This window comes from Plectropomus leopardus, chromosome 13 (assembly GCF_026936395.1).
Source record: "Plectropomus leopardus strain MGB_pleo_1.0 chromosome 13, ASM2693639v1, whole genome shotgun sequence".
NCBI lineage: Eukaryota > Metazoa > Chordata > Actinopteri > Perciformes > Serranidae > Plectropomus > Plectropomus leopardus.
Genome location: NC_142188.1, coordinates 18,102,106 through 18,341,233, shown reverse-complemented (window position 1 = coordinate 18,341,233; position 239,128 = coordinate 18,102,106). Strand labels below are relative to the sequence as shown.

At 39.9% G+C, this 239,128-nt stretch overlaps 6 protein-coding genes across 15 annotated transcripts; 5 read left to right on the top strand and 1 right to left on the bottom strand.

Annotated features, from left to right (window-relative positions):
* The first annotated feature begins 59,170 nt into the window (after window positions 1–59,170).
* LOC121954434 (A-type potassium channel modulatory protein KCNIP2) lies at window positions 59,171–174,504 on the top strand. Of its 6 annotated transcripts, XM_042501932.2 has the most exons (9): window positions 59,171–59,497; window positions 166,583–166,681; window positions 167,922–168,046; window positions 168,244–168,313; window positions 168,737–168,807; window positions 169,026–169,133; window positions 171,665–171,769; window positions 171,931–171,993; window positions 172,307–174,504. In XM_042501932.2, exons 1-9 carry the CDS (start codon window positions 59,425–59,427, stop codon window positions 172,352–172,354), a joined length of 762 nt encoding a protein of 253 aa, XP_042357866.1. In that variant the 5' UTR covers window positions 59,171–59,424; the 3' UTR covers window positions 172,355–174,504. The 6 variants fall into 6 exon arrangements, with proteins under 6 accessions (XP_042357866.1, XP_087942615.1, XP_087942614.1 ...); XM_088086489.1 differs by lacking the exon at window positions 166,583–166,681; XM_088086488.1 differs by lacking the exons at window positions 59,171–59,497; window positions 166,583–166,681 and adding an exon at window positions 111,132–111,381.
* A 1-nt stretch (window position 174,505) lies between these two features.
* Window positions 174,506–178,874, bottom strand: cox15 (cytochrome c oxidase assembly factor COX15). Its single transcript, XM_042502387.2, has 9 exons — window positions 178,661–178,874; window positions 177,398–177,585; window positions 177,174–177,296; window positions 176,892–177,078; window positions 176,563–176,730; window positions 176,343–176,424; window positions 175,700–175,854; window positions 175,468–175,581; window positions 174,506–175,382 (listed from the first exon to the last, which is right to left on the bottom strand). The coding sequence occupies exons 1-9, from the start codon at window positions 178,733–178,735 to the stop codon at window positions 175,251–175,253; spliced, it is 1,224 nt and encodes a 407-aa protein (XP_042358321.1). The 5' UTR covers window positions 178,736–178,874; the 3' UTR covers window positions 174,506–175,250.
* cutc (cutC copper transporter homolog (E. coli)) lies at window positions 178,070–183,991 on the top strand. Of its 4 annotated transcripts, XM_088086490.1 has the most exons (10): window positions 178,070–178,135; window positions 178,219–178,292; window positions 179,378–179,452; window positions 180,190–180,249; window positions 180,347–180,556; window positions 181,815–181,850; window positions 182,861–182,994; window positions 183,126–183,153; window positions 183,236–183,341; window positions 183,461–183,991. In XM_088086490.1, the coding sequence occupies exons 3-10, from the start codon at window positions 179,383–179,385 to the stop codon at window positions 183,570–183,572; spliced, it is 756 nt and encodes a 251-aa protein (XP_087942616.1). In that variant the 5' UTR covers window positions 178,070–178,135; window positions 178,219–178,292; window positions 179,378–179,382; the 3' UTR covers window positions 183,573–183,991. The 4 variants fall into 4 exon arrangements, with proteins under 4 accessions (XP_087942616.1, XP_042358325.1, XP_042358323.1 ...); XM_042502391.2 differs by lacking the exon at window positions 178,070–178,135 and having other exon boundaries at window positions 178,149–178,292; XM_042502389.2 differs by lacking the exons at window positions 178,070–178,135; window positions 178,219–178,292 and adding an exon at window positions 179,123–179,270.
* A 3,265-nt stretch (window positions 183,992–187,256) lies between these two features.
* abcc2 (ATP binding cassette subfamily C member 2) lies at window positions 187,257–214,288 on the top strand. 2 transcript variants are annotated; one of them, XM_042501643.2, is made up of 32 exons: window positions 187,258–187,647; window positions 190,381–190,557; window positions 192,959–193,105; window positions 193,196–193,336; window positions 193,533–193,655; window positions 193,819–193,874; window positions 193,961–194,216; window positions 195,258–195,445; window positions 196,336–196,513; window positions 197,049–197,303; window positions 198,586–198,651; window positions 198,976–199,113; window positions 199,219–199,365; window positions 199,444–199,528; window positions 199,643–199,709; window positions 199,825–199,951; window positions 200,577–200,753; window positions 201,348–201,515; window positions 202,023–202,206; window positions 202,363–202,498; window positions 202,813–202,915; window positions 203,554–203,773; window positions 205,182–205,336; window positions 205,772–205,927; window positions 207,638–207,837; window positions 207,961–208,087; window positions 208,191–208,292; window positions 208,493–208,636; window positions 209,385–209,543; window positions 209,678–209,844; window positions 210,544–210,738; window positions 213,502–214,288. In XM_042501643.2, the coding sequence occupies exons 1-32, from the start codon at window positions 187,603–187,605 to the stop codon at window positions 213,629–213,631; spliced, it is 4,719 nt and encodes a 1,572-aa protein (XP_042357577.2). In that variant the 5' UTR covers window positions 187,258–187,602; the 3' UTR covers window positions 213,632–214,288. The 2 variants fall into 2 exon arrangements, with proteins under 2 accessions (XP_087942610.1, XP_042357577.2); XM_088086484.1 differs by having other exon boundaries at window positions 187,257–187,647; window positions 198,976–199,365.
* Window positions 214,289–215,969: 1,681 nt separating this feature from the next.
* On the top strand, window positions 215,970–222,005 carry LOC121954864 (neuromedin U receptor homolog nmur-2-like). Its single transcript, XM_042502597.2, has 6 exons — window positions 215,970–216,737; window positions 216,943–217,039; window positions 218,056–218,261; window positions 218,808–219,029; window positions 219,117–219,294; window positions 220,784–222,005. Exons 1-6 carry the CDS (start codon window positions 216,528–216,530, stop codon window positions 221,194–221,196), a joined length of 1,326 nt encoding a protein of 441 aa, XP_042358531.2. The 5' UTR covers window positions 215,970–216,527; the 3' UTR covers window positions 221,197–222,005.
* A 2,071-nt stretch (window positions 222,006–224,076) lies between these two features.
* Window positions 224,077–234,897, top strand: LOC148187693 (rho GTPase-activating protein 19-like). Its single transcript, XM_088086801.1, has 11 exons — window positions 224,077–224,174; window positions 224,497–224,750; window positions 225,783–225,863; window positions 226,385–226,594; window positions 226,729–226,955; window positions 227,602–227,688; window positions 230,678–230,743; window positions 231,136–231,357; window positions 231,444–231,536; window positions 232,053–232,162; window positions 233,429–234,897. The coding sequence occupies exons 1-11, from the start codon at window positions 224,128–224,130 to the stop codon at window positions 233,442–233,444; spliced, it is 1,413 nt and encodes a 470-aa protein (XP_087942927.1). The 5' UTR covers window positions 224,077–224,127; the 3' UTR covers window positions 233,445–234,897.
* Window positions 234,898–239,128: the final 4,231 nt, after the last annotated feature.

The window sequence follows — 239,128 nt, the reverse complement described above, 5'->3', positions numbered from 1 at the left end:
TAAAGTGATGATCATTATAGCTTCAGCGATAGTGTAGCCGTATGTCTGGCTGTACACAGTTAATGTCCCTATGCATTGCAATGTGCAATGAAGATAAGCACTTGACCGCCGCCAATTCACGAATGCCCTCTTTCTTTTTCCTCATTGTTTCACATTCCTTCTCTCATACAAGCTTCACTTAAAACTCTCCAAGGTTCAGTTGAGACTTATTAAGGGTTATTTTTCTTCTTTGCTTGACACCAGTGACTTGGGTCAGATCCAGAACAGCAGGGAAACTGTCTCAGTATAATGAGAAACCAGGGCTTGGCTTATCATCACATCTGTTCCCTCGTGACATTAGCTACACTGTGGCTCAGGCTCATTTTATTATGCTCAAGGGGCAAAGGGTCTTTGATGCAAATGGAGAACATACTTAACCAGATGGGGACAGTATTTGGCATGACAGGTACAGTGTTTGGTAATGTTCGGATATCGCGGGGCTGTCTTTGTGCACCCTGCTTGGTAAAAATTACATTAGTGTCATCGTTTCACCTTGAAAGCTTGTTTATCATCCAAGTGTTTTTGCAGAAGGAGCTATTAGAGCAGCCATTAATTAGTGTCATTCTGAGTTAGTGTAGGAGGTTCTCTTGCAGTCCTTGGCTTGTCTCCCAAAACAAAAACACACACACACACACACACACACACACACACACACACACACACACACACACACACAAACTGTGCAAGCTTAATAGATTTTTATAAGTATTTTATTGCTGGCATACTTAATGGAATAACAACCAAAGCAAATGTCTCCCTACAGGCCAACATTTTTTTTATTTATATCTCACACATTTATGTCAAAAATTTCCTCAACCCTCTTTTAACTTTGATAAATGTTCTGTCAAGCAGCATCCATTTTGCTTTTGCAGCTGAAGAGGCCATTGTTGGTCCTCTTTGGATGCCAAACCTCAAAAATTCAAATGGTACATGAGGAAATCTTTGCAGGACACTGATGAGCTTCTTTCCACCTGGCCTCATTTGACCTCTGTCCATGGTGCTGAAGTCAGACTACCCCATAAACATGAGGTACTCTTATTTGGAATAAAAATCCATATATTCTGACACCAGACACTAGCTGCTTCACTGCTTCATCCAGTTCTCACTGTGTTTTCTCTTCACCAACGACTCAGAGGAACATCTGCACCTTGTTGATCGTACATTGAATGGGGTTGTGTGACATTCTCAGAGCAACAACAACAACAACAACAACAACAACAACAACAACAACAACCTGTCTCTGTCAAAATCAATAGGATATTTAAAAGTAGTTGGTTTGTGGTTTGTGTATTGAGTCCTTTTTATGCAAAAGTGGTGCTTCTCCATTGCCTAGGTCTTTAAATTGCCTGGGTGTGATTACTGACTGATACAACTGTTTTAATGTGTAACAAACTGAACTGCACCAGACTGCTTGGTGGAAACAAGACTATAGATGCCTGTACCAACAGTGCTAAACCGTACTAACAGTTTTGATGTTTCTGTTTGTGTGGGACGATTGGTACGCTTGGCTTGCTATCAGTGTCAAAGGTCATCAAAGTTGTACTCTACTTGACGTAAAATATTATCTCGGAAAAACTTTGCCCCTTAATTGCTGTGGAATAAATTGATTTTGCAGCAAAACTTTGCTTTTGCTGTTTATAAGTCTGACACTGAAACATTTTCATAGGGGCTTATGTCATAGGTCAAGACTCCTTGGGATACAGAGTCAACGATCAGATTTTTCTTAATTTGTTGGGAATTCAGCTATTTTACAGTCTCACAGAATGGTAAATTGGAAGTACTGTTTTTGGTTATTACTTGTGGATATATCAAGCAAATGGAAAGCTGTGCTCCAACTTGATATCATTTATAAAAGTTGTTTGCAATTGACCTATTTTGGAGCACACTGCCTTGCAAGGCCACAGCCAAATTGGTATTATCTGTATAACAGATTTTATTTTGACACAATTGTTTCTATTCTATGGGACTACACAGGCTATTAAAATGCCTGCATGCTGGATCAAACAAGAGAAAGACAGCGTGCATATTAAATACAACCAAATGTCAGGAAAGTTTATGCAAAGTGTGAATACTCCAGACAACTGTAAATCAAGATTTGCCTTTCATTAGAGGACTTTGAATTATTTAACTCCTGCGTCTCTCCTCCTGATATCTTATCTCTGTGCTGCTTTAGGTTTGTATTGCTGCTGTGAAGCTGGGCTGCCTTCACTCTGAGGCTGTGATTAAAAAGAGAGTGAACGCCAGTAGTAACCTTGGAAAATAATTGGGTTATTTTTCAGTGTGTGCCAAAGAAAGTGAATTGTAATAATCTACTTCAACTCACAATTTCCCTCCATTATTTCCACTCACTCTGCAGATTAATCAAAATACAACATACACTCACGCACAGACACTGATACACACACACACACACACTCACACTGGCGTGCATACACACTCAAATGAGCACAGGGGAGAGAGGAACTACATCTTCTAGTAGAAATATTAGCAAAGGGGAGAAATAATGGGCTTTTTAAGACTATCCTAAGGACTGAGAGAATGTATATCTTCATAAAGAAAAAATATTTTTTGAAATGATTCCATCCATTCAGCTTCAGTGAGGTGACAAAATGAAACTGGTTCTTCATTTGGCTTCAGGCAGGTCCTGGAGGTTGTTTAGCATGCTGCCCCAAGCTTGTTTACCGCTCTAGAAACCATGTTGCGTTTGTCTCTCGGGCTGCGGCCTGTGCCCTTCACTTGGCTGCAGCGGACTGGGTGGGGTGAAACTGCCACCGTGGAGAGCTGGGCGAGCTCCTGGCTGCTATTAGAGTTCAGTGTTCCAGCGAGCAGGCATAGAGAATGGACACAGAATAATGTATGAAGGGGGCTTCGCAGCTGCAGGTTAAAGTGCTGCAGAATGTGGCAGAGTGAGAGTGTTGGGAATGTGTGCGTAGGTTTGGGTGGGCAAAATAAATGCACATAGAATAGATTTGAAATGGGAGACTTTTTATTTTTAAAAGCGAGTGGGGGATCCGGCATGCATTTTCTGTTTTCAATTTCAGGGAGCCTCATAGATAGCGCCGCTCACAATTTAGATAATTTGAAAGATTCAGGGTCAAACTGAGAGAAAATGTGCGTCCATTATTCTTTGTGCATTCATACTTATCATTTCATTAGTTGAATTCTATTTCATTCATATCTTATTTTAATCTGATGAATGCATATTCTCAATTTTTTGACCATTCAGCTCAGCAGACGAGCTTCGTAACTGTTTGTGTTATAGTTAACTAGTGCATGGTAAATATTAGGTGTTCTTTCAGCATTGGTTTTGGGTTGTCAATGTGCTAACTGGCTAATTAGCATCTTGAATCAGTCCATTCATGTTTCCGAATCATCAAATTCCACTGTTTGGACAATGATTTCAGCCTTTAAGTCTTTAAATACTGCTGTTTTTTCAGTGAACGAAATTGTGCTTTTGTTTTAAATATAACCACGTGCAGTATATCCCGTCACGTACTTCTGTTGACATCACAGTAGTGGTATCCCAGAGCATAAACAGCTGACACAGAAGGAGTGTAATATGTAGACGCCAAAATCCACTGCAAAGTGGAAATATGTGAGATGTAGAATGAGAAAGTCTTGGATATGCCGCTGGGTGGCATCAGTTTATATTGCGTCCAGTTGGCACCTTTTGCTGTGGTATGTTGCGCTGTGGGTCAGTCAGACGGCACCTGTTGTGGCGGTGTAATATGCCAAGGGATGGTGTCAGTTAGAAACACTAAAGATGTAATAGAAGGAGCTGCAAAGACCCAATAGGTTTTGTGGCATGGGCTGTAGATGGGTACAACAAACCCTAGGAGCCCGTTATGATGTTTTTGCCTAAACCTAACCTACATTGTAAGTTTATTTTGAAAAAGTCTATATGTATCTAACATCTATTATGCAGCCGCAGAGCGAACGTGCTTCTTGTCTTCTGGCTGTAGTCTTTGCAGTGTTTAAGTACAACGTTTTGGCCAAATGCAGGTGACGTGAGGTTACACATCAGTTAGCTTCATTGCTGTTAGTTTGTTGATGTTGGTTTAGTGTGTCTAAGCCTTTTGTCTTAAGCAAGATTTTCTGAACAAATATAAGTTCAGTAGGTGAAAAAAGTGTCAGCAGACATCTGTATATGCATATCCATCCTCCTCCTGCTTCAAATCATCCTCCTCTTAGTGTGTGATCAGCAACATTCCCCAGCGCTCTCTAATATCTGTTATTCAGCTCCTTTATTAAAATGTTTGGGGTAATTATGAACGTAATCAAATCCCTGTGGATGTTTCATGTTCCATGATGAACACTATTGGGGGGGGGGGAACTGTGATATTGTTGTGTTATTCACAGAGAATGAAACCACAGATTTAGAGAACTGGAAGAATGCACACACACAAATGCACACAGATATAAAGAACAACAGGAGAACAGTTGGAGAACCTCAGTGCAGGGAGGCGCCGTGTGGCACCGTGTTAATGAGTTTGATGAAGCAATAAAAATCAATTACTAGAAAATGATATGCAAATAAACACACTCAGAATTCAGTCCACGAGTCCCACGGTTTTTCATGGGAGGAAATTATGTAAAATAGCTGCTATCTTCAGCACTGATGGCCGTTGTTTGGCAGACCTTAAGAAAAGCTGTGAAAGTCTGGATTTTCAGTGAGAAAGGAAAAAAAATCAAAAAAATGTTTTTGACAGCAACAATTCAAAATGCTCTTGATTTTTAAGTCATATATCTTTATAAAATTTGCTCAGTCTGCACCATCAGACTTTGTTTTGCAAGTAAATCTCAAGTCTGTCCAGAGTCAAGTACCAAGTAAAAATGCACAAATCCCCACTTGTTGTCGACTGCTGCATTCTGTAAAGCGTCCACTGCATAGGTAGCGGACGCCAAAAAAATAACTTTTGGTAAAATATTTTTCCCAGCTCAGTAAGGTGATGTTAGTTCTTCATGGTTCCTTAACTTGATTGGATGCTGTCACATTGGTTTGAACATAGTATCGTCTTGGGAATGAATAGCCTAATGTTAGTTGATTCAGGAAATGCAGGGGAATTAATGATTTGTGGCACATTAAAAAAACCAACACCTACTTTTTAATCTTTGGGCTTCGGGGAAGATGTCAAGTATTTTCAAATGAAAAGGCTCAAACCAAGTAAAGTAATAATGAGTTATTGGTGTTAAAATCCAAGTGGAGTTAAAAGTCTTTATTTATTTGTTTTTGACTTGTCACATTGTCATGTGACTTGAGACCATACTGCAGATACATGTAATTTAGAATTGAATTATTTCCTTTTTTTCATAATAATGAAAAAACATGAAAGCAAGAAAAGAAAAAGAGAGCACATACATATATCCAATTATGTTATACAATACACACATTTACTGCGCACATGCACATTTAAAGTATAAAACAGCGAGAAACGTACGTATTAAAAACACAATGAAAACCCACATTTAAGCAAATAGATGTAAGGTACACATATGAAACTAAAAAAACGAATATGCAAATATGCATACATGTATATTTACATACTGTTTATAAACACAAACGGACTCAACTCCTTAAAATATCACATAGCAGAACATTTTCAGGTGACTTAACTACCGACTTAGTGTTTCTTTAACATGGAATTTGATCCCCATCCAGCTTGTGAAGCACCTCCCTGTGACATTAAGCCTGTTTGCAGAATCCACAGCTAAACAACAACCTTCTAATGTGCTTGAGGTCCCTGTTCGCACAGCATTTTATCTTGCCGCTTAAAATACTTCCTCCCTGCTTTCTCAAAACCGCAGCAGTAAAGTTCCTAGGAGTCAGGAGGAGTCTCCTCTAAGAAACTATTCACAGGGAAGCTTTTACAGTGGAGTATTTTTAGGGAAAGCAGAGGCAGCTCTAACCTCTTATAATATCTGTTAGTCATCTGTGTTTTTAACTGGCTGCTGAAGAGGCTATTATTGCAGTGATTATCACCGCCACTCAATCTTTACTGGAGATACAACATGCTGACAACACTTAGGGAGGAATGGTCATTTTTACCATCGGCGTTTACCGGATTGATGTAATGATTTTTTAAAGTGAACTTATAATTGCTGAAGAGTTACAAGCATTGTGATGGATCAACACATTTATTTCTCAACAAGTGTGTAACATTTCATACGTCGTAGTAAAGAATTGTTTTATCCTTGCCCAACCTCCCTCCGTCTCTTCTGGGAAATCTTTTCTCCCTGCTTCGCTGCTTGGAGAATTGCTTTTAGAGAGGCTTTTAAAATCATAACTGAAAAGCACATTACTTTTAGAATGTGTTCTTAAATTGGCCAATTAGGACCACCTTTTAGCTTCAGATGGCTTTCGTGAGTATGGCCCCTGTTCATGATTATTTCATGTGCTCTTATTTGGATTCATGAATTATGCAAGAGATGTCATAAGTATGAGAGTTTGGTACTGTGAGTGACCTGTGTGTGCGTGTGTGTGTGTGTGTGTGTGTGAGGGAGAGAGTGTGTGGGTTCATGTGAATTTGTGTGATGAGTGTCCCAACTTGCTGAATGGAGTGAGGGAGATAAGTGAAAGGACAGATTTGTAGCTGTCCGCAGTGAGGGGAATATTCTTCTAGTTCTAAGGCAGAAAGGAGGGGAGCCAGCATTTAAACCGCAAAGCTCTAAGCCTTGTGGGTAAGTTTCTAAATCACAAAAACAAACAAGTGCACAAAAGGCCATGCACGTGTTAGAGGAAGCAATAGACATGTTAGTGTGTGTGTCCGGGTGAGTATATTTAATAATGTAACAGCTCGCCCCTCTTTCCTCTTTTGTGTTTCAGAGATTAGGCAAAGTTCCAGAGTGCAGTCACGAACCCACACTATGTTCCGTGGTACACACGCATGAACGGAGACAGCATTATGCACACACACACACACACACACACACACACACCTATCTCACTTCACGAATGCATATTTAATGTCCGTTGAGGCTTTAGTTGCTTGCAGAACTTTTAATCAGCTGCACCAGTGATGTAATGGAGGGTGACTTTGTTAAGCCAACATTTTAAATTAAAAATGCATATACTGTAGATATGAAAAACACAAAAATAACCACTTGCAATTAAAGTGTAATGAATCTCATCAAACTAATCAGTTTTACAAGCATTAGGAATTAAGAATTATGACAAAACCAAAAATCAGTGCATTCTGGCAAAAATGAATGATTTGTATAGTGTTTGTTCTGTGATTGTCAATATTTATGTGGCATAATTTGTCAAGCTTTCAGTCACCCACTGTAGTTGTACATTAGCGCTGCACAATATGAGAAAAATATGCAATAACTTTATTGAATGTTGTATTAACAATATTACCTCTTGGCTGCTTTCAGTATGTTTCTAAAGTAGCCAATAACAAATTCCTTGTTATCTAAAAAAAAAGAAAAAAAAAAAGATTAACTTCCACCTTTCTTTTATGGAACAAATCAAACAATAAACCTTACGCAATAGGCACCAATAAAATAAGAGTAATAGTTACATTTCGGAGTGTAGTTTTCTGCTGAGACTCTCTTTCACCAATATTTTGTTATGTGTTTATTGTACAAGTTGACATTGCAATGGCATTAAAAAAAAGAAGAGATACACTACAAGTAACATAACATATAACAAAAATAACACATAACATTCTCCCCCAGATTCTGAAAACTATTCTTTTATGAAGGTAAGAAGGTATGCTGTTGTCACAGCCACGTTTGGACAAGAGACACTGAAGAGTGGACTTGTAGGCGGCTGGCTGGGGCCCATCACGCAGACTTGATATGTTCTCACTGTGTCAGGGTGGGTTTTCTTCAGGCTCTCCGGTTTACACCCCTTGTCTGAAGACATGCAGGATATGTTACTTTGATGACTTTTAATTGGTCGTAGGTGTGGATGTGAGCATGAATAATTGTCTGTCTTTAGGGTTGGGGTTATGTGTCAGCCCTTCAGTAGTCTGGCGACATGTCCAGGGTGTACTCTGCCTTTTGCCCAGTGTCAGCGGGGGGACAGGCTCCGGCTCCCCCGCGTCCCTTAACAGGATAAAGAGCTTCAGATAATATTTGAATAAATGTCACAGGGCCCTTGATGAGCCTCTTCTGTTGATGTGGTTAATTTAATTCTGGTTTCATGTTCTGGTCCCATTTCCCAAAAAAGGAAGTCATTCTTTCAACTTTGGTTAATTCATGAGCTTTAAGCTGTAATGTGGAAACAACATGGACGCTGCAAAAAAGATGTGTTGTATTTTATTGCCTTTAAACAACATGTTGATACCAGTTTTTTTATGCCATCAACCAAACATTACTTTTGTCAGGCACGTTTCAGTGTGGGAAATTTGTGTTCATTAAAATCAGCTCAGATTATATAAATTCACATTGATGTTGAATGATATTGACTGAACCATATTTTTGAGTAAAGTTGCAAAGCTGTATTTTAGTCATTATCACAAATCTCAGATTTAAACGAGTTCCTTTTTACTTTGACTCTCTATCAGACATTGGAGGTCATTCAGAAGGCGTTATAATACTATCAAGCACATATGACCAGCAGTATCTATAGGGTTTTAGCAGTGTCTGGACTTCTTATAGATGAGCATCTATCAGCTGTCTGTCCGGCTCCTGGCTGTCGATTAACATATGGCAGAGTTGTGGGCGGAAAGCCTTTAGGCTTACATTGACTTGTCCAACTCCAGGAGTATCTACATTTGCCTGCATGTGTGTGTATGTGTGTGCATGTGTGTGAGAGGCTGGGTTGAGTCCTATGTGACATCTATGTTAATACCCAATGTATCCTTGGGGTAGAAAAGCGTAGTATGGCATGCACATACATTAGGGTCCGGCCAGGGTAGTTTATTTGCTTGTAATGTGTTGCCTTGAGTCTTGGCAGACCCAAGGCAACAGAGACTGTATTCATTTGTCTGTCCAGACTCAGTCACATTTACATTATTACAGCAACAACAGCAGCAGTCAGAAACTCTATCTTCTTTATTGCTGCTGTTGTATCAATTTCTGGTAAATGTATTTTGGTGATTTCATAATTTCATTTGAATTGGGCTCAGAAACTTTCAAAGGCCCCAAGCCCATTTAAACTCCATTATATTACAGCAAAACTGCTCTGTCACCAATGCGAAACCCATTCAAGATTTGATGATGGCAACAGCATGTAGATAGTTTGCTGCAGTTGTTGTGACGGTGTGTGAGGGTGGAATAATATAAAAGTCTCAATATTTTATCGTTCTTTCTCGATCTGTTGCACTTTGACAGTTGTGTCATCATCTCCCAAGAATCACCCTCCTGTCTGGTACATAAGCTACTGTAGAGCGCCATTATTGAGATCTATGCAAGATCCCTCTCACCAAAACCGAGCGGACTAACATCCTCTGATGAAAGAAAATGCAAAAGCAGCCTCTCTTGTCGTGTGTCCTTTTGGGACAGTGAGAAACACTGTGGAACTAACATGGAAGCAAAGATATGGAGGCGAGGGAGGGATGCAGTAGAGGAGGTGAGTGGTGGTGTTTGGTGCTTTGGGATGCACCTCAGTAATTAAATGCTGCTAAAGGAAAATTAATCCGCCCAGTGCCCACATTACCCAGTGAGAGGAAAAAAAACAAACTCTAATCAGAGTTGTTGCAGTGGTTTAAATTGCTCTATGCTCAACAATTCCTCTGACCCCGGTGTTTTTTTTGTTTCGTTTTTGTTTTTTGTTTAATATATTATGTAACGCCTGAACCCAAACAGGCTTTCCAACCAAGGTTGCAGTTGTCATTGTATATCGTACTTTAGCGACAGCGTTTGCCAAGTATCTTTAATAGTGCTTTTATTTTCGAGCTATAAACTTGACCAAATACACTGAAGACCCATATATATTACTTCTAATTCCCTGGCTTCCAAGCCAATGAGGCCACCGGGGGTGACACACAAAAAATCAAGTTTCAATTCAGTCTCAACAATTTGTTTGAATTGTCCAAATGAATTTGAACACAACCCACACAGCATAATCCTAAACTATCGTCAGTTGTAGAAACGATGCTGCTGACAGAATACAGGAAAAAAAAGTTTGCTCTTGGTGGGAAGTACTTCTTTGGGTAAATAAAACAAGTGTGGTCTAGACCTGCTCTGTATGAAAAGTAACGAAGTATTAAAGTAAAGATTTGGTGTCATACAAATAAAATTGACTTCACTTTAGTTCCCCTGCTGCCTCACTGACAGACAAGTCAAAAATCTTTACCTTTATCTGCGAGTTTTCTATCCATGTTGTTGAATCTTAAATGCTGTGTTACATTACTTGTCACATAGTTTGGTGTCGTGATTATCTGTTGAGCAGTGTACGCTATTTTTTTCAATGTTGCATTTGTGAAGAAAACAACAATAGCCTAATTTACCAGAGGACACTTTACTTTGTCCAAATTTAGTTCCAGACACTTTAAATTAATTTATGCAATTCCAAAATGTACAATTTTAAGGCCTCTATAAATGTAAGGTTCAGTTTAGTTAAAGTAAAATACTGGTTTTGTCTAAATTTGCCTCAGTGTAAGGCAGTGATTATAAGCTCATAACCCACGGGACAATCTGACCTTTTTTTTAAATGCACATTAACAATAAACTGATTCACAATCTTTGAATAAATATAAATATGGGAACAGAGTGCATTAAAAGGCAACACAATAGAGCGGGGGTGGGGTGGAGCTGAAGGTCCTCAAATCCTAGATGCACCCCTGCATACACCTGACCTGTGCAGGACTGCTACAACTGGTTTTTGCCTTGTTTATTCATTTTATCTAAAAAAATATTAATGTTTGTATAGTAAACGGCCCCAGGCCCCCGGCCATTTTGCAAAAGTAGCCTCCGGGCAAAACAAGTTGAGCATCCCTGGTATCAGGTTTTGGGATTTGCAGGATGAAGAGTGGTTGTTATGTGAATGCATATTACATGCAGCTCTTCCACTCAACGATATGTCAGTGCATGTAGCACAGCCTGTCTAATCATGGTAAGCGTTGGTTGGTTATATGACACTTTGTAAAGATCATCTTCATCTTCCTCTTCTTCGGCCCGATGCTTATCGATCCTTCAGATCTCCCTTGAAATTAAAATCCTACCAGGAGCTCCTCTAGTGATCGATCATCTTACACAAGAGCCCAGGACTGCCGTGGGTGGACAGATGGGGATTTAGAGTTTATGTTATTGGGGAAGTTCACACTTAAATGCGCTCACACACACACACACACACACACACACACACACACACACACACACACACACACACACAAGCACACACGTGATCAGTTTGATAAATGAGTTTACATTGATCTGTCTGTGGATAAATGTGATGATATCTCGCAATAGGAGGTGGTCAATTATTCCTGCGTATTCTCCCCCACAGATGCTGGGTTCTTATATTGGTCAAAGGGTGTATGAGGCGACATTGACAGAGAGCTGAGACAGTGCGCTTTTTATTGCCTCAGTTATTTAATTGGACTTGCTCACCACAGTCTATCAGAATTGTATCGCTTGTGTTTTTATCTCTGCCCCTCAGTGTTTAATCACAGAGCGGAAAACAGAACAAAACTAAACCAAAAGCAACTTAAAAGTAAACTACTGTAAACATAATTTTCTATGCTGTTCAAGTATTCCCAGGGTTAAGTTTCATATCTAAGAGGCTAAATCCCACAGCTTCATCCCTGGCTATTAAACCCAAACTATTTTGGTCCTGTAACCTGTAGCAGCCCACCAAAAACAAGCACAGTTTTGTGCTGAAGGAGGGGATTTGTGGAGGAGAGAAAAAGCAATCAGTGGTCAGATGCCGAGAGGAGGGAAAAAAGACCTCAAGGAGTCCAAGAGAAAGGCCGAGGGAAGTGATACAGATAGAGAAAAGATGTTTAATTTGGCGTGCTGCTCCACTGAGACACTTAATCTCCTTCAATCCTTGTGGAAGGTGAAAGCAGGGCGGCAGAGGGTGTGAGGGGTTGGCCTGGTCCGGTGGAGAAGCCACAAATCTCCTACAAATGGCCACTGAAAGCCTGGTGTCAGTTTGCTGTTGACTGACTCACTGTCCATCCTCTTTTTTTGCCCCCCATGCCCTTCACATCTTTAATGTCGTATAATATCAGGAATGTTTTTTTTTTTTTACAAACAAACGAAAATAAAGTAGTGAACTGAGCTGTATCACCCTTCAAAAACAGTGGTAAAGGACGTAGAGGAAGAGCTATTGAGTTGCAGTCATGGCCTTCAGGCTATTTATGTTGACAGGGATTTTAATGACAAATAACAGTCAATTAAGAGTTAATAGCCCAGTTAAATGTCCCTGGCTAAATGGAAGGCAAATTAACAGTGATGAATAAGGTAGTTTTTCTCTAATGGCTGGGTCATCACTGGTTAAACCAAACCTGTGTGTGTCTTATAAGAGAGATACAGTATCATTAAACCCCTGGAGATTTTATAACGCAGTGTGAGAAGCAGAGGGTACATGCAAAAAAAAAAAAAAAAAGACATTACATGTGACTGAGGTTAAGAGACCAGCGTAACACACAGGAAGCAGAACATGTGAGATGCAAAGTAACTTGTGCAGTCGGGTAAACAGTCCAGTATAAGAAACAAGGACTTGGATGAATGAGAATGGGTGAGGTATGGATAGATTTTCAAGGAAGCTATAGAGTTAAATTTTCATGCGATAAAAGGGTACACTTGCTTACCATGACAGACTGTTCTAATGCACTATTTGCTGACGTACTTCATGTTGTAGAACAAAATGTGAAAGTCTCTTCAGCTTGTGTTAACCAGAGACCTTATTTCAAGATCTAACCAAAAGAGTTTTCTGCTGACACACACAGTCACTGGAAAATTTCCAGATCTAGATGCAGATGTAGGTGTGTTTACTTTACAACAATATATACATCAAGGCCTTTCCCTTTTCTTTAAGAGAAGTTGAGAATAAAACAGTTTGGCTTCATGTGTGAGATGAGGGTGAGGAAGTGTAGGAGTGAAACAAAACCAAGACCCAACATTGAGCCACTTAATTCACCATGATGCTGACACAGCTCAGCTGAGTTCAGGGACGGTCACGGTTATTATGTTATGCAATTAAATGCAATGCAAATGAGCTTATAATGATCACGTTTTTTTGGGCTAAAGTATACAACACAGACCACTGCAGGCAATAAAATATACAATATTGAAAAACATATAAATGGGAAAACATTAAATTGAAAGACATGATAGTGCCTGACGAGGATGGGTTGAGGAAAAAACATGTATTCTTTTGGTTTTGGATGTTTGTTGGACAAAAGAAGCAATTTGAAGACGTCGGTTTTGGCTCTGGGAAACTGGGATGAGCATTTTTTTGTATGATTTTTTTTTACCTTCAATAGACTAAATGATGACTCAATTAATCATGAAAATCAGCGGGTTAATCTATAATAAAAATAATAATTGTAATAAGATAGATAAGGTTAAAATAAGAGTCAGTAAAAATCTAAAATCAATGCAGCAGAGGCAGAGATATTCTGACTTTTATTTTCTTGTATGGTTCAAGCTAAAAAAAATATGCTGTCCTGCATTTCCCATAATGCAACTCGATAGCACTTTTTGCATATAGACCTTTTCATTGCTTTGTTATTGGAAGCCTCTAGTTTTGGAAATTCAATTACTGAAACTACTGTCCATCTGTGTGTGTGTGTGTGTGTGTGTGTGTGTGTGTGTATGTGTGCGTGTGTGTGTGTGTGTGTGTGTGTGTTTGTGTGTGTGTTTCATGCCTAATTACCTATCCAACATGTCCACACAGATTCTCTTGGGATTCCCTTCTAAAAAAGCAGAAGTGATGAACTAATTTATTCAGGGCTTCTCTCTCTCTATCTCTCTCACACTCTCTCTCTCTCACACACACACACACACACACACACACACACACACACACACACACACACACACACACACACACACACACACTGAGAGTCACACTTTGATCTGGCGAGGTACAGTGACATCTGTCCCATATGGTTGTAAGCCACACTGAGCTGTATCTCCAGTCAAACACGTGTTCACTTAGCATGTTCCAATCTTAAGTTTTTTCTCCCTCTTTGATGTTATATAACACTTTGTGAACTATTTTTCTGATTTCATTATTTTGGGTGAGGCATGTGAATATGTTTAGATGACTGTGCCCCTAAAGTCAGATAGAAAGAATATCGTGAAACTTAGTGACACGGTATTCTTCATTATCTGTAGGGAAAGTTGTGTTTTCCTCACACAGCATCTGCAAAGCTGGTGGGGAATCAATGCCTTGCTCAAGGGTGCTTTTGCAGCATGGAAGGGTGCTGAGATGGGGCTTGATCGTGGGTGTCTCTCACCCCTGTGGGCTGTCCTGCCGGCCTATATGGAGTGATCACCAGAGCCGCACGTCACGCTGCACCTGCTGCTTGTCTCCTCTCTGCCAGGGGGTATCAGTGGGGTTTATCCAGCTTGATGGAGGTGCAGATGGCCAATAGTACAAAATGCTTCATGTGCTTCTGTTTGCAAAACCACTGAGTCACACATGTGATTCACAAATGACTGACTTCGACTGTTGTGCCAAAGAAAGCATCTACAAGACAAAAATAGATAAAAAAAAAGAAAGTGGTTTTCATTTCGTCGTCTGAAATGAAGTCCTTTATGGTGCACTTTCAGATAACTAAAATTTTATATCTGCTCATCTAACCTGTGAGCGGCCTTTCAGTCAGCAATCAGGCATTTCATGTGAGTCATTTAAATAAAATTAGGGGAGACATTTTATTTAATGATCTTAAAATGTTAGTTATTTATTCTGTGCTGACTTTAATTTTATTCTTATATAAAACATTTAAAGTTTGCTCTGAGTCAAGCCACTTTTAAAGCTGGACTGATCAATATTTAACATTAACAATGGATCAGACTATTACTCGTAATGTGACAGGTGTTGGTCGTGGTGACAAACCTACAGAGAATTATCTCACCATTCAGTTCCTCTGCTCTGCGGAGCACTTCAGTATCCTTCACATCATTGTTTTTGGTTTATTGGCTGCAACATAATAGTTTGGGTTCACTCTCACTGCTCTGAGGTGGAGACCAAAACAGAACTAAAAGGAAATTGAATATCAGAGCTAAATTTGTCTGGTGGTCTGAAGTATGACTCCATATTAATGCCAATTCTGTGTCTGCTTAGAGGGATCCTATTCTTTCATTATTTTCTGTCATATATGGACTATACAGTATAATGTTACAATGTTCATATTAAACTTGGCCAAAGTTTCAAAATACGAGGTAAACATATGTAAAAGCAGTCACTGCCCTGTGAGCAAAAACACAAAACCCCAAGCTTCAGACTATTCTCAGTTGCCTAGCTACTCTGTTTCCAACATTTTTATTCAACTTGCAAGATGTTATGCTTGCCGATGTTATTTTTTCCCAATTTTTGATCACATTCTTGTTGGCACATATCTGTTTGTGTTTAGAAACTTTAATTGGTGATTTGTTTTTATTATTATTATTTTTTTTTTACAAAGAAAAGTGCTGTCATATTCTGTTAAAGTCCTCCAAGTCTCATGATATTGTGTAAATGATTTATAGGATATATGCCCTTTGTGAGACATCCTTCTCCATTTAAACAGTGTCTGGCTTTGAATATATTTTGCATGAATTATAAATGTGCAAAATGATAAGTGCTTAAACCACTCAGATTCCTCTGCTTTTATGCATCCAGTATGGGTTATACACACAATCACAATGCCAACATGAACAACATCATGAATATAGATCATGTTGACTTTATGACCATATCCTTCTGTAGGTGATGACTCCCATTAACCATGTAGTGGCAGAATAATCATGGACACTTTGGCTTGAAGATAGGCTCTTATGACAGTTTATTGATTGCAATTAAAAGGCAAATTAAGTCTTCAGTGTTACAGGCAGATGGACGGTTTGGTTCAATTAAAGCCTTCATCAATTTCCGTGTCAACATAGCTCCTCATTCCAGGTGGTATTATAGGGACTATCAATTGCAGCCACTCTTTTTATCGCTCTGAATGTGGCACTTAATAATGAACACACCTACACTCTCACACTTGCCGTTGCATTTGACGACATTCTCATAAGGCTAAAGAACAACAGTTAAGTAATCAAACCTGTTAACAACAACAGGAAATCCGTGCCATCATTTAGCAGAACTGTATTATTTGTCCGTGCATCCTATAAATGCAAAACATGTTGAGTTACAGTTGAGATTCAAAACAAAAGAGCCAGATTGGATCTAAATATACCAATAAAATTTTTGAGTCATATGCAATAACACTTTCAGCACAAAATAGGGAGAGAAATGTCGGTGCCAGATAAACAAAAAGTATCCTCTCTCAGCAAAGTGTTACGTTGCTATGACTACACACCTACAGCTCTTATTTATGAAAGTAATTTCATTTGCAAATGAAACCAACGCCACCAAAGCTAATCTTGAGAGGGTAGACAACAGCTCCTCCTGTTCCTGTGGTTTATGTCATGTATATTTTCACAGTGCAAAAAAAAGGAGTGAGGTAAGCCCTCCACCTGTGTATCATGGGTTCGCTGAAGTGGCTGTTGTAGCTGGAATCATGTCAGAGAGTGCATGGGTGGACCTGCATGTGGGTGAGAGCTTGCCAGGTAGAGAAAGAGATTGCATTCTGTAGGTGGAGGTTAAATTCTGTATTTAATGCATGAAGAGTCAGCAAGAGAGCGACAGAGAAAGAGAGAGGGAAAATGAAGGTGAAAGCTGTTCAGCCTTGCCAGAGGATCAGCATGTGGTCCATTAGCATTTGGACAAAGGTGACTGTTGTTGTTGTTCTTTTTTTTTTTCTTTTCTGACTCTTTATTTCTCCTGTGCATAATGTGTTTTGCATCAAAATACCTGGGCAGCGACATAAGAATGAAAATTTGAAAGGGAAAAAAGCTTAACCCTTTGAAACCTGAGCAAATTGTCTTGATTTCTTTCAAAAATGTGGCAAGAAGGCAATTGGCAACGAGAGAAGAAATGACATTAAAATTAAATTAAGTAAATTACCTGAAAATTAGTTAAAAAAACAAAAAAGATGAAAATAAGAAGAAGTAACCTGGAAAAAATGCTTGAAAATTATGATAACTTTAAAACATAATTTTGAATATGACAATTATGATAATTATATATATATATATATATATATATATATATTTGAAAGAAATTGCACCAATTAGCTCAGAATTCAAAGGTTTAAATACTTGTGAAAGGCATGTGAAAGCAGCTCAAAGAAAGTGATGTTGCCTCAGGTTTTAAAGGGTTAAGAGTCTCAGTACAGAGGAGAAATGGGAGAACAGATTATGAGGGCAGATGGGAGGAGTAAAGCATCAATGAGGAAAGATATGGATGAGATGAGAAGGGAAAAATGGACAGCAGGATGGCTTGAGGACAGGGGTGTAAGGAGGTGTAAATCTGACTTAATGGGCAGAAAGAGGTCCTCAGGTGTCCATAACAGCACGCAGACAGACACACACACCACCAGGAGATAGGCCGGTGTGTGTCTGTGCTCACAGTATGTGGCTGTAAAAGTGCATGAAGCCGGAGGGGGAGATCTGTGGGAGGTGTGTTTTATGCAAAAAAGACAAGGTGTATTTTATGGGATGGCAGATTAATGAGTCTTAATGGCAGATGTGTGATCAAAGCTAGCCGGCTGGTGCTTTACTGATGGGAAAAAGAAATAAATAAGAAACGTGTGTCTCCTTTTATTTCATTTTGCTTCCAGCTGCTGTAAATTCATAGCATCTCAGCCTTAAATGTATTAGGAGAAAGGGATATTTCCACCACTCCTGTTTATAATAATGTGTGTTATATGTTAGGACAAACCTTTTGGGTGGACATATTTCTAGTGTAAGTCGCAGTAGTTGCAGTCAGTGTTTCCAAAAGTGACATGAACAAACTTGTGTGTGCGTGTATCTGGGAGTGCTGTTTATATATAATCCATTATGCTGATGTGGCCTTTGTTCAGTGTAATCTTTCTGAATCAAAATCCTATAGAGGACGAAGACAGAATTTCAATCAGAGCCAGCTGGCTAATTGAAAGAAGAATGATGAGAATATTAATATTATTGTGTTTATTGATCATGTGTTAGAAATGAATCCAGGCAAGTGCAGCTTTTATAGCCAGAGCTCTTTGTGAGTTTTTACTTCACAGGGTGGTGCTGTGACCCTGACATTAGGAAGTCCAGACGTTGTAGGTGGCGGTGAAAAATATGGCTTCTGGTGAGAGAGGATTCATTGATCTGGAGCTGTTTTTTTAACTGACATGTTAGATGGACTGACTGGACTGTATCCCACTGTGAGGATTTTAATGATAATGATGAAAAAGTGGAGGAGGGCGGCATGAAAATGCAGCACTGCAAGCACACGCGACAAGAAAATGCCAACTGACAAAAGTGAGTGACAGCACAGGATTTATATACAAAACTAGAAAGTTGCACTCAGTAGGGTGCAGATCAGCAGGGGGCCACATTGGCTGATTGCAGCCACTCTAGACAATTCTAGTAATTTCAGCAGATGCGCCGCAGCATGTTTCACAAAACATCCCAGAAACTAATCAAATAAAATGAAAATTTACCAACAAGAAAATTTAAAAAACATTATCAATTTACTTATTTATGGTAGACGGACTAAACAAATATTCAACAAAATCTGTAAGTGTACAAAATTAAGCAGGCAAAATGGTTCGGAAACGCTCCCGGTGTGATTTGACACCCTGAAGAGGACAAACCAGGGTCACAGTTGCGCTTGGTGGAAGTGTCCCTTCTGCCTTTCTGAGTCAAGATAGTGCCAAATATAACAAAAATAAGGATTAAGTCGTCTTGTGACTTGCTTAAGTTTAGTGAATCATAACATATTGAGCTCTGGTTTTAATTAATGATGATGGTATAAAACCGTCAATTTTTTTTTCAACACTTATGAATCACCGCAACCTAGGTGCAGTCATACATGTGCACACTATATTAGGCTAATTGGTCCAGTAGTTTGCGACATTACACACTCATGCATGCATACACGCAACCTAACCCATGACCAGAGATGACAAACTAAAAGTGGGTCTTCTTGACTAAAGTTTTTGCTGATTTGGATTCTACTCAGACTACCTGCGTCAGATTTTAGCTCAACTGTTGATGAATTAACAGAAGTGGATGTTTTGTGGTGGAAGACCAGAGAGTGTATTTGCTCCAGTGGCTGTCTGTGGTACCGCAACAACAACAAAAGATCCATGTGGCTCAAAAAGTATTTTTCCCGTTTGCATTTTAAACATAAAAATGTTGACTGATTTTTTTTTATTTTGCTTTGATTGTGAGAGGCTGAGGCTTGTTTACTAATGCAATTTAACATCACATCAAGTTTTTCCCCGTGTATTTTCTGTAACACGCTCAGCCTTTCCTCACGCCCATCGAAAGATGGATGGTTAAACGCAGGGTTGACAAGTCAAATGATACATCTTTACAAAATGTCAGAAATACTGTGGTTACACATCCTGTCATGATGTCACCGTTATCCATTATTCTTGTCCTTAATTACTGACCTTTTTTGCTCCTGTAAACACGAGCACGACTGTTTTTCTCCCTCTCATTTTCTTCTTGAATTCTGCCAAAAAATGGCTGAGTCACAGTTGGCGTTCTGCTCTGAAAGTCTATTGTCATCTACGCTCTCTTTTGTCTCTCCCGGCTCACTGATTCCTCATTCTTTCTCTTTGCTTTTTCATCTTTTGTTTCACTCTTCCTTTCGTAAGTGAAGCACTGGTGTGAGTGTCTTTTATTCAATGTGAAACTGTTTGATCAATGTCACAGGGTCTCATAGGATCATGTGCATTGGACATCAAGCAAAACAGAAAAGGAAATACTGAGACAAACATGTATACTTTATAAAACATGGGAAAATGATTTTGAGACTAAAGACAAGTAAAATGTGTATTCCTTTTGTCTGTCTCTCTTGTGCACAGTCTCTGCCTCAGTCTCCTGCGCTCCCTTACTCTCTAATACACACACAATCTGAACCATGCATGGAGCCCTTCCTCTTCCTCTTGCTGTCCTGTGCAATCAAAAAAGATGAAGAAAAAAAGCATGACCTATTTTTAGTTTTGATTTGAAGGCATTTTTTCACAAACCTTCATGGATATTTCATAAGGGAAATGGAAAGGTGCTGTGTGTTTGTGTGTATTGTAGAAAGGATGAAGATTGGAGTGTATGCATGAATTACGAACCATTTTAGAGGCTACCAATGTAGATCTTTTTGTTCAAAAGAAGATCTTGGAAATGTTTCAAAAAATTATCTAAAAAAAATGAGAACCAGGTGTTGTGTTTTGGTTTGTGCCTGCAGGTGGGCAGGACTCATTTTTGCTCTTTTTTATTTTTTTACAGCAACACAGTGAAAAAAAGTCTGTTTCCACAGACTTTGCTTTGACACTTTTAATATGTCCTACACGCATTGTGCTGATATGGCTGTTTGTTCAATTAGCTGAGAGTAACACGCAGTGCAGACAGCTTCCTTTGGATCTGCTGCACCATAATGGATAACAAGCAAATGTTGAGGAAGTATCCAGGAGTGACACAGTCCTGGTGACAGCAGCCGCAGCATACACATGTATCTCTGTATTCTTGGGGCAAAAAAAAGATATTTTTACAAATGCTTTATATTACTGTATTATTATCCCACCAGATTTTCTTTCCACGTGACTCTGCGATATCTTGCTGACTGATAAACAAACAATAGTAAATTATACTGTACTGTACTGAAGGAGATTTCAAGGACATTGTTTCAAAAGTTGAATGGCAACCGTGTACAAAAGCTGCACTGTAATAATACGAACAATTTGCTTGTACTTGTACTGTGTAAAATGACTGTAATTTCAGTGAATAATGCTGTTACAGGTTATATTCTAGTCTCCCTTTTTTTCTGCAATCACACGCGAAGCTATTCTCATTCACTGTTCCTACTTAAACCTATAAAAAGTAATGCAACACAATTTGTAAATAACCCACGTAGTCATGGCCATGAGGTTGAGACCTATGCACTGCAGGCTGTCAGGAGCAAAATAGGAAGACAGGTGACATAAAGGGCAACAAAGTCTGCATAGGGAGTTGGTTGAGGTGGATGGACGGGTCAAACAACCGCAGGACTTTGACCTAGGAGACAGCTGTTTATGTCCTGTGTGAAAACAAACGTCAGCATTGAAATATTTTGATATTCTTTTCCTTACTTGACCAGAGACAATACAGAAATGAGATTAATGAGTTTTAGAGTCATTTCCCTTATCTTTGTCACATAAGGGTTATCCTCTCCCGCCCCTTTTAGAGATTAGCAGCAGGTGCTGAGTCTATCCACTCCAATACGAAAAGTGAACATGAGTACAGATGATGACCAATTTATTTGCCCAACAGTCACTGAAGTAAATATTGGACCTATTTTTCACCAGCCACAAATTTCCCAAACATTCTGGCACTAAAATGACATTTTTAGGAAAGACAAATCGCAAGAAAAAAATAATTTGTTCAAGACATACTCTAACGAGATCTTGTAATTGCAGTTGCACTGATTTGATATCAGATTTTAAAGTAGCAGAAAAAAAAAGAAAAAGGAGCAGCAAAGTGTACAGTGTGTTTTTGTTTTTAATTGCCTTTCATCTGTCCACATTCACAACACTTCAAAAAGAGGTGGGGAGACTGCGCCTGTATAGGAGACAGGAAGTGTGTACCACAGCTTGTAATGCAACATTGTCTGTTAATAGAGCATCTTTGACCTAACGTAACCGCTAGGGGTGTGTTTTGGAAAAATTATTCAATATAAAACTATACACATGTCATTGTGAAAAATAACTGTATGAATGTATGATTCATTCATGGTCATGGCTTGATATTTTGAAAGGCCTCAGAGTCCTTCTGTCTGCATATGAAGAGCCTGCTGGGTTTCTGAAGAGTAAATACTGTTGACCTTGAAATACAATATATAAGGCTGACTCGTTATCCTGCTACTGAAGTTTTTGCTATGGTTGTGCCCTTGCATTTGTAGCATGAACTTCTCTGACATTAGATCTTTGTTGTATTAAATATACTCATTGAGTTGATTCTGTTTTCAATAAAAATTAAGATTGACCAAGAATTTTTCACATTAGTTTGCTAATTAAGAAAGTTGTTGTCCATAATTTTTTGGAAGATATCATAGGAATTGTTAAATGAGGATATGTTAAACATGAAAGTCCTATATCTTAATTTAATTCCAAAAAAGTTACATTGTGTTTTCATGGTGCAAAAGCAAATAAGTTCATGCATCCACACACTTTAAATGTGTAAATGTTGACAGTGTCTGGATTGAGGACTGAGAGAGACGAAAGGACTGAGCACAGCAGCGTGAGTGTTTGAGAGAGCAAATGACACAGAGAGGAAAGGAAAAGGTGCAAGGTGGATTATTGCAAGTCATTAATAACTTACTCGGGATGCTGCTTTATCATTTTTTGACCAATCCACTGGAACCTGTTATATTTGGTGAATTCAAAAAGTAAAAAATGTCAGTCAGTCCAGCAGTGATCAGATATAGATCAGTGATGGTAACAGTGACCAGGATGGTGTCCTTTACAGTTTTGCTTTCTACTTTAACTGGATTTACTGTGTAAAGCTGGAACTGTTAGTTAATTAATTAATTAGCTAATCGACAGAAAATTTAAAGTTTAAATTTGAGTGACTCCCACCGCAACATACTTTTTAAACAAGGCAAAATGGTCACTATTTCTTTATGTAGCTTTACACGTGTTTTTATTGATCTATGGAACTGTTGTGTGATTTTATGTGAGTCTCATGGGTGTGAATGCTTTTGTCATGTTGTTTGAGCCTCTAACTAAAGACAATTTTCTGTCACTATATAATAGACAATAACGTTGTTGGAATCTCGAATCTTGAATGCCTAAAAGATTAATTCATATAAGCTTCTAGTTTGATGTTTTCCTTTTAGTCCTTTATGGTAATAACTAAATATCTTTTTTGTTTTGGACTGATGCTCAGACAAAGCAAGCATTATTCTGAGCATGATCTGCAGATTAATCAGTAATTAACATAATCTATAGCCGCAGCCCTACTGCTGTGTATAGGAGTAGACCAGAAGCAGCAGAAAGCAAAACAATATGGACTGAATTTAATTTCAACCTTATACACAGAAAGCTAATTAAGAGCAAAAACAGTACACTGACAACTGAGTGCAATCACTGTAAATTACCCTCAAGCAAATACACACACACACACACACACACACTCACACAAAACAAACTGTCACGCATATAAATATTGTTGACATTTCTCCACTTCATCCCCCCTAAGACACTTCAGGCAGATAAGAGCCGCAGCAGCTAAGATGCAAATCTTTGTGTTTATGGGTTCCATTCAAAGCAGCAGTCATCATCTCCACTCTGCCATATTTCCTCGGCCCTCCGGAAAGCACCGTGCGTGGATGGACTGTGTATGAGTGACATTTCTAGGCCATTAACACCCATTGCCATTCCCATTCGCAAAATCCAATGATGAATTTTACAAAAGTCAATCTAGTAACCTGACATTTAAGCTTTCCGTTTAATGCGGGCCCCTGCAGCTCTGTCCTCAGTGAAAGGGGCTCATGTAAGAAACAATGGAACATGAAGCAGAATCTAATAATGTTACATTTAGGTTGAAGAGGGAGAGCTGCCCCTGGTCTTGTCAGGTTCACTCATTCTTAACATTGTCAGGACTTCCTTTTATTAATCCTGCACATGTTGGAGTCAGTTTTGCAGCCGCGGCCTCATTACTGTAATGAGAAGAGCTACATGTGTTATGTAAGAGCATGTCAACGAGAGGCTCAATTAGATGTGTCACATTTGATTTTTTGTCCGAGAACTGTGTTTCACTGAAAGTTAATTTCTTCTGTCAGACAAAAAAGTTTTGCCAAAGAGTCTAGTGTAAAACTACAACAGCCAACAATTCATTCATGATGTATTGTCATTCTGATGTATTGTCAATTCAACCCATTTTCATATAGACATGTCTTAGAGCAAAAGTCATTTAGATGAAATACTGATCAATTGTGTGAATATTCTTTTAGGTCTTATGTGTCCTGGAGGCAATAATTAAAGGGGCCGGTTTCTGAACCATGTCCTCCACAAGAATGATTCTGAAGATGGAGGCAGAGACGACCGGCGTGGACCCAAATTTATTTCATGGGTAAGACCCATTTATCAATTCTAATGTCCAATAAATTGATCAAGTGATAAAAATGTCTAAAAATCAAACTAATGCAATTCCTAGGATTTATAGATGTTAAGCTCTACCATCTGAGCCACAGTTGCCTGTATTCACTCATTTTCACAAATGTGGAAATTATTGTAAAAGACAGAATAGTTGTTTCATGGGAAGAGATGTGACAGAGTTCATCTGCCCACATACTTTATAGGTCTCTGCCGTACTTCTCCAGCATAATTTATGTTGGAATATTCTAACCAGCAGCTAATTTAAGTTTAACGTCTAAACTCTAAATAAAAATGTTTTGAATGCAAAAAAAGTTTTCTAGTATGATTTGAGATTAATGTCTTGTTTTGTATTTGTGCCAACAAGCGCATGAGTTAGTTAGCATAATGTTAACATGTTACAGTAACAATTACAGCCCCCCCCCCCAAAAAAAAAACAATATAAACACTGTTTTGTGGTTCAAAATAGTTTTAATCCCTCAGAATACAGTCGCAGCTACAACTGTTTACAATCTGCTCACATTTTAACTAACTTTGTGATGACATTATGTTAGCCTGCTACAATCACTCATCAAAGACATTCAAACCTTAAATAAAAATGTAGCTAATTCTTATGTCATATGTCTGTGCCAGAAAATTGAAATGTTAACCACATCCAAAAAGTTACTGACTTTCAGATTTTTTGAACACAGTAGAATAGTGAAGTGAAGAAAGCAAACTTTATAATATCACATTCTTGTTTCCATGACCTTTAAAGGACCAGAAAATAGCTTTTGTGCCACTAACCCTGGTCTTCCCTATGTGTTGAAGAATTCAACATGTTTTTTGTAGTTTTATATTGATAATTGTGAAAAGAAAGAAGTCTACAACAGTGATGGTGCTGGCGTGGATGTAAAATTTGAACACAATGACTAAAGTTGCAAACGTGCAAGTCTTTTGTTTCAGTTGATTTTGCAACATTGTGAACTGTCATGTCAATACAGCGAACTAAAGGAAAGCAAAGAAAAAAGCAAGGTAGAGAAAGTGTGTATGTATTGTGGTGGGAGCAGGTGTAGGAAAAAAGGGGAGTGATGGGGTTTCCCTCGGTAGTCTGGCTGCAGTCCTTTTTGAATAGCCCTGACTTCAGAGCCTCGTTTGTCACGTAGACAGCTCTGCCTATGGCTCTGATGCTCTGTGTGTGTGTGCATGTGTGTGCGTGTGTGTGTGTGTGTGTGTGTGTGTGTGTGTGTGTGTGCGCGTGTGCATGTGCATGTGGAGGAATGACTCTAAGAGGGAGCATTTGCATATCCCGACTCCCAGTGGCATTCTGCAGCGCTCTCCCAATCAGACGTTTTTTGGATTTTGTTTGAATAATGCAAGTTATGAAAGATGGGATTCATTCATGGCCAAAAATAGCAAAAGCAGAATGAACCCCCTCAGGTGTGACTGCATGTGCGTGTGTGTATGTGTGTGAACACTCATTTGTGTCTGTGTTTGTAGAAAAACCTATTACAGCTGATGGGCCAGAGTGATAGCCTGCTCTAGCAGCTGATATGTGTGTGTGTGTGTGTGTATGTTCGTGCGTGTGAATTATACATGGATCACAATCTTCAGTGATAGCCTTGGGTAATTAGAAAAATGCTATCGTACTATTTGCTTACAAGATGCAATTTGTCAATGTTTCTCCTGTGATCAAAGCGCAAATCTCTTTGCATATAAATGTAAAGCCTTAACATTAACAGACCTGATTGTTTTCTGTGTACCTCTGTATACAGTACTTGTTTGTGTACTTGACTGTCTGGGTTCTATTATTATCTACCACCCAGGGCCCCTTCTTTAATGTTTGGTTTCGCTATCTCAGTGGGGCTAATCTGTGTGTGTGTGTGTTTGTGCACGTGTGTGTGTGTCTGTTGGACTGTGTGATATTCATCAAGTATACCAACAAAAAATTTCCTCAGAGTACAGTGTCAACAAAGACTTTCTGGGGACCAGTCAGCAACCCAGTGATAGATGCACCTGGGTGTTTTTTTCCCAGTCACAGCAGGAAGGCTGGATGCATTTGTCTGGTATGACACAACTGTGTGAACATCACTTGGTGTGTGCGTAGGTGTGTGCGTGTGTGTATGTGTCTGTTGTCCTCAAAAGAAATAGATTTCATGTTCTCTGTTGCTTACCTGCCTTTACTCCCTCTCCCTCGAGATGGATGTCTCTTCATGCTCCCATGACTGCATGTGTGGGGGTGTGTGTGCTCATGTGTGTGAGGATGAGGGACAGAGAACAAGACGGGATGGAAAAGCCACTGAAATATTTCACATACTTCATAAGAGGACAAGGCAAGTGCTGAGAGAATGTATGATTTCTCCTTTCTTATTCTCCTTTTTTATTCTCTTCCTATCTGTCCCCCTCTGTGGTCTGGTTCTATTTTTGGGCTCCCTGTTTTGTATGATTACAGTAGTTAAGAACAACAGCATGAACACCTGTAAAAGCCTGTCAACACAATAGTCCAGCAATAAATCCTACCATTGAACAATGTTATTTAAAGCTGCAGTAACTTAATGAAAATAACTTTTTGGCATATTTGTCCACAAAGTATTACAGGAGACAGATAATCAATTTCCCTTTTTAAACAGAGATCGTGCTAAAGGCTATCACAAAGTCCCTTCTTTATGTTGCCTTTGCATTTTTATACAGATCCAAACAAAAGCACATCATGCCATTCCAGTGTGTGATTTCAAACAGCATGCCGGCATCCCGGAAGCAAAAGAGGTGTGATGGGCATGACTTGTAACACAACAGAGTTGGCCTCTAGTGTGATGTGTAACATATGTGTTGGCAGCACCTTATGACAACAACAATAACATAACATGGCATTAACAATCATTTACCATCCCTGTTTTTTGGCGGCTGATTTCATCCTCTGCTCTGAGGGTTATTAGCTACTGGACCTTATTGATTCCCCAGTTGGCAGAGATTTACAGCCACTTTTCCTATTCTTTGAGTAAGCTGCTCACTGCCTCTAGCTGCTATTTAAATCTCTCTGTGGTGAGTCGCATACATAACACACCGCTGAAATGTCATACCTGTTCTATCACACCTTTCCCATCCACGGTCCTGTCCTGCCAACTGTCCCTTTTACTTAGACTTTGATGCAGCGCTGTTACCACCTCTGCTTCCAGCTTTAAGGTGAGACAACTCTGCACACCTATTTCTCAATTGTACCTTTATAAAGAACAGCAAAGAGTAATAACAAGACACAAGTCCCCCCTTGAACAGGCAGTGTAAAAGGGGCTTGTATATGAGCCTCTAATGGCATTTGTTAGAATCTACAGCGGCAAACCAAAAACTATGATAACCCAGGACGTGTTAGAATTAGCTGAGCGGCGTCGTCAGTCCACCAAACAAAACAACTCTTGATTCAGATTTGATCAGCGCTTCCTGTTTGACAGTTTGACCACAGGTCATGAGCAGTGATTGACATGATTGACAGCTGGGATAGAGACTCCAATCTGGTTGTTTTTTTGTTCATGTATGTAAAGGCCATTATAGCCTATATGAGGAAGCAGAGAACATGATTTTTTTTTAATGCATTATTGATGTCATACACTGCTGCTGTGTATCAGGACAGTTTCAGTAATTTCAATATGAAAAAGTTAATTTCTATAAAAGTTACCAACTGTAGCTTTAATCTATACATCTAACCTCTGATGTCTCAATTATTATCTTTAATTTATTCCCATTATATTTATAAGCAAAGAGCAATGAACCACTCATCTTAAGCCAACACTGATCAATTATTTCACCAGCTGAACAGCACATTATATTCGTGGTTATAAATTAAATAGACTCTGTCAGCAATATCATAATACACTTAAGTAAAGTTGATGACATCAGTGGGGTTATTTATTTGAACTGTGGAAAGCTCCAGAGTCATAGCAGACGTGATCCAATGGTTTTGGCAAGCTGACCTACACAACTTGTGATGACTAAACTGAATGTTTACAGTCAACGAAGTGATCCTTTCAGTCTGTTAGTAACTTACCCAAAGGCCAAAATGGAATTTGACTCATTGATATGCTTTCTGCAGACCAGTGTCAGTACATGGCCAAAGGTCATATTGTTTGAAGAAAAAAAACAGTCAAAACCCCACAGCTCTGAGTGATTGCTGTGTGGAGAATACAGTTAAAATTTCATGTATTATATTAATAATTTAAGATTAGAGACAATTGGAGAAAAGTGCTCAAAGTTACACTTATTTCAGTGCATCAGATACATATTTGATTTACATTTCTTGAATGTTCTGATTTGTGAATCAGTGTTGATTGGCAGAGGACCCCAGCCCTCCTGTTTGACATGTCTCCCCACAAACGTTGAGACAAAACCTTCACCCTTGCTTGGAATTAATGAGCTCTATAGCACACCTTCCAGCTGCTGTCCAAGTAACACAACTGATTTACGATCTGCAGTTGACTGATGCTTCAAAATACAAATTATGGACCCTCTCAGGTACAGATCGCTTCAGGCAATTTTTGGAACATCCGATGATCCCTCACTCTATGAACGATCTGCTGTCTTGACAAGTTACGCGCAGCCTAAAGAACACGCTGTGATCTGTCTCATTGTTTGTCATGGACTTTTTTTTTTTTTTTACTCTCATTATATTCTGTAGTTCCCTCTTTTTTTCTAGTTGATGTTTCTCCACACCTCCTCCTCTTCCTGCTCGATGCTGTCTTGGGTCTGTGGCTTGGTATTTTGACATTTCGCTCCTGCTGAGAGATTAATTAGCTATCTACCTCTGGAGTAGGTGCCTCCTGGCATCCTTCAGTTTGCCTTGTCATCTCTCTCTCTTTCTTACACAATCATTTTTCTCCTTTCTCTTTTGTCTAATTCCTCTCTCCATCCATTCTGGAGTTTATTACTCTATCTAGTATTCTCATAGCAATGACGACAGACTCTAAACTGATTGATTCTGTCTTTGCATGTGCTGAGAAAACACAATTTGAAAGATGTCTACTTGATGCACTTGAGGCAGGCTGTGCTATTGAACAGTTTATCTGTATTCAAGCCATGAGCTTCCCTGTGAGGCTTACATGCTGTATGTACAAAGGACGTAAAGCAGATAGGTCACCAGAGACAAAAGCTTAAACCTTTCATCATAAAAGGATCAATCACTCTGCTAGAGGACACGATCAAGACGACTCGGAAAATCTTGTAGTGTTATTCGATACATTAGAGTAATGTTTGAGCTCAGATTAATCTTGTCTTCTAATTCCTTTAAAATTAGATGTTTTTTTCACCTTTTTCCCTAAGTGGAAAGTAGATGTCAGACCCTTTGGTTGAAAGCACTTAGCACGCAAAAATACAGCTTTACATAATTTTATGCTCTTGGAAAAACTAAGCCACAGCAGTTCCTGGCTCTTTCTCCATTACTAACAGCACTCTATTTTAAACTTTCATGCGCTTCCAGAGTGAGTCCAACGGAGAGTAAATGCTGTGGGAGGAGGTCTTGTCAGGCTACGTTAACTAAGAGCTGTGGTAAGAGAGAGGAGAGCAACGAAGTCCGTCACTTCTGCTGACGAGTTGCATATTTTACGCTTTATTCAGTTTACATCTCTTGTAGATGTTTTCCAAATGTGCTCCAGCCTTACAAGCTAACCATTTAAATTCAGCACAAATTCCTATGAGATGATTAGGTATTTAGACACAACCACAACCTTGTAAGTACGAACAGGGAGTGGATGGAGAGAGAAAGCTGCAAAAGAAGTTTTTCTCCAACAGTCTATTTATAAACCAGGCCCTAGTCGGGTACTATGGATAAAACTAAGCTAAAAACCTGCAGCGTGAGCAAAAACATCCGGATCATTTACTTTGTATGAAGAAGTTTGAAATATTGATGTTCCTCTGCATTTACTGCTATTTCACACAGTCTGCAGGTGCAACACCATGCCAGTCAAGTTCTCTTATAAAACTAACGTTATAAGGACAGGGGCATGAAGCTCTGCTGTGAATGCTGTAGTAAAAATCAATCCAATCTTAATAGAGTCACCTTCAGTAGGATGCACAGCTGTTCTGAAGTAGTAACACGTTATATTTGGTCCCGTATCGCACCTGTAAATGAAAAATAGCTTTGGTTTGAATTCGACTTTAAAGGGATTTACCATCAATATATTTGCAGTGCATGACAGGGCACTCTAACTCTCAAGAAAAATCAAGAAATACTCTCAAATCGTAATTTATTTACCCCAGTGGTTGTGAGAGACAGGCTTTTATTTGGGCTTATATTGAAAGACGGCTTTTTTTCTTATAAGTTCTTTTCAGTTCCACAGATGATGCAAAATACAAACTTCTATTACGGGTTATTCCAACCTGTGTTCCTTAGCAGCTGGCCTTTATTTGTTTGCGAATGCCAACTTTCATATGAAAATTTTAAGAAGTGCAGAAAAAACATGGGGTGTTAAAGACATGTCTGTCCTTGGCCATGGAAGTGGGCAAACTCAGTTACTTCTTTAGGTAGTGAGCTAGTTTACCGGATATGAAGCAGCTTACATTTGAACAGACAAAGACACTGTTTAATTCATTCTTTGTCTTTTGTTTTGTTTAGTGTTTTTAGTTTGGGAATGGCAAAAAAAGGCACATCCCTCCAAACTCTTTAAATACTGAGTAACGCTTTAAGTTTGATGCACACCACAAAGCTTGAGCGGCCTGCCATGGCTAGTTACAATTCCTCCGCTATTGGACAATCACTGTTTGGAGGCGGGGATTAGCAAACGGGGAATTAAATGCTGCCACTGCTGGCATGTTGTGACACAGCCTCCAGGACGAGGATCAGTGTCAACACACTACAACCCACATGAGACTCACTGACCTCCCTGTTAACAACAGACTTTCGGCTTCAGTTTCACTGTGACTCAGAAAGCTTTACTGTTGTAGCACAAAAGCTTTCCCACGGAGACAACATGTGGAGTCACTTCACCGGTTGTGTAACCTAATGATCGTTACCATGGTGCATGTAATCTACATCTGAGCGGGTGTATTAGTGTATGTGCTGGAGTGCTGGCGTGGTAAATGTTGTTGTACACTATCTATATTGTCTGTGAAATACGCCCAAGTGAAATGACAGACAGAACTCAGGAACATCTTCATTTTTTTATTATCAGTTACATGGATCATGAGAAATGTCAAGAACACCACAAAAAGGGCACAACATTTCCTTGTGTCCATATATTTTTCATATATCATGAGCAGTGGTGGAAGAAGTATTCAGATCATTTTCTTATAAAAACTACTGATTCCACCTTGTGGAAATACTCATACTGTTGCAGTGCACTGGAAAATATGTAAGCGTGAGTAAGTATACTCATACTTAGAATATTAAAATTATTTTTGAAAAAAAAGTAGAAAAAAACATGAAAAACCTCAAAAATATAAAAATTGAAAAACACCCCAAACATCAGAAAAAAAGAAAAAGAAACCCCCAAAATTCAAAATTATTAAAAAATAGAAAAAGACATCCACCCAAAAATCGAAAAATTCTATATTTAAAATGTTTTTTTAAAATTCAAAATTATTTAGAAGATAAATAAAGACTAACATATTTATCGCAAAAGTTGACAATTCATTTTATGTGAATCGACCGATTGATGAAGCTGTACTTGTGTTTGGTGATTTCATTTATGACAAAAAATGTTTTATAGACTCTTCATTTCTGCATGTACTCAAGTATAAGTACAAGTACCTCAAATTCATACTTAAGTATAATACTTGAGTAAATGTAGTTGGTTACATTCCACCTCTGGTCGTGAGTGTTTGTTGGAATAAATTTGCACAGAAGTTTGCGAACTCTTGTGTATGTGTGTGTGTGTGTATATACGGACGTTCACCCTTGTGTGATAAATCCAAATGATAACCCTCCATTTTCAATCAAGCCGCTCCCATTAGTGCGGAGTGCGATAAGTGCAGCTAAGCCCCAGTGTGATTGCAGGGATTTGAGCTTTGGCAAAAAATAATTAGAGATGATTACTGTGTAGTCACACAGGCAACATCCTCTCATCCTTTACTTTGAGTCAGGAGACCCCGGCTTGCTTCCTTTGTTGAATCCGCTCTCCAACACAATAAGATAAAGCTTCACTGTGATTACTTTCATGTCCAATTTTCCTCCCCCAAAGATCATTGGCTGAAAGTGTGTTTGTTGTTGCTCTCTTTGTTTTTGTGCCGTATTTGCACCGAGACAAGATGGGACACAAATTCTTTTATTCCATCCGCCTCATGTGCCCCTTTTTCTGTTCTTTTAACAACTTTTCTCGACCACTGTCCCATTATTTCTCCAATTTTCACTCTCTTATCTCATCAGAATTCCCTTTTCTTTACTCCTTTGCTCATTTCTATAGTTTCCACTTGAAGGAGGAATCAGCAATGCCCTTTGGTATCTTTTCTTTCAGTTCAGATGTCAATTTTCAAAGGAATATCATATATAATATACCTCAGCTTTCTCTACGAATTTTTTTCTGCCAAAGGCAAAGAAAACAGTCACTACAAAGGTCATAAATCACTAACTGATAGGTAGGTGCTATGAACAGTATACTGGATGGTATATACATGGCTTAAAGATGGCTTAGAGGGAGAAGATTGAAATTGATTGTTAATGGTTAAGATTTCATCCTGTGGCGGTTTAGTGGGTATTGATAAGGCTCTGTGCACCTTGGGGCGTTAGCTTTGCGTAGGGATGTCCGCTTATGTGAAGTTGTTTTTTGTCCACAATTTGAACTCTACACTTTATTGACATACACTCATGTACACATGGTATACCCACAAAGACAGGGTGTACAGAGAAAATCCTACATCATCTCTAAACCTGTGAGAGATCCTTGTGAGAGCAATCAATACAAATGTGTGGTTGAGTCTTTACACACTTTCTCAGGACACAGCAGGGCAGACAGAAAGCAGTGCAAGGAAGGAGTGAGAATGAGACTCGATAATGAAGGAATCTGTGTGGCCTTTTCACAATGATATCCCGAGAAACGGCTAAATATTCCACCGCTATCGTATTCCAAAGAATTCTGATAAATTAGTCCCTTGTCGCCAGGGAAAAAGGGCCAGAGAAAGTCAGCGAGTGTGCGTTATCCAAAGGCCAGTGAGCACATTTAGTGAGTAAATGCCACGTGTAAATGGCTCTACCACCAGCCCTTGTACCTCTGCCATGCCATTTTAGCTCTGAGGGTGGGGGGAGGAAATGAACCTTTATTTCCCCCCAGGCTATCTGGAGTTGGCAGGTTGATCAGGTGACTGCATAACAGACAACTGAGCAGGGCTGCCCCGCAGACTGCCAGACAGCCTAGAGGAACGAGAGGTCTTGATTGTAATAGCTCAAGTGGACGTACAGTCGTTGATGGACTGTTTGCTGCCGGCGTTTACTCTGGCATGTGTGCAAACGGTGTCACAGATAATTTAGATTTCTTTCCAGTCTTTTAAAAAATATTGTGTTTTGAGGCAGCCTCACAAATACAGTCTATATTAATGCAGCATATTGATGTACTAATCTTATCGAGAAAAAATGTTATAGCTATGATGCTGGGTGCACCAGGTTTAACACAGAAGAAGAATACAGTGAGTAAAACTATAACTCTACTAGAATGACTTTATATATTAAAACCTCTGGGAATCCATATCACTAAAAACTTTCTTAATATGTAATTTAGGTCTTACATGCATAATAAAAAGCATAAAAAATCATCCGACATACGCTTCAATCCAAATTTGAAATACTGTCATTTTAGTTCTTCCCAGTTTCCTGGAGCTGGGTTGATTTGAGCATAGTTATCATATAATATGGATATAGCCAATCAAAAATCCAAAGTAAGGTGTCAGTTAATACTAATTTAACACGCCATATTGAAATCCCTGAACGCTCCTTTCAGTACTGTAGATGGAACATTACCAGACGTGGGAATGTCATTCTGACAGGTCTTCAACTAACTAAACGCTTTATGTGCAGCATGCAGTGTTTATGTTCGCTGGCTTTTACCAACGTTACACAGATCTACACCAGTGAGTATCTGGCAAATGGGAAAGCAAATAAAGAATAAGAGTAAGCGCCAGCTAACCCTACAGTGCCATAATTTATCATTGCGTTCATAGTTTTGATAACAAATGGATGCATCAGAGCTCGTGTTGCATGTGCTACGTCATGCTAACTGAATGCTTAAGTAATATCGATAACAAAGCATTTTATTAACTCACCATTCAGGGACAGTGTGAAAGGTATTATTTTGAAAATCTTAATGTTTCTGGAAGTCCAGAGGGCTCGAACAGATAGGACTGTACCGTGCCGACTCTGCTTTGCTCCATGACTGTCCTGGAGACGAGAGACAGATGACAAAGGTGGGATTTAAGAAGGTGTCAATCAAAACATGATCTGCCACGCCCACGCAGTCTGGAGAAATGCTGTTATCCTCAGAGTGAGCTGTTCTGGATTCACTCAGATTTTTGTAGATACTTAATGAGACACTCAACTTTGATATAATATGTACATTCTTACAACTTCAAGCCCAGTTCCAACTCCAGCTTTAAGCCATTGGCCGTGTTTGCTGTACTTACAGGACACAAACATGGAAAAAAAACGATTCAGCCGCAACAATCAGCAAGACATGAGGAAATTGGCACATATTATTCCCCGTGTGATACTTGCCTCGAGATCATGTTTTTCGCACACAATTCACCAATTTACAAAGAAAGAACGAGTAACAGCCAACCCCTTAAACTAAAGCCAGGATGAGACAGGATGACTCTCCTCTCTCTCTCTCTCTCTCGGAGCTCCAGCCTCAGTGAACGGCAGCCATTCCTCTCTCTGTATTTCACAGGCCAGTGACCAGCCACCACTTTCATCTGTGAAAGCAGCTGCTATCTGTTCCCTCATTCCACTCTCCTTCATCCACGACCCCATTCTCTCCCTGTATAATAGTCGCCTCTCCTCCGCACGATGTGTAGCTTCTCTCTCCAACAGCTCGTTTATCAAGAGGAGAGGGAAGCCTCCACTCTACAGGAATCCCAGGGGAGGAGACGGAGGAGGGAGGGAGGGAGGGGAGAACTGTTGATGGCTAAAGGACGGTGGACTTCCACTTCAGGGTGGCTGCAGTTTAGCAGAATAAGCAAGGCAGAGACTGATGAGGGGTTTGGGTGTCTTAGTGAGGAGTTTTTGAAAAGGAATACAAATTTAGAAATACAGGAATACTGGAAACGTGTAAACGACTCTGGATTCATGCAGAAAAGGGTGCTGGGGGCAGCTATTGTCTGCAGAGGCTTGCAAAACTAAAAAGCTCACATCCAAAATTTCACCAACCCTGAGTGTCAAGCAAGTGGATTGGTTAACCCAACTTATGCCAGGAAGGAGGTTTGAGATACACCAAAAAAATTACAATTACAATTACATTATTAGGTATGCACGATGATATCGACACGTCATCAGTATTGGCTTTAAAATGAAATATCTGAATACGGCTAAAATCAACATTTGTGCTAATATGACAAAAAAGATGACACTTTAATTATGCTATCGTCAGGATGATTTCAAGTAAAGCTTCATCCAAACTGTTACAGTAGGATCAGTTTTAAAGCTTTGTTAAAAATGTGTTCATAATATAAATAGGGCATGTTTTACATGTTCGTACGTATCAGTATCAGCATCAGCTATCAGCCAAAATTAATTTAAAAAGTTTAAAAGTTTAAAAATACACATTAATTATATTCATTTGTGTTGCTATTGCTTGGACAGGTTTTGGGAGGTGCCCTCCCAAAAGTATTTCACAGACATTTTGAAGAGCCAAACCCTGCAGAGGCCACTGTGGGCAATTGGCCTGTGGGACGGCTGGAGAGGCGGACCTATTGCACACGTGCTAGATAAACAGCATGTCAGCTGCAGTATGGAGGAGGCAGTGGCTGAATGCCATTTATTCAAAGTTGTGTTAAGAAATTTTAAGTTTATAATGTTTGTTAGCAAATAATGAGCCCACCCAGCAGACGTGGAGCAACGTAAACATTTACTTCCCCACCTGCTGACAAATGTAATGTTTCACCCTCCTTTTAGCAAAGTTTTGACCACTGACACATGCTGAGCTTTGTTGTCTTTCTTTTTTTTATTCTTAAAAAGTGTTGCAGAAAACACTGTGGCAACTTTTAGATGTGTGTTTACTCAGACTCAGGGAATATTTTACTGAAGGAAAGGCTTTGACGTTAGCTGGAACAGTATGAGTGTCCGTTCGAAAATCTGTATGCTTGCTACTCCGTGTTTCCTTCTCTTTGTTTAATTATGTTATAAATTATATTTCTCTCATCTTTTGTGTTTGGAAACATTTTCATGTTTTTGTACACAGGAGGAGAACAATCAAAAAGAATATGATTTAAGCTTGTCTTGCGTAAAATACGAGTGAGTCACCCCTGCCTCTCAAGTGTTCTCTCCTCTTCTTTTGTCCGTCATTCATTTATAACCTTAAGTTCTTCCTCTTAATGCCTCCTGACGCTCTCCTTTTCCTTCAGCTCCTGCTTTCCAATTTCCCTCTGCACCCTCCTGGTCCCTGCATTGTATCAGTATTCTCTTTCATTTGCTCATTCCTATTCTTCTTTTCTCCCCTGTCTGCTCCACTGTCTCTCAGCGTCAGACCCAGGGTCAGCGCCAAAGGGAATGCTGTCCGGCTTTAGATTAAACTAAATCAATTAGGGGGTCTTGCCTTTCAGTATTTGTAGCTCTGCATTATCTGTATCATTTGTTAATGTCCTTTTATTTTGTGTCTGTCTCGTTTAATCTGTTTAATCTTACTCCTGATGCATTGTGGTATATACACTTAAAGAAATTAATTGTAGAAATGAAGGTTTAGCCCTGCAGGAATTTGGAGTGTTTCCAGGGAATAAATAAAGCTACTTCACTGCAGAAACTTAAATGAAACCTCCACAGAATAAGCATTAACTTAAAACTCAAGGTTCTAGCAGTGTAAAAATGGCTGCTGCAGTTAACAATCACTCAAGTCCATTTTAAAAGCCAAACTATCCCATGAACGGGCTGGCCACCTTGGCATATCCTAAAAATAGCTTTATTTTCCAATATTTTCCTGTCATTCAGTGAAAAATTCAGCCAGCAGCCAGACTACTTACAAAGCATCTGATTCACTGCAGCCAGGGGACTAAATATAAATTGCAGCAAAGCACTTCTGCAGTATCATTAGCCCAGCTATGATGAAACACTACTCCTACCACGTATTGTTTACATTCTGATAGATTTATATCTCTGATTAGTATGAACGCGTCAATTTGGTAAATGATAAGTGATACTTCTGTGTCTTAGAAAATTAATCAAAAAAGACACCATGCCTGAGGGAGTTGGTCTACTTCAGTGCTTGGTGGATTGCTGAACAGCATCTAAAACTTCCTCATCCTACACTTTTTCTGACATCTGAATTTGGGGTTGCATCTGAAAGCTTTTGTAGCTTTTTAGAACAAGCACTCCAACAACCCACTTCACACAGTGTGTAGCCAGGTGTGCAGAAGAGAGGGTACAGGATTTTAACTTCTCTCAAGCTCAATTTTCTGTCATTATTCACATAACTACTTGTGTTATGTTTGCTGTGTAAAAACAAATTGCAATACCATGATCACCTTTTAGGAGATAATGTCTGAAAATGTGCTGTTACCCAACTTAAAAAAAACAAAACAAAACAAAAAAACCCCTCAACCCTCTTTGTTGTTGACATTCAGAGCCTGTTTAAACACTTTAGATTGCCTGTAGACTTGGCTGGATGCTGCAGACATTTTTAAAGAAAATTAAAGTTTGGGAACAAAAACCTGGGATATGATCTATCCAAAGTGATATTGTTTTGGAGACTATGAAACCAGTTCCACATATAGTAGTAATTATGGCCTCTTATTCCCCCAGTGAAACTACACAAGGATGTGCACAGACATTTTGGGGGGCTTTTGCTTTACAGTGAAAAGTGAACATATTTTCTGGCCTGACCATCCCATATTTTCTTACAGCTGCACTGTGAAAAGAGACTTTTTGTTTTAACTTAAAAGGTTAGTGTCCCAGCTGCCTTAAAATGTTAACTTGACTGAATCTGAGATGACAAGTTCAGATAATTTTGTAAAGATTCAACTTGTCTTTTGAAATTCAGTCAACTTAAACATTTACGGCAGCCTGAACACTAACTTTTGAAAGTTAAAACAAAAAGTTTCTTCTTTCAGTGCACTGAGAGTATTCTACTTGTTCAGCATGCTCTCCAACACTCTCTGAATTGGCGTTTTTTAAAGTTAGGTCCCTACAGAATATCACTTTCTTTAATAATAATACATCAGACTTTTGGCCTCAAAGATGCTTTACATAGAATGGGATACATGTTTACAATTTGGTGTAACTGAAATCATTATGGGCTACTCATATTTTTCTTTTACAACACAAAAAAATTGAAAAATAATTTTTTTTTAAAAAGATTCCCCTCTAGAGGGGCAGCTTAGCCAAAGAAAGCAAATGGTCTATTACTTAGGCAACTTTACCAAGTACTTGTGCACGTCCCTGATCCTACACATATATTGCATACTGTCTTGTGCATGAAAACCCATATTCATACTCCAAATTACCATTATTAAAACAAAGTCTATCAAAAATATGAAGTTGTTTTTAGATCATGAAAGAAATGATGGCTATTTAACCAGGTTACATCCTACCCGAAATCAAACTCAAACAAAAGCAAATGAAATTCATGTTATTGAGTGTAATATCCTTCCAGGTCAAGCTTCATCCCTGACTTCATCCTGTAGCTCATATTGTTAGATGCATATCTTTTAGTTGTGGTCATTGCTCTGCTCTGGTGCTGCACGCTGTTTGAGTTTGACCTTCAGCTTCATTGCAGGCGGGGGAGTAGCTGCGCTCTGTCCTCAGACACAGCTGAGGATTAATCTACACACCTTCATGACTGATTTCATGTTAGATTAGAGAATTTAATCCAGTGTATCCTTCCCCCCCTCACCCCTTATTTCTCTGCTGCTGCGCTGGAGGGTGAGGAACTCCAAGCACCTTGGGATTAGAAGGGCAGTCTTTATTACGTAATGCCTGCACCTGCGCGTGAGCGCATGTACGCAAACGTTCATGATTGTGTTTGTCTCTCTCACACGGGTGTTTGGACATTAAGTGTGTGTGTTTGCTAAGTACTGTACTGTATGTGTATGTATGTGTAAGTGCGCAGGTGTGCCCTAGCAAATCTAATCCTCTGGAGAAAACTCTATGAAGGTCTGATTTATTTGTGGAGTAGATTTATCTTCTGGATGGCACATCTGCCTCTCTGCCGGGGGCAGCGTGCACGCTCTGGGTTTGTTGGCCCTGTGCTATGCAAACGCATTGAGTGTGCATGTTCAGTGCCTGTGCGTAAGAGGTGAAAGCCCTGCCTAACTGTAATTGCGCGGATATCAATACACAGCAGCTCAGCCCGGATTGCCTCAAACCTTTCAGCGTGGTAGAGATTGAACCTGACTCATCAATATCTACTAAATATAGAACCAGCAAGCCATAATCCAGCATATACTGCACATAAACCGGGGCGTTAAACCCCTCGGGATCTTCTGAGTATTAACAAATCATTTCTGAGGGGAAAGTTGCTGTTTCCTTTTGCCTGGTATTTCAGTTACACAAGAGCCATGTCTGTAATTTACAGACTCTAATGACTGTCTATGTATGTGTGGGAATGCCTGCGTGTTTGTGTCACTTTGAGTGCTGTTACTTGTTTGCGTGGGGGATCTTTTCTGACACGTTTCTTGTGCTGTCAAAGCATATTGTGTGTGAGTGATTACCTGTCATCGCAAGCCTTGAGCTCTGCTTACTCTCCAATCACGCCACTGCTTTTCCATCGCTCTCCCACTCTTTGTCTTTCTCTCTAACCCCTGCCAGCCCTTTTTCTCTCCCTTTTTTTGTCTTTCTTTTTGTTTTTCTATTTTAATTTTCGCCTTCTTCTCGAGTCTGTGCGCCCTGCCAGAAATCTGATATCAGGTTCTTGAGGTTGGTGATTTCTTTGATCAATTTTATGTATTTATTTTTTTTTCATTTTTATCTTTCCCAAAGCTGTTCAACCATGAAACAACCAATGTAGGTCTTCGTGAATTCCTGCCAGGCTTGGCTGCAGCTTCCATTTGTAAGACATGTAACAACCAGGTCCAGAGGTTGTGCTGATCGTGACAGGGCCACTGGCAGTCTCCCTCAGCGTGGGCCGTGCATATTACCGCTTGGAAAACAGCCTGGTGCTGTTAGGTTTGTTCGGGTTAAGTTTCATACTGTGCACAGTGTGGGAAGATCACTTTGTCCTGTTCCTTTTTGAACTATCATTTTCAATATATTTTCTTCTTCTTGAATAATTTTTTTCTTCAAAGTCTGCTCTCAAGGTGATGATGTAGGGGTAGATGTATACAGTAGACCTTGTGCACTGAGTTTGATTCATGTTGCCAGATTAATTGACTTCTTTTCCTCTTCTCTCTGGCTCTTTGGCTTGGACATTACTGTGAGAGGGTGCAATTGCATCTGCATTATGAGAACAAATGACTCCAGCTCTGCTTCTCCAATCACAAATAAATATCTGCAGCTAATGGGAGGCAGTGCAGTGCCATCGGTGTATTGATTGCGAGGACCGCCCATCGCCACAACAGTGCTCCTACAAATCCCTGCCTAATGGCTGCTTTGACTATTAATAAGTCTGAATCTTATTACTGTGTATGTGTTTGCCTCTCTCAAGTACAGTATCATTCAGCCTGAAATGAGTTAAAATGGGAATGTACATTTACCTCTGGCAAGAGCAAAACGGTAAAAAGAAAACTATGCGTATGCGTGTTTGAGGGTTGCCCATGCCATCTGTATCGACTTGTGTGCCAGGTCGACCTTGTGCCAGGTGGTAAGAGAGCTGTCTTTAACGATTGGCGCTGTGTCTGATTTGGTGACTGACGCTGCCTCTGATGCTTTGTGACATCTCCTCTTGTCTGCTGGGTAACAACTGTCACTGTGTGTGTTAAAAAAAAGGCTTAGATCAGTGATTTGCTCAACACAAAGTTTAAGGCAGAGTCAAGGAACGCGCTGATAATGGGAGCTTGTGCCCGGGCCTCATTAATGATGTAGCCCTGGCCAATTTCATGCAACTGGAAAAGACTTGTGGTTCTGGACCAGCAGCTCTGGTTCAACTGTAAGTAAGAATATTGGCCTTTTTCACTGAAGACATTTTGAGATGTTCGAAAAGGACAGGTGTGAATAACAAACTTAATGATGGCTGAATTCCAATTAGCTGCTTTTTTTCATGGTTGCAGCACTTTGAGGGTGACAGCATAGGCCCCTTTCACATATGCACTGCCTACCTGAAATTGCGCAACTAAACGATACAAATTCATCAGTCTACACTGAAATTATTTTCTGTCCTCAGGCAGCTCCACTCACGAAATTCGTGCACAAATTAGACATACAATTATACACATGGCACATATACCCATAAAAAACACACCAAACAATCATGACCATGGAAAACATCTGATATTAACAACATTTATACCGACAGACTCAGATCTTAATCAGCAGCACACCTATTTTAGTTTAGCAACAGGAAAGACTGATGTACAAATTAATTTTAAGCTTGTTGCATTTAAATGGAGGGAGTCTGAATCACCTGTAGGATGGCAGAGGTTGGCATTTTCTGTTTAGAACATGCAAGGGGTCAGTAGAGATGCTGTTAGCAAGTCTGAGCATGCCTTTTTTGTGAGTTGCCTGAAAGAAGTGTGCCACAGGTTGGCCTATAATCTGAGTGCAAATTTGAATTGAGTTCATTGATTGTGTTCACTGTATTATTTAGTTTTAAGCTTCACAGGCAGCTGACCCAGGTTGTACTACATCACAGACAATTTAAATCATCAATTTGAAAAACAGAGATAATCTGGCAAGCTCCAAAAGACTGAAGACCTGCCAGGAAAGTAAATGTGCTGCTGTATCTTTTTACATACATACTCTATGTGAGGAATCTATCATAGGTTGGCATCTATCATAACTCCCAGATATTGTTTATTTTCTACATCGTACATTTTCACTGTCTACTAATCTATGTGTGGAAGCAGATGTTTAAATTGTGGTGGTCCGCATCAAGTGACAGTTAAATCTCACTTATTAGCCACAGACTTTAGCCTGATAGCCACTGGCTTTACTGTCACTGCTCCTTAAATGTATCTAAACATGTCTCAGAGTTTACTGTAATGTTTGTTAAATCTACTGTTACTAGTCAGCTGAGGCACTAATTGACTCAGTTTTATCACTAAGCCAGACACGTTGTGACCAATGGAAGTTATATGACTGTTGAGAGCATCGCCCAATTATGAGTGCCTGCTGGCCATTAAATATCCGTATAGGGAAAATATACTCACCTGCAGGTCCTTCTTTTGCCTGTTTAATGTGTTCACCTCCAGAATCATCTACACCACAATTGCTGAGCTCCTTCTAGGGTTTATTGAGGGCACTGTTAATGGACATATTCATATTTTCCTTCTGTATAAAAAATATATTGTTTGACACAATCGCTCATTGGGCTTCGCTGTGCTGTAAGTGTATCCACCTTGTCTTCCTGTGTTTTGATTGACTGCAAAGTGAGCGCCACCATATACATCTGCACCAAACCTGCTCTTCAATCTGTGTAGCCATGTGGCACTAAGCTGGTGGTTAGGTGACAGAGATGGGGTGAGCTCGAGTGAGGCATCCCTGTTTGATGATAACTCTGCCCTGTGGGAGGAAACAGCAGGATGCCCGAGACAGCTTGGCTCTGCCACTGCTCCCCCTCTCAACAGGTACAGGGGAGTGTGGAGTCCAATGCTGATTATCTGCTGGGATTCTGTGAGAGGCTGGAAATGACAAAAGCAAATACCTGGCATTAATGAAATCCTTAGAGAGTTGACTCAAACAAAGGTCAGATTATTAAAATATTGATCTTGATTATTTAATTTAAAAAAATCCATTGATGTTTGTTCTTTAGAATATAATGGGAGCTCTGAACCAGTGGGATGTGAAAAATGTCTTTTCTACTTTGCCAATTGTATCCCACACATCCCATGTGCATCCTTTATTGCTAGGTCATTATAAACCAGAACACACACACACACACACACACACACACACAGACACACAGACACACAGACACACACACACTGCCAGCCGACATTTAAGGACAGATGGAAGCCTTGGGGCAGAAGTTTGCTTGCTTTTAGACAATAGATGGGGAATCTATTTTCATTCCCTTGTGTTGATCAGGGACACGACTTGCATAAATTAAAGCGATGACACTTCACTAGTTTATAATAGTATCGACCTGTCCGAGTAAATGCCAGTCTTAAGTGGGATGACACACAGAGAGATGGAGGCTTTATGGATGGAAAAGCACATTGATTACATTGCACACTAGTTGAAATCAATAGACCACAGAAGTTTGGCACTGTGTGGTTTACAAAGAATAATGAATAAATACAACGCATGCTCAAATTGAAAGGAATTCAACCTCTAGGGTAGGAAAAAAGCACAAGCAAATATAGAGTGTGTCGGGAAAGATGTGGTTTATTAAATTGAGATGCTTGGAGAGCGCCGTGGTTGACCGTTATGTGTTCATCAGGCTCAGGTTTGTGGTTAAGCCTTGGGGCAATATCAACAGCAGCAACATGTCCTCGTCTTTTACACTAAAATAATCAGACTACCTCAGGCTCTCATATGTCTTATTCATCACAGTTCATACACAGCAGACACATGCCTGGCCAAACCTGATGATTTAACCCTGAAGGGCTCTCTGTGCTAGTTGTGCTTGCTTTTTCTGTGTATATATGAGTGTAAAAGGTTATCACAGTGCTGTATGTGTATATACAGCATCAGGAGGCTGTGGTCAGTGGTGTGCTTCAGTGACTGACATAATGAGTGGTTGGTAGTTTATCCATGTCTCAGGTGCTGCTTCACGCACGGCTGCTTCTGTGAGTGGAGGTAAAGCTTAGATAACATCATATAGTAGGTTTTGCATCCTCTCACAGGCAATAAAATAAAAGCAGCAGTCCCCATTTTTTTGGTTTTTTTTTGTTACTGCATGACAGAAGCCATTGTAGGGTTGTTGTTGGGAAAATAAATCAATTTTGTCCTTGTGGTTCCTGTTGAAAGTCCAGCCAAGGGGAGTCGAGTAGAACAGCTTAACACAGCTGTCTATTAACTCAACACTGAAGGCTAGAATAGGTATGCTTTTTTTTTAAACCGCTATATTTTAAAGAACCACTTTAAACCTCTTTCCCAATATAATGTTAAAGCCTCCAGCAAATACATCAAGTTTAATATTCATTTTCATAAAATCAAAGGAATTTCTCTTTTTTTCCTGTGTCTGGCATCTTCAGTAAGACATTCAGCCTACTCCCATTGTGTACCCCCCCCCATTTAGTCTGTCTTCAGCTGTTAATCTCATGACCTTATTTGTTACCTCATACCTTACTCTCATGCTTGTGGCATCAGGCCCCAATCAGACAGAGAGTGTTTTAGCAGCCTGGGGCGCCTTTTTGTAATGTTTTATAATGTTTTTCCGCTGTGTGAGCCTGGAGTTTTTGCAGGAGTGCCCTACATGCCACAAGTTGAAAAAACTTCACCCCAGAGTGGAAAAGAGCTTAATATCATTGGCCTTTTTTCTTTTTTTCCCTGCACTGTCAAATTGAGAAGAGGACTTTCTATAGTGGCAATAGCAAAAGTGGTGTTGCACTGTTTTAAGTTAATGTTGACGCCTTCACAGACCGGAGGCGACATGAATACAATAAGAAAATGCAAAATGCACTATTAATACTGGCAGCGATGTAAATCTGTGACAGATGTGCCATGTCCACCGTTGTCATGATTGGTTGATACCATAATCTGCAAAAAAGTCGAGCTTGTTCTGATTTTTGCTACGTAACATTCATGATACTCCCAGTGTTTAAAGATGTCTATTAGAGTTTGCCTGTGTTCCTACCTGTTGCTTAGACATCACTGAGGACATTTTACTGTGATTCCTGTCTCTTTTGCTGTAGTGATCCAGTCTGTTATTACTGGCTCTTGACAGCTTGTGTCCTTTTATCCAGGAACTTTAAAAATAAAAATAGTATTATATATTATTCTGATTATTTTTGATAATCGCTTAATGCCTAAAATGTTAAATGATTTGTGAAGATTAATTTGATTAAAAATATAATTAAACCGATAAAATCTTCATATTTTAGATATTGAAATAAATTGAAGCGACTGAAACAATTATTAAACTAGTTGTAGACAGAGACAGACAAGCTTAGTCGATGTCTCGTATTCTTTGCCGTCTCTCCTCCTATGTGGAGTTGTATTTAAAAGATCTCATTTGACTTTTGACCTCTGCAATTCGTTTCCCTGCGAGGAGCTGTGTGTGTGTGTTTGACTCATCATTGCTTATCTGCTTGCACATCTCAGCTTAAACAAAGGAGACTTTTGTGCGTGCATGCACGTGTGTGTGCTCCCTTAACTTCAATTCAAAGACTCATTTACTTCTCTCACCTTATTGTGCAATGCTTTGGTTCATGTTTCAGCGGCACCTCTGTACAGTAAACATGGATCAACTCTCATTACTTTGAATATTCAGAGTTATTCTGTAGCGGCTCGGCCCTACTGAGGAGGAGAGCTGTTGCCAAGATTAGTGGTAAGAGCTCTTCCTGACAACGATGTGTGGCAAATAAAGCAGAGACTAATCCTTCCTCCATAGCTGTTGGCTAGATGGCCATTTATGGGTGGTTTGGCTGTTGTGTTCTGTTTCCATCTCCTCTGTTAATCCACAGGCAGCTGAAGTGGTTGATGAGACGCTTCAGCACTTCTCAGTATATATACAAACAAACCGGCACATTCACTGGCACCCGAGCTCAGCGGCAGCATAATGCACTCTGCATTGAAATGCTTTTGTATTTTTTGTTTGTGTGCGTGTGCCCGTGTTTGTATATGTGTGTACTATATGTACACGTAGATGTGTGTGTGCGTATACTTTGTCTACAAAGAAGTAATATCCTCCAATATGAGTCACAGGGTGGAAATTAAAGCCTGGGATGATCCCTTCCTCAATGAGCAAACACTTCATTTTGACAGATCATTAACTAGACATTATCTTTCATTAGGCGCCTCTGCATTACTTATTCAACACCCCTAGGACACACATGCACATTCACAAACGCGGGCAAAGATAACCGACTTCGCACACACGCAGAGCACATGCAAACCATGGGCTGATACAATGCTTTTGAAACAGTGCACTCAGAGCTTTATCTGTGTCGTCGGATTTGACACTCAGAGGAAAAATATTCTTGTTAAAAGTCTTCATGCAGCTTGCTGCGGTCAGACTTATCTAATATATTATACACTCAAATCTAATTTCTGTAGCACCCATTCATCTCATTCATTCTCCACTGGTATTGTAGCACACTGATCACACAACCACTTTACAGATGGTCCGAGTAATTAGATTGACAATGAGTTATACGAGATAAGAGCAGGCGGTGTTGTAAAGAGCATCCTGATAAAAAGAGGGACGCTCTTAAGAGCATCATGAGAGAGGAAATCATCATGCAGTGGTGATTCAGATGCTTGCTGCTCCTGTTTCTCACAGTGGAGACAAGAGGAGAGGGACTGAGCTAAAACACAAGCAGTGCGAGCCCTCCCCCCTCCATCACAATGCTATCAGCGATACAACTTTGGTTGCAGCATGAAAACAACCCTCCGGCGACATTAATGGGACAACACATTTCAGGGTAGAGGCTGGGACAGTTTCCGGCCCGCCAGACTCCATCCATCTGTCTGCTCGGCACATCGGCACTTTTCCTGTTTGCTCTCTCCATCATATCCTGCATCTACCCACCAGTCTCTGCTCTCCATCCATCTCCTTAGCGGCTTTTTTCACCTCTACTCGCGCCTTTAAAATCCTGTGCGCCTGCCTCGGCCAAGCACACCCCAGCGATCTATCACAGGGTGATTTTATGGGCTTTTCCCCCACACTGATGGCTATTTAGCTGTCCTCACCCAACCCGGGATGATTTGTTATTGTAAGTGTTTGTCCAACACATTTGGGCTGTTTGCTCGGACGGCACGCTGATGAAAAACGACAACGTTTTATGGAAAGTTATGATTATTCATTGTGCTGACAGATCAATATCACATCAGGGAAATAGAAAGCGATAATGAGATTGTTGTGAAATTATATTGAATAGATAACAGATCGAGATGAAAGATGTGGTAGAATGAGAAAAATTGGACTCACCAATGTGTCTATAGATTCACCTTCTAATCACTGAGATTTTACAAAAAGCTTTCCAGACTTGAATCCTTCCTCTTTCTTTTCTATCTCTATTGCCGACCATATTTGCTTTCATGGGCAGGAGGGGGACTTTAACTGCGATCGGCCCGCTTGGTTGCTGTCACTGCTTCATTACACAAGCTCAGGTTGCACTGCTGATGGAAGATCACATACACACACCAACACTAGAAGAACATGAGAGGTTGTATTACCTCGCAGCCGATGCCCATTACACGTCAATGAAAATTCATTTTGAAAATTGACTCTTCCCTCTGGGAAACATTGCTAGATGATTATATAGCGAAGTTTATGTGTTTCCAATTGTGTGTATTAGCTTTGAATTTCAATGGCACTCTCATCTGGGATGACTGATTTGAGAACAATACAATCAGGTATCCAACACGCAAATCAATGTGAGGTTTGTGGTTTATAGCGTAAACAGCAGCTTCTTGGTCCAATAAACACCACTTTTCATTAGTCTGGAGTAGCACAGGAGGTGCATGCATATGTATGTGAGAATGCACATTTATACATGTTGTCACGCAATGTACCTCTTGAGTAGGAAAAATATAATTAGGTAACAGGTAGAGGTATCTGGTGTTCTCTTTGTACAGACACATTATAGTATTTTGATGAATTCTTTTGCTTTATTCATGCTTTTGGCAAATGCCATATTTTTTAAGGTGTTCTTTTTAGTATATTTTTGCCTTTATTAGAGAAACACAGTACAGACATCACAGATAACAAGGGAAGAAAAAGAATGCAACAAAGGTATCTGGGCGTATGTGAACTGGGGACGTTGTGGTCCATGGTCACCAACCTTGGGTCTACCCATCACTCCAGCCGTTCAAAATTCCACAGATCTGTTGAAATTGTCAGATCAGTCTGAAATTGTCTCATTTCACAGAGAAAAGCTTATTTTTTCAACAGCTTGTTACCAGGAGAAAAAAAAAACGCCCACAGATATGTTGTCAGAAATGCTCTGGTGGACGTTTGGTTAGATTTAGGCAGAAAAAACACTTGGTTATACTTAGTAAAAGACTAGGTTTTGGCTTAAAACACCTGTGTTTGGTGGCATAACGGTTGGTGTTAAAGAAGGGTTCAGTGAAAAACAACTGGGTTCAGTGGCTCAGTCACTGCTGGGAAATGCTGTAAAGGTTCATTAAAAACACTCAGGATCGGTGGTTCACTGGAAAACTGACACTAATTGCAGGCAGTGTGTATTTCCACAGGACTTTGGAGCAAAGTGTGTTTGCTTTTTAGGACAATGGGCTGTCGGAAAAATTGACTTTTGTTCCAATGGGACATTTTGGGGGTTTTGGAATTTTGGGGAATCAGAACAATGGCATTGCATTGCAAAAGCACCCTGACCCCAGGCTTACAGGACACCCCAACTGCAAATACCATTTTGAAGAAATGTATGCCTCTTCACTTATTTATCAAAATCATGTGGAACCTTTTCATCTTCAAAGTTGCTAAATTATTATACCAAACCTGTCTTGTTTTTCTAGGGGTGCACGGTAATAATGGCATGTCATCAGTACTGGCCAATATTGGCTTTGAAACAAAATATCAGAATCGATCAACGTGCTTTTTCGGATTTAGCACATTGACTAAATGTCATCATATACGTTGAAAAGTATTGCAGTTCATGTCTCCATTTGCTATATGATGCTGATTCCAGTAGAAACAATGGATATATCAATCGTCAAAAAAATCAATATTGTTTTTCCTACAATATCTGCTCATGACAACTAAAGCATTATTTAAGTTTTTATGTTCAGGCAAGTTAAAATCTTTGTTCAAGGTTACAGAATGATCATTGCATTTGGTTAGATATTTAAAGAAGTCAACAGATGAGACACATTATGTGACAAAACACAGCTCTCTCCTAACCTTAGCCAGAGTGTTTAAAAAAGCTGCACAGTAGCTCTGCAAAGCCTTTTCTCAAGTGTCAAAGTCCTCAGCTTTGTAAATGAATGTGACACTTCCTGGACTGGAGACGCCTCCAGAGAACATAATCCAGGCAGGTTTCCTTGAAAACACACTACATTTGGCATAAACATTCAACAGTTTATGAACAAAATTTTTCAGAGACAGTAGCAACGTATGATGAAGAGGCAATAACACAACAACAGACAGTTTTATGTTGCTGTGAAAGCCTTCTATAAACTTCCTGCCAGGACACAAAGAAGCTTTTAAAATGACGACTTTGAGACTTCCACTTTCAGACCGTATTATATGAGGAACGTGCACAGCAGATGGATGATTTATGTAAACACCAATTGTCTGTTGATTAACCATCATAGAGGGCACCTCCCGGTAATATGCTCCAATTCTGAATGTGTGTGTGGGTGGGAGAGTCTGTTTGTGTATCTTTCCACAGAAATGAGTCCACTGTCTGGACTGAGAGGACACGTCTGGGACAGAGTCCGCAAGGACACACGGCAGGAATAAAGAGGATGGCAAAAGGGGGGGAAAAACAAGAGGAGGAAATGAAAATGAAGAGTGAAGCAAGGGAGTCAGAGAGAGAGAAAGCATGCACTTTACACTCATGAGTAATTCATACAGGTTTCTATTCTGCCTGGTTTTCTTTCCTCCAGGCCAGTAAACATGAAGAGACGCAACATTATTTGGCTGCTTTCTATAGTGTGCCTGAGCTGTATACATTAAAGTGAGGCAGAGAGAGAGATGGGAAGGTTATAGCCACACTGTCACAGATTCACCACCCAGATGACAACTTCTGGCTTGGCTGCGTGTGTGTGCCACTCTGTCTCAGAGGGTGTCATCCCTCAGGCAAAAGGTGACGTCGGTAGCAGCAGCCCAGCTGACATCTGTCAGAAGCTATCACAGGTTTTAAATGCTCGCTGAGACAGCAAACGTACCTGGGGGGTGAGGGGGGGGTGGGGGGGTCCTTCTTTTCCTGAGACGGCACCAACAAACAAAATAAAGACAATTACAGTCAAGGGTGATTACAGAGGAAAAAAACTGACGTAGAGGGGATTTTGTTCATGTTTCTGAAGGTCACACACTCATCCTGTGCTGAGTGGCGTCATCACATATCTCTGGCTAAGAGGAGGGGTCACGGGTTTCCGAGAGATGGAGATACAGAGAGAGAAGAGAATCAGAGAATGGCGGCCACAGGCGCAGAGCGAGAGCGGGCAGTCAGTTTGGATTAAGGTTACAGCAGGTTTGATTAAAACTGACTGAACTGATAGTAGTAGGTTTAAATGGGAATAAACGGCTGAAAGGACGTATGCATGGGGAGATGGAGAGGAACTAAAATGCTTTTAAATTTCAGATGGTTTGGAGCCAGGCGATATTAGAACTATATATAAGAAAGTGAAGTTTATGACACTAAAGACATTTTGTGCAGAAAACCCTGCAGTTATACAGTAGTTTTGTGCAGTTAAGGGTTTTATGGTCAATTTATGTCACATACCTATTCATCACTTTTCTTGTAGCCAATACTTGAGACACTGGCATGGAAAACAAATTGTATCTGTCCGAGAGGAAATGGTCCTCTGATGTGTTGGTATTGGTAAACAGAATAGGCTCTGAAAGAAAATTAAATGCTTCATATTATCCTTTATGTCAAGATTTGAGAGAGATGTTTTTTTGCTCAAACACCCTGAAACAATGAAAAAACATGAATATAAATTGCAGTCCTTTTGTGGTATTGCTATGTTTCATATAGGGTCTGGTCAGTTCAGTAGTAGAACAAATACACACCCTCAAAAATCATTCTTGTGTTTATTTAGGCTGTATAGTGGTTATGAAAACAAACTGAAGTAATGAGATTGAAACATTATTTTTACCCAAAGCTGTATTTTTGGATATAAAATTTGCATTTCATACCAAAATGAAGAGGTTTTCGGTGTGAGCCTCCATTTTTCACGTCAGCAGCCCAGTCACCAGAATAAAATGTTGGCTTTAGATGTTACTCCAAACCAGTGCATTAGATGTGTTACATTTGTACCTTTCATATGTATCATATTAACGATTTTAAAGGGATGTCATAAATCAGCATGCCTGCCAAGTTGCAGACCATTGTTTGAGACCAAACCTCAAAACTGACTGTGATTTAGAGAGTTGTTGCTGGGTTTCCTGTGTCTTTTAGGCATCACATGTGAGTGTTTTGATGCAACTTCTCCCTACTATTCCAGCTACCTTTAAGCCATTAAAAAGTGGTTGTTTTTTTACATTGCTGCTTTTTCTGCCAGGATTGTGGTACAAAAAGCAGTTGTTTTTTACATAGATATTGCTGCTTTTCCTTCACTGTGCTGATGTTAAAACGTAACATGTCAACACATTTGCTACATAATAACATGCAAATGCAAGGTATTTGTTGTTTGTAGAAACGTCCAGTGCCAACATTTTTCCTGGTTATGGGGTTGATGTAAGATAGGATAAATTTTATTTAAGGGCTGCAACAGCGAAAGGAACTACAAGGACAGGTGTATAGTTCAGATAAGAAACCCTGATTCTTATTTTAAAAAACAAATGTAACAGATACTTCATACCATATGCATTTTCTTTTAATTGATTGAAATTTACAGGGGCATGGAACATTTATTTATCTTTTTTCTTCATGTCTTGTTAGTGTGCACCTGTGTGTGTGTGTGTGTGTGTGTATTCTAGTCTCACTGGACATCATCAATCAGTCACTCAGCCAGTATTGGCTATGTGCCGAACTGACAGCTCTGTGCTGGAGGTCGCGGGCTGTGGTGAATAATGAAGGGAAGTGTCATTTAGACGTTTGAAGTGCTTTTTAATACTGATACTTAACAAAGAGGGTTTTCTTTCTACTTAGGGAAGCTTGAAGCTTCGAAATACCGCCAGTGACAGGTTTGTCTAAGTTAATCCTTCCTATTCCATCTTTTTTGCTGAGAAGCTGAATTGTTCAGGCAAAGAATCGTTACGGCTCTCTCCTATGATCCTATACAGAAACTGCAAATATTGAAAGTTGTGGTTGAGGTAAAGCTTTACATAGAAATATTATGCATTGTTTTACTGGTATAGTGCAGTATGTGACACGCTGATTAGATTGTAGTTGGTATCACACAGACGCACACACGCACACACCTTGGTTTGGGAATCCCAGCTTTTGTGCTATTAATATTCACAGTGCAGTTTGGCTCATAAGAGAGTTGCCAAGGACAGAGGACTAACCTTGGGGTTGCAGTGGGAGCCAGAGGGTGCATCTCAATAGTTTGATGAGTGTTGCTCCCTCTCCTATCGTCTCCATTCTTCTTCTCTCCTGCTTTCCAAACATTTTTTTATCAATTTCTGCAGACACTCAGAAAATAACCTGTATGTCCGAGTGTCTGTTTAAGCTTTTGAGTGGGTGTGAATAATCTGGTTAGAAGGTGCTGGAGGTTCGTGTGTAATCTGAGATTAAACAGCTAATTCTGGCTTGATTTGAATTTTCTTACATGCAATGTGCAGCTGGGCTCACACTGAAAAGTATTTTTTTTTATTTTTACATGGAGTTATGAAATGAAGTTTTATATAAATTGCAATCGGCATGCATAATCCAGAGACAGGATTTGTGATGACTCATTGCTGACAGGATCATGAGCTAAAACAGTCAAATCAATAAGAATACAAAGGTCTTATGAGAGTTCAGAATCCTGTCACAAAATCTAACAATAATCTCTTACTGTTAGAGTGGGTCAACTGTGTGAAATGACCTTCAGAAGCATGAAAAGACCCTTCTCTTGCCCATAATGTTTTCTGGTGTTGAAAATATGGATGCAAACAACACCCCGCTAACAAAACAACAGCAGACCTTCCTACCCAGCTGGCATCATGCCTGGTGTCTGTTATTCTGTTCTGGGCTACAACAAGGTTGTCTCTGGGTCACTGCACAGCTACAGACGTGTGCACGTCCACATCTAGGTTTGTTAGAAGTCCTGACCCCACCACCAACCTCGCAGTCGCAGGCTGCCTCTTCAACTGTGACTCGCAGATTCTCTTTATTTTGGCTCTGACTCACTAAATCCCCTCTAACTCACCATGAATCGATCTCCCCACTTCCCCCCATCCTTCATTCTTACACATTCCTCCTCACCTTCATTTAGAATCCACCTCTCCTTGTCTCCTTTCATTTACCACACACCGAAATCCAATCACTATCCAATCGTCCGTATCTGTGAAATATTTTGTTGGTATTAGATGTCAGAAAAGGCAGGCCTTGTGGTTATTGTGGGCCTCCTTCTGTTTATTGGCAGCATGCAGGGTTCAAATGAGACCTAGCGGGGGGAACATCCAACTGATCATGACCTTAACTCACCTCTTTTTCAGGCTGTTTCGGTGCCTTTCAAATAGATTTTTAATCTCAATAAGACATTTCGCTGGTTCAATGAAAGGATGAAATAAAAACAAAAAAATAACTCTCTTCTCTGTGCCTTTCAGTCAAATTTAGCTGTCAAAATGGAAATGATCACAGATAAACCAACCATGAAGGCATCTGCTGTATATGAAGGATGCTCCTAATGACTAATTTCCCTTTTGTTTACATGGAATTTTAAATTTAGATGAGACAACTAGTCTAAAAGAAAAAAAGATTTTTGACTGACAAAATTGAGCTCAAATTAATCTATAGGGTTAAAAACTGCATAGCCATTTCAAATCATATTTTAAATGGCATACAAAAACAACAGCTCACTAAATAAAAGCTAACATAACATGTATTGAAAATATTCTTTAGGAAAATGATTATTCAGGAAACATGCCAGATAATTGTATTGTCAATAAATAAATAAATAAAAATCAGTCAATACAACAATTACATTCCATTAATAAAATAATGTAAAAAATCTAATATTTTTAATTAACTAATCGCGTACATCCCTTATCTACCTTAATTATATGGTAATGACTCTAGTAACCGTTAAAGCATCTGGAAATGGCCACCTGTTGCTCTTAAAAAGTTTTAGTACATCAAAAAAGAAAGAAAAGTCCAGATGACCAACGTTCAGGCATCTTATTTTTGTGTTGGGTTAAAAAAGCAAATGGAAATAATCAGAAATCTGACCAAACAGAGTTGGCCTAATGTACCGAGGCCAAAGTCATTTGTATATGCTCCCAGTGTGTCATTAACGCTTGCAAACACTGCAGTTTTCAGCCAGGAGGACTTTTAGTGAGTCAAACCCACATTTCTTTGCGGTCTGCTGAACACACAAGAACAAGCAAATTCTAAATTATGCTGTATAATTACACAATGGCTCATTCAGTCAGAGGAGTACATGCAGTTTTATGTCTTGTTGAGAACCTCAGCTGTGGCCAGCTTCATTTCATGATGGTTAAAATAGATTTCTAAAGTGCCAGCATGTCTGTTACAAGTGAAAAACATGTATAATGCCTGGAACACACTGCGTGCATGAGCAACGTATGACGGTATCCATTCCAAACTGCTGCATCTTGCATGCTCGCAGTGTTTGCACGGGAAATATTGTTGCTATGAGCACTTCTATTCCCAAAACTTTAAGCACATATTCCACCTATTTATGAAGCTGTGTAAGCACCTCCATTGTCAACAACATGGTCCTGCAAATATTTCACAACAGAATGCCTTGTGTCAACGACTGCAGGGATACTGTTGACAGAAACATTGTCAGGGGCTTTTATTTTGAAACAGAAATGGGGAAGTTTGAGTAAAACAGATATATTTGTATTCCCTCATGGCTGTGACAGATAAAGACATTAAAAATTGTAGTAAAAGGTGGTAAAGAGTCAATATAATTTTCAAAACACCATTTTCACTGTCTATTTTTGCTGACTACCATGTGTGTCACATGGAACAAATAGGTAAACTTTCATTTCTCTAGATGTGCCTCACCTGAAGCAGCCGAGACATGCCTGACCAGTGTGTTGCCGGCGTAAATGACACATATGAACCAGAAAGGCCATATTGGGGAAAGTGTTGTTTGGAATTGGACAAAGAAGAAATAGATTATGTTGCAGAGGTTACCTGGAATTATGGTCTTTAATTTCAGTTTGAAAATGTGCATTAGGACTTCAGTACACTTGAAACAAGCTAGTTTCTTTAATGTGCTGTCTAAACACATCTGGAAATAGTGTTAAATTAGTCCCCATGCAATGAATTATACAACAAGAATAAGGACAAACACTTTTGGAAAAGTTGCAGAAGGGCTTTTTCAAAGAACGAACAAAGACAGCTTGAAAGACAGGTTCAGATCCTGTCTTACATTTGCACCTGCAGTGCCCACCTGGCCTATCACTGCAGGAAGTAGACAGATTGTCAGATTAATGATTTTGTAAAGTTACAAAAATTGTCAGGTCCAGGCTCCCCTATTTCGGCATTGCAAAAGTGTGTCGGGAGGGGGCTTCCGACGCTGTTGGACGATCCCACAAGCACTTCATTTGAGACATAATGGGGCCCTTGGAGTCTGTTGTAATCAAAATGACTTTCAGCTGACCTCCTTTCTCTGTGAAAGACAAAATCAGCTTTCAGCAGCAGTCAAGACATAGTTGATAGAGCAAACAAATTTGGGTGTGAGACCTCAAGTAGAACCAGATGAAATAAGATGTTTAAAACACATTATCTCCAACAGAGAGAAAACCTTCATCAACAGCACTATCCTCTAAATAACTCACTGCAAGCTCACATGATGACATCCAGGTCAAGGGCTACATGTTATGTGCATTTGCATGTAGACATTGCGGGACTGCTACATGTGACAAGTGCACACTTGAATGGTTATGTCAGTGACAGATCTGACCCGTAAGGCAGCCTTATCTGAAGACAAGGTCTTGTGGCCAGCCTTTTGGTGACACATGTCTGATTGAGATGTCAATTGATTCCTGTGAGATCAGGATGGATGACTGAGCGCAGTGTTGAACTGAGAGGGAAACTAGCATGTAGTACACTGCAGTTTACACCCTTCCTTCGAGGGGGGCAAAGGGCTCGAACACCTTAATGAAAGAATATCTTCACCACACATTAATAGATCGACAAACATTCCAACAGTTCATGCCTGAGATAAATGAAGGAATGCGTGGATAGAGAGGAGTGGAGCATTATTGATGCAGACCCTGCAAATGTAGGAAAATATGGCATCAAAGACAGATTGCTTGACAGATTGTGACCAAATGTCACATTGTAGTAAGCGAGCAGGAGTGAGGCAAAGGGAGGAAAAGACACTGAGAGGGAGAGGAGGGGAGGAAAAGGGATAGACACAAGGCTTTCCAGAGCCAGTGAGTATTTATAGATCAGATATAGTCAGAACCTCTGCCTGGCAGCAGCAATGTGCTCCTTGTTGCTCCTGCTGATGTCTCTGTACACATCCGACACGGCTCTGAGTCAGTGGAGAACATTAGGGGAGGATGTGATGGTGATATTAATGGCATGCATGAATGGAGCCAGATAGATGTTGCTGGTTAGACTTTTACAATACGGCACACGAAAATGTGAGGAGTTACTGAGGAAGGAGTGAGGGACGAATCATGAATGAACTGATAATTAAAAACTCTGATTCGAGGACTATAGTGGCACCCCAGGAAAGTTTTCATTGTGTTGGCTGGATGGAGAAAATTAGGAATGCACAGCAAAATTAAAAATTGTAACTGAATTTCAGGAATTCAGCTGAGTTGTTAAAGTATCTAGGCTCATTGAAATCTGTCAATGCCAATAAAGTTAAAATGATCACTTTCACAACATTCCTGTTTTAATGTGCTATGCATAGGTGTAGATTTAAAGGGGGACACATAGGACCTGCCCCTCTCATTATTTACATTTGTCCCCACCAATAAAAACATGAAAGAACAGGGGACTTTTATTTTGTTAAAATCTAAGACATTTCCACCATAAACTCATGCAGTAAAGGCACATATTGATGCATAAAAATTCACCAGAATCTAGGAAATTAAACATTTGAAGCTCCAAATTTCCTTTGGAGGGACCCCAATACCCTCCCTTTCATACGCCACGTGCCTCAGATTGTTTCACAAGATGAAACTTCACGTATTTTCCACAGTATAAGAATTTGTGTGGCGGTAGCTGCAGTTTGTGGAGTTTAAGTCCTGGGGTGAGTAACTGATCAGTTGATCCGATCAGAATCGGTCAGATCAGACGAAGAGGAGGATGAGTTGCTCGGAGGCCAGTGAATGCAAAGTCTGAGACCCGGCATAATGAGTTTCACTGTTACTGAGCTGACATTCTGCTGCTTCATCTGTACCCAGAGCATGCTCTGTGCCCAAAAAATGTGGCGTAATGACTAACCAATGAACGGTATGTATATTCAGCACCTTCTCATTCCAAAGTCGTGAAGGACTGCTGCTTTGTCAGGGATTTCGGCGTAACATATCATCGCTAAAAGCCACCTTTTGCAGTGTTATGATATGCTGCTGGTTGGCCGGACGTCATTGGTTATGGCAGTATTATATACGGATGGGCAGTGTCAGTCAATATTGCAGCCGGACAGAGCCTGTTGTGGCTGTATGATACGCTGCTGGAAGGTGTCAGGTTAAAACGTTGCTGGTAATTTTATAGTACAAGGAGCTGGGACGGTCCAACAAACCCTGGACTTTCACCCTGGAGCCTGGTGTTCACTTACTCTATGACTGCAGGGCCAAACCATGAGTTTTTTTCGAAACCAATCCACGTCCTTTTGTTTCCTAAACCACCTGTGCCTTTCTTGCATATTTTTACCATGCGCTTTTGTTGATATCAATGTTGGTTGCGGCATCCCAGAACATCAACAGCAGATGCAGGAGGATGCCTAGAACGCAATATGTAGATGTGCAAGTCCACTGACAAAGTGGCAATATGTGATGACTTGGGATGGCAATGTGTTGGTATATTCCAGATCCAAAAATATATAATGTGCCTGCAGATGTTGATATTGTGGTGGGCCCCCGCAAATAAATGAATATGTGGGAAACACTGCATTAAGAGGCGCAATGGTATATACTACATAATGAGTTACTGGAACAGACAGGAATACTGTAACATTGAATCACTGGGTAATGATAAGCTCAGAAGTATCTGTGAATTGGTATAGGAACCTCAATCTTCATTAGTGATTCCTGATTACCTTTGAATCAGTCACTGACTGGTGCAAACTAGTAACGACTCATTAATTTCTCATTACCTAATCATTAGTTCCTCCTTTTGTGCCCCTAAAGTAAAGTGGTATATCATATTGAGTAGTTAATAAGAAGTCCCTCATTACTTCATGATTATCTGAGCTTTACTTACCCTTTATGTTCCATCCCATCATTATATATCCTTACCTTGGGGTTATCGAGGAAGCACTCGTCAACGATTCATTAATTATAATCTCGTTTATGATTCGTTCCTCACTCGTTTCTTCGTTTGTGACATTTTTCTGTAGGCTAACTCATTGCTTAATGCCACTTTGGGAAAATGTTAGGAATTTGGCCATGCATTCATTATAATGTTTTTAAAAAAGCTAAAACAATATATGTCACAAAATTTGATTCTTTCTTAATTTGGCTTTCTCTTCCTGTCTCTTTCTGTGTGTGCGTACCTAAGTGCGTGCATGCGCGCGTGCCAGCCCATGTGAGTGCCGACCAGAAGCGCGCTTGGTTCACTCCGCTCCTGAATGCCGAGAGCGCACACAGAAACAGACACGGGGAAATAACAACTTACATGGCTCTCTTGTTTCATCTATGGCAAATCAATTATGACTTGTTAACGCTAGTGTACTTGTAGCCATCCTCCGTGAAGGCGAACAACAACAAAAAACACTGTTATTATTTTCCTCAAACAGGATCGCCAACATATCAGCTGTTTGCCACAGTTCCACATTCCGGCGCACACGGGAAAAATGAAGGCGAAAAACCGTGACCAAAGCTTGTCGGACTCCAGGGAGCTGGACGGATCCTATGACCAGCTAACGGGTGAGCAAAAGAGCGTCTGAAACATCGATGAATGTGTGTGATCGCCTGCAGAAAATAAGATTCAATATGTAAAGCTGATAAGCTGAGAGCAGCACTGAACTTCAGGTGGCTTTGAAATGTCACAACCTGCCTGCCATTCATCTCATCCCAAAACGAAAACAGAGCAGAATATGTTTTGTTTTCTGGATATTGACAATTTATTTTTAGTGCACGTGTAAGTTTAGATCGTTTTTTTTGTACTTTAATTCACAGCTTCCGTGGTTACAAATGCTTTTTTGTTTTATCCGTGTTGTTGCTGTGTTACTGCAATTAAGTAGAAGAATTTAGAATTATTTTACCCGCGGGATTAAAGAAATGTGTGACAGGTTAATGGGGGGAAAAAAAATTACATATTGAATCTTTTCATGTCAGTGTTGCATGCTTCTGTGGTTGCGTAATGTGGTGCGTAATGTTGCTGGTTTTTTGTCAACAATTTTAAGACAGTGTGATAATTTGCCTGCCTGGCTCAGCTATGGGAGACCACCTTATTGTCGCTGGCTGTTATGAAAGGCGCTGCAGGGCTGATGACACTTGTCTGACCGTGATCTGGCGCCCAAACTATGGAGCAGATTCCGCGATCTGCTTTGGTGTGTGTCATCACTTTTCTGACCGAAATCCCTCATATTGCCGCGAGCCTGAGAGCCTGATAATCCGAAGAAGTGTGGCTCTGTAGTTAAAAAAGAGATGATACTCTCTGCAAACGCAGCGGACACCTGAGCGACTTTTAATGCCATGTGGATTATAAAACGGGGGGGATTTGTGCTTAGTTTTGTTTGTGGGTGTCTGGATAAAAAATGAAAAAAAAACCCAAACCTGGTCATATATTGTGCTTTCTTTCTCCCTGATGGCAGTACCTCCACTTTATCAGTTTTATCGCCATATAATGAAGCGGTTCACTGATTGGCAGTGAGCATGCCTGCACATACCTGCACCCTGTGCGCGCTCCTTTGCAATCTGATCACTCTCTTGAGGTGTTTTCGCCTCACCACAGCCTCCCATTGTCACATTATAGCTCACAGCTCTCCCCCGCTTGTGCGAGCACCGTTTGCCAGTTAAGTGCCAGCTGCCTAAATAAAATGCTTGCTTTTATGCTTGAACACATCTCAGGCCTGCAGAGGGAAATAGTGCCTGTCCAGACAGCTGTGTGCCTCAGGCTCCACAGGGACACCATAATCTCATTTGTCACAAATTTAATGCACCCTAAATTAAGAAAAGATTGCAAGGTGTCTCAGCAAAACCATGTGTGTGAATATTTTTGTGTGTGTCAAAGCGTGTGTAGGCATGTGTGTGTGGGTGAGTTAAGAAGCAGCAGGTTCACTTTTTCTTCAGTCTATTGTTGAAAGTTTAAAAAGAAAAAAGGAAAAAAAAAGAAGACGAATTTGTTCTGCTGAACTTAAAAACATCCATCTACTCAGCATGGGAATTGTAAGTCATGTCAGCCAACCCACACAGTGTGCTGACCGTCATGCTCGGACAAACACTGGGCTTTGCACAGCTTCTCAGAGACTGCACAACACACTCCAGCAGCTTGACTGTCTTTTCCCCCAGTGCTCTGAAACTTTACCTTTGGCTCTGTAATTACTTGCAGATTAGTGTGCAATATGCACCTGATAATGAGATGCATTATGGAGGATTAGTAAATGTGACAGTGCAGGAGATGAAACTTTTTATAAACCTCTGAGCAAGAATCAGCACTTCCTCTTTCTCCTCTTTTCAGTCCAGCGTGTTGAAGTGGTCCCCCGTGTCTGACTGTCCGCAAGAAGTCATATTGCTTTTTTAATAGTTGAGCGAGGGGAGAGAGAGAGAGGCACCAAGTCATTCAGTGTGGCAGAGCAATTTACTCCTGGCATAGTTTTTAATGACTTTTTCAAAGCTTTGAATTGCATGGTTAATTCATCTTTGTACAACGCTGTCAACTCTAAAACATACTTATCCCTGATGGTTAGCATGGTTATTAAAGCTGCCTCTTGCCAATAAGAGTCAGTGTAATGAAGATGTGATGCAGCTTAAGCTGTGGAGAAATATCGCTGGTCATTTGTTTATGATGGTTTTGATATTATAGATGTGCATGACTGCAGAGTGGCCCAGTGTGTACTGTGTGTGCGTGTGTGTGTGTATGACAGAGAAGGAGCAGGTGACAGGTGATTTTCTGCATAATCCTCACTAAAATGGAAAAGTATATAGTGTGATGTGAGTGCACGACTTGTGAGAATGGATTCTTAAGTGGGTTTTTTGTGTGGGAAGGACAGCTACAGGTGAGTCACTGTTCTTACACACACACACACACACACACACACACACACACACACACACACAAAGAGAGAGCGTGTGTGTGCTTAAAGCTAAGCTGACCTGTGTTGCCTAAAGGTAGTGTGGGTGGTCTCCAATCACCGTTTGAGTGAAATGTAACCCTCTAGAAATAACTCCCTCTCAGCCTGCTACATTGTACTGAAGTGCGCCCCACTGTGTGTGTGTGTGCATGTGTCGGAGTGTGTGTGGTAGCCTGGCGTTCCCCGTTGTTTAAGAGCACCGACTGAGAGATGAGAGGTAATTATAGAAGCGTGGTGCAGTAATCTCCTCTTCCACCTCACAAGCCACACTCAAGAGGAATCATATCACCTACACACACACACACACACACACACACACACACACACAGTAACATCTCTTCACATACGTATATGCGACTATTATCTCAATCTTGTCATGCTTAGTTTTCCTCGCTCCAAGTCCAGAATTATATCTAAAGGCTCATCAGCAGTGGTTGGTAGCAGCCAATCTGCCAATCATCCCCTTGTTCTGTCTGGTGTTGCCAGTACACATAATGTCATGTCTTGGTGTTTTAAATATTTCAGAATATATTTAATTTTTACGTTGTGCTCTACCTTGTGTTCTTGCTTCTTGTGTCGTGACACTCCAACCTGATGTGCAGATGGTTTATTTTTCCCCCCTCATGCTCACATGATCTGACAAACCCAAATTACCATCCCTTGTGTTTTGTCATTTTTTAATCAGTGGTCATTAGTTTAACACTACTACACATGTAAGAATGGCTGAGTGCAGAAGGATAATCACTACCAGTGCGAGAAATTAGTTCTCTGTGTTCAGAGGTCTAATGATTAGTCAGTCAACAGGAGATTTATCTGCAACATGCCCCAATGAAATGGTTCCAGCAGCTCAAATATGAATATTTTGTGGTTGTTACAGGCATGCAAAAAGCGACAAAAGAACGTTTCCCACTGGATATAAACCCATTAACACTCCCTAACATATGGATTTTTTAAATTCACGAGAAGTGTAACAATCCACATTCAATCCCTGGTCAAATTACACTATAGTCATGAGTATTTATCAGCTCCAGCTCGATCCAGTAATGGAAATATGATACCAGAGTGGACATGATAATTTTAGCCCTTTTGTTGGTGTGATGCAACAAAATACTGCCTGTTTTCATCCAAGCAGCGCTCAAACATTGCTCAAAAATATAGTCAGCACTAAATTTGAGAGAAAGACTGGATAAGTAAAATATACCTTACAAAAAATGAGCCATTGTACCATTCTCATTATACTGCATGCTGCTTTACACAGAAGAAAAAATTAGAAAGGCTTATCTGCTGCCAAGCGATGTACACAGCTCTGGTCTACTGGCAATTGGAAAGCAGTCAAACGCTTATTTTTAACAGTCTTGCCCACATTTGGCAAACCTACATACATGGCAAATTTTGGTGGAAAAAGGGTAAAAGATGCAAACCCCCTTAGGTCCTCCAGGTGCATGCCCCCTTAGGAAGGAATATTTTAAAATATTAGTTTTGAGAAGTGGATTAACCGTCTATTTTAGCATGAGGATATAGGAAAAAAATAGAATTAATGTAATCTGTGCAAGGCACTAAAAAAAAATCTCACATCTGCCTTCATCTGTTTTGAAAGCACACCTTTGTTCTCCCCTAATTTTCTTTGTCTGAAATTGAACCAGATAAAAAAAAACTTTGAATCACTTTCAATTTAAGTAAGTAAATGATCTCAAACATTGCCACACATCTTGCATTTACTCTCACAATTTTGTCAATGTGACATTGCTATACATTTCGTGAGTAAGTGGTTGTGTTTGTGTGTGTGTAGAATTTTGCTGAAAGGTGATAAGTTTGCAGGCCTGTGACTTTAGTGCTCTACGATAGTAAATTGAATATCTTTGAGATTTTGATTGTGAACTTGATACAGCTACAGTAGATGGAAGTAGAGGTCACATTTGGCTATGAGAAACTGTGGTCATTTTTTCACTATTTGATGGCATTTTTTTTTTTTTGATAAATAAGCCCTATCTGTGTTCTCAAAGTGTGGGATTATTCTGAGGTAGAATTTTGCACCCTTTGGAGGTTAGCTGAATGCAGCTCTGAAATATGCTTGAAGGACTCAAGGAAACAGGAAAGTTGAATTTATTTGTAAATATGCTTACATAGTAAAGACACCTTCAGATAGAAATTAATATTATGTGCAAACACTGTCTTGTGTGTGTTTGTGTTTAGAGGACGTACAGTATGTGGGAGATAGGTTAGGCAGTGAAGTCCATCTTTCAGATTAACTGTTTATTTTCTTGGCAAAGTGAGCTGATCGCCCACTTCCCAACAGTCAGCACAATTGGACACAGACACACACACACACAAACAAGACACATGCAAACACAAACATGCACTCTTTTAGTTGCTTGAGCTGAAGTTTTGCTCTTAAAAAATGTTCAGATCGTCCTCTACAGTTGAGCTGTTTCACACAGCAGCTTGGCTCTGAGCTCTAGGAGAGATGTTCAGCCTCTGATAGATCTGGACAGTTAATTTCTCACACGCACGCAGCTCTTAATGAGCAATATTAAGCGTTGGCATTCAGAAGCGCACCAGGCTATAGGTCGGCCAAAAAAAAAAAATAGTCGAGAGAGAGAGGGTAGAGGTGTTGAGGTGAAGGGCATTAGCAGGTCTGGAAGCCACACGACACCCACCACGACCCTGCCCCCAGTGTGAAAATAACTTACAATTGCTAAACCAAACTGGTTCCAGAGCTCGGATTGGCTTCATAATTGAGCCTGTCAGAGGGAGTTTAGCATAGAGTCACCTTCTCGGCATGACAGTTTTTGCTGCAGCTAGACTCGTAATGGCCACTGGCACTAATTAAAAGCCTTGATTTAATGTGTCATCTGATGTGCTGGGACATGTGTGACACACGTTAGCTCATCAGGGATCCTCTCTGGGTTCCTGGGCTCCAGTTCCTCCTGGAAATGCCAGACTTGCTGATGTGAAATGACTTGATTCCTGCATGGAGGAATGCTTGGAGTGGTTTCGCTTCGGCTTATCTGTCACTTTGGTTACATCATCGAGGGAAGGAAGGAAGGTGTAGTGGCAAAGGAAGGATTGAAACAAAGTGCAAGGAGATGAGTTAGGTTGCAGCTGGTGTTGCATTTGTCAGGCAAATCCCAGAGATGCTCTTTTGTAGACTGTAGGTGTTGTTTTCCCTATCATAAAAGCTCCTTCTGCCAATCACAGTCTACTAATGCACACTCCATCAGTGAAGTCCTGTAATTACACAGGAGCTGCCACCTGAGACCTGAGATCTCTCTGACATTCAAATTTGTGCCTCTTAAAGTGGATAAGATGTTTGCATGTAGAAAGGAAGGAGTTTACAGTGTATAATTGCACATCCATTCTTCCCCGTCTGCCTCCTGATGTCCCCACTATATTTCTAAATAATCTGACTGACAGTCCCCACTTAAGCCGCACTCTCGCTTTTTCTGGAACTCCATCACACTCCTCCCCCTCACTCTGTCTCCACTCTCACAAATCAGATTACATAATGAAATCATATATATTTCTCCGTCTCTAACAGAATGTCTTCAGTGTCTCACTTTCCGTGTCCTGATTCCTACCACCTCTCTCTCCAGGCTCTCTGCTTTTGTAAGTTCTCTGAATACCTTTCAGCCCTCACTTCCCAGCTTTCCCATCATCCATCCTCGGACCAAACTGCCTCCCTGACCCGTCTCCCACCTCCTTCTTCTCCAATTCTTTCAGTCCACACTGGAACCAGTGTCGTAATGGGCCTGGAAGCTGGAGTCAATCCTAAGTAGTTTTAATCTTTGACCGAATCTACGGAGAGGCCGGGCGATCGTTAATTAAAATAAGCCCTGCTCACCTCTCTGCCTTGGTGCCCCCCGCCTGCTCTGCTCCTTCTCTGTAAACACATTCATTTATAAATGACTGCAGGGAGGAGAGGAGGGGAAAGGATGGAGAACAAAGCAACGGGAGATGGAAAGACAAGAGGGAGGAGTTAAAAGAGTCAATGTACATCTCAGATTGAGAATGAATGACTTAATGGGCAGCGGGGGAATGGAAATCAAAAAAAAAAAAGTGATTTATTGTACCACAAACTTACAAGAATTTTTTCCCTCCTCAACACCCGTCTGATGCTGCTTTCCTTGTCAGAGATATTTATCAACAAGCGACTGATTGATTGACTGACGGAGAGTGCCTCTGAGTGTGGCGGTGTTATTTGTCGTATGTGTGTGTGTGTCTCTCTCTCGCTTCGATGTGCTGTCACTCACAACATCTGATCTGCATTAGTGGATGATTTTCTGTCCATTAGCTCAGCCATTCTCCATTAGACTGGTAGTATCTCATCGGGATGGGGAGGAGGGAGACCAGCAGGCAGCCAAATTATGCGACTGTGTATGTCGGTTGCAATCATGTTCTCCTAACTTTGTGCACTTTGACTCATTTTTTATTTGTGTGCGTAAAAAGTGAGAATCCTTTGTCGTCAGAGGTTATCAGCTCTCAGATTAAAGATAGGGGATCACTGTGGGTGTGCTTGTGTTGTGTGTGTGAAGGTGAGGTTGTCTGGAGGGCACGCGTGACTGAGATGGAGAGGATGTCTGGAGAAGTGTGTGGGTGGGCTCTACCATCATTCCCATTTCTCTTTTACTCATTTGAATGTTGCATGTGTGAAAATTGAGTTTGTACAGAAGATGCTGGGTATTTTTAAGAACATGTTACATTTCCCTTCTCTGTGTGTGAACAGGGTTCCCAGGGGTCCTGAAAAAGTCTTAAAAGGCATTAAATTCATTAATCTAAAATTAATTGGTATTAAATTGCATTGAATCAAGGCGGATTATATGAACTTTTTTTCTGAGATTGCATCGGGAAATCTCAAAATGATTGGTTATATCTATTTTTTTTTAGATAATTTACCAAATTTAATGTCACACAAATCAGGATAGAGAAACCAATAACACTCATACATTTACCACATCCAATAAAATGACAAATTAACAAGCCTTTTTTAAGGAAACCAAACAGATACTTTAATCACATGATGTGTTCATTGTTTTCTACATGTTCTACTCTAGGAAGTTTTTTCAGCATTTGAAGTAGATCATTCAACTTTTAAACTTAAACCAAAAAATAATGTTTTATGTTGAAAATTGTCCCTAATTAGTAATTGATGTTGACTTATGTTTTTTTTCCCTTCAACTTTGGTTATTGTAAAATTGGTCTAAATCTTTACTTTGTGTAGCAATAAAAGTCTTAAAAAGTCTTAAATCTAACTTTCCTTAAGCTGGTGGACCCTAGAAAAAAGTAGAGACGGCACAAACAAGCAAACAATAAGTGACTGAGAACATTTACTCTGTTCACTGAAGGTTCTTCAGTAACATCTTCAGTGTGACTGACAGCACAGCAGAGAGTGGAGGTGATTAGAGGAAGCCTGGGGTTTGCTCTTGTCAAAAGCAAAATCTCTCATGCACACACAGAACACACATACGGGCATAAACACACACACACACACGCACGCAGGGTTTTGGCCTGAGGGATGACAGCGCAGGAGAACACTGCAGTTGGTCTTACAATCAATCAGTTAGCTTTGACAAAACTTTGGACAAGGTCTAGTCAATAACTCACAGGCGTGCACATTCACACACTAGACATCATATACACACACATGCGCGTGCACAGCTGTGAAACAGTAGAAGAAGAAAGCCCAGTGGGCAAAGCCTGGTCAATATCTGTCAGTTAGCTGACCAGTCAGAATAAACTCAACAACTCTCAATGCTCACACAGTGTCTTACTGAAAGCCCCATCAAGACAAGTTTAATGCAGAATTGCTGTTTCTGGTCAGGAGTAAAAGTGAAACCATGCCATAGGGATCTTAAAAGTCTGGACAGTTTAACCTGAACTGTATACACTGAAATAACATCTTTAAAGGGTCACTGAGGGCAAAAGATTGTGTCTGTTGTTTTTCCAACCCATTTTAGTTGTCACCACGCCCACGAAACATCATGAATATAGGCTGCCACATGACAAGGCCCGATGATTGGCTGTCGGCCCACTACTGAGGCAAGCAGCAAGTCGGGTGCTGATTCAAAAAGGCGGTTTAGCACTGGGTGCCCTGTGAAACGGCACAGCTTGAGTTCCTCATTGCTTTGAACACCACTCTTGCTAAACAACTTTACCTCCTTTAATCCCTCTCTTTAGAGGAAGAATGTTGATGATGCCCCTCTGCCTCCTTTATGTATCATCATTTCTTGTTTACATGAGTATGCTGCCTATGCACTGCAACTGCTAAAGGGAAACTTTGACAATTTTGAACCAGCTCTGTCATCGCAGAGCGTGCACATCAACTGGTGGCTTTCCCACCCTGCTGACCCTCTGATTGGTCAATGCTCGTTGCCTTGTTTGTTGGGTTGGTTGATTTAGGTATTTGGAGTGAGAATGGTTATGGTAAGAAAGTCAAGACAATCAGAGGCAGAGTATGGCCTAATAGGGCAAGTCAAGCTTTCACCAAAAAAAGTCCCTGTGTTTCAGCACCCGGAGCTCCTGGCTCATCTTCTGGCAGACTTTTCTTGGACTTTTAGGTTTTTTTTTCTGGACTTTTGCCTTCAAATGAATGGGAATCTTTGGGTGTTAAGCTTTTTCTGTGCCACTAGGCCAATGCCTGGAGCTATTTTCTCATCAACCTGCAAAAGCCAAACACTGTTCATCTGCACACACTGCAATGACACAGAGCTTGTTGATAATCAGCAAACTTTGTCGTAAGCTACCCACATTGCTACTTTCTAAGCTACTGTAGCTGTCATATTTCCCAGTGCCAGACTTTCAGTGGCAATAGCAACTTGAATTCAGCCAGAGCAAAAAACACCATCTGACTCCCTGCAGGATCAGCAGACTTTCTGGCTTTGTAGTCTCAGAGTGGCGGGAAAGGCAGAGGGACTGCGGGGTACACTCGTGGGTGCACCAGTTTGCTAGCAGCAGTCTCTTTCAATAGTGCTGGCTATCAGTAGGCTGGCAGCTTGACTTCCATCATGCAGTTGACATGGTTTCCTCCAATGTATGTTAGAAAAACAGTACATGCTAAAAAGTTGTAAACTATTCTGTTGTGATTCAAAGGAATTATTTATGTTTTAGGAAAAAGCTTGTTGTATCAGGTTTACTTTATGAAAAAGAAACATCCATCAAACACACTTGGCCTTGTTAAATTCTGTTGCAGTTTTTTATGGAAAAGTTAAACTCTGTGCATGATATGCCAGGCGAAGAGAATCCAATTTAATTTCCGATCAATATTCAGAATCTTAATCAATGCTTGTTACATTGTGCAGTGTTGTCGGACAACTTTGTGTTATTGCGCAGCATCATTAACTCGCTGACAGGCCGAGCTGCCCTTGCTCTGGCCTCAAAATGGCGGCCTTTATATCATTGCTCCTCCGTCAGCCCAGGGCCAGATTGTCAGAGGGGACACTTCCTGACAGCTTGGTCTTTATCTCTCCCAGGAGAGATGCTGAAGTCAGCCAAATCTGCAACCAGCTAAATATGCACAGTGTGACAAGGTAGACGGAAACAGGACCAATTGCATTTTGGAGGCTACGATATGGTTCAAGGCATTACAATTGTGTGAGAGAAGGTTATTGAGAAATGTTGAAATGCTGAGCAGGGAATTTTGCGTTCAGCTTCACAGAGCTGTGTCGCTGTGTCCTGACTCGACTGTTGAACCAGCGTGTACTTCCTCTCGGGCAGCGACGCTGAACTACACACTTGTGAAGACACGGACTTTAGAAGTCCAACAACATATTTGTGTACTTGTAAATCTATTTGCTTTAATCATCTCCATTGCACGCTGCTCGCTCTGGGTGTTTGCTTGTTGGCTGTGGGGCTTGAAAATCCTGTTCCCCCCATGCTATCTCCCTCTGGCACTGGTAAACCGATTACTCACACAGCAACCTGACGTTCCATAAGTGCTTCTCCCCAGGCACCAAGGCCCGGCGCCAGAATTTCATAAGAGTTAATGGAGTCTACTAATCAACAACGCACACACACAGACAGAGACGCACACAAACTCGCACACAGGCAGGTTTGATTGATTGGTGGGGTGACAGTCATGACAGCAATGGGATCGTTACCGACCTGCAGCCACTGACATTACCATCAGAGGTGGACCTGAACGTAATGCTGTATATAGAGTGGAGAGAGGGGACACATTGAGAGAGAGAGAGAGAAGTGCTGATGCCCAGTAGTAGAGGAGGAAATAGAAACAGGAGGAGGAAGTCTATTGTCAAATTCTCCCATAATCTACAATATACACATTATACGCGGTGGCTTAAATCCCTGTTGAGATTTGATTAGATCAATAATGGCAGATCCAGGGTCAGCTTTGCATAACACATTATTGGGATAGTTGAGATACGGTCAATGGGCAGCTTGCAAAACCACCTCCTTCACAAACAAACAAACCAAATCATTACAGCATTATTATACATTTGATCATTTGTTTTGGGGAATAATTGATTGTACATCTTAAAGAGGCTAAATTATCTGGTAGATACAAAGTTATCGCACATTTGGCGACGCTAGTTCGAGTTAACTTGTATTTAAGCACCTGCTCACATTCACTATCAACTCATTTTCTGCTGTGACATGACATTTTGCTTGGAAATTTGTTTTTTTAGCTTAAAATTGCTGTATTTTCTTGCTACTGAAAGAGAACTTGAATTTCCAGTCACGTTTTTGTGCTTTTAATTTAAAAAACTGCTACACTGTGAAATCAAACTATTTGATTTCACTTAAAAAAACTTAGTATCTAGGCTGCCTGAACATTATTAGTTGACTAACTTTGAGAAGAAAGAAAGTTAAGGTAATTTTGTAATGCTTTAACTTGTCTTCTCAAATCCACTCATCTGAAATATTCAAGACAGCCCAGACACTAGCTTTTTTATTTTTTTTTAAATTGATACAAGTGTAGCATGGTATGCTGGGCTTCAGATCAATTATGTCATTTAAAGAGAAACTTGGGTATTGTTCAACCTTGCACCTATTTTTTCATTTTTTGTTTCCAAGTGAAAAATGAAGAGAACAATTTTTGAAATTGGTCCGGTATTGAGGGAGAGGGCTGCAGCCGGCAACAGCGAAGCAGGCTGCAGTGGAACTACTTGGGCAATAATACACAATAAATGTATGTCCACTGAAAGTGCTTGTTTTTGCCAGTAACAGGCAGATTGTTTTTAGAAGTATTTTCGACAAAAATGAAAGGACCCTACAGTGAAATAAGACGTTTTTCTTCATTTTCTAGGTGCTATATCGTAGGCGTTGAAGACGTTTCGCCTCTAATCTGAGCGTCTTCTTCAGGCTATGAACGAAAAAAAACAGTTCAGATGAGAGGTGAAACATCTCCAAGAAACTCAAGCAAGTACCAGTGTTTTTATTTACCTTTGGCTTGATACAATCACAGACTTTTTTACACTGCCAAATATTCAGCCATGACACTGAAATATTTCTAAAATACACTAAGCTGTGCTTTCTGTGGACCTACACAACAAACTCCTCTTAGTTCTGCTCTCTCAAACGTACCTCTTGCAAGACTTCTGAATGAGACTTCTCCTTAAATAATTTTGTACAAACACACTGCATCAAGCGATCGCATTGTTCTCATCCTCGTTGCCTGAGGATAGAAGCTTTCCCTGAGCCTCTCAGTGCTGGCCTGATGTATCTGGTACCGTCTGCCTGACCTCAGCTGGGGGAAAAGGCAGGTATCTGGGTTCTTGCGATCCTTAATGATCCTCCTGGTTTTATTCTTGTAGTTCTAGTTGTAAACATGCTTTAGGTAGTGTAGAGCACTGCCTATTTTATGTTCAACCCATTGAACCTCTCTTTATGGGTCCTTGCAGTCCTGTTCAGTGCTGTTTTCACACCACGCAGTGATCTTCCCTGTCAGGATGCCCTTGATATTGCAGGAGAAGAAATTTCTCATTATTTTAAGGGATGCCAAGAATTTCCTCTTATATGAAGCAGTCTCTGCCTTGCCTTTCTCACCACTGAATCAGTATGCAGTGCCCAGGTCAGACTATCGTTTCTGGTTCTGTCCACCCTCTTCACCAAGGACCCGTTTATATAAATGGGGCGTAGTTCCTTCCCTGCTTCTTCCCAGAGTCCACTATCAGCTCCTTTATTTTGCTGTCTTCAGGAGTAGGTTTTATACTGTAGGTAAATGTTCCCACAGTGACTTTACTGATTTTCTTATAAAAAGTTTTTTTGGAATGTGTGGGATGCTTAGGAAATTTCCACTCATAGTTTTGCAATATAGCAATAAGTCTCTCTGGGTCTCAGTTTGTCACATGACCTGCAATTTCAGCTGTGGCCGCCAAACCTGTCGCACAGTGCAGGGCTGTCCTCGGCGGCCCACTGGGGCCGGGTTGTCAGACTTCCTGACAGCATGGTCTTTATCTCCCCTGGAGGAAAGCTAAAGTCAGCTCAATTCTCAGCTTCAGGTAATTATATTTTTTCCTGCCATTTCAGAACATATTGAGGAGTTTAAGGTGAACAGGCAGAGACGAAAACTCACAAGAGAATAAACTCAGAAGAAATGAGTTACTTTTGTATTCATGAAACACATTAAGATAATAGCTTTCTCTTTATTTAATGTGTTTCTAAATTCCAGTTTTCTATGCATGACCAAGCATGATATTGAACAGTGACCCAGTGCAAATAATAAGACATGTAATTATAAAGGCCATAATGAAACGTGTACTTGAAGAAAGTCACAAAGTAGCATCTGTCTGAAGGTTGTTTTTTTTCGGTCACCATCTCTTTTTTTTTTCCCAACCACAAAATGTGTGCCTCTAATGAGGGCGAATTAAGGAGACGCGGTGCGCACGTTCAGATGCACACTCAGAGAAAGTCATTAGGAGGGGTAACGATTATTAATGAGGCCAGTGTAAGATTCATGCGCTGAAATATGGGCCTGTTGTTTCCTCCCTTGATGTGCATGACTGAGAGAGGTTCTGCTGGGTTCTGGCATCAAAGGAGACATTATTGACGATGTATGATGGGACCCCCGACTCACTGAGCAGGTTAAGCCCAGTTTGGAAATTCAACCAGTTAATTTAAATTTTACTTTTATGTGCATTAATATATTTTGAAGATTCTCACATATCAATCATATTCTTATTTACTGTAATGTGTATCAGTGTGCTTATGTGACACGTCAGTTTCAAGGCTGTCACAGTGTATTCCTGCATTTTCCTTTTCAAGTAATAGTACGTAGAATTGGGTTCCAATGTTTGATAAAATATCTGAATTCAGAGGCTAACAAGGAGCTTCAGAGCTTTTTAATATTTTTTTTCCCTCAAGGATTACCGCCAGGAACATTTTTACTGATCATTGCACTTCATGTTTACTATTTGGGATTACTCTCATCCATATCATATCAATATATTAAATGTATTAACTTAATAGTTGTGAATTGTGTCCCCCAGGATCAAACCGCTCAGTTCAGAAACATGTGACATTGTGCTGAGTGACAGACAAACGTAAACTGACTACAGTGTGCAGTGATGAGTTGTGATGGTGTAGTCAATATGTCTTTGAGCGAGTGTTGCTGTTTTTGCAATCAGAATTTGAAAATAGCTCTACATCAGAAAGGTTTACATCAGCTGCTGCTACCTTGGTTGTTTTCGAGAATGCCTCAAAGGCGCTCCTCTTAACCAAGGTTTATGCTTGCTGTAGTGTCCCTGACACGAAGGTGTGTATGCCGAAAATGACGACATCACGCATTTTGCGTTGTAGTTGTAGGTGGACTCTCGAGCCAAAAATAGACTGGAAAGTGGAGAAAGACACATCAATATTATCCAGTAATATAACATGCATTTTTCTGAAATGGGCCACTTTTACAGGTGACAGAGTATTTTTACACTGTAGTATTGATACTTAGGTAAAAAGTCTAAACACTTCATTTCACAACACTTACAGGTTATGAACTGCAGTGTTTTCGCCCTGTCAGCCCAAAAAAGGTATTTACAGATCCGAAAGCTTCCAAAGGTTAAAATGTAGACTTTAGTGGATGCAATAAAGAATACAATAAGCAATACTTGAATTAATTTTATGCTGGATTAAAATTTGATAATCAAACACCAAATCATAAACATCTAGCATTTTAGTGCACCTTATTGTCTGTGCTTTAAGTTTTACTTCACTTCAGTTTTGTGCTTAGTAAAGTTAATTGCCTCTAGAGGTCAAGCAATTTGTGAGCAGCACAAGGAAATGTCTCGGCTGTTTGTGCCTTCATGAACGTCTTGAAGGAGGGTTTGTGTGTGTTTGTGGGAGTGTCTGTGTTGTACAGTACTACCTCATTGATATTCCTGAGTAGATCTTGACATTAGGGAGTCATTTGAGTTTGACAAGCGAGAGGCAGAGGTCTATTGCAGATTCTTCTCAGCTCTTCTCTCACCTTCACTTTTCACCCTCCTCTTTAGGTTTTCTCGTATACATGCCACGCTTTTATGAATAAAAGGCTGTATCAGTGATGATGTTTTCATACTTAACCCTCTCTTCTCTTGTCTTCCTCAGCGGTGGAAAAGGTGATTAAAGTGGATGTAAAATTAATAGTTTTAGCCTCAGCTTTCAAGCCTGGGTGGGCACAAGTTGTACGAGGACTGGGCACAGTAATGGAAAATAATGTGTGTGTGTGTGTGTGTGTGTGTAGGGGTTGTTTGTCACTAAGGGAGATTTATTCATATCAGCCCATCAGCTCGATGAGGATGGCAGGGTGAACTTAGATTAAGGTCATACAGTTCAAGAAAGAAAACACAGACATCTTTCCGCCTGTCAGATGAGTCAGTCTTAAAGAACATAAGCAAAAATAACAACTTAAGATAAATAATGTAAGAAAAAAATGTTACCCTTCGTGCATTGTGCTATGAAGTGACACATACAATTAGACAGACCATCTGGGATACTTCCACAGTGAATCATTTCTAATGCAAAAAGTCGCCCTTTATTATCTTTCCAAAGTTATAAATTTTTAACATTTCAGTCTGTTAATAGTGGAGAGTGCCAATTTGGGAAATCTGCAAAGACAATCCCAGACTAACATCACTGAGATCACATGCTAATATGATGATATAAGCACATATGTAACCTCGTCTCGCAGGAACATTAAAGTGCGCATTTATGTGCAGGCGCGTGCAGAGGGAGAGAGGATGATGGTGCCTCTTTAGCTTTTGATGTCAAACGTGCTCTGTTGTCAAGGCATATTTATTCATTTTTGTGAAGGTCTGCCCTTGGCACTTACAAAGAAGAACATTTAACCATTAACAGTTTAGCTATTAATAACCTTGCTGTCATCAATCAGGAATGTCATATATATTTATTTGCCACGACCAGGGTAGCAACTACTTTTCTGGGGGTCCACACAAGTAACGAAAAAAAATGAAAAAGATGATGAAAAAGACCTACAGAAGGTGAAAGGTCATCCATGACATGAGTGCTGGTTGTTACTGCGGTTGCTGCAGGTGTTTGGGATCACTTGCTGAAGCAGACAATATTTGGATTTTCATGCTTGTCTGTTATTGTAAATGTGCTTGGAGAGGCCAAAAAGCCAAATAGAAGAGTGTATTTTAACAATGATTTCTAACATTGGATATACCAACTAAAACAACATTATATTACACACCATAGGAAATCCTGCCACAATAAGATTTGAAGTTATTCTACTGTACTGTTTCTGACCTGTCAGAAAAACCTTTCCTTCATGGTTTAGCTGAAAGATTGACCCTGACTATACAAAGGTTCCTATGGTTTAGCCATGTGTGTTTTTTTTTTTTTAGAAATATAAAGGTTAAGTCACTTCAAATTTCATAATAATGCATTCATGCATACTCCATATTAAAAATGCATAATAAGTTATATGAAATTTTAAAAGGATTCCTGTTCAGACTGATGACACTGACTATATCCATGTCAAATTTAAAGTGATTTAAAAGTGTATTTTTTTGAGAAACTTAAAGAGAAAGTCAGCTCAAATGACATCACGTTTAACACAACATGTAACTTCTCGATATGTATTTATCATATAACCACCCCCATGATTTCAGCAGGTGTAGGACAAAGGCAATAGTATGATGAGGTTATGTATAAGATTCCTTGTCACATTTAGTTTGTGGTAGTTTGCTAATTCGGCAGGTTATTCTGTAAATTATGTTTGTGTTAAGTGTTTTAAAATATTGTTTCATGTTGCTTTAACGTCCCACTGAAGGTCTCTGCACGTCCCTGTTAATGTGAAAAACTGAATAATTACAGCACATTGAGAGACAATGGCTTATTCACTGTTCCCCTTTTTCATTGGTGTTTAATTTCTAATTCCTGGCCATATGCTAAAAAATCTCTGAGCTTCGTGTGAAGAAGATCAAAGATTGATTTTTTTTTTAATGTGAAAAAGACGATAGAAGTCACCTCTAGAGGCCGTCTCAGTCATCCCTCTCTGTGATAGTGATCTTGGTATGAAAACTGAAAACAGAGACAAGTCGCCTGATCTCATATCCCTTTTTTCTCTGAACCTCTCCCATTTCTTTCAAAGACTTCCAGAAAAAAACAAAACTAAAAAAGAAAAAAAACATCTAACATGCAGTTAAATGTAATCGGGGCAAGCAGCCAGACACAACCACACACCTCCACACAAACACACAAAGACTACAGGCAACAGCAATTTAATAAGCTCAGATACGACCCTGCGGGTCAATTGTTTGACGAAAGTGAAATAACTTCAAACTTGGCAGGCAGCGATATCAGCTGGTCTTGTATCTCCTGTTTTTATTATTTAACAGGCTTCCCAGGCAGTGAAACCAAATCAAAGTTTTATGGACTCATGCAGCATCCATTTAGAGAGTAGTAGAGGTCCAACTGTCAGTCAGTGAGACACGACAGACACACACACACACACACACACACACACACACACACACTGGAGGTGATACTGATGCCTGTTGATCTGTTGATTCAGGACTATAATACCACAGCTGCTCTCTGTCAGCACCTCCAAGCAGCTAGAAAAGAACCTCTGTCACCACCCGCCTGCCTCTTAGTCTGGCTTTATGTCAGCATAATGCTTATGGGAAATATTTTTAGCACCTCTTTCGTTCTGTCCTTGGATGAAACGCAGTATTACTGAGGCTGGAAAGAGGGGATGGGGTTAGTTATTGCACGACATTGTGCGGATGTTCCTAATAACTAGTCATCCTGCATAAATATGTCTTTTTAATGATACACAAAGTACAAAAACTGACTTAAAGTCTGATGTCATCGTGTGCAACACATCAACAGCACACACACATCAGACACTTGTTGACTTCGACCAATTTGCTGTCAACAAACAGATGATGTAATCCTGTCTAGTCTGCTTGCAGCTCAGTGACTAAGTGAAAGAAGATTTACTTCCTGTACTGCATCTGAGAGCTAATGAGAATATCATGTCGAAATATTTTAGCATGTCAACTTTTTTTCAACTTTTTATTGTTAGTAGAGTCAGTTGTTGTCTCTTAAGATGGGCACACAATGTCTGATTTGAGGCCGTTTTAGAAATTTTGTTGTTTAATTCCAACTCTTGTACAAGTAAATCGTTTGCGTTGTAAAGCCAAAGTTCGAGATTTATGTGCTCACACTGTACGGACCTAACATCATTTCCATAAAATGTATATATAAAGAATGCATTGGTATGTGGACTGCCATTTTGAAGCCACAAATTCGGCATTTTGGGAATCTACGTGTTTGTTTCTTTGGAGCCAGAAGTGACCGTATTTGGACAAGAGGCTGCAGCTGTGGAGCAGCGAGGGGTGGATCTGACTCACAGACTGTAGTCAGCGGTAGGGATGACTCGCAGACAGCCTGTCGTAAAGGGGCCGCGCCCCTACATTTGTGTAACTTTGGGCCATAATGAAATGTAAACAGGTGAATTAAAAAAAATATTCAGCTGCCCTACAGTTGTCATGAATGTTTGAATTAGCTGTAGAGACTAAAAGGTGTTTTTTATACCAGTCTGTAGACATGTTTTCTTTTTGTTGTAAAGTTATACATATTAACATGGGGGCCTATGAGAATTTACTGTTATTTTGAGCCTGGCCTTAAGCAGCCATTCAATGAGTTGCAGTTTTTGGCACTTCCACATTGGCTTCAGGTCATTCCAGTGCTAATGTAAAATAGACAATTTAACAGTCTGTCGACCTTGTGTACAGTTCTCACTACTGACAATTGTCATAAAAGATTTGTTTTAAATCTCCGGGCCTGTGGGAAGGTAGAAGTTTGTTCTGGTTCACAGTTATTTAGAGACAAATGTCCCAGTAAGAGCTTAAAGTCCATTTCTACTAAAACAGGTCAGTCCAAGTATTGATTTTACACACACACAAACACACACACACACACACACACACGCACACGCACACACACACACACACACGCACACCAGTTAGCAAGTTATCAGCATCAACAAATACAATAAATTGACTGGGAAAAAAGACGTTGGGGAATCGACTACAACTGTATTAGAGCCTGATGATGGCCAACGAAAATTCAAAATTTGGGTCAGAAACAGCCTCAAATGGTGCAGTGTTTCCCAGCTTTAACTGTTCTTCCACAAAATAGTGAGCATTGATGTGCATGTCTGTTGTTCTTTGTATTGGTTTGGAGGATTTGGAGACAACTAGATGATATCAACGTGTCTTAATAACCTTGTTAAAGTGGGTCAAAATGTACTTGGGCAGCTGCTGACATACGGAGCAGGGTACTCTCAGTGCTGGAGCTCTTTCCCTCAACCTTAGTCCCACTACTTTAGTCCTCAGAGGAATGCTTTCTATAAAATCTTTATGGTGAGCTTCCATTAGATATGAGTTACACTGATGTGTGCAGCCACTTCCAGACACAGTTTTAAGGGAGACAGTGACAGAGGGAAACACACGCTAAAGAAAGCCTGCAACAGATAATATGGTTGTGTGTGTGTGTGTGTGTGTCTGTGTGTGTGTGTGTGTGTGTGTGTGTGTGTGTGTGTGTGTTTGTGTGGCTTCCCTTCAACAGAGGAGGAGACAGAAAAACAGTCGGTGTGTGTTCCTCTGTCGTTGCTGTGCCTTTACAGCAGCAGAGATGAATTGGTCCCCCCATGTCTCCATTTCTCACCAGCTCCTTAAACAATCTTCGGTGCTGCTCTTCACTTAGCTTTGAGTTAGACAGCCGGTCTAAAGATAGAACGGAACAATGAGGACTGCGCTGCTGCTCCGCTCTAATAAGCAATGATTGGTACTTTGTGGTTTTTTAAAGGCTCAAAGTTTGAAATATAAGGAGCTGAACCGAGCCTGTTGATATGCACTGCTCCCACAGCTCATTATTGACAGTGAATGATGCTGTTCCTGCTCCACAGTGCATATTATCATCACCATGTATGAATATGTGTTGCCTCGTTGTATTGTGGTACCATTTGAGAATTAAAAAAAAAATTTTTTTTCCCCTTTTTTGACATTTTCATAACAATACATCCATTTATCTCTCCTAGGAAAAATTATGTGGCACAAAGGAGCTGATGCTACAAATGTCTTGCAGTATCAACAGTTTTTTTCTGTAATAAATACAAGAAAAAGTAGTGAGCATAAGCAGTGGTAGTCACTATGGTTGATCAGACAAAAAAAAGGAGCATTTTGGTGAAGCAATCTTTGGAAAGTGCAAAAACACCGCTGCGATGAAAAGCAGGATCTTATAAATTGGCACTTGAAGCGTGTGGGTGTGTGCACATACAGTAGGAAAGTGATGAAAGGTTTTGGCAGCTGCTCCTACTGTCCTGATGGTGTGTGTGTATGTGTGTGTGTGTGTGTGTGTGTGTGAGAGAGAGAGAGAGAGAGAGAGAGAGATTGAGGAGGACGGAGAGGAATAGAGGGATGCTGGTCAGTGCTCTCTCTTGGCACAAAAGTGAAATGATGTGTGTTAAGGATTTGAGGATCCACAGTAATGCTGATGACACCTTTTGTCTCTCATTTGTTAGTCAAAGTGCAGGCCGGCTTGGCTCTTAGGGAAATCCTCCTCCCCTCTCCCTCGCTTGTCCTCTGGCGTCCCCCTCCTCTCTGCTGAATTTGCGACCTGCATTGTGGCAGCGATGACAGGAAAGCTATGACAATAATCCCCTCGCCTCTGTTCTCCTCCTCACCTCCTTTATCAGCCCCTCGCCCTCAGCCAGCGCGACAAAGACTGTTTTCTGTCACAGGAAGACAGCCACTGTGTCGGAGTGTCAAAGTATAGGTTTCCACTCAACTCATTCAAGTAGAAGCACTTTCAAATTGTATTATGGCTGAAAGTGATACACTCTAGTGCAGTCAGAGATACTGAGTAGTACACACATAAAAACACATACACAAATACCTTTAAAAAAGCATTATTGCAGGTTAATTTTAGTGATTGCTTAAAGGAATTCTGCACCCACAAATGTCCAGTTGTATATGAACTACTCACCTTGTGTTGCATTGAATTTGTGTGTAAAATGTGTTTTCTCGAATGCCTTCACAGTGAACACAGAATCCAGAAACAGAGAAAATTCTTGATGTATGATAGTAAAAGAGGTCCACATTTAACAACAGCAAAACTAAATCAAAACATCTCTTTACAAACTCTCACACAACTCATGCTGTGTAATCTAAGTCTCAGTTATCCAGTGGTATGCTCAGTGCTTCTTAGACAGGCAGCCCTTTTTAACAGGGAACTGAACTTAATGTGAGACCTATCTATGCTCTTTTCAAAGCCAGACTCCACCACAAAATACAGTAACTGAGATCACTGGACCCTGAAGCTGCTGGTCTACTACTGCCTCAATCGACAGTTTGTCTAATTGTGTGACTACGGCGAATCCAAACTAAAAAACACCACAAATTAACATAAACAAACCAACTGATCGAGGCAGTGGTAGACCAGCAGCTTCTGTGTTCAGCGGGAAAAAATGACTGGTTTTGTCAATGGAGTCTGGCTTTCAAGAGAGCATATATAAGTTTCACCTTCACTTCTATTTTAAATAGTATGTTTTAGCAGAAATGCAGACAGCTTAGGGCTGGATAAATTAAACTTGGATTGTCCTGCACGAGTTGAGACTTTGTAAATAGATGTTTAGATATAGTTTTTAAACACAATGCCCTTTTACATAAGTTTATTTAAAATGTATCTAATTTTTTGGATTCTTAGTTCATGGGAGGCATGCAGGAAAAAAAAAGTGATTTTTCAAAATTTAACATAATATGGGGTGAGTATGCAAACGGTCATTTGGAGGTTATAGGATTCCTTGATACCATGCACCTCCAGCACCCTCCCCTCTTCTCTACTCAACCACAGAGTTCACCTTTATCATCCTGTAAACACCATCACCTTTTAAGATAGTTGCTTGACAGCGATAATGCCTGCACGTCCATCATAGCTTTAATAACCACCTGCATGAGGAAATTGTGTGATACGAATGAAGCGAGTGCAGTTTTCACTTTGGTGAAAATTTCTGTCAGACTGCCAAGCTGAACTTCAAATGAACTTTATGCATTGTATTGTCTTCCTACATTTTGCAGCCAAAGCTGTTTTTCTTAGGATGCGCTGTTCGGTACATAATAGGCTGGTTCTCGTTACTGACTCTTTCTAGGTGTGAGTCATACTTGAATTGTTAGACTTACAAATAGGGGGTATTTTTCTCACCAGACTTTCTTTTTTACACTTTCATTTTGTCCGTGTCTTTCTGACCTCGCTGAAGTTTGGCATTTTGAGTACGGCACTTTGAAAAAGTTACAGACAGATGGGAAATAAGGCTGGATAATGGCAGTGGTTAATGGCCCAGTATGAAATTTCAAACTCACGCCTACATGCACACATACACACAGGCATGTGCTCAGACACACACACACACACATAGACGCTGTCCCTGTGTAGGACTTATAAAACTGTGACATTTCTCTGCCGTTCACCTCCCTTCCCCATCCTTCCCTCTTCACTCATCTTCTCCTCCTCTGCTCCTATTCAGCTGCGTCCTGATGGGGGAGCCTGTTTGTCTTATCGCCCTCCGCCAGCTGTGGTTCGGATCGGGGATCTAGGGGTCTCTCTCCTTCCCTCAGCTCTCCCCACACGAAAAGAGAAAAGGGAGACTATGATTTGGCATGCTTCACACACACTCATAAACAATTACAGCACACATCCGTGCACACAAAGACACACAAACAGCGGCACATGCACACACTCCTGGAGCTCATCCAAATTTCATGGCTGCAAGTTGTGTCGACCTCAGAGGCAAAATAATAATATTGAGAAGGAAATATTGTCTGACTCCTTTAGCTGGCTCTTTCCCCTTTACACTGTCATTAGATGCTCTCTTTCCTAGACTCTGTAATGCCACCTGCCTGTGGCTGTTAATGACTACAGCCATCCTCTATTTCCCCATTCTCCTCACTCTCTTAAGCACCTTAATGAACCACCTGTGCAGCCTGTGTGTGTATCTTCGGCTGTGTGTGTGTGTGTGTGTGTGTGTGTGTGTGTGTGTGTGCGTGTGTGTGTGCTGTACCTAAACTGCCTGAGGGTTGCCCCCTGTGTATATGAGCCAATTATCTTTACTTACTTCTCTCCTAATGACTGCTTTGAAATAAGCACGGAGAAGGTGGAATAGAGACGACTCTGGCAGTCAGAAGCAACACATGTGCCCATGTGTTTGTGCAAGAGGCCAGAAGTTCAGGCCAATCACCGAAATGAGCCTGGCAATGAAATTTGGATATTTTAATTATTTGGTTCACAACTACTGCAGTGGACTGTTTGTCTTGTTCTTGGTTGATGATCATCATGATCTTATTGCTCCTGTACTATCATGCAGTCACTCGCAGAATCACGATAAAGACAGCAATCCTTGTTGTTGTTTGACCTCTCAGATAAATCCCACTCTTAATCATTTATTTCCACACTTGAATCTCAGAAAGGATGAGTCAAATTGTCATCATGCATTACCACAATTTGCAAAAATAGAAACCAATTTTTAAAAATCAAAATGATGAGAAGGAATACACTGATTTACAGGTTGTGAAACAGACGTCTCTGGTCTTGGAAATTTGATATGGATGCTGTACCTCAAAGACAAAGCAAGCATATTTACCATGGTGTGCGGTGCAAACATGAAGCATACCTATCCATTCTTCCGTCGTCTTTGCCTTATTTCATTTGGCAGGAAAACCCTGAGCACAACACTTGTTGTATTAATGACTGATTGACAGCTTGTCAGATTACAATGACCAACTCATAGAATTAAAGATGACTAGTCTGAATATGTTTCAGACCTTGTCCAGACTGACAGACCAAATCGTTTTTTTGGCACACCCAGATTATATCCAAATTGATTTTGAGAAGTCTGGACTACAAAAATAACATGAACTATGATAACATGCTCATGCCTCTAAAATCAAATTTCAAAGTGTCTTTGATGAACACACAATCACAGTGTCAGATCCAGAGTGACAGAAGTAGATCCACGCTGCCGCTATCAGAGAATTAGAGAGGTCGACATGAGGAACAACAGTATGTATCGACTCCAAAATAAATGTTTTGGACTACATCAGTAACTGGCACTGAATGAATTGAGTGGATTGTTTTATCTCCAGGTTGCACTGATTTGATGGATTTTAAAAAGAAAAGAAATTTAAAAACACCCACAAGGTTGCATGGCTTTTACACATTGCCTCTGGTACATGGAGGTATTATTTTTGTTTTATTTTTTAAAACAGATTGTTTTTTACACACTTCTATGTAGGTTTTACCAGTTGGAAGGCTGCAGAGCTGCGTGTAGAGAAAAAAAACCCAAAAAGAGCAGGCGCATAGAAGTAGTGATATGAAGTGCTGCTTTGGTTTCCACTGACTCCTGAGAATAATATCTGATTATCAAGCAGCTAAATGCTCCACTACGTGCACCTGCTTGTTGTCATTTGGTTCTGAGCAGTTAGCAGGTTTTTAGAGCATTTGTTTTGCTGATAACAGCTTCCTGCTGAGATGGGAATCATGAGCGTGGCCAAACCAAAGTGATAAAGTTGTGGGCTGAAATATCAAAACATTGAGCAAAATGCTCCATAGAGCTTCAAACACAGACGTAAGGCCAGTGAATTTTGGACTCGAATGTGTGTACGAATGTTGCTTCATAGCTGCTGGATGTGTTTGATCAGGTTTTTGTGTCCGTCAACTTTATGGGGGTTTTAATGCACCCCAGTAGCAAAAAATTGCTTAATGCATCTTTAATGTTCAGCTTCAGTGCATTCGACAGGATGGAACAGATTGCCTTAAAAGAAAAAAGCCCAACTTTTTGCCTCGACTCAAGTTCGTAATTGGACTGTCTCTCAAGATTTTTTTCAGACACGCTTGCCCAGACCTGCCTAATTAAGCCTGCACAAACCTCTGACAGTTTCTCATCACTTTTGCTGTACTCTGGCCTTTTCTAATAAACTTGAGGTCTTAACAGGTAGTGCTGGTGGTGTAGCTGACAATAATGCCTTTGTTTATGCTGCTCTACACGTCACCTTCAAATTACCCGAACACTCGAGGCGGCGGCTGCAATCCAGTGGAACCTCTGTTTAATAACCAGAATTCATTCCCTCTGTCTCGCAGCATTGCCACTGGTGGGGACTGTGTTGTGCTGTGATGTTGAACGCATGGTCAAATGGTTAAAGTGTTCCAGCTTTATATATTCCCCCTAAAACCAACTGGATTTTTAAAAAATTATTTAGTTAATTCATTCATTCATTTTTGCTGTGTGCTGTTTTTTCTTTCTGCATTTGGATATCAAGTGGCCGTCTTTTGTTGTGTAATTCAGGTTATTTCTTTGACATGCAAATATGCTCACATGGGCACAGGGTGTTAATGCTTTCTTCAATAATCGCTTTATTCAGCCTTATATTGAAAGAACCATCTAAGCATCAACACACAGAGGCCCAACAGCTGGCAAAAATCCAGCTGTGTTTAATACTTTGACTGGCCGACACATCACACAATCTAATTCCATCTACTGGACCGTTTCATGGCTCTGTAGCAAACTCTGAGATTAGGACGGTGTCGGGTCTCTAAACAAACACACGCACAATCTGTGTGTGTGTATTTATGTCCTGTCCATACTGATGGTGTTGCCAGGCTTGTAATGTCTCTGAGGTGTTTGCTTGGATAAAGGTCATCTCAACAATTAACCTTGTGTGACGAGTGAGGGAGCGGTATAAACAACAGGACAGCGGCCCCTCGGTAACAGGCAGACAGTCTGCACCTAGATAAACACAGACACAGATAGCTATACGCTTGGCACACAGTCGCCTGGGCTTTGATTTTAGCTGGCTGATGGTTCTAAGGGTTGAGGTGTGTGACCCAGTTCATCATACCTTTAATGCCCATCCGAACAGCAGACTCGATCCGACAGAAAACCAAAACCAACAGAGGAGCTGTGCTCGTGTCGAGCCCTCGAGAAAGGACAATGCAGCTGCAGCCAACAGCTTGAAGGCAAGTTAGCTTTGTTATTGGACACCTGCTGGGCTGCTGCAGAGTTCTGGCTTCCAGTTCCCTGGGGTATCTGAGAGCTGAAATCTGTCTGGGGTTAGTTTAGGGATAAATGGGATTTGAAAATGAAAACACCTGGAGGCGATTTCATTGAAATTAATAAAAAGTTTGATAGATAGGGATCGAGTTGGCCACTGGTTTATCAGCTGCTTCAGTTGTGATTAGATTAAAAAACATTTTCACACTTTTCATTATCAGGAAACGCACCTGTGTAATTATGAATGCCCAAACTTTTATTCCCTTATATCTCTAAAAAAAATATATAAATGACTAAAATTTTGCTGAAGTAAAATGGAGATATTGAGCTGGGGCAACAATTATGTTCTCATTCATAAACCCCCAGTCTTTCACTTTGTGATGCTACCACCCCTTTGACTTAAAGAGGATCTATTAGGCTTATTTTCAGGTTCATAGTTATTTTTGGGTCTCTATTAATGCTTATTTACATTTTACTTATGTACATATTATATATTACATAGTGCATATTTGCTTTAATGTTCCACAAACAAATGATCACACCTTATGACTGCAACAGATGAGGGGAACTTACTACTGTGAAATAAATGCTTCCCAACCAAAATCTTAATATCTGGACATGTATGATCCTACATCAGAGGCAAATTAAAGAAGTATTTCACTGAGATAAACAGGGCCCTGGCATTAAATGATGATGTCTCTGTAGAAAGATGCAAATACTAAAACAGAAAAAGGGACGCTTATGCTTAATAGGTAGAAAACCTACAACTACATGAATGCCTTACCAGAACAATGAAAGCCGCTGCTGGTGGGTGACCTAATGTGGACTGGTCCGTGGAAACAATGGTGGCTGGCAATCTTGTAATACAATTAAACAAGTTAAACATGTTCCTTAAAACATTTGAGGTGAGAAATATGCAACTCAGTAACAGAATCTTGGTTTGTATTTATTTGGTGCTACTTTGTTTTGCAGTTTGACCTCTTTCAGACAGAGAGAGGTAGGTGTGTCTCTTGATAAGTTGCATATCTTTGTTTCTGCAGTGGTGGCATTGGTGGTGGCAATACGAATGTGAAAGTACAGCCTGTAGTTTGTAACAGTGTAGAAACTCAATGCTTGTAGTACTACTACTTATAAATGCAAGTGTTACTGGAGTTTCTCTGCCTTTGACTCATTTCCCTTCTCTGTGCACCTTGGAAATAGTTGAAGTTACCCTCACCCTGATTCTACAAGTATCCCTGTAACAACAGGAAACCAAGATTACATTTTAACTTGACATTAACTTGTAGCTATATGTAGCAGCGTACTTGCAATTGGGGAATGACTGTGTAGGCCTATATTGACACTTTCTCTCATTAAAAAACCAATAACACCTTCCAATCATAACTGGTTGTTTTCCAGCAGGAATATGATCTGAAGATTGAGAGAAATTTACAATATAGGCAACCAAGGTTACATGTTTCCTCAGTGTTAGCATGCAGCTACATGTAGCCGTGTACGTAATGTGAACACTTGCAGTAGTGTGTCCATATAAAGAAATTCATTATGAGCTGACATCAGCTTGTCTGGAAAGTAGAAAAAAAACAGCAGAGTATTCAGAATGGTCTGAAGTCTAGGTTTTTTGCTCATAGGGATTTCTTTTTTACATACGTCATCTCATTATTTTGAAATTGAACATTCAAACATTATAACAGAATGTATATGACAGAAAATAAGGGTAAGCATAATAGGTCCCCTTTAAGACACCCCCCTGGGGCTAAAGTCTGACTCCCTCTTTCAGAGCACCTTTCAGGATCTGCCGGCTGTGGATTTTGCATGAAAACTTGACATGATAATAAATATTTTGAATCTCAATCATGATTGGTGACGTCTTACAACAAAGTTTCTTGAAAAATATAATGGAACTTCTGCTACAGGAAAAATAAAGCATGTATAGAGGGTTGCTGTAATACTGTGAGGTAAAATGATGTTTTTAACAACCTCACCGAGCCCTGCAGAGATAGTACACATACAACCTGGATCTATGAGTAGTTCAGTGAAAATGTACTGTATATGCATGCACATGGATAGACACAGCTGGTGTGTTTTGTCACAGTGTAGAAGCTCTTTTCCCTTCTGTGCCCTCCTACACGTCACTACAGTATGCCAAACAGTCAGTGTGCAGGAAGCTGCTCTATGGGGAGTTGATCTCTAAAGTAACGAGACGACTAAGGCTGAGAAACTCTGTCCCCCACACAAAGTACAGTAGGTGGCAGAATGGCCATTGTGCTTAAATGTCATACTTCTGCTCTTTATTTCCTGCCTTTTTAATTATAATCTTCATGACACCCAAATAGAGAACTGCACACCTACACACTGAGTGCAAAGAGCGTTTGTGGTATTTGCTCTATACTCTGTATCATTATTATAATGTGACTGTAGTTTATGTCTTTTTGCATGAGTTTTGTATAGTTAAGACTTCAACTTGTTAATACGACCTCTATAGACTCTTACTCTGTACTCGTACTATATGTATACTTCACATCATCTAGCTCAAGGCAGTGGGCAGAGGAAAACCATAGGTAAAACTCTAGAAATTGATCGGCTTGTTGTGTGTGTGTGTGTGTGTGTGTGTGTGTGTGTGTGTGTGTGTGCATCATATGTAAGAGTCATTCCTTACAAGTAGACATAATTTTTTTTACAGCTGGTAATACTTGCTGTCAAAGGTATGACACTGATTCCCTCTTTACCGGATCCTCTCCTCAATCCCTGAGCATCTCTGTGTCATTTCTCCTTGTCAGTTGACTCATTTTTATGTCTATGTTTGCAGACAGCGTTGTATATGTGTGTGTGTGTGTGTGTGTGTTTGGTTAAGATTTGAGTGTGCTGGCCCGGGTCCATGCCTGTTTGGATAGAGCTAATCTCTCCCAAGAGATACAGGAATAATAAAAACTTCATTCAGGATTTATAAGCAATGCACAAACACACAATTACACACACACAGACACACACACACACACACACACACACACACAAACACACATGGTCCAATCCTGTTAGCTGGTCAGTTGTTTGCATTATTGTGGACAACAAGAATAGTTGTAGTAGTGGTATATATCATGATACAGTAATCATGGTTTCCCACACATTCATTTATTTGTGACGGGCTGCAAAAGACTAAATCGTCTGCTGCCACATATAGATTTTTGGGGTTGGACTGTTAATTAGGAAACTATTGGAATCCATATGCTAGGTTATTTAAAGCACAGTTGCGGCAGAGACAGCTCAGCAAAATTTCAGGCACATTAAAATGGAAACTTAATTGTCATTCTGCAGGGTCTAAAATGTTGGATTTGGATTTTAGAGGGACAACACAGAATGATACAATGGGACACAAAGACATTTGAGTGATGCCCCCCAAAAAAAAAAAAACCAACAACAACAACAAAACCGAAAATGCCCCCCCACCCCTTGTCTGCTACTGCCAAAAATACATTGTTAATCTGTGAGAAACTCTGGTAATAGTTCCGTAAATGTAACTTCTTCCTAACATGTCACAATACTTGAGTTATAAACAAGATGAAACTTGAAAACTAAAATCAATTCAAAACTGAAGCTTTAACATCCTAAAAACAATAATTTCAGGTTTCTGTACTTACAGCTTCACTCTCCTTCATGTCAGCCAAAATCACATTACCCTGCGAGGCAGCTTGACTACATAATCACACAAGACTCCAGCATTTATTTCTTCTACATTGCCTGCACCGAATAGCGCTTGTGGTAGGAGTTGACAAATATCTACCAGTGGTGGAGTTCCCCATCTCAACCCAAGTCAAATGGGTTCCAAAAAGCCCAACAGGTCGGAACAGGTTTTGACTAAAAATGTGCATCGATTTGCCATCTGCAGGGCAAGAAGGAGAGAAAGCAGTCCAGGCTCCATGCCGGGCTCTCTGTCCTTCCTCCCGGCTGGCTGGAGACATGCATTGCTTGCGCACAGCTGGTGTGCCCCAGGCGTTTTGCTGGGGTCAGGCTTGGTTGGGCCCGAGCTCAGTATTTTATGTGATGATCTCGGACAGGCCGGTTTCGGGTTTCAGCTCCCCCGGATCACTTTGGTTCTAATTGTAATTTTTCAGCTCACTGAAAACTCTAACTAGTGGGCACATTTCTTCTGTTGCACATCATGCTGGGATGATATTATGTTAGTTGTACAAAAACATCAACTTTGGCTCGAGGAAATTGTAATGGGTAGATAAAATGTCATTAGTCATACAGGACTTTGGTCATAAACCAAACAATTGGACAAACTTGAATTTTGAGCCATTAATGGCACTCAATTCAAAGTTAGCTGATCGCCGAAGTTGTTACAGTTCAACTTGAGGGAGAAATAAATACAATACATACAAAAGTTGTTTACTCAAAACCACAGTGTCAGACTCATGGAAGCACTGGAGGAAAAGTCAAGGGTCACCAAAGTCGAATCAAAGAGGAAACTGTACTAAATTTAATGGCGATCCATCTCATATAACATGAACTGTAGTCCGATATCATGAGGTGACTTGGTGCTGTGGTCATCTGTCCTTGGCCGTCCCTTACAGAAAAATGTCACCTCAGCACTTTCGAAATAGCAGTTGTCCCTGCAGCGACAGCTCTCCTTATCCATCCTTGTTTGGAGACTGTCAGAATATTTTGTTTCTCCATGAGGCAATGTGCCAATACACAAGAAGGGGAATCTCAGCGTCCTCTATCTATGCTAATATAGAGGTTGGTTAAATCAACCATCATGTAAAACTCTCAGGCATCCTCTGAGGACATTTGTTTGTGTTTGTGTGCATGTGTGCATGAATCAGGAGGACAACTTCTCCTGCCCTGGTTGAATATGAGTGTGTGTGTGTGTCATTGAGACTACCTAGAAACAGACGGAGAGTATTTGTATGTGCTGCTTATTTTAAGAACGAGCGAGGCAACAGGAGAGCAACAGACTGCTCAAATTGTGTGTGTAATTTACTGCAGCATTCATCTTTTCAGCTCTTTGTGAGTGCTCCTCTCTCTTTTATTCTGCCCCTACTCTCAATTAGACACTCCTCCCTCTCTCTTTCTGCCTGCTTTTCCATTTTTTTCACCATTGCCTCTTCTGCTTCCCTTGTCCTTGTCTGTCCCTCCAAACTGTGTGTCGAGACTTAAGAAGCAGAGAGAAAAAGGACAGGAGAGAAGAGATTGAGTCAGAGATAGAGGGTGTGTTAGACAAAATTGGTTGGCTGAGATGGGTCGATAAGAGGGAAGATGGATAAATGAACATAAGAGAGAAAAAAACCCCCAAAGTATCTTTTTTAGAGCTGCAGGGTTAAAGCCCAGCCTGTTCACAGGGAAAGCATTTTTTGAAGGGTTTTGGGATGGAAATGGCTCTGCAGAGGGGTGCTTCACAGAGTAGCCAGGAGACTTAGTGCATCAGGAACAAGGGGAAGCACGGCTACATTTAATAGCAGCCAGCCACACTATATATTATAGATAAAGGAAAGTTGTGAAGCCTTGAGAGTTTCTCTTTCTCCACCGTTGCCCTGCATGCCTCACCTCCTGCTGCTTCCTCTCTTCTGTCACCCGTGCAGAATAAAAGAGGAGAGGGAGCAGCAGGAAAGAGCAGCACATGGATTCATATTTCTGACGAAAACAGTGGAAGAGTAATGCAGAAAGGAGGAATAAGGCAGCGCTGACAGGAAAGGAGAATTAGAGAATACTGCAGAAAAACCAGAGCAATATACTGTAAGGCAGCCTGCAGGAACCAACAATTAAATTGATTAAGTAATTCTATTAAACTCAACTCAAGGTTTGAATTTTGTTGACCTTGTCAAAGATAGTAGATAGATTAATTGTTAAGCAAGTCTAATAATGACTTCAGTTCTGCCTGCAATGCATAACTCACCATATTTTCCCCCTCAGCATTACATTATTTGAAGTGATTAAGACTGTAAATCAAAGTTAGCCACGTGTGTGTCATTTTAATTTCGAAATCCAATTAGCAATATGTGTCAGCTCTAATAGGGTTCTGACAATCACCATTTTTATGACTGACTTTTCAAGGAAACATAAGAGAACTTTGAAGTGCAAAGCGGTCAACTGCCTCAGTTGTAGTTATAATTCTCATGGTTCGCTCTTGACATATTTTATAATTTTCTGTGACTGATACATGTGCTACACGCAAGAAAAGGGCATTATTAACTAAGAACAGTGGTCTCAAAAAGACACAGAGGCTGTGTTTAAACATGTTTCCATTATTTTGTCCAACCCCCATATGACAGGACAGAAGAAAATAAGAAGAGATGAAAATGATAGTGGGAGTCACTGGTGTGTTTAAATAAAACATATAGACACACGTGTGCACATACAGGCACAAACATTCATCACCTCCTGCACCAGACCTTTACGGAGTTGTTTTATGTTTGTTTGTTTCTTTGTCTCAGCGAAGCATCAAATGCACAGGCCTGTCACAGTGACTGATGAAAGGAGAAAGAGCTGTGCTTCTTTTCGTCTTTGTATTTTCAGAATTGAGCTGCTCTTTTTATGCTTTCTTACAGCTCAGGGTATCACCACTGAGATAAAGCTTTCAAAAGACGGCTGCCTATTGAAGTCTTGCTTGGAAGGTTTGCTGCTGATAATTTGGTCTGTGTCCCCGACTTAGTCAAAAAATAAACCCTGGTTAAATGTATTGTTAGAGTTTTGGTAATAAGGCACAGATAATGTGTTGAATTGATCTTAATTTCAGTCTTTTTTATTTTGGTCTAAGATTTTTTTGGGCACCAAAAAAGCTGAATTGAATAAATGCAACACAGCCTTTTCTTTTTTTGTGAAGGCCAGAGTGCATTGATAAAATGCGTGTTTATGCATCAGTTTACTTGTAGTTATTCAGAGTCTATAACCAACATATCAAAGAATTGCATTGCCACAATTATACCATGCTTAAACAATGACTGTTTGGGCAACACATCTCCAGTTTCTCCCACTGTACAAAAATGAAGCCAAAATAAACCAGATACAACCACTGCCATCTTGCTTTAATGATGTCATTCGCAGCCCGCCGCGGCACAGCTAGAAAAATGGTGGCTCGCCGATTTTTTCTGCATGTCACATGCGGTTGTCAGCAGAAATACACAGTGAAAATGGTGTTTTTATGATTATATTGCTCTATGGCACCTTTAACTTAACTTTAAAAGTCTCTCTCTGTGACAGATTTGAGGAAATACAAAGATGTACTCTAACTTACTCAAACTTTCCTGCTCCCGTTTCAAAATGAAAGTCCTCTAACAACGTTTCTGTCGACAGAATCCCACCAGTTGTTGACACAAGGCATTTTACTGTGAAAAATTTGCAGGGCCGTGCTGCTGACAATGCAGGAGCTTGAACGACTTCATAAATGAGTGGAATTTGTGCTTATAAATTTGGAAATGCAGGTAGCCCTGCAGAAGCATTGCAGCAACAACGCTGCCAGTGTGAACACCACGAGTGTGAAACACGCTGTAGTTTGGCGAGGTTGCCGTCACGCACTGCTCATGCAGCCAGTGTGTTTCTGGCTTCAGTTTGCATAGTAATGATCTTCACACTATCACGTTCTCGTCATCCGACCAATCAAAAACAGGCTGACACATACAATTATCAATCATGACATTGCACCCACTAGCATTAAATAACTTGTTATAACCAAAAATTTACACAGGAAAAAGTCAAAAAAGACATGTTTTAAGCTCTTATTTACAATTTACTTCGAGAGTTTGAGAAAACTGTCCGTATTGGTTCCTCCCGAGCACTGTGTTAAACCATGATCCCTGTCATGCCATTTGTAAGGAATTAGCATGGATGTTTACTCCCCAAAGCAGTGTTCAACCCATATTATGTACAGATAATGAACAGTTCAGGTGTTTAGAGAGACGTACAACTGTTGAACATGTACCTCATAAACACTCAGAACAGTTATTCTGAAGAGAAGAAGAGAAAGAATCCCTGAGAGACACGCAGAGAGAACGAGAGCGTTAAAGTGTGTTAGAGAGTGAACCCAATCCAACCTACCCGCCCTCCTCCCCCTGTCACTGATCCATACCTGTCCGCCCACTGATTTCCCATGAGCCTTTAGGTGATTGTGTGAATTCAGCCAAGTCGGGCTCCTTTCTACAGATTTACTGTTAATTTATACAAACACACATGCAAGTACGCGCTCCTGTGAGAACACATACTGTACACAAATGCTCACATTAGCATTCCCTCCCACATGCACGCACATACTCACTGTCCTCTGTGTCTTACATAACAACTGTGTTTACAATGATGGAGGATAGATGAGCCGCTTGTTAGGGAAAACTTACAGGCAACGAGTTGGGTGTCCTCTAGGAATCAATACAACATCATTTTTTGTTCTCTGAAGGATGTTTGTCTGTGCAATGTGTGTTTTCGCTTACATTGTCAGGTCTGTCTAAATGCTGCAGAGTCTGCCGAGTGTGTAGTCTTTTATCACTGTGTTGTTAAAGTGGGATGTAGTTCACCTCGGTTCACCCCTGGCTCCCTGCCCACATGTTGAAACAGAAAGAGAGAAACACAGAAAAACTATTTTCCATTACTTTACCCCCCAGGAACTCTGTTTCAGAAGTTGTGACCCCCACACATCGCACCATCATACTAGTGTCATCAGATGGAGGTGTTTCCTGGGTCTGTGCAGCACACCCCCCACTCAGCAGAAACAGCCAAGAGTGGAAGCACTTAAGAAACCCAGCAAGAGCGGGCGAGTGAGGTCTGAAAATTGAGTTGAGAAAGAGGTGGAAAGTTCAGTGGCGGCCCTGCTGGAGAGACAGACGGAGAGAGCTCCTTAAGAAAGCTGTAGATGTTGTAGAGAGAAGTGAGGGATTACATTAGGAGAGTTAGTGATTATAGTGGTGAAGTGTAAGTACAGCGCTTGTCATGATCAAAGCTGCTATTAGTGCTCTTAGTGAGGATCAAAACAGGCTCATGAAACATGTAACATGAGCACACATGGAGACGCTGTCTGTAAATTAGTAGCATTTGAAAATGTTTTTCGTCGGAAGGTGTAGGTTTGTTGATGTAGCCTGCTTAGACTCCGGTTCAGCTTGCTCTTATGCCTTTATAACCTTTGCACTGACACTTTTTGATGAATTATCCCCTTAGGGTGAAAGGCGCAAATACCTCGCCATCAATAATTCCCATTTCCTGTGGCAGCCTCTACATTTCTGCACTGTAGCGCAGAACTTGAAGAAAAAGTTTCAGTAAGCTTGTTGAAAGACAAACGACTCTCCTGACATGTTCTGCACAGCTGTCACCACAAACCCACAGTGTCCCATACACAAATAGGCAGCTTCAGGCGAGTCTCTCTGTGGATTCCCAATCACTTGGACGGCGCCTAAATCACAGTGAAGGTGACCTCTTGTCCTCTCATGGCTGACAGCAATGGGACTGATCTGTCCCTGTTCTATTAGGACTGATTATATCATTTAGATACAGATGGGTCGTTTAACCCAGCAGCTGTCCTCATCAGACACACCAGACTGAGCCCCTGGTTAATGGCTCACGAGAAGCCATGAGGGCAACAGAGGCTGGCAATGAAGAGGAAACACACAAATTAAATACATGGGCACCAGGATGGCGCAGTGGATGGATATCCAACCTAAAGGGCTCAAGCCAATTCCATGCCAAAACTGTGTATGTGTGGGCCTGATAACTTGGGCAGTATGCTGACACCTTTTCTGCCAACTCCAATAACTTTCACAACAAAGTTAAACTTGCCGTCACCAGCAGGGGGCACAGCAGCTCTACCTTTAAACCTGAAGCGCTCGTCTCAAACTAACTTAAGAAATGGGCCACATTTCTGACAGACTGCGTTTGAATTTGAGTCACAACACCTGAAATATTGTCCAAAAAAAAAAAAAAAAGATCTGGTTTCTGGGCAATCTGGTTTCCGGCATGATTTCTTGCCTGTCAGAAATGTTTTTTGACAGCTGTTTTGCAGTTCAAGGTTATCGTCAAACATTAGAGATAATCTGTAATGTGTATTTTAATATTATTCGGTATCATTTTACATGTGTTCGCTACTGTAGCCTGTACTCCAGAATGGACAGACCATATTATTTGCATCTTTCAACCATCTGCAACTTCATATTTGACTTTCCTCTTCTTGTTATCCAATGTCATCTTATCTCTACCCATCATATTTTGCTGCTACTACATTACTTCAGTGATGCAGGGGGCAGCCTCTTGAGCTGTATCTTGAGGCAGAAGGGGTTGGCAGATAGGTTTAGGCAACAAAAATACTTGGTTATGCTTATGAAAAGTTTGGAGATGCTGGTTAAAAAACACCCAGCCTTGAATGGCAGGTAACATGGCGGTTGAAAGGGGTCTGCGGTTGGGTGTAGGCAGACGAACCTCTTGGTTATGCTTAAGAAAAGATTGTTTATGTTGCTGAAAAAATATTCGGCTTTGAGTGGCACAAACACGGCTGTAAAGGCAGCAGAGTGTGTTGCTACAGTACTAAACACTCGACTTTGAGAGGTACAGATATTGCAACTGATATTGCTGTTTGTTGGTCTTTAGCACCTATCATCTGGGTCAAAGCACAGTGTTTCTGTGACACATCCAAAATTGTTGAGGATGCTGTGGTCTTGTTTGAGACTTTATTGAAATTGTCAAAGGACGAAACCAACAGAGTTCAGTGTAAGTACCCATATTGTGATCAGGTTGATTGATTTGTGCAGTGAAAGCATTAAAGTTTTATGATTGATTTAAGAAATAAATGCCTAGTTTAACAAAACAATTTTTTTGTAACTTTGCCAACAGCATACTTTTTTTTGTCCCAAGTACCCATTATGATTTAGAGCCCAAAAGGACGTCTTCAAATGTGTAATTGTGTGATACAAGTAGTCCAAAAGTGCTTATAAAGCAACATCTTGCATTAAAGGAGAAACCAGCACACATTTAGTGTTTTTACTTAAAAATATCCTGAAAATGGTCATTAATAAAGTTACTTTCTGCTTATTCAGTATTTTTCTTTTCCTTTTTTTCTCTTATAAACCATATGCTGCATAGTATTTGTTACAGCCATGAGCTGTGTGTCGCATAAATTCCTAAAACAACAAACTGAGCAAACATAGAACCAAGTCAGAGGAGGGAAGATGTTTGCAGAGAGAGAATTATGTCATACAGAAATAAATGTTGCACTGCATATTTTTAGTCATCCACCCACAAGTTGGAAGCTTTGCTGTTTCTATGAATGTTTTATATTTACAATACATCATTGCGGTGGGTAAGACAGAGGATTGGCCCTTTGCTTTCTGGCCTTAGAGAGAAGGTGAGCAGGTAAGAAAGAGAAAGGGGGACAGTGAAAAAGAAGTGGGACGTGGTTCTTGCATTAAGAACGTTCCTGTCATTAACACAGGAATCATCTCAGCAGCTTCATGGAGACTAATGAGGTATAATTAACAAAACTACTCTCAGAGTGAAAGAGAGCGACAGAGTGAGAGCAGAGAGCGGTAATGGAGTGTGTTTGAGTCAGCATCACTGAAACTAGTTTTAGGTCAGGGAGTGGAGTGCTGTGAAATTGGGTTACCTCAAAAAGGCTTCATTTAATCAGTGCAAAGTCATATTGTATTTTAGCATCATATCTGCATGTTTCGTGCACAGAATAGACCGAATGAAAAAGAGTTACTATTTCCTGTGCTTTTTGCACCCTCCCTCTCTCTTCTCCCCCTCATTTGCCATATTAGTCCATGTGTGCACCCACACAGCCTCTCTCCTTATAGTAACACCTTAACTCAGCAGCAGGTAGCTCGTAATATGCTTCTAAATAAAAAAAGGCTGCTCACTCATCCTCTGGGAGACATACATGAGCATATAACATGAATAAGACACATGCAGTGGTGTTGGTGCAATTGCGGTCCGGGGGTGGGATAAGCGCTCTCTCCTGTTGCTGAGAAGAAGACAGACTGAAAATGGAAGCGTAGATTTTTCTCTCCTCCTCCTACACAGGCAGCCGAGCTCAGAGGGGCTCCGTCTCTCAGAGGCTCTCTGATCTCCGAGTCACAAAACACCTGCTGCCTGCCTTCAGACATGCAGGGAGAGAGGGAGGGGGAGGGAGGGGGGCAGAGCAGCAGTCAAGCAACAGAGGTTGGGTGTGACAGTGAGAGGAAGAGAGACGCAGGCTTCAGAGGAAATACGGAGCGCCTGCGTTAGATGATAACATGTAAAACAGGAGTGGAGCAAGATGTGGCAAAGGAGAGGTGATGGCAAGAGTTCATGTTGACACAGGCACTTAAGGAATATCAGAGACCTTTTTGTCACTTGCAGATTGTTTGATGCCTTAAAGGAGGTGGCAGGTAGCAGCGTGCTGTTTGGTGCTCCTCTGCTCCGGCGTCAGGCCTCGGCTGACTGTGCTGCTGGTTGGTGCCTGTTAATAAAACAACGTGAAAGCAGCAGAATCTCCCCAGTGGGTTTTTTGTCGACCTCATGGCCCAGTGATCCATTCCTCCTGCTTATCTCTCTCGCTGTTTATTTGTCAGTCTTGTCTCCCTAAGGTCTGCCCCCCTCTTTCCTTCTTCATCCTCTGTACAGTCATAGCTTCATCGCCCCTATCCAAAGGAATACGTAAGGAGCTCCCACAGGGTATACAGATGAGAAGAGTAGAAGAGAGAGTGTTTTTGTGTAGCTTTACAGCACAGTTAAAGAGGCTTGAGTCTGATATTTGTTGTTTTATCTCTATTTTACCACAGCGAAGCCAAAGATTAATTTTGACAAGTGTGACTACTACTATTACTATATCATTCCCATTAAATTTCTGTATCTTCTCATTTTCCTGTATTCCTGCTGCGTAAGAACCCCTCACAACGCCATTTCCTGTCATGACCTTTCAGCTCTTTCCATCATCACGACACTGAGCTGACACCAATTGACAGATCGCTCTGAGCGTGGCAAAGCAGAAGTCTGATCCTTAAATCTGAAGCAATGATACACACCAGTAAATATCTCCGCATTTACCCTCCAACGCTATCTTCTAATGGTTCAATTACGCTGTTGCCATATTTTCTGCAGATGAAATAATTAACTGTATATAAAAGCAGACAGGCGTAAACCAGTGCCAGACACTAATCTTAGGAAAGTCGGGCCAAATAATTGCTCTGCTAAGATAAGATTTGTCTGAAGTCGTTATCAAGATATAAAATGGTCTGATCTACTTAAATATTAATTTGGAGTAGGTGCCAAACTTTCCACAGTCTAACTTATTCAGAGTTGAGGTAATGCAGCGGTGAAATATATGGCGTACAAAATTGGAATGTATCATATCACACAGATTTTTCTGCTTTCTTCTGAATCCAGTTTGCTGGCAATTTTGAGTCCCATAAAAAGAAAAAATTAGAAAGATGAAAACATTATTATTTCTTATTATGAGAGGAAATAATGAGTTTGTGTGCAGTGTTGTTTTAAATCTACAGTAGCTGTGATTCTACTGGTCTGTATCTGCCCTCTACTGGTCCTTTTTGTTTAGTGCAGCCTACTATTCACTGGGCACTTTGATTGTACACCACACTGTATTTAATACCAAGTGTCAGATGCATGCTCATACCATTTTTTCTCATCTCTATCATCCAAAGTGTGAGTATACATGTTTTAGATGGCAGAACTGTGCTATGGTACACAAATCAGAAGAAAATTGCTTTTGTGAAGTTGTACGTCTAAGACTGATCCAGCGTGGACGGATTATGAGACAGTGGGCCCCCGGGCAAAGGTATGGAGTTGTGGTTTTGCCTCTTTTGTGTTGTTGTGTTACATCTTTCCATAGTAGTTATGCACCTTTTGTGGTTTTGAGTCCCTCTGAGGTAGCTTTCTGCCTTTTTGTGGTTATTTCGAATCTCTTCGAAATTTTGCAAAGGCCAAGGGGGGCCCCCTGACACCTTTGGCCCCTGGACCTATGTCCACTAAGCCTGTTCATTAGACGCTTGGTTTTATGTCTCTTTGAAGTAATTCTGTGTCTTTGTGGTCATTTTGTGCCCCTTCCTGGTCTGTATTTGTTAATTTAGGGGTGAGGGGTGTTGGGGACACTGTAGGCCTGTTTAGTAATCAGTAATCCATCCATGCAAACAAGAAGATATCAGTGCTGTCTCAGAGTTGTGTTTCTCTTTGTTAATTGCATGACATTTACATATGTACTTACGAGCTCTTATGCCAGGTATAAGTCAACAGACATGCATGTGTGCACCTGTATATTTATAAAGACATTGTCTGTTAAACATTATGCAGTGCCTCATGTTAAGTTGCCTGGTCTTTATTCTAAATCTAAAGGCAGCTTTTCTCTGCCTAAAAGGTTATACATTAGTTGTCAGAACCAGGGATATTGGAACTATGTAAGGTCTGTACTTGGTGGCTACCGTTTAGGTGCTTACAGACACACATGCACATATTTGCGTGTGCACACACACAAATAATTATTTTGCAATCCATATTTTCTTATCTTTAGAGCAGCTTTTAATGAATATTCATTAGTATTCAAATCGAAACATGCTGTAGTCATGTTTCCCTCCCAGCTGGAAGAGCCATGCTTCATTAGTTACTTTGTGTTTCAGCTTCATTAATATCTCCTCTTACTCTGTAGTCTTCATTAAAGTTAGAGCTTGTTGTGTGTGCGTGTTTGTGAAGTTTATTTTCCCCTGTGTCCTCTCTCAGTCCATCTGTTTGCCCTCGGGGCAGATGAGTGCTACTGGAGTTTGCGGCTGTGCAGGTTTTTGCCTGCAGATGGCAGCAGCGTCATGGAGCTCATGTTCTGCTGTTAAGTATCTGCACCGCTGGACAGCCAGCGGCTACAGTTTTTAATAAAGAATATTCGCAATTTCATTTAAAATCTAACAGTGTCCAGTGTGTTGCTTCTAGATATCAGCAAATCACAGGCATGGATAGGTGCTCCCTTGATTTCTTCATGAATTTGTATGTGCTTAAACCTTGCTGATTTATCTTTTGGTTGTGTTTCTCAACTATATATGGATATCAACTTTTCTAACCATTGAGTAGTGAGTCTTTTATATCTAGGATCTGCCCTTTATGGTCTACTTTATTAAATATCACTTGGTTAAAGTGTGGAATAATAGAAAGACTGTTGTGTCCAATGACAAAAGTTTTTTGAAAATTTTTATTGAAGTCAAATGAGCTTTGGCTGAAAGTCTCAACATACTGTTCAGTTAATTAGGGCCTTACAGTGTTTTGATGGACTAACAAGAAACATCTGCTGCAAAGTTTCGGAATTTATGAAACACACAGTGTCAAGCATTACACTGAAATCAGGCATTAGGAAGTATGGAAAACAGGCCAAATTGGACCCCTCATCCACCACCACCACCACCCACCCTAAGCTTTAATACCAACATGGGCAATTTCAAATAATCTCCTGGCTATTAGCCTTGTAGTGACAGAGATGGAGTCTCTAACAAGCGTCTCCAAATCCAGTTTTACAGACCCACCCAGACCATGCTCAGTTTTACATAAATATACTCAGTATGAGTATAAAGCACAAAAGGTAAAGTCAGTTATTTTAAAAACAGTAAGACAGTGGCAGTTAGATCCCCCTTCTACCTAAAAACAAAACAAGGTGGAAAAATGCCCCCCAATGAATAATGAAATTAAAGTAAAATCAAACATTGATTGAACAAATTAATGCAAGACATTAAATTATAAGATGAAAACAATGACTGAACAGTTGTAGTTGTATAATAAAGTGCTGATTTATTCAATACCAAGACTCTTTAGGGAACCCAATATGCAGAAATATTTACATACACAATTTTGAAAAAATGACAAACCATCAATCAAATCATTTTTCCCTCTGCAAAATTTATCCCAATCTAGGATTCATGACAGTGAAATTTCATCCAGGTTATGGTAATTCTAGATGCTATAGCGTAGGCAACTGCGCTTGCTTGAGTTTCTTGAAGACATTTAGCCTCTCGTCTGAGCTTCTTCTTCAGTTCTCAAAGAACTGAACAGAACAGAACTGAAGAGGCTGCTCCGATGAGAGGTGAAATGTCTTCAAGAAAGCAAATGTTGTCCATGATATATCACCTAGAAAATAGAGTGTTATTTATAACCTTCCCGACAAGATAGCACGACATGATTGATACTAATTCACTGTATCCTCATAGAACCGTTTGTATGATATCAATTGAATTAGTGCCTCCCAAGTAGTGTCAATACATTAGGTACTCAAAGTAAAGTTACGAAGGTCAGGTTTAGGACAAGAAAAAAGGTGATGACGTACCTTAAATTAACTCAGAATTCACTTGGTTTCACACAAGCTACAAACACAATCTCCCTGAGCGAAAGTCCTGTGTTGTTTGACCCATTCACCACCCCAACTTGCCGCATCATACAGACTTTTGCTCTTTATAATATTTTCTTTTTTACCCCTGTCAGTGCATTGGTCATGTGATCGCAGCCTTGCCAATTATTATGTGGGTTATATAGAAATTCTGGTGTAATAATTTTTTTTGTAAATATACATAGGGCTGCCTCTTGAGAGTTGGAGACTCGAATCATTAGTGGGAGACCCTCAGATAACTGAGATTGCTTCAAGCCCGACAGTAGCTTTTGTCTGAGAAGTGTACTTCTAGAGATGTTTTGTTCCCCAAGTTTTGTTGTGGAGTGAGTGTTCTTGACTTACATGCTACTCTTTGCAGCTACAACATGCAGGCAGCAACATGGAGGCAGAGAGAGAGAGACTGCACCGTGAGGTGAAGAAGTGGTGAAATACAGCTTGCAGGAAGTGAAAAGCCTCTGGCTTGTGTTGCTATCTGTTGTTGGCAAAAAATGTTGCAATCCATCGGTAGCGCAGTTTGCTTGTTTACTATAGTATGTGAATGCTAAAACATAGTATGGAATTACAAAACAAATCGTCGCATATTCCTGTTGAACAGCCAAATCCGATTCAACTGGCATAATTCTGAGTCAAGTACAGTCATATATATATATATATATATATATATATATATATATATATACACACACATATATATGAGCAGCCTGACCAATAGATGTCTCAGATCATCTAGTTTCATATGATAGCAGTACCTTCACTGGTGATGCTTAACATAAGTGATGCGTGAGGGTTTGCAGGAGTTATTTTGTGAGTAGTCGCTGCTATTGTTGTAAAATTACAATTATGGATTAAGGCCTGTACTTTTCAAAATGATCCCTGTCATCTTGTTCTTCACTGTGGAGAGTCATTCCCTAGTAAGTCATACTTGCAGCTGTGGAGAGCCCTCACAGCATAATGAAGGGGAGGACATAAATAAACAGGTAAATTGTAGGATTCACTCGCCACACTCCACAAGCAGAAACGTCCATCACCATGGATATGGATGATTGCCTCGCTCGCTCAGCTGTTCAATTCTCCTTCATTATTATAATCTGTTTAACTGTAAATGTGTGACAACCTAAAAAACAATCTGCATGTCTTGTTAAATTTAATCAAATGATGCATACATATAAAGACTAATTACATACGTTAAATTAGGGACTAATTGATATTCTGTGATTTATGCCTGGATCCATCGTAAAAAAGGCAGTTAAACGGAGCAGGAGTGGATTGGAGGTTGTCTGTCTCATCTCTGTGATAACTTTGTATTTAAGGCTTAACTGCACATCCCTGAAGCTGAGTGCTTCCACCTGTGCCTCTTCCTCGCTCCTCCTTCTCTCTCCCGTCTCTCCTCCCTTTCTCCTCTCCTTCCCTCCACAGTCACATGTTCCCAATGAATAGAGTGTTGAGTGGGTCTCACCAGCTGGTGCTTTTGCCTGCCACATAAATAGTGTTAAAAACAAACGTGTGTGTGTGTGTGTGTGTGTGTGTGTGTGTGTGTGTGTGTGTGCGCGTCTGTCTTTGCCAGATACTTGAGTGGAGTGTCGGTGTCACATCTGCCCTCCAACATTCCTGTGTGGCTTTGTGCTCACAAGGCAGCCTGCACAGACTGCCGCGCCGATTCCAAATCTGTGGAAAATCATTATGTTGTTCCACACAACACAGACACACAAACTTGATCTTTCATAACAGTTTTTTTCTGACACTCTCCCAGTGCGAACCTTAGTTTAGAAACAGAGGAAGGAAAGCAGGGAGCAGGTGAGGTCAATTAGACAGTCAGGGTTGATTTATTCTCCTGTTGACCTGCTGAAAAAGCCCCAGATTTCCATTCTGCTTGAAGATATTTTTGATAGTCACTTCATGGTCAGGGCAGGTCTTAGGCCTCAAGGGTCTCCGTTTTAATGATGGATCCAATCACTCAGACAGCCCTGCAGATCTGGAGCTCCGCCGTCGGGTCAATCTTGAAGCGAGTCTGTCTGCTAGTATTTCACTGCTGGGAAGATGGTCTTTTCTTGAAACTAGGCTGTCTATGCAATGGAAAGACACAAATCCTTTTGAAATTAGTGCTACACAACTCGAATAAAAAAATCGAGAAAATGGGACTGTTGCATATGTTTTTGCTCAAGGGGTAGAAATCATGCACTGTGCCACAATAGACCAATAAACACTCTCGCTGGTGGGTAACGTTTGACACAGTGGCAGCCAGCTGGTAACCGACAGTCTTGTTTTACAGTTAAACGACAAGCTAAAAAACATTTGAGAAAAAGGCAACACAGTAGCAGAATTTTGGTTTAGTTTTGGTAAGCTGTGCTTAGTTTTACTGTTTGATCTCGATATTTTTGGCCCCTGTCTTCACTGTGTAGGAAGCAGTATGGTGTCTTCTTCCTGTTCACTATCTATTACAGCTACATAGGGCACTAAAATACATTACTGAAGACATAGTGCAGTAACATAACCTTGGTTTATATTCAATCAGCACTGCCTAGTTTTAACATTTGATCGAAGTTTGGTCTAAGTTAAAGAGAGAACAAGAGTGAAACAGTGGATCTGTGTCTTGATTCAGCTCTATGCTCTTTGTGTCCACGTTGGTGGTGGGCAATCCGAAAATGCAGAAGTACAACCTGTAGGTGTAGTAGAGCAACCACCCGAGAGCCAGCAAAACAGTGTGTTTCACATAATCTGGTGGAGTTTTGTTTTGGAGGGGAAGATGGATCAAGGCTCTTCTTAGATGGTGGGACGTTTACCACAGATAATTTATCACTTTGTCATGATACAAAGCTAGTTGAAAATTGGCAAAGTATCCCTTAACTTGTCTTTCTTCTTGTCTATTTGACCTCTCTGTCTGTCCCTTCTTCCTGCCTGCCTTCCCGTCTGTCCATTTTTCTGTTCTTTGAATCACTGACATTTTAAGACTCTATTTTTAGCCCTCACATGAATACAATTAGAAGTTTCTGGCATTTGATTGAAGTCTCAATTAAAAAAAATCAACACTTAATACAAAAGGTTTTGTCAGCCGATAATTGGTGCTAAAGGGCCTGCTGTGTGAGGTGCTGTGTTCTTTGTTTGTGTTGCGTTTTTTTGGTAAAAGTCGCTAATAGACTGCAGCCTGGATTTGGCGCTGCTCAGTTCACACCCTGGACATCTTGGTGACGGTGACTCAGACTCCTGGACAGAAACACTCAAAACACACACACACGCACACACACACACACACACACACACACACACACACACACACACACACACACACACACACACACACACACACACACTGACAACGGGTGGCTGAGTCTTGGCACAAATCCTGGACATGTGTCACAGTGTCTAAAACAACAACAGATCTCTCGTTCTGATGCAGCCACACCCCATTCTTCCAGTTTTTCCAATCACCTCCGTCATACCCCCCACAGCAACTCTTCATCCTCCTGCTGGGTAACAGTCAGCTAGTCCTGACACTGTGTAAATTTACCCCTGCTTCTTGCTATTTCTGTTTGTCTGTCTGGTTTGGCTCAACTAATGGTGCCTCAGTGTTGCAGACAAGCTTCTCTACATCCTCCGTAAACCTGTCAGGTATCTGCAGAGGGCCTGACATGCTCTGCACCCACAGTGTCAGAGCTGGAGGTAAAGAGTTTGGTGTTGAATATGTAAAGCTTTTCTGGAAGGAAGACGGGCCACTGAGTGACAGTTAATATTCTGAGAAACAGAAAAATTGCTCCTGACTGTTTTACATTTATGGTCCAAAACCTGAACGAAATTTAGATGGACCTTTCTCACAGAGTTTGTCGCATATTTTTTAGATTTTCTTTTGCTGCAGAAAAGACTTTAAATCAAGCCAGCTATTAGGAATTATGGACAGGGGGACGAAATTTTCCAAATTGGACCTCTCATTAACACCCACCCTTCGCTTTAATACCAACACAGGAAATTTCACATAAGCTCTTTGTCATTAACCTTGAAGTGACAGCGATGGAGTTTCTAACAAGCACTTCCAAATCCAGTGTTACAGACGCATCCAGACCATGCTCAGTTTTACATACATATACATATACTGTACATATACTCAAATCAGACTTTATAAATGAATGAATGGATAATTTTATTTACATTTACACTTACATGCAAAACAGATTATTTCACACACATTTTTTTCAATTAGTAACCAAAAAAGGAATAGGCTGAAGCCCAAGGCTATTTTTTGTCTTTCTTAAATTAACCAAAGGACAACCCATAATAACAGCAATACCAAAGAAACAAAATAAATGAATTAAAAACAAAGCTCATTATACTGTAATTCTCTGTTTACCACTACAATCAGTCCTTAATTATTTTACTCTAACAAAACAATGGCACAGAAAAATGTTTTTGAATGAATGATTAGAGAAAAGTTAAATAAAAGGCAATAATAATTTGCAGGTGGTATAAGTCAGTTAAATCAGTAACTAAATTGTTGCACTTGATCCTATATAATGGTCATCCATTGACCTTCGACCCTCCTGACAGCAGGGCTGCTTTAAACCTTTTAAGTAAAATCCAGCATATTGTATTTTTAAGTTTGGCCATTTTTAGTGTGTTCACAAGATCTGAACAACCCACGAAAGAGGCATTTGTAACTTTTTATTGTCAAAGAGAGTTGTTAGATTTTTTAAGGGTTTTTATGTTGTTGTCTATTCTTTCACCTAACATGATGCCAAAATATAAAAAGCACAAAATAATTTAATAATTTAAATTTTTGAAAAGACAGCATTCATTTGTCTTTTTATTCTCTTAACAACAGTGATCTGACAAATCACTACTTGAACTGCAAGCATGTCATGCACTTAACTTCCCATGTCAAACCCCAGCAGCTTTCTTTGAAGGCGGTAACATGTTTGATCACTGTCTGTTGGTAAACACCCACCATCAATACTTCCAAGTTTTTGGCTCCTTTGACCAGCTGTCCTGCTTTTTCACAGCTCTGCTCAGATGCCAAAATTCCGATTGTGTGTGAATAGGAACTACATAAACTATGAATAAAAAAAAAGTTTATTGCAGATTTTTAAAACACAGCAACATTATCACTGCAAGAAACGCATTCTTGTGTTTGATTTCTTTAAAAACCTCCTTTTTCTTATATCAGACATGATATACTCACATGGTGCTGAGGGCAGGAGAAGATCTAGTATCATCAAGACTGACTGACTGACTCACAGTCAACCAAAGATCAGTTGAGACAGACCCTTCTGGTATCATAATGTTTCTGTCAAACCTTAGCTTTCTGTCATTGTATGATAAAAACTTAAGTATATTAATCAAAATACATGAAGAATTTACCAGAAGTCTGCCAGAAGTCTCTGAAGCCACAGAGTTAATTTCCAGACATATAAATTCTTCCATTCCTTCATCTCTGAGCACAAAGCTGGCTGCATTAGCCTTTAATCTTTAACAATCAGATCATACACACTAATCTCATGTGTGTGCACGTACATATGTGGTAGGAGCTGGTGTAACAGCCACCATTGCAAGACTGTAATCCTTCACGCTCCACTGATCGGTCAGTCTGTTGCTTCAGTTCTTCTTCGGCACAGAATGTGTATGAACTTACGTGTAAGTGTGTTTTTGTGCCTTTTTTCTTTAACTAATAAATTATTTATAGGTTTAGGGAAAAGAGCAGTGTGCATAAAAGTGTGTGGATGTTTTTGGTGTGTGTGCAGTGTGTATGAAAAGGAAATAAACAATATCAAGATTGTTTGCTTACCAGCCTGCCCAGTTAAAGCTGCAACAGAGAGATGATTATTCCTTGATCGCCTATGATCCCACGATAAACTTTCCAAAGATTATCTTATCTTATCTTATCTTATCTAAACATTTTGTTGTCTTTCTTCTTCTTTTCTCTTTGGTCTAGCTATAAATGTCCACAGCACTTGTGAATATAGAATATGCTGTTTTTCAGGGGCATTTCTAATATCTTAACTCGGCTATTGGAGTTGTGCAGTGCAGTATGGATTACCTAATATTTTATACCATGTCAGAGTCAGACATGTGGTTTACTGGCAGAATGATGAAGACAAGGCCTGCAGGCAGCAGACAAGTAAAGTTGACGGCTGTCTGCTCTTCTTGCCCACCAGTGTCAACACAAATATACCGGTAGTTTCACTGTGGGTTGTTTTATTTGGTTTACCACTGTGGAGCAGCTGGGTGGCTTTCCTCAAACTTTCCTCAAAGATAAACTATAGAAACAACCAATGCCAACAGATGTTAGAGGACTCAACTTAAATTTTACAGTACTTCAGGGTTTCACACACATTCATTTTTTTGTGGCCAGCTGCCACAATTGAAACATTTGCCATTGCAATAAGATGTTTTCAGCACTATTGAAATATATATCTATCTCTCTCTCTCTATATATAGTATATACAGGGCGCAGAGAAAGTGAAACTTAACCGTTTATTTTGCTGGGTCTAAAAGTTTGAATTCACTCTCTCTGCAATGTGTGTCTATCGATCTTATCAACTCTTAACGAATCAACTGATCAATTATTCATGCCACATCTCAAACTGCTGCTGAGGGAAAAAACAGCACATGATGAGTTTTGTCGGCCCTGTGTTCACAGACCTGTAAGGGCTATGGAAATAAATTACTTCTGCCTTGGAGGTCATGTTTTTAGTGCAGTTTCTACATTTGTCAGTTTGTGCGTTTGTTTGATGGTCAGCTGGATTACAGAAAATCTTCTGGTTCAGTTTTCATGAAACTTGGTTGAAGGAAGTAGCATGGGCCAAAAAAGAATCCATTAAAGGCTGGAGTGGATCAAATATCACAGGCAGATACACAAATTATTTTTCACTTTAGCTAAACTTGCTATAATGCATGTGGCTGTTTGTTGTATGTTGCCCAGTCATGCCATTATATTTATTGCTGATATGGTAAACTTGTCAGTAAACAGTCGCCTATTCATTCATCCAGCAGATATAGAAAATAAATGTGAAAACTATGTCCAATATTCGCTGTCTTTTAGCTTTATTTGGGGTCTCTAACAACTCCTGAGGTAAATATTTTGTGCTTTAGCTGCTAAACTCTCTACCATGTTCATCAGCTAGTCGCTAACTTTGTCTGTCTTGTGTTAGGTGCTCGGTAGGGAGCATATGTTGGATTTTCAGAGCTTTTTTTCTCTTAGAACAGCTGTTGGCAGCGACCGCAAAACAGAAGAGCGATGAGCGTGAACCCAGTATGTGAAGTTGAGGGTTGGAAAGCAATAAGCTGAAAGAGGTGACGGAAAGTTTGTAGACCCAAGAAGTGCAGAGTCGGGTGATAATTTTCGGCGACGTCGCAACTATAAGTGAGCCCTCGTCATACAGATAGTCATGATAACGTATATGTTGATTACAGCCAATTAGACATGACAAGTAACCAGTGAAAACCTCACGTAGGCATGTATGAAGTAGGGGTTGACAGATTATTGGCCTGGCCAATTAGTGGGGCCGATATTCGGCATTTTGCAGATTATCTGTATTGGCATTGTAGTTTGTTGATCACTCATAAAATTAATTAATGAAAAGTGCAAAGAAAGTGTCAGCATGGGAGGAACTTTTACTTTGTAAATCCTCAGAGATCTATTTTTTATTTATTCATTTTTTAATTTAAATTTTCACTTGACTATAGAAAAAAAAACATTGCTGGGACCTTGTTGTATATGGTGTTGAATGTTTAAGTTTTGATGAAACATTTTCTAAAAACAAAGTTTTTAAGCATTTAAACAAAGTTTCGAGTTGGAGTTTGTTATATCTCAAATATTAAATATTGACAGAAAGATTTTCATTTTTGTTGTCAATGCATATCGGTTCCAAATATTGGTTTTCGGTCTCATTACTACTAATAATCGGTATCAGCCATGAAAAACCGATATCGGTCGACCCCTAGTTTGAAACCTTGCATTTACACTCCAAAGTAAGGGAGTTAATCTTGACCCGAATCTTTAGAGACCCCTGACACACGAAGCCAGGAGTCAATGATAATAATTAGTGAGTAATCCTCATATGATCTTTAGAAAAACCTTTCCCATCTGCTCTGTTCCCAATCCTGCTGTGTTACTTGGTTATGTCAGGGCGCCTTACTCTGTCTGACAGCGTTGCATCGACTCTTGTGGTTCCAAAATAGCTCGCTGTCAAACACTCACCTGCACTTTGACCCCTCTGTGTGGCTTCTAAATGACAGTGAGGGTGCAGAGCATGTAGAAAAGAAACAAGCACGTTTAGAGGAAGCATCTGCCTGATGTGTGATTGATTTTCTCCCTGACCTATGGGACAGACAGGTGTGTGCATGTATGTAGGTGTGTGTGTCTGCCACTCCAGACAAATCCATGGAGTATGGGGTTGCCGTGGTAACGGTAATCACTTTTAATTCGGCATCAGGGAGAAGGGATGGCGGATAAAGTTGGAGTGGCAGCAGTTTAGTGGGGTAATGTGGGAATTGTGGAGGGGAAAACAATATAATGTGTCAACAGGGAAACAAGGTGAATGTGTTTCCTTGTTTAGTGACTGAGCGTTCACACTGAGTGAGAGGAGGCAGAATGATGAGGATAAAGACAGAAAGGCTTTACATAAATGCCTTTCTTTGTCAATGCCACAGGATTTAAAAGCTCCTCCTCTCCCCTTCTCTCTTCTCCCTCTCGGCTGGCGGATAATAATCCGTTCATCAGCTGCTGGTGAGGGCTGGTATTTGTCCAACAACCCCCTCCCTCTCTCTTTTTCTCTCTCCTGTCAAGCTTTTTCCCTCTCTTTTTACATTTTAGCACACTGGAGAAAGGAGGAAAAGATATGAATTATGCATTCCCTTTTTTACCCCATCTCCACCACCTCCCTATCTGTCTTTTCATGTACCTTCACTTTTCCTTTTTGCTCCACCTCTTCTTCGTTCTCCTTGCTGATATGAGTACCTTTAATGAGCGAGAGACAGACAGAGCGACAGACAGAGAGGGATGGTGTGTGATGCTAATTAATGGGTTTGCTTTGTTTCTTCTGTCACTTTACTCAACCCTCCTGCTGGTTCAAACACACACGCACGCACACATTTTCGAGGCTGTCTTCTTTATGAGCCATGAGTGGAGGAAAATTTTTTTTTGAAAAAAAAACATCAAGATGTGTACAGCTAGAGAAAAACCACCACCTGCCACTCAAGCCAGCCTCCTCGTAGTACAACGCCTCACACACATACACAAACACACACTCATTCTCGTATGTGCGCCGGTCCGTAATTTTCCGCCACACTATGCTCCCAGCCAATGAGAGGCCAGAACGGGGCTTCTCAGAACGTGAGGGGGAGGAGGCAAAGCGCTACTGGCTGATTGACAGCCTGCGCCCTACAGGTGGAGAGAAGAGCTGCGAGGAAGAGAGGGGGGAGGAGGACAGAGAGAGGAAAGAGAGGGGGTGAGTGAGGAGGAGAAGAGAGGCAGCGGCAATCAGACTTCCATATACACACACACACACACCTACACACACAGTGCTCTGTTCCTCCCCTCTTACCTTGAGAGCTTGCTTCCCCCGGCAGACTAACCGACACCATCACTATTATCACTTCCACCTCCACCACAGCTGCACCAAGATGAGCCAGTGCAGGAAAAGGTGCAAGAGGCAGCTCACCAAGGTGGCTCGCTATTTCTACCACTTCCTCATGGGAACGCTCACCCAAGGTAGGCACCCCAAACTTCCACTTCCACACCCAGAGCTTACGCTGGTGGGTCCGCTTAACACAGAAGTGGGAGATGATCCTCTCTGGAGTTTGCTTGTGTATTTATGAGATCTTAACTGATGTTGGTCCCATCAATTCAGTGTCTTATGTCTGAGTTTGTTTTCTACCTGAGTGAGAGTAGATGCACTCCTTATTTGCATAGATCCAAAACAAGCATATTTCAAAGAGCGTGTGTGGAGTTGTAGGGCTGGCGTGTGTGTGTGTGTGTGTGTACAGTATGTCTAAGTGCTTCATTTTATCTCCAGACCACACAAAGCGTAGACATCAAAGACATCAAACAGTTTAAAGATTAGTTCCTGCATAATGTATGTTTGTACTGTATGTATATGTATGTATGCTTGTGGGCATATGTGTTTTTCCACTTTGCTCACTTCCTATGCATTTTAATGGCATCAATGATCAGTATGCACAGTGAGAATTAGAAAACTCACTCATCCCCTCTTTCTGTCTGCCTTATGACTCCCTCCTTACCTCCCTCCCACAGCTCCATCCTCCTCTCTCCTACCGCTCCCTCTAGCAGTCAAACAGATTGCCCTCTGGAAGCAAGTGGCATTCCACCTCCATTGAGAAACTCTCAGTGGGAGAAAGACACGCACAGCCTTTTATCCAGCCCTTCAGTCAGCTCTCAGTACAATATCAACTCACCCATCCTCCTCTCTATCTCTCCCTTAACACACAACTTTATAATGCTAATCTGTGCGGTGAGATTAGAATAAAGTTGTATGAGCGCCATCACAGTCTTTTCTTGATACTTAAAACATCTAATATCCTTTATGTCCTCACACCCTTTGTCCTACTGAGCTTAGTGCTAGCTGAATGAAGTGTCCTTTCCCAGAAACATCCTCTATAACATTGCCTATTGACAGCCTGCTGCTAAGCTTTATACCCATCTCCCTCTCTTTTTTTTCCTTGTGAGTGATATTGAGCAGCAGCTAACATTGCCTTGGGGAAGACACAGCAGAGTGGGCCGGTCCTATTGAATCTCAGCAGTTGATCCTAGAAAGGTGGAGATAAAGCAGTGTTTAGATGACCTTGTCAATGGAGCGGCGTGTGAATGCTAATTTGACATCCATGCCGCTCATCTCCACCTCTGCTCCTCTCCTCGTTATCTCCTCAGACTTTGACATCTGCAGCGCTTCGTGTTCGTGATCTGAAAACAACGATTAGAGGAGCACGCACACACCTTCACACACGTTATAATCCACGTATGAGCATTTTATCTCGACCAATAACAGTGGCTATGATACCAAACCTGACATTTTGGTTTTTGGAAGCAAAGGTGTGACCAATAACAAATAAACAGTCAGAAATCAAGCAATCAAACTTTACTGTGGAACACTGATATATTTTTATGACAATATAATATTTACATGTGAGTGTAAAAACTCAATGATTACTTGGCCTTTTAATTGGCGTATCAAAACCTGATACAGCTTATTTTTCTGTGCCATAGACTTCCATTGTTGTTTAAAGACAAGTAAAACACAGGAATTAGCACCGTTTTTTTATTGAATATGGGCACTGTAGTTTAATTTGAGATAATTCTATATAATCTATTGTATGTATGCATATTAAATGCATATTAATACACCGCCAAAAATAGTTCCAACAAACAATACTCCTATTTTGTTTTCCTTTTGCGAAAACCTATAGTATCCAGCTTTTGTTTTTTTTAATTACTTAGCCATTTTAAAAAGATTAAACTATATATTCCCGAAACATTTTAAAACAGTTCTCCCTAGGATTGTTTTTGAAGAGATTTTTGCCTTTATTTGAGGACAGTGCGGAAATTGGGCAAACAGAGAAAGTGGTACGCTCTAATTAAATATATAGATAAACAGTACTCAAAAGTGGTCTTTGGCTTGTTGTCATAGGGGAACCTGTTTTGGTACTAAATGACACCCATCTTTTAAAGGTGCTAAAGGGGCCGTATTGTTTTTAATTTTTTAGCCTGGGTGCCCTTGAATTTATTTAGCCTCTTGATAGTAAAAAATTCTTTTACAAGAGCGCCCTGACCAAGACAGGCAGCAACAAAAGTTACAGAGGGACAACATAGAACAAAAATACAACATTAGAATATATAACTCAAAAACAAACAATATAAAGCCAAAAAGAGAGCACAAAATGAAGTTACTACAAGGAAGAACTAAGAACTATGTTAATATATGCTATAAGAAAACCATAAAAACAAGACAATTAAAAGACCAGCTAAGGTACACGCTGACATTCATATGTAGAAAATAACATACATACATATGTCTTTCTGCAGAAGATTTCACATAAGCTGCATACATAAAAGTCCTTTTGTCAAACTGAGTGAATGCATGAATGATGCCAGATAATATTATGAACAAGTCAATATACTTCTAAATGACAACTTTAACTTACTTACTTGATATAAATGATTATTAATCATTTCTTACAAGATGTTGCCTTAAAAAATTCAGAATCCTGTAAAGGCTTTCTAACAACCTTACCTATATATATATATATATATATATATATATATATATATATATATATATATATATATATATATATATATATATATATATATATATATATATATATGTATGTATATGCACATGAGGTCCAAAAGTTGAGAGCCTCTGCTTTATTGCATTACCTTCTGAAAATATACCTCTATTTAGGTGGTCTTCACAAAGCAATAGTTTTGACAAGATTGGGAATTTGGAGGGCACTGACAAACAGATGGTGGTTCTCACATTCGCTTTGGTGGTTTATTGGTTTGTAAGTCTACCTGGGATGTGTTAACCATAAGAAAAATACAGAATAACCTGAGCTTTATCCTTGTATGCCAAAAACACAATCAAAGAAAATAACCCAGACAATCAAACAAAAGCAAAACAAAAGGAGAAAAAAACAGCCACATAATTAAAACTTTACATTGTACTGTTTCATTAAGTCATTGAGTGATGTAGCATAGATGTAACTGTTTTGAAATATATTAGTTACTGATCAAAGAATTGGCTTTGAGTGTGCCGATTTGATGCAGGTCACATCACTGCAGACCCCTCATAGCCTGGACACAAACTTCAAACTTCTCCCCTTGTAGGTGCTACAGCACGCTGTACGCCCAAACAACCGGACACAGGAGCAGATTTTTCCCACAGGCCGTCACCCCGATGAACAGTTTAATCAGCCATACACTTTCAATTACCATGTAACACAAAACATCTGCTGCTCATCCATTATATATCACAATTTTACATTTTGTAATGCACCATTTTTTATATGTGCATATCAGCTGTCGATAGAAATCCTACATGCTGTACATAAAGACATGCACATACTGTATATAATCCTCCAGTCCATGTTTATCCATTCAGTATTTATTTCTTGGCACATAGTTTATCACTTACAGAGCACTAGACAGAACAGCACTCAGTAGGCAGAAACAATTACAAAATGCCTGTAGCTAGCTAAAAAAATAGATTTCAGCATTGCAAAGCATTATTTTAGCTCACTATTCCTTCCAGAGAGGAAAAGTTCTATTAAAAAACTCAGTGTCCCTTCTCCTAACCTTACCTAAATGCAACAACCTACCTATGATCCCACTTAGTAACCAAAAGTCAAATACTTTGATATTTACAACTGTTTATTTGAATAACCAGGTAAGATCGTCATTTAAGCCAAATCAGTCTTTGTATAGTTAGCTTCAATCTCTGAAGTTTGACTGGTCAAATTAGCAAAATACATGCTGCAAGGCACACTGAGAGTCAGGATCCCACTGATGCCTCACCCTTTGACTTCTTAAAAACTCTTTTTTTTTTGGTTTGAGAGCTTATAAAAACATTGTTCTAGGTTCTTTACCTAGAACAATGCATAGAATTGTCTCTCTTTGCACCCGACTTAAATGGCACGTCCCTCAGCATTTCATTTTTATTGTTTGTCATTGTTGTTGCAGCTTCCTACTGCTATTTTACAGTGTCAGTACCATGAATTACTACAACAGTATATTACTGTTAAATTTATAAGAGTATTCTTAAATATAATTTGACGTTTACAGCGTAATGTTGGCTCCAAGAAGCATCGAGGTTCACAGTGTTTAGAAAAAACAGACCGAACTGTACAGAACATTTAAATTTGGCCATATTTTTGCAGCAGTTTTATTGGATTCAAAAAACATCTACATTTACAGTGTTTTACTATTTTTGAAAAAAACAAAAAAACAACAAAAAACCACCCTGTACATCACTGTTAGATTTTGGCTGTATTTTTACAGCATAGATTTCTTTTGAATGGTATGAAGTTGCTGGCATCCTACCCTTATTTTACAGTATCAGTACAGTTAATTATATCAACACCATATTACCATGAAATTTGACAGTAGAACATCAGGTTTACAGTGTAATGTTGGCTCCAAAAAGCATCAAGATATGCAATGTTTTACTTAATTTAAAAAACAAAACAAAACTGTACATAATTGTTAGAATTTGGCTGTATTTTACAGTAATTTGTTACAGTGTACATGTGTGCATCATAGTCCTGTCCATTCTTTACCTTTATTTGTCCAGCTTTATTTGTTCCTTGTTCTTAATCTATTCCTGTATAAGCAGATGAGAGCATTGCCAATAAAAAAAAAGTCAAATTCATTGTATGTGAGCACAACCTTAGCCAGTAAAGGTAATTCTAATTCTGAAAGTTTGCAGCCATTAAAATGCATGAAAGAGACTGAATGATTATAATGATTGATGTTCTGGACATCTGATGGTTGACTCATGCATACACACGCACCGACAGACACACACATCAATAAAGTCCAAAAAGGAAATAGAAACATTGGTAAATTATGGAGTTTGACATCGTGCTTTGCAAAACAAACTACTCTCTGTTCAGACAGCTTCCACAGTCTTAAATCCCCTTCACCAGCTCCCCTCCATGAAGTATTTATTAAAAACATTGTGTGTATGGGTGTGTGTGTGCACATACACATCCTTAAGTTTACCCAGAATGGAGTTACCATGACTACTGGCTCCTGTGTGTCTGTTCCAATGGGGGAGAGCGAGAGAAGGAGAGAGATGTCTGCTCCAATGCGATGGGAGCCAGTGAGGGCTGAACTGTGTAATGGCTGTGCTACTGAGGGATTTCATCAAGGCCATTCAGAGTTTGATATTTGAGTATTGTGGCATTTTTGGCTGTGCCAAGGTGCTGAGGGACGTGCCATTTAAGTCCGGCGCAAAGAGAGACAATTCTCTCTGCCGTCAAACTGAGCGTGAACTAAACAGTCATTTAAGCTATGCAAAACACGACACATGACATTAAGAAAGCCCCTGGCTAATTGGTGTTTTTATTCCACCTCATTGGATAAAGGCAGTAGATCGTGTTTGAAAAAAATGCTGCCAGTTTTTTGTTGATTTTATACCCCTGCCGAGCCGTGACGCCTCACAGTGTGTTTCAGGATCGGCTCTTGCTTCTATAATTAGTCCTGTCAATTATGACTATAATCAGAACCCCCTGCCTATCCCGCCATAGACCCACATGATGCTTAGGAGCCTGATTGTGTCAGGTTATGGCTTGTTGGTAGTGTGTGTGTGTGTGTGTGTGTGTGTGTGTGTGTGTGTGTGTGTGTGTGTGTGTGTGTGTGTGTGTGTTTATGCATTACTGATGACAGTCATTTGTAGTCACCCTCCTTCTTGTCCCTACTTTGCCCGCTAATTAGTTTGTTTCATTAGCCTCTGTAGGGGAAACAAGGCCATGCTGGTGTGTTTGTGTGTGTTTGTGTTTGTGTTTGTGTTTGTGTTTGTGTTTGTGTTTGTGTGTGTCCTCTTCTCCTTCTCTGCCCTAGAGCTTTGTTTGTGTCGATTTACCTAATAAGGTTAAGCTTTCTTTAGTGCAATTAAGATGTATTAAATACTGTTCAACTTGCTTGTCCAGCCACATACACACACAAGCAAATACATACCGCTTTACATAACTGTACACACAATATTTTCCCTTTCCACTTCACTCAGTCAAATGACACGATCTTAGTCTGTAGATGTTGAGGCTCTGGCTTTATAAAATCTCTCCAAGCACTATTGATCGGTCCTTTAACCGAGCTCTCATCCAGCTTGAACAGTCCAAGCTGAAAGTACAGGTCGTCTTATTCTTTCTGTATGCTCTCCTGTCCTCCTACAGTCCCTCCTGTCCTCATCATGGTCACGTACCTCTGCTTTGTGTCTCATACAGAATGTAAAGGAGAAGAGAAATCATTTGGTGCTTTGTTTTCCCCAATTTAGTGAAATTAGCATAACATTCTAAAAGATGCTGTTTGCATTGAAATTAAGATAAAATAAGGGTTTCATATGACGAATACTTCACTCACAAAATGATTATTTGTATATCAATTATCAGTGAAGAAAACTTTGTTTCTCTTGCATGCCTCCATAGTAAATGAGGAATCCAAAAAAGGAGAAAATTCATGACAAATTGAAGGAAAAGAGGGACATGTTTGACAACAGCAAAACCACATTAAAACATCCTTTTACAAACTCTCACACAACTCATGCAATATAATCAAAGGCTCATTCGTCCACTCATATGCTCAGTACTTTCCAAACACATGCATTTTGGTTAGAACTTCACTATTTAAAACATGAGTAGCACACCTGGGCAAGCTTTCTGCATTTGAACTCTGCTCACTGGAGTGAATAAGGAAGGTTTAAACACATGCCCTTGCCCAGGTGTGCTACTCATTGCTATTCAACATGTTTTAAAGCAAAATTTTAGCCAAAATGCAATGAGTTTTGGTAGCAGCACTGCACCCAGTTATGATTTTATCTGCCAATTAAATTGTCATTATCTGTGGTTATAAGCCTCATAGACATGGGTAGGCTCACATGGTTGTAACTATGCAGGCGAAACTAATGTATTTTCATGGACAGAGGGTAAAGAAGCAAACTAACAGTTACCTAATACCCAATATTTCCTACAAGGTAACAGACATGGCTGTGGAAAAATAAGCATGAAGTTGACAGTGAGGGCCACTGCTTTCAGGAGTGGTGGAAAGTTGAATATTTTATATCTTTTTACTTAAAGAAGAAACAGTTGTGTTTGTGTGTTTTGCTTGTAATTTTCTTTTTAATAACCCAAATCATGCGAGAAGCAGCTGGGTATTTTCACATTATCTACTCTGGCCCCCATCCAAAAAACTTTGGACACTCCCGCCTTCAGTTGTCGCAAAGTCAAACAACCTACTTTGTCCTAATTGTCGCTGTATTGTAAACATGTTTATAGCTCACATATTATTGACCGCTGAATGTATTCTGTTTTTTACTGAATAACAAATGACTGCTTCTTAGTCATTTCAAAGTGACAAAGTGCAGTCAAGTTTTTTCGAATCAAATTAACAAGCGACACCAACAACTTTACTCCACAGTATCTGTACACAAACACGTCCCTCTGGCCGGTAAATTGCTTTAGCTTGTAATGAATAGTCTTGAATCAATATTTCATGTCTGATGATTAATGTTTTTGGTAGCTGTGTAATGAGCAACAGTACATGCTGGTCATTAGTGTGTATTTATTCTCTTCAGGTGATCATGTTTTGCAGAGACTGTAGCTTCCTGTGACTTATTAATTTCAGAAAAAGCACCCTCCACCACGGCACCTGCATATTTTACCGCAGGAAACTATCACCTGCACTTCAAGGTGTACGTATGAGCACCGAGAAATAGTCACATTAATTTCCCTCTTCAGAGTAGGAGTCATTTTTTAGAGGCTTTGACATTTTTCTAAATGAAACTGGGCGTTAGTCTTCCTCTAGAGGCAGTTAGAACTTTGCAATTTCTAATTAATATCCTCCCATTACCTCCCCCGTGTGCCGCTTTACCTTTCTGTTGCTTTGGCCTGTATGCTTCCACACCAGTGAGTGTATAGACACAGCTCAGATTGACAGGCGAACACACACTGTTTTTCAGTTCCACCTTGAAGCTGATTCTTTTTGCAGCTCACTTGTGGCTATGACCAAAGAGATTTTGTTATCAACCTTTCATTTATGAATAAAATATGTCTTGTCCGAGCCTGGGCCCCAGCGCGGGGATGCTGAGCTTTATTTGTTTGTGAGAGACAGTGCTGCTTTTACTTTCTGTATTTTATTATGGAAACTTTCTAATACTGTTAGGAGTATGGTATGTATGTGCATTTTTTTCCCCTAACGTATCCCCTTGAAGCACCTGCAGAGTTTATAAAGTTTAACAGTGTCACCTCTGCACAGTCCCTCTTGTCTCTGACAAACATCATTACACACCCGTCAATCACTTTCCTCTACTTTTGACGAAAATTGACATTAAACGTCAATCGCGGGCTCTATGAATAAAACATGGGCTGCCTGTGATGGTAAACTCTGACGAGTGCTCGCAGGGGTTAGTGGACGTGCGTGTGCGTTGCTGTATTTGAGCGTGGAGCGTTCTGAGCCACATCACAGTGTGCGGTAATGGCGCTCACAGTGGGAAGTCAATTGTTCATTACCATAAGGATAACTTATGGTACTCCAAGCTAAGGTCCCCTGCTTGTGTGCTTTACCATGGGGTGAAGAGGAGACACTCTGCCAGGCTGAGCTGGATGATGTCTCATATCAGTGCATAATAGGCAATATGAGAACCCAGCGGGAAGCAGCTCTGAAGCTTCGGGTTTGGGTAGAGATGACTCGCGGGGCAGAAGCAGAGAGATATATTGGGATTCATTTACAAGATTTTGTTCCACTTCATTTGAGACTATTATTTTACTGGCTGCGGTGCCAAGTTGTGACAACTGTTTTGTCATTTGATAATCTATTGTTTGTCAGGGATAAAAAAAAAATATCTTGAATAGAAAGGGAATGGAAAGATAGAAAGTGAGGAGGGATAGATGGAGACAGAAAAACGCCACATCCTATCATGTCTGAGCGCTCACATCCATTTTGAGGACACATTTGTTTTGTCGCCAGACGTGAAGATTCTCACTTATCTCGCCTCGCGCTGATTATTCGCTTCTGTTTCTGTCTGTTGTTGACACCTCCTGACTCGTGCCTTCACAGTCAGGATAAAAAAGGTGGCCTAAAAATAAACTCCTCGTGGAAGTTCAAGGTCAAAGCCTGTGTGGAAAAAAAAGTTCCTCTTTGAAGATCTATATTTAAAAACTACATCTCTGTTTTCACACGTGCTGCCAATTTTATGCACATGCTGTGGCATTCCAGATCAAGTTATTAAAGGAAAAGCGACAGTTGGTTTGTAGTTATTTGTGAACTCCGTGTATGCTGAATAATCCCTCTGTGTATCTGTTGCTTGCTTTCTTATCCTTTGTTTTCCCTTACATCTATCCCACTATTTTAGCCCTAATCTGCTCCATGCTGTTCACATTTCGCTCCGTCCCAAGCCGATTGAGTCAGTGCTCTAGCTCGCTATGCCCGTCTGCTACTCTAGTGTCTATATCAGTGTGCTGTCTGCACTTTCTACTTCTTATATCCATATCCAACATGATTTAAAGCAGGTTACAGGCTTCTCACCTCTGACCAGCTATCCCACTTCCTCTCAAGAGATACCGAGGGGAAGACAAGAAGCAAGAAATGATATGTGATTAAATTTTAGTTCTGGCCCAAAGCTAAAGCCGCTGTGAGCTGTATGCTAATTGGATGGTACATCAGACTGTTCTTGTCATCCTTTATCTCTCTGAAGAAGCACACTATCAGCAGAGCGGCCTGTTGATCTTCAGCTGCTCGTAGGTTTGCAGTGCCAGCGGGGTTTACAGGTGGAAGTCTTGTCCCTGTCACAGTCCGACACCCCCCTGTTCTACACTTCCTGTATAGTAACAGCTCTCAAGCCTGCTGCTTGCCCCCCTCCAACCTCTGCTCCCTTCACCTCCATCCCTCCTTCCCTCAACTCCCCCTTTACGAGAGAGATGTGAAACATCACCTCCATCCATCATGTGTATACACACACACACCTCACGTGCTAAAAATAAACTCCTATTAGCAGAGGTCTGAGTGTGGGGGGGTGAAGGGGGCAAAACTAGGTGTGGAGAGAGGGGTGACGAGAAATGTGATCCAGTGTGCAGGGAAGAAACTGAAGGGAAAGGTTTTTATAGTTTTAATTCGCTTTCACTGGAACTTCTTCTATGGCAAGAAAAGAGTCATAAATGTATCCAGTGTTTGGCTCAGCGCTCTCTATTGTGTGAGTAAATACACGGCTTTGTCGATTAGCTTGGCATGTTACGTCCATAGAATACACATGAGCTCACTCAGGTTTCTGAGAGATGTTGCAAAGCCTGAATTTTGGTTGAGCATTAGTCATTACAGCAGGTACCGGTGTCAGAAAACATCATTTTCAGCAAAGAAGGAAGTATGGAGGTGTGAGCAGTTGTTTTTTTTGTTTTTTTTGAGGTGGACAGTATGTCAGTTTCTTGCTTTATAAGTTACAAAATGATCCATTGTGGCTCACAAGCTTGTCTGTACACTTTGAATAATGATATAGTTAATGTGGAGAAAAATAAGGTATAGCACAAAGATTAAGCAGTAGCTTCCCACATGATTGCACGAGGATTTGTGGGTAACAGTTGGCCTGTTATTAATGTTGTGTAGAGTAAATCTTTTTTTTTTTTTTAATTTCATGAACAGACCATTGTATCTTCACAAAAACAAAATTTGGCCGAAAATAGACATAAACACAAATCCAGCGTATTAAGATTTGTGTTTATGTCTATTTTCGGCCAAATTTTGTTTTTTCTTTTTAAAAAGAGAGAAACTTAATTTGGCAGCCTCTTCTTCTGTAACTCTGAGAAGATCCAGTATATTTGAATACAAGTTTAGCTAACAGTATTTTGAATGCAGAAGTAATAAACTTGTCTTTTTATTAAATTGATCAGTAGCCTCTGCCTTCGATGAAGAATGTAAAATTGTTACCTAGGCAAATACATATTGAGTTTGTATTCTGAGGAGGATATGACCGATTGTACTTTAAAAAAAACAAAAACATTATTAATATTATTGCAAGCCTTTAGTTGTGATTACAAAAAGTGCTTTAAAAACTTTTACACTTGTTTTAGGACTCACCTGTAGCAGCCACTACCTGAGAACAGACGTGCAAAGAAACAGAGTCTTTGGAGCAGCTGTGGGACAGCTGCAGTGCACCTTGAGATGATGCAAAGTTTGCCACAGTTTCAGTGGCTGTGGGGCTGCAGCAGAATATCTGACACAGTGTAATAAAACTGTGACTGCTTTCATCTCTTTATAGTGAGTCGGTATGCCCTCTTCTTTCAATGACACCCAATAAACGTGTTATAAAGTTAAGACCAGCTTTTGTTTGAGTATCTGACTTTTCCCTCTTTCTTCTGGCACAGTTGTAAAAAGAAGAAGCTAAAATGTCTTCTTTGATTAAATCCTTTTAGGTGTTGGAAAGTGTGTAATAGATTTGAGCAGGAGACAAAGACTTTGCCAAAACTTTCAGTGCGTTTTAGTTTTTTTTGTAAACTTAAAGTTCTTCTGCTTGTTACACAGCAATGGAAAAAGTCAACTTGTGGTTTTCAAGGAGAGATGTTGATATTTATTTCTTTTATGTTCTTGTGAGTGGAAAACAAATACAAAGAAACTAGGCTGAAGAACAAAAGATAGCCCCATCTCTCTCTTCAGCTTTGTGTCTCTGTCCATGGTGCTGAATTACAGCCTCTCTCTCTCTCTCTCTCTCTCTCTCTCTCACACACACACACATGCACTTATTGTCTGTTCCTTTTAACCTTCAACTTATCAAGTAGTTTCTTTCTTAATGTAAAGTTTCCATATTAACACCCTCCACCTCACCTCGCTATATTCAAAAGTTGCTGATCATACAGTTTTTGTAGCTAATAGTCTGAAACATCCATTACTTTATCAAATTAGCCGTTATAATGTATATGAAGCGCACAGGGACTCTACAGAAACAAGAATACATTAACATATAGGTTGTGCTATTAAAATATGATAAAGTTAAATAAATTGACTTTAGATACTGTTCACTGGCGTTCTAACTGCGCATGTTCTGCTGGTTCCTCCTCAGGTCTTTCTCCTCGACCTCTGACTGGTTGAGTTGAATGCCCTCACCTTTTCCACTTCTCACTGCACTGACATTCATGCTTCCACCATTTATTCTAAATGCACAGAGAGCTAAATCAGCAGATGGATTACTCTTCGTGTCCTTTATTTCCTTTGTTTCCTTAAACTTACTGAACCAATCCAGGCAGTCCCAGCATCCATATCTGCATGTTTTATGTGTTGGGTTTTTTTTTTTAGAAAAAATATTTTTACTGCCTACTACTTTGTGATCTTTCCACTGCCTGAGCCACCCTGGGAACCCCCAAGGACACTCTTTTTAATGAACTCAAATCCACAGCAGCTATAAAAAATGTCCTATTGTGAAGACATGGTTACTGATGAATTGGTCTTTTCAGAACTGACCCTGAAATTTCTATTCACCACTGAAATGATCAGAAGTATTGAATGCTGAGCTGAGATTTGAAGAACTAAATTAATTCTCAGCAGCCTCCGTTGAATAGAGCTACACTGATTACTCAATTAGATGGATAGATACAGTAGATACTTTATCATCCCCATGAAGACATTTGAGTTTGACTCCACAAAGCTAGAGCCGTCAACACACATGGACATACACACCACCAGCAAACAGAAGACATCAAAGAGCACATAAACATGCACCAAAGGCATCAATCATTCAGTCAGTTTTGGTTTTGATATGCAGTACAGCCTCTGTAAACTCTCTTTATTTTAGGCTAGTGATTAAATTACCAGCTGATACAGGCACAAAAGATGTCCTAAACTAGTTCAGTTTTCACCGCTGAGCTATGTATTGTCTGCTTGACGGCAATTGATTAGTTGTCAACTATTAGTAATTTGAGTTTTAAAACTAATTTGATAGTCGCTGAATTGTTTGTTTTTTTTTAAGCAAAATTCCAGCTTCGTAAATGTGATTAATTTTTTGGATTCTTTACTCCTCTGTGACAGTAAATTGAATATATTTGTGTTGTTTTGAAAAACAATACATTTGAGGATGTTATCTTGAGTTTTAAGAAACACTGATTGACATTTTTCATGATTTTCTGACATATGATAGACCAAACAAGTAAGAGCTGACAGAATGACAAAATGGAAGAGCTAAGTGAAGCAACATTTCTGTGTTATAGCTGTGAAACCAAAGTATGTGAAAACTAAAGTGATGACATGATCAGCTACATTAATCTTTTCAATAAATATCCTTACCAGGAAAGGCAGTGGGTCTTTAGTTAATCATGACTGTTAGATAAAGCTTAATGCTTTAGCAGTTTCAGCCTGAATATGAACAGTACCATCTACTTGACCCTGAATCAAGCCCAAGGATGGATAGAGGGAAGAGCTTTGGTGAAATGTATTTAAAATAAACAGAGAAAGAGGAGATTAACAGCAGCGTTGTGGGTACTCTTTGCCCTTTTGTGGGTATCTAACTTTGCTGTGCCTAATGTCGATCAGACTGGCTGTGTGTTCAGTTATTTCCTTGAGATCGACTAAATTCCTCCAGAATCCATCAGACACAGATACGCTTGCACCCCAACTACACACACACACACACACACACACACACACACACACACACACACACACACACACACATATTAACTCGACCATACTGTACATACATGCAGTAAGTCGCCTACTCAACACACACACACACAAACACACACACACACACACACACACACACACACACACATATAAGACTTATAGCCCTGATTTGAAATTCAGAACATTCAATTTACACCTTAATGACTTGTTCTCAATTTTTCAGTTTTCAGGGGAAATTTTTAGTAGTATTTTGATAAATAATTAATTTTCTAATCAGCTCTTTCCAGCCAGCCCCTCAGTCATTAAAGCCTAACTAACTCAATGGAAGTGTATTTTCCATCCCTCGTTGACAAGTTCCTTTGACAGGTGGATAAATTTACTGCTAACTATAGCTATCAGAGCAGTGAATAAATCTAAGCTAACTATAGCTATTAAAGGCCTCGGGGATCTTTCAGTTACACACTTGCTGCTGCGTGGATGTGAGCACAATGTGCACACCTTTCAATGCAAAGGATTCTTGAGGGTTAAGAAACATAGAAGGGCACTTTCAAGGTAGTGCACTGATGACACATTATTACAGAATTTTGTACTTTACTTACTGGCCCTTTCTTTTATCTGCATACATAAGTATAACGTAATGTAATGTAATGAAATGACCTGATGATACTGCTGTGGTAGCGACTTGTCAATCACAAGGTAGCCGCGTCCTAAAGTTGCCCTGCTTCATCATCTATTGTTCTCAAAGTGGGGCCATAATTTACAAAATGAACATTATGCTTTCTTAAGGAAGATTTGAAACTAGTGATTGAGACCATAAACTTATCAAAATCATGTGAGAAGTAGGGTCATTGTCTCACAGACTTATGTACAATTGGAATTCTTTTTGCAACCATTGGAGTCTCCCCCTGCTGACCATTAGAAACAGTTCAGGTTTAAAGCATTTCCAAATTGGCGTCACTTTGCAGACCCGTAAATAAAGTCTTGACTCTGACCTGTGAATCCACCAGAGGCTGCTGGATATGCCAATCAAACACTGAGTCCATGTTTTAGGACTTTAAAAGAAGTGAATGGGAAACGAAAGTGACCGTATCTTTACTAATAAAAAGTCAATGTTGGGCTTTAAGTAGCACTGGGTTGATTTGAGCATGCGTGCAGGAGAAATTGGATTTGGATATTTTTTAATTTAAAAATACTGTTGGCCAATTACTGAATTAAATAAATTAAGTTTTTTTTTAAATTTTTGGTCTATATAAAATGTCAAAATACTGTGAAAATTATTCACCACAAGTTCCCAAAATTTAATATACCATCTTAAAATCCTCACCAAAACCCTTCAGATTCAATTAACTTGCTTAAAAGGATAATTTATATGATCAATTTATCATTTTTTTAACTAGTACTCTATAATGTTCACTCATTATGGGGTATTCATTAAAAAAAGGTTTTTAACTCACACCCCTCTGTAACCCCCATGTAAATAAATAAATGTGACTTCCCATACAGTGAATATTTTGAAAGTTTTTAGACTATGACAACCAAACTACATGTTTGAGAAAGTGAGTGCTGACACATTAGGACATTGCAGTATTTTAACATGAGTCTATGCTTTCAAAGAACTATTACGATAAACATCATACTGTAATCTCACCTCATCCATCAAAGAGGTGCCACTTGAAAACGACAAAGCAGGTAAAGTATCTGACACCTCAACAAATTGGAAAACGGTTTCCATGATCTGAATAATAATCAGCAGTTTTGTCATGGTTGGCCCATGTTGTTTTCTTACCATGAACAGACCACACTTCAAAACACCTGGAGGATGACAGAGACACCTCCAGACAACCTCTGTGCAGTTGTTTTCTGTACGCAGCATTTGACAGACCTCCTCATTTCCAAAAAAATAAAGTAACAAAGTATACTTTATTTAGTATTTACCAATGTAAAAATATTAGACTATAAAACAAAAACATACTCTGTTAGCTTTTTGGACTTATTTAAAGGAACGTTGAATTAGATTTATTCCACCGCTCTTCCTTTATGTTCTTCCTCCTGTCTTTCCCTCTCTGTCACACTCTTTGTAATGGACAGCAGTGGATGGGAACAAAGAAAGGATGCACATCAGGCCTATCCACCAGGGAGGCCACTGGTCAGAGGCACTGAAAGTCTGATGGTCCCCAACTGGGACAGAGCTGTCTCTTCTACTCAGCCATCCAGGCATGAGCATACCAGACCTCGGACAGGGACGACCTTGAGAGGGTGTACCACTGACCTTTAGTCGACATGACAAAGGGGGAGCACAAGAGAGTGAAAGAGGGGAAGGAGGGTAAGAGGGGGAGGTAGTTGGAAGTGAGACAGGTGAAAAGGGGTTGTGGTGATAAGCAACCTAATCGCCAGGAAAAATGTTGGCACTCTGTGGTTCTGCAAACCACAGATACATTACATTTGTACAGTATTATGTTTCTTTATGTATGGTAAGGTTTAGGCACAAATTACACTTGGTTATAGCAATAAAAAGATTATGTTTTGGCTTAAATTACTCAGTTATGTTGGCACAAGCCCGGAGGGAAATGCAGCAATGTCTCGTTAAAAAATAACCGCTATTGTGGAAGTCTGTGGATAAACAGCAGAGATCACAGACAGATCACAAAAAAACACCCATTTTTGTTGGCTAAAAAGCTCCCTGTAAAACAGCAACATGTTTGTTGGTCTTAAGTCTACAGCTTGGCAGGCGTCATTTCATCCACGCCAGCTCCAGATGATAAATCATTCCATATAGCCCTAAATGTAATCAGACCTACGTCACTTCAGATACGCTAATATGATACGTATGAAACATGCAAATGTAATGAATCCCTGATTTGCAGAAACCTACAATGTGAACATTTCCTTCTGCCAACCGGGCCATGATAAGAGTTTGTACCAGTGAAGTGATACATAAAGAGAGAAAAGGAAGTGAGGTTAGGTAGGAGGAAGCCGGGGGAAAAGAGATGGTGCTGAAGTCTGGATGGGTAGAATGTCTTTAAGTGATATTATATTTTCATTTTTTTTTGTACTCAAACATTTCAGTTTTAAACACCTGCATGTTTATCTTCCCCACTGCTGTCCTTGTATTTCTTTATTTTGTCCCCTAATTCTGTCTCTGTCCTCAGACTTCACCGTCTACTTGTAATTATTCAAATGGCCAATCAGGGCATCATTACACCTTTACCAGTTTTTTGTTTTTTTGGTCTTGAGCAGAAATCTGTAGTCTGTAGAAGTCTGTGGCTCGGCAGGCATCTGGTCTTGGTGGCACACTATCCATCATCCCCTCCACCTCTAGATGACAAAGGCAGCTCATACACTACCTGTAATGTAACCATAGTATGTGTCGTACATGCATATTACATCACCCCTCACTTTTCTTGGATAAATAAAGGCACAGTACAAAATTACCAACAAGGAAAAAGCAAATATACTGAATAAATAACTACACAGAAGAACAAATATGTCATACCCCGCTGAGACACTTCATTAGCACCGTCCTTGATTGACAACAACGCTCGACATCTCTCTTCTCTCTGTTACTGTAAATGTGTCACTTGCGAGTCAATTTCTCAAGTGGCACTTGCCTGTCATCTTTTCGCGCTGCATCAACTTGATGTCTGTCAGTTAGCTGTGTGAAATATGTTTGTGTGTGTGAGTAAGTAACCATGCCTCTGGGTGGCTGTCACAAATGTGAGCTGATATGCCATTCAAAGACTTTCCATCACTTTTTTTCTGAAAACATACGGTACATACAGACAGACACACCAACAAATACACAAGAAAAAAGACATTTAAACATTCTTTGATATGTTGTTTTGTATTCAGAGGAAAGCAAGGCCTTTCACTCTTTTTAGAAAGAGAGATTTTAATCTAAAAATGTCTTTTAATTGATTTGACTTTTTTTTTTTAAAGAAACTTTGATCATTGATGCTTTTGTTTTCTTAAAAAAATCTACAAATGTGAAACGTTTTACTCACAATGTGCTTGTGTTCATGTACAAACAACTTGAGTGCAGAAGATGAAAGTTAATTATTTGCTTTGCAGATTTTAATAAAAAAGGCACACAAAGGGTAAAATGGAGCACTGACTGACTTTCCATGCCTGTATGGTGGCAACAGTCATGGCTTGGGGCATTATGTCTTCAGGTTGTCCGTTTATCCGTCCATCTGTCCATCTGTCCATTCGTCCAATTCTTGTGAACATTATATCTGAATCTGGATGAATGCTTTGAGGGAATTTCTTGAAATTTGGCACAAATGGCCACTTGTACTCAGGGATTAATTTATTTGGTTTTAGTGGTTAAAGGTCAAAGGCCAAAGTCACTGTGACCTTGTGTCCGTCTCATTCTCATGACACGATACCTCTCGAAGGCCATGACGGAATTTCTTCAAATTTGGTGCAAATGCACGCTTGGATTCAAGGAATTAGTGATTAGATTTTGGTTGTCAGAAGTCTTTTCTGGCCATTATTCAGTGCCATAAGTCAGGAACAGAAGGACAGACATTTAGTTGGATACTGAAGTGGTGACTCTATCCTTGAGTGCCCATCTTGAATAGATCTTCTGTGCTGCCTGGTTGACAATGTATATGAAGCATCCATGTTTTAGAATTTGTAGCTTCTTTCCAGAAACGTCCACATTTGAAGCACTGTCTCAACTGTCATGGCTACCAGGATGTGAACCATAAATGCAACTTGACCGATTATTGGAGGCATGCAACTATGAGGAAGAAATCTTGTTCAGTACATTAACGATAAACAACATGTTCAAGCTGAGCACCATAATACCTTTGCTTACAAATAGCTGAGACATTTATTTTTATTTTATAATGAAACACAAACACACAGCATCCTTTCCATCCTGAGTGTCTTTCTGTTCCTCGTGGAAGAGTCTTCATGTCCTTGGGGCAACTAAAACATATTTAAATCATATTCCCATGGTAAGCAGAACATACAGTACATTTGTGATGTATCGTTCACAGGTGATCATGTGATACTAATGCTGGGATGTCCTTGAGAGGTTGCATGTTCAGAGCACACATGAATATTAGACACACATCAACACGTGTCTGCTGCAGTGTCATGTACTATACATGTAGTGTGTCGTTACATCTTGGGTTTATTTTTGCTCTCTTGTCGACATTGCTCCTCGCAACTGATAATTGCACCAGTTTCACCATCTTGTCGTCATCCTTCTCATCGCCGCAGTTAGCTCCTCCCCAGTTTTTTCAGCAGGTAGTCGTCTCGATGTCACCTCACACCCTCCTCAGTCGTGGTGTGTTCAGTCTGTTCCCGCTCTCTGTTCTGCATGATGTCAGTCTAACTCCATTTCCTCAGATCCAAGCCTTTTGCGTGCGTGCATGTGCTCGCACGCATACGCACACATATGGGTATGTGTGATCTCATCAGTTCCCACCTCCGGCTCTCCAAATGTGATTCCTCTCAGAGCTATTTATAGCTGTGGAGGCCCACTCCACACTGGGTAACACGTCATGACCTGTGTTCCTGCCTGCCTTTGTGAAAAAGAAGCACATTTAACTTTGCTAGGTGTGTGTGTGTGTGTGTGTGTGTGTGTGTGTGTGTACGCATCTATGTTCTCTCTGCAGCAGTTTTCCAAGAATCTGGAGCTTGCTTACTCACCACGTCATACGGTGGTTTTACTCAAGGTTCACTCAGTCTGTGTGAACTCTGTGTTAAAATACAAGAGCATGTGTGACATACGTGTTTACTGTTATTCAGTACATATGTGAGCACCCCTCACATAAACACACATGCAAGCATAACCATGTGTGCATGGCTAAGGGCCCTTAACTGATGGGCAAGTTGGCTGAATAGACAAAGGGTCAGTCAGATTATGAAAACATTTTTTCTCTCTTACCTCCAGTGGTGCAGACTCTTCTGTACTCAGTATGCATGCAGAGTTACAGATATGCAGTGAGCTTAACACACAAACTGTGAAACTGTGAAAACATTAAATAAAACAAAAAAACATCAGTGATTATGGGTAGAGTTATAGCAAAGGTATTGTGAATGAAAGAGCTTTTCACAAAAGCGTGTTTACATCTTGCATTAAAATGCATTTTGGGTCATAAGATTGCAATCGGATGGTGCTTGACCACATGAAAGTACGAGTGTAAATGCATCCAAAACACATTGAGGACAGATTGTGATCCAATCTGCTGCAATCTTTTTCTTTTAACCTTTTATTTTGTTTTGTGTTTTTGATCCTGTGCAAACAAGAAGAGTGATGTTCAGCTGTTTGAGCAGGACAAAGCGATCAGATCTCAATCACATCTCAATATGGACACTGGAGACACATTGACAGATATAAGTCTCAAAGCATTGTCTGGATTTCCTTTCTTATCTGAGATGAGCCCTGCAACTAGAATAGTCATTAAATGCATGTTTTGTCCACATTTACATAATTAAAAAAAAAAGTTCTGAATCCTCACAGAGCACCAAGATGCACACAAAAGTCATGGCAAGATGCCAAACTTGCATTTCATTGTAAACTGACAGTCCTGTCTGAGTTAAAACCAGGTGTAAATGCAATCTGAATGTATTTAGGTTAAATTATATCATCATAAATGCTCTACTCATTTTATAAATACCAGAGTTACTGTGGCAGGTAACTCCGCCTCAGTAAATGATACAAAAGGATGGTGATTCATAATTGTCTGCACTCAGTGTATTGCTTACTGAAGAGTAAACTATGGAGTGTCTATTGATGTATATTGAGAGTAGTGAATGACAAAATAAGGGTATGATTTTGGACCTGCTTTTGTTTTATTTGCCCAGGTTTTAGGATATCTTCTCTTACACATACACAAAGAATGAATGTGAATGTAATTTTGTTTGTTGAGAATTCAACACCATCCTGCAGAAGCAGTGTCCTTGTTAGTCTGGATAATCCACACAGCTCACTGGCAACAGATTTTACAGGAGCTCCGATGAAAACAGTGTAGCTTTGTGGGTTTTCCAGAATAAAGGAGACATTGTTTATAGAAAGAAATGCTAAGGTTAAACATGTTTTTAAAATCCCTGTAAGGCCTGGAGATACTGGCCTAACCGTTGTTTTATTGACTAGGTTGCTAGATAGATAGATACGTGCACTGTAAAAGACAGAGAGGACAGCTCCTGAGTCACACCAGTGGATGAACAAAGAATAAAGGCAATAGGATGCAACATGCATAATGAGAAAAAAAATCACTGGTCATTATTATGACCAATCACATTCCAGCACGTGTCCCTGTCTCACTGCACATCCATGTAACAGCTGTAACAGCTGGTTTACTCCCAGTGAATGGCGTTTTGTCCGACACAGCTGCCCCCTCCTGGGCTTCCTCAAAACTTTTAGTAACTCCAATGCTACATGAACAGCGCCAACTAGCTGTTTGAACCTATACTTACACCATACTATAAACACATCCCACTTTCACTCTTACACTAATTAACGGATTTTGAACAGCTGTTAAGCGGAGTGATACATGCAGAGTTAAAAGTTAACCAGTGATGTTGTACTCCTATATCCACGCTCATGGAATGCCTCTCGACCAATCAGATTGCTTGGTCGGAACTAACTGTTGTATGAGAACCAATGAGGGGTGAGTATTCAGAGCAGGGTCACAGGTGCCGGTGATTGTAAACAGTCATGCAGGTGAGCTGGACAGAGTGAGATGAAAAATGTTTGCTGACAACACACGTAAGCCCAACCGTCTGTTCTGAAAAACGCAGCCAGAAATAATTGAAATTGTGTACGAACCCAAAGTTTTGAGCTCGAGGCTGAGCACGAAGCCAGCAACCGGATTGTTGCCGTGCAGTGTCATTGGTGTCAACGTGGACATACACCTTCTTAACAGAGGAGTGAGCTGTCAGCGGGCGGGGAACGGCACAAACTAAGCCGGAGACTTTAGTACCGGGTAGCAGATGGTAAGGGACCAGTATTGATGGAGGAGGCAGCGCTGTGTGCCGCATTCACCGGCTGTGGATGTTCGGTTGTTGGGACTGCTGCAGCGAGGGGATCCCTGCCATCATCGGACGAGTGGGACCTCCGGAGCTTCTCCTGACTGCCTCCTTCAAGCGGAGGACTTCGTGGAGGACTTGGCCGCTGGAGGGTTGGAGCCTCCATCCAGTGGAGGGAAATCCTGCATGTCCATGATGTTGAACTTGTTGGTCAGCTTTAGGTAGTGAGGTGCTTATCCTGGCGGGCCACAGTCCAGTGCCCCGGTTGACGTGGGGTCGAACTTGCCGTTGCTCGGGACTCAGCTCCCGGGCTGAAGCAGCCTCGAGCTCCGGTGTTCCGTTAATAATGGATAATTTCCACGGGAGAGTGGGATCAGTGTCCGAGTGTCTCAGGCTGGTCGCAGGTCGGTTGATGCAGCCCGAGGAGCCCAGATCTGTGAGGTGTTTTTCCTGGACTGTGGCGACAGTGGAAAAACTCTAAAATGAGCTCCTCCTTTTCCCTAAACTCAGCCTCCGGATCAGCGATGCTTTTCTTCAGCCTTCAGGTAAGGTGGCATGACCGACACTCGGATCCACGTTCAGCCATCAGACTCACAGTTTGTCCGTAAAGTTGTGCGAGTTTAAAAGCTTAAAACTTTCATTAGAAGCGACCAGTTAGCCTAGCCACCAGGCTAAAAACAAACCTGCTAAGCTAGCGGCAGTCCAGTAGTCCAGTAAACTAAAGATCCACACGTGGAGGGTTAAAATCGTCGACCTGGTTAAAACGTGAAGGTAAAACAACCAGGATTTAAAAGTGTAGTATAAGAAGACTTTAAAATCAGATAAAAACGTCAACTCATGACCATGGCGTTCAGCATATTTACTTCAAATCGGAAAAGCAGCAGGAAATGATTAGAAACATTTATCCTCTGAGAGTCATATGTAACTATGAAACAACCCCACTCCGCGTGCGTGCGTGTGTTTGTGTTTGTGTGCCTGCAGAATACTAATGGGCCCATTGCCTGCACAGCCATCATAATGGGGTTTGTCATGTCCATGAGGCCTGGTAATATTGGAGAGACGGCAGTATAGAAACTTAACTGTGTGTGCACGCTGCACTGTGTGTGTTTGAATGTGTGTGTGTGCTAAATATATCTGCTGGATCAATACATTCACCGGCACAATATAAAAGATGAAATGGTAATGGCTGTCTGTCGTTCTCACCGATACATGAGTGAAAATTGATGAGGTGTGCGTGCGTGCGTGCGTGCATTCATGCGTGCGCGTGCGTGTGTACGTGTCTTTATATGCACCAAACCTAGGGGACTGATGCTATGTGTGGTGTCCATGACTACAGCCTCTCTCTCGCTCTCTGGTGACAGTTGACAGCTTTAACACAATAGCGCGTTTGACTGGGCTTGGCTGATGGAGAGTCACAGCTCCTCTCCTATCTCCTCTCTCCTTCTCTCCTCCCCCATTAAACCTCCTAATAATTAAAAAGCTAATTTGCCATTATGACAGCATGTCCAGTGTTTCTCTTCCTCTACAGATATCTACATAATCTCTCATTCCCTAATCTAAACAATTGTTTGCATATATTGACTCATAAACAAATCATCCGTGTGTGTGTATATTGTATAGATTCCTGATATGCATCTTGTTTGTGTGTGTGATTGTGGGCTTTTTTTTAATGCTTGCTCATCAATAGCGCGACCACCGCCATCCACCCTTGGTGACTTTGTGGAGTTTTGTGTGTGCAGCACGCACAGATTTGTCCTTTAGTATAGGTTGGATCATTTTGTGCTTTTGGATTAGCTGCTGAATCAGCAAAGCGGCTGCTCCACGTGCTTGTTGTCCTGTTGTCCTGTTGTCCTGTTGTCCACTGAGACATTTATTAAGGTACAAACGGATGGACCGTGGGCCTATTTGTCCTTAAGCAGACTGAGTCAGTCGACATGTTAAATGATGAATTTAACTGGCAGTTGGTTTCTTTAAAGGTATACCTTACAGATTTTTAACCAGCTTTGTATCAAAACAACATGAGAACCGTGGTAATCTTTCCTCTTTGTGAATCTCCGCCAGATGATGCAAACAATGCAAAATGTGTCATTCTGCAGAGATCTGCTGGCTCTCCTGGGCTGTTTCTCAAACTGCAGGCTGCATTTTGGTGTTGCCTGCCATCTATGTTGCCACAAAGAGTATAGACGCAGATCAAGAGACAGACCCGCTTCTCTCTCTCTCTGTCTGTGTATCTCAAACTGGGACTGAAATCCTATCATGGTAAAACAAAGCAGCGCTGATTAAATATAGATAAAGATTATGTTACTCCTTTGCATATTTTTTGCCCCCCACAAAAAGTTTTCAGAAAAATATTTTAATGTTAACTGTTTAGCTGTAATAGCAACAGTTTGTGAGGAGGAAGTGGGCACCATAGTGTTTCCTGCACAGTGGAAAAAAGAGGCCAAAAAATTGAAGCTCAAACAGTAAAACTAAGCAGCGAAAATCAAATATAAACCAAGATTCTGTCATTGTGTCGCATATTCCTTGCCTCAAATGTTTTTAGAAACCTGTTTTAACTTAATGTTTAACTGCAATGCGAAGTTGTTTGTTTCCAGCTGGCTGCCAGTGTGTCAAACAGACAAGTTTGCATTAGGTCATCCACCAGTGGGTGCATTTATTGGTACGGCACAGAGTATTTTGGTAGTTGTAGATTTTTTACCGTCTGAGCAAAATCATTCATTTTATAGCACTTTCAGTTTTCTCTGGTTACGGGGGCAGCAATTTCAAAAGTATTTGTGTCTTTCTACTGACCCTCTTTATATCAGTGAAATACTTCTTTAACAGATAGGTGACTGAGAAGTTTCACATGCTGTAATTAGGATTTTGTATTGTATTCTGTGTATATTAATTTCAGTGTCAGGCATTTTGCTGCACAGCTGGAACAGGTCAGCCATGTCAGGCCTACAGGTCTTTTACCTTTGATGTAAATTGAACTCTTGACTCCTCAGTTATTACCTCATCTTACCAGCTGCAGAGCACCCGGCTCTGTGCCAGGATATATGGTCCTCTTTTAAAGGTTAGGCAAAGGACGCGCTGCTGATGAGATGGTGTTACAGACTTGGCACCAACTCAAAACTGCTGCGTGCTTTTTATCATCTTAGTGGATATGTAAAGAACACCCGAAAGTCACATGTTGGACCATCTACCCAAACATTTTGTGCACACTGAAGTATCTTTGTGCATGTAACTGTGTTTGTTTGAAATACTTTGAAATGGCAGTACTTTAATCTACACTGACCTCTAGTGGAGGCTGATTGAAGTTGCACTACTGAACGTCCAGTGATGCTGACGTCTGCATGTGAGAAAGACGACTTCCTCAAGATGTTTTATGCTGTGATTCCTCCTCTCCTCAGGTGCCCGTTACTTCTGCAATTCACACTCATTCCTGCATTATTCTGTAATTCTTTTTTTCCGCTCTTACAGTCTGGTGGTCTGTCTTCTCCCACACAACCTTCTCTCCCATTCTCTTTCTTCTCTCCCAGTAGCTTTATCCATCTAGCACCTGCTCGCTGGCACGATGAAATTCAAAGTTCACCCACTCTGAATTAAATTCATGGTATAAATAATACATTGTTTATTTCAAACCTTGCATGCAACACTGTTTTTGCCCTTTTATGTGAACCTGCAGAGTCAAACTGGAAATTGCCCACATTGTTATCCCGGTATCTCTTAACAGCTGTGAGGCATTTACTGTGGCTGCACACATTGTTTGTATGCTGTGCTGCCCATGTTGCTGTTCCACATCCATTGTGTCTTGTCGTGGGGCATAACAGCAACTAATACAACAGCGCTAGTTTATAAGACATACTGTCAAAGCACAAACTATACATAAATGAAGGACAAAAGGCCTCATTCAGACCAGGTGAATGGTTGATTGGGAGTAGGCGGCTTTTGTTGTAAACCTTGACAATAGCAGCTGGATCATGAGGGAGAAACAACACTCGCCTTATCAAAACAGGTGGTGTATGGCCATGTCTTTGTTCATGTGTATGCGTATACATCAGTGGTGGAAAAAGTGCTCATATCTTTTATGAAAATAAAAGCAGCAAAACAACAGAGTTGAAATAACAAAAATAAAACTCCTGCGTTCAAAATTTTGCTCAAGTAAAAGTGCATTATGCAGAACTGCAGATTTCAGAATAATGTAACTTATGTAATCATGATACATTAATGTGTAGGCTATATTACTTTAATATTGCTGTGTGTGTGTGTCTGCGTGCGTGTGTGTGTATGTCTGTGTTTTAGTTAGTTAGTTGGTTTTGTTTGTTTGTTTGTTTGTTTGTTTGATTTTTACAACATATTCTGCTGGGCAGCTTGCAAATTTCACCAAGGAATCAATGAAGTCTCATCTTTATCCAGTTTAATATTTCAAAATTGGTTTAAAGATAATATCAAAATCTGCAAAGTAACTCAATGTATAAAATAAAGATAGTTGAGTAAAACAATTACGTGTGCACGCCCACAGAAGGAGGGGACAGTGGCCGTGCCTCAGATTATCTCTGAATGTATCATTCTCATAATAACACACACATGCTGAGCTGTGATTGTGATCACTCAGCTGTGTTGGGTATGTGGATTTTTAACCCCGTGGACATCCTGAGCGGCTCTGCTGAGGGCATTGGAGGCTTTTATGCTCTCGTCCTCATGTCATTATTGCCTCTGTCTTACTGGCTGTTTAAGAGGAGAGGTGAGTGGCACATTTTCAGAGCTGGACTTAAGTATTTTGGTACATCTTTTGTCTTGTAAGTGGACCAAATGTTTACATTTAATGGCTTTTTTAGTGCAAATCATAAACATAACATTAAAGGGGCAGTTCACTCCAAAATCCAAAATACATGTTTTTCCTCTTACCTTTAGTACTATATGTCAGTTTAAATTGTTTTCAGATTAGTTGCAGAGTGTTGGAGATATCAGAGATGTCTTCTCTCAAATATAATGGAACTTGATGGCACTCAGCTTGTGGTGCTCAAAGCGCCAAAAATTACATTTGAAAAACTCCTTAGCAATGTCTCTTTCTAGAAATCATTACCTGGTTAGTCAAGATCATCCACAGACCTTGTTGTCAATAGTTTCATGTAGGAACTATTGTCTTTCACCTGCTAACTTGTGCAGAGGGAAGTGTGCATCTACTGCTAGCTCACCTAGCACCACTGAGCCAGCTAAGGTTTAAAGCTCTGCCGAGCAAAACGGCATTAATGATTACATCCAAATTTATCACGAGCCTCTTGTCCTTTAGTAGATTCATGCTTCCTTTTGCACAATGATACTGTTGACAGGTTTAGAAAGAAGGAAGACAGTTTCTACATGAAACTGCTCACCACAAAGTCTGTGGATTATTTTGAGTAACCATGTCATGATTTCTAGAAAGAGACGTTGTTGTTGAGTTTATTTATTTTTTATCCATTTTAAGTACAAGTTGAGTGCCAGCAAGTTCTGTTATACTGGAGAGAAGGCAGACATCTCTATGACCGATATCCCCAAAACTCATCAACTCACACCAAAACAAACTAGATAGATAAAGAGCACTACAGCTCTTGTTTGATGTATGAGTCTGTGTTAGCATGTGATGTAAAAAACATAACAGAAATGAATAATTGCTGTATGAATCATTCTACAGGGTCTTATTTGGTGCTTCTGTGTCTGATCTTTGCCCTCTTTAGCCACTAGATGTCCCAGTCTAGCTGACCCTGAATTTAAAACGCCACCTCCCTCAGTTCTGTAGTCGAACTGTCTCTTCTGTCATCTTGTATTTCATCTGTATTGATCGTCTGGGTGTCATAGCTCAAAGTGTAACATGGAAAGTAAAGAAGACATGTCTGGCCAGATATCTATCTTGTTATTGATTTCAAAACCCTCAAACCCTCAAACATTCAAACCCTCATGCGATGCTGTTGCGTCAGGTGAAATCACTTGTGATCTCAGTAATCATAACAATAGTCTCGAGGTCCTCTCTATTCTCACGGAGCAAAGAAAAAGTGCTCTTGTGTTTTAAGCATGGTCGGTCAAGCGTTATTGAGGAAGAGATCAACAGTCATGTTCTCCAATTATCACCTGCTTCAGAATAGAGAATTAAAAATGCTAGGATCAATGCAGAAACACACAGCCAAAGCAGCTTAACGGTCATGTAGTTTTGACCTCCATCGCTGTGGAAAATGTGTTTTTATGTACTACAAGATAAGAACGCAGCAGGCCTGGAATCTGTCATAAATCCTTCTCCACCGCCTCAAGTCACAATCTGTCTACCTGAGACGATCCGATAAAACTCAAATGTCAGATCGCTGTTACATAACATTCCCCTGAGGCCTAAAATGTGACATATACAACTGGGACATAAAGACTGAAATATTAGTCAATAAAGCTGGTCACTTCAGTTTGTCATAAAACCCATGAACCCATCAGCACGAGTGTGAACAACATTCCTCACAGTTTAGCGCCTATCAGTTGACTAGCTTCCCCTCAGTGCTCACGTCGACAGCATCTCTTACAGTATATTTAGAAGCAGAAGAAATTTGGAAAAATCAATAGTAGGAGGAAGAGGAGAAAGCGAGGAAGCGGGGTAATGTGTGTTTTGTTTTTAGAGCTGAGTGACTCCAACTGTCTGAGATGATGGGTCATATCGGAGGCAAAAGACAGAGCAGGAGTTTGAGTGTGGAAAGATTTTTTTTATTGTTACTTTAAAAGGCCTCGTTAGTCTGAAATGTTTCTGCAGGGCACACATCCATCAGAGTCTAGAGAGCAAACTTCAGGCACTGTATATTTAAGGGACTGTATGAAAATTATCAGTGGGGGAAGATGCCTAAACCTTATCTTTTAAATAAAAAAAATATTTTTAGTATTCTATGTGGATCTTCACCTAATATTTAAAAATAACATAACTTTAAACTGGTACATGTGTGATGCTATCTTGAGTTATAGCTTTACTTCACTTTAGTTTGACTTTCTGTTAAAAATGCAGAAGAAAATGAGTGTTGTATCTACTGCTGGTGTGCTTCTTGCTTAAGATAACATTTAATCAAGAATTATAGAAACATTTCACTGCGTGATTTGTGTTTTTCAAACCTGAAACTCCTGTTAGTTTAGTTCCAATTATAGTCATTTAATGTTTGTTCAACCAAAAATAAACCCTTAAAAAAAATAAGAACAACAATGATACTGTGATACCGTGAAAATATGTTTGTTTTTCTTTCTTTTTGAGTCATTTATCGTATTGTGACGATCTCATTCCAACTATTAACGAACCATGCCACATAAAAACATCATATTTTTGTAACTATTTTATCTCTTTTTAAGTAATAAATTATAAAAGTAAATAAAATATGATGTGGGTAAGAAAAATACCCTCTACCCTCCCTTTGGCAAAAAGGAAAAAAAACACAATACCCTTCATCTTTCTTTTCTTCACAAAAAATACGTTTTGCACGCTTCTAAGAGTTACAGAAAGTACTGCAGCAGTATTTCAGAACACACTAAACTAAAATTGTTAATTTTGTTATTGTTTTTCTTCTCCTTCCCTTTCTTCTTTTGGTTAAAAGCTTCATTGAGATGATTTTTTTTGCCTAGAGACCTGGCTAAGTAAACAGAAGAAATGTATTTTTATGACAATAAATGCAACATAAACAGGCTAAGAAAACTGTCATTATACTCAAGAGCACAAACCATTTCCAATTAAGAAGCTCGTGAAGCTATTTGAGATTTTAAAGACCATCCAAATAAATTGGAAGTTAAAAAAAGTATATTTTTATATGTCAGAGCCACACCTCGCTACAAACTCCCTGAAGATTAAAGGGCACTTTCGTCTGGAAGGCATTTCTAGACAATAATGTCCTGTGGTACTGTAGAGGGAAAAAGGGTTGAAGTGATAACTCTATCTATCTGCTCATTAGCTGTACCTAGAGACAGAGCGTTTTTAAAAAGCTGTTTGCTCTCAGTTGTTGGTGCAGAGTTCTGAGTTAGACGCAAATACACCTGTTGCACTGAGTTTTTGAATCGAACTTCAGTTCTCCTTTCTTGTCAAATTCAAGTCATGTTGAGTTAGTCTGCAACCCTGAAAGTGTAAATATGTGCTTCTTGTTTGTGTTAATATAACGAAGAATAGAGGAGAAAGTAGGCAAGGGGAGTAGCGAAGGAGGAGAGGACACATCTGCAGGTCCAATTTTCTATCGTGACAGCCAGAATGAGGTGAAAAATCCTCCAGGAGCGGAGAGATGCTGGAGGGTAATAAAGAATAGATGTCTGTTCCCCCTTTGCCGATCGCCACACAGAGGCATCTGACCTTAGTCGCTCAGGCTCCTCAGTTTGTCCTTCCTTTGTTCCTTCTTGTTCTGTTTCTGTCTGTCTTATCTTACTTCTCATTACTCTCCCCTGCTGCCGCGTCTCATGCAACAACCTGCCCTGCTTCTTATTTCCTTCCTTCTCCACTCGAATGACAACCCTTCAATAAATAAGTGGGCAGAGAAATCATTTCTAGCCAACAAGTCAGGCTCACATTTCTCCCTCTCTCTTTTGTGAGTGTGTGGTTCAATATTTCTCTGTTTACATTCACCATGTCTGCAATCGATGCTCGGCTCCAGTGCAGCGGGTATACATTACTGCCGTAGAGTGTGGAGAAATGGGTCTGCTGTGGGTTTGTTTGCCTACAGTACACACCATATATGACAAGATTGACGTCACATAAGATTGGGTTTCCTGTCACCTTGTGCGACTCGTGTGTGTTTGTGTGTGAGTATACGTTCGGAGGTGAGCCACGTGGTCCTTGGTGTGATGCTGTTTCTGTGACAGACGTCTCCGTAATGAGGCATGCGGCTCTATAGCCCGGCTGAAAATGTAGAAACAGGGATGTCAACAAAAAGAAACAACAGCACAAGTGGATGCAGACACAGCACATTTGTCGGAGCCCTGCTGTCTTGCCTCTCAAAACCTTTTCCTCTCGCCAATGAAAGAGACAGAAAGGGGTAACACGGTGGGAGAATAAGACAACGAGGGAACATCACACCTTTTTCCAATTCTGTTATTTTTGTAGCACGAAGTGAAACGATACCCGCACTGGGAGTCGTGCTGGGAGGGGCAGAACCTTGGATGGTGGCGAACAGCCTTCACTGATTCTTGTCGATGCTTTAAGTTTCCCAAACTCACATTATGACTGAAAGAAGGTAGCAGGATGTTTGACACCGGAAGTGACCAAATTACTCAGTGCCTCCTCCGATGTGAAGGCGATGTTGGTAATATTAGTCATTGTCTGTCTAAAAAAGAAACGCCTAAAACACAGTATAAACCAGGTATTAGCTTGAAGCCCCGGGTTCACTGACTCACTTAACTCTAAAGAGTATATTTATGCACACAATGGTAAAAAGTAACCAATTAAAATGTATAGTTATGATTCTAATAATTCTAGTTTAAGTTAGGGATTGTATAAAAATTAATTGTGAAAGGAAAGTTATTTTGGCATTTTCCTTTTTCATCCCGATTTCCTTTTTATTTCTGCCCTCCCATGTAAGAGTTAATGTATTAAAAAAGATAAAATTGTTAGGTCATAAAGAGGCATTTTGGACAACAACAAGTTTTCTGCATCAGGCTCTGTTTTCTTAATCTTAATGAAACTTATTGTGTTTTTTTGGACATATTTATCACTTAAGCAACAAGTTCGGATGCAATTAGGGATTGAATGTTATTACTATAGCAAGACGTATGTTATTTTTTAAAAATGGGCTAACAGCACCTTTAACCATTCCTCTAATGCCGTATTATAACAGAAAATTCAACTACATTCAAGTAAATGTGTCATAAAGTAAAACAGTAATGCAAGTTTACCGTTGTATTCTATAATGTTCTATCATTTTAATGGGATAAGGAGTTAAAGGTGTTTTTGTTTTTTGTGGTCAATGGAGGATCCAAAGATGATATTAAGAAAATATGAATAAAACTTTTAAGCATATTTTCAATGAAGGATTGGACTCAACTAATTGTGAAGGAGCAAGAATACCGTGAACTTTTCTGTTGCAAGGTTGTTGTTTTTTTGTTTTTTTTTACTTTTTACAAAATAATTAATATATTAAAAGTGCCTTGCATTTCCTCCTTGCTTCATGGTCGACCATGGTTGTTGAAAAATGGGGTTTGACTTTGATGAATTTCACTGTGGAAGACTGTGATTGGCTTGTAGACATCCAATCATGTAAGTCTGTATATTGTGTGGAGTCAGACAAAAGTAATTATATACTGTATCTTGACATCCTAGAAATGTTATGTCCGTTGGAATAGACGGGGGATCTGAATGGGTAAAACTGTTTTTCCATAAAACCATTGCTGTGTCCAAAAGTGTTCTCTCATGACTATTTACTACTTATTATTTTTCCTAAGATTTTTTGTGTGTCAGCAGTTCTTACATTACTCTTTTAGTGTCTCCATAATGCACGATGGTGGTTATCTCTCAGTTAGTAACCAACAAGTGTACACTACTTTTAACACTGCATTGTGGGATAACCTACTTTGTGTCTATAAAGTCATTTTGTGGTATAAAGTCTCAGTAGACATACAGAGACACTACACTGGTGTCACTGCAGAAACGCAAACAAGAGATGTATTGAACATTGAAGAAATTTAGACAAAGTTCCAAAATTTTCTTTCAACAAAAACATGAGTATTGATGCTGAAATTGTGTGCAAGTCAGAATACCCTGGTGGCTATCAAATGCAATTTATTGTTGCACAAAATCACTCTCAGCTGCTTTTGTGCTTGGCATTCAATATATTCTGTTGTACCTTTTACCTAAGTAATATTCAAGTCAAGTAACAGTGTAGCTCTAGCAGGATATTTAAAGTTTTTCCTCACCTCTGCTGTTTGTATTAAGTATTAAGTATTACTCGCAGCACAGATTTTTTCCTGCAGGCACAATCTGTACCAACAGTATCTAAAATTATTGCATCAAGCTCCTATTTCTGCTCTCATCTTTGATGTTTGTCTCCCAAATTTCGCATTTGTTGTACAGGAGCCAAAAATCCTCTGCCCATCGAGCTCTGATGGCAACACATTTAAAAAGTTAATGAGACATTGCATCGACCGGCAGGCATACAGGCTACAAAACAGACCTCCATACAGTGGAAACACACATTTGAGATGGGACTGGAATCCTGACGATCATAAATATATTTTCTATCCATCTATTCCATGAGTTAAATCTGGTAACTCTCTTCCAGTTACCACAGAAACCGCGTTAGACAAATCAATGAAGGTAATGTCACTGGAGAGGGAGGGCATACCTCAACTCTCTCACCCCCCCCAAAACAATATATGTGTGTGTGTGTGTCTGGCCCACTCTCTCTCTCTCTCTCGCTCATTTTCTATGCCATCTCCCACTCATCCTCTCCCCCTCTCTTTATCTGCCGCCTCTCCCTCACTCACTCCCTCGTTCCCACTCACAACACTCGCTTCCTGACAACCACTGCCAAAGGACTAGCAGGCGCAGCACATCCAAAGTTTTCATTACTCGACGGGGACCTGGAAGAAGAAAGAGAGAGGAGAGAAAGAGAGAAAAAGCCCTTAAACTTTCGGCGTTGTGACAATCTGGAGCCCTGTGTTACAGCCTGTGGCTCCTGCAGAATGGCCTCCACCAGGGAATAAGAGGGGTTGCCTGGGGCCAGGCTTTGGGTGACAGAAGAGAAACGCCCATCGAGCCAAGCCGTTTTATTTTTGTCTTTTCGATATAAGTGACAAGAATTTTTAATCATCAATCTCAAGTTAAATGATACTTTGAATCAAGGTGGAAAAATAAAAAAGGTTTGAGCTCAGGTGGGACAAACTGCTCAGGTTGGGTGCAGTTGGACAGGTGTTGTGTTGCTGGCCGGACTCGTCCCGGCCCGACCCGGCCTGGCTCGGTGGCGCAGTGCTGGGCGATGACAGACAGTGGTCTCCTAAGATGTTGAGTCTGGATGGCTTGGAAATGATCGCCGTGCTGGTGGTCATGGGTCTTTTTATCAAAGTCCTGGAGCAGTTTGGGATGTTCGAGCCAGTCGGAGGGGAAGGTAATGGATTTTCTCTGAGATTTGTTGGTTTAATAATGGCACAATAAAAGATTTTTAAGGTGGTGTGTGAGTGTGTGCATGAGCTGATACTTTCATCTGCAGTGCCCATTCCCTCTGGTCCTGAGAGGGCTGCAGTCCTGTCTGAGGGTTTGGGTTACCGGTGCAACTCTGGAGCCATGCAACTCACTCTCTCTCTCCCTTTCTCTCTCTCTCACACACACAGAGTAACTTTAGCTGTGTGTGAGGCCTCCCTCTGCCCCTGGGGTGTGTGCTTTTACCCTTTAATCGATAACACTATGGACAGAGTGGGCCTGAGTGCTGTGAAGAGGAACTTGTCTCACTGAGGGAATGTCGGCCTCACTCTCAGTGCTCCCATTAGCCTATAGCCTTTATTATATAGCTGTAGCGAGAGAGGAGAATATGCCTCATTATTTTTGTCTCGGATCATAAGTCAAAATGTTTTGTGGTTGAGTTTGCCTAATGTGATTTGACAAACACATCCAGCGCAAAAGAGTTCCACTAAATTATTTTTTGGACTTTACAGCCATGTAAAAGATACAGAAACCCGAATTGATTTGCGGTTAATCAGTGGTCAACCATGTACTCAATTTGAAAGTCAGTTCACAGATGTTTTATTATAGTCTAACACTATGAAACATTTACCGAATGGTACTTTTACAACATTTCAAATAGCCTGTAAATGAAGGTTTGACTGAAAAGGTCCTTGTCCCACTCTGGCTCACCCCCAGGAGCTGTCACTGCGCACCAAGGCCTTGTTTGGTCTGTCTTATCTGGATGACCCTTGCTTTGTCTCCCTTAAGTCCAATCTACTTTACCTTGTTCACACTCGCTTATCTCCTCTCTTTTAGTGACAACAGGGGAGATGGGATTCTTATCTCCATTGTGCTCTTTTTTACTCTGCTCATTGCCCAGAGTGCCTTGCAAACTTTGGGCGTCTGGTAACAGCTACACTCTGACAGGGTCTTATGTTTTCTTCTGATGACAAGAATCTGCTCTCCTTCGTTCATTTTGAGTGTAAAGGTCAGACATGCAGTTTAGTTCATTAAAAGACACTGCATATTATGAATACTGCTCCAGTCGATTCGTCTGGATGCTACAATATAAGAGACAAAATCCATTTCTGATGCACCTGCTGGACTGCACCCAGTAGTCAAGGTGTGCCAACAGCTCTGTCATCTCAAAAAAGTTCCCCTAGGAAACCTATGGTGAAGTGCTCTGCACATGCAAACACACACACACACACACACACACACACACACACACACACACACAGGAGGCTCCATTTATATTCCCATTACACTCTGAGCGTCAGTCTTCACTATATTTTGACCATTCTGTATGGAAAATGGCAGTGGGACTAAGTGTGTGTGTATGTGTACATGCGCGCCAACTCCCCTGTGGGTACTTAAGCTAATGAATTTTCTCTTTAATGGAGGAACTTAGTCTGAGTAATACAGTGGTTTTGCCATCTGGACTATCTGCAGAATCATGCGCTCACTAGATGGCTTGTAACCAACGCAGACTCCATATAATACACGTGCCTTCCTAAGTATTCACATATAATTCACATATTCACATATAATTCACATATGTCAGTTATAGCCCATATATTTTAAATCAGGGGCGCACTGATGTTTTGTTGTTATTGTTTATTTCGTGTTTGTTATTTTTATTCCCCTGTTGAAGTGTTTTAAAGCCATTATACCCTTCATTATACTATCTGTCAATAACAACAAAAATGACCTTATTTCAAATAAAAAACATGTTTAAAAAAATTACAATAAAAATAACTACTTCAGAAGCCTTTTTAGAATATATATGTACCATAATTCCCTCTAATATCTATTGTATATTGCAGTGAAAACATCAACAGATTTATCTTTAATATAGCTGCATTTAATCAAGTTTCTCACCAAAAACTACACTTTACAAGATAACATTAGAACACATCATGAGAACGTTATAATTCACACTTCCACAGTACGCATTTTTACTGAGTAGAGCTTAAATACATCAAAATGTGATGCAATACAACCTCTGTGAGCAGTTACTCTGACCACCCTATGCTAACAGGTAATGTTGCTCTCCTCCTGCCAATATCAACGCAGTTTCGTTGTTAACAATGTAGCTTTTTTAGTAAAAGAACACAGTGGTCGATTGTGAGTTTACGGTGTCCTTTCATCCCAAAAACATCGTGTTCATCCCAAACCTGTTTTCTATCATCTTCAGTCTCAAGCCCTGCTTTTTAGCCGGTGCAATAGATGTGACACAACAGAAAAACATCAGCAACTACCATCGGTGGATGTCAGCTTATTTGCGTATAGGCTGAGGACAGTAAACAAAGCACATATTAGCTGTTACCAGTGTTATGGCTATAAATATATGCATCCCTATTTTCAATATACTGGTGATATCACTGTGTGATTAGTCAGTTGATCGATTTTGGCCATGTGTTCCTGTGTAAAACTGACACATCGTCACTCATACTAATTTGAAATTTGTCCCCTTTGATATTAATCATTTGCCAGACCAGCTTTACTCTTCCATTAGACACAGATTCTTGCGTTCTTCTTGACTTTTCTACTTTAATAGAGTTTTTTGCAGGGTTTTTCATTTTCTTCTCTCTCAGGATATTGATCTACTAATGTGAGTTGACTTCACTGCAGTCAGTAATGGTTTTTCATACTTTGGCATGACAGAAATGACACAAAAATGAAGAAGTTTGCAATGCTAATACACGTAATACGTGTCTCTGTCTTGTGAAGCTGACCTTCCGCCCATGGAAGGTCAGTTTTGGAAGACAGATAAAATATTAATTGTGGCTGAAATGCCCTCTCGTCTCCTTCTTGCCAGACTCCCACTGAGTCATTTTCCGGTGAGACAGAGCGAGACAAGTAAAATAAAGACTGTGAGACTCCCATTACTTTAATGAGCTGTATTGCTGACCTTACGCTGATTAAACACACACATACACACGCACACAGCATGTGCATACTCTTGTGTTTTCTCAAGAAAATGAGGCAGCGAGGGAAAGAGAGCTGTGTGATAGCGATGCATACAGTATGTGTGAGGTGCACTCTGGTCTGGAAGTTTACAAAGCTTCGATAGATTTAAAGCTAATGGCTAATGGCTGGAGTGTGTTCTTTAGAGGTTTATGAGGTGGAAATGGAAGAGTTGTACAATGGGATGTTCTGGCCTGAGCTGGATGGCAGCGTGCCTGAATAAAGGAGTTTTTAACAACACAGCGGATTCTTCCACAGTTTCGTTGTTGTAAAAACATTTTCTCTGGATATAATTTGTCGACTTTAATGCACCCAAGATGCAAAAGAAATCTTTGCGTGAGTGTTTTTTCATTAATATATACATTTTATTTTTCTCCCACCTGTTCCTGTCACCGAGATGTAGTTCTTGCTGTCTCTCAGTGGATATATGACTAATTAGGAACTACGTAAAAGCTTAACTGCAGGTGCTGCAGGGTCACTCCCGAGCATGAAAGGTATGGCATCTTGCCACATGCACCACGGCCTCTTTCAGCCTTTGATTTCAGTATAAATTGCTGGCACTGGGCTTGATGAGGTCCTGGATGTCAGGGACATCTTCCAATGCTGCTTCATCACTTCTGAAAGGCCTTTGATACTTTAATGTCCCTCCTTGCCTTCATATTAACTTATACCTGATTTAGCAGCGGGATTTGAGCCAACCAGCCTGTACAATCTAATCCTTTTCTCTCCACAGTGATGTTTTACTTTGTTCCTTCTGTCTGATTCACATCAGCTCATCGGAAATTAGATCATTTTAGAGTCCTGTGGAAGACTCAGAGAGAAATCCGAGGATCTGGACGTGACTTACTTACTCAGCTTAGACTTCTTTATGCCATTGAGGGGCATAGGGCGTCCACCAGTGATCGCCATTTCACTCTTTTCTGGGCCTGGGCTTTTGATCCTGCCACCTAGATTTTCTCCAAGTCTTATGCGTGAAATTCCTTCTTGAAATGTCAGATATCTTTTGGCCTACCTTGTTTTTACTTTTCATGTTGGTTGTAGTCCATGGCTTGTCTTGTTATGTCATTTGTGTCCTATCAAAGGGTGTGAACTACCCAGTTCCACACTTAAAATGGATAGGGATATTGATAGATATGGATCTAGACTCCAGGATATTGCAAGAGGGCATTGATTTATGCTGAATATTAAAGATGAAGGTTCTTCAATTGCGCTATTTTACCTTAGTATGTTCAAAATGTTCTTTAAATTTGTCTAGCTAGAGATTCTTTATTTCACAGATTAAATAAAGACATATACAAATTTGCCTAAAATCAGACAGAATTGTCAACTTGTTGCACTCTGTTTCCATCTTAAGTCAGATTGGGTTTACTCTAATTTCTGAGGGGGAGACTCAACTTTCCTTAATCTCTCAATAGAGACCAATTTATTGGCCTGCACCTAATGTCATTTTAAGTCCCCACTGATGTGTACCCACGCCACTATTCCTGTTTCGCCGGGGTATTAAGAGTTGAGTGGAGGTAAGTAAAACAAACTACGATGTCAAGCAATATTTTGGGGACATGTTGATTTAGAGCAGCCTCAGTAGCAGTGTCTTCTTAGCCTACAGCGCTCGCCATTCTTCTCAGTGGCTCTGGCACACCCCTTGACAACTACTTGGCACTCCTCCCGCCTGTGGTGCTGATCAGCTGATCGAGTCTCCGCACGGTGCTCATTGGTTGTTCTTTATTATGAGAAACAGCATTTTCATGTCACGATGCAGTCAAATCAGTCCGGTCAAACTTGGTGAAGTGGGCAGATTCAAAGGTCTGGACCCAGGCAAAAAAAACAAACAACTAATTTATAATAAAACAAATTTACCTTGTCTCACTTTGTCTTTGCAGTTGTTTGACATGATGAGACATTGCAGTCAGCACTCCACCTGTCAGCTGTGTCCTGTAGAGCATAGACAGCTTTGATGAATCAAGTTATTGCCGTATACAAAAATTATTTGTGAAAGAACTTGATTTTCTCTCAAGGAACATGTTTTTTAGCCATGCTAGTGGCATGTCTCTATGGTTGGCAGTGCTCGTTGTTCATCCGCCACTTTGGTCCTGACTGAAATATCTTGATAACTGATTGCTTGCCAAACTTATTACATGTATTTTGGTCCACAGAGGATTAATTCTTAAGACTTTGGTGATTCGCTGACTTTTCCTCTAATGCCACCAGAATGTCACATTTTCCTGTATTAAGTGAAATGTCTCAAATTATACTGCATTAATCTGTGCTTGGACTGCACAAACTTTGTACAGACATCCATGCTCTCTAGAGGATGAATCTTGATGACTTTGGTGATTCTCTGTCTTTTCTTGAAAGGCCACCTTGAGTTTCCTTTCACTGTCTCCCCATTATCATCAGATCAGTGTTTTTATTCCTCTAATACTTTTGTTTATTATCAACATACCTGCAACGTGGCTTTTCCAACAGCTCAACAGTATTTGTATTAAGCACTTTTTCGCAAATGTCAGCATGTTAACACCCTAACACATGGTCAGCATTATACATGCAAAATGTCAGTGTGTTAGCATTTTGCTCAAAGCACTACTGCCTAAATGACCTCCCAGAGCCACCGGCTTGAGTATAGTCTTGCTTGTACTTCTGTTTCTTCCTTTCTAAAGTCTTCTTGTAAACGTAGATACTGCTGATTAATTGATAAAGGCATTACTTCATGAGTAATTGCTTGAAATGGAAAACAAAGATGGCCTTTTTGAAAATGTGTTTGTGAATGCTTTGCTGTTTAGCATTACACCATAATAATCATGTAAACTTAGAGCGTATTTGAGAGCAGCACAATATGATGATAGATTAGCATGGGACGTTGACCTGTGTGTGTGTGTGTGTGTGTTTGTGTGTGTGTGTGTGTGTGTGTGTGTGTGTGTCTTGATGATCACAAGCCCATAGTTTTAGCTCCATCATCATCATCCATCTTTTTGCTGTATACAATAAAGTCTCAGCAAATCATTTTTCCTGCTTAAAAGGTTATTTGGCTATGATCAGCAATGTGTGTGTGTGTGTGTGGATGAGAGGGTATGAGGGAGAGGGATAAGTGGGGGTAAATTGCTTAGCGGTCAGCAGAGGACCCATTTGTGTCCAAGATCACGCACACACACACACTCACAGAGTCACGTCCATCTACTCTGATTGTAATTGCCCTTCAATAGGTAGGTACGCTAATGGAAAATGTTGTGTGCGTGCGTGTGTGTGTGTGTGTGTGTGTGTGTGTGTGTGAGAGAGAGAGAGAGAGACAGAGAGAGGGGTCTGAGGACATTATAGCTGTCAAACCAGATGACATTCTGTCTCCGTCACTTATAGTAATGCCTCAGCCTCAAACCAAAAGAAAAGTCATCTGAAGCTTCAGATTTGCATAAAAATGAATTGTTCAAGGTTTTCAAGTGCCAGCCAAGGGAGTCAGGATACTCTGTTGGGATAAGTTAAGACAACGGCAGGAGCGTAGCTACTTCAGCTTTTATCAGTGGTTTGGACAACAAGTATCCTGGTTGTGGCGAACTTAATAAACAGAAATAAAACTGCAGTAAGTGTGGAGGAGACTGTCCTTGTTGTCCTTGTCTGAGGCTCTTTCTCTTTCTACCCCTCTGATGGTTAGCCAGCTAGAAGATGAGAGCCTGGGACACAGGAGGATCAGACGGGATATTTAATACACAACTCTCTCTGTCCTCCATCCACCATCCCTCTCTCTCTCTCCAGTTGCTGCTCTCCCCCCTCGACTGTCGCTGTCTGTCTTCTTTTTCGCTCTGACTCTCCTTCCCTCGATTTGATTATAGTAGTAGTAGTAGTGTATGTATGTGTGTGTGTGTGCGTGTGTGAATGAGAGACTGTATTTGTATAGCAGGTGCTCTGTGGGTAAAAGAACAGAAGTTGTTGATGTTCTACTGCTCTTCTTCTGACACACGTCTGCAGAGAGATGATAACATTGAGAATAAACTAATGAATACACACACACACACACACACACACAGACTTGTCCTTGAAAAATATCCCTTGCTAACTTATTAGAGTTTGAAAGATTTGCATCAACACAGCTTAGCATTGTGTCTGAAGACCTTTTCCTGTATGCAGCTTCATACATTATCATTCCAGTTTGTAATGTCGCACTTGTGTAAAATGCTCCAGCAATGTGCAGGCACAAGCCTAAGTAATATTACACAAAATATTCTGTGTTTAGTGTGATCAAAGCAGCAATATTCCCAAGAAAAGCACAAAATGGGTTTAAATATCTGTGGGTATGATGGTTTTAAAGATATTTTCAGGCTATTTACTAAAGGAGCTCTGTGAATTCAGAAGGTATCTATGGTTCATAGATTGTCTATACACAGCTCTCAACATGGGGGTGTCTGAGCCTGTGACGAGCAGCTAACAGTGCTATTGGTGTGTGTACACCAAACGCCATGCGAATATTTACGCAGCAGTACTCTTGCCTCATTCGGCAGCCAGAGTGCATTTTGTAGCATTTTGCAACTCACAAATATTCGCTCTTAACAGCTGCGCCAACGTTTGTGCTAACCAACTGAGGGATGCAGCTAATGGCTAACATGGTTTGCAGTGAAGTACGATCGATAGTTGGATGTAAACACTTAGGCCTGAAGCAGCGTGAACCAATACGGTAATTTTGTTATATATCATACTGTCACAGTAGTGCATTACTCTGTTGTTTGCGTTCCACAATAAAAGGCTAACTTAAATTACTCAGAGCATTTTTCTAAGAAGCAACTAAATAAAGTAGCTCACATAAGTCACATGTGGTGGTGACCTATGGTAAAGATTTAGTGGTAAGGCCCAGGGTGCCCTTCCCAAACATCAAAACCATGTCGATATAAGCGAAAGGGCCTTATGAATGTAGTGCAGAGTGGTGGTGATAAGCTAGCCCGTGGGATTTACACACAGGGATTTACATGCACTAACATCCACGTGCAGCCAGACCGTCTTAAACAACAAAAAACAGAGAAGCTCGGATTCCAACAGACAAAGAGGGAGCTTGACTTCATTCTCTGCTCAGGATGTCATTACTGTATCTTTCCATTACAAGTTGTTTGCAGCTATACAGTATTAATAATCTGAATATTGCAGAGAGTTCCCTTAGAAATTAGGGATTACCAATAATGCATTGCTCTTTACATTTTACAGACATTATGTAATTGTAAACCAGATGTACTGGTACAATATTATTGCAAAAGGTTGTAATAATATAATACAAGTTGACATAAAGAAAAAACATGCATCTTTGCATATGTATTAGCCTGAAGGAGCATGTCATGTAAGAAAGTGTTTATTAGTACTTTTTATGTACTTTTGTTAATAGCATTGCCAACTGTCACTGAAGGAGTACAACTACAACAAAACATTTGCTTATTTAGCTCTTTTTTTCTCTTGAATCTGTTACTGTTACCAGTCATAACGTCTCTACAGTCTTTTTGCTTTAAATGCAATGTTTGTTTGCAGCTTTGAGGTTGAAGGGAAAGTTTATCCTTGTTTATTGATTGCTTGTGGAGATCAAGGCCGCTACACTGCCGATCCTCTGTTCTTACATTCAGCTCTGCCGTTTACACTAAGGTATTTGACCTATTGATAAAAATAAGGATGCTCTAGAGTTTCTAAGAGCCAGTAGTCATAATGAACAATGTATGCACAGTGTAACTGTGTAGACATATAGAGTGCGTTTACATGGACACGGATAACTCATTTATGATCAGGTTTTTGGAGTATTTTTGTGTTTGAGCATATAAATACCTTATTCAGTTTTTGAGAAACCCTAATATGCTAGCTGGAGTACTCAGAAAGAAACTGGGATGTGTGTGCCCAAATATGAATAACCCGGTTTCTCTGCGCTCATGTTAACACCATATCACAAATATGATCACAACCGAAATAAGCCTCATAAACAGCTTATTCATGTACATGCAACAGCACTCATAGAGATTTAACAAGCAAGCTCAAACAAAACATTGTGGTTTTGCTTTGTAGGTTGAGAAGGTTTTCTAAATTAATCCTAAAATAACTTGACTAATAACTAATTTTTCCCCAGTTTTCACCCACACTGAAGTTACCAGTCACTCACTCAAAGTGATGAATGAATAAATGAGAAAAGTGCAGTTGTTCCTGGCTAACTCTCTCTCTGTCACACCCACATGCAGTATTAGCAAAGGAGTGTACACCTTGCAGCAGGAATCACCAGGATAAAACATTTATGTTGGGCAGACAGTGGCTATTATTCATTCTGTTTTACAACAACATGGGAAGGCAACAGGCTGCTGTCAGTGTGCCATTGATTTAAGTGCCAATTTGATCTTCACTCATGGCTGGATCCCAGTAATTGTTGGGATAACTTTCCTGCAGGCTGTCGCCAGCTGGTTGAGTTTGACTCTAAGTTCATTGTTTCACTGTCTTTTGTCCTCTCGTCTGGCTGGAAATTGTGTTAGTTTGTTTGCTCTGTTGCTGTGACATTATAATTTCTCTTGAAGATTTGTTGTAGCCGTCTTTTTAGAAAGAAAAATCTTTCAAATGCTATAAACCAAACCTTCACAGCGCTGAGATACAAACCCTTTTAGCTGCTACAAAGTTGTTTTTGTGTTGTTTAGTTTTGTTTTCTGTAGTATCGACCCGTTCAGGATGTTTACCTGATTTGGCTCCTGGCAGGAAGCAGCAGAGCAGAGTGTTTATGATTTGATGGAAATAAGTTTAGAGCATTGTTGCGAACGATGCAAATCCAATTTAGATGGACCGCTTTACACCACTCAAAACACAGCATGCATTTAAAAAAAGCACAAATGCAGCTTTAATGTTGTTCAGTCCACTTTTGTTTTGATCTGACACGTTGTCATAGTGGCAAACGTGAGTAACTTTCCCTTTTAGTGTTGTCTGAATATATGCATGACTGTGTTTCATTAATGGCGATTGTTAATGGCTTGTGATCTTTCATTACCCTCCCACTATTTGTCTGGACTCTGGAGCAGAATGTAAATGAACAACAACAAAGAGAATGAGAGACAAAAGCTGGAGAGGAACAGTACTGATGAATATAGGGTTGCTAACCAAATGTCTTACCTTGCACTGCCCTCTTCAGGTGTGAAAGTTAATTGCCGCAATATGTTTGGGAAGGTCAGAGGTTGAAAGCTTAGTGTTTCAGCCTCAGCGTTTAGCAAAAGATTTATGTAGCAGAGTGTTAACAACCACCTGCGGGGGATATTTAAGAAATTTATCCAGTCTAACAGCTGAGAAACTGAAAAAAATGTTTATAAAATCATAATTAGAAAAAGATTAATTTGAAATTTACTGAAAGAAAAATTGATTCATTATGCTTCGCTTATTTTTTGCAGTTAAAAAAATCAACAAAATTTACGCATCCTTGACTAATGCTTCACTCATTCACCCCTTCAAATATTTCCCATTCACCACATGAATTTGTTTTCTCTCCATCAACTATCACAAGACACATGGCCATATAGACAACTGCAGTATATCCCTATAATAAGAAATCTAAATTTAACTATTCTTCTAATTCTCAGTTTAGTGCTTAGAAAATAATCCGTTTTGTCTTGTTTCCTCAAAAGAGTAACCCTCTCTGATCCTTTTCTTGTCTCACCTGATTGTGTGCACTTTCTAAAGAAAACCGTTCATTAGCGGCTCTCTGTAGTTTATGCTGAAAGGACACAGTCTCAGTAGAATGAATCTGTTTTTGTCCCACACTGTGGTATTAAAAATATCCTTAAAAGCTAATGATCTATGCAAATGGCTCTCTTTTTTCACTTATCTAATTGGAAACACACTAGCCAATTTTGAGCACCATTTGTCAATGACCTCCTCTGTGTCTCCTTCGCTGCACATGTTCTCTCTCTCTCTCTCACTCACACACACACACACACACACACACACACACACAAATCCCCTCTCTCCTGGACATTTTAATCAGTTTTGAGAGGAATAATTGCCCAGGTAGACATCTAAATATGGAGGTATTTCAATTACTCTGTGTGTCTGGCCCCAGGCAAAATATGTCTCATAGAGACTAATCAACTAAGACTGATTAAACCAACATTATATTACAATCTCTCTCTGTGTGTGTGTGTGTGTGTGTGTGTGTGTGTGAGTGAGAGAGAGAGAGAGAGAGTGAAATTGTCAACATCTATCGTAAATAAGCATTCAGGCAAATGCATGTCCATCATTATATGAAGCTCATGACATCCCTGGGATGGATTACAGGTGTTGCTTACTCATATACACCTGCTGAAAACAGCTTCCAAAATAAGCTCCCCTAGTTTATCTGTGATTTCTTGCCCTAAAGGAACCTCACTGCCCTTATGAGGTGATGAGTCAAGGTGGAAGAAGAAATGTCTGAGGAACTTTTCTGGAAACTGCACAGGCTCACCACTGGCCTGCTAATTATATCACAGGCACTCTCCCTTTCAAAGCAAATGGAGCAACACTTTCTTGCTCAGTTGGACACGGCTTCTCCACGGAGCTCATCTCTGATTACCACTGAAGTGACAGCTGTCATGTGAAGTGCTTCATGTGTGCAAGTGTTTGCAGTTATGAACTTGTTTAACTTTTGTATCAAGAGAAAACTTGCAGTGTTACAGATTTCATTTGGTGATTATTAATTCAAAAAACATGGACAATAAATTTGGTTGATTTTTTATCATATTTACAGCATGGCTCAAGGCAGTCTGGTCTCACTCCCCCGGCATGAAAATACAATGCATGGGTAGTGTCCCTGATGTCTGTGTGAGACACACCGGGCTTTCTACCAATTCCAAAGTAAACCATCCGCCTTATTATTGGGTGTTCAGAGCAACAGACTTGGTTTTAAAAACATGAAAAACTTCTTACTTTGAGTGGGAGGGATGGTGCTTTGGTCCAACCAACACTGGACTTGAGCATGGAGGCTGGTGTTTGTGACCAACAAACAACAGCACTGATTGCGATGTTTGAGCCTCTCAAAGCTGGATGTTTTTAAGTGACATCTACGATCTTTTCTTAACCATAACCAAGTAGTTTGCCCTTCTGCATCATTTTAGTGATGCCTGGGGTTCTGCCCAAGTGGCAAAATATGGTAAATAGGAGGAGATCACACTATTTCGGGGATAGCAGTGTTGGTCTGTCAGTTTGTCTTGTTGGTCATTTGCTACTGGACATGAAATGTCTCCAAATTTATGGGATGGACTGCCATGAAATTTCATGTTCCCTTCAGGATGAATACTTTGGCGCCCATTTAGCTTTTTGTGTTATGCCATTAGGTCAAAACTTGTGACCAAAAACCTAAAAATCAAAATGACATCACCATCAGCGTCTGCTAGACTATGAGTTTAATGCTAGTTAGCAAAAGTCAGCATGCTAACAATTATAGCACCTAATTACCATCAGCATGTTAGCATTGTTATTGTGAGGACATTGGCATGCAACAATTAGCATGTAGCTCAAAGCAACCTGTTGCACCTAAGTACAGTGTAACAGAGCTGCTAGCTTTGCTGTAGACTTTTATGTAGAAGCATGTCGATATTTCAGTTTGAAGTAGCTCCTATATTCAACCTGACATATAGTCATTAAATCGGGCTGAAACAACAGCTACATGTATGTAATCTAGATGTTTAAAAAGCTCACTTTTCAAACAAATTTAGCCCACTGTGGTATTACAGTAACCTAGACGTCTAGACATCTTTTGACCTGCAAGTCACCAAATCAATGCATAGAAGGTTACATCAGTGCAGCAGTGAAATCTGTTACCATTATTAGAAGCAACCACAACCACAGTTCAAAGGTCAGTGCTTTACAATATTCCTGGAATCACAGCCTTCAAGTCTGAGTTAAAGTGAAAGGGGAATGTTTTTTTGTTTATTTGCAATATGTGATCTGACATTTCTGTCTCTGTATATGACAGATACAGATGCTTTGTGTAAGAAATAATGACAGATGGGCGCGGCCAGCCTTAATCTCTCATACTTTCATCGTTTATTTGACTCTCTGACTGCAGAATGTGTTTGAGTATTTACTGTCCTGAATATGTCACTGTATCTAGGAATTTATGTTGCCCGTTTAATTAACCGTGCCCGTCAGTGCATGCAAAATATAGGGTGATATAATGCTTTATGTAGATGATAACTCTACGTAGATGACAAGTTGTGAAGTAATTCAGATTTAATGACCATTTTTCATTATGTTCTTTTTAGTCATTTCAGTTTATGCGATTGTAAAGAGCCTTTTGTAATGACTGATCCTAGAAGCCCTAAGATATCCCTTATTGTACTTGAAGCACTCGACTTCCACAGTTGACTCTCTCACTTTACATGACAGTGATTGATGGTTGCACACTTAGAGCGTCCATGAGCCCAGTTTCTGACTTTGAACATGAAGTTGAAATCATTGCTAGTTGTCATTATGTTTGCCAAAGAGCACCAGTCTGACTCTGATTAAGTGTAGGTTGTTCAGTCCCACAAGGCTACGATGTGCGCTCCTCGAGGCTCAGCCGCTACACTGTGGCTCTGGGTCTCATTTTGACTTTGAGAATCATTAATCACACAGACAGATCAAGCCCTTCATAAACCTCTCTCTTCCACAGCTTCCCCTTTACACTTATCTCCATCTCCTGGTTTCTCTCTGTCTAGCGTTGAGCCGACCTGCTTGCAGCCGCAGACAGATACATGCATGTATATTTTTATCCTATGTAAAATATAAAGATTAAGCTTCTAAAGCGCTAGGGATTACACATTCCCTTGTCTCCCCTGTCAGTTTCCTGTAGAGCGTTCACTTCCAGTTTTGATGACAGAGGGTATTATTGAACATGGAGTGGAGGATGAAAGTGATGGAGCACTTTGAAGCCAATGGGTGTCACTTTCCACTTTTGTTGAAGTCTAGCCATTTCTTATTTAAGGATGCACTGATCTCACTTATTATCCTCCAACACCAATTTCAGAGACTGTCCTCACAGGAAGAACAAAAGCATCAGACATTTCAGCAAGTGCTAGGTTAGTGTAAACATTTTCAGACCAGACCGGTTCACTGAATTTTGCCACTAGGTGTCACTTGACTGGGCAGCGACTTCTGAGTGGAACATAATGAGACTCTGCTCCGTTACTACCTGTGCTGCTGGCTTAATGGCAGAACAACAATACTCCCCATCGCGTATTTGTACGTTTTATACAGAGTGGCGAGTCTGAATAATGGTGTAACATTCCCACCTTGAACAGGCTGTTTAAAACAAGCTTGACAGAGCCTCCTTGTCTCATCTCATCACCCTTAAAAAACACATCAACTTTCTAGTAAACAATCACAATGTGCGGCATTTGCATATTCTCCTCGCCCACCTCTACTGAAATTTTATCTCCTTCATGTTACCAGCCCTACTGCGCAAATCCTGTCAGACTCTAGTGACTCCATTAGTCACTTACAAACACATCATTATGTTAATAACATTGTCATACTGGCTTTAACTTATGCAATACAAGATTAATTTAGCACTGTGACACTGTCGGCACATATTGCTGATAGGCTATTTTTTAATTTGCCAAAATGTGTCGTGATGACAAATGCCGGTTAAGCCAGTTTGTTAAAAATCAAACTGTCAAACTTATGTTTGTACACCCAACCACATGAACAAAAATGGAAATTAATCGAATTTACAACAAAATTTTTGATTTATTGACAACGTCCTTCAGCACCTGTAGTTAATTTGACTCCTGTCTGTTGAGGAAAAGGAGGAAAATTAAGTTGTTTTTATAGCCACAAGGTCCGCAGAGAGAGGACATCGGGGATGGTTGGATGGCTTAACAAAAGGTTGGACTGTGACTCACAAGACTATTGTTCTCCGTCCATTCTACTCCCATTTCCTTCAGCTGTCCTTCAACCAGGAGCCAAACCTAACCTTAACTAATTAATGCATCAGAACCAAAATGTCCCTAATAATCAGAACCTGTCCCTAATGCTAACCAAATCATTTTTGTGCCTAAAAATAACGAAACCCCAGCCATAGTGGTGTTAGATCAGAAAAGTATTCAGTATTCTTTTGGATTCATCGCCTAATCGTTGGGGATGGCACAGACTACAATGATGTCGTCCTGCTTACATGTATCGTTTTTGGAGAATCTGTTTTCCGGTTTGATATGGAGGACTTTTTGCATATCACGTCCCTCAAATCAAAGTATCTGCCAGATCTAAGAACTGATCAGCTGCCAGTATTCTCTTTGCCAAATTTAAAAATCTTTGTACCTCACTGCAAGGAACTTATTTGAAACCCTTTCATGTAAGGTAATCGACTGTATAAAAGAAGTGGATGTTGTCACTGTGACGTCACCAATTGGTTTGTGTACTCTCATTGTGAAGCTTCAAATTTGGCATTTTGTCTGTCACCATCTTGTTTCTTGTTTTGTTTTTGGAGCCAAAAGTGACCATATTTGGATGAGAGGGTGGAGCTGTAGAGGAGAGGGGCGGTTCTGTTTAAGAAACCTATGTAACCGCTGTGGTAACGGCTTGTCAGTCACAAGGTAGCTATGCCCTAAAGCACACCCTTTATCATCTATTGTAGTCTAAATGGGACTGTAATTTACAAAATAAACATTATGCTGTATTGAAGAAGACTTGTGATGTTTATGATTGAGACTATAAACGTGTAGTCAGCATGGAGTTGCCCCCTGCTGGCCATTAGAAAGAAAGCATCTTTAATTAAGGCACTTTGTAGATAACCCCTTGAAGGTAATATAAAGTCACGGGCTACTGTGGGATTAAAAGCACAGTCTGCAGCCTGCTGTGACGTAATGACTCTTGATTGAAACTGACAATAGATACACTGATTTTTAAAATAATACATAATGAAATTGAAAAAGACACTGTAATTCCAGATCACAGTCATAAAGCAGGTTTGAGGTTGACGCAGTCATGTCATATCAGTGCATCCCAACTTCTATTTAAAATGATAATTTCCTTCATCACAGCCAACTTTAACAATGTGTTTCAGTAGGTGCTGCCTATATCTTGCCTGATTAACTGAAATGCCATCTTTGTTTTCTGCTGCCCTGACTTGAAAGGCTAAAAGCCCTAAATCAGTCATACATATGACCCCCTGAGGTATCCAGTCTAGAAAAATCTATATGCCAATCAAAATGCATCCCCATGATTGTTTTTTTAAGTCCTTTTTTAGTTTTTCTGTTCCAGTTCTTCAGAGGTTATGTCTGACAGTGGTTGGATGTCAGTGTGCCAGATGTGACATCAGTATATCCCATCCCAACTGAAATATTTCCCTCTGTGCAGGATTGCATATGCAATGCATGTTATAGCCAGATTTCAACTCCAGGCTGTTATTGACTGTGCACGTGTGTTGACTTTACACTCAGGGGAGATTGCCACATCTGTGAGGTTGTCCACAGTAGCTGCTGGGTCAGATTCATCGCCTCGCTGTCACCTCCCTCCTCCCTCCTCCCTCTTCCCTCAGACTCTTTCTGCCTCTTCTTTTCCTGATTTGTCCTTTATTTTGTCTCCTTTAAATGCATTTGTTTTTGGATTCAGTCCTTGCTTTACCGTGGTTGCTTTTATTTTCTCCTTTTACCCACTCCACTCTGCCCCTCCTATTTCCGTCTCATCTTCCAATTTATTCTTTTCATCAGTCTTTTGTGTGTCCCCTCTTTCTGTTTCCCCTCTTAACCTACAAGTAGTACTTGTCTATCCTTTTCCCTCCCTCCTTTTCTCCTCCCCCTCCTCTACCCTCCCCGTCACTCGGTCCCATCACTGACCCAATTAAACATGGGGAGGGACACAGCAGGAGGAGAGTGACGGTAAGGCGAGAAAGAGAGGGAGGACAGACACCGAGTAGACAGAGTTTGAGAGTCAGTTGCTGGAAAAGCAGAGAGAGTCCGAAAACAATTGTCACCAACCTGCCAGGACGAACACAGTGAATTGTCCGAACTTCACCTGGAACTTAAACAACCTTTGACAGCCTCAGAGGCGGCGGGGGTGGAGCAGCAAGCCGACAGTCCTGCTGCCACGCACTTACTGTTCTCGATGAAGAAACGAGGAGAATAACAATCTACCTTCAGTGAAGAAAGCGGGCGGGGAGCTGTGCAGAGTTAGGATGGAGGAATACCGGCATATAGAGGGAGACTGAGAGGAGAGATTGACGAGGCGAAGACGGTGCATTCCTGGTTGGAGCTGAGGGGGGGAAGAGTTTGCCCCGGGGCGAGAGAAAGATTTTTATTGACAGAAACAGAGAGGGGGGAGAGGATGCATCTGTTCTTTCAAGACAAGTGGGAGGTGGAGGGGCTGCAGACTGTGGGCATCCTCCTGGTGGTCTGTAGCTCCCTCAAACTGATGCACTTTCTGGGGCTTATCGACCTAACCACGGCAGGTAAGAGAAACGGTAAGCGAACAAGGGAGAGGCGCCGAGTGAGAAGTCAAAATGATGAATTTGGTGAGGGAACGTTAGGAGGAAAACACTCAGCTGGATAGCAGGGTGGCAACATAAGTGTGTGTGTGTTTCTGCAGTGTTTGTTAGCATTAAACAAAACAAAGTACATTGGCCTAATTTCTTCACTAAATAGCTGTCATGTCTGTCACACCTATTTATTCTCCTCTTTATAGTGTGTGTGTGTGTGTGTGTGTGTGTGTTTGAGTTTGAGACTGTGCTTGCTCATGTGTGTGCCTATGCCAGTGTGTGTGTGTGTGTGTGTGTGTGTGTGTAATTTTGTCTTAGACAGAAATACTACCTTCTTAACTCACATGTAAATGCGGAGTGTTAAAACTGATTGTTAAACTGCATTTATGACACAAAACAAATTCAAAACTGCCAAAAACATATACATCTGAATAAAGAATTCATGTCCAAAACACATCTTAATGTAGGCCCATCCATACTGGGGACAAACATCAGTACTCTACTTATTACAACAAAACATTCAGGACTTGACTTATTGCAACAAAAGGATTCTGCCATGTACTTTACTCATCCTTTTTACTGTGATAAGGCTTTGCTTTTTAATTTTCTTCCTTAAAGGGACACATCACCAATTTTATACATCAAGACACGTTCCCTTGTCTTGAAAAGTTAGTTTAATGTATTTTTTTACTTCAAGTAGCTTTTCAAACTCTTAAGACCGACCATGGAGATGTCATCAGGGTCAAACTACATGGCGTTTGGAAGATGTGAGCTTTTTCCAAAAGGTGAGGCACTGACATAGAGATGCAGCATTGAAAATATAGGATCCAATGTATTTTGGAGCTTGAGCCATATGATGAAGCCAAAATAGTGCCTAAAATCTGAATATCTCTGCCCCTGCTGCACTGATCTTTTAGCATTCTTTTATTATGCCTCTAGCATGTCTCACAAATCAATTGAATGTTATACTAAAAAGACTTGAGTGCAGTTAAGAGTAAAGGCAAGAGACGTGGGAGGAGATGAATGACGTTAGGCAAAGGCCCCAGGCCCCATTTGAAACCACAGATACGCAAAGAACCAAAAGAGCAGCCTAATTTTATCCAAATAGTTTTGAAAACAGCACCATATTTAAAACTGCAGATTTGACTTCTCTCCTCAGAGTCAGGAGGGCCTAGAAATCATAGCAGAAAGGTTCAATGTTGGATCTGCAGTATACTGTATCACTGTAATATGCTCGCCGCCTTCACTTCAGCTGATAAGTGCCTCTTCGCCTTGAGAAAATCCTCAGATATCTGGAGTTTATGAAACACACAGCTTCTTCAAAAGTTGGTGGATATTGCCAGAAATGGGTTGCCATTAAGCTAAAAATAGAGCTGTTTTATTATTTCCTGAAGAGGTGTGATGGTTTGTCAGTGTCCCCTGGGGAAAACCATTGAACTCTAATTCCACAGTCACTACAGGGTGTGCTGGGTAAGAGTGTCTTAATGCTGCACAACAGCTGAGGAACACCGAAAGTTGCTTTTTTTTTACCCCCTGCCTGATGAGGAAGAGACAGTTTATATTTTTCCGCCTGCTCAGGCCAAAATGAAAGAATTTCTGGTCTCATTGTCAGTGCCACTCAAAAAACAATTTTAACTTCAAAGGCTGGAGAGCAAATTGATCACGTTACTTCAATAGTGTAATGAGTGCAGTACTTGTTTTCAACAAAGGACTCTAGCACTCTATTAATACTAGATACAACTTCCATATTAAGCATTGTATCAGCTTTGGAATAGAAAATACAACAGCAGCTTATTTTCTATGTTAGATGGATACAGTAGATGATGTGTAGTCATGTTTTGGGGGCATATTTTACAATAAGTAGGGGACCTTAAAAGAAACATTCTTGTGCACATTTAAATCAGGTTAATCCCTCTGAGATCAAACATCTCTATTCCAAGACAAACTTGGCCACATTTACTCGAAGACGTCACAACAAACAAGACATTTCATCACCAGCAAAGGACAAAACTACAGAGGAAGAAACAGAGCAGATGGAGGGAGGAAAAGGTGTCTCAGTCCTAAAAGAAGAATATCTAAACATTGACAGTTTCCAGTAGATTCAGCTTTCATGGTCCTTGCAAGTATTTCAAGCTCAGCGCTTCATGCAGAGCAGAGGAAGTGGAAATTGTGAAGTTTTTCTTTCTTTTTGCCTGTCTCCATCCAGGCCTTCAGAACAATGGGTGGGAATTAAATTTAGTCTGCTCACACCCAGAGACAAGCTGCATCGGTAACACAATAACATTCAGTGTTGTAAAGGTTACCTTAAAAATGTGTTTCCCAACAAATTCTAGCAGTAAAGATGTATTAAATGCTGAAATCTTTAATTCTCTGCAAGAATATTCTACAGCCTGGATATACCTTGAAGGATATGCGCGTTTAGAGCACGTCTATGGTTCAAAATCTGAGCTGAGATTGTCCGCACACGGCTTTCAACATGGAGGTAGCCGAGCTGGTAGCTAGCAGCTAATGATGCTAACAACAGCAACAAGTGCTGGGAGAGGCGTTATCAGTGGTAACTGCCGCAAGTGCACAATGCAGAGAGGTGGCAAATTTGCAGTGGGATACACACACGGGGTGTCACATGCACTCACATACATATGTTGCCAGACAGGCTACCACAACAACAAAGACGCTCAGATTACAACACATACAGAGGGAGCATGCCTTCATTATCTGCTCAGGATGCTAATTTATCTTCACACAGTGAATAGCTGTTTTGAAGCTGTATGAATGTTGTGGCTATCATATACAGAACCTTTAAGCACTGGTCACAAGGACATTTTTAAGTATTGTGTGGGCTAGGTGCTTTGTTTCTTGGATGTCTGCTGCTTATGGTCCATCATTTGGTCACTATCTTTTTGTAAAGCCCCCACCACACCTCAGTACTCTGGGGGTACACGCCCCGAAAAGTCCCGAGCACAGAAACTGGGAACAAAATCCGATATACAGGCAGAGGGCAGTCTCTGCAGAGATATACACCCCCACACACTCCTAGTGGGTCATAATAGATGATTAAAAGGGTACTTCTGTATGAGTCAATGCATTGGTTTTTATGAAAAGTAGATCTTGAGAAGTGTATGTTGATTCATTTTCTGAACCTTTGACAGATGGTTGAACTATTTGATGTTTCTGTGTTGTGAGCAGCTGTTGGGTCCATATGGAAAAAATTATATATACTTACACATGCACAGACCCCGGGGCAGAGGGCTAGGCCTGTGCTAACACGGTTGGATGAATTACTTTGGTATCCACTGGACAATGTGCTCTGCTTGTTGTGGCTTCAAATGACACCAGAGCCACAAGTTAGGAGAGTCCCTGAGGCTCCACGGAGCAAAGAGACAACCGGGGGACACGTCACAGAGGCTCGGCTGTCTGTTTTTGTACTGTGGTTCTGTTGGTTTTCACCACATCATGGCCTTCATCCCTCAGACCGCCTGGGTCCTGCTAAAAGGGGTGAGGGGACTGTTACCATGGAAACTGAGAGGAAGGAGTAAGTACATGGGTTCATGTGTGTGAAAGTGTTTTACATCGTCTATCTGATTTTCACTACGATTCTGTGAAGCAAAATAGGCATCATGAAGTTTGTTTTCGTAGACATGAACTGGTGCTCTGGTGTTGGATGTGATGAGCTCATTGACGAGTTGAGGCAGTTTCGCAGGATGTTTGTCTGGCAAGTGAAATTAAGTCTTTAAGCCGATTGTGAATTAAAACTGTTGATGTTTGACTAGTGTTTTGAATTGATTCTCTGCCGGTGTTCATACGGTTTGCTGAGTGTGGCATTGTGATACGAGAGCCAGTCTGATTCAGGAAACCTTGTTTTTCTTGGAGTCACTCTGTGCTGCTGTATTCTGGTAATATCTACTGTTTGAAGTGGCACTTGTGGTCTCCCATCGCTGAGCCAGGTCAGCAGGCAATTAGCAATTGACTTAACGGCATGAATCAGTCTGTTGTTGCATCTGTCCATTGCATGGAGTGTGTTTTTGGTTCTTACAGGCATGGGTGCATGTGTGTATGAAAACACAATTTGCAGACTTGTGTCTAACCTTTTGTGCTATGGTTGGTAATTACAGGTAACCCTTCTACCAGCCAAAGCAAAAAAACCATAAAGCAGCGATTCCTCAAGCTGCTGCCATGCTGCCAGCCCTCGGCTGCCCCCTCTATCAGTCAAAGCAAGTGCTCCTTTCCTCTCTATACATCTCTACTTTCTACCATAAGGCTGGACTCTTAAGTGAAGATTCATACAGACGCTTGTATGGATGCAGTCTTGTACACACAGCCACCAAAACAGTCAGTGAACACATAAAACAACATACAGTTTAACAACCCATAAACCTGAAACACTCTGGTACTCTTGCCGATAATAGGTCAGACCTGTTTTTACATTTTGTGATTCGAAACACGCCGTGTTCCCTTGGGCTCTGTGTGTGTGTGTGTGTGTGTGTGTGTGTGTGTGTGTGTGTGTGTGTGTGTGTGTTTGTCTGTGTGTGTGTGTGTGTGTGTTTGTCTGTGTGTCTGTGTGTGTACAGTTATTGACAGTTATTTTTTGGAGAAATAGATGGAATGATGAATGTGTGTGGATGTGTCTCCACACCTTTTTAAAACCACGTTCATTATTGTGTTACATTGTGAAACCTCTACCTCCCTCAGTATAGGGCTCTCCTCAGTGTGCTTAAACTCAAGTTTTCAGACAAGAAACTTAATCATTTTTTGAAGCTTTACAGACCGTTTTGTGCTTTGTGATCTGAAGTACTATAGTTGGTGCTGGAACAAAGATGTATGAAAAATGCTGGATCCAGTCACAGTTACCTCACAATTATGTATCCAAAACAGAGTGTCTCTTTACACCGAGGTGAGAGCAGTTACACTACAGCTATTTGATTCTTTACACCCATCTATTATGGATCCCACAGCGTGCTGTGCTTGACTAGTACTCATCATGCTGACGTGTAAAAGTTCGAAGCAGTTAAGATTAGGGTGAAGAGGTCATGGTTAGGGCTGTAAGTAACCAATCTTTGATATTCTCTGAAGCCCTTTTTACACAGAGATCATGCTTTAGGGCATGATGCTAAAAACACCCAAGTGTAAATACCCACATTGGCTATTCCACCATGGATCCCAGCTGACATTAGGAGGGGTACACCCTGGACAGGTCACCTGACTATCACAGGGCTTGGCTAAGGACACTGGGGTGCAAATAGCATCTGTTTTAATTCACTGAAATTAAATTAAAAATGATTTTTTTTAAATAAAGGATATTGCTGTACTCTGTGTATAAGACTTATACTGTATGATGAGATCAATGTCAGTTGGATGACTTCATTGAAATATGTTGGCTAGGTCATGGCTCTCTTGAGGGTTGATGAGGGTGCAGTGATAATAAATTTTAACACCTTTCTCTCCCTCATACAGACAGCGTGGAAGATGACTTTGAGTTATCCACTGTGTGTCATCGCCCTGAAAGCATGGACAAGCTGCAGGAGCAGACTAAGTTCACCAAGAAGGAGCTGCAAGTTCTCTACAGGGGCTTCAAAAATGTAGGTCTGGCTGAAGAAGAGAGTGATACGGCAGAAAATTAAAAAATAAATTAAAAAAACATCTGGTTCCAGTGACATCATCATGGGAGTTAAGAGCTGTAAAAGTCTGGCAAGGTGTAAAGTTCTCGCGCAATCCTTTTTATATTCTGTGCAAGGCTGGACCTAATGAGTTTTCTCTATTCACATTTGTATCCCAGGAGTGTCCAAGTGGTGTGGTGAATGAGGAGAACTTTAAGACCATTTACTCCCAGTTCTTTCCGCAGGGAGGTAAGTTGTCAACTCCTACGGCTTAAACTGAAGAGCTCCAACTGTGTCCATAATACTTTAATCTAAATCATTCTTTTTATTCATCATTCATTCATTTAATAGACTCCAGATAAAAATGTAAATAAAAGCATCCATTTAATTCTGTAGAGGTACACATGGAGCTTTTCATCATCTCAATGAAACGAGCCTAATTAACTCATTATAAATCTGCTCTGCCTAACTAACAGTCCATGCACTGCAAAGAAACGAAGTGATTTGTCATTTCATGATATTTAGGTTGATGAAATGTTAACCACTCGCCTCCAGTTGTATTTGAAATTATTCGTATATCTTGGCTATATTCAGCTGGCTGCTGAGCTGCTTAAAGACTGTGCGACATGTTTTGAGGGCACATGAGTTACCATGAGTCTCTAACTTTTGCAGATTCAAGTATGTATGCACATTTCCTGTTTGAAGCCTTCGACACTAACAAGAACGGCTCTGTTAGTTTCGAGGTGAGCTCTATTCTTATATCGGCTTCCTTTTTTAGAGATAAAAGCAATGTTACGTTCCAGTGAAATTTTCCACCACGCCTGTAGACACACAAATATTCATCCTCTCTAAGTATCTGCCCACAGAGATTAGTGCTGTGATGAAGATTTGACTTCATTTGCCATGTTAAGATTTCAGTAATGCCAAAAAAATATAGTAAACTGTTCCTCTTTTATCTCAGGACTTTGTATTTGGCCTGTCTATCATCCTGAGAGGGACCATAAATGACCGGTTAAACTGGGCATTTAACCTTTATGACCTGAACAAAGATGGCTGCATCACCAAAGAGGTAACACACACACACACACACACACACACACACACACACACACACACACACACACAGAATAATACACTGTTCTTACTTAAGCTTTTTCTGAATTATTTGCTGTAATAGCTTCTAAACAGGGCTGCAGCTGCTACTGACTATGTAATTTCCTTAGTATTTGGGGGGATGTGGAGGCACCATGTTTCTATATGTACATTTCAATTTTGCTTAAAATAAGGTGGAGGAATTGTCTGCAAGGATACTGATCACTGAATAAATCAGCTTTTTTTTTTAAATAAACAGCTAGTTTGTGAAATCTGTTAAAAGCATGCACTGAATGCCTGCTGGATAAACATTACATGGGCACAAATGGAGATTAAACCCAGCAAATGCTTGAATATTTCCATCATCAAAGGCTGGCTCATCATCTAAATTTTTTCGCATCAACAATGAGACAGCACCAGCTGTACTGGAGAAGCTTATCAAAAGCCTTGGAAGATGTTTTAACGCAAACCTCAAAGACAGCAAGCAGGTGGAACAACTCGGACAGGACGCAATCAGCGGCCTCAAGCAAATCAACAACACAGCTCTCCCAGAGAAGCTGCAGCCTTGGGGGTTTTAATTCAGTCTGCTGCTCCTACTCGAGTGGCCAGTTACCACCTACGAAGTCACTTTATCTCATGACAACCAGCTGGAGAGACTGACAAACTCACAAGTGAGGTAGTGGCTTGTTCTATGAGATGTCTCAGCAGTATAGGACTCTATGGGAAGTGAGCCCAATCACTGTCATTCTCTAGCCTGGTGGAGGAATACAAATAGGCCAAAGCAAGGCTGGACATGGCAAGAAATAGAGCAGCAGCAGTACTGGATGCTAAATCTGTCCTTTGACACCAGGATACAGTGCCCAACAAAGCAGAGGGGCTTTCGCTTGGGAGCAATGAAACCTACTTGGCAAAAGGCTACTCCAACTGAATGTCAGCACCTGGTGATGGCAGAGGTGTACCAAAAAGAAGCAATGAGGTTTGCCAAAGCTGTAACCCAAGCCAAGTAAGTCCTCTTGATGAGGATGCATTAAAAGGAGGAAAATCACACGGAGTAAGCTGTGGAGCATGGAGTCAGATAGGTTGAGCTGCAAAATCAGAAAAAATCATCAGTCTTTTTTTTCCCCAACAAACCTAAATCTCTGGCCAGGACAGAATCAAGCCTGCCCCCAGTGTGCAGTTCTAGCAGCCTTTAAGCAAATCTTGACTGGTTGTGAATCTAGCCTATTACAAGGCACATACACTGTGTGAAACAACCAAGTCCTGAAGTGTTGAGTGCAAGAGAGTAACCACCAACACCATGCCTATCAGTGCCCACACAACGTTCGCAAAACTACTATCCTTCATCCTGGAAGGAGAGAGAGTGAGAGCTAACCCCTCACCTCTCGACTAATGCCAATGCAGCCATAAACGGAAAAGTGTGTTGACCTAGGCTAGAGACTCAGCTCCCCTTCTGAAATCGGAACAACCAACCTGCAACTAGACCTTGTCCTCTGGATCAACTCCTGCCCTGCCGGCATTCCTTCAGCACTGAGCTGACGGTCCATTGGAAGAGTGCTGCGGACGAGGCATATTAATGGCAAGGATAAGATACTCCAACCTTGCAGCAGGAACAGAGGAGCGAGGCTGGAATGCAAAAGTGCGTCGAGTTGACATGCAGGCTTTATAGCCAGTTCCACTGCAAGGTTCCTGAGGAAAGTAGGAGTCTGAGGACAGGCCCACGGGAAGGCAATTAAAGAACTCGTCAATGCTGCTGAAAGTGGCAGTCACTGGCTGTGGCTGAAAAGAGGAGATGCTGTTTGGGCTGCCAAGTGACCATCGAACCATAAGACACAAACCCAGGTTTGATCAGCCTGCGATGTGCCCCAGAGTTCTTGTGATAAAACACTTTATAACTATTGAAACACCCAGTGGTGTTGAGGTTCCCAACTGAAGACGTGTCTAAATGCTAGTTATATCATGCAGAAAATTCAGGGACCCTAAAATGCAGTCCTACTAATCAATCTGTGGTATTCCCAGCTAGCAATGTATGGTTCTAAAAATGTTCTGAGAATGGTACAATGCAATCAATGCAATGTTTTAGTAACATTTTCAGTGGCAAGTTTTCTTTCAGCTCCCAGAACATTCTTCTTTAAGTTAGGTTGACATTCTCAAATAAAAAATGTTCATAAAAAATGGTCTGTAATCTCAAGCCTCGATAACACGTTCTGAATGTGACTTTGAAAACGTTCTTCCTTTGTTCTATTGTAACATTTTGGGAACATTTTTTATAAAAGAACAGTATATGATCTGTCACCTCATGATCACCAAAACACTCTCAGAATGTTGCAGTTCTAATGTTATGTCTTAGTTAGCATTTAATCTTTTGGGACATTATTTGAAATGATAGACATCCTTAGCAAGCTGTTGGACTCATGGCCTCTGCACTTGCACCTGTTTACGACCCAGCGTCAAAGTGATTCTTGATGTTGTCCAACAGTTTCTACATTCTCTGTTTTGTTCACTTTCCAGGAGATGTTGGACATCATGAGGTCCATCTATGACATGATGGGGAAGTATACATACCCCACTATGCAGGACGATGCTCCAAGAGAACATGTGGAGAGCTTCTTCCAGGTCGAACTTAGCAGTGTTTATTTTCTAGTAACCCTTCTTTTTATTGTTGAAAACCAAAAATATTACTTATAGAAATATTTTTAGATGGTAATGGACAAAATTATTGAACATTCAGTGGTTTTTCAGTGAGTAAATCTTTGCCTGCTACATTTTTCTTTCAGAAAATGGACCGGAATAAAGATGGCGTCGTCACTATAGAAGAATTCATCGAGTCGTGCAAAAAGGTGGGGCAGAAAAGTGGATTTTCAAGTCCTAGAGGAATACTTTAGCATTTAAATATACTTATTTGCATTCTTGCGGAGAGTCAGATGAGAAGATTGATACCACTTTTCTGTGCATTACGAATGCAGAGCCAGGAGCCCATAAGACCTCCTGGAAGGAGTGGTGCAGTGTCAATCCTCTCATCTTACCCTCGGCAGGAAAGCAAAATACTGCAATATGTCAAACTATATCTTTAATCCTCACTTTTCTTGTTTTGGATAACTTGGGTAAAACATAAGAATGCCTACTTATCCAGACCCCTTGTCTCTTTTCTAGGATGAGAACATAATGCAGTCCATGCAGCTGTTTGACAACGTCATCTAAGAATCTGGACCAGAGAGTACGCTGGCACCAGGGAAGGGAGTGAGTGTGTAAGAGGAAACAGGATAGAAAGCAGAGTTTGTGAATGTGTGTGTGTGTGTTTGTGTGTGTGTGGTCGTCTTCTGACTTGCAAGCTTGTGCTTGTGTGTCTGTTAAGAGCTGTGAGTCCTGAGGGCACCGAGAGGCCCTCTCCCTCTTCCTGGACCCCCAGTGACATTTCTATGAGCAACAATGGAGTTTCCCCGACTCCCTTCCTCATCATGCAGAACCTTAGTTTTACCCCAGAGGCACAGAAAAAGAAGGCAAGCAGCGGGCTCACAGGCACTGGCACACACAAGACCCCCCACCTGTTTTATTTATTACTATTACTGATGGAGGAACTGTCGCAGCCTGTGATGACTGAACTCAGAGGGAGGGAGTTTCTTCAAAACCTTGATCTAAGATCACTTTTACCCCTTTTCCCTGTGATGGCTAAGATTTGGATACGTGGTTCTTATCCTGCCTCTGTGCATGTGGGTAACACCTCCCCTGGAGCCGCTAGACTGCTTGCGCACCGGCCATAAAAATAGAAATGAATCTACCACCATCTTGTGGACGAGAAAGAAAGACACTCCCTGAGGAAACATCTGCCGAATCGGAGATCCAAGCGAACACGTTTCACAGATGGAGGTTCGAACGTGTTGTTTTCCACGAGGAACTGATTACAATATCGCATGATGATGTCACTAATATCCAATTATGTATTTACAGAGATACTCCAAAGTCTGCTTGTCTGTCTGCTGTTCCTAGTCATTCACAGGTGCCTCACCCTTTGTGTACGTGTGTGTGCATGTGTAACAGAGAGAGATGTGATCCATCTTACCTATGTAAGACTCAGTGGGCCGACACCCACCTCCATTCATGGGATTCTGGTAGAATAATTCAGAGCCTTCCAAACTATTACAGTCTTAGCTGTAGGTGTCTATTGACTGTTGTACATTGTCTAGCACTCCCAATGATGTGCTATTAGGCAGTACAACGTGGGGAATGCACTATATAGTTGATGAGCGGTTTTCACCATCCCAGCTTCTCTCAACACAGGACTCGCATACCATTGTTGTACTAGTCTACTAATACGCATTCAAAGGGACTTTATTAGACTGCAGATCGTATTTGTGAACTTCTTGTAATGGGAAATGTCATGTGGTTGTAGCAGGTTCTACCACACAAATTTTTAAATCCCGTATTGCGTTAAATTAGGCTCATTCAATTTCAAAGAGGCATAGTGTGTGTGTGTGTGTGTGTGTGTACTGTTAGTGAGAGACATGATTTAATATTTTCTTTTAAATGTCCGCCTCATTCCGTATATTCTCCCTCTTTCTGTAACACCAAAGAGAAGATATAAATTAAAGAGGTACATAAAGACACTCTAAGTTAAGACATGCAACCCACCTGTGGGTGAAGAGAGAGGGAGATGCCGTGTAAAAAGTGGAAGCAAGGGGCAATCAGAGATTGAAAGAAAAAAGAAAAGGATGGAATTGGGTGAAGTGGTGATGTGGTTTATCTGCACTGTGTCCAGTCTGGAGTGTAGTTACAGGTTGTAAACCCATGTCATTAGAAAGACATCATTTGCAACCACTGATTAATTAGCTTCTTTTCAAACGACAGTAGTACTCTTAAATCAAAGATGGTGTAAGTAACAGAGACACTCAAGCTATAATTAAATAGGCTATAGTGTCTTTTGAGTGCAAAGAGACTGATATGGAATAGCAATAATGTTCTCCACCGCGTATCAGCGCCTTCCCATTTATCCAGCCTCTCAATCCTCTCAGAGCACAGTATACGGGTGCACTAATGCCCTGATGAAAATATGCACTTCCAACCCTGCAATTTTTTCATTTCTGCTTTTTTAAAATGTATTATTTGTGGGGGGAAAAGTGGTTTGGCTCTGATTGTTCCTTGCTGATAGTTTTTAACTTCCATTCCTGACCACACGTAAAACCTGTCAATACCCGCATGTACTGTGTCTAGAACAATGAAAACTACTAACCCGTTGTACTGACTGTCTAGTTAGCTAGCCTCAACTGGTTGCATTACGTATTCAAAATGTGTATATTTTGTACAGAGACAATAAAAATCACAGTTACTATGCAAAAATGGACTGGAGTTTGAATATTAAGGACTGTACAGAATCGTCTTTAATAAAATAAGACATTTGTAAAGACAGTAAAAAGCAACAATCAAGATTCTGCATATTTTATACCTTATAACTCATCATCACAATGTCAGCAAGCAATAGTTCATAACTTAAATATACATAATTATACATATATTCCCAACAGCCACATCTGATTCGTCTAATATGCAGTGTCTGACCAGACAAAAGGCAATGAGTGGCCACTTCATAACCAAATTTTCAGTCAAAATATTCTTTACACATGAACAAAAACAGTCAGTCTACTTACAGCTACTCCTGCAGAATTCTGGCTGCACACCAAATATGTACCCTTTATTGAAATCATGTGACTGTGTCATTAAAGCTGGATAGACATCAAATATTTGCTGCTTGTTTTTGATTTTGGATGTCTTTGTTTAATTTCTTGCAAAATAACCCTTTAGATCAAGTACTTACATTTATCGTTCGATCAATTCTGCATTGACAGCCTTGATGCACTCTTAAAGTTTTTATCAACACATCAAACAACACTCCGGCTTCAATAAGACTGTGATTAAACACAGCAGCATCACAGGAGAGATGCTTCGGCATATCCATAATAGTCCACTGTCACCTGATAAATTTCTCTGTTTTTAACGTCTTCACTTTTCTCTCCGTAGACCTCGTTCTCAATGACACTGCTAGGTCTTAGAGGCTTGAGGTGTGGCTAATAGGGATTGGATTTGTCCATAAATAAGCATGAATTTATTTGGGCATCTTGCGGAGCTCTGCCAGTACCCAAATTGCCAGTGAGAGAAGAGCCACAGAGCCAGACTGGTGAGTGGCTGCCAGTGGTGTGGGAACATACAGTAACAAGGTGCTGATACCGAGGGCAACCTGAAGAGTACAAACACAAAGAGTTTAGTTACACTGAGGAGAAGAAGACTGAGTTAAGATGTTTCTGCATGGGCTGGAAACTTACCTGTCCATAGGCCATTGCTGCGAGGACGCTGATGGCGATCTTCGCCCTCCTGGGCAGCAGCATTCTCCTTGAGAACAGATAGAGGCCTGTAATCGCGGTCAAAGAAGAAATGGCCTAAAAGAAAATAAATACAGGAGACCATTAACAACCAGTAAATGGGACCAGATAAGTGAACACATTTTTGTTGAAATGTTGCCCACAAGATTGTTTCCGTTTAGAAAAAAGACTATACCAAAATTCTGTGGTCAAACTGCACTGTTGTGGGATTCTCAAAGACGTTTTTGAGGGCAGGAGAGAAAGCCAGAAGATCATCTGGGATCCATCGCTCTCCCATCTTCGGGAAGGAGTTGTACACCAGCCCAGCATCCAAACCAGCGACAAAAGCACCTGTGAAAGCATTTGTCAAATATTCACAAATAGATTTTCATATATGGACCACATTTTTATCTATATTATCTTAACGGGCTGAGTCCATCAAACGCTTTTTCCCCGAGGCCTGCATATGTTTTAAATTCTTTGCGATGGGAGCACCGTGTATTTATGCTGTGCTACAAATGTCAGCAGGTTTGGCTTTTTTTCTGAAAAAACAAACAAAACAAAAAATGAAAAACACTGCGTCTCTCCAAGTGCTCTCAAATGCTTCCAACTGAATGTTTCCTGAGTAAATGCTTTAGTGGACATGGCCCCTAACAGTCTGCAATATTAGATTCCACACAGTAACGTTTAATGTCCAAGCTAAGGATCTATTTGCATCCTTAAAGAAGCCTGAAGTGGAAAGTACTCCTGACAATATACATTTGTTTCTATCGATCTTTAGAGAGTGCATTCACATATTTGTGTTTGTGATGCTGCAATCATAAAAGAACAAATGGTACCTGAAAGAGCAGTGAGGAAGACGAGTCCACCAGTGCCCTTGGCAAACCTCCTAAGCTGCATAAGACGTTTGGTTTCTGCCAGCTGAGAGAGAGGTGACATCATGAATAGAAAAACAAAAACTTGACATTCCCCCAAACGGACCAAGGTTAAACTGTATAACTTTATATGTGTACTGATATTATCATGAGTGGCCTACAGAAAAAAAAACTGCCTCTGTACCTTGTGTGCAGGCAACAGCAGACTGAGCCCCGTCCACAAACTGGCGCAGTACAGCAACAAGGCAGAACCAAGGTGAGCACTCAGACGATACTGGCTGACCCGGGGGATGTCATAAGACTCAGGCTTCTCCTCCAGACCACTTTTTACCATGTACCACCCCAGGAGGCCCTGAGAGGAACCACAAAATGTGTTTGACATTAATTACATATCCACACAACTTGACTACTAATGGCACTTTGGGCACAATGTTGTATTTGTTGTATTTGTTGACCAGTAAGGATGAACTTACTATGATCCTCTCCCATCAAAACAGCTTTACTGAGTCTTACCTGGAAGAAGACAAATCCGCAAAGCCCGAGCACTCTTCCCTTCATGGAGCGAGTGAAGTATCCTTTCCTCCAGAAATAGATGGTGGGGAGGATGTACCCAAGTCCAACCAACCTTCCCCACATGCGATGACCCCACTCCATGTAGAAGATAAACTTAAACTCTGGCAGAGTCATGTCATGGTTCATTCTGGGAAAATATAATGACAACAGAACATCTTTAGACTAAACCCCCACCGTCACTGCGTCTTGATGAGGATATAAACAGAAAAGATGGCGCCTTACATTTTGAATTCTGGAAACTGCTGGTACTTGGAAAATTCAGCCTCCCACTCTGCTTGTGTCTGCGGTGGCTTCATTTCTCTGACCAGATGCCAGTCAACCATGGAGAGCCCAGATTCTGTTAACCTGATTGAAACAAATGCACATATACAGTCAGTACCTATCAACACGATTTCAGTGAACAGTGACAATTATATACAAAGACACATAACTTATGTCACGCTTACCTTGTGACACCGCCCAGGACAATAGCCCCAACCACCAGCCCGCTGCAGCCAAGTAACCAGCGTCCTACTATGCGATTTGTGGCTGCGTTGGGGACGGTAGCTGCTGCTGGGGCAGAGGAGGCCCCCGCCTCTGCTGTGATGGTGCTCTGACCTCTCTTCACAAGCCATTGTCGTAGTTGTGGACTCCGCTGATGTTGTAAGTAAAGAAGAGGTGATTTAAAAAATAAAAAAACAAAAAATACTGTGCAACAACTTTGTAATCTATATCCCTAAACACTGTCAAATGTACTTTGTCAATAAAAAATGTATATACAGAAAGAGTAGGGCTTAAGCTAATGATCATTTTGACTGTTTATTAATCAGATGATTATTTTCTCAATTAATTGACAGTTGATTGGTCTGAGCAGAAGCAAATAAAGTGGAAAATGCTCCCATTTATTTTCTCTTTATAAATGACTCAAATTGGTACTTAATTTTGTAGTTGACAACTAATGGATAGCTTTTGCATCTCTACCTAAAAAGTCCTAATTCAACAGCATACAATAATAGTTTGAGAGTTTATGACTCGTTCCTGTTTCATGACCATGCCCGTGTACACGAATCAGGTTCATAAATAGGTGTTTTTTACCACTTTTCTGTGGAGGAAGTTGTCTGACCTGCACAAAGCTCCGACCTCAACCACGCCTAACATCTCTCACTGAGACTGATCTCCATGCTATAAGGAGATAATGATCACATGTGTGTGTTTTATTTTGGTGCCCACGTACGTTTGGCCAAGCAACACTTGATTAACCTATATGACACCTTCTCTCTCCTACTAGCTTTCTTCAGACACGTTTACTTTGTATCGATCACCAGTTAGCAGATTCAGGACCTCTGGACAAAAGGATTACAGGTTTGTTGGTTTGATGTCTGTGGTCTTTGGGGGATTGTAGTTATTGCAAATCACAATCTTAACGTTACATATAGGTTATTACGAAATTCACAATATCAGTTCATTCATAAATTCGGCATTTTTTTTTTTTAGCTCTACCCGTTGGCTGATAGCCACGTTACGTTATATACTCTTACCAACTTAAACAAACGTTGAAAACAACACCTTACGTTAAAAGAGAAACAAGAGAGCTGTATGATGTGCTAGCTTTTCGAAAATGCCAGATTTATCATGTAATAACTGCATTACTTGCGGTGCAGTGTCTGACCTTTTCGTGCTTTTCTAGCTAGTTAGATAATGTTAGCAGCTAACGTTAGCTACATACTCACACTGCTGTGCTGAAATCCTTTGCCTGCATTTCTGCATCCGCAGAAAATGCTTGTCCGTACTGAAGCGAGTAACATGTTTATCACCTGAGCTCTGTCTCGCAGTTTTGCTGTTTATGCTGAAGCTGAGGTTGAGCTGTACGTTAGCTGACTGTTAGCTTACACAACCATGTTTCCTAACACACAGTTCAACTTTGACCCCGTGACGTCACAACAGTGACAAGTAAATTACGATATTTTCTTTTCTTATTATTTAACATACAATACGAGACCGACACACATAGCATCATTATTTATTATTGATTATTTTCATCATTGTATTATCAGAAAACGGGAAGTCTCGGTAGTTGGTGCATGTTGTGTTGCTTAGCGTATTCCACACGGGCGGTCACCTTGCGTCCTCAAGCAGCAGTAGTGCTGCGCAACCCGGGTAGCACCGCCCACCCACCAGACCCTGTGTTTAAAATTCAACTATCCGGGAAACGCTGATCCACTGTTGTGGCTGGGTGTAGCAGCTGAAGTTAATCAGACACCCAACAACATGTACTGACTTCGTATCGATTCCCAATCGACCGATAAGGTCCCATGAACCGTTAGGAAGTGGACTGCACAGGTAATTGTGGAAGTTACAATTTTTAGCTCATGATTTGTGGACGTTTTAGCCAACGCGTTCACAATGAATCAGTTTCTGATCCTGTCTGTTTGTGTCTCACTGTGCAGACTGGATGGCAGAGAGTTTGGTAATGGAGGTGTGCGTGGACTCTGTGGAGTCTGCTATCAATGCTGAGCGAGGAGGTTGGTAATGTGTAACGTTTCTCAATACTGTTGTGCTTCTTCTAGTAAACCCACAATGACCTACTTGCTAAAGAGCTAATGCAGGCAGGTGTAGTGAGGAAAGTTTGCAGTCCATCAGACACGCTGCCGTGTTTGTTGTGTTAAAAAGGTATGCAGCGTCATTTCTCAGAGGTCATAGGCCATAAAGCTGCAGATAATGTTAGGTGCAGTCTGATATTCACATATGTACATATTCGTATTATATATATATATATATATACTGTATAACATGCTGTGCAATATCCTACTGTGCAATATCTTAATCAATAATAATCATAGGGTATATGTCTATATTTTCACACTAAATACACCACACACCATGTGTGTATTTCACTTATCTGGGCAACTATCGATCATGTACATTAGGGGTCGACAGACTATCAGCCTGAACGATTACTGGGGCTGATATTTGGCATTTTATCTGTATCTGTGTTTTATTTTAATGATTGCCGATAAAAATTAATTAATTAAAAAGTGCAAAGAAAGTGTCAGCATGGGAGGAACTCCAGGGAGCTATTTTTATTTTGTCATTTCTTATTAAAATTTTTACTTGACAGAATGGAACAAAAGTTGCTGGGAACTTGCTGCATTAGATGTTGAACATTTTGGTTGTGATTAAACATTTGCTAAAGGCAAATTAATAAAATATTTAGATTAATAAAGTCTTATATTATCTTATTATTTGTTTCCTCTTCAAGGGGCAGGTCGACTTGAACTGTGCTCAAGTCTTCTGGAGGGGGGGCTCACTCCCAGTCAAGGTGAGCTCAGATCTCTATGGATACACAGCCCTAAACTCTCCAGCTCCAGGCACACACAAAAAAATCACATACGCGCCCATTATTTGCTTTGCTACAGGTTTGCTGCACATAGTGAAGCAGTATGTCAAAATTCCAGTCTACGTGATGATACGACCTCGTGGGGGGGACTTCCTGTACTCAGACCAGGAAGTGGAGGTGATGAGGAAGGACATAGAACTGATGAAGAGCCACGGAGCCGATGGACTAGTGCTGGGAGCTCTGACAGAGGACGGACGAGTGGACGCAGAGCTCTGCATGGAGTTACTGGGTATTGTCTTCCTGTTTACTTCTCTTATCTGTATGAGCACACAAGGCACTAAATAACAACAAAGTACAGTTTCACAGAATCACAAAGAAAACATTTCAAAAGTTCCAGTATACAAAACAGAAATATTCGATGATTGGAGGTTATAATGTACGCTCTCGCTAAGCTTCCTTGTTCTTTCTTGAACTCAAAACAAAACCCTCCTCAATGAAATGCCATTTCAAAATATTACCTTAACACACACAAACGAAATCAGTATTTCTTATGTTTTTTTCAGTTAATAGAGCATTAAACATGTGTCAATATAGTCTAAACAACATTGTCCTTAACATCACCTGTTGACATTTTGACATGTCCTTGTAGTAAAGGCAGATTAATAACTGATAGTAATAAGTACAGTTACATGTACATGAATAACATGCTTACGAGGCTTATTCTGGTTATGATCATATTCAGGATATGGTGTTTACATGAGCACAGAGAAATCTGTTATCATATTCTGCGCATACATCCCAGTTTCTGTCGGACTACTCCGGTCAGCATGTTTCCATGCTCCACACACATAAACGGAATTCCTCCAAAACTCGATCATTAACAGGTTATTATTGTACATGTAAACACACTCAATGATAAAGTGCTTGTTGGTTTACTCGAACCCTTAAATTGAATCTGGCATTTATGTTAGTAACACTTGTGCTTTTTCTGCTGTGACGAGTAAAAATGTTTTCAGTGAAAATGTGTTCTTGTTATATATCTGCCCTCCTTAATTGCCAGGGGAAAGGTACACAGAAATCTTTGCCATCTTTCTAGATTATGTACAATATACAGTGTATTAGAAGTGTCCTTTGTTTTATTCCAGATGTCACCCTTACATTGTTTCTTGTAAGTTATCAACAATTTTGCTTGACTATGACTTGTTCCTAGAAATAAAATACAAGTCAGAAAGAGAAAATACTGTACAAATAATCAAATAATCCACAGCAAAGATATTATTTTTGGCTTTGTATTGGCAGTGACTCACAATACACAGTATTAAGTAAAGTAAATGTTTCAATTTGAATGAAACAAAGCAGTGAACAACTGGCCATAGAGAATGTATAAGTTCACAAAACATCACTTTTAAACTGCAACTTTGCAACACACATATATATATGTATATATATATATATATATATATATATATATATGTATGCAAACATATTTTGTTCAAGGTTTTGTATTGTTTAATACATTTTTCTGATTGTCACTTTCTGCTCACCAGCTGCTGCTCGACCTTTGCCCGTCACCTTTCACCGAGGTAACAACCTTCTCCTCAGGAGGAATACTTTAACCCCCAAATGACCGCTTGTAAATCAGTTACTCACCCTGATACACTGAATTTTTGAAGAAAACTTTGTTTTTCTCTTATGCCTCCAATAAATGAAGAATTCCAAAACAGAGGAAATTCTTGATGAATTGAAGTGGTAGGGGATCACTTTTAACAAAAGGAAAACTATTAAAACATCTGTTTACAAACTCTCACACAAGAATTGCAGTATAATCTAAGTATCATTTATCCAGTAACAATAGGAAGCAGCAAGAATGGAGGCATGTGAAAACTTTGTGGTAGTTGCTTCTTTTTTTCATATCTCAGATCTCTTATTCAGTTTCTCTTTCAAACTCAGTGCAGACTAATTTGGATTGATGTTTAAACGCTGTTTGGGCGGAAATGTGATCGGAGCTGGACCCAATAATGACCCGCAACTACCGCAGAGTCATTTGACCCAGCTGTGAATGATTGTAACTTTTTCCACTACACACAAAAGCCAGATGTTAGCAGGTGATAGTGGGTTTTTGCGCAGTGGGAAAATGGCTATTTAAAACAATTAAGCAAAAAACAGATATTTTAAAGTATTTTAAATAGTTAAGTTTTAGCAAAGCCGCATGTCACTGGATAAACGAGACTTGTGTGAGAGTTTGTAAACAGATTTTTTTAAAAACATACTTTTGCTGTTGTTAAAGGCGATCCTCTGTGACTTAAAATCATCAAGAATTTCCTGGATGTTTCTGGATTCTTCACTGTGGAGGCATGCAAGAAAAACAAAGCTTACTTCCCAAATTTAACATAACACAGGGTGAGTGACTGATACACAAATTGGGGGAAAGAGTGCTCCTTTAAATCAAATCTAGACATTTAAAATTTCATTCATGCTCGCAATTTGACCTGGAAAAAATACCAGTGGAATAAAAACCTTCTAGAGTGATTTCATCAGGGCCTCCAGAGACTTCTGAGCTCATATTATTAAATTGATATTGATCCTACTGCAGCTTTTGACATGGTTCATGACCCAACGATTGCTCTGGAGACTCTGGTGTCATTAGGGTTCCAGCGTGTATTAACAAGTGGCTGCGACAACTCTGCTTTGGAGGGACTCCCTCTCATCAAACGGCTCGTTGATCAAGTATGTATGAATTGTGTGTTTACGTACATGTTTGCATGCAATCATATGAAAACGTGGTTATGGCTGCTTAATAGTTGCAGCTTGTATTAATCCCTTCGTTCTTTTATCCACGCTTTTCTTTAACCTGACAGGCTAAAGGGAGAATTATTATCATGCCAGGTTAGTACTTTTACTTGTTTCTCTTGTATGCACTTATATATGGAGTTCTTTTAGTTGTTTAATTAAAATTATGTTAACACAGGAGGGGGTATCACAGAGAGGAACCTGCAGAGAATTTTAGAGGGGTCAGGGGCTCAAGAGTTTCACTGCTCAGCCCGCTCCGGTAAAGATTCTGCCATGAAGTTCAGGTATGTTTGAATCCAGCCTAAACTAAAAGGAGAGAGGCAACATGATTACATGCATTCAAAGATTTCTTGCAACTTTGTGCCATTTTTGTTGCTCTGTTTAATAATGTTTCCGTGTGCAGGAACACCTGTGTGACAATGGGAGCTACTTTCTCAGCACCTGAGTACGGCCTGAAGGTGGCAGATGTGAGCAAGGTTCGCACTCTTAATGCAATAGCCAGAAACACCTTGTGAATGGGTACTGGACAATCATGACAGACGACAAAACAGATACCTCAAAAGTGATGCATCCACATTTTTTTCACTAAAGCCCAGAAAAAGACAATTTAGATCTGCCACAAAGTGCTTTTTTGTCCTTTTTTTTTTTTTTTTAAAAAAATACTGATTTAACAGTCCTTGTAAAGTTAGAGCTCTGCAACCTTCTGGGATATGCAGTTAAAGTATCTCACAGTAGAGTGATGGAACCTGAATTTAAAACTCTTGTGTTTTTAAAACTAAGGAAAAGCAAGTTTTCAGAGCAGTATCTTTTCCAGTTGCCATATAGTTGACCTATATTTATTTACAGCAATACAGTGGAATATAACAAAGGGTTGTGAGCTTACAAGGACAGAAACATTGTGACAGAATTGAATTAAAGGACAAAATATGAACTATTTGGTGCCCTTTTAGTTTTTTGTTGTTTTGATTTGTTTTGTTTTTTCTTTTGTCAAATGTCTCCTATAATTACAATCAGACTAACCCTTTCAAACCTGAGCAATTTGGATTTATTGGATTTATTCATTTTTAAAAAGATGGGGAAAAGGGAATCAGCAGCTTAGGAAGACATGACCCCAAACTTTGCAAGAAATTAGTAAAAAGTACATGAAAGTTAACTGAAAAATAGCAACAAAAAAGGAAAGTCAAAACAAACAAGTAAAAAATCTACTAGTGTCTTTAAATTTGCAGTAAACTACTTGCCAAAGGTTTAATTTGTGAAAGGGGATGTCGATGCATGGTTCAGGATTAATTTAATTTAAGAAATAGGCAGCACCAATGCAGAATCATGAAACATTTACACTTGTTGTAATTGTAGTTAAGGAGGTTTCAGAGGTTAGAAAGTCATGTTGCTATCTTCATATTCATTGATATTTAACAAATGGAGTCAATGGTCCATTCAGTGAAGGTGCACTAATACTGCAGACACATCAGATGATGCCATGTCACTATGAATGGTAGCATACCATGCTTTAAACCTTAATTGGGTACAAGAACTCCCTAACTATGTTTTTTATAATTGCTTTACACCACAAAGGTCAATGTGCCTTGTTAATCTTTAGTCATTTTTAACACTATAGGCTCATGGGGCACTAAAACTATATTCTTCTTTGCAGCCCAATAACATGTTACTGAACAGCTTAAGACACACTCTGAAGAGCCATGACCTCATGATATCCTGAGGGGTGTTAAGAAGCTGGTGTACTGAGTCATCTGATGACTAAGAAAAACTGGAAATAATTAAATGATTAATATATAAAATAAATAAATAATAAATAAATGAACACCCACCCAGGGTCTAATTGGATTAAATTGAGTTATCTAGTTACTTCTAAAAAATAGAAGTGGGTTCTCTCCGGGGTCTCCGGCTTCCTCCCACGGTCCAAAGACATGCAGCTCAGGTTAATTGATGACTCTAAATTGCCCTTAGGTGTGATTGTGAGTGTGTATGGTCGTTCGTCTATATGTGTTGGCCCTGCGATAGTCTGGCGAACTGTCCAGGGTGTACCCCGCCTTCCGCCTGATGACAGCTGGGATTGGCTCCGGCCCCCCCGCGACCCTTATGAGGACAAGCGGTTACAGAAAATGACTGACTGACTTCTAAAAAATATTCTTTGAAAAATCTATAATACATATTAATAGATTAATAATAAAAGTTAAAGTTTAATAGCATGAAACCCAGCTGTTATATTGTGGTGTCTCTTTAAGGTGTGGATCCATTGTTGATGTCTGGTCAATGAGCACATAGAGTTAAAGTTGATGTTTAATATTTTAAAGTTAATTTATGCTGAGAGAGTTTGCCCATTCACAGACAGTTGGATTTATTATAACAGAAGAATGGACGTAGCAGTGTACTGTATATTGTGTGAGAGAGGGCAAATTGTATGTACCATTTCTTCTATTATCCCTGACGTAGTTGTGAGGCTAAAATATCTGTCACGGCTGTTAGTCATGGTGGATATTCCCTTTTTGTAGAATTAAATAACTCAGCCGAACTTATCATGAAAATGATCACTTGAACAAAAATCAGGGTGACGAGAACTACCTTCAGTGACAGAAACAATCTTTGGGATCAATTTATGTGGCATGTAGTTTGAGTTTTTAGTTCAGCCTATGTCCTATTCACTAACATGGAGGGGTGAGCTTTGTGACCTATACTGCAGTCAGACAGCAGGGGGCGATCCAGATTGAAATGTTACACTTTATGGGAACTGTCATATTTTTCATCTTTTTATACAGTCTATGGAGAAAACTCTTTGAGTGGTCAAATGACTACAAAAGAACTATAGGTGTACAAGTATACCATGTACAAACAACTAATTATTAATCAAAGTGGCTACCACTTATTTTTTTTGTTGAAAAATGAATCATTTAACTGTTTAATCTCAAGTTGTAGCCTATTCTGTATTTTTTTTAAGGTGACCTCTGTCTTAAATAGCCCACTTTGGTAAAATAATTTAAGCAAAGCCTCTCAGGCTGGATGAGAGATTTTCGTAAACTACATAATTGCACCTTTTTGTACTCTAATTGCCCTGCCCTCTTTGAACTGTGTTCTGTGTTTGTCTTCCCCCCTCAAGATACGGGAGCTTCTGCCAGCTTTTGCTGAAGTCCCTGTTAATAAAGGAACCACACATTTCACTATTATGCAACAAACATTCAGACTGAGCTGATAGATAAGGCCTAATTAAGATACATGGTCATGCATAAAATCATAGCTGTAAATCAGAATCAGTCACAGCGCTCTTTGATTACATATGGGTTGTCTTCACGTGTCACATGGTTGTCCTTGGGGCTGTACACACAGTGAGTCAGATTATGACTGTGTGGTGTTGTCATACAAGTAATTATTAACCATCACACAGCCAATCTGTTTGGGGATCATCTAAGTCACCAAACACACATTCTTTAATACTAATAAAGGATGCATTTGTAACATAGCAACGCAAGCTTATTTATATGGCACCATTCAAACACAAGGCCATTTTAAGTGCTCTACAGGGGCATACATGAAACATAATACATTAAGAAAACATGTAGTGCAATGTAAATTAATTACTGACATGACCAACAATCCAGTCTTGTTTACCATCAGCTGTTTTTGTTCAAGTTGTTTGTTACATATTGACGCTATAAAGTTTAAATGATTCGGCTGTGTTTACAACTTCTTGAAATATATGAGGTTGGATGAGTCACACACATGGATTATAACAAACCAATATTGTTGACTCATTTTCTTGTCATGTGTTCATCTTCCTTTTTCAAGACTCACACACATACTAACAGCAATCCTCTGTTCCTGTGGTTCGTGTTAAGCTAGCGCCGGTTAGCAATTTAGCCCTGTAGAGGTCTTTTAACAAAATAGCCCGAAATCCACATGGCACATAAATAAAACTTTTGATTTTTTAATGTACTTTAGCTGATTTGAATGCACAATTGCCTGAAACTAATCTGATGTGACTTGAAAATGGCTCGCCGTCTAGAGAAATTGAAGGCATGCAGAGTAGAAGTGGAAACACAAGAGGAAAAGGGGGTCTAATGAGCCCACTCCCTCCCCTTCCCCAAACACAGTCCCTCTTTTGGTGGGCCGTCCCCCTAACACAAGGAAAAACAGCACAGGAACACCGCCTGAAACGCTGAACTTTAGCCATATCTGAGCGTTGAGGAGTGTCAGTGGGCTGGTGCAAGGTAGGGTTTTATATAAGACTGCAGTTGTTGAGTTTTCTCATTTACCCTTTTGGAGGACTGCATGTGAGTGCTTCTTTGACACAGAACGACAAGAGGACAACCCTGAAGATCTGCCTAAAGAGAAAGAAATCAGCAATCAAGTGAAGCATTAACCCATCTGTTCTTGCCATTGAGCTGGCATGCTTTCATCTTTTCTCTGCACAAGGAGGCTGTGGGTGGACAGGGGAGAGAGAAGAGGCGTGTGAGTCGACAGCAGTGGAGCAAAAGGCGTGAGGCGTCTGGTTGTCTAATAACCTGAGGGCGACTGAAGCCATCAGTGTGGACCATGTGTGCTGCAGCTCTAGAGGAGTACTGTGGGTCCATCTTCTGGGTGAGTTGAACAGTCAGGGTTAATGTAACTGAAGGGAGACACAGGGTGACTATAGAGTCTCAAGATGAAATCACTGATTTGTGAAATGTTTGATGCACACACAAATTTTCATTAACTTATTAAATAAAATAGCTTTAATGTCACTAGAGAATTTCAGAGGATGGACAAAATGGCACCTGTACACTTTAATATGATATCTTGGTGATACAAACTTTCAAAGACATTTTGATTAACGCTTGTGACGTTCTTTTTTTTTTTTTTTTTGAGTTTTTTTTTTTTTTACATATTATTTTTACAAAATAGCAAGTATAAACCTAATTAAGACCCCAAAACAAGAGTGTTAAAAGCTTTTCCTGTTATGTTGCAGGACTTCTATTGGCTATTTGATTTTGTTATTTTGAAGTCAAGAGGATATGAGGATTCAGCACCCAGTTTCAAAAGGTTTAATTGCAAGGGAGCGTGTTGTGTCTTATTTTTACATTGTGTTATTTTGTACAGGTGCTCATATTGTGTTTATCCCCTCAGTATATGTTGAGGACACACAACCTATTAAACTGAACTTTAATCTGAAAGTATTTTATGTTTTCACCCCTGTACACGGTGCTCAGTGAACATGTGACTGACCAATAGTGACACTTCAGTAAGGCATGACTCGGCATATCTATCAACTGCAGCACGTTTATGAGCTATTACTCTGCATCTTTATGACTGTAAAACTGAAATGGTAACACACTCTATGACACCCATGTCTATAATGCAGTATAAATATACAGTCAGTTATTCTATTGAAGGTATTTTTATTTTGTTTTGTCAAACATTTAGTAAAAGTCTTAATTTTCTTATTTATTTGCTGGTTTTATGGACTATCTGAGAAGGACAGGAATAACTTAAATGACATTATGAAAGTATGATGGAAGCCCACCAAAGAGACTTGCTCTCTGGCTGGGAGTAACGGTTGTCTCAAAAGCCATAAGGAAAAATTACTATATCTGACAACGTTCGGTCCAGAAAATGACCTGTAATGCCCTCAGGCCTGTGTTATAATGTGCTCCTAAGGAGAACAAACTGCACCTCTAAATCCTTCATTCCCTCTGCTTTTATGTTACTAAGTGATAGCACTGTATAACTAGAGTAATAAACATCATAAATATTCACATTTCTTAATTACAGTAATCACAATACATTTTAAAACATTTTATATTGACTTACAAGGTCTGCTGTTATAATGCTTCATAATTTGCTGGTCCCTCTCTCGGACCTCTCTGTTTTGAAACCAAACACTGCATCTAAATAGGGCAATCTGTGTTTTTGGGTCAGCCACTGTAGTTCTGCTACACGCTTGACACATGGGAGATGTTTTAGTTCTACAAACTCAATGCAGCCGATGCCACAAAATCCCACACACCAGACCACACACAAGAAACTTTAAAGAGAAAAACAAATAAAATGTAAAAACAAAATCATTAATTTCCCTATACCTCAGGAATTAATATTTAATTAATATAATTAATATAACTAATAATTAATATAACTTCACACTTCACAAAAAGCGCACAAAGACTTACGATCACATTTTAATACATTACGACAATGCTTATACAATTATCACAGTCTTACGACAAAAAAAAGACAGTAAGTAACTAACAATTAAGAAATATTGTGACACTTGACATCATAAGTCATTATAAAATGCAATTATAATGTGTTGTGATTGTTGTTATAAAGCATTATGAATACCTTTTTTGCTTTTTACTATGATTAAACAGTGTTAAAACAGTATGTTTGTGCATTACAGGCATGGGTGTCCCAGAAAGTATTCTTCTTCTCAGATAGAAGAAGGTAGAAGGTAGAGAGAAGACATATTAGTCATTTTTTAAACAAAGTTTAAAAAAATCAATTTAATTTTCCCTTGAACCTGCTACATCTTTGGATAGATAGGAGAATTTGCTACATTTCTTTGTTTTTCATTGTGTTAAACTGAATATTCGGGTTTTGCAAAAGATATTTTTTAATCTAGGGCTCTGGGAAGTTGTGAAAAGCATTATTTTAAATTGCTTTGTTTTACATACTAAACTGGGGTAAAAAAAAATAGTATATTAATCTGCAGTGAAAATATATTTTATTATATATAAAAATGTTTGTTAGTTAAATCCTCAAAAATTTGATTTTCCTCATGGGGAAAGAATCCATGTAATCATCCACCTAATGGTACAGGTGAAATACTCGATGTTAATAAACACATGCTGTCCAAAAACATGAACCCATACAGTATTATTAAGAGTGCAGCGTGTGAAATAACGGTTTTCCCACAGCAGATGCAACTTAAAGTGCTTGAAATGATTTATACTTTTAAAGAATTTGAAAAGCTTTGACACGTTACTCTTCCTGTATTGTGTCAGAGTCTTTTGTTCATATAACATGTTAAACGCCTCACCTCAGCTCCTGTCACTCCGTTCTTGTAACCCATTAGCACCTATCTTCATCTCTGTCATTTCCAGAGGTGCAGATTATGCATGTTGCAGCTGTGCAAGCTGCCATAAGCAGGGATTTACAGTTTAATTAAATGTGAGACACTGTTAATTAGATTTCTAATCAGGGAGGCGCTGGTTGTCTCTGGTATAACATGCAGTGCGTTCTGGGAGTGGCAGTGTTTTATCTGTGTTTGTGCTTTTCTTTGAAATTAGGAGATCATTCAGTTAGTCTTGTGTGTGTGTGTCTGTGTGTGCACCTCAGAATGCTTCATATCTGGATAGAGAAGACCCAGACCTCCCAGTATGTGTAGAGCAGACGGTGCTGGTCTGGATCCCCTTGGGGTTCCTGTGGCTGTGTGCCCCGCGACACCTGGTTTTTCTCTGCAGGAGGACGCCAATGAACACAAAGCATCTGTCAAAGCTCTACCTCTGCAAACAGGTGAGAGCTCGAGACACTGTTCTGGTTGTGATGCTGAGAGGTGTCCTTGTAATTTTGCAATTCCACTCGACACAAGAGGAACAAGAGAAAAATCCATATTGTCACGCTTTATTAATGTTGAGAGTGTGGTAAACAAAACAAAGGTTAGTTAAAAAATTACACAGCCAAGAGAAGCTACTGATTCTGTTGATGGCTAATACAATTTCCTATCACCTTGGCTAGTTCAGATTGTTGAGGGTAAGTGGACTCCAATTATACATGTCGGCCTTTCAACCTTGTCAGACAAAGAACTGTACATTTTGCCTCTCAATCACCCAGTTACACACATTCATACAATATTTGTGGTGAAACTATCATGCAAGGTGCTGTCTGCCCATTGGGAGGTTTTGGGTTTACACTTGAACGTATTTAATGATTCCCCAGGCGTGCATTGTTTTAAAGACAGCTGTTTCCTTTCTTTCTTTCCTCTAAACACGTCAGTTAAAACGTGATACCTATCTGTTTATCTTTTGTAAGACTTTTTTAACTTAATTCAAGTAGATTTGTCCCTTCTTCACACATGACTTCCTGACGTTTATTTATTTCCACCTATGTATGTAGGTTGTTTTGAATTAATATACTTTATCAAATGAGCAACCATGATGCTCAGCTGTAATCAAAGAACACACACATCAGCCTCATGCCTGGATGCACCACTCAAAATCTATTACAGAGCACTCACACAAGACCCTTAAAGTTGTACAAAGTGCCTGTGGCCTTTGTAATCATCCACATCCCATGTATACAGTCCAAGTGTTATTAAATAAACATAATTTGCCAGATAATGAATAAGCAAAGCGATATATGAACACAGTACAGCAAAATAAAATAAAGCCCTCTTCTATTCTGTATTTACATGCTTCCTCTTGGCAGTTTAATGCAAAACCATAAGATCTCTTTCCGCTTTTATGCTGATGACACTCAACTCTATGTGTCCGTAAAACCAGGAGTCCCCAGCAGACTGACTTTTTAAAAATACTGTCTAAACAACATTACACGCTAGATGTCAAGTAATATCCTTACACCCAATGAAGGAAAATCACAAATGATATTGATTGGGTCACAAAACACCTCAGTCTTTACTGACACATTTCTTAACCTAGTCCATTCCCTCTGTGTAGCCTACTGCTAGAATTCTAGGAGTTATCTCAAATCACTTTAAACCATCACATCAAAGAGGTATTTCATTCCTGTTTCAAATGGTGTAGAAAATCAGATCATTTGTACCATTCTATGGCCGAAAAGAAAGTTATTCATGCATTTGTTTTCTCAAGTATTGACTATTTTAATTCTCTCCTTAGCTGCCTGAACAATAAAGTACGGTCACACCTTCAAGTTCTACAAAATACTGCAGCCAGACTGTTAACTGAATAAAACCAAAGAAATCCCATAACCCCCATTTTAGCCCCTCTGCATTGGCTTCCAGTTAACCTTAGGATTAATTTCAAAGTTGTACTAATTACTTTTAAAGCACTATGGTCCAGCACTAGCGTACACTTTTGAGCTCACTGTTGAGATTCATCTTGCTGCCTCACTGTCCTTTTGAGTCACAAATTATTACAACTTACTTTAAATTAAATCAAGTGAAGTCAGTTTTATTTATACAGCCCATTATCACAAATCACAATTTGCCTTTCCTTAGACCCTCACATCGACTAAGTAGAAGGTGCCATATGAATGAAGTTATTATTAAAGGACACCCCGTTCTACTTACCACAGCCACATCAAATTAAATAACTAACCAATGTCTTGGCTGGCACTTTCATTCATCAAGCTTGAACCATGCATGACTTTGTGGAAGATGAGACTGCTTTCTTGTTGGCAACTGTCTAGTCTCAAATTTAGTAACTGCTGACATCATGTTTTAACAGACCTTTCTGTCCTGAACGCACTTTTCAAGGAACCTTCTGTTACATTTGTGATGCTCTGGGGAGCAATCAGGCAAAGCAGGCTCGGGCAAAAGTTACATGGTACAGATTCAGAATGATCAAACACAGTATAAGTTATACATGATTATGCATGCAGTAAAGATGTTCAGGATGTATGTAATTAGGAAATTTAATACTGATTATGCGTAATTAAGATTTTCAAACATCATTATGTGCAATTAATTTCCCTCACAGAGATCAGTAAATTAAGCAGATTTTTTTTACAGTAATCCCACTAACAAGCGCCTAATGGTTAAAGAAATCTTGGTCAAAGGGGTCAGAGATACAAGTAGTCCCTTTCTTAGTAGGCTTATTTGTTTTTTGTTTTTTTTCTTTTTTTTTTTTAGCCATGTTTCAATTACACAGTGCAATATTGTTAATGTGGACTTAAACGCGATTTATCTGCCAGTCTTGTCGGTCTCTCCTCCTCTCAGCTTGTGGTGTCTCTGCTGTTGCTGACGTCCATAGCAGCGCTGGCAGTCACATTAGGTGAGGATTATGGTCCAAGCAAAGACCCAACGTCAACAGTGAAAAATCCTGGCGTATACTATGCAAACCCCGTCCTGTATGCAGTCACATGGGTAAATATTTCAGGGTATTTATTGATTTATTTGCCCTTATGCTAAATTAGAGGGATGACTTCTTGATTTCTTTTTTCTTTTCTTCGGTAGATCCTTCTGCTGTTGTGCCAGGAAGGAGTGAGGAGGAGGGAAGGAACAGTAGACTCAGCCACTCTCTTCATCTTCTGGTTGCTCCTTGTTGTGTGCGAAGTCTTTCCTTTCCAGACCCTTCTACGAGAGACACTCAAGCTGGTATTAGCAATAGACATTAGGTCTAGTTTCAAGGAAAGCATCAAGCTAGAAGAAAACTGATGTTTTTACTCCGGCAGAATGCAATCACTTGATGTGATACTTGTCAGCTCTGTGTTAATGAGTAATTTTACACCATTCACTGTTCAACCCCATTGCCCTTAAAAACATAATTGTTACACCAATTTCTGTCCAACAGGGGGAAATCAGTGATGTCCCTCGTTTCTGCCTTTTCTACATTTCCTTTGGCTTGGAACTGATTGCACTTATTCTCTCCGCTGTGGCTGATATACCTCAGGAGGCAAAGGAGCTTGTAAAAAAGGTACAAAAGCATCCAGATGGAGGCATTTTTGTTTTGCTATTGTTAGTATATAATACTGCAAAATTAATTACAATGTAACAATTGTAATGCACTCACCATCACATCAGCCTGCTGTGTTCATAATACATATGTTTGTTTTTTTTAAATTGTTTTTTATTGATAGAATCCAGAGGCAGGCGCAGCATTTTTGAGCAGAATCACTTTCAACTGGTTTAACAGGTAAATCAAAAAATTGCTACAGTAATAATCCAAGCAAACAGCCTCATATGTAAGCCTCAACATCCAAATTCTTCTTCTTTTTATAGTATGGTGGTGAATGGGTACAGGCGGCCCCTGGTTCAGGAGGACATGTGGGAGCTGAGCGAGGCTGACAGCACTGCTTATATCAACCGGCGCTTTCAGTACGTCATGCAGTCAGAGCTGGGTGCAGCAAAGGTCCGGTTCCAAAACAGGTTGAAGAAAAAAAGGAATAAGAACAGAGACAAAGCCCAGGAAGAGGCCTTTCAAAATGGCCTCTCCAATGGTCTGGCAAAAGGCGTCAGTCAGGATGTGCTGATGATGGTAAGAGGGTTCAGAGAAAAACACTTAACACACATTTCCAGATCATTCTCTTGAACTCCAAATGGATTTTAGTTTTAGTGGTGCCATTGATTCTGGTTTCGGGCATGACATGATTCAGCCAAGTAGGACATAATCCTGCATCAACATCCCTCACTGCATTCCTGGACCAACATTGCGATAAACCAACTGCAGATCTCTGACCCTCTCTTTGTTGGGTTAGAGTTACTGCCCAAAGTGAAGGGGTTCAAGTATCTCAGGGTCTTGATCACCGTTGTGGGTGAAATGGAGGGAGAGATGACCAGGTGGTTTGGCATGGTGCCAGCAGTGGTGTGGCTGCTGCACCAGACTGTCATAGTGGGAACTGAGCCAGAAGGCAAAGCTTTCGATTTACTACTCCGACAATGTCCTGTCCCTCCCCAGTGGCCATGACCTTTAGTTTATGACTGAAAGAAACACATCACGGATACAAGCGGCTGAAATGACTCAAAAGGGGCCAGTTAAGGTGGTTTGGCATCTAATCAGGATGCCCCCTGATGGCCTCCCAGGATTATATATCTCATCTGGCATAGGAACAGCTCAGGATCCCCCAGGAGGAGTTGGAAAGTAATGATGGAATGAGGGAAATGTGGAGTACCTTTCTAAGCCTGCTCAGCCTGTAGTCCAGTGTAGTGATTAGCTTACTTGTTAGCATAGCCTACCAAGATAGCACGCACTGCTAAGCCTGCGGTAGCTCATATGGATTTTGTTCAGTTTTACTGGGGATTATGTTCAAGTGCACTTCAAATTGGAAAACCTATTTTACCCCTGAAGAAGCGCAACTTAATTTTGAAAGAAGCGTGCTCAGGCGCAGCATACTGATGATGTAACAGTTATGTTTCAGAGGGCTGTGATCGGCCAATCCTAATGTTGGTCCAAGAATGCAATGTGGGATATTTTATCTAGGAACTGGTCCTATTTGGGTAAATCACGTCATGCCTTTGTTAGGCACCCCTGTTTAATTGTCAAGAGGCCATCAATGCCCAATCTATATTTTTTACTCAGGAGGAAAAGGGAAAGAAAGAAGAAGAAAAGAAGAAAAAGAAAAAGGACAAAAAGAAAGAGGAGGAGAACTATCCCAATTCATGGCTGGTTTCTACCATTTACAAGACCTTTACACGGATTCTGCTTGAATCTGCCTTCTTCAAACTTGTGCAGGACCTGCTGGCTTTTGCCAGTCCTCAACTCCTGAAGTGAGTCAAGTTTTTAATAAAACCTTCTCTCAAACACAAAGATAGGTTCCCTGATTGACCTTCAGTTTTCTTGCAAGCCAAGCAGCTATTCTGATTTTGATTTAAAATTATTTCATTGATCATCATTTAAAGCTTTTACAGAACATAAATCCCCAACTGATGCAGTTTGTTGCTCCTTCAACAATGATTAACTCGGGGTCAGTAAACTCTCAATCCTGAACAGATTGTAAGTTGAACTGTTTGCGAAGCAAAAAAGACCACAGGAAGCTCAAAATAATAACTGAGCATTATTTATCACCTTAACAGGGAGCACACAATTTAATTAAAATGTTGAAAAGGCTTTATATTACTGAAAATCCAATTTGCCATCAACAAATTTTCAAATATTCTAGTGGCCAATGCTGTTTAGCTATTGTAACCTCATATTGGTAGCCTCAAGCAGAGATGAGAAGCAAGCTGTGATAACCTCTCTTTGCCAAACTCAAATTGTTTTTTTTTTTTCATTTTCAAACCTGAGCTTCAATTACTGAAGTTACAGCACATAAAGCAACCTTTTGTGTAACTCCATTTGGAGCCATTAAAGGCTTTCAAACAACTTTTTCACAAATACAGCAGTACGCTGATGGTGATCTGTAAAATCCGTTGAGTTCCCTTTTAAAGCTTTTCATGTGCTGTGGCCTTGTGAATGCTCTTACCCTGTCAGCTTAAATTGGTTAGCTATATAACTTGACATCACCAGGGAAGGGAAGAGTAAAAGCAGACAAGATTGAAAATGACAGAAAGCATACTAAAATGTCATGTGATTGAATAATAAATAACTGCCTCTAGATGCTTGAAATTTTATTGTAGCATGTGTTGAGCTGCCCCATTAACTTTTGTACCTCTCCTAGAGTGATGATCTCTTTCACTCAAGACACATCAAGGCACGCCTGGGAAGGTTATCTGTACGCAGTGCTGCTGCTTGTGGTGGCCATTCTGCAGTCTCTGTTCCTGCAGCAGTACTTCCAGCGCTGCTTCGTGCTGGGCATGAAGGTTCGCACTGCCATCATGGCTGCTGTGTACAAAAAGGTAACAATGCAAGTGACAGCACAATGACATTTTCTTACTTTACCTCATGCAGCGCTGCAAAAAGGAAGTCAATTACCATGCCAGTAAAGAGCACAAGACAAAAAATATCACATATAGTTTTCAACACCCACCAAAGAGACTTGTCAGCTGTATAAGTGATAAATTCCTTTATTAACACATAGAATGACCCTTTAATGGTTAATGAATAGAGCAGTCTCTGCATGAGTCCATTCCTTGGATTCTACAAGAGCAATTTCTTGAGCTATCCAATATCTAGTAAGCATTTAGATACAGTTAGTATTATTGTAATTATTATTGCGCCTTTTATGTTTTCAAACATTTTGTAATAGCTGTACCTCCAAGAGCCCCCTGCTGCATGCTGTGTTCATGACGGCATAAAGTTTAAGAGAAATCAATTGGTATTTTTTTCTTTGTACCTTTTATCATTTAAAATAATTACAATTCACACCAAATTTTCTTCTGCTTATTTCCTTGCCATCTCTCCCTTCAATCCCCTCTTCATCCTTTCACCAAGGCATTGGTTGTGTCTAATGACACTCGTAAAGAGTCTACGGTCGGGGAAACGGTGAACCTGATGTCAGCAGACGCCCAGCGTTTCAACGATGTGACCAACTTCATCCACCTGCTGTGGTCCTGCCCTCTGCAGATCATACTGTCCATTGTTTTCCTGTGGCTGGAGTTAGGACCTTCTGTGTTGGCCGGACTGGCAGTCATGGTGCTGATGGTGCCGATCAATGGACTGCTAGCCAACAAGGCCAGAAAAATCCAGGTCAGCAGAACATACAGGATTATTATGACCCTTTAGAATATAGTTCACTGTATATACCAACTACAAGGCACACATATTAGTGTTCTGAATTATAGTTTAAAATACCTAACAGCAATGACAAGTCTGGGTAATAGTACACAATACCTTTAAGGTATGGCTTGAAATGATTCAGTAGCAAGTAGTATCGAAACATCTTTAGTCAAACAATACCTGTATTAGATACTCTGGTGCTGAGGGTCTTATCCTGGACCATCAAAATGCCCCCAACTTTCAGTTGTTGCTGTTCACAGAGTTGCTCTCCTCTCAGCAGCTGGTTAGTTCAATGTCTGCCCAGTTAGCACAAGCTAACACAGCAGCAGTGGGAAACATTCAACACTGAGCTGTTAAAACCATTAATAACCACTGGGTAATGTTAGCTGTGAGATGCTTACAGTTAGCCCTGTAACTGTGTGTGTGGACAGACTCTCTTTACAGTACCTAACGCAGAGCTTACACTCCTGCAGCAGTAGCTACAACCCATGTAGTCTGTGTTGTGGTGAAGTGGAGCATAATGTATTTGAAAGAGTTGGCAATTTAGCATGCCAAGATTTCACCAAAACTTTGAAAGCACCCTAAATTCTTTAACGCAGTGGTCTTCAGTGTTTTTTCAGGTGGAGGACGCCTTAGTTAAAAAAAGACACAGCAAGCACTTCCTACTATATATACTGTATAAAACTGAGTTACTCTTGAGACAATTCTCTGAATATTTTCAGGTTTTCATTTATTTGTCTTGATTGTAGCTGCTACGTCAGCAGCAGTTGTTGCTGGGTTAGCCTCAACCTCGACACTTTCAGTGGTGGTTGCTAAAGTGGATGGTAAGTTAGTCTCTTGCTTGGTACGTCACAAAGTAATCCACTGTGGCTGTACACTTAGTATATTAATAAAAGTAATGGCCAATATTTTTCAATAGTAAATAAATATTTGCTGGCTAGTTCACCTTGCCGTTGTGGATTTGTACCCCACAGTTATTTTGCGTTAAGTAGCTCGCATGATTTCACACAAATTCATGGGTAACTGTTGGCTTGTCACTGATTTTCTGAACTGCAATTAAATATTTTTATTTTATTTTTAATTTTTATGTATTTATTTTTTATGAATAGACCCCCCTGTTAAAGACACAGGCATTAAATGAAACTACAAATTACCCATCTTCTTGTCTGCATTGTTTTCACTATTATTTTTAGTACACAAAGTTAACAGTGAGTATTTTTACCTGCTGATTCACATTTTCTTTTCTTTTCAGATCGAGAACATGAAGTTTAAAGACAAGCGATTAAAAATAATGAATGAAATACTCAATGGGATCAAGGTGAGTTATTGGGCCATCATAACTGAAAAATAACTGCAAAAATCACCTCTGCTCCTATCTTTGTTTAAAAAATGTTAATGTAGACTGGTGATGGTGGGGACTCTGGGTGAGGCGTTCCTCAGATGAAAGGATTTTATGCCTCAGGAAGAAGCTGAAATTTTTTGCCATGCCTTCTATTGTACTGCATCCTCCACCTGAGGTGTATTGACATTGATTACGTAAGTTCTGAATGCTATCCCGTTGTTTCCGCACCCTTCCTTTTTCCTGTTCTCAACAATGCCCCCTACCCCCTCGTCCCCCTTTTTCTCTTTCGTCTTCCTCCAGATTCTGAAGCTGTACGCATGGGAGCCATCCTTCCAGGCGCAGGTGGAAGGCATTAGGGGCCAAGAACTTAAAGTCATGAGGAAGTTTGCCTACCTGACATCTGTCTCCACCTTTATCTTCAGCTGTGCTCCTGCTCTGGTGAGTCCTGATAAGGAACCTCACATAAAGATGAGAAAAGGTCTTTGCAAATCTTATTTTGTTGTTGTTGTTGTTTTTGTTGTCCTCACATTGTCTTTCTCGCAGGTTTCTTTGGCCACATTTGCAGTGTTTGTAGGGGTAAGCCCTAGCAATGTGTTGACTGCTGAGAAAGCTTTCACTTCCATCTCTCTTTTCAACATCCTGCGGTTCCCCCTGGCCATGCTGCCCATGCTCATCGCTGCCATTGTGCAAGTAAGGGAACAACAACTTACGGTACACACGCACTTACCAAACCTTAGGGCACATTAACCTGTTTTTTTTGTACTTCAGACATCGGTGTCTAGGAAACGCCTGGAAAAGTTTCTGGGAGGTGAAGACCTTGAAAGTGACATTGTGCGTCATGACTCCGGTTTCAGTACGTTCAGCAGGCTGAGTAGTGATGTTTATTTATTGGTACCTGAAGAGTACATAATGTCCTCTATTTCTGTTTGTTTTCATGAATCTGTGTCAATGTGTGTCCATCTGTCAGACACTGCTGTTAGCGTACGAGATGGTTCATTTGCGTGGGAAAAAGAAGCTGAACCTCTGCTGAAAAAGTATGTTTTTTTTCTCAAACACAAAACTGCACATTTGGATATTATGCTATATGGTTGCAAAACATTTGTATTTGTTTGTATATTTGTGTATACATTTATTCTGTGTGTTTGCCAGTGTGTCCTTGGACATTAAGCCAGGTCGGTTGGTAGCAGTAGTGGGAGCTGTGGGTTCAGGAAAGTCCTCTCTCATGTCAGCCCTCCTGGGAGAGATGCACAGCACCAAAGGCTTCATCAACATTCAGGTGACATCTTATTTCTGCTATCTGTCAACAAGAATAGTGTGTTTAGCCAAGGGCATATGATCTGCACAACATTCTGTTGTTGTGTTTATTAACGTGATTCAATTCAAACCACTTTTCAAGTCTATGAACAACCATGCAGGTGTTTTCAGTTTTTCTGGCTGATTAGAGTTGTGCTCAGGGGCACTTTTAATCTAAAATTACGTGTACAATTTTGCCACCATTTTGAGGAAATATGTTGTTCAACCTGCATCAGATTGTATAGATTATCCACGCTACCTGGTTAAAGATGTGTATGAAGCATCGATGTTTTAGAATTTGTAGCTTCTTTGCAGCGACATCCATATTGGAAGCATTCATTGCTACATATGAATGTGGACAGACGCAGGTATAAGTGTAAATGCATCTCGACGAGTTCACGGACGTTAACATCAATGAGGCAGTAATTCTAGTTTAATTACAGAAAGCACGGTCTCTCAGCCTGTTTAATTAACCGTTACTATTTGTAGGAGCCCTGTGAGTCAGTGTGATAATGATGTTTTTAAATGAACAGGTTGATCTATATTAACAAAGTAATAGCTAACCAGTGTGGATAGATGACACTGACTCTTAATGTCTTTCTGTCCAGGGTTCACTTGCCTTTGTGCCACAGCAAGCCTGGATCCAAAATGCCACTCTGCGGGACAACATCCTGTTTGGCTCTGCCCATGAGGACAGGAGGTTCCAGGAGGTGATACGGGCCTGCGCCCTGGCCCCGGACCTGAAGTTGCTGCCTGGGGGTGACCTCACTGAGATTGGGGAGAAAGTAAGATTCGAGGATTTGTCATGGGTGTTTGGTTGCTGTGTATAGCTCAGCCTGTGTAAACACATTCTGGATGTTTAGTAAGAACATGATCACAATCATAATTGAACATTTGTCTCAGTTGATCCCAAAGCACACAAAAGCAGTTGTGAGCAATGCCCCATTTAATACCAGTGTCAGAGTTATTGTTAATGTGTTTTTATTGATAAATATGTTGCAAAATCATTAAGATATGGATTATTGGTCAAGTTGCCCTTTGCTACCACTGTTTAGGCCTTTATCCTTGAGCCCATTTACTCTAAACTGTGTTTACCTCACATTGTTGTCCTTCTGTCATGATTTTCTTTTTCTTTTTTCAAACTGACACTGAAATGTAGTTCCAGCACTTTAGATTCAACAACTGAGACTTAACAGCTTCCAAACATTATATCAATGAGACATATTGTCCAAAAAAACAAAATCCCACAGACGAATAATAAGAAAACACAGATTGAAAACCATAGCTCCTTGTGTTTTAGAGAAGCGCTGTATGATCTTGCACTGTTTTTCCTCTCCTCTCCTCTCCTCTCCTCTCCTCTCCTCTCCTCTCCTCTGCAGGGCATCAACCTCTCAGGGGGTCAGAAGCAGCGCGTGAGCTTGGCCCGAGCAGCTTACAGTCAGGCTGATATTTATCTGTTAGATGACCCCTTGTCTGCTGTGGACTCTCATGTAGGAAAGCATCTCTTTGAAGAAGTGATTGGACCCAATGGACTACTCAAAGACAAGGTTTGTGCTGAGCCTTTAATACATCAACCATGTAAATGTATTTATTTCGACAAAGCCCCTTAAATGGGTCATCTTGTTTTCGAGGAGGTCCTACACATAATTCAGACAATCAAATTAACAATGTTAAGGTGGAAACAAACAGTCAAACATACAGAAAAAGAAAAACAGAACACATTAAAGTAGTAATTAAAAAATAAATACAACCTTTAAATGGCTACAATATTTTCAAGGAAATAAGAAATTAAAACATGTACAATTAGTCTTAAAATAAGAGACCAGGGCATTTTTAAACATACCAAATTATGTTAAAGATTAATTTTATCAGAAGGTCAATTTGACGGACAGGTAGACGGATGGACAAACAGACAGACAGACAGACAGATAGAACTTTATTAATCCCCAAAGGGAAATTGCGTTGTCATAGCAACTACAACTGACATAAAGTTTTGCTGCCATAATCAAATTCTGATTTCACAGCTGAGGCCAATTGTGTCTTCATCTGTGCAGACTCGTATCCTGGTTACTCATGGAGTGAGCTTCCTGCCATACGTGGATGAAATAGTGGTCTTGGTGGACGGAGTGGTTTCTGAGGTTGGATCCTACAGCAGCCTTCGTGCCAGCAGAGGAGCTTTTTCTGAATTTCTAGACACATATGCCAAAGAGCAAAGCAGTCAGAACCACTCAGATACAGGTGATTGCACCATTTTCACTCTGTCTTGGATGTAAGCTGCACAAAATACTTCTGTGCCACAACCACAAAACTCTGCGTTACGATGTGATTATGAGCTATGTAGAGAGCTACAGCTTTGTAAAACACCAAGTGTGCTGTGTGGCCATATTTATTTAGATGGTTGCCAGGACACGACAGACGTGGAGTTCATCCCTGACACAGAGGACACTCAACCCGACTCTCCTTTGGAGGACACAGTTTCTTTTACACTAAAGAGAGAAAGCAGTATCCGTCGCAGCAAGCGCAATGGCAGGTTCGACCACAATAAGTCAGTAGGCGACAATATTGAGAATTGTGTGTTTGTGTGTGTGTGTGTGTGTGTGTGTGTGTGTGTGTGTGTGTGTGTATGGATGTTTGTTAGTAAGGGATTTATATGTGTAGCAGTGGGCTTCTCGTAGAGCACATGAGCAAGTCACTGTTATTACAAGATCGTTTATCCAAGATATTGCCTCATATTGTATTTCTTGTTTCAGTACACTTGATACAAGAACACACATTGATATCCCACAAAGTAACTTTTCATTGTTTTCTTCTATGATCTTTTCTGTCTGTTTTTTTTGTTTTTAGTGTCAGACTAAGAAAAAATAGCTCCATAAGAAAATCTGAAAATACTGATGAATCAAAGAAAGGCCAGAGGTTGATTGAGAAGGAAACTATGGAAACAGGACAGGTAAGATTTTTTAGTCTCCATTAATGCTTTTTCGAGAAAGTCCAGAAGTAATATAGCTATTATATGGCACATTATATATTTATGTAGCACGTTTCAGCACTAAGGCAATTCAAACTCCTCTACATAAACCATCAAGAAAAAGTTCACAAGAAATCCATTTTAATAGTATACAATTAAAAACTGATTTAGGAGCAAGATAATAGAAAATCAAAACAAGCTCAAATAAAAAAGGACAGATTTAAAATACAAGAACAAAAAAAAATGCTGTGTAAGAAATGAATAATTATTTGATTTATTACATGGCAGCTGGAAACAAAGTCCTTTGCCTTCATTTAGCTGAGAGTTGCAGTTGACCTGCAGTTTGCTGGAAGTTTGGTCCAGATATATGGTGCTTAAAAACTGAACACGGCTTGTTCGAATCTTGACTCTTGCGGAAACAAAGCAGACCTGTCCCAGAAGACCTGAGAGGTCTTGAAAGTTCATAACATTGCAGATGATCAGAAATGTTTTTTATAAACCATTCAGTATTTACAAACCAACAGTAGTATTTTAGAATGAATTCTTTGACAGACATGAAGCCAGTGTAAAGTCATCATCATCATTTTTTTTTTGAGCCTTTTTGTGTCTCTCGTGTCCAGGTGAAGTTCTCGGTGTACCTCCAGTACCTGCGTGCCATGGGCTGGGGATATACCGCCATGGTCTTCCTGGTTTACTTCACACAGAACATTGCTTTCATCGGTCAGAACCTGTGGCTGAGTGACTGGACTAATGACGCAGTGGATTACGCCAACATGACGTACCCTGACTGGAAAAGGGACACCAGGGTTGGAGTGTTTGGAGCTCTGGGAGTGGCTCAGGGTAACTGAATAGTTAAACTTATTACAGTCTTTTTTTTTTTATTATTTTGCAAATTATTTCAGATTATATTGGGTAAGACTATATTTTTCTAGCCATTCAGCTGTTTAGCAGAAAGGGTTTGTAATTGTTTGTGTATTAGTTCGCTAGTGCGTAAATATAATAATAATGATAAATATAATTTGTTCCTTCAACATCAAGTTGTCAATGTGCTAACTGGCTAATTAGCATCTTGATTCCATCCTTTCGGTCTTGCGGTTTCCTTTTTTGAATGATGAATACAGACTACTGCTGTCTGCTGGTATGGAGAGTTTTTTCTTTCACATGCGCAGAATTTACCTACTAGTACATAAAGCGAATAAGTGTATTTTCATTCATTCATTCATTTCATTGGTTTTCATTTCATAATCCAGTTGCCTTGAATGTAATGCCAAAATTACCTCCTTTGTTACTTTTTTTCTTTAGCAACGGACAGTTATTTTCGACCATTTAAATCAAGGTTTCCTCATAGAAAGGATGAACTTAAAGACCTGGGTCTTTAATTGAACTGCAGATGATTTCATTTTAATTTTCGCAGGACAACAGACAAATAGATGACAGCACTTAACACCAGAGTAACTGAAGAAGTGCTGACAGGCATTATAACAGTGAAATAGGCTTTGCCAAAGTGTTTGGTTTCCTTTCCAATAGACTAACAATATAATATACAATCCTGGAAACCTTGTGCACAGCTGACTAAATCCATTTTCTTTTCTGTCAGGTAAGATGCTGAGGGGAGTTTATTCATTTCTGAATAGAGTGTGCTCTCTTTATACTACGAGTACATCCCCTAAGACTGTACGAGTTGGTGAATCATATGATAAGACTGGCTGATGGAGCCTTTTTGATTAGTATTTGAAACAGCATCCTACTGTAATAACCTCAGTACGAACAAACAAACAACATAAATAAAATATAAGCACATTAATTTGTGAGATAGTATTTGCAAATGAATAACAAAATTTTAACAGGGATACAGTAAATGCATCATGAGAAGTAATAAATATATAAAAACAGAGGTGTAAACACTTTGTGAAACAGAAAGTAAAGTAAAGGTAAAATGGAATAAGGTGACTTAATAATGTGTCCTCACACTGAGAACTTCCTATAGTTTTTCCTATAGTGTTCTTCAAAGACCTGCTCAAGTTTATTCTGGAGATTGCTCATACTTGAATGTTAATTACTTCTTTTGAATGTTGGTGATGGAACCGCCATTGCTAATGCAGAGACACGACTGAAACATCAGATACTGAAGTGTGTACGACACTTCAAATGCAACTGTGAATGAATACATTTCACTGTTTAATAGTACCTGAGTATTTTAGAAAGTCAAGGACAAAAGACAATTTTTTTTTTTGTTTTTTTTTGCCAGGCCTCTTTGTGTTCCTCGGTACACTGCTCCTCGCCAATGCTTCAGTGGCTGCATCGCGTATCCTGCATTCAAGGCTACTTAACAATATACTACGAGTTCCCATGTTATTCTTTGACACCACACCGATTGGAAGGGTGGTCAACCGCTTTGCAAAGGTCAGACTTTTTTAACCTTTTTTTATCATCATATCCACTCTCCCTTCATTTTATTCATTATTAATTGCTTAGTTTTAACTACCTACATATTTTTATCCTGCAACTAAATAGTAACTTGAAATCATTTCAGTTGGATGCTAGATTATGAAAGAACTGGACTTATTTGTTGAAGCAATTTCATTTCTAAAAAACAAAATAAAATCTGCATGCAGCTTTTGTTGCCATGGTGATCACAAAACATAGCATCCCCTCTTCACGTGAAGCCCCAATTCTCTCTGGTGTACTTGAATATGTCCTCACTAGAAAGCATGACAATTCCAGAGATGTTAATGAAAAATAGAGAGACCCATTTAGACTGGATTGTTTTTAATTTGTGCTGTCTCACTTGAATATTTCTTTTAATAAAGACAAACTTTCCTGCCTCTGGTTCTAAAGGACATTTTCACAGTGGACGAAGCCATTCCACAGTCCTTCCGCTCCTGGCTCCTGTGTCTGCTGGGCGTGTTGGGGACACTGTTTGTCATATGTCTGGCCACTCCTTTCTTCACCATCATCATCCTCCCTCTGGCCCTGATCTACTACTTTGTACAAGTAAGCTGAGCAAGGTAGCACAAGAAAACAACATGACCAGGGAAGAGAAGAAAAAGACTAACAGGAAGTACTGGATTCATTTAAACTTTCTCAATATAAATGAAAATAAGACAAACATTGTCATGTTTTGGTTCAGTTCAGGTTCAGTTGTCAAAACTTGCTTTTTCCAGCTAAGAGTTTTAGCCAAGGCAAAGGCTTATCTCCCTCTCAAAGATCTCAAGAAAGTCATTCATGCTTTTATTGTCTCCCACCTAGATTATTATAATTCTTTGTATGTGGTGGTAGATCAGTCTGCAGTTGGTACAAAATGCAGCCGCCTGTCTTCTAAATGGAAAAGAAAATGAGTCCACACGATGCCAGTATTGGCATCCCTCCACTAGCTTCCTATATATTTTGGGATTGATTTTAAGATTTATTACTTGTTTTTAAAGTTTTAATTGGTCTCTGAAGTCCATCAATCAGATGCTCCTGGATATTTCCAAACGCAGACATAAAAATAGTCATGAACGAGTCTTTGCAGTAGTTGCCTATAAGCTCTGGAACAGCCTACCTATCGACGTAAAAACTGTTTAGACCATGGAAACCTTGAAGTCACTGCTGAAAACCCCCCTCTTCTTGTTGGCATATGATTAATCATTAGGGAAATTGCTTATTTAGATAGATAGATTACAGTAAGGTGCAGATAAGATGAAATCCACACATATAAAATAGATACAAAAACGGGTTACTAATATTGCTGATAAATATGTTAGGGTGGCTTATAGATATGTTTGTCTGGATATGATATGTTTGTATGTTTGTCTGTGTCCAACTCAGGATTATGTCAACTCAGATTAGGCTGCTCAGTTTGAATATTCGATTATTCATCCTGTTTTTTCCATATAGAGTTTAAGAGTCAGAATGGGGTTCAGTGGGATGTTTGGGTTGACAGCGACATTTATGTAATATGGAGCAGCTGTGGCTTAGCAGGTAGAGCAGGTCGTCCTCTAATCAGGAGGTTGGCAGTTGGATCCCCAGCTCCTGACAAAGTATCCTAGGGCAAGATACTGAACCCCAAACTGCTCCCAGTGGCCTTTTCAACAGTGTGAATGTGTATGAATGGATGAAAACAGAGTAGCATGTGGCACGATGTAAGGCAGCCTCAGCCACCAGTGTATGTGTGAATTGTTGAAAGTGATTCATATTGTGGAAGCACTTTGACTTGTTGAACAACTAGAGAAGTGCGTTTAAAGTGCAGGTTAATTTACCATAAACAAGTCAAGTTAGCCCTTGCAACAACATTTTTTGCCAGCACTAGATATCAAAACAGATTATATCGACTAACAACTGCAATGATCGAAAATGCAATGAAAAAATTCCATAGGCTTTTTGAGGAGGGAACAGGACAATCTTAGCTTACAGGTTGGTCTACAGAGAAACTTCATTCCTGGGGCACTCCATAGTTTTTGCTGTTAAAAACGGCCCTCTTTTTCTCCAGTTCATCAAGAATTTTCTCAGTTTTTGGATTCACTGTGGAGGCATGCAAAAAAACCCCACAAATTAACAAATTAAATGCAACACCAGGCGAGTAAAAAAATTACAAAAATATATTGTATTACTTTAGTGTCTTATTGCATGTTATGTCCCATGAGTCAGTTGTGAGGAGCTGAGTTGTGAAAGAAATCTTCTACTTTTTTCTGTTGATTTATTTTGCCCGTTTTCTACTCCTAGTGCTTCTATGTAGCAACTTCAAGGCAGCTACGTCGGCTGGACTCCGTGTCTCGCTCCCCTATATACTCACACTTCAGTGAGACGGTGTCTGGTCTGTCTGTGATAAGAGCCTACGGTCATCAAGAAAGGTTTCTGATGCACAACGAAAAAACTATTGATGAAAATCTGAAAAGCGTCTACCCTTGGATAGTGTCAAACAGGTCAGATTTTCAAATTACCTACAAATTAAAGCAAATTATCTTTCAAACAGGATTTTCAGTGTGTTAGTAGATGATGGAAACCTTATATTTTTGTGTATGTGTGTGTTTTTGTTTATTCTGCAGGTGGTTGGCCATCCGTCTGGAGTTCCTTGGAAACCTGGTGGTGTTTTTTGCTGCCCTGTTTGCTGTCATTTCCAGGGAGACACTGGACAGTGGCCTGGTTGGCCTGTCTATATCTTATGCCCTTAATGTCAGTAAATTGCACCCTCATCACACACTGCATTATGACGATGTGAATGTAAATGACAATAATATTGACATCATGACGGTCCTCTCCTATTGGGGAGCTGCAGGTGACCCAGACCCTCAACTGGCTGGTGAGGATGACATCAGAGCTAGAGACCAATATCGTTGCAGTGGAGAGAGTGAGCGAATACACCGAGCTTGAGAATGAGGTATTTTAATTAGTGTGCTTTTTTCTTCATTTGCAAACCACAGGTAGTGTTGTTATCTTTTTGCTGTTTAACACATTTTCCTTGACGTATAGTGCGTACAGATATTCTCAAAGAAATAGGAGCACTGATAGCTTAGGTCAGGGAAAGACATATCACAGAACCACATCACCATTTTCAATCTACACTGTTTATATCTACAGGCTAAGTGGGTAACTGGCACGCAGCCTCCAGAGAAGTGGCCCGAGGCAGGGAGGCTACAGTTTGAAAACTATAAAGTTCGTTACAGACCTGGATTAGACCTGGTGCTGCATGGAATCACCTGTGACATCAACAGCACTGAAAAGGTTTGTGTCTGTATCTGTATTTTGGTTTTTTTTGAATACCATACATAACGGATGTTTGTCTTACGGAGTTGACAAAAAGTTATACAGTAATTAATTTCAGAGTAGTCAGTTGCAAAGAGTTCTCATAATGCTTATCAAAGTACACATTTTTAAACCATAATTCTTATTTAGTTAATTCAGGTCAAGTCTATTTATTTATTTATTTATTTAGACCCTCACATTTCCTGGTGGAAGAATCTGTGTTCCCATTATAGTCCCAACCTATGTTTTTATGAAGCCGACTTCCTTGTGACACCCTCATTTGAGTTTCCTTTTGGTCCCTTCTTGCTTTGTGTCTTTCATCTTTTCAAGCCAATATCAGTTATTTGTTTGCTGTAGTCTGGTCTCAGTTGCTTTTCTTTGCAGCATTAATGACCTCTTCGTTTATCCCTGGATCTTGTGTTTATGAGTCTCGAATCTCAGTCAGGGCTTATCAGAAGTGCCTGCAGCAAAGTGGAGACAACTCTTATACCGTATAACGTTCTAATCCCTCAGGGACAGTTTGTTCCCTCCTTTCTTTCGATCACTGTCAACTTATTGATGTGCTTGACAAGAGATTCACTGCTTAAGTGTGACGTGCTCTAAAGAAATGCCGCTGTTTCTGTAAATATGTCATCTCAGTTCAAAACACATTTCAGTATTTTCACAGCTGTCTAAGATCTGTCAGCTATTATAAATTACCCCATGTGCTGTCTCTTTCTGCATTAAGATTGGTATCGTGGGCCGCACAGGAGCTGGGAAATCAAGCCTGACCAACTGCCTTTTCAGAATAATTGAAGCTGCTGAAGGTCGTATCTTCATTGATGGTGTTGATATTTCCACTATCGGTCTGCATGACCTCAGAAACAGACTTACAATCATACCACAGGTAAACACGACAACAACAACAACAACAACAACAACAACAACAACAACAACAACAACAACAACAACTCAAATCCAATTACAGCATTCTGTTTTGATAATTACAGTACAATGAATAACCTAATCACGTGGGTTTAGGATCCAGTGTTGTTCTCCGGGACCCTGAGGATGAACCTGGACCCATTTGACAAATTCAGCGATGAGGAGATTTGGAGAGTGTTGGAGCTCTCCCATCTGAAGGACTATGTGACGGGGCTGCAGGAAGGACTACAACATGAAGTCGCAGAAGGAGGAGAGAACCTCAGGTGCCATGAAAATAACTCTTACTGCCACATTAGAGATAAAAAGAGATACAGAAAAAATAGAGTTCCTGAAAGCTATGTTTTCGGTTGGGTTATACAGTGTTTCCCACAGAGTTAGGATCGATGTGTGGCAGTAGCGGGGGTGGGAAGGGCGGTCAGCAAACTATTTTTTTTTAATCATGTGTGTCCCTTGTTATCATTCTGTGTCCGCTCTCTAAATTCGGACACTTACATACTTGACAGATTGCAGTTCAGCAAGTACAAGCTCCTAGATGCACTGCCCAGATGCAGGACAATAGACTTGAATGAATTTTTCTCTGCTACTGTTGTGTTGAGCATTGTAGTGTTGGTTATGTATTGTTTGTTGTATTTATTTGCCTAGTGGCTGTGCAATGAATTTCCTCTCTGGGATAATAGAGTTTACTATGACCTTAATGCTGAGTTTGCTGTAAATGTAAATTTGTAACCTGCAAACTTCTAATAATGTATAAATCTGCCACAGTTCATTGCAAGAATCTGCTGTAATACATTCTATTCCTTTGGTTGTTTTCTACTGTTTTTAGTATTTGTTGCTTCTGTAATATCCCTTTGGTACAAGAATAATTGAAATAATTCAAATCAAACATGAGTGTCCATCCGTGGTGTAATTTCTGCTCTGTGTTCTCTTAAAGCCCTCTTTTAAGCATGTCTCTCTCTTTTCAGTGTCGGGCAGAGGCAGCTGCTGTGTCTGGCCAGAGCACTGCTGAGGAAGTCACGTATCTTAATCCTGGATGAGGCCACAGCAGCTGTTGACCTGGAGACGGACGACTTGATTCAGAATACCATCCGCAAAGAGTTTTCACATTGCACTGTCCTCACCATCGCCCATCGTCTGCACAGCATCATGGACAGCTCCAGGTGAGTTAGCGTCTCTGAACGTGTCTTCATGAGGTGTCTCTGAACTCATTACGCTCCTGTCAGAAGCAAATTTTCAGGACTGGCAATGCCATGTTCTCTCTCCTGTGCTGTGGCTTTTTTGACAGCATAAAAATAACAAAGTTCTGCTAGATTAAACTCAAAAATTGCATTAACAACACACAGCATTTGTATGAGTATTATCTGACAAAACAATCTAAACTCAAGGTCCACTTTTTTTCAGAGCTGACAATAAATTAATTTGAGCATTTTGAGCATTTTAGGACCTTGTTGGCTTAAAGGTTGAGCTTCACAGTGCCTAACTGACCTTGAAAATAGCAGTTGACTAAGATATCTTAGCCCAATGGCCACTTGCTTGCTTGTTGCAGTGCTTTGGACCATATCACACAGAACAATCCATGTTTAAACTTCACAATCTTCTGAGCACTCTCAGGATGTTATTGTTTGCAAAATCCTTCATATTGGTTTGTTTATTTGTGTTAGGTTTTTCTACATTATTGCCTTTTAATTCAGGTCCAAACAATAGGTGGGGTTATTCCGTATTTCATGGGTCAGATGTTCCAGCCGTAAGGGAGCACCATATGTTGTGACAATAGCCTGATGGCTCAGCTGTGAAATTCATCCAAGTCCCTTGTTGCACGTTTTTCAGCAGATAATCAGACTTGAAAGTCCTGAGACTTCAAAGTCTCCATTGACTTCACACAGATGTGCACACAGCACCAGCGACCAGGTGTAGGAGAGAGGTGGTGTAAGTGTAGGATGTATGAATTCATTCATTGTATCCTGTAGATATGGTCAGTAGGGATTTCACATTTGAGAATTGACTATCCATATCAAATACTCTGAAAAAGTGCTCCAATATCTATCATGCTGCAGATAGGATTGTAATACGTTTGGAGCTTTTTTCTAACCCCCTCATGCCACCTGCAGGTTAATAAATATTTTTCCTTTTTTTGCAACCAAGGACCTTCTCCTCATCTATATGTCATCATTAATGAGAATAAAAACAAAATGGTAAATCTTAAAGGAGCAGTGCGCAGGATTTAATGGCATCTAGTGGTGACGATTGCAGATTAAAACCAGCCAGTGTGCCGGGCATGAATTCCTGGTTAGAACTTCTTTGGTTTTTCATTGCTCTGGAAGTTTTTACGAGAAAATTTTCAGAAAATGTTTCTCCTTGAATAACATTATTAAAATGAGTCAAAAGCAGAGGAGTGAGTTTATCATGGAACATTACATAGACTTCTTCAGGAAGGCCATCATGGCCTGGTGATGGCCCACTGGCCTTTTGATCAAGAGCTATGTTAATTTCATCAATTGTCAAATCATTGTCAAGTATTTTTCTACCATCAAATCCAATTGATGGCAGTTATATATATTTAAGAAAGAGCTCCAAGCTTTTGTGTAAGGATACTTGACCAAGAGCAGTTGAATCAGACTGGTACAGTTTTTCATAATATTCCTTAAAAATAAGATTTATTTCCTCATCGTTTGCTACATATTTACCATGATTATTTTTTATTGCTGTGATTACATTCCTACTTTTATCTTTTTTAATTTACAAGCTAAAAGTTTAGTCATTCCCTTGCCACCCTGATAGTTTGGTTGGAGTTCTTAGTAACATACTTACTGGTTAATAGAGAATTAAGCTTGAGTCTAAGTTTTGACACAGTATTGATATTTTCTGCTGAAGGATTCCTAAGGACTCCCATCTCAGCAGCTTTTAACTGAACTTCAGTCTTCTTTTGTGTTTCTAACCTTAATCTATTTTTACGTGATTGATAACAAATTATTTGTCCTCTTATATAGACTTTAAATGTATTCCTTTTTTCCTTGATTACTTGAGATCCAGATGTTCATGAGATTCTTATCAGGAGCCAAATTATCCGCAGAGGTCTCTTTCTCTGAAAAACAAACAGGCCGAGGATTTAAACTGGTAAAAATACAAAGTAACGCAGTTACACGTCAAAAGTCAGTGTTTGTCAAAGGGGGCTAATAAATTCTGTGGCGTACATGAAAACGTGAATGACCCTTTCTAGAGACAGTGTTTGGTTTGTCCATTCTCGACTACTGTACAAAACATGGCTGTGGAACATGGCGGATCCTGTAGACAAGGACCCGCTCTCTATGCAGATATAAACAGCTCATTCTAAGGTAACGAAAACATGATGATTCTGATTTTAAGGTGATTACACACTAAAGAAAACTTACTTGTTATATCATATTCCATTTCTGCCAATATGTCCCCCTAAATCCTACACACTGGACCTTTAATCATACACAAAACAACGACAAGAGTTGAAACTTTTCAACTCTGCAACAGATTGTGCAGCAGGTTATGCAACAAGTTGAATTTAGGGCAACCCTGTGTGCGCACTTGTTTTGTCATTTGAGATTAGAAAAAAAATGGCTAATCAGTACACATTCTCTATCATCCAAACATCCATTGGTTGATTCATTTATCTAGAGGTCTAGAGCTTTTTGCATCATGTATTTGGAAAAACACAGGGCAGTTTGCCAGTCTCTTGCAGCACTGACACATACGGAAAAACATTTACACAAACCGGAAATAAAAAGCATACTCCCACCCTCATCCTCCCTCCTATCGTTAAAGGAAGGCAAAGATATGTAGACATCTATATCTTCCCATTTGAGCAGTAAATTCTATTGACTCTTCCTCTGTCAGACAATGATAGCACACACTATGCAGTAGGTTTCCACTTACACCTGTGGTCCTTTTTACAGGGTGATGGTGCTTGATGCTGGGAAAATTGTGGAATTTGATTCTCCAAGCAACCTGCTTGAAAAACAAGGCTATTTCTACGCCATGGCAAAGGATGCTGGTATAACGCTGGAAGAAAATACAGCTCTCTGATTTTGCACTTGTTCTTTTGATTTAATTCCATAAATTGTTGTTTGATTGAAAAGGCTAGACTGTGCTATTATATTGAGAAAAATTATAACATTTGTATTCATAGGAAACAATAGAGATAAATCAAAATAAATAAAATAACTTTTATATGAGAACAATAAATATTTTTATTTTAACACTGCTTAATTGCTTTGATAAATACAACTACCTTAGTTGGATACCTTAGTTGGAACTTCAAACCTCTCATGTTGAACACTGGGTTAATTGGGTCTTTAAGAAAATAGTTACTCTGCCATAACACTTATTTGCATCATAGCAGAGCGTGAGATGATACCACAGACATATCCATTGGAGACTTTGGTCAAGACAACAAATAGTTGTTTTTAGGATGTATACAATTAGGTAGCTTAAGAGGTGCTGAATGGTTGAGTTAATTACTTTCTGACAGAGCCAAGCCAGCTGTTACCCTCTGTTTCATGTTATTTTACTATCTTATGCCAACCAGCTGCTGGCAGTGGGTTTATATTTAACAGTCAATTAAAAATGATATTCTTATCTTACTCGCCGACATTGATGGAATGAATGCATATCTTAAAAGATCTTTTTTTTTTTGTTAATGGCCAAATAAGGCATCTATAAGTAAAATATTTTTGATTCTGACATGTGTGTTTGTGTGTTTGTATATGTATTGCCCACATTGTGTGGACATAAATTAATTCTGTTGTAACATTATGGGGACCTGCCTTCCATTTGGGGACAAAACTTCAAGGTGTTATGATTAAGATTGTATTTAATGGTTAAGATTAGGGTTAGTCTTAAAGAAAAAAAAAAAGTCAATGCACTCTCCTCCCAAGTGACAAAAAAACAAGGATGTGTGTGTTTCTGTATAAAAGCAGTGTGTTTGGTGTTAATCCAATTCATCTATAGAAGAGTAGGTGCATGATTATGCTTGTGATCAACTGGTTAAAATATCCAGAAACATTATTATTGCAGAAAAAATGCTGGAACAGGTCATTGCATTTCCCTCAGTAATATCATTGCTCATTAGCGTTTCTTTCTATTAAACAACATATATGACTGTCTTGCATATTAGAGTAGCTGCATAGACTTGTTTAGCATTTTCTGTGAGCCACTGATCTGAGTGTGGAGAGAGAGGAGGATGGAGGAAGCAAAGGAGAGGGAGCGAGTGTCAGAGAGAGAGAGAGAGAGAGAGAGAGAGATAGTGAGTGAGACAGAGAAAGACAGAGAGAGAGGGTCAGTGAGAGTCACAGAGGGAAGGAGGGAGATTACCACTGCTGTGTTTGTATGTTTTGGTAAAGCTGCTTCATCCTTCATTTCTACATCTAGAAGGTAAGTCTACACATTATCTGTTTACTGTATACATTGATTGCACCCTCAAACAGGTCATTTGCAACTGTACAGTAATGGCTCTAATATCTTGTTTTTGGATTTGGCTCTCTCGGCAGCGTAACAGGTTGAGTTGAGTGAATGTGTTTGATTTAACCTACATTGATTGTGTGTGTGTACACCGATATCATGTTCAGAGTGAACTTCACCCGTTTTAGTACATGTATATATATATGTATATATATATATATATATATATATGTGTGTGTGTGTGTGTGTGTGTGTGTGTGTATAAACCCATTAATTGTAAACTGAACAACTCCACATTTAATTCTTGATTACATCACAGACAGTACCTTATGTTCACAAATTGATTGATTGAACTCTCCTAGGCCATGGGAATAACATATTAGAATTCTTAATTTAGCTGCTTCCCCTTTGAGTTTCTTCAGATTTGTATTTGTCTATTATTCACTGAATGATTCACTTTGCATCAATTATGTTAAAATAATGATAAAGCTTTATTTTTCCTGAGAGATATTGCAGTTCAACAGTAGGGATCAGTTTAAGTGTGTTGCATACAGATATGCTCATGCAAGTTTCACATTTGGAGTATCATCCGTGTAAGAGTAACAGTAAGAGTACAGTGTGTTATGTACAGTGGGTTATGCCTATGATATTGTGCTTACTCTCCTGTAGTCCTATTATTCTGTATAGGGTGTCACATCCACCTGGATGGAAGTAGGTGCAGGCAGTCTGACCTCCATCACCAGCTCCTTCATCTTGCCAGTATAAAGCTGTAGGTGGTTCAGCTCACATGACTCAAATGAGGAGTCTACATTGCCCCTCTGCTCAGCAGCCTTACCTTCGCTGAAGCAGCCAACAATTATGGAGTCTTGCAAACCTCTAAAAATGTAATAAATAAATAAATAAAAACTCTTTTTGTATTTTTTAAATGAATTTAGATTACTGTTAGTGTCAGGTAAGTCAACATCAATCTTTTTTTTTTTTTACAATTAAAGCTGAAAATCATTGTTTTTTAAGAATAGCAATATTCTTTCTGTACTATATACATCTTATGTTTAATGTAAGATATTTGCAAAAATGGCAACAAGGAAATTGTACACGTTTTTAAAAAAAATCTACACAACAAAAGGATGGGCATGTAATTGCAAACACTATCTGTTTAATGACAGCTGCTGATTCATCCCTCACAGAGACTTTTCTTCCTTTTCTTCAGTCAAAGCTAATAATGGAGAGGTCACTCTCTTATAAAAATCTCGGTACAGTGCAAGAGCAAGTATAAAGCAGGGGCCCCTCCTCCTCTTATCTTCTCCTGGCTGGTTGTACTGCTGAATTGTGCACACCAAATGTATGCAACATAATGAAAAAAAGTGGGTGTTGCAGCACTCATTTAAAATTGGAGTAATTTGAAACAATGACATGTGACATCTCAATATTGACTCCTTATGGCAACATCATTGTCACTGTCACAGAGGAGGTACATGGGAATTGAGACCACTGTCTTTATTACACATACCCATACTCAGTCATGGAATTTATAGACTTTTTCTCTATTACATCCTTCCAGTTCTCAACCAGCTGCCTCATCATGAACCTCTCGGAACAGATTTCACTCCTCTTCAGCTGTAACGTCAGCCCCAGCGAGAAGCCACAGCTAGATATTAGTGTGACCAAAAGGGAGCCGCTGACAATTGCTGTCCCAATGACCATCTTCTACAGCATTATCTTCTTGTCTGGAGTATGGACAGTCAGTTTACTTGATGCACTTCACCCACCAGCTACCTTTCGACTTACACACAGAGTGGTATATGTGATGATAAAATGCAGCAGCAACACCAAGCCACTATACAAGTCGATCTGTGTTAATAATGTGTTGAGAGCAAATAACATGTTTTTTGTCTCACACTGAAGACCATTAAATGCTGCCCCCTTTTGCTCTACAGGTCTTATTTAATGGTGTGAGCTTACTGACCCTCCTCATGGATGCTCATATGAGAGTCAGTGCCATTCGTTTCTACCTCATCAGCCTCGTCATATCAGGTACAATACTACTACCATGCACCTTATGGAAGACCAGTGCTAACAATATTAAACTGAAAAAAGTTAACTTTATGTATGCATAAGACTTGCCAAAATTCTAATTTGATACAATTATTTGATTTTTTAAAAGACATTAATTAATTTTTAAGTGTACTCTGAGGTACAAACCATCCATAATTACAATGAATATTAATAGTGAAATGGACATGCCATTGTTTCCATTGTTATTTTAAATTGGCATTTAAAATTTAATTATGTGCATAACAACTTGAAATGCAATTTAATTAACACTTCCCACGTCCATTTGAATCATACCCAAGATGTTTTTCAGGCTTGCTTGTTGTCTGTTGATGAAAGTGGATGTTACACAACACTTCTCTGGATTTGTATCAGGCCTTAGTCATGACAAGTTCCTTTGATATTTCACATTTGCTTATAAATATGGCCAGGTTATACTTGAGAGTACACTTAATAATTAATTAATTTATCTTTCATTTACATTTACACATGCATTTATGTAGTCAGAACCTGAAAATAAGATTTTGATTTCTTGTCAAATGGCATGGTCTTGAAAAGGGGATGTGGGTCCCCAGGGGGTCTGCCAAATTATTTTTTGGTATATGTTTTTATATTTTTTAAAATGTTTTTCTACTTTTCAAAAAATTTAAATATGTCTGAAACAATTTAACAACAAATCTGAAATATTTTACCTTTTGCACCATCTTTTTTTTTTTAAAGTGGAGTTTCTTCCCTCACCTACTTGAAAAGCAAATACAGGCTGATATTTCCCAGTGCCTGAAAACCTCCATTCAACCAGTTTGATATTTCATCGTACTTGGTTTGAAAAATGTTAAAGACCCCTGTCATACGTAATGCACACACATGTAATTTCAATTTAAATAGATTATTGTCTGTCCTGGACTATGCCAATTCTTTTAAACCACAGCTATTATATTCAAGAAATCACTCACAGTGCATATTTGCTAAATGATCTTCATTTTTTCTTTAAATTTTAGACATTCTGCAGCTGTTGACTATCCCAGTAACTTTGTATCGGTACTACTGGGAGAGCTACCCATGGCGTCTGGGCCAAACAGTATGCAAAGTCTACTTCATGGTTCGCCAAGTCTACTGTGCCACCACAAGCTGGGTCATCATGACTTTCACCACTGAGCGCTATGCAGCCATTTGCCACACCATGTGGTCTGTCTCCAGCCTGAAGGTTGAGTACTTGCACAAAAATTATATGATAACATGAAATGAAAAACCAAAAGCTTAGGGATGTCATACTATCTCATACTTTTTACTATTTGTCCAACTGTCATCATTTGTCCTGGTGTTCATGTTGAGCTTATTCCCCAAAATGTATTTAAAACATATTCCTTCTTTTTTTAGTTCATACTAATCACTGCAAGAGATGCTGCATATAACAATGAGAAGACTAATCATGTATCCAGCAACAGTGTATTTTCATGGTCAAACATATACACACTTGAATCAACATGATGTCAACCTGGCCAGACAAAAGAAACACACCACGGGTTACAATTAGCTGTTGATTTCAAGGATGAAATGTAAAAGAAATTACAATGGAAGTAGCCACATAAATAAGGTGAAATATTTGAAAAAATACAAAAAACACACATATGCACAACTTGCTGTGAAGAAAATTGAAGGGAATACCCTCTAAAATGCAGCTGGTGTTTAACCTTTTTTTCGACAAGGTTTAACATAGAATTTCCTCACCTCTTTCTTTCCTTTCTAACAGAAGTCTCGGCTGCCATGCCTTCTTTCTGTATGGGTCATTTCTCTGGTCTCAGCAGTACCCTTTGCTCTGGTCTATGACCAGGCTCGTGCCTGTATCTTAGACTACACGGCCAAAACACGAGAAGAAGCCTTCCATGTTTCCACCATGTGTGAGATGACAGAGCCGGATCCTGCATACATCTACAAAGGAGCTTTGCTCCTAAGAGCAGGAATCTTCTTCCTGGTAAGATAAGTGCTCTTCAACAGATTTTCAACAGTTTTTGACAGCTTTCATCAAACACAGGCACTCAACTTGCCTTTCCTACTCCAGGTCCCACTGATCTCCATCTGTACTCTCTATCTACTCATCCTGCTCTACCTGAGGCGGAACGGACGACAAAGGAGAAACATGGGTCTTACACGGCCAGATCCGGAGGGAAGGAGAGAAATTCAGTGCCATCGAAATGGAAAGCTACTTTTAAATGAAAAGAGAGCTCTAAAACTCATGGGTGAGCCTTTGAAAATTATAAATAGTTGTTTATATCTTGAGGTTGTGGATAACAGGGTAAAACTTTCTGAGTACTATTTTTTTCATCTTAGTCTGATGAAGAGTATGAAGGTCTAAGTGACTGGCCACTACAGAAAGTTGGTCGTCAATTTGCATGCATATGTCCTTGAAAGTAGGTGATGCGGGACTTTTGATGATGACTTTTACACTTGGTTGCTTACTAAACAAATTGCAGTGAATTTAGTGTTGGTTATAGTTCATTTAGCTTAAGCTTTGGTCAAAAACTCCTTTTTTTAAATCTTTTTTTTTTTTTTACATTATTTTGAGTGTGTTATCATCTGATGTCTTTCACAATCCATATTTCCCTCCGACAACATAAGACCTACCCTCTTGTAGTTTTGCATCGAATCAAAAATGACAGTCAGTGACTTTGACACTGCAAACATTTAGCTTTTGACAACTTTTTTTCTCAATCAGATTGCAGCAAGACAGGACTCACAATGTGTTGTTTATGGCAGCTTACAGTTACCTCATGATATAGTGCCAGGATCTGTCCACATTTTTGAGTTGTGTAGAACTAACATATGTATGTTTTCATTGTTTTATAATTACCGGAAAGTAGGAATCAGTGTGTTTTCATTATCTTAGAATGAGCTGTTTATGACTACACATGGAGCAGATCCTCTTCCACTGAGTCTGCCCAGCATGGTCTCATCCCTAGTTGTCACATATTTCCACTTTGCAGTGAACTTTAGTGTCTACATGTTAGATTCTAGGTATCCTTCTGTATATGCTGCTGACACTGCGTGATGTCAACAAATGCACATGGTGGGATGACGCTGCACTAGGTTATGTTTAGACAACACCAGGACATAGCAACCAATGCAGCGATGTCATTAAAAGCACATGCTAACATGAATGGTTAGGTTTAGACAACCAGGGCAAATGGTAAGGTGCAGGAAAAAAATAAAGAAAAAACACATCACATTCAGACAGACAAAGAACACCGGACTCCTGCGTGAAAGTCTGGGGTTTGTTTGATCCATCCACCACCCCTCCTGCCCTATAAGGACCTTTTGTGCTCCTTTTGTTATTACTGGTAGCATTTCAGCCTGACACCATCCAGTGGTGTATCATGAAAGGTGAATTTTGGGGACTGGATCTTATGCCAAAAGCACTGCAAATCTACCGGTATTTGACGAACATGGAATGAGAACGCTAGTTGCTAGTAGTGTTGTTCTAGAGTAAGTCAGAGAAGACAAACAAAAAACTGGCTCTAGATAGGGCCATTGGCGTTTTTATGTTTTTGTATCACTGTAGTTCTCCTACATGCTTGGCACATGGGAGAAGTTTGAGTTCTGCAACCTCACCACTATATGCAACTAAGTCCTACATACTGAACCTTTAATGCTAATTTATTGCATCATCATTGTGATGTCCTTTAAGTTATGCAATTGAGATGTTGACATCCTCTGTGTTTTGTCTTCCAGGTGCAGTCTTGGTGGCCTTTTTTGTTTGCAACTTTCCAGACATTGCCTCGTCACTGATGCAAGTTTATGTGGTTGTGTGGTCCGACACCGTCCTTTCTGTGTACACAGTCCTGAAATCATACTTGTCACTTCCACTGTGGTATATCAACGGGGCTCTGGATCCACTGTTGTTCTGTATTTCCTCCCACACATTTCGCAGGGCGTGCTGTAGGACTCTGGGTAGGCTCAGGCTTTACTGCTGGAAGTATGGGAGCATGTGGCTGAGGCCGAGAAGTTCTAGTGAAGAAGCAAGCATGACAGCCAGAGAGAGGATTGATGGTAAATCTCATAGAGAGAGGGGGGGGGCAAAACAAGACATACAGTCACTAAAAAAATCTGATGAGAGGAGTGAAAATAGCCGTGAAAAGCTGTGAGCTTTGAAAGCCCCTTTTAAAATGAGCAGTAACAACCACCATTTGGAATGATCTTTTTCCCACTATCAAAGACACAGTGGAAAGAAAAGCAAAATATATTTTAACCTATAACTCTGCTTTTTTTGCTCTTTTATTGCTGTAAGAGTTTCCAGTAATCTTACTGATGCCATTTGCTAGCAGTCACCTTTTTGTGTCCAGAGAAAGTGTATGATTTACTTGTAACATCTCTGTTTCAGATGCTTTTCTGTCTAGCTACAAATATATGTGTAGTGCTTTAACATTACATCACTGTGAATGATGTGGACAGTCAATGCAGAACTGTTATTTCTATTTATCAAGTGTAATGTGGCAGGATGTATTATTATGTTGAGTATGAAATAAATGTTATTCAAGAGTATTATTCAGGTGTCTACTCACAGCACATATCACATACTAACTCATTTTTAAATCTTTAGAAAAGAAAGGCGAGAACACTTGTACTGTGTTCTTCGCACAACTCTGCAACAGTGTTTGTTAAATGACAGGTTTGCATCCTTGAATGATTGTTAGACATGTTGCCTGATGAAAGTGCTGCTTACTTGATTTTGTTTCAGCTTCAACGAACTGTTTTGAGCTGACATACCTAAACCTGCAATTTGTGAAGCTTGTGTTTTGCACGTGATATGTAATTTTTCCATCATCAGCAGGAGACCAAGCCAATCAATCCAAAAATAAATACATGGAAATACTCAAGGTAACCTGCTGCTTTGTAAGTAGATGTCCATTCTAATTATGTATTACAGCTGAAATGCTGCCAGTTATGTCTACATAAAAAAGAGGAATTGGTAACAAACAAGCTGTGTGTGAGTGTTATTTGTTTGCATCTCTGCTTTGACTCTCCTGTGATTTATTTTCTTTCTTTTTTGTATTTATTATAAGTATTATTTAGCCTGGGTCACAATATTTTTTGTTGCTCCCCCTTTTAAGGCTCCTCTCTTCCTGTTGAATGCTTGTTAATTCTAAATTAATATCAGACCAGAAAATAGTGATAGTGTTCACTTTATCAATGTCTATGTTCAAAGTTAAAAAGAAACTTATTACAACTGTGTTTAATGTAAACAGTGTGGCATATAGCTCCTGAGGTTCTGTTTTGGACTACCTTTTCAAATGAGGTCACTGAACTAGAAATAGGCCTATATTATGTGAAAAATGGGGGGCACAGTTTTTAAAAAAATTAAAATCCAATGCCAGGGCATAAAATAAATTCATTAGATGTATCGATTGACTCAAAGTTTTTTTAAGATGGTTGCTAGATGACCAATAATCATTCTACACACATGCACTCTCAGGAGCGCACACTGACAGATAAGGACACAAATTGCTGCGCCAATCATTATTTTGTATTAATAAAACATTAAATGACTACTTGTAATGTGAAGGGGGTCACTAGTAATGACAGACCGGCAAAAAAATTATTAGGCTATCCAACTCTGCAGTTTCCTCTGTAATTTAGGGGGAATTCCCTATGAATCTCCAAACAAATGGTTAATGTGGGAGCAAGTGAAGTCTGTAACCAGGCTAAGAAGCCATGGTATTGTTGCTTTGTGTCCCCTAAAAACAAAATGCTGACACACCAATTTTATGATACAGTATGGTGTAATAAAAGTATTTGCTCAAGAACTGACTGCTTAAGAACATTCTTGAGGCTCTTGTAGCATACCTAAATATTTCATTTTATGCTTCTTTATACCCTACTCCACTACATTTTTAGGCAAATGTTGTATGCTTTACTATTTATTCCACAACTAAAGGAACTAGTTACTTTGCAGATATAGATTACTACAAAATATTAAGCAACTAATAAATTATTATATAGCCTAATGTTGTAGGCTAAGCTACCCATCTGTATCTAAAGTCATTAAAATTAGCTCCATCTTTACTGGCTGTAATGTAATCAGTAATTATTGACTTTATTGTCCTTGCACAGCTGTACAATAAAATTAGGTGTCAAAACTTCAAAGACAAGCAGATGCATTAAAGACTATATACAGGCCTAAGTATAGAGAATAGACTGTATAAGGTATGATATACATACTGCACATTTTCTTGATAATATTTCACATATGCAGGATATTCCACTTAGTTTTTATTTCATGTATAGCATGGTTACTTAGCTGTTTAGTTCCTTAATGGCACTTGAGTAAAAGCTTTTCAAGAATTTGGATGTGTGAGTTTTTTAAGCAAAAATCCACTTCAAGAAGAGCAAAGCCACTGTGTCCATGCATGTCGCCATGTTCAAATCCAATAATGTGATATCTGATTCTGAAATTAGGCTTTCTGCATGATAAGTATTTTTTACAATAGCAAAATGTAGGCCGTTAACCTGTTATTACAGTGTAGTCTTGCACTGTGGTATTGCTACTTTTACTGCTTTTGTGGCTTGCTGTATAAAAATCAGAGAGCAGGTTTAAGATTTTGAATAAAATAAAATAAAAAATTAAAATTCACAAGCAGGGGTATGTTAAATTGAACTTCTGTTAAAACATGAGAATTTCCCCAGTATTTAAAATTAGATCGTTTAGCCTATTCATTTGACATGAAAATTGGACATTATGGAAATAAACAAACAAACAAACACACACACACACACACACACACACACACACACACACACTCACAAAACATCTTGAGAGATGGCATTTTAAAATCACGTAGGCCTTTACAATTTACCAAATACGAGGTCATAATGTTGTATGACAGATCTTCTTCTTGTCATTTACATGATCCATGCATTTCATTAAGACATAATCTATTTAAAAATACAAATAAAAAATAAAAACATATCCCGTACCAATCTACGGAAGCTGAGCGGTTTTGACGTACGTATATTTCAGCCAATCACAATGCGGAGGGCGGGACTAAAGGGGAAACAGCGGAAGATTCAAAACGAAGATGGCGGCTGAAAATGATCTCCACAGTAATCACAAACTGGACAGAAGGTACAAACTTTTCGTTTACTTTAATCAACAGTTATCAGACCGAAAAAATACAATATGAAGTGCAAGTCTCTAGGATGCTAACACAATATTTTTGTTGTGAACTTACTCTATAGCAGAGTACCTTAGCGTTAGCCAGTTTAGCTAACCCAGCAACGATGTGTTTCGCTAACATTTGCTAACGTTAATCCGCTAATTTATGTTATATATCTACCCTTTCTGTTTTAATTAACTGCTTTACTGTAATTAAAAGCTCGAAGCTTTTCTATTCCACTGAGTCTTAACATGAATCCCAACCCCCAGCCTGTGTGTTTGTCTTCAACAGGGGGACAAAATGCAGTTTGTTTATCAGCCAGGAAAAGCCAAACACGAGCCAGCCTGTCATCTTTAACCCAGACTTCTTTGTGGAGAGGCTGCGGCACGAACATCCGCAAGCCTTCGCCGATTTGGTACTCAGCAATATCACTCGACTCATAGACCTTCCCGGGGATGAGTTTGCCCAGCTCACCGGAGAGTCGGAGGCTAAGGTGCCCTCCGCCTCTGGCTTTCTCCGCTCCTTCAACTTCCTGAAACGGAAAGGTTAGACAAACAGAGCACAGCGTGTTCAGTCTTTAAAACACAGTGTTAGCTAATATGGTTTAATCGTGTCATGTTGGTGCAGTAGGAAGCTTAAATATATCCTAGAAAAGTCCTAGTGTTTATTTATCCACAGACCTCATACAGTGCCTCATTAAGACGTTTGCAGACTTGCAATGCATGTATCTCAAGTAGTGCTGGAATGATTGGTCGATTAATCAGTCAACATAAAATCAATCTCTTATAATTTATTCTTCTTTTAATGTTTTTGAGATTAAATGAGTCAATGTTGTGGAGCTGCTATTAATAATTATTTTTCATCAGCAGTTAATCTACTGTGCTGATTATTTTTATGAGTATTAATGACAGGAAAATGCCACTCACAATCATTTCTTGAGGCCAAAGTTGACACCATCAAAATTGCTTGTTCATGCCCGACAAGAGTCCCAAAATACAGTAATGTGTAAGTGTCTTAGGCCACCTTACATGTTGTTATTTTATCAAGGTTACAGTGATCATACATATTTTTTTCTCAGTAGTATCTTTACTGAAATACAACAAGAACATACAAGAACTTTGTAAATGGTATTAAAATGCAAATATGTCAGAATAAAACAGCTTCAACAGGCCAAAGTTGCAAGTATTAAGTGTGATCTCCCTTTACATTTTGCATGTCTTCAACACTCTTGGTCAGACAATATGAGATTTACAAAACAAATTTTCAGGTGTATTTACACCAGGCTGCATTCAAGACATATCCAAAGCTACCTGCAATGCATTGTACATGTTCTCTGTATTCTTTGAATCTTAATGAATGACTGAGAAATATATATATATATGTATATATATGTATGTATGTATGTGTGTGTGTGTGATAGATATGTGTGGTGGCATAAGACTTTTGCACAGTGCTGCGTGTTCTTTTGATGGATGGAAATGATAACATGGATCTAATTGAGTCCCTTATAATGAATTAATAGCAGCTGTACGCACAAAGGGTACCATTAGTCTCACTTGCTCTTTGATGCTTTTCAGAAAAAGGGGTGGTTTTTGGTGCGCCACTAACTGAAGAAGGAATAGCACAGATCTATCAGCTCATTGAATACCTGAGTAAAAGTGAGTACCAGTTCATATGCATGCATCATTTCTGTCACGAGAAGGACCCTTTTCTTCCACATTTATTTGTGATATCATGACTAAGCTGTAACCATGGCGGTAGACAAACAGCTTTAAAAATTACTTGATTTAATGATGTCTGATATACTACTGCTTGATCTGCTTGTATCACTTATTCTTATATGAATTAGATTTGTAAAGACTGCAGTCCTTACTCTTACTACTTAAACTTAGTTGGAGAGCAGTGAATTAGCATGAGGTCATGGTTTATTTCTAGAAAGCGATGATGTCATATGCTGAAATTGGACACTAGGACCAAATGCTTGGGTCAATAATTTATCTGAAAGCACTTTGCTCCTGCTGTCTCCCTCCTTCCTTTTCATTCACTCCATCTCTCTCCCCACTTCTGTGTCTGTGTCCCTATGTCTCCTTCACTTTGTGTCTACCCGCCTACACACCACATCTCTTTTTCACCCCTCCTCCTTGACTGTCTCTCACCATCTTTCTCTCACAACCCCCAGACCTTCATGTGGAGGGGTTGTTCCGTGTGCCAGGGCACAGCCTAAGGCAGGCAGCCCTGAGGGAGATGCTGAATGCAGGGGCGGAGATAGATCTGGAGACAGGCGACTTCCACCCCAATGATGCAGCCACATTGCTCAAAGCGTACCTGGGAGAGCTGCCGGAGCCTCTGCTCACGCACAGACACTATCATGCTCACCTGAAGATTGGAGGTGTGGCATGACTCATGCAGATCTCTGTCATCGCTCAAGATAAAACAATATTCACATAAATGCTAAGTCAAGATAAGAAAATAAAAGTGACCCCTTTGCTCTTTTGTAGTAATTCTCTTATGTGTTGTGTCCAGCGCTGACTCGCTTCGATGATAAGGGGGATAAGACGAGTGTGCCAGACAAAGAACGCCAGATTGAGGCATATCAGCTGCTATTCATGCTGCTCCCGCCAGCCAACCGCAGCCTGTTGAAGCTGCTGCTTGACCTGCTGTACCACACTGCTCGAAATCAGCACATTAACAAGATGTCTGCAATCAATCTAGCCACAATGTTTGCTCCACACATCATCTGGCCCAAAAATGTGAGGATCTTAGGTTCATTTTATTCCACGCTGTAAAATCTGACAAGTTGATTTTAGTTAAAAGAAAACCAGGAAACCGATTGCCTTGAATAATGTAAGTAAATACAACAGTTTATCTTAATTTATGTGTACTTCATATCCAATTAAGTTGACTTAATTTTGTGATGTTTAAACTTTCAACTGACAAGCTTAATTGAATCAGTCTGTCTAAGTTTAAATAACTTCAGTTAACCAAGTTTACTGTGCAACATATCTGTATTCTGACAGTTGCAAACAATTCATAATCATATTTGTATTTTCTTAATCATGTAAAGAAAACAGAACTTGTAGATCTTCTGACGTCCCCATTGACAAAATCCTCTTTGTCATAATCAGGTTAAGTCAGACTAATTTAGGTAACTGAAGTTGCTATCACATAGAAAAAACAAGGTCATTTTGCTTGTCATTTTCTTTTTACTTAGATATACATTAAAAATAAATTAAGATTCAAAGTTATATTTACTTTCCTTTTTTAATGGCAATTGGTTTTCAAGACTATTTTGAGTACGATCAACTTGCTCAACAGTATGTGACAGTTATCCAAGAAAAGTTTATTGTCAAGTAAACCTTGACTGTTTTTTTGGTAATGTATGTTTTTATGTTGCAGGTGATGGCAAGTGATCTGCAGGGACACATTGAGCAGCTGAATAATGGCATAGCATTCCTCATCAGGCACTCACAAAAGCTGTTCAAGGTAAGCTTGTTTCTCTGGATTTAACGTCTTATTTCATAACTAGTTTGGCTTACTGATAAATAGCACATGTATTGGAAACACTACGTGCAAGTTTCCCTGCTGATTCTTTTCTCTGTCTGATAGAAAGAGAAATGTGAGGTGTGACTTTATCTCTCAAGGTTGTCTGGATTCTGTATTTTTATTTTGTTTCAGGTCAAAACAAAACACAGGCAGTTTGCTCTATAGAGAAATTATAAGAAAAGATAAATCTTTTACATCACAAACATGGGGTTTTGATGCATTGTTTCAAATTAACCTCTCATGTCAATTTGCCAGGCTTACAAGATATGCAAACAGGCTTTGGAGAAAAAATATTGAATTTATATGTGAATGAAATATCAGTAAAGGCTATTTGTTTTTCATAGAGTATCTTCATGAGTGGCCTTTTGGATCCTGATTACTGGCTTATATTTCACCATTCAAATGACCTTTTCTAACTTGACAACAATTTAAATAGGCCCCTTCATATTCTCATTTGCAACCTTTGTTAATGTAGTAGAAAACAGGGCGCAAAGCTGTTCCCCCAGTAACAAAAGCAATGAATAGGTCTTAATTGCACACACAATTGCTGCATCTGAAATTGCATACTAACACGCTATTTAGTGTGCTAAAAGCGTATGTCCGAAACTAATTCGAAACCATACTATTTCTGGTGAAGTATTACAGTATACAAACACTTGATGCCACAGCGGCATAAATATTCCACAGTGCAATGCAGTAGATGACAGTGTTCACAGCTGTCTAGAAAATATGTGTAAGACTTTAATTTGCTAAGCCTAATGTAATGTAATGTATTTAAAAAAAATAAAAAAATAAATTTCTCTAACTCACCAGATAGAGTGCACACCCCATATAGGCTGAGACCTGCGGCCCTTTGCTGCATGTCATCCCTCCTCTCTCCTCCACCATTCCTGTCTTGCCTCAGCTGTACTAACACTGAGGGCCTAAAAGCCCCAAAAATAGAACAGAATAGGATATATCTTAATTGTCCACCATGGTGGAAATGTGTCTTTGGCCCACCAGACACAGAAGACAACATAATAAAAAGCAGAAAAGCAGTTGGTAAACCAAACGTATAGACATGGTCATTAAGATCTGATTCAATGTGTTGAGTGTTTCTGTCATTGACTGTCTGTGGTTTAAAACTCCTCATTCACTTAATTGAGAAGGACTTCTTGAATACTTATTTAGTTGCCAGAGAGACTCAATTAAAAAAAGTACTTTTTTAAAATTGCTGGTGGAGTTGAGGTTGGCACTTCCTACTACTTATACTACTGTTAATTTATGCAAAAATATGTTTAACAACATTACACATATTGGCTATGTAGTGCATAGTATGAGATTTTGGACACAGCTAATGTATCCTTCCACATGAAACATTGGCAGCCTGAAAGAAATGTTAAGTCCCCAAATTACCATTTGGTTTTCAGTTACTTATCCTGTGTTATGTTGAATTGTGAAGAAAACTGTTTTTCCCGCATGCTTCCATGGCAAAACTGTATCAAACATCTGTTTACAAACTCTTGCACAACCTGTGCAGTATAATCCAAGTCTTATTTATCCATTCATATGATCAGTACCACTCAAACAGATGGGAAAACTGAATGAAAGAGTGAAACTTATCTTTACTTTCTTCAAAGCCAGACACCATTGACAAAAACAGGAATTTTTTGTTGTCGCTCACAGGAGCTGCTGGTCTTCTGTTGACTGAGGTAGTAGATCGAGTGGCCCATCAGCAGTTCCCCATTGGGAAAGGATGTCTGTTTGAGAAGTACTGAGCATACAACAGGTTAAATAAGATTTTAGACCCCATGATTTGTTTGTTTGTAAACAGATGTTTCAATATCATTTTGCTGTTGTTGAAGGTGCATTTTGTGGGATCTGGACATAATTTTAGTTTAAAACATTCAAAAATGAACTAACCATATAAACAGAGTGTGAAGAAGTAATATCCTTGACATTATGTCCAAGATGCTTATGTATTGTATTGCAGAGATATCCACTGCTAAGCAGCCAGGAACAGGCCGTCCCTTCTGTGATAATGTATCCTGGCCTGAGAGGCCGGCCACTGTAGCCTCTAGTGTGCTGCAGGAGAGGATGAAGAAGTTGAGCCAACCGGTGTTGTTTCGAAGTGTGTTCCCCGTCAAATAGAGTTCCCCACCTGTTAATGTGTAGCGCCCCCCTCATTGGTCATGGTTAGGGCAAAGGGTTTGGGTCAGGTTTAGGTGGAGAGGAAACGCATATTGATGTTACAGTCCTCGACACAACAGCAGAGTCACTGGATACACTCCGTGAGTTAGTTAAGTGAAACACAGTAATGGCAGAAGGTCTAGGAAAACGGCCATTATCTCCATCACAAGCAGCTCGTGGAGAGAAGGTATCTTCCGCAGCAAAGAAAAGAAGCGATGTAAGAAGAAGCAAAACTAGAGTCAATTTTGGTTTGGCTTTCCAGCCAAGACAGCTGTTGGAGAGTAAAAACATGCGGTTTGACACTGAACTCGTTTCTTATAGACTGGTAAGTGACGTCTAATGTTGGCCATTTACCGAGACATATCTTTAGTATATTTAATAACGCACAAACTGTAGGCTTACAGTCATTTAAAGGGTGAAATACTGCCCCCCATTTGGACTGGGTGGCTGGTAATTTCAAATAGGTCCTTTAAACATAGACCCCTATGATTTCAATTCACCAAGAATTTTCCCAAATTTTTGGATTCTTGATTTACCGGAGGCATGCAAGAAAGTTTTCTCCACAAATTCAATCTAACATAGGTTGAGAAATAGTTGTACAAATAGTCATTTGAGGGATAAGTACTCCTTTAATACACCATTGTTTGTGGATAGATTCATCACTTTCTAAATACTAATCATATTCATGTATATTAGACTAGATTCATTCTTCACTATGTTTCATCAGAGAATTTAATTTACATATTCACTTTCATTGAAGGCGCCTACATACATCAAAGAATACACCCGCTTATACTTCACAGGATCCAAAACTCTTCAATCAAAGGTGAGTTTTATAATCTTTTCTTATATTCCTAATTGAGTTCATCCTATTAAAAAGAGTGTGAGCGCTGCATTGCATTAATCTATAAAGCTTTGTTCAAAGTGTCAACAGTATTTTTTTTCCCCTGTGCTAGCTTGTGAAGCAAGTAACCTCAGTGACTGGGTAATTTTAGACACTGCGTGTCTAAATACAGAACCTCGAGAGACTTATCTTCTACAGGGAATTCAACAGAATGAGTTTTAAAGAACACTGAAATTAAACCTCCGAGCACTGTGTCTGTACTCCGTTGTTCAAGCTATTTGCTGTCCATATGTGTGTGCAGTGTGTGACTTGTTGTGGTTGCAGTGGGATAGCAGAAATTAAATATCTGATCACATTATGTCTGACCTTTTTAGGATGACTTGACGCTGTGTTCTGGGAGCAAAGATGGTTCCACGTTTGCAGTAACAGTTGCATCCCCTTCTTCCTCCATGAGAACAATTGAGGGTGAGGTCAGCAGCACCTCCACCACCATGTCGTCAGAGACTCAGAGTTACACTGAATCTGCCCTCAGAGAGCTGTACCAGCAGGTCAGCAACATGCCTGAGTCTGCCAAAAAGAAGAAGCTCATCAGACAGGTACAGTTGGTCACTGTGAATGTAGAGAACATACAGGAAATGTATTTGCAGCTCAGCACCAAAATGTGTTTTATTTCTGTGTGTAGTTTGATAAGCAGCTGCAGACACCTTCCTCAGACTCGCGGGCACCATTCAGCAGGAAACACTGGCGTTCGCGCTCTTTGGGTGGAATAATCAAGGTTAGTTCAACCTGAGGACAATATACCCCACACTGACAAAGCCAGCAAAGTAAATGTCCTCTGTAGATCAGATTAGGTATAGCTTTATTGTCATTGTACAGAATACAGATAGTTAACAAAATGCACTTGAGAATTTTAGAAGTGCAAAAAGCTGAAAAGTGCTGAGTAATGTGAAGAGTATATACAGAATGAAATAAAGGATTAAAATAATGTGGAATAAACACTAATTGATATGAATACACTAGCCATACACACACACACACGCACACACACACGCACACACACACGCGGCCGGAAGCGCATAAAATATAAAAGTATTCCAGTTAAAAGTTTCATGATGTAAGTAATGTATTCCTCATGTTCTTACGGTCTTCAAAACATTAAGTGCATTTTGATGATTTTGACATTTAAATTGGAAAAATGAGTGTTTTTTACAGTAAAACATCTACAGGGTGTCTTTAATACAGCCCTACACTCTGAATATCTCCCAGTAATGACTTTTTGCTTATTCAACAGAAGAAGGTGTTGGGAGGCCAAGCACTAACAGAGAAAGAAAACAGCAGACTGGAGAGTCCCCTACCCTGCAATCACTTAATGAGCAGCAAAGAGACACCAACTGTGGAGCCGTGAGTATTGCATTGTTACACCACAAACAAAACACATTTTGTTATGCTTCTTCTGCCTGTCCCAGCTGTGACGGATTAAGTAAGACTATCACTACAACTGGCATCCTGCTGCTCCATCTGTGCCCAGAGTACGCTCTGTGCTCCAAGAGTGTGGTGCAGTGCATATTCCAACAGTACATGTATTTCAATAGAGCTCCAAGTATATAAAATCAATTTGTGGCGGCAAATGTTTCGATTGTGGCAGATATTGTGGATGAACACTTCAGAAGACTATTTTAAATTAACTCAAACTTGATCTAAATGAGTTAATCTTGCAAGCCTCTTCGGTTGGGGTCAGATGGAGTCACTTCAGTAAGGACCACTGGAGATGAGCAAAGTCAGTTGCAGAAGAGAGTTTCTTGTCTTCAACAACACAACAATCTCAAGTCAATACTGAGACTAGACTGACTAACACTCTCAAAGCACTCACTCTTATACTCTTTTGGAGGCTCCAGGGCGTCTCCGCCGTTCTCTGGGGGCCCAGGAGTATATATATATATATATATATTAACACAAAATTACCATTCCTACTAAAATTGCAACTTGTATTGCAACTGTTTAAATGATTCATCTTTTTTTACATGTCGTGCAGCCCTGGGTTTGAGTGATTGTTGTTGCACCATATGATCACTGTCAATCCTCTGTTCTCTTCTGTAAAAATAGTCAAAGTGAAGATGGCATGTTTTCCAGTGGAAATATTTACAGCAATCATACGTGTTAGTATAGTGGTAACTTTAGTTATGCATTTTCACTATTCCAGTTTGAGAAGTCTCAGCATGACAATGTCTGCATCATATACACTTTTGAGGTCTTGTGAAATACAGCGGGTATATACTGACACTGCGATGTCAGGAGGACTGAGTGGCCAATTCAAATTTAGAAATTGTATAGAATGTTCTCCCATGCAGATGATATGACATGTATGAAGAAATGCTGTACAGTAATACAGTAACTTTCTTTTATTTAAACCAAACCAATCCAAATGTCACTTTTAAATTGTGGGACAGCACACTGCACTCCTTAAAGTGACATCAGCCGGTGACAAGTAGTTTTTCTCATGACTGCTAAAGGAGTTCCAGCCATCTGCCTGTGGTTCACCGCAGGCAAGCTTGGCCTCACTTTGACTCAGCAGTGCTTACATTGCTAATGATGCCTGATGTGCTCTGCTGAAAGGATTAAAAATTACCCAATATTTTTTTTCTCCCTCTCTCTTCTCATCTTGTCCAGGATTAATGGTCTTTGAAAGAATGTGCTCTCCAGAACTAAGGAAACATCAGGCTGACTGTTATGTTCGGGGTATTAAAGGATCTTCTTGAGGCGTCGACACAAACTAAACAGTGTAAGGCACTGTACAGCTTTGTTTTGACACCATGTTTGGATCTGTACGACGCTGTTTTTTTCTCAAGAAGTGAAGTTTATGTCTTAAGGGTTAGTAAGATAGCAAGAAAGCACCAGAATATCTCTGCAATAGTAAGTTTTGCTGAAGATAAGGGACACATAAAAGGGGTTCATGGACAACTGTGGGGATGATACATGCTTTTTTCGTCAGTGCAAAGTTGTTTTTTTACCCAGCCTGTAGGAGTTCATCCTTGTCTAATTTCTTGCTCATTCACAATATTTCACAGGATGCAAATGACAAGTATTTACTCTAGTTACTTTTTAGGGATTTAGCTTTATCATTGACTGAAACATTTTTATTTAACTTGCAAGCCTAATTGTATTTATTTTTTATTGGTCATCTAGATGTTTCAAGTCCCGGAGTCCAGTGCATCAGATGCATTGATAAAACGTGATGTGCAGGCTTTTCTATTTAAACGTTAAAGTTGTAAGTTATTGTAAGTTAGTTGGACTCATAAAGTCAATGCAGACTGTTCAAGACTTAGAAAAATTGTGAATTCACAGATGTGCCTTAAAGCAAAAATATCTTAATTTACTGTATAGATTAAGATACATTTTCTCTTTAGATTCCTGATAGCTTTAAGAGTGTGCTAAAATGTAGTGTCAGTAAAATAAGCGTGTAAAGACTGATAGAGAATGAAGAAGAGATAATGGGAGATAACGAGATACAGAGGCCAAAGGTCCAGCTTGTGTACATTATATAAATAGCTTTCTCTTTGTTTTCACTTTAGCTCATGTCTTGGGTGTCAATGCTGTGATAGTTTAAACTACTGCTACTGTAAGCTACATTTTAATTTTGTGTTTTATTGTTTGTAGTTTTTCTCAGGCCATTTTTGAGTTATGCAACAATGTATACAGTTTTTTTAGCTTTATATGCATTTATGACTTTACATTTATTCAGCTTTTTAGTTCAAGTTTTTTACGATTTTTTAATGTTTTATTGTCTATATTTATGTTTAAAGGTAAGTTGAATGCAATTGAAAATGAATTTGTTGTTTGCGTTCCATTTTGGTTGTTAACCCAGATGCTTCCTAGGAGACTTTGAGCCACAGCCACTTTTAAAACCTGCTTGCCGTCTTACTTTTAATAGCAGTTTCTGCTTCAATGGTCACTCTGCCTCACTGTTACCATTCAACCATAATGTGATAATTGCCAACATGCTCAACTTAATTGACCATGTAAAGTGATGAGATTGATGCTACTGTGAAGCTATGCAAAGCACTGTAATTAAAAGGCATCAAGCTGACGTCTGTAGGTGTTTGTTCATTTGAAAATGAAGACATGATTAGGAACATTCTTTGAAACTTTTCCTAAATTATGATGTTTTGTTTTCCCAGCCTTCGCTGGAATTTGAATGATGTTGATTTTTGCAGCTGCATGATGCTGTTTTACTTTTAGCCACAAGGTGATGCTGTTTAGTTGCAAATAATTAGTCAGCTGTAGCACCTCTCTCTCTCTCTCTCTCTCTCTCTCTCTCTCTCTCCTAATATAGTGCTGTGCCTGTAAATATAGTTAATATATAGATGTAAATAAAGTATTTTAGTGAAATCAAATCCCTCTCTCTAGCTCTCTCTGTCTTTGATATTTGATTTTACAAAAATACTTTATTTACAGTAATATATCATAAAGCATCTCTTTGATCTGATTTTGATTTTCGAGACAACCAAAGACAGGTTAAGATGAGAGAAATTTGTGTATTAACTACTAAAGTTCTGTGAAATACGCAAAATAACTTGATACATGAACAAAAAACTTTACAGTATTTAAACCGAAATATATCAGCCTGGTGGCCACTTTGATAAAAGCTGATTGAATATATGTAATATTTAAGACAAATGCTACTTTAGCCTTTTCTAACTCGCTTCCCCTGACCTCTCCCCACATCAACAGTCATGTCCTAGTGTTGTCAAAAGTATTGATTTATCAATACCTTTTGACATGATTGTTTAAGACTGTTTCAAAACTCATTACCTGCAGTATCAATACACCCCTACCAGCTCTGTTTTCTTGCTTTCTCTTATTGGTAATGTTTACTGCAGTCATTTTACTTTTCTGTGCTATTAATCGAGAAAAGAAAAGTCACCGTAATCATATTATATCCTTGTTATATTTATTTTTTAATAAAATATACCTGTGGTATTGATTATAGATTTTTTCAAGATATTGTTATGAAGTTTGAAATTCCAATATTCTGACAACACACAGTACTAAAGCCCTAAAATAGCAATCGAGTTGCTTGTAAACTTTTAGGCTTATAGTGTCCATTACTGCAAATAAGAAATATGACAAAATGAAAAAAGAAACCCATGTCACATGTGTGCTGAAATTTACAGAGATGTCAGATCAAATTGAAATGTAAAACAGTTGTGTACCAACAATAATAAATACCCTCAAGACCGCAAAAAAGAAAATTGTTACCAAAATTGTTGCTATTTGCTGTAAATGATTTGCCCAAATTGAACACATTTTACAAAGTTGGAGGGTGAGTGCGTGGATTGTAAGGGTGAAGGCAGCTCTCTTCACAATAGGAGGAATGTCTGTGTGTCATTATGGTGTCCATGTCAATGCATGTTTGGTATTGTAAGTATATGTTGTAAACATCTGTGAGAATGGGTCTGCTTTTTCTCATGTTCTGTAAATATACATCAGACAGCTTCCATGATAAAAATAGTATTGTTTTACAGCCAAAACTCCAGAGGGGTTTATTTAGCATTCCTACTCCAGAATAAGCATGATGACTGTAAAATGAGTCAGACATACTGTAATCAACTTTACATTATCTGGTGCGCACACAAAGCCACAATCATATGAGTAGATGTGATTTTTCTTTAAATGTATGCAGTAAAATGCCTTTCAGAGGGAGCTAATTCTGTCTAGAACTACAGATAGTGAAACACCGCACTAAAGAAAAAAATAGCAATTCGAGGTTGAAATACTTTTGTAGATGCCGGCATAGTTTTGTATTTTTTTTTTCTTTCCAACAATGGATGATGGAGTAATTTTTCTTGCCTTTTCTTTGAAGCACAGCTCTTCTGAGGGTGAAATTCATTTCAGTTTTGTGAGTCAAGCATGTACTAACAAATTCATTCAGCCACGAGCAGCTGCCAGCTTCGTCTTGATGAACGTTTGGTTCTTTGATTTCTAACTTTGGGTACAAGCTGTCGGAAAATATTTATTGAACTCCTCGGGCTTCAGCGCTGCCATGAACTTTTAAATCTGGGTGCTATTCCAATTGCAGTTAGTTCCTTGTTAGAATCAATTGTCAGTGAGCTCTTACGTTTTGCAAACTCTCCTCTCCCAGACTAATTATAAATTGCTGCCATGTCCTCCCACGGCTTTCAGAGCAGCAGAATAATTCCTGTTGTGTATTTGTGTGCATTCCTATCACGACTCAGAGAGCGGAGGGACGTTACCACCACCCCCCATTACCACTAAACACCACTGTCTCCTCTTTAATTAGCCATTCATAGATGGAAGATCTACACTGCAGACACTTTTCACCAAGACAGATGGAGGCATGTGTGTGTGTGCATACCTGCATGTGCACTCACATACGCACCTCAAGCATATGTTTCCAGTTCCAAACTCAAATGTTTCTGCTTGCATCTTCGCTGCCTGTTTCTTTTTTCTCTTTGTGGCTTTGTTAGTTAAAGTGAATGGGATTCTTGTGTCTATGGGATTGTGCTGATGTTTATGTTGGGAGGGATCGACCCTGCAGCAAAGCCTTCAGTAGAATTAGACCAGAGACCAAGTGGCTAGAGCTGAGCCAAGCACAACTATGGCTGAGGGAGGCTGAGGTGTTTGTTTGTTAGTTTAAGTACCAAACTTTTTAGTTATTTTTTGTTTTGTTTTTTGTTTTGTTGAAATGAGCATTTAGCTGCTAATTTCTGAATAGCAGTAGTTGCATGTCCTTACTGACTCTGGTTCAAGAATAATTGTAGTGGGTTGTACAAAAACAGATGCACAAAAAATGATGGATTCCATGCATATCGATATGAACGCCAGTGTATAAATCAGTTCTATATCTGCAAGAAAGTTTAGTTTCTTTGGACTTGTGATATATGAATCTCTACAAGACAACAAACCATCACCTCCTTGATTGCCAGTGCATGACCTTACATGAGGGGGTGTAAAACTATTTACTAATGCTTATGTGTAATAGGGAAGGAGCTGAAGTATTGGTTATTGTTTTTGTGCTATTTGGCAGCTGATTGAGCCTTAATCAAGAAAGCTTAATTTAAGCCTGTTGTGATAACTACTTCTGTTGGATGATTCGTTGTCCCATGAATAAATGTGAAAAATAGCAGATTGTCATTTGCCGTTATATTATAGAGCAGTGAACTTTTAAATTGAACAGAGAAGACAGCAAAACATTTTTTTTCAGCTTTGGCGCTGCCAAAAAATGCTAAGGTGGTGTGCCCAAGGCTTATAACGATTGGAGAAACTGTGTTTCTTCTGGCTTCATGTCAGTTTAGATTTTAATGGCACTCTTGAATAAGAAAATACGCTTGTAAACACAAGCAATATTGCACAATAATATGGACGTGACGGAGAATCATTTTTGCTGACCAGGATAAGTCAATAACGTGATCTTTGTGGCAGGCCCTAATTAAATTGGTAATCAGTATGCAGATTCGCAGATACCTAGGATCTAATCATTAAACTTTGGCTGAATGCAAAAAGTGCTTGTTGTTGCTCTTTTTTCTTGGTAACTTTTCTCATTGTACCTTATTTTAAAGTCTCACCATTTGTTTTATTGTGCGGGTAACCTTAAACAATGCACTTTGGCTTGAACCCATAAAAAAAAAGAGAGATCCTTTTCCTACCCACATCCAGAGTACTGATTTGCAATTCCACGAACTGCAAATCAATATGCATTCGGAAAAGTTTCCTGAAAGCTACAATTACACTGTCAACAGCGGCTGGACTCTGATATATCCACTGTTTTCACTCCATGTCAACCTTTGCAAAATAATATTTATTAAGAACTCTTTTAAAGTAAATAATGGCCTGCATGTGCTGCTTATCATTCAATTTTCCCTTCTCTGCACAGTCCAGTTTATGTCTTTGTGCTTTGAGTCCACTACAGGGAATGCCTGGTCCTGGCATTGAGAGAGGAGACTGTGTGCCAGTTCCTGCCATAAATCGAATTAACAGAGCAGGTATGGTTGTGAGTGTAGCTGTTTGTCTTTTCATTGGTATGCATTAGTATAAAATCTGTGTTCCTGTGCTGATGCTGTGCTTAAAATATAGTGTTGATTTGCTTTTTATGGCTGTGGTCTGCCATCCCAAAAGATCATGAATATTTTTAAGTCTGCTTTTTTTCTCTCAGTTTCCTATTGCAGCTTCTGTGTGTGTGTGGCTGCACTTGATCTACATGTTAAGACCCACATTTACAGATTATTTATTCCGGCTTTTTGCCTCCGAGGACTGAGGTGTTGATTCCTCTCTTCCCCGGTGGATTCTCCTTCGTTACATGTGCACACACACAATCTCCCCACAGCTTCTCCTTTGGGCAGGGGTTACGCA

Excerpts from the sequence above, each read along its gene's own strand:
- LOC121954864 (XM_042502597.2), top strand. The coding sequence starts at position 216,528 with ATGGAATTTATAGACTTTTTCTCTATTACATCCTTCCAGTTCTCAACC. Across the intron at positions 217,040-218,055 it reads CATCAGCCTCGTCATATCAG|ACATTCTGCAGCTGTTGACT; the intron begins GTACAATACTAC and ends TTTAAATTTTAG. Across the intron at positions 218,262-218,807 it reads GGTCTGTCTCCAGCCTGAAG|AAGTCTCGGCTGCCATGCCT; the intron begins GTTGAGTACTTG and ends CCTTTCTAACAG.
- cutc (XM_088086490.1), top strand. The coding sequence starts at position 179,383 with ATGGCAGAGAGTTTGGTAATGGAGGTGTGCGTGGACTCTGTGGAGTCT. Across the intron at positions 180,557-181,814 it reads GCTCTGCATGGAGTTACTGG|CTGCTGCTCGACCTTTGCCC; the intron begins GTATTGTCTTCC and ends TCTGCTCACCAG. Across the intron at positions 183,342-183,460 it reads GATTCTGCCATGAAGTTCAG|GAACACCTGTGTGACAATGG; the intron begins GTATGTTTGAAT and ends TTCCGTGTGCAG.
- LOC148187693 (XM_088086801.1), top strand. The coding sequence starts at position 224,128 with ATGGCGGCTGAAAATGATCTCCACAGTAATCACAAACTGGACAGAAG. Across the intron at positions 225,864-226,384 it reads CATTGAATACCTGAGTAAAA|ACCTTCATGTGGAGGGGTTG; the intron begins GTGAGTACCAGT and ends CACAACCCCCAG. Across the intron at positions 231,537-232,052 it reads CTTTGGGTGGAATAATCAAG|AAGAAGGTGTTGGGAGGCCA; the intron begins GTTAGTTCAACC and ends CTTATTCAACAG.
- cox15 (XM_042502387.2), bottom strand. The coding sequence starts at position 178,735 with ATGTTACTCGCTTCAGTACGGACAAGCATTTTCTGCGGATGCAGAAAT. Across the intron at positions 177,297-177,397 it reads GTCCTGGGCGGTGTCACAAG|GTTAACAGAATCTGGGCTCT; the intron begins GTAAGCGTGACA and ends TGTTTCAATCAG. Across the intron at positions 176,425-176,562 it reads TGCTGTTGCCTGCACACAAG|CTGGCAGAAACCAAACGTCT; the intron begins GTACAGAGGCAG and ends CCTCTCTCTCAG.
- LOC121954434 (XM_042501932.2), top strand. The coding sequence starts at position 59,425 with ATGAAGGCGAAAAACCGTGACCAAAGCTTGTCGGACTCCAGGGAGCTG. Across the intron at positions 168,047-168,243 it reads TCTACAGGGGCTTCAAAAAT|GAGTGTCCAAGTGGTGTGGT; the intron begins GTAGGTCTGGCT and ends TTTGTATCCCAG. Across the intron at positions 168,808-169,025 it reads ACGGCTCTGTTAGTTTCGAG|GACTTTGTATTTGGCCTGTC; the intron begins GTGAGCTCTATT and ends CTTTTATCTCAG.
- abcc2 (XM_088086484.1), top strand. The coding sequence starts at position 187,603 with ATGTGTGCTGCAGCTCTAGAGGAGTACTGTGGGTCCATCTTCTGG. Across the intron at positions 201,516-202,022 it reads ATGGACTACTCAAAGACAAG|ACTCGTATCCTGGTTACTCA; the intron begins GTTTGTGCTGAG and ends TCATCTGTGCAG. Across the intron at positions 203,774-205,181 it reads AGCTCTGGGAGTGGCTCAGG|GCCTCTTTGTGTTCCTCGGT; the intron begins GTAACTGAATAG and ends TTTTTTTGCCAG.